The following is a 288,358-nucleotide window of genomic DNA, read 5'->3' as shown; positions in this document are numbered from 1 at the left end:
ACAAAGCTTCTACTCAAATATAAAGTATTCTTTTCAGGTTCCATGCATTGAAGTCAGATACAACATTTGACAAGAAGAGTATGAAGAAAGAGGTAGGCTAGGCAGTTTGAAGTGGAGTTACAAGTGCCATGAGGCCTACATTAGGCAATAGCTACTTCAAAAAACAAGTGTCCAATTAGCAATAATTATGTCCATATCTAAAAGACATTGTGTCATCTCATTACTGGAAAATCACTAACATTAGTCTTGGCTATTTGGTAAAACACTGCCCAAAGGCCTCCTACCCAATGTTGTGAAGAGCTTTATTGTGGAGGAATAGGGGAACTTTGAAGTTCATTTGGATAATCCTTGTTATTCTAAGTTTGAGAATCAGGTCCACCATGAGAAAATTGTAAAGGGTAGTCTCAGATATGGTCATATTGGTGGGCTTTCAAGCATTGTTGCATAGGAGCTTTTTCTATGGTTTCCAATTAAGAGTATTCGTGTGGGAACTCTCAATAGTAGATTCATCTATTTTGATGTTGGAAAGTTATCACTTTCTCTGTTTGAGAACCCTCCCCACTATAAATAAAAAATTGGCATATAAGTTGGGCATGAACTGATGGGAGGGAAGATCACCTCAAAGATGCTAACCAAGACCTTATTAGGAAAATTTTGGTATGAGAGTGACAATTATGCAAGGAAATCCATTCGATAGTGGAAGAAATATGTTAGGTGTTTGGATAGCTCTTTGAAGAAGAGAAACAAAGTTTTGTTTAAAAAAAAAATTGATGTCTTAATGATGTTTTTTTAGCACTACTATGTGAATCTATATAGAAAGTAAATTGGACATGGAATTTGTATGCCATGCATCACTAGAGCAAAAAAAAAAAAAACTCAAATGTTGAGTGTTTTGGATGATTGAAGTCTGCTTTAACATAAATTTTTATTTTTGTTTTTCACACTGATACCATGGGATGAGTATATTGTGTGGAGTGATGGCTTGGGAAAATAAATAACCTCAGGTACTAATATAGAGGGTGATCAAGTCAGTGATATGCACAAATCCTTTGAAGAGGAGCACTGGTGATTTCTAAAGAGAAAAAGTTGCAATTTCAGAGTAGAAAATTTGATATTGTGTTGGGTGATATGGTGTATCCAATAAATTCCTTTGACATAGTTATTTACAAGCAGCTAGTAGTGACCTTGATTATGCCTTCAAACTATAGTTGCAAGAGGCTCTCTTAGCCTCCATGGGAACAACCCAATACCACCACCATGGTGCCTCCATTTTTTATTGCAATTCAAGCTTCTCTGAGATGGGTGGTGGTGACGAAGGGGAGATGACAATGTTATCAATATTGTAGGCCCTCAAGTTCGAGAAATTTCAGTAGCAGGTTGCCAACCATAATGTAGGTCGAGGAGGAAATGCACAGTTTTTTTGAGGAAATTTATAGAAAAAGCCATGACACTATTGTGCTTTCGACCTGGAGTTTGCACTTTTAAATATCACACTATCATAGTTACAAATTGGAATTTGCAGGGTTAAGTGGCATGCTATTGTAGTTCTTAGCTAAAATGTGCCATGCTATCATAGTGTTGAGCTTCAAATTCACACTAGTTATGCCAATAAATTGTAAAGAGAAGAGTGCTACGTGAATGCAGTGTGAAAGTTATTGGAGAAGCATGAAAATTGTTGAAATAGTTAAGGAGAAACATGAAGGTTGAAGTGTGGAAGTCATTAGAGCATGCCAAGGAGTGCTTGTATGTAGCTATAGATGCAATATGTCACCTCATGTCAAGAATTTTTTGTGATTTTAATGCATTGTAAGTGTTCTTTGTACAGTTGGTTACCATGTTTCACAAGTTGGTACAAATATTCCCATGAAATTGCTTTCTACATGGCATGTGCCATTGATGTGTAGCTCTTGGTGAGATTGAACCAAGCTGAAGTTTAAGTCACCCCTCTGATAAGAATATTGAAGTTATTGATTATGGAAAATGAGAAAAAGGTTGTGTTCAATATAAATAAGGGAAAACCAGAAGAGACCACTCTAGAATTTAAGGCTTATACATTTGACATCCTTTGAGAATGACAAAGGAGTATGTGATTTGCACAAGTTGTTTTTTATTTTGCAACAAGTCTCTAGCTCATGAGGAGTCCAGTAGTGGAAGTCGAGACTGCTAGTGGAAGTCGAGACTGCTAGTGGTAGTCATTTTTGGAGGTATACTTTTCATGTGACAAAAAATATGGTTGTAATGAATCCAGAGATCAAGTAGCTTAAATGAAGAACAATTAATGAAGGTTGTAAGCATTGTGTCTATAGATTTTGGCATTTACTCAGTTGCGTGTAGTGAAAATGTGATGTTGTTTATCAATTTCCTAAGGCATTGGGGATTCCTTCTAAACCACATTTATGGTTGGCTACTTCTTACACGTTCACAATGCAAAGGGTTGTAGATTTTATTAGCATTGCAAGCCATTAAACATAATGAAATTTAAGAAGCTATTGAAACCATAAGAAACTATGATCTCAAACAGAGTGAACCTACATGATCAATACAACGTTATGTGACTAAATATTGGTAACATTTCATATGAGGAACCGTTAACTCTAGAATAATAGGCTCGTTGTGTTAAGTAAAATATTTAGTGAGGAGATGATTTCCAAGTGCTTAAAAATAAATTGAACTTTTACTCAAATATAAAGTATTATTTCCAGGTTTCATGCATTGAAGTCAAATACAACATTTGACAAGAAGAGTATGAAGAAATAGGTAGGTTAAGTAGTTTGAAGTGGATTTGCAAGTGCCATGAGGCCTACATTAGGTAGTAGTTGCTTCAGAAAACAAGTGTCCAATTGGAAATAATTATGTCCATATCTAAAAGGCATTGTGTCATCTCGTTGTTGGAAAATAACTTAAATTAGTCTCTACTATTTGGTAAAACACTGCCCAAAGGCCTATGCTGTGAAGAGATTTATTGTGGAGGAACAAGGGAACTTCGAAGTTCATTTGGATAATCCTTGTTACGTTAAGTTTGAGAATCAGGGCCACCATGAAAAAAATGTAAAGGGTAGTCTTAGATATGGTCATTTTGGTGGGCTTTCAAGCATTGTTGCATGGGATCTTTTTCTATGGTTTCCAATTAAGGGTATCCATGTGGACATTCTCAATAGTAGATTCATCTATTTTGATGTTGGAAAGTTATCACTTTCTTTGTTTGAGAACCCTCCCCACTAAAAAAAAGTGGCATACAAGTTGGACCTGAACTGATGGGATGGAAGATCACCTCAAAGATGTTAGAGAAGACATTATTAGGAAAATTATGGTAAGAGAGTGACAATCATGCAAGGAAATCCATTCAGTAGTGTAAGAACTATGTTGGGTGTTTGGCTAGCTCTTTGAAGAAGAACAACAAGCTTTGTTTAAATTTTTTTTTGATGTCCTAATGATGATTTTTTAGCTCTACTCTGTGAATTTGTTTATAAATTAAATTGGACATGGATTTTGTATGCCATGCATGATTAAATCAAATAAAAAATAAAATAAAATGTCGAGTGTTTTGGATGATTGAAGTCTGCTTCAATCTATTTTTCTTTTTTTGTTCTTCACACTGATACCATGGGATGAGTATATCGTGTGGAATGATGGCATGGGGAAATAAATAACCTCGGGTACTAATACATTGGGTGATCAAGTCAATGATATGCACAGAGCCTTCAAAGAGGAGCACTAGTGATTTTTTACGAGAAAAAGTTGCAATTAAAGTGTAGAAAATTGCATTATAAGTGTTCTTTGTCCAATTGGTTACCATGTTTCATAACTTGGTACAAATATTCCCATGAAGTTGCTTCCTACATGGCATGTGCCATTGATGTGTAGCTCTCGGTGAGATTAAAGCAAGCCGAAGTTTAAGTCACACCTCTGATAAGAATATTGAAGTTATTGATTATGGAAAATGAAAAAAAGGTTGTGTTCAATATAAAAAAGGGAAAAATAGAATATACCACTCTAGAATTTAAGGCTTATACATTTGACATCCTTTGAGAATGAAAAAGGATTATGTGATATGCACAAGCTATTTTTTATTCTACAACAAGTCTCTAGCTAATGAGGAGTCCAACAGTGGAAGTTCAGAATGCTAGTGGTAGTCATTTTTGGAGGTATACTTTTCATGTGACAAAATAATGGTTGTAATGAATCCAGAGATCAAGTATCTTAAATGAAGAACAATTAATGAAGGCTATAAGAATTGTGTCTATAGATTTTGATATTTACTCAGTTGTGTCTAGTGAAAATGTGATGTTGTTTATCAATTTCCTAAGGTGTTGAGGATTCCTTCTTAACCATATTTATGGTTGGCTACTTCTTGCACATTCACAATGAAAAGGGCTATAGATTTTATTAGCATTGCAAGCCATTAAAGAAAATGAAATTTGAGCAAGTGTTGAAACCAGAAGAAACTATGCTCTCAAATAGAGTGAACCTACATGATTAATACAATGCTATGTGACTAAATATTGGTAACATTTCAAATGAGGAATCATTGACTCAAGAATAATAGGTTTGTTATGTTAAGTAAAATATTTAGTGAGGAGATGATTTTCAGGTGCTTAAAAATAAACAGAGCTTCTACTCAAATATAAAGTATTATTTTCAGGTTCCATGCATTGAAGTCAGATACAACATTTGATAGGAATAGTATGAAGAAAGAGGTAGGCTAGGCAATTTGAAGTGGAGTTACAAGTGCCATGAGGCCTACATTAGGCAGTAGCTGCTTCAGAAAACAAGTGTCCAATTTGCAATAATTTTGTCCATATCTAAAAGACATTGTGTCATCTCATTGCTGGAAAATCACTAACATTAGTCTTGGCTATTTGGTAAAACATTGCCCAAAGGCCTATGTTGTGAAGAGCTTTATTGTGGAGGAATAAGGGAACTTTGAAGTTCAATTGGATAATCCTTGTTATGCTAATTTTGAGAATCGGGTCCACCATGAGAAAATTGTAAAGGGTAGTCTCAGATATGGTCATATTACTGGGCTTTCAAGCATTGTTGCATGGTTTCCAATTAAGGGTATCCGTGTGGGCATTCTCAATAGCAGATTCATTTATTTTGATGTTGGAAAGTTACCACTTTCTCTGTTTGAGAACCCTCCCCACTATAAAAAAAGGTGGCATACAAGTCGGGCCTAAACTGATGGGAGGGAAGATCACCTCAAAGATGCTATCCAATACCTTATTAGGAAAATTATTGTATGAGAGTGACAAGCATGCAAGGAAATCCATTTGGTAGTGTAAGAACTATGTTGGGTGTTTGGCTAGCTCTTTGAAGAAGAACAACAAAGTTTTGTTTTGTTTTGTTTTTGTTTTTGTTTTTTTGTTTTTTTTATGTCCTAATGATAATTTTTTAGGTGTAATCTATGAATCTGTATAGAAAGTAAATTGGACAGTGATTTTGTATGCCATGAAAGGTTAAAGAAAAAAAAAACTCAAATGTTGAGTTTCTTGGATGATCAAAGTTTGCTTCAATCTAAACTTTTTTTTATTCTTCACACCGATACCATGGGATGAGTATATCGTGTGGAGTGATGGCCTGGGAAAATAAATAACCTCATGTACTAACACAGAGTGTGATAAGGTCAATGATATGCACAGAGCCTTTGAAGAGGAGCACTAGTGATTTCTGAAGAGAAAAAGTTGCAATTTCAGAGTAGAAAATTTGATATTATGCTGGATGATATGGTGTATCCAAGAAATTCCTTCGACATAGTTCTTTATAAGAAATTAGTAGTGACCTTGATTATGCCTTCAAACTATAGTTGCAAGAGACTCTCTTAGCCTCCATGGGAACAACCCAATACCACCACCACGATGCCTCCATTTCTGATTGCAATTCAAGCTTCTCTGAGATGGGTGGTGGTGATCAAAGGGAGATGACAATGTTATCGATATTGCAGGCCCTCAAGTTCGAGAAATTTCAGTAGCACGTCGCCAACCACAATTAGGTCAAGGAGGAAACCCAAAGTTTTTTAGGGAATTTATAGAAAAATCCATGACACTGTTGTGGTTTCGACCTAGAGTTTGAAGTGTTAAATATCACACTATCATAGTTATAAATTGGAATTTGCAGGGTTAAGTGGCATGCTATTGTTCCTACGGATGATGAACAACCTAAGCGTGGAATTCATATTGAAGACATCACTAGAAAACCAGAGGAACCTCCATTGTTGGATCCACCTCCCACTTTCTGATTAATCAACATTCCCGAAGTGAGTGAACCATCCCACAATGAATGAGATAGCCCGACAAGTGAAGTCGTTGAAGCTCCAAAGGAAGAACCTAAAATGGTTGTTCCAATTGAGATGCTTGAAGAGGAAGATCCACCTCATCAAGAAGAAGAAGAAATTCCAATAACAATAGATGAAATGCTTGAGGTACCTCCAACATAAATTGAAGAAACTGAAAAGATCGGGGAGTCAGATCCAAGAAGACCTGAACTTCCTATCGAAAAAATAGTGGAAAACCCAACTGTTGAAGAAATTGAAAAGCCTGAGGAGCAGGTTACAAACACGGATGAACCTCTTGTTGAAGAAAAAGTGGAAACCCCTCCCTCCTATTGAAGAAAAAGTGGAAACCTCAACCGTTGAAGAAACTGAAAAGCAAAAGGAGCACAGAGTTGGTTGATAACAACTGAACACAAGTAATCGATTCACTATTCAAGTGCGAGTCGATGGTAGGACCCAACGGTCAACATTTTTTCAATCGTCTAATACTCCATCCAATGTTGCAGACCAGTACAAAGTCGCAACTGGGAGGGTTCTTCACAAAGGGGAAAGCCTTACGGCATAACCAGTATAGAGTGATAGTTGGGGGAGTTCTTCATAAGAGGGAATTCCTTACGGTGTAAATATAGATAAATGGAAATAAAAAGCAATAAAGAACTAAAATTACAAATATGGCATCTTGCAACAACAAGATAGTGTATTTAGGCAAAACAAAAAAAAAACTTTTAATTAATTTTTGCTAAGGATAATAGGCTTCCAGTTTCATTTTTTTATTATTAATATAATCAATATTAAACATACAATAATAGATGATTTATTAAATAAAGATGTAGAGTAAAATTCATTAAACAAAACAATTTCCAATAATTTATTAAACAAATAAAAAACAATTCAAAAATATAATATGTTTAGATAACAACAAATATTTAGATTTAAATTTGAATTTACATTTACACACAGTGATTTTGCATTTTATGGGCAAAGTCATGTTAACGATCTCATAAATATATAATAAATAATTTTATATACTAACTATTTAGTGAGAATAATACCAATAACAGTATGTACCAAAGTAAGTTATTCAATCTCCATTTTTAATAAAATATTTAACACAAAATAATCCTTCACATCATCAATTTACTATTATTGATAAGCTTTGCACTAGTAAAAAGATAGATTCAAAAATAATATAAGATTAAACATTTAAATTAGAATCCATTAATTAAGTGAAGGCGGGATATCAAATTCAAAAAATAACTAAAATAACATTTATTTATATATTTGTATTTTAATTATAAAATATTACTTAAAAATTTAATATTTCAGATTTATATATTTTGTATTTTAATTATAAAAAACTATATAAAATTTCATCTTTAGGTAATATTCGGAATTGAATTTTTCCATATCTTTATTATTTTTTACCCATAAATTTCCAAATCAAACCAGACCAGTGCAGTTGACTTATTTCCTCAAATTAATATTACAATAAGATAACCTAAAAGTCACAAAACCATAACTTACTCCAATTTTTCTCTCCATACGCAATTAACCAACATTTGTAATTTAATTAGTGAAGAAATGAAGTCAAACAATGAGGAATTAGTGAAGAAATGAAGTAAAACAATGTGTAGTAAGGAGGTAATGATACAGTGGTAAGAGCTTGGACAACTTGATGTCAAATGCACAACGTGCACAATGCAAATCCCTAACACACACATTAAGGAAAGAGAGATTTATTCATGATGGTTTCTTTCAGTGAATTCGTTTATCTAGAATCTAACAATTTCTTTACTATTACAAATAAGATGCCCTGTGCTGGCAAGTTACTTTTAACTATGACTAAATTTATCCCAACCGGAGACTAAGCGTCTTACAATTAATCTGTATATTGGGTATTAAAAAAACTTTATGACAAGAACTTCGTTAGACAAAATCATACAAAATTTTCTGCTCTAAATTCTAAATCCCTCAGCATAATAAAAAAATCAGAGTGTATTCTCAAAATTCAAATTTGAAAAGGTTATATCAACAAAAGTTAGATAATTTCAAATGAAAAAAATGGGAATAGTCTTTGAAATGTTATTTTCAAAAATAAAGTTTATAAATTAACTTCTTACCTTTAGAGTTTGAAGTGTTATTTTCAAAAATACATTTTATAAATTAACTTCTTACATTTAATATTTCTAAATGTTAATTATAAATATTGATTAGAAAACTTATTATGATATACTTATTTATTTTTTCTACTTAATAATAATCTAACATAGATATAACAATAAATAATTCTTTCTCATCACAATAAATAATTCTTTCTCATCAAATATCATATGTTATATATTTTTTCAGCACTCAACAATGCAGAATTCCACTAAATAAATTCAGGCACGCAATTACCAAGAACTCATAGAATATAACAATAAATAATATAACAATAAAACTCATAGAATATAACAATAAATAATTCTTTCTCATCAAATATCATATGTTATATCGTTTTCCAGCACTCAACAATGCAAAATTCCACCAAATAAAATGGGGCACGCAATTACCAAGAACTCATAGAATATCAATGACAAAAAAACATCTTGATACCATACCTTTTGGAAATATAATGGTTAGGGTAGAAAGAAGAGGCAAGATCCAGAGCAATCAGGTTAGCACTGCAACCCAATCCCCCAAGATTATAGGTTTTGATACCGCTGCGAAGCCCAAATTTATTAACTACGAGTGATGACAACAATGAGGGAATAGGGTTCAAAATGCTACAATTCACAATGAGGAACTGATTTCCTGAACATTAACCCCTGTTTTCTACGACATATCTCGCACACAGCTAAACAAGAAAATCTATGTTTCACAGCAAGAAGCCTTGTGCGTTAACCTAGCCTGGGAAAGTAGCGCAAAGTAGGAGGGACAACAACATATTTGGTCATGGCAGCTCTTTCAAGAATCTTTTTCTGAAACTCCATGCTCTTTCCCGTGAATTTCTGTGAAATTATGGCATGTTCTATGAAATTGTGAAACGATACCTTCCATTCCTGAGGGGCTTGTAACAGGACACCTCCACTATATAGATCTGTTTCAGCGTACATAAATAATAAATCAGTATATTCGCCATGGCACAAATTAGGGGGAAAATCCATACCATTTCACCCATAACAACTACCATTCCATGTATTGTAAATACAAGTGCAATAGTCTCAAGCAATCGTGGCCACGATACACTGGTTAGCAAATAGGAGTATCCCATCTTTATGCTATTAAAGTCCCTAATCTCTGCAAAATAAAAAAGTAGCTTATGAAAAAATTCTGCACGGTTATCCAAATTTGTATCCATATCTGAACTTCTCTTCTTCACTACTACTGTGAGTGATTTCTTGGTAGTTGTGCACATCATTTACACTCTGTTCATCACTACTGCAACTGAATTCTACGCAGTTGTGAGTGAATTTTGCGCAGCATTTATAGTCGCTCAAAGAACATTGAAACCTGAGTGACTCTAATGAGTTAGTTAGTTAAGGTTGTGTATATGAAGGAGTCTAGTAATAGTTCACATGTGGTGTATCAGACGATGGAAGACATTTGAATCACATCAGATGAGCATAAGGAAGACAACTAAGACTGGAGGGGGAGTTCCTAATTGTTTTAATCTGACGACAATCCATTGTTCAATCGTTTAACATTGGATCTGATGGTGAATGAACAATAGTGAAAAGTGGTAGCTGGGGGAGTTCTTCCCAAAGGGAAATGCCTTACGGTGTAAATATATATATCATATATCATGTTTATAATAAGTATATACAATATATTCCTCAATGGGGGTGGGAAATGTTGCTTCAAGCAACATTTAAGTGGGGGTAGGAAATGTTACTTCAAGCAACATTTAAGAGGGGGTGGAGTGGCATATCCCCCACATGCATATGCCTGCAAATGAAATTAACAAGTATGGAGTCATTTATTTCCAAATTTGTTTTTCCCTATGTTACAACACGGTTGAGGCGAAGGTTAACAATGGTGAATTATTCCCCCCTCTGGTGCAAGCGAGTTTGTGGACGAGGACCTTCATCGTTGAGTTCTTGTTGAGAGGTTATTATCCCGTAGTTATAATGATTCTCTTTAGTTCAAACCAAGCTCTAGTTTAGTTTGAAGATAGTTGTGGTTCTTTGGTAGTGCATTTGGAATCAGGGCGTCAAGGGTGTGGACGAACCTCTGCTTGCTGGTGGATTGACTGAGACTATGCTTGCTTCTGTCACTGTTGCAATTGAATTCTTAGTTGTCTATCTCAACTCACTCCCTGGGCCAAGCCATGTAACTTTCCTTGTGGTACTTTATGTGTTCATTATCTTGATTCCTCTTATTTTGACAGATTAATTGTTGGTTTTTTCTTGGGTATAGGTTTTGTAGTTGTTATTCTCAGTAACCAAGAAGGGTGGCTTGATTTATATATCTTAAATTTCTTTTTGGTTATCTTTTTCATCCCCTTTGGATCCATTCATTGCTCTCTCTCATTTGGCAGAACAAATTCCTCCTTCCACCTTTATAGGTCTCTATTTTATCCTTCCTTTTGCTCCTCTTTAGTTGGTTCTCCTGCAACAACTTCTTCCCCTCGGTGTTTAAACTTTAGCTAGTATGAGTTCCCAACCTCAACAACACATGCACAACCAACAAGGTGGGCGAGGTGTCGATGGAAGTGAGGGTGGTCGTGCACCTTAGAATAGAACCCTTGCTCAAACACAGGCTCATGAAGTTGTGAAAATTTATTACCCTACTATTCCTCTCGAGATTTGAGTAGAGATTCAGCATCTTAAGACTCAACCTGTTGATAAACGTCTTATTTTTTAGACTTAAACATTATTGTGGATGTTTCCCATGTAGAAATTAGGTTGTAGATTTGCAAATGCTCATGAAGTTTTAATCAAAATCACAAGACACATATCTACACTATTGCTCTGCGAACATTAATTCACAATTTAGAACAAAATTTCAGACATGCAAGAAAAAATAACACACATGCAACAAGTATTTTTATCTAGGGAAAGAAATCTGCTAAAAAAACCAATGCCTCTTGCATTAATCAAATGAAATAGAGATGTATTACAATTTCTTTGCTCAACTAAACTCACCTTGCAAGTGCACAACCTATCTCTCTACTGACTGTAGGCCTCTAACCCATACTTAGTCAAATTTTTCATCGGCTTGAGCTCCTATTTCCTTGCATTGTTCCTTGAGGAATTAGCCCCTATTATTTAGAAAATTCCCTCAATTGAATTGTGTAATTACTTTAGGTTGGTCATCTGACTACATGCAACACCTATACACTCAAGACTAGTCTACAACTGATGTTACACTGCCTTGGAATCTCCACCTCAACTGGGTAACTCGAATTCTTTGCATGCACTAGATATTTTAGGTTGATTGATCAATTAAATGGATGATCACTGATTTTGACAGAAGTCCCACTTCTTAATTGACCTCCACTAATTCCTCCAAAAGTTGGAACTAGTTTAACCGAAAACAACTTGAGATAACTGACCTTGATTCCTACAAATTAGCAATCACACATGCAGAACTGAACTCTAACTCCTCCAACTCTAATTTACTGATTAAACTAGGTGACACAAGCCATGTCAGACAAGTTAACATCATCTAAGTTGTCTGCTAATGTGGAGATTCAATTTTTTCTCAATTTAATCAAGGCAAAATCAAATTGAGAATTTCTTGTTGCATTTTTCAACACTCCCTCTCAGCGAGAAAGGGATTATCAACCACCCCTATCCTACACCTATGGAACTCAAAATTCCCTCTTGAAAATGCCTTTTTCAAAATATCAACATCTTTTTCCTCTGTCAAAGTGTGCAACAACATTATCTTCCTCTACACACCATCCCGAAAATGGTGATACCAAATATTTATATGCTCAGATCCATCATGAAAAACAGGATTTTCAGAGAGCTTGATCTGCAACTATGATTATCACCGTAGATCACAATTGGATCCATTATCTGACCAAATAACCCAACAAGTATCTTTCTCATTCATATCGCCTCACATGTTGCTTGACTGGAAACCATGTATTTTTCTTTTGTCGAGATGGGTGCCACAGATCTTTGCTTCCTTTTGTACCAAGAAACTGTTACGAACCCAACACTTAAAATTCCACCTGATGTACTCTTTCGGTCTGGTGGACTCCCTGCCCAATATGCATCTATGAAACCACATAGCTTCACTCCCTCTATCTATCTATACCATAGTCCAAACTGGGTAGTGCCTCTGAGGTATTGTAGAACATCCTTAGTTTCCCTCCAAAATAGTTTGGTTGGCCTAACCATAGCTTGGCTCAGCTGGTTGACTACATAGACATATATGGTCATGTGTTCACAAGATACATTAATGAACCCACCAATGGTCATTAAACAGTAGCATCCACTTCCTCACCTGAAGTGGCATCCTCTTTCCTCTAGTTGGTCACTAGAGGTGTCTCCATGGGTTTGCAACTGTCCATGCAAAATCTCTAAAGTATCTCGTTGGCATTTTTTCCCTGAGATAAAAACAGTTCCCCATGACCTTTCCATATTTCCAATCTGAGAAAGTAGTGCATGAGACCCATGTCCTTCATTTCAAACTATCTTGCCAGGTCCTCATTGCAAGATCTGATTAGTTGCTCATCACTAGTTAAAATCAGGTCATCAACATATAAGACAATAATAAGAAATTTACCTTATACCAAGATATGTGTTATCATCCTATTTTACCCCTCTAGGTCAACAACCCTTAGTACTTGACTCCGACTGACTTTTTCCAAACTCAGTACTCTTTTTTGCTAGTTTGACCCAAAGTTGCTTCGCACAATAGCCTATGGGAGCAACTATAGACCTAGACTTGCTCTCAGACCCACTCTATGGGAGCGACCAGGGAATTTATTCCCCTTTCAGTGCCAGCGACCATGGATTCCTTCTAGAGTGTCTTAATATCTAGGAGATCCGTTCGATTCCTCATTTATTCGACATGGCCATGACTTATCTCTTAGAAGTTTCTATGAATTCTCTTTGTCCTAAGCATCTAGATACACCCTCCTGGGACCTCTCTTCCACCTATTTATACTGGACCATATAAGAGGGTCAACTAGTTTTGGAGAGCTAGGATTGAAACTTAGATCTTGAGATTATGCTACTATAGCTTGTGAGGTCTTTTTCCATTGGTCTACTACTCTTCATGCTCATTTCTTGGATATAGTGGGGAAACTCTGCTGGATTGCGGAGAAGAGGCTTGAAGGTGAAATCTTAGCATTGTATTGTTTCCTTTCATAATTAATGGAAATCTATGTTCCCTTCCTTACATGAATTTGTGTTCAGTATGTTATATGTTGATATCTATTGCTTTTGATCTAATGATCTTCCAAGGAAGATCACTTGTTGTCTTCATTTAGTCATGATTGTGTGCAGGGATAGAGATCTGGTGCAGACGTCTTGGATTGCTCAAGTGGAGCACAAGATTTGCATCGAACTCAAAACCCTTCCCCAACATGCACGGATTCCAGATGTGGTCTTTTATCTTTATAGCATAGATCAGACTGCTTGTTGCATGATTAGGAATTTGGATTGGGAATTGTCTTATTGTTCCATTGATTCTATTCTGCTATGTCTGGTGATCTGATTTGGACATGAGATCACGAAGCAACAGCTTCTTGCAGATTTTGCTGCAACAGAATTAGTGCTTTCAATGAGAGCATACTTGCTTTGTGTATGTTTTTTCTCCATCTTTGATCGATTCATCTCCGGCTTGTTTTGTTGAGTTTTCCTGTTTGTTTCGACTTTTCTGGGTTATTTTCAAGGTTATTGTTTGTGTGTTTCTCTTGTTTCTTGGCTTAAGCATGAGATTTTAGGGATTTTTTGAGTTTTTCTCTCAGTCGCTCTCATAGAGAGTCATCCAAGCGACCAGGCTCCAGAGTCACTCCCTTGTTGATATCCTGAGAGCGACTCTGGTCGCTTTGATCCAACCTTGTGCCAACAACCGAGCTTTTAAGCCCTAGAAAAGGCCTTGATCTGTTCTAAAGTTTCTTCACCCTTATTCCTACTCAGTCTGGACCCCTATTCATCTGTTGTGTTTGATCCAGATCTGTTGTTGTTCCTTAGTTTTCTTTAGATCAGTCACTTGTTATCAAGGCGGGTTTTTCATCTTTGATTGGGCTTAGGCTCTCTTGTTGTTTGTTGATTTGATTATAGGATTGTGTGATTTATGGTTTTCTGTCACTGATTATCGGCTGCATGTATCTGGTTTGATCTTTTCTGTCCAAAGTTTTCTATTACCTTTAGTCCTTCAAATTGTTTTTGAAGCCTCTTTTGGATTCTTTGGGTTGAGGCTTGCTTTTCGCCTCTAGGTCTCACTTTCAAATCTGATCAGTTGTTATCAACGACTTTTTAGGCCTAATCCACACCTTAGTGACAAACTTTTTTTACTTTCATTCATTATTTTTTACTCTTGTTGAGCAATTTTTCCTCTTCTTTGGGTTATTTTGGTCACCATTGGTGATATTGTGGCCAGTTGTGCATTTTTCATCTAAACAAATTCCCTTGAGTGTGTTTTATTTATTTTTGTAGTGCCCTCATTTGATCTTGTTCAGACCTTTTTGCCTCTAGGGTTGGGTTGTGACCTTTGTAGACCACTGGCCTTGGTTGGGCCATTGTATTACAATCCTATCTTGATGACATTGCCCTCCATTTTTCACTTTTGGCTTTCAATTTGATTGCTTTCAATGTGTTTCTTTGATTGAGCTTTTTTCCCTAGCTGTGATGCTTTTGGAGTGCTTTGCATTCTTGCTTACGAGTTTTTTCCTTTGGTTTCTTTTCAGTTACTTTGGTTTGTTTTGGGTCATTAATTCACAAAATTCGGGATAATTTGCATTCAAGAAGATTTAGAGGTGCAACATAATAGGCATTGGTGTGTTAGAGGGCTCTTACCCCCCTGTACTTAGCATTCATTGAATTGAAAATCGAAAAATTGCATATAGTTGCATTAGGGTGACTAACTAAGATTCATTCACACCATCTCAGTTTCATGCTGCATCCTGCTTGTGTAAACAACAACCACTAAAATTAACGCGATAATAAAATTAACTAGATTCATCTTTTACTTTCATTGGTAGTACACCAACACTAGCTTAGGCTAGGGTCTTGGAGATAGGAGTGTGAGTTAACTGCTCCAAGACTTCAAAATCAACTTAGTAGCTTGCGGTAGGGAGTTAAATCCATTTGCAGTAGTGCGGTCTGGGAAGCCCTTCTCACAAGAGGGTTAAGCACGAGGTCACACTTGGGCTAGGTGAATTGACACAACCCCTTTCACTTAGTTTCAGGTGGTGCAATATAGAGGAATCTCCATGCATACAAATGGTGTCATTATCACTTGGGGACCACTTGGGAGGAAACTCTCAAGGGGGTTTCAGTCTTAGCTCCTTTTTGGGGTTAAGTTTCTTGCCCTTGCGTGTGGATTTGTCCTGTGATTATCCCCCCAGGTCATGTTATTGTACATGGTGACCATAGTGGCCTATATTCTTAGGGCTCATACACAGGTGTAGGGTCAGGTTTGTCTTCTCTTTACCTAGGACATATATTGGGTATTCTCTCTCAGTCCTCTAGGGTGCCCCAAAGATAATAAGGACACTTGCACCAAGTTCGTAGATAAAAGGGTTGGGAATAAGGTCACTAGTATAACTATTCCACTACCAGCTTCTTTGTATTTTGGTTTTCGTGTGCTATCTTTTAGGACATTTCTAGTGTGTGTTGTTTGGTATGAATCAGTAGTTTTGGTCTTAGGGTATTTACACTAACATAATTGAATTTAAATTATAAGTTATTGCCCTGGCTTAATTTGTTCATCGACGGTCACATCGTATTCACAGTTTACCTCCTGAATGAGGTGGATTTGTTACCCCTGCACGAAGAGTGCTCGTCAGCGCTCAAGACTTAGACCAACACATTGTCTTGGAATCTATACATGGTCCTTTGTATAGTGACTTGATTTCTATTAAGACTTTGGCAGACTACTCTAACGCCCCTGCCAATCCACCGTTGACTGATCCTTTAGGACCAGAGTTATTGCGGCTAAATCTTGACAGTTCCACACCCACCTACACTTACTTGCCTTTGTTTGTACTTTACCCTATGGTGGAGTTTGAAACATCCTTACCTTCTACATCAACAGTGTTAGCTGTCATGACATCATTTCCACCTCTTAGTGTGGCTATACCCACTCCTCCGTCCACACCTCTTACTTCTTCTTAGGGAATTCCACTAGTTTCTTCTATGACTCCTACAAATTTCTCGAACGTTTCCATGCCCACACCATCTCCTATGTCGACCATGGCACCTCAGCCTAGTTAGCTAGTAGGTTCAGGAATCTTTGCACCACATTTTTCCCAACCAACTATTCTTGTCCCTCAGTTAGGCATGGTTACTTCCAGTAATATGTGGGGAGGATCACTAGTTGTCCCTGGTTAACTTGGGGGAAACGTCACTTCTATTATGTCACAAGCTTGGTACAATTTTCTTTTTGGAGGGGTGCCACCTACTAGTACTTTTACTGGAGGGGCTAGTTTACCTGGGGGAAACCCCGCTACCAGTACCATTTCTCACACGGGTTATCCTCCTTATGTTGGTCCTAGTGCACAAAGTGGTCCTTCGTCTATCCCTAGGTACAACCCCATTAACATCCATGATTTTGGGGATCCTTTTCTCCCTGGCGGTACTTACCCTAGGGGGAAACATCCATTTACCAGTCATGTTGTCCCGCAACAGTCCTATGTTGGGGTGAACCCTTTTCTTCACCAGCAGGTGCATCACTCCACTCCTTATATGGGGGGACCACACAATTGGTCAGGGGCCTCTCCCGCCTATGACCCATTTAGTCAGCTTCAAAATCCTTTTTTATCTTCTCTCGATTTACCAGATTTGACGAAACTAACTAATGACCCCATCCGTCATGATCCTTGGTGGCCACCTATGCCTGTCAAATTACAATCCAATATTCCCAAGTTTGAAGGAAATCCTGGGGAGAATCCATCCACACATATTACCACTTATCATTTGTGGTGTTCATCCAATTCTTTGGTGGATGATTATGTTAAAATTTTCTTATTCCAACATACGTTGATTAGGGATGCCACAAAGTGGTACATTGAGTTAAATACCACATCCTATGGTGACTTTGCCTCCCTTGCTCAAAATTTCTTGACACGCTTCTAGTTACCCACTTGGTATGATATCGACTATGACCTCTTGTCTAATTTAAAGCAAGACAATGCCACATTAATCTCTGATCATATTCATAAGTGGCGTCATCGCAAGCAGTTAGTAAGAACCAAGTTACCTGATGAGATCTTATGTAAATGGTTCATTCGATCTCTCCGACCTCAGATTGCCTAGGATGTGTCCATGTTTCGAGTTGTGACCGAGAAACAAGATATTTTAGCTGCCCAATAGTTGGAACTCATCTATTCACAGTTAGGTACGTTTTATGAAGTATTTCCTAATGCCCCTAGGCCTTCCGTTGACCCTCCAAAACTTGTTCCTAGCCCACATGCCAATGGTGTGATCAGGTATGTTTTTGATTCTATGATCCAACTTACTACCCAACTTGGGCAATTGATTGTTACATATCAAGCCCCAGAAAGTGTGTCTGGCTCTGCTAAAGCACCCCCTCCTGAGCAGTCCACCGATGTTCTCACAGTGAAGTCCACTCAACCGAAGAACAACCAACAATCTGGTGGTAAAAAGAATAATAAGTGAAATAAACAAAAGGATCAAAATGCTCAGGAGTCTCAACCCAACTCTCAGAATTAGGGAGGGAGCACTAGTGAACGTCACCATAAAGTCAAGTTCCCATGTAAAATTTTTCAAGGTGACCACCTTACTCACGAATGCCCTCAAATGGATGAAGTCCATAGGCTTCTTTCACCACCATCTACTCAAAATCCTGTTGTTTTGACTAATCCATTCCATGCACAACCCCAGCAACAAATGGTTGCTCAACCTTCTCGAACTTTACAAGGGGGAAACGACAGATCATCTTCTCATAACTCATCCGTCTTCATGTGCAAGGAAGATGTCAATGCGACTACGCGAGCCAAATCTTATGAGGTTCCTGAGTTGATTTCTCCCTCTAAGGACTCATCAACTCCACCTACCTCTGTGACTGGACCTCTCACTTTTGATAAGCCCATGGAAGCTATCTATCACCCTCCCAAGGGTGTTCTTCAAAAAACAACACACAATCCTTCTACCAGGGCTGCTCAACACTACAATATTGTTGAAGGTCTGGCCCAGACTCCTTATGCCATGTCTTCCTTGGAGTCTGCCCTTGGTGGAGTTGACCTGTCTGAATCTAATATCATCGCTTTTAACACCGATAAAGCCGCTCCTCATCTTTCACATTAGATTTGTTTCTAGATTAGTATGCGTATTTACCATCGGAATATTCATCACACTTTGGTGGATAAGGGATATTCTATGTGTGTTATGTCTGTATCCTGTTGGAAGGATCTAGGCTCTCCGACACTCGCCACATCCAACATGACTCTCCAAGATTTTGGCAGACACAACTTTGTCCCAAAGGGGGTTCTTTCGAATTTTTCCATCAAGTTGGGGGCGAATTGTCCATGTTGATGTCGAGGTTTTCGATGCCACGCTAGATTACAACCTACTCCTTGGCCATAGTTGGTTTTATGCAATTACCGCAGTCGTATCATCTATTTTCCATTTGCTTTTCTTTCCTCATGAAGGTAAGATTGTCACTATCGATCAAATCGAAATTCTGCGTGCCACCTGCTCATATTTTCACTACTGGAAATTTTGTACCACTTGATGAGCCCCAATTTTTGGTACAATTTGGGCTCATTTGGCCTACTTGCTCTGCTCAAACCATTCATTTTTTATTGCTATGCATGCATTTCTTGGTTTATTCGTGTTGTTTGTAGGAAGAAGGGTAGACATTTTATCTACGTGACTAATGCATGATGCTTTCAGGTTTTTGGCATTAAAAGGGAGAAAAAGACAACGAAAAAGGAGACAAGGAGACAATGAGGTGGCACTGCTGGTTTTTAGGAGAGGATGTCCACGGTCTTGGGGACCTTCCTCGTGATTCCCACCAAGAACTCCGAGCTCCAATCCATCTCCCCACCGAGCTTAGAAGCAGCCAGCTGTTCTACAGGAACAGCAATTATAACTGTTCTACAGGAACAGTAGTTATGACTGTCCTACAGGATCAGCAGTTAAACTTTAGTTGGACAGCCGAGCTCCTAAAATCAAGGACACCTGTTGGATGATCGTTTTTGCATAAATACTGAGGCCGTAGCCTTGGATAGGAGCTTTTTGAACCTTGGCATTACTCTTGTAATTTGGAAGTACGAGCTAGAGCTCGGTTTTTGCTCCTTTTTGTAAGCCAATTTGGCATGACATCAGATTATGAATAAAGAAGGCAGATTTTGATCTAGTTCTGAGTTTTCTCAAGGAGCTATAGCTCTCAGGTTAGGGCCCAACCTGAGACCAATAGATCTCCTCAGGTTGTAATGTGTTTGCATTTCGTTCCAGCACTTTGAGTTTGTTTACTTTCACATGCAATTCGAATTTACAGTTTGTTAATTTAGTCGTTTTCATGAGCATAGATAGGACTAGTTTATGGTGATTTGCTTTCAGTTGCTTAAGTTTGATAGGAGGATAAATATAATCTCTTGGAGCTCCAGCAAAAAGGTTGCAAAGGCTCACTGCCATCTCTCTGTTAGGGATTGGGGTGCAGTCCATGACCAACCACCAAAAAGAAAAGCAGTTCTTCTCATTTCCATGCAAGCTGCAACATAAACGTTTTCATTGAAGATCCATCCATGCATTTTTGACATCGAACCATACTTTCACATTTCACTTCCACGCATAGGTTTCATTTCTTGTTTTCCATTTCTGTTCATAGCTTTCATGGCACAGTTATCATAGGTTAATAAATTTCTCGTTTTGATGCATAAGTCATTTGTTTCATTTACGCTGCTCCTTCTCAATCCACTTCCTTCTTCTTCTTCTTGATCTATCCTCAAGTCCTATTTAACCTCTGTCTTACTCATTTACCCTCCAACTCTCTCATTTTCCACATAGCTCCATCTCCTTCAACTTTCATAGTTCCCATCCTTCCAATCATCAAACCACTGCATACACTCTTCCTCCATCTGATTCCTCTGCTCCTGAGCCATTACCAGCTCCATCTCCATCTCACCTATCCTTCCACACCACTCCAACCCTTCACCATCTTCCAAAACTTCCATGGCCAATCATCCTGTAGAATTGCACAGCCTTCCTGTAGAAACCCCTGAGTTTCCTGTAGGATCCCCTGCAGACTTCCTGTAGAAGTCTGCAAACTCGGTTGCTGAGCATCCGAACGTGGTAGACTTCTGGGGATTGATGCTGGAGACCCTCTGGGACCTCCCATAGCCATTCTGACCTTGCCCATGCTTTCCTTCCATTCCAACCGCCCCTGCACAACCAAACCCTAATTAAAAGCATCATCACAATAAGTCCAACCACTTAATGAAAAAGTACAAAAACATGATTTTTCAGATGCAAGTAGCTTAGATGCATGTATTTCAGTTCACTGCAAGTAATGGCATTATTGGTAGTTGTTTCATTCACAGTTTTGCATAGTTAGGGTCTAGCTAGTCAAATTAGGGTTTCCTAGGGTTTCCATGCTTTATTGGTTTTCAGTTTCCTTCTGCAATTAGACTAGTCTCCTTTGAGTTAGCTTTCATCCATCATTGATAAAGCTTCTTCTGTGAGCCTATAGAAGTTGGCTTGAGCCCTAGCGGACTTGTGCCAGCTGACCAAGTGACAGCTGCGACAAGAGCTAGTACTTGTGCATACAGCACCGTCGCTTCCAAGTTTGTACGAACTACCGGGTTGATAAAATTAAGAGACAGGAAGCTCCAGGAGTTGTAGCATTATTGCTACAATACTGGAGCCCACCATCTTTTTGGCGCCGTTGCCGGGGAAGCGTCAGAGTATTAGTAATTGTTGCTTTTCTTCTACTTTCTTACTCTTACCTTCTGCTAAGTAGTTTACTTCATTTCCATTCTGCAAAAGTAGCATAGACTTTTCCTGCTTTCATAGATTAGCATTTCCTGCTTTCATAGATTAGCATTTCCTTTCTGCAATTTCATTTGAGCAAAGTAGATTAGTCCTTTCCTGCTTTCAGTTAATTTTGCATCTTTCATAGATAGTTGCAGATCAATCTGTCTCAGTTTTGCAGGTACCAAAAGAAAAGCAAAGCAAAAGCAATCAAAGAGAAAAAGAAAGTCTTTTCCATTTCATGCCTCATAGGAACCGAGATAGATCAGGCAAATTCCTACCAAACACCCCCACCACATCACTGAGTCACCCTTCTCTCTTCTTTGGTGACAGTGACCCAGAAGAACCTATAGGTGAACATCCTGAGATATCCAAAGATCCTATAGTAGAAGAAGAGTTAGAGACTACTCCATTTGAAGCTATGGCTGATAATAGAAGAGAAGATGAGAGAATAGAAGGTGCCTTCCCCATCCGAGAGACCAATGGAGAGATGAAAATGAAAAACATTAGCCCCTCCGCCCTACCTCACTTCCATGGGCTGACCACTGAAGATCCAGATACCTTCCTGTTTGAGTTTGCTATCCTTTGCAGAACCTATGACTATACTGAAGATGAGCAAAAGTTGAAACTTTTCCCTTCCACTCTCAAGGATGCAGCACTACGCTGGTTCATGGGTTTACCTGGGAATAGTATCACCACTTGGGCTCAGATGCAGCAAGCCTTCAACACCAAGTACCGGGATTACTGTAGGTCCAAGGAAACAAAGGGGGAAATCTTTCGGATGTCCATGGGAAATGATGAGTCCTTAGAGGATTATGAGGAGAGGTTCCAACTAAGCTATAAGCGGGCCAGGTGCACACTTGACCATGAATCCCTCAAGTTGGTCCTACTCCGAGGAGTCCCTGAAGACCTCTTAGATACCCTTCACATGTTAGCTAGGGGGGAAATTTACCAACTGCCTTATGAGGACATCAAGACAATGTTTAGAAACCACTCCAGGGCAGCTCGGAAACGAGGTAGAGGAAACCACCTCGCAACTAGTGTCCCTTTCTCCAAACATGAGCTTGCAAACCAATTAGAAGACCTTAAGAGTGAGGTGAGACAAACCATTGCCATGCAGCTTGACACATTCAGGATTCAGCAAAAGAAAGAAGAGGCTGAGAGAGCCTTGGCTGTCTTCTGTCCTAGGTGCACAAGGAGGCACCTTAAGAACGAATGTCCATTGCATTCGGTTGAAGTGTGTTTCGTTTGTGAGGAGGACCATCCCACAAATCAGTGTCCAACCTTACTTGGGTTTAAAGCAATGTACCAAGGGACCGAAGCTCCCACAGAGCCTCTCTATTACCTCAACCAAAGGAGGCCACAGGGATCTAGACCTTATCAGCAGGGGATGCAAGGGGCATCTCAAGCTTATTACAGCCCCAACCAATCGACTCCTATGCCTTCCTGGGGTCCCCCTGCTCATCCTTCATGGTCCATGCCTCCTCCATGGTCTTACCCACCTCAGTACCCCACTCAACCTACTTCTCATCCATATCACTCACATACCCAGCCACAGCCTCAATGGAATGCACCTCAGTCGGGGTGGAGGCCCCAATACAACACTCCTCCTGCCATTTTGCCTCCACCACCAGTTCAACCTCAACCATTACCTCCTGCTCCTCCAAGGCAACCTCAAATGCCTGCTCAACCGAACCCGAACCCCAACAATAGACAGGCCCAGCAGGTATACACTGGGGAAACCTCATGCCCTACCTATGCTGTGGAGATCCAGGAGATCAATCTTCGATCTGGGAAGACTCTACCAGATCGCCAACCTCCTCCCCCAGAGGATGAGGAAGATAAACAGGGAAGTGAACCAAAGGCTATTCAACCCTTCCCTGAGAGACTAACAGCCACCACACAACCTAACCCAGAGGAAGATGAGCTTTTGGGTGAGCTCAAGCAGTTGTGTGTAAAAATCCCACTTCTCCAAGCCATCAAGGATGTGCCAATATATAACAAGCTGGTTAAGGAGAAGTGTTTCAAACACCCAGGCAGACGGAAGAAAGATGCCTCAACTATCAATGTCATAGGACAGCTGTCTGACCTTATGCTAGGACAAGTCATCTGCCCAAAGTACCTAGATCCTGGAAGTCCTGTAGTAGATGTTCACATCAATGGCACTATTATACCTCACACCTTGATTGATCTGGGGGGCGCCATCAATGTGATGACCAGGGATACCATGCTTAAACTCAATCTTCAGGGTTCCTTGAGGAAGACCTCGACAGTACTGCAATTAGCAGATCGCTCCACCGTGACTCCCGAAGGGATTGTGGAGGATGTCACGGTCTCCATTGATTCTTGGGAATACCCTGCAGACTTCCTGGTTCTGCAACCAAAGGCCAAGCTTACTGGATATCCTCTCATTTTGGGAAGGCCTTGGTTAGCTACTGTAGATGCTTACATAAGTTGTCGGGCAGGAAACATGACCATCAAAAATGGTCCCATGTCCAAGCAGCTAGTCCTATACCCTCCTGCCCAACCCTCCTTGGAGCATGACTTACCACTCTGGTTGGAAGAAGGAGAGGAAGATGAGGTGTACTCAGCACCTCTGTGCACCTTAGATACCACTAGAAAAGACCCCCCAACCAAGGATGACTTGATCGAGACCTTGATCCAGAATCCACCTTCCAGTGCACTACCCTTAGAGGAATTGGTGGAGGATGCCCAAGCTAGCACCTTAGTGGATCTTTGTACAATCAACCCTGTTACTCCCAGAGTCAAGAATGTGGAGTTCGGCCCTGAGAAAGCATTGAAGATCAGCTCCTCCCTATCTCCTTCCCAGGAAAAGGAGCTGTGTAGTCTGTTGGCCAACCACCTAGATGCTTTTGCTTGGAGCTATAAGGAAATGAAAGGAGTCCATCCTTCGGTCTGTACCCATCATATATACATCAAAGAGGATTGTAAACCGGTTAGGAAACCTCAGAGGAGAATGAATCCAGCCCTTAAAGACATTGTCAAGGAAGAGTTGCAGAAACTGTTGGATGCCCGATTCATCTACCCCATCTGAGATAGTGAATGGGTGTCCCCTCTAGTGTTGGTTCCCAAGAAAAATGGGAAATGGAGAATCTGTGTGGACTACCGAGAACTGAACAAAGCTACCAAGAAGGACCATTTCCCCCTACCTTTCATAGATCAAGTGTTGGATGGACTGGCAAGAAAGAAGTTCTTCTCTTTCCTGGATGGGTTTAGCGGGTACAATCAAATCCAAATCAGCCCGGAAGACCAAGATAAGACCACCTTCACTTGTCCTTGGGGTACCTTTGCCTATCGAGTCCTTCCCTTTGGGCTATGCAATGCTCCTGCTACCTTTCAGAGAGCTGTCTTGAGCATCTTCTCGGAGCTGGTCCATGATGCAGTAGAAATATACATGGATGACTTTACTCCTTATGGGGCCAACTTCCAGGAAGCATTGTCCAACCTAGGGAAAGTCCTAACCAAATGCACCGAGATGAACTTGTCCCTTAGTCCTGAAAAATGTGAATTCCTAATGACTGAAGGGACCGTGCTTGGCCATACCATTTCTTGCCAAGGATTGCAGGTGGATCCTAACAAAATTGCTCTCATCAAGAGGGTTCCACCTCCTCAAAAGGTCAGGGATGTCCAGAGTTTCTTGGGATTAGCAGGATACTACCGGAGATTCATTAAAGATTTCAGCAAGCTAGCCTCGCCATTGTTTGGCCTGTTGGCAAAAGATGTGGAGTTTAAATGGACTGACGATTGTCAGAGGGCTTTAAATGAATTGAAGGACAAGTTGGTGTCAGCCCCAATCCTGAGAGGTCCAAACTGGGCCCTACCTTTCCACATCCACACCGATGCCTCGAACAAAGCCATAGGTGCAGCTTTAGGACAAGTTGAGCAGAAACTTCCATATGCCATTTACTTTGTTAGCAAAAACTTGTCCAAAGCTGAGCTGAACTACACTGTACCCGAGAAAGAATTCTTGGTTGTGGTCCATGCACTGAACAAGTTCCGACATTATATTACTGGTTACCGGACCTTTGTACATACTGACCATGCCGCTATTAGATATTTAATGAATAAACCAGATGTGAATGCTCGTATTATTAGATGGTTACTTTTATTGCAGCAGTTTGATCTAACCATTGTTGATAAACCAGGTAGAGAAAATGTTGTTGCTAACTTTTTATCTAGATTGGATTTGTCTGCAGATGAGGATGGGACAGTGGACGATCAGATGCCTGATGAACATCTGTTTGCTATTTCAGTACTCTCTCCATGGTTTGCTGATATAGCAAACTATCTTGTTTCAGCACAGTTCCCTCCACACCTATCTTCCAGAGAGAAGAGCAGAATCATCAGAAAAAGTGCCTCATTCACTTGGATCGGGGGCAATCTGTTCAAGCTTGGCCCCGATCAGATCTTAAGGCGTTGTGTAAGGGAGGAGGAAGTCTTTGATATCCTCCTCACTTGTCATGATGGGCCTTGTGGAGGGCATTTTGCAGCAAAGAGAATTGCCTTCAAGATCCTGCAGGCAGGCTACTATTGGCCCACACTTCATCAAGACGTCAGAAGATATGTCAGTCAGTGTGACCAATGCCAAAGAATGGGGAAACCGACCCAAAGGGATGAGATGCCTCTCCAACCTCAAGTGACTCTTGAGCCATTTGAGAAGTGGGGCATGGACTTTGTGGGCCCAATCAACCCCTCTTTGAGGCAAAGGACTTACATCATTGTGTGTACTGACTATTTGACAAAGTGGGCAGAGACCAAAGCAATCAAAGCAGCAACAGAAGAAAAGGTGGCTGAGTTCCTAAGAGAGAACATCTTCTATAAGTTTGGCTATCCAATAGAGCTGGTCACCGATCAAGGGAGCCAGTTCACCTCCAACCTGGTTGAAGATCTCCTAGCTCATCACAAGATCAAGCACAGGACTTCCACCCCTTATCACCCTCAAGCAAATGGGCAGGTGGAAGTCACCAATAGAGCATTAGAAGGGATCTTGACTAAAGTGGTGAGCAGCAGCAGAAAGGACTGGGCAGATCGCCTGGTTGAAGCCACATGGGCCTACAACACCACTTGGAAGACCACTATCGGTTTCACACCATATGAGCTGGTCTATGGGAAGAAAGCTTTGCTGTCCATTGAGTTTGAATACAACACCTTGAGGATGGCAGCTCAACTGGACCTAGATCTAAGCCATGCACAACAAGAAAGGCTACTACAGTTGAATGGCTTGGATGAGCACCGAATGCAGGCCCTCCTTCACTCATAAGTGGTTCAACTTCAGAGAAAGGTGTGGCATGACCAACATCTCCATGACAAGCAATTTCAGCCGGGAGATTGGGCTTTGTTGTATGATTCCAGATACAAAGATTTCAAGGGGAAGCTGAGAACCAGATGGCTAGGACCATATACAGTGGAGAGATGCCATGACAATGGATCTGTCCTCATTCGAACCATTGATGAGGAAGCCATTCCCATGCTTGTCAATGGGCATCGATTGAATATCTACAGGAGACCTCTCTCAAGACAAGAGTTTATCAAAACTATGGAGAAATCTGTATTGGTCATAGAGAAGGGTTCTGCCTCTGCCCCTGGCACACCCTGAAAAAATATCTGAAAAAAAAAAAAAGAAAAAAAGAAAAAAAAAAAAAGATCCTTGGGTGAAAACCTCTCTGAGGCGCCCAAGGCAGGTAGTAGGGGTGAAAACCTCATTGAGGCGCCCCTATTGCTTTTCAAAAAAAGAGAAAAGGTTGAAAAAGATCCTTGAGTGAAAACCTCTCTAAGGCGCTCAGGGCAGATGGCACGGGTGAAAACCTCCTTGAGGCGCCCCTGTTATCTTTCAAAAAAAAAGAAGAAAAAAGAAAAGAAAAAAGAAGAAAACACAATAAGCAAAATATGGTAAAAATTGCAGGTTGCAGATGCTCTATGGAGAAGAGGAAGCCCTTCAACTCACAGCCAAGGGTCCTTATCATGCTATCAAGGAACCTCATCAGTACCTCCTCCAAGAGCACCCATGTTTTTTCAAGGTATGTGCAATTTTATCGTGGTTTGAATCTTCTACAGGAAGGCGCAGTCTTTCTACAGGAAGGCGCAGTCTTTCTACAGGAAGGCACAGTCTTTCTACAGGAAGGTGCAGTCTTTCTACAGGAAAGTGCAGACTTTCTACAGGAAGGCCGAACTTTCTACAGGAAGCTCTGTGTTCTACAGGAAACTTCCTGTAGGAGTTTTGGACGGCCAGAATTCATCTTAAAAAGAGATTTCGCGACCCTGGATTGGTTTGGATGCATGCAAGCCTCTGTTGGCATCCTTGCACGTTGCTGTCACCATGATCCACCACCCGTGTCGACATGCGGCCAAGTCCCTGCACAAACAAAGAAAATCGATGAGTTCTCGCGGGAAAGCCATTTCCAAAGTTAAACAAATGATGGGATCTCATACCCCATGCATTAAGAGCTCCGGGATCGTGATCGAGAAGCCAGAACCGCCATCGTGCAGCATGCACCCAAGGAGAAAGGACTGTTACGAGACCCCTCACGGGGATTCAGTGACAGTTCAAGCTGCTCGAGTGGATACCATTCACAACACCGCCATCTAAAATGAAATGCGGGCGCATGCAAGCAAAACCATCCACTCCAGCGTTGGCAGCCTGTAACCACGAGCTTCCGGGTCTGTGTAAGTCGCACGCATCAGGTAGATCCGCTCACCATCGTCTGAGAACTGAAAAAATCGTGTGCAGCCATGCAGGTAAGTGTCTCAACCCTTCCTTCCATCAAATCGCATGAATCTAACTTTGAAATTGTTTGCAAAGCGTAAAATTGAATGGTTGAGCGGCCGTATGGCCAGTCGACTGGCCACGTCGACTAGTTAAAGTGTAATTGGATGTTTGGGTGGCGGCCACGACAAAGAGAATGAACGACATGCACGTGAGAACACTCTCGTCAGAAGCATGAGTTTAACAGGAAAGGCGGCGGCAAATCTGTGGGAATGAATGCGGCAGCAAGTGAATACGCAGGCGGAGGATGGATGACGTCGCCCAACGGTCCGGCGGGGACAGCTCATCCCCCGCGCCACGGATTGCGCCGATTCAAAATCCAATCGGCTAAATCATGCGCATGCATTTATCATCCAACACTTCAACTCGGATAGCTATTCTGATCTCCTCTGCACTTTGATACGCCGAGTTGTTGGCTACCAGAACGCTGGTCAAGCACACCGTGAGCGCGGGCCAACTACAGTCCTCCCCGAGAATTGCGCACTGTTTCTACAAGAATGCAGTCCTACAGGAGCGCAGTTCTACAGGAACGCATTCTACAGGAACACAGTCATCTACAGGGAAGCGGGTGCCTCACGCAAAAAGGTGGCCAATTAAAGAGGTAACCCTGAAATTTGCATGCAACTGGTTAGTAAAAGTGGCAAGACCATCGTCCACAGTCGGGTCATAAAGATATTGGTGGAATTGTTGTTTGCTGTGCCTTTGCTACCATTCTACAAGATGTTGGTATAAGTAGTCTGTGGTGAAATTTTGTATGTGCATGCTCTGTCTTCATAGACCAAATCTCTCTTGCATTTGCCACCTTCAATTAAAACGACCGTGTTCATCATGCCGGGTGGTTTTATAAGACGAGAACCCACTGAGTCCACTAAATTAAGGGAAAACCCGGCAGTAGTAGAGCTCTTCACCAGAGCACAATGGATGCCTTTTTGTGATAAGCTCCAGGGCTACGATGATGAAGTAGCCGAGGAATTCTTGCAGGCTTTGAAGCCTAAATCCCAGACACTGGCCACAGTGAACTTCAGAGGTCTGAGCCTCAAGCTCACCCCAGAACATATCAGTCGGATCACAGAACTCCCTATGGGTCTGCCATGGGACAAGGACGAAAGAAAGCTGAGCCAGCAAGCAAAGAAGGAATTCTTTCCACCTGAGGAAGAATTCTCGGAGGATAAGAACGGGGTGAGAAGAACGAGTCTATTGCCACCTTGGAATGAAGTCAGTTTGCAAATCATGAAATATATTACTTGTGAAGGCCGGTTCAGCATCATGTATGCATATCACTTTCGGCTACTCACTGAGTTGAGGCATCGAATTGACCTTCCTGTAGAGCAAAAAACTGAGCATCCCTTATTACCTCCTGCAGTCCCTAATGGAGTGTGCTACAAAGCTAAGAGAGGGCATACCTGATCAGATAGCCCATCATGGGTTGATCAAGCTGCTTGTGGAAGATGCATTGCACTCATATAAGGTCCCCCTCTCATGGGAATCCTTCCGCAATTTGACCAAAGATGGGGATATTAAAATGTTGATCGAAGAAACGGGTTCCTCTAGTAGTGAGGAACACGAAGCAGTGGCCGAAGAACAAAGGAAGGAGCATGAGGAAAAGAAGGACCAAGACAAAGGTGGCACACCTCTCTTGTCAGCAAGGGAAAAGAGGATGAAGAGTAGAATGGACAAAGCTGAGGTAGTCCACGTCAGCCCAAGTACCTCAACAGCACCTGCAACCAAAACAAAAAGCAAAACTCAAGCAGGCAAGCAAGCGGAGGTGGAGACACCTGTGTCTACAGGAAAGCAAAAACAGGCTTCTACAGGAAGCCCAAAAATCATTGAAAAACAGGCTTCTACAGGAAGCCCGAAAACAAAGACAAAGGCTTCTACAGGAAGCCCGAAGATCCGTGAGAAGCAGGCTTCTACAGGAAGCCCAAAAGCAAAGACCAAGGCTTCTACAGGAAGCGCGAAAATCGTTGGAGAACAGGCTTCTACAGGAAGCCCAAAAACAGAGACAAGGGCTTCTGCAGGAAGCCCGAAATTGGAAAAAGGGGCTTCTACAAGAGGCCCGAAAGTCATTGAGAAACAACCTCCTACAGAGAGTCTGAGGGCAGAGAGAGGGCCTTTTTCAGGAAGCCCAACGGCGGGAAAGAAAGAATCGTCTACAGGAGGCTCGGAAGTGGGCAAAGCAGGGTCTTCCACAGGAAGCCCGAAATCTGAAAAGGAGGGGCCCTCTACAAGGAGCTCTGAGAGAGCAAAACGCAAGAAAGAGAAGGCTGGCATTATCGAAAAGGAGGCAGCAGCGGTACTGGCTGCCCTCAGTACACCTCCAAAACCGAAGGAGAAAAGGGAGAGGGAGACCCCTCTACCATCTGAAGCCAGGAGAAGCAAGAGGATGACCACGGGCAAGCCACAGCCTCCACCCAGCAGCCAAACCACTTCAGGGGATCTCCCTACTTCACTCGGTGCAAGAACCCCCTCTAAAACATCAGCCACCCCCGAAAAGGGGAGCCCAAAAATAACTTCCTGGACACGAAAAATAGGCCAGTCGCCTTCCGAAGCCTGGCTCAAGGAAATAGGAAAGGGGAAGGAAGCATCACCTTCGTCACCACCAGGGGCAGCAAAGGCAGGGCCGCCAAAAACGGGAAAGGAAGAAGCGCCACCCTCGGCAGAAAAGGCAGAACCACCAAAATCAGGGGAGGAAAAGCGTGCTCCGGGCTCTAGTTCTCGGCCAAAGACGAGGAGCCAGGGCAAAGTTGCTCAAGGATGAGCAAATAGTTTAGCTGGGGGGTGATGATGAGCCCCAATTTTTGGTACAATTTGGGCTCATTTGGCCTACTTGCTCTGCTCAAACCATTCATTTTTTATTGCTTATGCATGCATTTCTTGGTTTATTCGTGTTGTTTGTAGGAAGAAGGGTAGACATTTTATCTACGTGACTAATGCATGATGCTTTCAGGTTTTTGGCATTAAAAGGGAGAAAAAGACAACGAAAAAGGAGACAAGGAGACAATGAGGTGGCACTGCTGGTTTTTAGGAGAGGATGTCCACGGTCTTGGGGACCTTCCTCGTGATTCCCACCAAGAACTCCGAGCTCCAATCCATCTCCCCACCGAGCTTAGAAGCAGCCAGCTGTTCTACAGGAACAGCAGTTATAACTGTTCTACAGGAATAGTAGTTATGACTGTCCTACAGGATCAGTAGTTAAACTTTAGTTGGACAGCCGAGCTCCTAAAATCAAGGACACCTGTTGGATGATCATTTTTGCATAAATACTGAGGCCGTATCCTTGGATAGGAGCTTTTTGAACCTTGGCATTACTCTTGTAATTTGGAAGTACGAGCTAGAGCTCGGTTTTTGCTCCTTTTTGTAAGCCAATTTGGCATGACATCAGATTATGAATAAAGAAGGCAGATTTTGATCTAGTTCTGAGTTTTCTCAAGGAGCTATAGCTCTCAGGTTAGGGCCCAACCTGAGACCAATAGATCTCCTCAGGTTGTAATGTGTTTGCATTTCGTTCCAGCACTTTGAGTTTGTTTACTTTCACATGCAATTCGAATTGACAGTTTGTTAATTTAGTCGTTTTCATGAGCATAGATAGGACTAGTTTATGGTGATTTGCTTTCAGTTGCTTAAGTTTGATAGGAGGATAAATATAATCTCTTGGAGCTCCAGCAAAAAGGTTGCAAAGGCTCACTGCCATCTCTCTGTTAGGGATTGGGGTGCAGTCCATGACCAACCACCAAAAAGAAAAGCAGTTCTTCTCATTTCCATGCAAGCTGCAACATAAACGTTTTCATTGAAGATCCATCCATGCATTTTTGACATCTAACCATACTTTCACATTTCACTTCCACGCATAGGTTTCATTTCTTGTTTTCCATTTCTGTTCATAGGTTTCATGGCACAGTTATCATAGGTTAATAAATTTCTCGTTTTGATGCATAAGTCATTTGTTTCATTTACGCTGCTCCTTCTCAATCCACTTCCTTCTTCTTCTTCTTGATCTATCCTCAAGTCCTATTTAACCTCTGTCTTACTCATTTACCCTCCAACTCTCTCATTTTCCACATAGCTCCATCTCCTTCAACTTTCATAGTTCCCATCCTTCCAATCATCAAACCACTGCATACACTCTTCCTCCATCTGATTCCTCTGCTCCTGAGCCATTACCAGCTCCATCTCCATCTCACCTATCCTTCCACACCACTCCAACCCTTCACCATCTTCCAAAACTTCCACGGCCAATCATCCTGTAGAATTGCACAGCCTTCCTGTAGAAACCCCTGAGTTTCCTGTAGGATCCCCTGCAGACTTCCTGTAGAAGTCTGCAAACTCGGTTGCTGAGCATCCGAACGTGGTAGACTTCTGGGGATTGATGCTGGAGACCCTCTGGGACCTCCCATAGCCATTCTGACCTTGCCCATGCTTTCCTTCCATTCCAACCGCCCCTGCACAACCAAACCCTAATTAAAAGCATCATCACAATAAGTCCAACCACTTAATGAAAAAGTACAAAAACATGATTTTTCAGATGCAAGTAGCTTAGATGCATGTATTTTAGTTCACTGCAAGTAATGGCATTATTGGTAGTTGTTTCATTCACAGTTTTGCATAGTTAGGGTCTAGCTAGTCAAATTAGGGTTTCCTAGGGTTTCCATGCTTTATTGGTTTTCAGTTTCCTTCTGCAATTAGACTAGTCTCCTTTGAGTTAGCTTTCGTCCATCATTGATAAAGCTTCTTCTGTGAGCCTATAGAAGTTGGCTTGAGCCCTAGCGGACTTGTGCCAGCTGACCAAGTGACAGCTGCGACAAGAGCTAGTACTTGTGCATACAGCACCGTCGCTTCCAAGTTTGTACGAACTACCGGGTTGATAAAATTAAGAGACAGGAAGCTCCAGGAGTTGTAGCATTATTGCTACAATACTGGAGCCCACCATCTTTTTGGCGCCGTTCCCGGGGAAGCGTCAAAGTATTAGTAATTGTTGCTTTTCTTCTACTTTCTTACTCTTACCTTCTGCTAAGTAGTTTACTTCATTTCCATTCTGCAAAAGTAGCATAGACTTTTCCTGCTTTCATAGATTAGCATTTCCTTTCTGCAATTTCATTTGAGCAAAGTAGATTAGTCCTTTCCTGCTTTCAGTTAATTTTGCATCTTTCATAGATAGTTGCAGATCAATCTGTCTCAGTTTTGCAGGTACCAAAAGAAAAGCAAAGCAAAAGCAATCAAAGAGAAAAAGAAAGTCTTTTCCATTTCATGCCTCATAGGAACCGAGATAGATCAGGCAAATTCCTACCAAACACCCCCACCACATCACTGAGTCACCCTTCTCTCTTCTTTGGTGACAGTGACCCAGAAGAACCTATAGGTGAACATCCTGAGATATCCAAAGATCCTATAGTAGAAGAAGAGTTAGAGACTACTCCATTTGAAGCTATGGCTGATAATAGAAGAGAAGATGAGAGAATAGAAGGTGCCTTCCCCATCCGAGAGACCAATGGAGAGATGAAAATGAAAAACATTAGCCCCTCCGCCCTACCTCACTTCCATGGGCTGACCACTGAAGATCCAAATACCTTCCTGTTTGAGTTTGCTGTCCTTTGCAGAACCTATGACTATACTGAAGATGAGCAAAAGTTGAAACTTTTCCCTTCCACTCTCAAGGATGCAGCACTACACTGGTTCATGGGTTTACCTGGGAATAGTATCACCACTTGGGCTCAGATGCAGCAAGCCTTCAACACCAAGTACTGGGATTACTGTAGGTCCAAAGAAACAAAGGGGGAAATCTTTCGGATGTCCATGGGAAATGATGAGTCCTTAGAGGATTATGAGGAGAGGTTCCAACTAAGCTATAAGCGGGCCAGGTGCACACTTGACCCTGAATCCCTCAAGTTGGTCCTACTCCGAGGAGTCCCTGAAGACCTCTTAGATACCCTTCACATGTTAACTGGGGGGGAAATTTACCAACTGCCTTATGAGGACATCAAGACAGTGTTTAGAAACCACTCCAGGGCAGCTCGGAAACGAGGTAGAGGAAACCACCTCGCAACTAGTGTCCCTTTCTCCAAACATGAGCTTGCAAACCAATTAGAAGACCTTAAGAGTGAGGTGAGACAAACCATTGCCATGCAGCTTGACACATTCAGGATTCAGCAAAAGAAAGAAGAGGCTGAGAGAGCCTTGGCTGTCTTCTGTCCTAGGTGCACAAGGAGGCACCCTAAGAACGAATGTCCATTGCATTCGGTTGAAGTGTGTTTCGTTTGTGAGGAGGACCATCCCACAAATCAGTGTCCAACCTTACCTGGGTTTAAAGCCATGTACCAAGGGACCGAAGCTCCCACAGAGCCTCTCTATTACCTCAACCAAAGGAGGCCACAGGGATCTAGACCTTATCACCAGGGGATGCAAGGGGCATCTCAAGCTTATTACAGCCCCAACCAATCGACTCCTATGCCTTCCTGGGGTCCCCCTGCTCATCCTTCATGGTCCATGCCTCCTCCATGGTCTTACCCACCTCAGTACCCCACTCAACCTACTTCTCATCCATATCACTCACATACCCAGCCACAGCCTCAATGGAATGCACCTCAGTCGGGGTGGAGGCCCCAATACAACACTCCTCCTGCCATTTTGCCTCCACCACCAGTTCAACCTCAACCATTACCTCCTGCTCCTCCAAGGCAACCTCAAATGCCTGCTCAACCGAACCCGAACCCCAACAATAGGCAGGCCCAGCAGGTATACACTGGGGAAACCTCATGCCCTACCTATGCTGTGGAGATCCAGGAGATCAATCTTCGATCTGGGAAGACTCTACCAGATCGCCAACCTCCTCCCCCAGAGGATGAGGAAGATAAACAGGAAGTGAACCAAAGGCTATTCCACCCTTCCCTGAGAGACTAACAGCCACCACACAACCTAACCCAGAGGAAGATGAGCTTTTGGGTGAGCTCAAGCAGTTGTGTGTAAAAATCCCACTTCTCCAAGCCATCAAGGATGTGCCAATATATAACAAGCTGGTTAAGGAGAAGTGTTTCAAACACCCAGGCAGACGGAAGAAAGATGCCTCAACTATCAATGTCATAGGACAGCTGTCTGACCTTATGCTAGGACAAGTCATCTGCCCAAAGTACCTAGATCCTGGAAGTCCTGTAGTAGATGTTCACATCAATGGCACTATTATACCTCACACCTTGATTGATCTGGGGGCCGCCATCAATGTGATGACCAGGGATACCATGCTTAAACTCAATCTTCAGGGTTCCTTGAAGAAGACCTCGACAGTACTGCAATTAGCAGATCGCTCCACCGTGACTCCCGAAGGGATTGTGGAGGATGTCATGGTCTCCATTGATTCTTGGGAATACCCTGCAGACTTCTTGGTTCTGCAACCAAAGGCCAAGCTTACTGGATATCCTCTCATTTTGGGAAGGCCTTGGTTAGCTACTGCAGATGCTTACATAAGTTGTCGGGCAGGAAACAGGACCATCAAAAATGGTCCCATGTCCAAGCAGCTAGTCCTATACCCTCCTGCCCAACCCTCCTTGGAGCATGACTTACCACTCTGGTTGGAAGAAGGAGAGGAAGATGAGGTGTACTCAGCACCTCTGTGCACCTTAGATACCACTAGAAAAGACCCCCCAACCAAGGATGACTTGATCGAGACCTTGATCCAGAATCCACCTTCCAGTGCACTACCCTTAGAGGAATTGGTGGAGGATGCCCAAGCTAGCACCTTAGTGGATCTTTGTACAACCAACCCTGTTACTCCCAGAGTCAAGAATGTGGAGTTCGGCCCTGAGAAAGCATTGAAGATCAGCTCCTCCCTATCTCCTTCCCAGGAAAAGGAGCTGTGTAGTCTGTTGGCCAACCACCTAGATGCTTTTGCTTGGAGCTATAAGGAAATGAAAGGAGTCCATCCTTCGGTCTGTACCCATCATATATACATCAAAGAGGATTGTAAACCGGTTAGGAAACCTCAGAGGAGAATGAATCCAGCCCTTAAGGACATTGTCAAGGAAGAGTTGCAGAAACTGTTGGATGCCAGATTCATCTACCCCATCTCAGATAGTGAATGGGTGTCCCCTCTAGTGTTGGTTCCCAAGAAAAATGGGAAATGTAGAATCTGTGTGGACTATCGAGAACTGAACAAAGCTACCAAGAAGGACCATTTCCCCCTACCTTTCATAGATCAAGTGTTGGATGGACTGGCAGGAAAGAAGTTCTTCTCTTTCCTGGATGGGTTTAGCGGGTACAATCAAATCCAAATCAGCCCGGAAGACCAAGATAAGACCACCTTCACTTGTCCTTGGGGTACCTTTGCCTATCGAGTCCTTCCCTTTGGGCTATGCAATGCTCCTGCTACCTTTCAGAGAGCTGTCTTGAGCATCTTCTCGGAGCTGGTCCATGATGCAGTAGAAATATACATGGATGACTTTACTCCTTATGGGGCCAACTTCCAGGAAGCATTGTCCAACCTGGGGAAAGTCCTAACCAAATGCACCGAGATGAACTTGTCCCTTAGTCCTGAAAAATGTGAATTCCTAATGACTGAAGGGACCGTGCTTGGCCATACCATTTCTTGCCAAGGATTGCAGGTGGATCCTAACAAAATTGCTCTCATCAAGAGGGTTCCACCTCCTCAAAAGGTCAGGGATGTCCGGAGTTTCTTGGGATTAGCAGGATACTACCGGAGATTCATTAAAGATTTCAGCAAGCTAGCCTCGCCATTGTTTGGCCTGTTGGCAAAAGATGTGGAGTTTAAATGGACTGACGATTGTCAGAGGGCTTTAAATGAATTGAAGGACAAGTTGGTGTCAGCCCCAATCCTGAGAGGTCCAAACTGGGCCCTACCTTTCCACATCCACACCGATGCCTCGAACAAAGCCATAGGTGCAGCTTTAGGACAAGTTTAGCAGAAACTTCCATATGCCATTTACTTTGTTAGCAAAAACTTGTCCAAAGCTGAGCTGAACTACACTGTAACCGAGAAAGAATTCTTGGCTGTGGTCCATGCACTAAACAAGTTCCGACATTATATTACTGGTAACCAGACCTTTGTACATACTGACCATGCTGCTATTATATATTTAATGAATAAACCAGATGTGAATGCTCATATTATTAGATGGTTACTTTTATTGCAGCAGTTTGATCTAACCATTGTTGATAAACCAGGTAGAGAAAATGTTGTTGCTGACTTTTTATCTAGATTGGATTTGTCTGCAGATGAGGATGGGACAGTGGACGATCAGATGCCTGATGAACATCTGTTTGCTATTTCAGTACTCTCTCCATGGTTTGCTGATATAGCAAACTATCTTGTTTCAGCACAGTTCCCTCCACACCTATCTTCCAGAGAGAAGAGCAGAATCATCAGAAAAAGTGCCTCATTCACTTGGATTGGGGGCAATCTGTTCAAGCTTGGCCCCGATCAGATCTTAAGGCATTGTGTAAGGGAGGAGGAAGTCTTTGATATCCTCCTCACTTGTCATGATGGGCCTTGTGGAGGGCATTTTGCAGCAAAGAGAATTGCCTTCAAGATCCTGCAGGCAGGCTACTATTGGCCCACACTTCATCAAGACGTCAGAAGATATGTCAGTCAGTGTGACCAATGCCAAAGAATGGGGAAACCGACCCAAAGGGATGAGATGCCTCTCCAGCCTCAAGTGACTCTTGAGCCATTTGAGAAGTGGGGCATGGACTTTGTGGGCCCAATCAACCCCTCTTCGAGGCAAAGGACTTACATCATTGTGTGTACTGACTATTTGACAAAGTGGGCAGAGACCAAAGAAATCAAAGCAGCAACAGAAGAAAAGGTGGCCGAGTTCCTAAGAGAGAACATCTTCTATAGGTTTGGCTATCCAAGAGAGCTGGTCACCGATCAAGGGAGCCAGTTCACCTCCAACCTGGTTGAAGATCTCCTAGCTCATCACAAGATCAAGCACAGGACTTCCACCCCTTATCACCCTCAAGCAAATGGGCAGGTGGAAGTCACCAATAGAGCGTTAGAAGGGATCTTGACTAAAGTGGTGAGCAGCAGCAGAAAGGACTGGGCAGATCGCCTGGTTGAAGCCACATGGGCCTACAACACCACTTGGAAGACCACCACCGGTTTCACACCATATGAGCTGGTCTATGGGAAGAAAGCTTTGCTGTCCATTGAGTATGAATACAACACCTTGAGGATGGCAGCTCAACTGGACCTAGATCTCAGCCATGCACAACAAGAAAGGCTACTACAGTTGAATGGCCTGGATGAGCACCGAATGCAGGCCCTCCTTCACTCAGAAGTGGTTCAACTTCAGAGAAAGGTGTGGCATGACCAACATCTCCATGACAAGCAATTTTAGCCGGGAGATTGGGCTTTGTTGTATGATTCCAGATACAAAGATTTCAAGGGGAAGCTGAGAACCAGATGGCTAGGACCATATACAGTGGAGAGATTCCATGACAATGGATCTGTCCTCATTCGAACCATTGATGAGGAAGCCATTCCCATGCTTGTCAATGGGCATCGATTGAAGATCTACAGGAGACCTCTCTCAAGACAAGAGTTTATCAAAACTATGGAGAAATCTGTATTGGTCATAGAGAAGGGTTCTGCCTCTGCCCCTGGCACACCCTGAAAAAATATCTGAAAAAAAAAAAGAAAAAAAAAAAGAAAAAAGAAAAAAAGAAAAAAAAATAAAGATCCTTGGGTGAAAACCTCTCTGAGGCGCCCAAGGCAGGTAGTAGGGGTGAAAACCTCATTGAGGCGCCCCTATTGCTTTTCAAAAAAAGAGAAAAGGTTGAAAAAGATCCTTGAGTGAAAACCTCTCTGAGGCGCTCAGGGCAGATGGCACGGGTGAAAACCTCCTTGAGGCGCCCCTGTTATCTTTCAAAAAAAAAGAAGAAAAAAGAAAAGAAAAAAGAAGAAAACACAATAAGCAAAATATGGTAAAAATTGCAGGTTGCAGATGCTCTATGGAGAAGAGGAAGCCCTTCAACTCACAGCCAAGGGTCCTTATCATGCTATCTAGGAACCTCATCAGTACCTCCTCCAAGAGCACCCATGTTTTTTCAAGGTATGTGCAATTTTATCGTGGTTTGAATCTTCTACAGGAAGACGCAGTCTTTCTACAGGAAGGCGCAGTCTTTCTACAGGAAGGCGCAGACTTTCTACAGGAAAGTGCAGACTTTCTACAGGAAGGCCGAACTTTCTACAGGAAGCTCTGTGTTCTACAGGAGACTTCCTGTAGGAGTTTTGGACAGCCAGAATTCATCTTAAAAAGAGATTTTGCGACCCTGGATTGGTTTGGATGCATGCAAGCCTCTGTTGGCATCCTTGCACGTTGCTGTCACCATGATCCACCACCCGTGTCGACATGCGGCCAAGTCCCTGCAAAAACAAAGAAAATCGATGAGTTCTCGCAGGAAAGCCATTTCCAAAGTTAAACAAATGATGGGATCTCATACCCCATGCATCAAGAGCTCCGGGATCGTGATCGAGAAGCCAGAACCGCCATCGTGCAGCATGCACCCAAGGAGAAAGGACTGTTACGAGACCCCTCGCGGGGATCCAGTGACAGTTCAACCTGCTCGAGTGGATACCATTCACAGCACCGCCATCTGAAATGAAATGCGGGCACATGCAAGCAAAACCATCCACTCCAGCGTTGGCAGCCTTTAACCACGAGCTTCCGGGTCTGTGTAAGTCGCACGCAGCAGGTAGATCCGCTCACCATCGTCCGAGCACTGAAAAAATCGTGTGCAGCCACGCAGGTAAGTGTCTCAACCCTTCCTTCCATCAAATCACATGAATCTAACTTTGAAATTGTTTGCAAAGTGCAAAATTGAATGGTTGAGCGGCCGTATGGCCAGTCGACTGGCCACGTCGACTAGTTAAAGTGTAATTGGATGTTTGGGTGGCGGCCACGACAAAGAGAATGAACGACATGCACGTGAGAACACTCTCGTCAGAAGCATGAGTTTAACAGGAAAGGCAGCGGCAAATCTGTGGGAATGGATGCGGCAGCAAGTGAATACGCAGGCGGAGGATGGATGACGTCGCCCAACGGTCCGGCGGGGACAGCTCATCCCCCGCGCCACGGATTACGCCGATTCAAAATCCAATCGGCTAAATCATGCGCATGCATTTATCATCCAACACTTCAACTCGGATAGCTATTCTAATCTCCTCTGCACTTTGATACGCCGAGTTGTTGGCTACCAGAACGCTGGTCAAGCACACCGTGAGCGCGGGCCAACTACAGTCCTCCCCGAGAATTGCGCACTGTTTCTACAAGAATGCAGTCCTACAGGAGCGCAGTTCTACAGGAACACATTCTACAGGAACACAGTCATCTACAGGGAAGCGGGTGCCTCACGCAAAAAGGTGGCCAATTAAAGAGGTAACCCTGAAATTTGCATGCAACTGGTTAGTAAAAGTGGCAAGACCATCGTCCACAGTCGGGTCATAAAGATATTGGTGGAATTGTTGTTTGCTGTGCCTTTGCTACCATTCTACAGGATGTTGGTATAAGTAGTCTGTGTTGAAATTTTGTATGTGCATGCTCTGTCTTCATAGACCAAATCTCTCTTGCATTTGCCACCTTCAATTAAAACGACCGTGTTCATCATGCCGGGTGGTTTTATAAGACGAGAACCCACTGAGTCCACTAAATTAAGGGAAAACCTGGCAGTAGTAGAGCTCTTCACCAGAGCACAATGGATGCCTTTTTGTGATAAGCTCCAGGGCTACGATGATGAAGTAGCCGAGGAATTCTTGCAGGCTTTGAAGCCTAAATCCCAGACACTAGCCACAGTGAACTTCAGAGGTCTGAGCCTCAAGCTCACCCCAGAACATATCAGTCGGATCACAGAACTCCCTATGGGTCTGCCATGGGACAAGGACGAAAGAAAGCTGAGCCAGCAAGCAAAGAAGGAATTCTTTCCACCTGAGGAAGAATTCTCGGAGGATAAGAACGGGGTGAGAAGAACGAGTCTATTGCCACCTTGGAATGAAGTCAGTTTGCAAATCATGAAATATATTACTTGTGAAGGCCGGTTCAGCATCGTGTATGCATATCACTTTCGGCTACTCACTGAGTTGAGGCACCAAATTGACCTTCCTGTAGAGCAAAAAACTGAGCATCCCTTATTACCTCCTGCAGTCCCTAATGGAGTGTGCTACAAAGCTAAGAGAGGGCATACCTGATCAGATAGCCCATCATGGGTTGATCAAGCTGCTTGTGGAAGATGCATTGCACTCATATAAGGTCCCCCTCTCATGGGAATCCTTCCGCAATTTGACCAAAGATGGGGATATTAAAATGTTGATCGAAGAAACGGGTTCCTCTAGCAGTGAGGAACACGAAGCAGTGGCCGAAGAAAAAAGGAAGGAGCATGAGGAAAAGAAGGACCAAGACAAAGGTGGCACACCTCTCCTGTCAGCAAGGGAAAAGAGGATGAAGAGCAGAATGGACAAAGCTGAGGTAGTCCACGTCAGCCCAAGTACCTCAACAACACCTGCAACCAAAACAAAAAGCAAAACTCAAGCAGGCAAGCAAGCGGAGGTGGAGACACCTGTGTCTATAGGAAAGCAAAAACAGGCTTCTACAGGAAGCCCAAAAATCATTGAAAAACAGGCTTCTACAGGAAGCCCGAAAACAAAGACAAAGGCTTCTACAGGAAGCCCGAAGATCCGTGAGAAGCAGGCTTCTACAGGAAGCCCAAAAGCAAAGACCAAGGCTTCTACAGGAAACGTGAAAATCGTTGGAGAACAGGCTTCTACAGGAAGCCCAAAAACAGAGACAAGGGCTTCTGCAGGAAGCCCGAAATTGGAAAAAGGGGCTTCTACAAGAGGCCCGAAAGTCATTGAGAAACAACCTCCTACAGAGAGTCTGAGGGCAGAGAGAGGGCCTTCTTCAGGAAGCCCAACGGCGGGAAAGAAAGAATCGTCTACAGGAGGCCCGGAAGTGGGCAAAGCAGGGTCTTCCACAGGAAGCCCGAAATCTGAAAAGGAGGGGCCCTCTACAAGGAGCTCTGAGAGAGCAAAACGCAAGAAAGAGAAGGCTGGCATTCTCGAAAAGGAGGCAGCAGCGGTACTGGCTGCCCTCAGTACACCTCCAAAACCGAAGGAGAAAAGGGAGAGGGAGACCCCTCTACCATCTGAAGCCAGGAGAAGCAAGAGGATGACCACGGGCAAGCCACAGCCTCCACCCAGCAGCCAAACCACTTTAGGGGATCTCCCTACTTCGCTCGGTGCAAGAACCCCCTCTAAAACATCAGCCACCCCCGAAAAGGGGAGCCCAAAAATAACTTCCTGGACACGAAAAATAGGCCAGTCGCCTTCCGAAGCCCGGCTCAAGGAAATAGGAAAGGGGAAGGAAACATCACCTTCGTCACCACCAGGGGCAGCAAAGGCAGGGCCGCCAAAAACGGGAAAGGAAGAAGCGCCACCCTCGGCAGAAAATGCAGAACCACCAAAATCAGGGGAGGAAAAGCGTGCTCCGGGCTCTAGTTCTCAGCCAAAGACGAGGAGCCAGGGCAAAGTTGCTCAAGGATGAGCAAATAGTTTAGCTGGGGGGTGATGATGAGCCCCAATTTTTGGTACAATTTGGGCTCATTTGGCCTACTTGCTCTGCTCAAACCATTCATTTTTTATTGCTATGCATGCATTTCTTGGTTTATTCGTATTGTTTGTAGGAAGAAGGGTAGACATTTTATCTACGTGACTAATGCATGATGCTTTCAGGTTTTTGGCATTAAAAGGGAGAAAAAGACAACGAAAAAGGAGACAAGGAGACAATGAGGTGGCACTGCTGGTTTTTAGGAGAGGATGTCCACGGTCTTGGGTACCTTCCTCGTGATTCCCACCAAGAACTCCGAGCTCCAATCCATCTCCCCACCGAGCTTAGAAGCAGCCAGCTGTTCTACAGGAACATCAGTTATAACTGTTCTATAGGAACAATAGTTATGACTGTCCTACAGGATCAACAGTTAAACTTTAGTTGGACAGCCGAGCTCCTAAAATCAAGGACACCTGTTGGATGATCATTTTTGCATAAATACTGAGGCCGTAGCCTTGGATAGGAGCTTTTTGAACCTTGGCATTACTCTTGTAATTTGGAAGTACGAGCTAGAGCTCGGTTTTTGCTCCTTTTTGTAAGCCAATTTGGCATGACATCAGATTATGAATAAAGAAGGCAGATTTTGATCTAGTTCTGAGTTTTCTCAAGGAGCTATAGCTCTCAGGTTAGGGCCCAACCTGAGACCAATAGATCTCCTCAGGTTGTAATGTGTTTGCATTTCGTTCCAGCACTTTGAGTTTGTTTACTTTCACATGCAATTCGAATTGACAGTTTGTTAATTTAGTCGTTTTCATGAGCATAGATAGGACTAGTTTATGGTGATTTGCTTTCAGTTGCTTAAGTTTGATAGGAGGATAAATATAATCTCTTGGAGCTCCAGCAAAAAGGTTGCAAAGGCTCACTGCCATCTCTCTGTTAGGGATTGGGGTGTAGTCCATGACCAACCACCAAAAAGAAAAGCAGTTCTTCTCATTTCCATGCAAGCTGCAACATAAACGTTTTCATTGAAGATCCATCCATGCATTTTTGACATCGAACCATACTTTCACATTTCACTTCCACGCATAGGTTTCATTTCTTGTTTTCCATTTCTGTTCATAGGTTTCATGGCACAGTTATCATAGGTTAATAAATTTCTCGTTTTGATGCATAAGTCATTTGTTTCATTTACGCTGCTCCTTCTCAATCCACTTCCTTCTTCTTCTTCTTGATCTATCCTCAAGTCCTATTTAACCTCTGTCTTACTCATTTACCCTCCAACTCTCTCATTTTCCACATAGCTCCATCTCCTTCAACTTTCATAGTTCCCATCCTTCCAATCATCAAACCACTGCATACACTCTTCCTCCATCTGATTCCTCTGCTCCTGAGCCATTACTAGCTCCATCTCCATCTCACCTATCCTTCCACACCACTCCAACCCTTCACCATCTTCCAAAACTTCCACGGCCAATCATCCTGTAGAATTGCACAGCCTTCCTGTAGAAACCCCTGAGTTTCCTGTAGGATCCCCTGCAGACTTCCTGTAGAAGTCTGCAAACTCGGTTGCTGAGCATTCGAACGTGGTAGACTTCTGGGGATTGATGCTGGAGACCCTCTGGGACCTCCCATAGCCATTCTGACCTTGCCCATGCTTTCCTTCCATTCCAACCGCCCCTGCACAACCAAACCCTAATTAAAAGCATCATCACAATAAGTCCAACCACTTAATGAAAAAGTACAAAAACATGATTTTTCAGATGCAAGTAGCTTAGATGCATGTATTTCAGTTCACTGCAAGTAATGGCATTATTGGTAGTTGTTTCATTCACAGTTTTGCATAGTTAGGGTCTAGCTAGTCAAATTAGGGTTTCCTAGGGTTTCCATGCTTTATTGGTTTTCAGTTTCCTTCTGCAATTAGACTAGTCTCCTTTGAGTTAGCTTTCGTCCATCATTGATAAAGCTTCTTTTGTGAGCCTATAGAAGTTGGCTTGAGCCCTAGCGGACTTGTGCCAGCTGACCAAGTGACAGCTGCGACAAGAGCTAGTACTTGTGCATACAACACCGTCGCTTCCAAGTTTGTACGAACTATCGGGTTGATAAAATTAAGAGACAGGAAGCTCCAGGAGTTGTAGCATTATTGCTACAATACTGGAGCCCACCACCACTCGTGGGAGATCACCTCGATCAACTCTAGAGTGTCAGAGTTGGGCTCTTCAAAAGTTCCACTCTTATGGGAGTTTTTTCTCAACTCCCTCCACCCGACACTCCTTCTATCATTATCCACTGCCATATGATCTCTTCGCGCACCAGTGGACCCCAGCTTCTTGATGATCCATGGATGGTGCCTGTTGAATTTGAGATTGATCAATATGGCACATCCATGTCATTGAGTCAAACAAATTTAGCTTATCAGGCCATCCATCTGGCTTCTTCATCTGTTTCGTCTCGTGGACCCACCTCGGTCCCACTTGACACTCTTTTCATGCCTTCATGGGCTATTGACCGTCCTGCCTCTTGTGACTTTCTCGACTCCCTGTTACCCTCTGACGAAGCTATTTCAGAATTCATGTCAATCAATGACTGTCCTTGGGGGCCTCTCCATCATCAATCTTCTTTTTACCCCCACGTAGAGGATTTGGATGGATTCCATCAATCTCTGGCTTCCTCTAGCAATGCCAATATTCCTCTGAATTGTCAATGGATTCTTACCATTTATTCAGAAGGGAATTTGGCCAATATCTCTACCACGATTCCTATTAATATTTCCAAGGAACCAGGTGTTGTGGAAAATATCTTGATTGGGGCTACTTGTACTCCTTCCAAAATTGATACTTACATTTCCCTTTTCAAAGAATTATGCAACGTCTTCGCATGGTCTTACAATAAGATGCTTAGAATTGATCCATAATTGTCCAACATGAAATCAAGACTTAACCTGGAGCTTGACCTATTCGGCAAAAGCTCTGGTCGGTTAACTCACGTTTGGAAGAAACTATTAAAGCTGAAGTTCAAAAACTCCTTGATGTTAATTTCAATTATTTTGTGCCTTTAATGGAATGGGTTTTGAATCTTGTGTCCATCGATTAAAAACAAGGAACTATTCATGTATGTGTTGACTACCATGATCTGAATCTAGCCCGCCCTAAGGATAATTATCCTACACCCTTTATCGACTAGATTCTCAATGTGTGTGCCGGTAACACTATCTTTTCCTTTATGGATGGCTTTTCTGGCTATAACTAGATCAAAATTAAACCTGAAGACCAACACAAGACTGCTTTTATCTATCCTTGGGGTACATTTTCCTATTGTAAGTTTCCTTTTGGTCTAAAAAATGCTAGTGCCACTTTCTAGCGGGCCATGTCCTACGCATTTCAAGATATAAAGCACATCATTGAGGTTTATCTCGATGACCTTACTGCTCGCTCCTTGTTACGTAAGGACTATCCTTCCCACCTTCGAGAAGTATTCCTTTGATGTGTTTTTACAAAATCTGGCTGAATCCACACAAATGTGTTTTTTGTGTATGCTCTAGACAATTGCTAGGTTTTATCGTTTCACAAGAAGGGATTTGCATTGATCCCTCCAAGGTTGAGGCAATCTCTAATTTGTCTCCTCCTCGTATTGTATGCCAACTTCAAAAACTCTAGGGAAAAGCCAACTTTTTACATCGTTTCATTGCCAACTATGCCCATATTACCTAAGGCTTCATGTGCTTGTTGAAGAAAGGAGTTCCTTTCATTTGGGATGACCAAGCCCAACATTTGTTTCATGATCTTAAACATGCATTGTTGTTCATACCTTTTCTAAAACCTCTTAATTTCAACCGCTACTTCTTATTGTACCTCGTCGCCTCAGAGTCTTCATTAGGCATGGTTCTCATCCAAGAGGATGGTATGCACAATGAACACCCTATCTATTACCTTAGCAAAGGCCTCATTAGTCCTAAACTCTGCTACTCCCATGTTAAGAAGTTGGCCCTCGCAGTTGTTATTATTGTGCAACATTTGAGGCATTATATTTTACTGCGAAAGGCTATGGTCATTGCTGACTCCAAACCCATGAAACATATCCTTAGCCGTCAAATTATCGGGGGAAAGTACTCCAAATGGATTGTTATCCTTCAAGAGTTTGATCTGGAGTTTTCTATTTCCAAATCTAAAAAATCCCTATATTTTGCTTAAATGCTTGACAAATTTCTTTCTGCCAGTGAGGAAACTATGGCCATGGATCCTTTGCCTGTTAAATCCTTATTCCTCATTAGCACTTATGATCCTTGGTATGGAGAAATTTTGAAGTATCTTCAAACACAACAATTTCAGCCTTAATTGTCTCATGATGATCGACGGTGTATATGCCATCAGTCTTGACATTATCTTATTGTCGATGACACCCTTTACCGTCGACGTGTTGACATTGTTTTACGTCGTTGTCTTACTCATCCTGAAGCCGAACATGTCTTAAATGATTTCCACACAGGGGCGTGTGGTGGTCATTTGTCTAGGCTTGAAACTTCTCAGAAAATATTGCACACTGATTATTTTTGGCCTTCACTTTTTAAGGATTGTATTACGGTAGTCCAAAAATTCCATCCCTGTCAAATATTTTCTCGAAAGATGCATGCTCACCCTACCCCGTTACATCCAGTCATTGTTGTCGGACCTTTCGCCCAGTGGGACATTGATTTTATGTAATGCAACACACCCTCCACCCATGGCCATCGTTATATCATTGTCATTGTTGACTATTTTACCAAATTGGCTGAGGCTATGCCTACGCATCTTAATGATGGTGATATTACCGCCTTATTCATTTTCAACCACGTCATCGCTAGGTTTGGTGTGCCCAAACGCATTGTGACTGATCATGGCAAACATTTTCAAAATCATATGATGCAAGAGTTAGCTACCAAGTTGGGTTTTTACCATGAACATTCCTCACCTTATTATCCCCAAGCCAATGGTCAAGTAGAAGTTGTTAATCAAACTTTGAAAACCATGTTACAACAGATGGTAGGAAAACACAAATCCAACTGGCATATTATGCTATTCTCTACGTTACAGGAATAACATACCTTAGTGAAAAATGCTACTGGATTTACTCCATTCCAATTGGTGTATGGGGTTGAATCCGTTCTTCCTATCCAGTGTGAAATCTCTTCTCTTGAACTAGCTGTTGAGTTACTCCCTGACACCTCAGCCGAAGAAGCATGCCTAGTACAACTTAACCAACTTGATGAAAAACGCCTTCTCTCCCTGGTCAATAATGAAATTCATAAGAAGATAGTAAAGGCCTAATATGATAAATCCGTCTGACCTTGTGTCTTTTCTGAGGGTGATCTCGTTTTGGTTTATGACCAAGACCATGATAAATTAGGTGTTGGTAAACTCAAACCGTTATGGAATCATCCCTACATTGTTAAACGTGTTCTTAAGAAAGAAGGCTATGAGTTAGTTGATTATGAAGGGAATCCACTGTCGGAGCCACGTAATGGGCTCTACCTCAAACATTACTATGCTTAGTCTGTCTGCATGGTTACTTGTACATAATGTATATAGGTGTGTGTGTGATGAGTTTCCTTTTACTTTTCATTAGTTGTCCGGGTTCTGTGTGTAATTCATGTGTTTGGTATTTGGTGTACAGATGTCAACACCCTCACTACCTTATAGAGTCTTTGCATATGGTGCAAGTCATTACACTCGGAATGTTGCTTCAAAGGCTTGGGTTCTTTTTCCCCCCACAAATGAGCTTGTAAGTTCAGGAGGTGTTTGTCTTCACCCTATCACAAACAACGTGGCCGAATATAGTGTTGTCATTGAGCTCTTAACCGAGGCTAGTCGTCTTGGAATATGCCACCTAGTTGTTCAACTTGACTCTTAACTCATAGTGTCTCAGCTCAACTATCTATATGCTATAAGGAATCCAACCCTCCTTCGTTACTTTTTGCGGGTGCATCTCTTGGAGAATTCATTTTATTATATTGAGTACATGCATATTCCTCGAGACCAAAACCAATTGGCTGATTCATTGGCTAATTATGTGTTAGATTGGAATTTGTCACATTCATAAATTTTAAACCATACACATCCATTGTACACATTCATCGAAAAACACATAAAAGCCATCATTTTATTATATATAAAAAGTTTGGATACATAGTTACAAAATCGGGCAACTGAGGCCCTAATTGTCATACATATGCAAAACATAAAAAACTGCACAACCCTGTGCTGCAACCCCACTCAGTGGTGCTCATGGTAACATAATACCGCATTCAATATGTGGCGGAGAAGGCCTCGATGGTGAGATGAGGTGACCCCTATGGTGTGCCTCTGCATGTGTGGAGGGGTATCAACTATACTCCTCGGTGGAACTCCTAATGTCAACCCCTCCATGTTATGTGTGAACTCCCGTAGCTCCTCATCCTCCTCTGCCACCTCTATCAGTATTGCTGGTGCTGGGGAAAGTGGTACATGTCTCTGCATTGGAGAATATCCCATTGGGTGTATGGGTGCCACATCTGCATAACACATCATCATTTAGTACCTATGTATCCATTCAAAAAAAATAAAATTAAACATTCCAAAAATAAATAAAAAATATATATATAACATGCAAATTAAAAAAAAAAATTACCTCTTTCATCGAAATCTTTGCCAGGGGGCAACACCAGGTTCGGGTCTCCCTCGAAGTCCACCCCATCATGCAAATAGTCATCCACCGAAAATTTTGTTGCTCTCAACCACTTCTAGTAGGTATCTGGGAACCAATTGCTTGTGTGCACACCCTCGTCTCGTGGCAAGATCGAACACCATCTTGTCATGCAAGGTTCTGTAGGCAGTGGATAGACCACATAGTCCAATGTCATGGGTCTCATTACCGATATCTTCTCAAAGAAGAAGCTCACTAGTAGACTCCCATAGGTGCATATTTTCAATTTCCCCCTCTTCAACTTGGTCAACTGAGCCTTGACATTGGTCAACATCCCTTCACACTAGTTAAACACGGTGGGTTCTAAGCATCTGAGGCACAACTCCAAATGCGGTATTGTCACTACATGGGGTGCTTGGCTCCCTGCTACTCGAGTCACCGTATATGCTAGAGTGCATAATGTCAAGTCATCTATGTCATCTATATTGATCTTATTCTTGTCTCCACTACCTTGCCTACAATGAGCTTGCCTCATATTGGCAATGGTCTCCCCACTCCTACTTTTCACCCCTGACAACACTACTGGAACCCCCCGCCATGATAGACCAGTAAGGAAGTATATGTCTGAAACCTCTATGGGAAAAGTCTCTGGCCCTACTATGAACTGTTGTGTGGCTACATCCCACCAACGGATGATAGATGCCAACAAGAAAGTCTAATTGGTCATGCTAGGGACCCTGAAAAACTTCAGCAACCCACAATTTCTTACGGCATTGATGGTTGGCCCATGGCCCATGGATTCAATCTCATTTTACGTGTGTTGTCTTTCTCTCCACTCTGTCATGGTTGCTCGTGCACACAACCACGATTTATCAGTCACGGCCATCGCAACAAAACCATAGTAAACATACAAATCAACTACCATAATTTTTTTTTTTTTTAATTTGCCTATTTTTCTACAAAGTCGTTGGCATGCTACGGGGAAGTTTCATCCCTGGTCACTCCCATTCCCTCAGCATGAGAGCAATCGTAGCCCTACGGTCAAAAATCCCTTGTTACATGTCAGCGACCAAGGGTTTTTCCCTAATGAAACTCAAACCTTGTGGAAAATTCGACCATGGCCACGTAAATGACTGCAAAATGAACAGAGCACGAGATGAAATTCACTTTGTTGAAGATAGCTCCTCCTGCTCCTCCTTGCCCTTGCCTTCAAACCCTTGGAAACTCTCTCCTTGCTTCTCAAGCTCACAATGGTCTTCTAATGAGGTATGAGTTTCTTTTATAACATTTTTTTGGCATCTTTTGGCATCTTGTGGCATATTATTTTTTTAATTTATGGGACTTGGAGGGTTGTTTTTTCTAGTTTCTTTTTGCAGGAAATTAGGGGAGTCACCTTTTGAGTCCCCTTTTTACTGCTTTGACCTATAATCATCACCGTGAGGTATGTTTCCTTTTACTGGCATATAGGGGTAGGTCATTTTTGGATTATTGCATTTTGATCGTCAAGTTGTGACTTTAGCCTCTTTCCATTATGCATGTTTTCATTTGGCGGTAGAACTTACTTGATCATGGAAACCCTATCTAGCACCTATTTTCTGAATTGGTGTCCATGCAATCATTTTTACTCCTTGGCATTCCTCCTTCTGACCTACCATGACCTAGACTTTGAGCCACATGTTCTCTTCTTCATCTCTTTTCTGGCTATACCCCAAGAGGATTCCACCACTTTTATCCCTTGTGATTTCCACTTTTTACCAACCTATTTATGCATAATGAGCCTTGGTTTCTTTCTTCCATCGTCATCATCTACTTGGGTTACCATTCATTTTCACTTGTTGTTTTACCCTTTTCTTGGAGGAACTGCTATGATAAGTGGTCCTATTAGCTAGCCTCTTTTCCTCATTATGTCATGAGCAAATCCAACATTACTGGAACCAATTGCTACCCTCTATACCACTCATTCGTCCAAGGGGAGTTTTCTTTAAGCTCTTTTCAGACTCCTTAATTTAGAAAAGATTGTCAAGTGAACTTGTCTATTTCATGCTCGTTAAAGTATCTGAAGTGTCATCTACCTAGTATAATTTTAACCCTTTTCTGGACTAGGATAGACTAGTTATGAAAAAGGGACTTAAAAAAAAAAGAGAAGGCAGGGAACATATTTTTCCATTAGTCATCGAAATGGCAACGTTAGTTGTGTCTCCCTTGAACACAACACCTGTTTGTCTCATTATCTCACTGTTGAGTTTCAGCTTTCCTAGGAGCCATACCATCCATATGAGTCTCTTTACTCCTCCAACTGGTTACTATTCCAGTCATATGGAGTGCTTTGATGCTTCCTATGTCGTTGCATGATATCCCATGGTGCTCATTAGTCATGCTGCCAAGTCACTCCTGTGTCATGCCTCTATGTGTTCATGGTAAGTCCCAACCCGTGTCAGCCATCTGCAGTAGCATGTTGACCTTTTTGAGTCGACCATCCTTGTGTCAGTTGTACTTCACCGCTTCATGAATTCATCCATTTTTTTGTATCTCCCAGATATAGCCTTGGATTGCTTCAAAACCAGTGCCTGGGCACATCTAAAATGGTGTGTCTTAAATGATTTACAGGATATTGGAGACAAAACTTATGATCTATAGATACATATGTACATAGTAAATGGATTGGTTCATTAATCCAAAGAAATAAAACATGGATCTCTGGTACTTCTTCACACATTCAGATCTCAAAAATAAGCATAAAAATAGCGGAGGCCGAGAGCTTCAAGGTCATACAGCTAATAATATTTTGCAGAGTGTGTGGGAGAGGAAAAGAGGGAAGAGTAATTCATCACATAGAGCATAAGGCTTCAAGACTTCTATATTTAACACACAAATCTTGATACATTAAGGATTTCTATGCTTATTTGGGCTACAAGAAGAAACAATGAATGAAGGGGAAGCTGAAAACTATGATTAATGTGCTATGGATTTAAAGATCTAATATCGATATTCCTCATAGCCATAATGTTCAAACAAATGAATCTGTGAAATAGTTACATGCATTTGCATTAACATATAGATACTAATGAATCCGTGAAGGAGTTTGAAAAGCCTTTAGCAACAATAATTACATGAATTTAGGGAAGACACATGGACATAAACATGAGTTAAACAAAGGGGAACACATATTGTAGTCCTTTGAAGAGGGAATCACCATTGTTTCCTTGAAATTCTGAAAGATTTGTCTTGCAAAGGAGATATAGTTTGAAAATATAACATGCAGTGTTTTCTCTAGAATTTCTAAACATGAACTAAGTCTTGCTTTCCCCTATTTATCTGGAGAGGGGATCAAGAAGCTACATTACAGTAAAAATATCTATCTCTAGACCCAACTGTCAGGTAGAATAGTTGTATTAGTCGTGAATGGCTTTGTGGCCCAAAAAGATATTATAGAAATAAATTCCCCATTTGAAGGAAGGCATGTTACAGGACAAAACTAAGTAAATAATTGGACATAATAGTAAATGAAAGTCCCTATGCCCATCTTGTGATTGCATCGGCCTCAAGCTGTAATTTATTCATAGTATGGCCCCTAGTGCTTCTTGTTTGGCTCCCATCACTTCTTCTTTTACTGTGAGGATGCCTTGTTCTGTGAAATGGGGGGTTGGGTCACATGTAAGTGCTTTCCGTTGTAGTCCTATGATGTGTGGAGGGAAGAGGCTCCATACTGAGCCATTAACCTTCCTGAGTCCCGGGTACCTCTTTGTTGCTTCTCCATGCTCCATTAAAGTTCTTAGCTATCGGCTCATCTGCCCATTAAAATTTTTTAATGCGCTATCAGTGCATTGATGTGGTAGGCGAAAGGCATTGCCTGGAAACAACATAGACGTATGCACAAGCTTTTTTCTTTAAAAGAGGTGAAAACAAGTGTTCTTTTGGATTTCCCCTTTAGCTCCCCTTATCGTAGCCCTTCGTGTGCTTTTCCTCATATGACCGGGAGCTGGGACCAGGGGCCGAGCCCTCATGTGCTAAGACTCTTGGACCCATGTTTGGAGTCCCTTTCCTTTGTTATCGATTTCTCCCGCATATCAGTGTTGAATGCACTTTTTGTTAAGATTTCCCCTTGGACAACTGCGATCGCCGATACTCGGGATTAGGCACACCAAAAGATATCACAATCACAACCATGGAGGGGGGGGGACTCTTTGCCTTTTTCTTTGGAGCGGCCGACAATCCAGACGCGAGATCTTTATAGACCTTGCCGTAATAATTTATCGCATCCAGAGAGGAGTCCCGCACATCGCAATCGCACTGTGCCAATGTCTTAAGCTTTTTATTTCTCCATAGCATGCGATGATAGTCGAGACGTGAGATCCTTATATACCATGACGTAATACTTTATCACGTACGAAGGGTTCCCGCATATCGCAGTCGCTGACTCCATCGTCATTAGCTTTTCCCCTCAACTGTTGCAATCATCGATCTGCGGGGTGACATCATTGTTTCCACGTGTCACCTTGCGAGTGGTGACACATGGCACCTGAAAATGGTCCCATGTCACCCCCGGAAACACTGAAACTAGGTGACACATGGCACTCGAAAATGGTCCCATGTCACCCCCAGAAACACTGAAACTGGGTGACACATGTCCTCTGCCATGTCATCAACCATACTGCCTCATCACTGCTGACATCAGCTGCCCTGTCAGCTCTGAAGGCTAATCGCATGCCACCACATGGCCCCCTGGAGGAGAGAGAAAAAGGCCCGCTTGATTCTATTTTGCAAGCCATTTCTTTGTTAATGAATTTTGGCCTTCCCTAGCAATACAACACTTTATCGCAAATTGGCCCCTGCACGTCCTTTGGAGTTCAGAACACCGCTAATCCCTCTATCACCAATGCCATGTGGAGGAGAAAGAAGGAGGGTGATCCACCTTGGTTTTGTAGGCATTTCCTTCGTTAAAGTGTTTTAGTCCTCCCTCGGCGATACACTGTTATATCGCAGATCGACCCCCGCAAAATCTTGTGACCCGCGGATAATCCTGAAGGATGTGCCCAGGCACCCTGCCAATAGCTGATCGTCGATAAAAGCTTTGCCCTGACCCGCCAACTGTCGATATGCGATATTGACGATTGGTGGATCCTTGTTTCACGCTTTGTCAGTGCTCCACATCTATTTGAATGTCGATATGCGATATGCGATGAGCCTCCCAGGTCCCGATTGTGATTTTTCTCCATACTTAGCCATTTTCCTTGTTTTCTGAGTTTTTCAAAGGAATTATTCAATAGGGTCTAACTTTTGATCCAGGAACCCTTTTTTGGACTTTTATATACCATCAGAAAGCTTATTCTAAGCACTACGTAATGGAGAGGGTACCCTTAAGCTCTGATAACTTCTGTGGCTCATAATTTGGCATCAAACATCACTGCTATTTGGCTCTTGAAGCATCTAGTGACTGAAAAAGCAGTGGGTGACAACATTGGCTCCTACTGGGGACAGTGCCTTGTTGGCAAGGTGTTGAGAACCTATAGACCATTAGTCTTTCCTTCCATTGGGCATGGAGTTATTCTTAAACAAAATATAATTCTATGAAAAAGGACTTTTTGATAATAAATTGAAAAACTCAAATAAAAATTTCAACACACACCAGATATTTACAATGAGTAAGAGACATATATCTCTAATTTTGAAAATAAAACTTTAGGAACTGACCATTTATAGGCAGTTCCAGTAGTTCACCATCCAAGTTTTCAAGCATGTAAGTGTTGTTTCTCCTCTCTTCTACAATCTTGAAGGGACCCAACCATAGTGATCAAACTTCCCATGCTTGCCTTTGACCTCTCACATGACATGCCATCTGAGCACTAAATCTCCTTGCTGAAGAGGTTTGTCCTTAGCCTTATTGTCAAACAATGATTTCATCCTTTGTTAATAGTTTGATAGTTTGGTCCCCACCTGCTCTCTATTCTCGTGGAGCTCCATTAGTTGATTTATTCTTCTGGTCAAGGTGCTTGGTTCTTCCTCAACTTCTTGTAGCAACTTAGCTACCGACATTGCTAATTAGATAGGGAAGACAACAACCTTTCCATATACTATCTCAAAGGGTGATTTCCCAATGGATCTTTTGGGTGTGACATGGTTAGCCCACAGAGAAAACTTTAGTTGGGAGTCCTAGTTCCTTTGATTTTCAGAAATGGTCTTCTTTAGAACTCTCACCACAGTTTTATTAGAAGACTCATCCAAGTCGTTCCCTTGAGGGTAGTATGTAGTGGAGTGTCCAATAATGATGTTGAATATGTTGCAGAAGTTGTTGAACCTCGCAGATTTGAAAACATGTGCATTATCAGTGATGATTTTAAAAGGACACCCGAAACGGGACAGTATGTTCTCCTCCATGAATTTTATCACCACTGAATCAGTAGCATTCCTAGCTGGGATAGCCTCTACCCACTTGGTGAAATAGTTAGTGGCTGTTAAAATCCATTTGTGTTGGCCACTAGAAGGTGGTTTTATTTCTCCAGTGAAGTCCAATCCCCACTGTCTAAAAGGCTCCTCTACATGCATAGGAATCAGAGGGAGAGGAACGAACTTTTGTGTTTCAACAAACAGTTGGCATTTTTGGCATGACCTGACTTGAGAATAAACATCTCCAAACAGCATGGGCCAGTAAAACCCTGCCTTAAGGATTTTGTGTGTTGTTGCATTCCAACTGTAGTGTACTCCACATACTCCCCCATGGAAATCCTTAATCACTTAATGGGTTTCTCCTTCAACCATACACAATAGTAATACCCCCATTGGGTCCTTCCAATAGAGCAGTCCATTGGAGATAATGTATTTCTGTGCCTACAATCTCAAACTCCAGTTTTTCAATCTATCCAGTCCCAATGGGCATCGTAGAAATAAGTGGTAATTGTAGAAATTTTGAATAATATGACACTTATTCACAGAGATTATCCCGATTATACACTATTGCGGAATACATGCATAATACATAACCTCCTCTATGTTGATCATCAATTTAGCAGCATCAAAAACAATAACATGGACACATAGAAGCATCAATCACACATATCAACACAGTATTTTCCCGAGGAAAGCATCTCGCTAAAAACCCCAATTATTTGTATATTATATTGATTGAGAACATGTAACAAAAATAGTACAACACTCCTCACAAATACTCAGTACTATCTCCACCTGTTACACACAATACAACTCAGATCTGATCTCCAAATCTCCTCAGTTGCTTGCCTGCCTCCACTGCACAATCCTGCAAGAGAATGAATGAGAATGGCTGATCCAAACTCCTATTTACCTTGTGAAAATCACCCACACTGTAAATCACGTGAGCACAAGCTATATTTCACTTGGTATTGGCCCACACTACGCAGAGATCATTGGCATTACTCAATCCATGCATGTGCAAAATCTCATGCACAACTGATAGCAATCTCAACCTCTAACACCTGTCTCCACTAAACTGTACATGCACTGAGTTAACTGATGTATTCTTCAGTTGCATTATGAGTTAATAATTAGTGAATTAATTAATAACTAATTCACACAACTCATCACTTAGTCTATTGATCAGTTAGACTAAATACAACTAGTTCAACTAAGTCAAACTGAACACAACTCCATTAACTGCTCATCCAACTCCACAGAACTCAACCACATGAGTTCTAACTGATGTCCTGCATGCAACAACTCAACTGACTCATAAAGAAAACATATTTCCTTCTGACAGCTGCATGTGCCAAATCTGTAGCTCAAACTGAAGTGCTCCAAGAGAATAAGATAAAATTTATAGTCTAAATATTATTATGAGACAATAATATTTGACTTTTCTATTTTTGACTAGCAGTCTAAAAATAGACTCTGATCACTCCTGCTGTGATCACTCCTGCTGTGATCACTCCTGCTATGATCACTCCTGCTGTGATCACTCCTGCTGTGATCACTCCTGCTGTGATCCAAAAATAGACTTTGCGCCATAATTTGCCTGCGGGCCCACTTAGTGAAGGCGAATCCTTTCCACTAAGCTCCATCATCTTGTTGCATTCTCAACAAGCATTTCTTGTTGCACACTTTTCAACACTCCCTCTCAACAAGAAAGGCTTCCTCTCAAACCCGATCCTGAAACTCTGGAATGTTCTGCATGCAACACATCTGCCCGGTCCACTTTGCTCCAACAACACTTGGAACAAAAACACTCCCAACTGACCACTCTGTTGGGCTAGGAACATACTCTGATGCTGAAGCTCTACCTGCTACTGACAAGTGCTCCCTCTCTGACATCTGCGCTACTGCAACATCTCCATGCATCTCACACCATTGCACACCTCTCTGTGCCACCTAGCACTGTGCAAAACACTTGTGCCTCTCGCATTGTTGCAGCCTGCATGCTATGCGTTGTCCTGGGATTCCCTGCACTGTCGCTCTCTCTGCTGCTCCATCCGCATCTGTCTCTACCCAATCAGTCAGTTCCTGCTACTCCACATCGGGGCTCCCGTAGCAAGGTCTCATCCAAGAGGTTGGGTACCTCAAGGATCTTGCCCCTCCTCCTTGGGACAATCAATCCACATCACCCCACCTCCTACTTGGAGGTATGGCTGCATACGATCCCTATGCCCACCTGGCTCGAAGTTTCCCCCTACTGGAGGTCTCTGCATGAGTAGATGTCTCTACTCGATCTCCTCTCAGCTTCCCTTGTTGTGGTTGCTCCACAACCTCCTGAAGCTGCTGCACCAATCGTGGCTCCTCCACAATCGTCTGAGACTTCTTCTGGCTCTGCATGTTGTGAGGTAATATACGCTCCCTCTCAACCACCAAGTCTCCATCAGTTGCCTCGCTACTCAAGGCTTTGCATGCATCTTGAACCTCAAGAGCATACAGGTTCTTGACCCGTGAACCAATCTGCTTCACTTGTCTAGTGATGATGTGTCTAAGGAAAACCTTTCCCTTACTGAAGACTACATCATAGCCTCCGTCTTCCAGCATCGCGATCAACACCAAGTTTCTCTTCAGTCCTGGTACATACTTGACATCGGTCAAGGTAAGGCGAGCTCCATGCTCCCTCTGAAAAATAACCATGCCTACACCTGAGACACTATACTTCTCATCATTACCCATCCCTATGAGTATCTGGAGATGTTTCTCCTCCAAAGTACTGAACAAACTTTTGTCACCGGTCATGTGGAAAGAAGCTCCACTGTCAAGAAACCAACCACTTCTCACCATGGATGAAACCATGCATTCGAAGAGTGTGAAGTCCAACTCAAACTGTGAAGCAAGTGAGGCTGCCTCACCTTCAGATCCTTCCCCGGATCCCTTCTTGGACTTCTTCTTTGGGCAATTAGTAGCATAATGGCCCAACTCATGACAACGAAAGCATCTCACCTTCGACTTGTCAACATTCTTCCCATCATTGGAAGAAATGGATTCGGAAAGAGAAACCTTCCCCTTCCCCTTCTTCGCCTTACTCGCTAAGGCATAGTTCTCCTCATCATGCATAGATGAAGAACTATCTCTGGTGCACCGTCTAATCTCCTCTTGCACAAGATTCGACCAAAGTCTCTCCAATCCTGGCAATTTCTCCCTTCCATTCACCGAGTCCTGGTAGCTATGCCAACTCTTAGGAAGGCCAAGGAGTGCCAGACTCACCATATCCTCATCCTCAACAGTTACCCCCACACTTCCTAGCTCATCCCGGCATTGGGTGAACTTCGTGAGATACTGGGGCATACTGTCTCCATTCTCACACCTAATGTTTATGAGTTTATCCTTGAGCGCCATTCCACCAGCTCAAAAACTCAACCGTTTCCGAGCTAGAATTCGTGAGAACAAAGTATTTCTCGTACAGAGATTGACTATATGGGCATTCACCGGATATCTCACCTTCCAAAAGAAGGATGAATCCAGAGGCTACCTAGCCCGATCATAGACTCTGCCTGAAGAAATAAAATGTAAACACTTTTTTGAATAATAGATCTGATGATCAATAGAGCACTGATATAATGTAGAACTTCTTCTACAAATCAGTTCGCTCTGATACCATGTAGAAATTTTGAATAATATGACACTTATTCACAGAGATTATCCCGATTATACACTATTGTGGAATACATGCATAATACATAACCTCCTCTACGTTGATCATCAATTTAGCAGCATCAAAAACAATAACATGCGCACATAGAAGCATCAATCACACATATCAACACAGTATTTTCCCGGGGAAAGCATCTCGCTAAAAACCCCAACTATCTGTATATTATATTGATTGAGAACATGTAACAAACATAGTACAACACTCCTCACAAATACTCAGTACTATCTCCACCTGTTACACACAATACAACTCAGATCTGATCTCCAAATGTCCTCAGCTGCTTGCCTGCCTCCACTGCACAATCCTGCAAGAGAATGAATGAGAATGGCTGATCCAAACTCCTATTTACCTTGTGAAAATCACCCACACTGTAAATCACGTGAGCACAAGCTATATTTCACTTGTTATTGGCCCACACTATGCAGAGATCATTGGCATTACTCAATCCATGCATGTGCAAAATCTCATGCACAACTGATAGCAATCTCAACCTCTAACACCTGTCTCCACTGAACTGTACATGCACTGAGTTAACTGATGTATTCTTCAGTTGCATTATGAGTTAATAATTAGTGAATTAATTAATAACTAATTCACACAACTCATCACTTAGTCTATTGATCAGTTAGACTAAATACAACTAGTTCAACTAAGTCAAACTGAACACAACTCCATTAACTGCTCATCCAACTCCACAGAACTCAACCACATGAGTTCTAACTGATGTCCTGCATGCAACAACTCAACTGACTCATAAAGAAAACGTATTTCCTTCTGACAGCTGCATGTGCCACATCTGTAGCTCAAACTGAAGTGCTCCAAGAGAATAAGATAAAGTTTATAGTCTAAATATTATTATGAGACAATAATATTTGACTTTTCTATTTTTGACTAGCAGTCTAAAAATAGACTCTGATCACTCCTGCTATGATCACTCCTGCTGTGATCACTCCTGCTGTGATCACTCCTGCTGTGATCACTCCTGCTGTGATCACTCCTGCTGTGATCCAAAAATAGACTTTGCGCCATAATTTGCCTGCGGGCCCACTTAGTGAAGGCGACTCCTTTCCACTAAGCTCCATCATCTTGTTGCATTCTCAACAAGCATTTCTTGTTGCACACTTTTCAACAGTAATGAACAATGTTCTTATACCTAGGCGATCTCTCATACTTGGCATAGATCTTCTGCACAACCGTTTTAATTCAGCTGTGTTCATCCTCTAGACTACCTTCCTCTGTGATCAGGTTTATCCCTAGAGCTTAGCAGTTGGATTCAGACAAAATCTTGGCCAACCCATAGCCTTTAATGAGCTTTGTAGGCTTGATTTCCAGCTCATATTCTTGTATTTTGGCTATCCATCTGGCCCTCTTCCCTTTGTTGTCACCCTGCACCAGAATGTCTTTGACTGCAGTCGTTGGGACAAACGCTGTGATTTCATATTGCAATACATACATATGAAATGACTTCAATGCCTTGACCAGTGCATAAGCATGTTTCTCCAATATATCATACTTCAGCTCAGTGTCCCTTAGGACTTGGCTGAAAAAGGAAATGGGTTGCTCGTAACCATCTTTATTTTTTTGTAACAGTACAACAACAATGGTATGTGGAGAGGCGAAAGAAAAGATGTAGAAGGGAACTAAATAATTGGGATTGACTAGCACTGGGGCCTCAGCCAAAGATTCTTTGATCCTAGTGAAAGAATCATGGGGGGCAGAGCTCCACTTAACTTCGTTCTCCTTCTTGAGCATATATGTGATACCTCTAACTATCTCAGCATAGTTGAGCACAAATCACCTTAAAAAATTTATCCTCCCCAAAAAGGCTTGGACTTATTTCTTGTTTCTGGGCAAGGGAATGAGGCTGATGGCTTTGACTTGTTCAGGGTCAATCTTTACTCCTTCCTACACTACTATGTGCCCAAGCAGCTTCCCCTCACTTAGGGTGAACTGAGACTTCTTCGGATTCAGAGAGAGGCCATACCTTTTACACTTCTCGAAAACGAGCTTTAAATGGAGGATATGCTCTTCATCAGTCTTAGAAAATACTGTGATGTCATCTAAGTAAAATGCCACAAATTTATCTCGCTCGCCCACGAAAGCTATGTCCATGGTTCTCTGGAATGTGGCTCCTGCATTTATCAACCCAAATGGCATGCTGGCGTACATGAAAGTCCCCCAAGGGGTGGTGAAAGTAGTTTTTTTTTTTTTGTTCTATTATGGTCCTTAGGGTGGATTGCCACTTGATTGTATCCTGAGAATCCATCCATCATGGAAATCCTGGCTGCATCCACTACCTTCTACAATATATTATCCATCTTGGGAAGAGGGTAGTTATCTTTTAGAGATGCCCTGTTTAAATTTTGGAAGTCCACACACAGCCTTATCTCTTCTTTCTTCTTTCGGACAGGGACCGAATTAGCCACCCACTTAGAGTATCTTAGAGGGACTATGATCTTGGCCTGCAACGGATTCCTTACCTCCTTTTCAATGGAGGGGAGTAAGAGTGGGATTATTTGTCCGAGTTTCTGTTTGAAGGGATTTATCCCACTCTTCAAAGGAATCTTATGCTGAATAATATTCGTATCAAACTATTTCAAATCATCATAAGACCAAGCAAATACATCCTTGTAAGTTATGAATAGATCTAAATACCTTTGTCTGTATTGCAAGGGGATTCCTTTGGACAACCTGATCATCTGGGGTTCTTCCTGTGATCTGATGTTGCAGTCTTCGACTTGCTCATCCTTCTATAGGGCCATTGGTTTGGACGCTATGTCGTCTTTATTGAAAAGTATTTCAAGTGGAACAAGTCCATGAGGGATGATGTTTCCTTTTAGCTGCAATTTTTTTTTCCCAGCCACTGTGTCTTTCCATGAAGTGGCTTCTTGTTCTGCTTCTTCCTCTTCCTGATCGATGGTGGAGTGGGAAAACTCCCCAACAACTTCTATGAATCTCTTAACTTGCTCTTCATCCTCAAATACCTGCCAATGTTTTACATTATCAGGTATTAAAGGTTTGTGTCTGACTTCTATTTCATATTTGAAGAGTGGATTCTGTGAGGGCCTGAAAGTTCTTGCGGCTACCACAAGAAAGTCAACCATCCTGTTTTCTTCCTTGGGAAGAAATGAGATGTTAAAGGCTAAGAATAATTTTTTGATTACATCCCACACTTCATTTCGGTATGTCCTCAGCCTAGGGTGTTTGGATTTGCATTGGTCTCGGATCTGCTTCACGACTAGCTCAGAATCTCCATAGACCGATAACCATTCAATGTTCATATTTATCGCTGTTTGTAACCCTAGGAGAAATGCTTCGTACTCCGCTACATTTTTGGTCACCTCAAATTTGAGCTTGAAAGAGAGGGGTATCATGCTACCTTTTGGAGATACCAACAATATTCCAGCTCTGTTCCCATCTTTTGAGTTTGCTCCATCGAAGTATAACTTCCATACTTCATTTTCATTTAAATGTTGGTAATTTAATTGCCTTTTCAAGTGTACTGATGCTTCTTCTAAGAGGTTCTCATCCTCTTCTAAGAATAGGTAGGAGATGTCACTGTCTTTCCCATGCACTGGGGAGTTCTCTGAGCCTTTAGCTAGGGTCACGTTTTCACAAACCGAAATTCTCTGTACAACCTTCTTTGCTCACCTCCAAAAGTGGGAATGGTGGCATAAGTAAGGTCTAGCTTGATAAATCCACCCACTTTGGAACCCCAAGATCTGGATAAGAGCATTCCAAAAGGAGGAGGTATATCAACCACGACTATATCCATTACCACACTTTTCACCTGGATTTGAGCCAAGTTTACCACCAGATCCTTTATCATGCCTAAGCACTTGACTCTCTTGGAGTCAAAGGAGTACAAGCCTTTGTATGGCTTGGTGATCTCCAAATCTAGTTGTTCAATTACTGATAGTGCCATGAGGTTGTGTGAAGCTCCTGAATCCAGCATGCAGTTATGCAGAAAAAGGTCATGGATCACCAAAGTCACGTAAAACAGTGCAGTAGAGGGATCCAACCCTTCCACATGCAACCCAAAAAAAACCATTGGCCTCTCCTCCTAGAGGTTCAAACTATCATGGGATGGTGCTTAGTCATTTGGGTGCATGAATTTGGAGACTTGAGCTTTGTAATGAGGCTTCTTTAAAAGCTTAGTCAAAGGAACAATAATTTTTACCTTTTCTAGCTCCTTTTGGAGATTGAACGTATGTTGGGCCTTTTCTACATCTCCATGCTCTGTTCCTTCTCCCTTACCATTGGCAGTTGTCAGCGGAGCAAGTGCCTATTTTTCTATGTGTCCCTTAGGACCATTGCTCTCTTTATTTGTAGAGACTCCTGTCTTGGGTGGGTTAGTATGTAACTTACCCTTCCATTTGTCTGGGGCTGGAGGAACCACTTGGGGAGTGGTTTCCCCTTGTTGTTCTGGTTCTCTCGTCCTCTTCTTCAAAGATCTTAGATAATACTTACGTTGTGGATGTGTTTACATGAACTTTGCAAAATGTCTGCAATAATAATCCATATCTTCTTTCTTTGTTGTTGCTTCTCTGTGATGACTCGCCTCTTGGTGAGCCATATTCTCATGTTCCTCTTCAACAAAACCAACATATATATTGCCCTGCATCTCTTGAATATCATATGATTGTTCGTTAGGACTATCTTCCAAGTATAAGGGATGAGGAATCTGATCCGGATGCTCCTTTTCTTTCTCTTGGAAGTAGTTGCAGTGGAGGCCTTCTATATTGTTGGTTATAGCCCTTGTTTTTACTTGAGCATTCTACCTGGATAGGTTCTTGTTCTCGATTTCGAGCTTCCCAACCTTTTGTGATAAAATCTTGATGAGTTTGTCTAGATCTTCCCACTTCGGGTTTGATGATTCCCCAACTCAACCAGAGGAGGATGCCTTCTCTTTTCCTCTTTTGGGTTCAACACGTTCTTGCTTTGCTTTCGACTTCCCTACCGAGGCCAGATTGACTTCCACTTCGAGAGCATCAATTTGAAGTTGTTCTAGAGTGGTGGATTTCCTTTCTCTTAGGGTAAAACCAACATCAAAGTCAAAGGCTCCCAAGAAAATCACACGAGCTGCAGCTAGGGGAGGCTTTATGTCAGCTGGCAAGTTACTGGACTGCTTATTGAATCTTTTGTTCAATTTTGTAGTATCCTCCTTAGGTTTTTTTCCTTATTGAATTGAACTCAATAAGGAGATACTCATGGTTCCTCTTTTCTCCCCATTTCTGGGTGAAAGAGTTTTCAAGTTGCTCCCATGTAGTGATGGAGGCAATAGGCAGGGTTTTGAACCATTTTCTAGCCTCTCCATTGAGGGATTGTACAAACAGTCTCATAACCACATCCAACTGTTCCACATTTATGTTCTCGGCAAAAGCACTAAAGGTTTCAATTGTGACTTTGTGTCATGCTATCATCTTCCCCATTAAACCTAGGAAAATGCTTTAGGTAGTCCTGGGGCATTGCACTTAGAGGTTGGGGTAGATCAAGAGGTGAATATTTATTGAGAAAAAAGCATGGGAGAGCCATTTGGACTAGTGGAGGAAGATTCAATTTTGCTTGAGGGACTAGGGTTAAGACCACAAGGGTTGTAGGGGAAGGAGGGTATGTCAGGGCCTTAGGAGTAAGTCCTGAATACTGAGCAACAACAGGCTTAGAACTGGAAGAGGGAACTTCAAAGGCTGGTGAGATGGTAGCACAGTGTGGGGGATTTTTCTCTTTACATACTTTCTTAAAAATCAAATTTTTAGGGTCAGATACAAATGGAGCTTTCTACTGGGATGTATCTGAGTGAGTATGAGGCATTTTAAAAGCTAGGGTTATTAATGATAATGAGATGGGTATGGAGTCATCAAGGAGATATGAACGCAATCATAACAAACTTTGATCACCTATTCAAAGAGTGTTTCAATTTGTCGTATCCCAGGGGAAAGAATCCTTCAATAAGCTCCCCAGCAACGACACCAAAAGATGTTGTATCTCCCAGAGGTAGCCTTGGATTGCTTCAATACCAGTGCCTGGGCACATCTAAAATGTGTGTCTCAAATGATTTACAGGATACTCGAGACAACACTTATGATCTATAGATACATATGTACATAGGAAATGGATTGGTTCATTAATCCAAAGACATAAAACATGGATTTTTGGTAATTCTTCACACATTCAGATCTCAGAAATAAGCATAAAAATGGAGGAGGCTGAGAGCTTCAAGGTCTCACAGCTAATAATCTTTTGCAGAGTGTGTGAGATAGGAAAAGAGGGAAGAGTAACTTATCACATAGAGCATAAGGCTTCAAGACTTCTATATTTAAAACACAGAGCTTGAGACATTAAGGATTTCTATGTTTATTTGAGCTACAAGAAAAAATAATGAATGAAGGGCAGGCTGAGAACTATGATTCATGTGTTGCGGATTTAAAGATCTAATCTCAATATTCCTCACAGGAATATACATAAACAATGTTCAAACAAATGAATCTGTGAAATAGTTACAGGCATTTGCATTAACATATATATACTAATGAATGTGTGAAGGAGCTTGAAACGCCTCTAGCAACAATAATTACATGAATTCAGGGAAGAAGCATGGAAATAAAAATGAGTTAAAAAAAGGAGAACACATACTGTAATCCTTTGAAGAGGGAATCACCATTGTTTCCTTGATATTCTGAAAGATCTGTCTTGCAAAGGAGATACAGTCTGAAGAAATAACATGCATTATTTTCTCTAGAATTTATGAACCTGAACTAAGTCTTGATTTCCCCTATTTATCTGGAGAGGGGAGAAAGAAGCTACATTACAGCAAAAATATATATCTCTAGACCTAGTTGTCAGGTAGACTAGTTGTATTAGTCATGAATGGTTCAGTGGCCAAAAAAGATATTACATAAATAAATGCCCCATTTGAAGGAAGGCATGTTATGGGAAAAAACTAAGTAAATAATTGGACAAAATAGTAAATGAAAGTCCATGTGCCCATCCTATGATCGCATCGGCCTTAGGCTATAATTTATTCGCAGTATAGCCCCTTATGCTGCTCAACCGACTCCCACAACTTCTTCTTTTACTGCGAGAGTGCCTTGTTTTGTGAAATGGGGGGTTGGGTCACCTGTAAGTGCTTGCCATTGTAGTCCTGTGCTGTGTGGAGGGATGAGGCTCCATACTGAGCCATTAACCTTCCCGAGTCCTGGGTACCTCTCTATTGCTTCGCCATGCTCCATTAAAGTTCTTAGTTGTCGGCTTATCTGGCCATTAAAATTTTTTATTGCGATATCAGTGCATTGATGTGGTAGGTGAGAGGCATTCCCTAGAAACATCATAGTCATGTAGGTGCGGGATTTTTTCTTTAAAACAAGTGTAAAAAAGATTTTTTTTGGATTTCCCCTTTAGCCCCCCTTATCGTAGCCCTTCATGTGCTTTTCCTCATATGATCAAGAGCTAGGACCAGGGGTCGAGCCCTCAAGTGCTAAGGCCCTCGGACCTGTGTCTGGAGGCCTTTCTTTTGTTATCAATTTCTCCTGCATATCGGCGTTGAGTGCACTTTTCGTTAAGATTTCCCCCTGGACAACTGCGATCGTCGATACATGGGATTGGGCCCACCAAAAGATATCACAATCACAATCGCGGAGAGGGAGGGACTCTTTTCCTTTTTTTAGAGTGGGTCGACAGTCCAGACGCAAGATCTTTATAGACCTTGTCGTAATAATTTATCACATTCGGAGAGGAGTCTTGCACATCGCAATCGCACTGTGCCAAAGTCTTCAGATTTTTCTTTTTGCATATCGTGGGCCGATAGTCCAGACACAAGATCCTTATAGACCATGACGTAATACTTTATCATGTCCGGGGGGTTCCCGCATATCGCAGTCATTGGCTCCCTCGTCTTTAGCTTTTCCCATCAACTACTGTGATCGTTGGTCTACGAGGTGACGTCACTGTTGCCACGTGTGACCTTGTGAGTGGTGACACGTGGCACTCGGAAATGGTCCCATGTCACCCCTGGAAACATTGAAACCGGGTGACACGTGTCCTCTGCCACGTCATCAACCATACTGCCACATCACTGCTGACGTTAGCTACCATGTCAACTTTGAAGACCAATTACATGTCGCCACATGACCCCCTGGAGGAGAGAGAAAAAGGCCTGTTCGGCCCTGTTTTGCAAGCAATTCCTTTGGTAATGAATTTTGGCCTTCCCCGACGATACAACACTTTATCGCAAATCGGCCCCTGCATGGCCTTTGGAGTTCAGAACACCACCAATCCGCTGATTGCCGATGCCATGTGGAGGAGAGAGAAGGAGGGTGATCCGCCTTGGTTTTGCATGCATTTCCTTTGTTAAAGTGTGTTATCCCTCCCCCGGTGATACACCGTTATATTGCAGATTGACCCCCGCAAAATCTTGTGAACCGCGGATAATCCTTAAGCATGTACCTTGGGACCCTACCGATAACCGATCACCAATAAAAGTTGTGCCCTGACCCACTAAACGCCGATATTCGATGTCGACGATCAGTGAATCATTGTTTCACACTCCGTCAATGCTCCACACCTGTTTGAATGCCGATATGCGATATGCGATGAGCCTCACGGGTCCTGATTGCGATTTTTCTCCATACTTAGCCATTTTCCTTATTTTTTGAGTTTTTCAAAGGAATTATTCAATAGGATCTAACTTTTGATCCAGGAACCCTTTTTTGGAATTTTATATAACACCGAAAAGCTTATTCTGAGAACTAAGCAATGGAGAGGGTAACCTCAAGCCCTGATAGCTTTTGTGGCTCAGAATTTGGCATCAAACATCACTACTATTTGGCTCTTGAAGCATCTAGTGACTGAAAAAGAAGTGGGTGACAACACATTCATCACATCATCCTGGTCTATTCCATGTCGATTTATGGGGGATACATTAAGGCCCTCCTTTGATGTATCTTCTCCTGTCGACTTCAACTCATTATCTAGGAGCTTGATCTAGGAACCAGTAGTACCTTGGAGCTTGCAGACCTCAGTGGCAGGCTTCCTCGTGATTAACAGTGGGTTTACATCATTGGCTCCTAACTGACCGAGTTCACTGGTGTTCAACATCAGCTCAATATTCACACTTGGTGGATTTTACTAGGTACCTTGGGGTCCATTTTCATCATTGGTGGATACCCTCGCGTCTGTTACTGGTTTACCTCATTGGCTGGTAATTAAGCGGTTTCTACCATGTTCAACTTCAGCTCATTTATTCGAATGATGTAGATTCGTACCATTAGGGTTATGTCGAAGACCATGGGTTAGGGACATCTCACTCTTATATGGCACCCTTCCCAGGCTGCGTTGGAGTTATGTATCATTTATGTACTTTGAGGGCTATCTTGGGACACTTATTTGTTTGTCATGTGTCCATAGTCCTATTGATATATACCGTGACATAGATCCACGATTGTGTTTGCTGGTGTTATGCTCTATCTGTTGAGTCACATGGATCCATTGTGTATGTCTGCGTGGCCATGTTATAACATTTCATTTCATGGATCCACAGTGTATCTTATGGTGGCCATGTTCAATATTTTCTTATGACCGAGCATGGGTATGCCTGCCTCGGGGATTTTATCAACACAAATGAGACTTCAGCTCCAAAGTTGTCCAATCCATAACCCTGGATTTGTTCCCTCACTCCCATATTGGCCTCTAAGTTTTATCATAATGTATTTCGACCATCAGCTTCTCTTTCGACCTCATACATTAGAGGGCATTTTTTATCAACCTATTTTACCCCTCTAGGTTAGTGACCCTAGTACTTGAGTTTGACTGAATTTTTCCAAAATCAGGACCCTTTTTCTTCTATTTTGACCCAAATTCGCTCGCACAACGGCCTATGGGAGCGACTATAGACCCAAAGTTGCTCTGAAGCTTACTTTATGGGAGCGACCATGGAATTTTGTTCCCTTTTCAGTGCCATCGATCATGGATGCCTTCTAGAGTGTCTTAGTCCCTAGGAGATCAGTTTGATTCATCATCTATTCGAGCTGGCCAAGATTTATCTCTTAGGATTTTCTATGAATTCTCTTTGTCCTGAGCATCCAAATACATCCTTCCGGGACCTCTCTTCCACCTATTTATACTGGACCATCTAAGAGGGTCAACTAGTTTTGGAGAGATAGGATTGAGATTATGCTGCTATAGCTTGTAAGGTCTTTTTCCATTGGTCTACTACTCTTCATGCTCATTTCTTGGATATAGCGGGGAAAACCTATCGAGTTGCGGAGAAGAGGCTTGGAGGTGAAAGCTTAGCATTGTATTGTTTCCTTTCATAATTAATGGAAATCTATGTTCCCTTCCTTACATGAATTTTTGTTCAATATGTTATATGTTGATATTTATTGCTTTTGATTTAACGATCTTCGAAGGAAGAATATCACTTGTTGTCTTCATTTAGTCATGAATGTGTGCAAGGATAGAGATCTGGTGTAGACATGTTGGATCTCTCAAGTGGAGCGCAATATCTGCATCAAACTCAAAACCCTTCCCCAACATGCGAGGATTCCAGGTGTGGTCTCTTATCTTTATAGCATAGCTTGCTGCACGACTGGGAATTTGGGTTGGGAATTTGCTTATTGTTCCATTGATTCTATTATGCTCTGTCTAGTGATGTGATTTGGACACGAGATCATGGAGCAACAACTCCTTGCATATTTAGCTACAATAATATGATAGAGGTTTGCATCTACTTCACTTTTGGTAAATCCCAACCCGGTGAGATAGCTATTGATCCTAGTGTGACAAGCACGGGGTGCTTGCTTGAGACCGTCCAACGCTCACTTGAGTCTACACACATGAGACTCCCGATGAAATTTCTCGAAGCCTTCTAGTTTCTTGATTTACACCTCCTCCTTAATAACTCCATTGAGGAATGTTGTTTTCACATCCATCTAGTGGATCTTCCACTCCATCTGTGAAGCCAGAGCAAGAATTGATATAATGGATGAGTACCTTGTTATAGGAGCAAAGCTCTCCTCATAGTCAATCCCCTCAACTTGAGAGTACCCCTTGGCCACAAATATGGGCTTGTAATTTTCTATTCTTTTGTTTGCTGCATGATGTACTTTGAAGATCCATCTCAAACCCACAATTGATTTGTCTATTGGTCTTGGGATCACTTCCCAAACACTATTTTTTACAATTGATTTACATTCCTGCACCATTGCATCAACCCATGCAGGTTTTTCTACTACTTCAACAAAAGAGGACAACTCAATCTTTACAAGCTCAGCCATTGGATCCATGTAGTCAATGTATCGATCTGGTGACCTTCTCTACCTGCGCTGATTTGAAGGAGCACCCACATTCTCCCTTGCATCCTGCACAAGTCTCTCATATTCCCTGGTCTTTTTCTTGCCTTGTCTGGATGGTTATGCTTGAGTGGTTGTGTCCATTCTTTGTTGTTCAACTTGTGGTTTCTCCACATATTCTTGAGATTCCTCCTTTGGAGCTAAAATCTCCTCTTTTGGTGGGATCTGAAGCCCCCTCTCAAGAGAGCATCGCATGGCTTTGTCTTCATCAAATTTTACATCCCTTCGCAAATTTTATATCCCTCTGCACAACTATAATTTTAAGGGATGGAAAGTACACACAATAGTTATGGGGAGTTCTGTATAACCCACAAATTACCCCAATTATGTTGTCGGCTCTAGCTTCTTCCTTGATTCTTTGGAGAAATGGCAATAAAAAAGGCTCCAAAAATCTTGAAGTGCGACACATCTAAGTTCCTCCCCAAGAAATCCTCCTTTGGTGTAATCATGCCAAGAATCCGATGAGGACTCCGGTTCTAGAAATAGATTGTTGTGTTGCATGCCTCTGCCCACAAATGAAGAGGTAGGCCCTGATCATGAAACATCTCCCTCGTTGTTCCCACAATTCTATGATTCTTTCTCTTAACCACCCCATTCTGTTGTGGGTTGTGGGGTGTTGTCAACTCTTGTTGAATGCCTACTTTTAAATTCATTCGACACGTACTCACCTCCATTATCGCTCCTGAGAGCCTTCACCTTCTTGCCTATTTCTTTCTCAACTAGTGCCTTGAATTTTACAAACTTGGAAAATGTTTCATCCTTCTTCCACATGAAGAAGATCCAACACTTCCGTGAGAAGTCATCAATAAAAATGACAAAATATTTGTGCCTGGTAGTGGAGGTTGTCGAGAAAGGTCCATAGACATCATAGTGGATCCTTTGAAGGAATGCATGTGATTTGCTGTCCCGATTATGGAAGGTGGATTTTGTGTACTTCCCCAAATTACATCCTATTGCTCAAGTGCTCCTTTGGGGAGACCTATGGTTATCTGTTACATAATCTTCAAAGCACCATGATGCAAATGGCCAAGTCTTCTATTCCAAAGTTCACCTGTGTCTTTGCACCTTCTCAGCCTTTGTGCTTAAAGCAACACAATCCTCCACATCTAACTTGTACAGTTTCTTCACACGAAATTCGATCTGGTTCACATGTCCTATGGCTACATGTCTCAAGAATGACTTTTCTTTTTTGAAGATCACATCATTACCATGGTCTTCCAAATTTGCAACAAAGACGAGATTTTTCTTTATGTTCAGAACGGACATGACATTCTTGAGCCTGAGGGGGGAACCCAACTCCCTATAAAAGGTGACTGTACTAATCTCGATCACACTATACCTTCTATCATCCCCAATCTCGATGTGCATCTGTAAATATTTTTCTTCTAGGCCACTGAAAATGTAACAACCCTGGTCAAAAATCCATGTAAAAAAAATATAAGACCAAGGTCATGGGACACGTATTCCAAGCTGAATGGTGGGAAAAACATTATTTAGCATTTATTTATGAAAATAATGGAAATTAGGAGAAAATGCAGGTGAAAGGTCACAAGTTGCATGTGAGGAGGAAATTGAAGGAAAATAATGGAAAATGAAGAAAATAGAGGCCTCATTAATAAAAAGGCTTTTGAGGATCAGTTGGCAAGCTTTTGTCAGTGTTAGACTTTTGGTTAGTTTTAGCTTGGAGCTCTCTCTCATACTCTTAGACACTTAAATTATTCTTGGAGCACTCTTGCAGGAGTGTGGTATACTTGAGATTTGGAGCAAGAAGGCAAAGGAAGAGCAGGAAAGTGTAAGAGGACAATGGGATCAGTAGCTACAATAGGTTTTTCTTGTAGGTACTGAGTTGCATGTATGATTTATTTGCTAGTTTTGGCATGCATGACACATGCATGTGGTTTCTTGGTTATGATATGTCACTGGCATGGAGGATTTCCTATATTGACGTTGGATTTTCCTAGCCTTGCCATTTCTTGGATATTCATGGTGTTGTGGGTTTCTTTCCTTTTGTTTCTGGTTGGTTATCATGTTCCTTTGGCTATGGGTTGAGTTATTAGTTTCTAGAGCCTTGGTTGGACAAACACTCTGGAGCCCCGCAATAACTTGGGATGAGTTACTAGTCCTCAAGATTTGTTTGGAAATTTTCTCTAGAAACCCTTGGTGAGTTGAGTTACTAGTCATGGAAGCCCTAGTTGGACAAACACTTTGGAAGCCCGACGATAGCTTTGGGTTGAGTTACTAGTCCTAGAAGTCGGGTTGGAACAAACTCTCTGGAGCCCTAAACAACTTGAATAAAGACTGATCTAGTGATGGTTAGTGATGTTTGATTGTGAGGTGGAATCATTGGTTGAGGGTTGAGGTGGTTTGGCCTCTAGAAGCCTTGGTTTGGGTTATGCTGGTTATTCCATGAGATCCCACATTCATGCTTGGAATATGGCACGAGGGTGGCTGGATGAAAGAGAGATTTGGTTCAGCCTAGTCTATGGTTAGGTGGTACGTGGAAGTCCTAGACCTGGTTTCATTTTGCATATGTTAATAAGAGCATATTTCCTCTTGTATTGACGAGTAAATATACTTGTTTATATGTGTTTTTTATGGCTGTTATATCCTTGTTATTTATGTTGATTATATGTTGGTTATGAGCATGTTTTATGACAATGGTGATGTATGGCTCTCATCATGTTTTGATCTATAAATGAATGAACAATGAATACATGACTTAATAGATGATAATGCAGCTTATGTGATAAGGCATCAATGCTTCTTAGTGATTCTTAGATAAGTATGAGACCCCTATGCTCATATCTCTTGTTATGACCTGTAGATTACATGGTCATGATCTGTTTGACGAAATGACTGTCATGGTTGGGCTCGGTTAGGTCAAGTCTTTGATCAAGTTTTGTGTTAGGGGCTTTGTCTTGGTGTCATTAATTGTCTTGGAAAGTCTCATCAAGTTCGGGCAGTGGTTTCGAGACTAGCCCTGAAAAAGTTGCTTAAATCTCACAGTCTTTGGCACATAACTGGATGAAAACCACTGCAGTCTCCCCCTTGCAGGAATTGTGGGAGCGACTGGAGGGCCCCAGTTTCATGCATTCCCATGTCATGGGAGCAACTGGGGGTTTTTTCAGTGAAAAGGAAATTTGACTCAGAGCTTGGGAACCTGGAGGGGTGGTTTAGCTCTTGTGGGTCCTGTAGCCCTTGAGGAAGGTCAATAAGGTTTTATTGTGTTGATTCCACTTCCTTAAGATAATCTATAAGGTTGAATCATATCATAGTAACTCTTCGTCACATGTTTACTCCGGTTTTCCAGTTACTTGGGTAGATGTGGGAGGAGTGTGTTACAGAAAAAATCTCTATTGCCCATCATATGGAACAATGCACCTGAGTCCAAAAACCACACACTCCCCATCACTGTGTTGGCCATGCATGTAATGGGGTTAAAGTCAAGCTCGAAATGTGAAGCCAAAGCTTCACCTACTGCTCCTCCTAAGGTCTTCTTGCTTTCCTTCTTGTGTGGACACTTGGTGGCATAGTGATTGAATTCATGACAATGGAAGCATTTATTTTTTGAAAAATATTTATTCTTTCTCCCTTGACTGGATTCTGGTTTGCATTAGGATTTCTTCCCTTTTCCCTTCTTTGCCTTTCCAAGCAATGCAAAGTTTTCTTCATCCTCAACCTTCAATGAAGTCCCATCTCTAGTATTTCGCCTTATTTCCTCCTGCACCAAATCAGACCATAAGCACTCCCAAATCGGTAGTTTCTCCCTCCCATTCACTGAATCTTGATAACTATGTCAGCTCTTGGGAAGGCCCAGAAGGGCTAAGGTTACCAAGTCTTCTTTAGGGACATTAACACCGACTCGCCAAGTTCATCACGACACTGCGTAAACTTGCTCAGATACTACGGAATTGTGTCATTCTTCTAGATCTTGATACTTCTAAGTATATCCTTAAGCACCAGCTTCCTGTGGTCACTACTATTCTCGAAAAATTCTGTTAATACTTTCCACATCACAAATGAAGTTTCTTTTCCATCAAGATTTGAGATAATATGATCCCGTACTCCCTCCAAGATGATTCTCCTCGCCTTGGCTACATATTTCTTCCATTGAGCAAGGTTTTCAGCATCAAATGCTTGAGGTTTTGAAACATTTGTCTTGATGTATTCTAGCAACCCATTGTCATCCAATACTGCCTCCGTGCAGTTCTTTCATGCAACAAAATTAGAGGTGCCTTCCAAGGCATACTCTAGCCTTAGTCCATTGAAGGCCATCTTCTTAGCTGTGAAGAAATCCTGCTACACTTATCTTCAAATTCGAACCTCTGAGAAACAAATTTGAATTTCCTGCTCTAATGTGAATCTAACTCTGATACGATGTAGAAATTAGGTTGCAGATTTGCAACTGCTCATGAAGTTTTAATCAAAATCACAAGACACAAATCTATACTACTGCTCTGCGGACATTAATCCACAATTTAGAACAAAAATTTCAGACACGCAAGAAGAAATAACACACATGCAACAAGTATTTTTATCCCGGTAAAACAATCTACCAAAAACCCCAATGCCTCTTGCATTAATTAAATGAAATAGAGATGTATTACAATTGATTTGTTCAACTGAGTTCAGCCTGCAAGTCCACAACCTATCTCTCTGCTCACTGAAGGCCTTTGAGCCAAATTTAGTCAAATTTTGCCTCAGCTTGAGCTCCTATTTCCTTACATTGTTCCTTGAGGAATTAGCCCTTATTATTTAGGAAATTCCCTCATTTGAATTGTTCAATTCCTTTAGGATGATCATTTGAATGTGTGCAACACTTGTATACTCAAGACTAGTCTACAATTGATGTTACATTGCCTTGGAATCTCAAACTCAACTGGGTAACTCAAACTCTCTGCATGCACTAGCTATTTTGAGCTGATTGATCAGTTAACTAGATGATCACTTAGTTTGACTGAAGTCCCACTGCTTAATTGACCTTCCACTAGTTCCTCCAAAAGTTAGAACTAGTTTAACTGAAAACAACTTGAGATAACTAACCTTGATTGCTACAAATTAGTAATCACACATGCAAAACTGAACTCTAACTCCTCCAACTCGAATTTACGGAGTAAACTAGGTGACAAAATCCATGTCACACAAGTTGACATCATCCAAGTTGTCTGCTGATGTGGAAATTCGATTTTTTCTCAATTTAATGAAGGAAAAATCAAATTGAGAATTTCTTGTTGCATTTTTCAACATCCCACTAGGTTCTTGACCCTGGTCATACTAGGGGAAAATGAAAATAGTACCTTAACTCCATAACTCTCCACTGGCAACTCAAAATCCTACTTGGTAGAGTATTAAATGAGAAGCAAGAGGAACAATATGATATCTTTGTTGCCCTGAATGATATTAGGCACCCTCAGAGATTTCAAAGTTCATGTCTAGAAAGTCTGGATGCCCGAATAGCTCACCTTGAGAGCCACCTCCACTGCGAGCTCAAGGACCTAGCTCCTCCTAGTTTCACCGCCAAATATCTCGCACCCGTGAACTCCTTAGATTCTTGAGTTATGATGTTATTTAAAAATGTTTTCCTTTTCAAATTTATAGTAGTTAGGCTGGATGACTTGTAGTTAGTTTTATACTACTATAACTTTTTCTCAGAAGGTGGTCGATATATCTAGTTTCCCTAGTGGTAGATTGAGGTTGCCTTCGATGAACTTAGCAAATCATGGACATATGGTAGATATATCTTGATGTTTTGAATTTCTGAACCAATATAAACTTAAACTTATAAAACAAAAATATATACAATATATTATATTTATGTTATATACATTAATGTATATGATGTTGGTAAAAGATCTTTACATCATTAGGAGTTTTAACTAGAAAAAAAAACATTGAACTAACTTTTAGCATTTTTCATTAGCCATAAGCATTTTGCTTGCTTTTTTTATTTTAGTTTATTGCGTTTTTATTTTGTTTTTTCTAATTTTGTTTATCTTTTCTTTTGTTTTTTCATTTTCAATTCAGTTCTTTAATAAAACTTTAAATCTTTTCACCAATAAAATAATAGAAAAATCTATTATTTTACATTAACAAATAAGTAAATATTTATAGTGAAAATATAATTAATTCAAAATCAATGATGAATAGATTGTTGTAACTTTATATTCAAGAGATTAATAATTTAAAAAAATAATCATAGATAATTTTTTAGTTAAATTTATTTTAACTTAAAAAATTTTAAAAACAAAATTTAAATTTCTGTATATTTAAAAAGTTATGTATATTTGTGATATTATTTTAATAAATATTCCATTTATATTGGGATATTTACATTTTGATATATGAACATTATCGAGAATTTGAAAATATCTATAGCAATAATGTGGCAAATATATTATTAAATATAAACTTTATATATCTATATTAAGTTGTAAAACATAATTGGTTTATATTATCCATTAAGTCTTATAAATTTATTTCATATAAGATTTCAAAATTCAATAATACAAAATTAAAAAAGAAAATAAGAAAATAAAGATGGTGAACAAACTGAATAAGTTATGTAATTCTCTTTTGAAAATTAACATAAATCCATTTTAATTTATTATATATTAAACATTTAAAAATATTTAAAAAACAATCAAACCACAGATTTATTAATACTTTATTAAAAAAAAATTAATACATTATTTTATTAATTAAAAAAAATTATATTCCATTTATCATCCACAAACCTACACCAAACATTATAACCCCTTGTTCCTCTTCTTACAAATATGTCTTAACAAATATGTCTTAGACGGGTGAACTTAAGTCAATTTTTTGACTGCACCCATGTCTGTCAGATCGCGGAATATTCTGGAAATCTGCAATCAACTTAAGGATGACCGTCTTTCACTAATTCTACATCTTCTATAATGATATGGTATCACAAATATTAATCATTAATTAAATTAAACTATTATTATTAATTTTTAAATAAAAATATATATAATTTAATTATTTTATAGAAAATATGTTGCAATATTATGGTATATTCTGTCATATTATTAATTTTTAAATAAAGATATATATAACTTAATTATTTTATAGAAAGTATGTTGTAATGTTATGGTATATTCTGTCATTTTGATTTGGTTGAATTAAATAAATATAAAAATAAAAATAAATAATTTTAAACAATATAATTTTGTGAATTTTTTTTTTTTTATAAAAATAAAATAAAAATAATTTATAGTATTGGTGTAAAATATTGTTTATTTAAAAAAAATTAAGCCAATCTTAATTATAAATCTATAAATATCTAAAAACATCAAATTTCTTTTAATTATTATAATCGCATTTTAATTCATTTAAATACAATAATTATTATAATCACATATTAATTCATGTCAACTAGGTTTATAGAGTTAACATTCTATATAACTACCAACTTAGAACAACAAACTATCTTTTATTATAAAAAAAACATGAAGAGGTTAGCGTTCATAGTCAATTCTAAAACCTTAATAAATCAATTTAAAATTGTTGAATTGAGGCTTCTGTGATCCATAATATTTATAAGTAGAACTTCGGCGTAAATCACATAAAGAGAGACATTTGTCGACGTGTTTCGAACCAACCAGTGTGGCTCATCGTCAGGACAAGTTGAAGAAACAGATCCAGCTTTGCATGCTAAATAGTCTGAGCAGAGCCTCCAACGGCTATCTTGATCAACGGCTAATTTTGACTTAGGGACTGTAGTCAAAAAGTCAAAATGATAATTTATAGAGAGTTAGTTAGATTATATAAGAAAGAAATAATTATAGATGTTGATTACGTTATTAGTTTAATAAAAAACCGTGACTTGTATGGGAATTAGTTAGATTAAGGACATGACTTATATCTCTCTCTCTATATATATATATATCAAATATATTAAATAAATATATAAATAAAAGTTAGTTAGATTAAGGACCTGACTTTTATATATATATATTAAATATATTAAATAAATAAATAAAAGTTAGTTGAAAGGTATGATTTAAAAATAAATTAAGGGGAATTAGTTATGATAAAGATAATTCCCCTTAATTTATTTTTAAATCATACCTTTCAACTAACTTTTATTTATTTATTTAATATATTTAATATATAAAAGTCAGGTCCTAACTAACTTTTATTTATATATTTATTTAATATATTTAATATATATATATATAAAAGTCAGGTCCTTAATCTAACTAATTCCCATACAAGTCACGGTTTTTTATTAAACTAATAACGTAATCAACATCTATAATTATTTCTTTCTTATATAATCTAACTAACTCCCTGTAAATTATCATTTTGACTTTTTGACTACAGTCCGTAAGTCAAAATTAGCCGTTGATGAAGATAGCCGTTGGAGGCTCTGCTAAGACTATTTAGCATGCAAAGCTGGATCTGTTTCTTCAACTTGTCCTGACGATGAGCCACACTGGTTGGTTCGAAACGCGTCGACAAATGTCTCTCTTTATGTGATTTACACCGAAGTTCTACTTATAAATAATTTAAAATTAATTAATTGTAATGTTTCCCAATGGGAGGACCTTTCGACCTTTGGCAGCGAGGCTCGTTTTATACACTGAGCATATTAAGACTTTTTGATCATTTCTCTTAACAACATCCAAACTGTGGAAACAATAATCAATTGGTTGAATTGAGGCTTCTATGATCTATATCAAGTTTATCAGAAAAAGTTTTTCCGTGTAAATCACATGATATTTCATTTGTCGACATATTTCAAACCAATGAATGTGGTTCATTGTCAAAACAAGTTGAAGAATCAGATCATGGCTGCATATTAAATAGGGAGAGCAAGGCTAGGTTTGACTGAAAAACGGTTATATTGAATAACAACTATATTAAATCATACTGGAAAAACAATTAAAATAGTCGCTAACAATGAACCAATCATTAATTCCAAACCCGTCGACAAATAAAATATCATTTGATTTATACTAAAAAACTTTTTCTCATAAACATCAAACCTTTGATTTCATATGTATTTTTCGGCATCGCTGATCCTTTTCAAATGTGCATGTGTATTTTATTTTATTTTTAAAACAGCGGGGACGAGTTTTCCCGCTGTTAGTTTATGCATGTGCATGTTATCTTAACATTTCGTATCATAATATCATTTTTATTAATATAAAATTTTAAAAAATCATTAACTTTTTCTTTTATCATAATAGATATAAAAATTCGTTTGTCATGGTATATATTTTTTTATTATGTTTTAAACCTTACTTATAAGGTAGCTAAGTTAAATGTTTGATTTTATATTTTTATATAATTTGAATATACTAAATTAAGTTATAAGTTAAATGTTTGATTTTTTATTTTTATATAATTTGAATATACTAAATTATAACTTAAGTTATTGAATATATTGATTAAGTTATTGAATATATTATTTAAATGTTTGAAAATTATTTTGAGAATCATCGTCTAAAACTTGTTTCAAAAATAATATTTTATTTATATTTAAAAATATAATTTAAATAAAAAATCTATAATTTCACAAAATTCATATTTCTATATTATAACCCGAAATCTAAAAAAATAGTAAATAAATAAATGTGTGTTTGGGATCTTCTCATTAGGATAAAACAACTTATATTTTTCTAAATCAGTTAAATGAAAGAATACTTATGTGAATATATAATTTTAATTTTTAAATTGGAATTTAATAAAAAAATTAAATTTTATAAACAAATTATATAGAGCTTAATGTTATATATGACTTATAACTTCAAATTTATAAAAATTTGAATAATGATATAGGATTATATGTAATTTCATTTTTTTAATAGTTTAGGCTTATTGAATTCTATTTAGTTGGGCTTAATTACATGCAAGTATTATCTTATTTTAGAGGATCTTATAATGGTTGATTTTCTTTTTTTTTTGGTTGTTGTTGTGTAAGTTAGATAACTTGTATTAAATCATATCAAAAAGAGATTAACATGAGATTTGTCTTCTATGTGTATTGGTCTATCATTAGGGAAACCAAATTAATCAAATAGCAAAACTATATTATCTCACTAAAAAGGTTTGAATTTGAGATAAAAACTTATGAGATATTGCCTGTTTGACCTACTAAATCCTAAATTGCATGTTATAGGTTCATATCTATCATCTTTTAATTTCAAACACTTGCAAACATAACAACATAATTGATAAAAATGATGATTATTTAATAGGGGGGTCCACCTAAGTTGTAACAGATGGACTAGTGTCTTCTTCAGAATGTGTGAACTCTAACTCTGTGAGTTTCTTAGCCATGTTCATCACTTTGATGTCCAATTTTTTGATATGCTTCTAGGTTTCATCCAAAAATAGAAGAATTTCTTGTTGCTTCCCAGATATTTCAATTAAAACCTTCCCCATAAGTATTTTTAGTTGCCAATAGATGTCTACAATTTACATGCACTTGGTGTTCCTCATCGTTGTAGTGCTTATATCTGGTGTCCAATTACTAACCTACTTTAATATATCTTCATTTGAGACAAACCTACATTCAACCCTACCTTCTTTTTTTGCATTTTAAATTTCTTGTAAAACAGTTGGAGGTGTATTGTTGTGATAAATCCTTGTAGAATTCTTTGTTGAACTCTAAGTCATAGATGTGGAAGGTCTCAAATTGTTGTGACAACCTCATCTATTATGAGCTCATCTACCTCCAAGAATGATGTTGTTATTATAATAGGGGGAGTGAATGAGAGAATAGAGGTAAAGGAGGCAGAAATAACAGTGGGAGGAGGAGGAGCATCAACTAAGAAAAAATATTGAAATGACAGTTTTAAGACCTGTACCATTGATTCAATGCAAAGACAAATATACAAGCTTTCTGCTAAAGGGCGTTAATAGAACTCGACTCTCCTCTTAAGGGGTGAAAGGGAGAAGGCAAAGAGAGATATGATAGACTCTATGCTTGGCCAGGTTGGGAGAAATAAGTCTAGTGGTCAAAGGGGAGGCAGAGAAGCAGCTTGAATAAACACAAGAGAGAGCCACAAAAGGGAACCATATACATGATGCATAATGAAAGGGAGGAAAAAATATTTGAAAGAAAGAGGGGCATAAAACACAACATCGGTTTGCTCAGGGAAAACCAAGAGGAATGCAAACCTTTAAGGAAAGAGAGAAGTCATAAAAGAGGAGAGAAACAAAGGAGTGTTTGGCCCTTAGTAGAATTCGATACCCAATGAAAAAGTAGAGACTAACAACAAAAGGAATAGATGCACCAAACTTGGAAGGATAACATAGACAGAAGGACTATTTAGAGTATAGGATTAACCTTTCTAGCACAAGTGAGAAGTATAATACCAACATACTGAGGGGGATAATATGGACAGATAGATCACAATACCACTCAAGTAGAAAAAGACAACATGTCTAACATGTTGAAACGAGACTTAACAATTGTCGGAAAGGAAACATCAACTTGAGGGAGATAAGGAAGAATAAAAAACTAACCTTCCACCAAAGACTCTTTAAGAAGAGGAAGGACAACTATATCATTCTTCTAGGAAGTAGGCATGTATTGTTCACCATCACCCTAAAGACTACCTTGTTGAAATATATGCAACAAGAAATGCTAAATTTAGAATGTGCTAAAAATAGACCTGTTAAAAATAACATGTCTAAAAATAGCAGTTTGGCCAATGAGGTCATTGGCCACATTGGGTGAGAGGTGAAACTGCTAAAAATAGAAAGTTCTAAAAATAGCATTTCTGGGTCCCTTCCTATTTATAGCAGTCTCTAGTCTATCTATAGGAAGTAAAATTAATTTTGGTCTTAACAACAGTTGGAAATATTAATTAATTAATTCAGTTGAGTTAATTAGTTAAGGAAATTCGAATTTGAAGTCTTTGTGAGCATGCACATGAGTTGTCCCACTAATTGAGGAATTTATCCTTAATTTTCTCCACTGATTGAGGGAATAAGTATGAGTTCTATAATGAGAGAATCAGTTGACTTAGTTCTAACTAGTCAAGTCCAGTTAGATTATTTTAACAAGTTGTTAAAATAATAAAATATAGTTTGTTAATGCTTGCATGCATGTGACAACTATTATTTTAGATAACTGAGAATTCACTCATGGATAACTGTTGCATGTCAGTTTTGTTAGAGACCCAGTTGAGATCAGATGTGGGACAATGTACTATCAGATGCTTGGATATTTCTAGTAAGTATTCCTTGCATGGAGAAGGATTTATTATAGGAGATTGGAGGACTTGTGGCCTATATATTGAGGCCTAGGTAGTCCATGATTTTCATCTTCTGATTGAAGATCATCAGAGTATAGAGAGAGCAGGATAACTATTGAGCTGATTCTTTTTGTATGTTGAAGAGGATTTCCACTTGATTGATAATACAGTGTTGGGGTTTTATGCTGGTCCTTTCCCCAGTGATATATTCTGTGTTATGTGTGATTGATTTCTCTTGATCAGTTATGCATGTTCTACTTGATGTTGCTCATGAATTCGATTATGCTTTCGCTTAATGTTTTGTAGAAGTAGAAAAAGTATTATGCTTTAGGACATTGCATATATCGGTTTGTTCTACAGGTGAAATTTCTACATGGTATCAGAGCTAGCTGATTTGTAGAAAAATTCTACAAAATTCTACATGGTATCGAAGCACAGGTGATCAAGCAAGAACAGTATACTGAGAGGAGATTTCAAAGTTTTGAGTTTTGGGCCGAGAGTTTTCAGAGCATATCTAAAAATTTATGTATAAAATTTCAGAAATAAATAGCAGATTTGGATTCCTTGCCGAAAAATACCCAAAATAATAAAAAAAAAATTAGCTGAATCAGAGTTCGGATGAGGGAGATATCGCTGATTTAAAATTAGCGCTTTTTCTAGAAAATTTCGTGACAGCAGGAAAGTGGAAATAGATTGGTGTGCTAGCCAAGAACCTATATGCACTTGGGGTACAAGATGCATGCAAAGCCTTGAGGAGCAAGGCAAAGATTAGAAACTTGGTGGTTGAGAGGGTGGGTATATTACCTCTCAACATGCAGAGCCAGAAGAAGTCTCAGACGCTTGTGGAGGAGCCACGATTGGTGGAGCAGTTTCAGGATGTTGTGGAGCAGCCACAACAGGGGAAGCTGAGTGGAGATCGAGTAGAGACATCTACTCATGCAGAGACCTCCAGGAGAGGGAAACTTCGAGCCAGGTGGACAAAGGGATCACATGCAGCAATACCTCCAGGTAGGAGGTGGGGTGATATAGAGTGATTGTCCTAAGGAGGAGGGGCATGATCCTTGAGGTACCCAACCTCTTGGATGAGACCTTGCTATAGGGGCCCCGATGTGGAGTAGCAGGAATTGACTGATTGGGTAGAGACAGATGCGGATGGAGCGGCAGAGAGAGCGACAGTGCAGGGAATCCCAGTGAGAGGCACAAGTGTTTTTCACAGTGCTAAGTGGCATAGAGAGGTGTGCAATGGTGCGAGATGCATGGAGATGTTGCAGTAGCGCAAATGTCAGAGAGGGAGCACTTGTCAGCAACAGGTAGAGCTTCAACATCAGAGTATGTTCCTAGCCCAATAGAGTGGTCAGTTGGGAGTGTTTTTGTTCCAAGTGTTGTTAGAGCAAGTGGACCGGGTAGATTTGTTGCATGCAAAACATTCCAGAGTTACAGGATCGAGTTTGAGAGGAAGCCTTTCTTGTTGAGAGGGAGTGTTGAAAAATGTGCAACAAGAAATGTTAAATTTAGAATGTGCTAAAAATAGACCTACTAAAAATAGCAGTTTGGCCAGTGAGGTCATTGGCCACATTGGGTGAGAGGTGAAACTGCTAAAAATAGAAAGTTCTAAAAATAGCATTTCTGGGTCCCTTCCTATTTATAGAAGTCCCTAGTCTATCTATAGGAAGTAAAATTAATTTTGGTCTTAACAGTAGTTGGAAATATTAATTAATTAATTCAGTTGAGTTAATTAGTTAAGGAAATTCGAATTTGAAGTCTTTGTGAGCATGCACATGAGTTGTCCCACTGATTGAGGAATTTATCCTTAATTTCCTCCACTGATTGAGGGAATAAGTATGAGTTCTATAATGAGAGAATCAGTTGACTTAGTTCTAATTAGTCAAGTCAAGTTAGATTATTTTAACAAGTTGTTAAAATAATAAAATATAGTTTGTTAATGCTTGCATGCATGTGACAACTATTATTTTAGATAACTGAGAATTCACTCATGGATAATTGTTGCATGTCAGTTCTATTAGAGACCCAGTTGAGATCAGATGTGGGACAATGTACTATCAGATGCTTGGATATTTCTAGTAAGTATTCCTTGCATGGAGAAGGATCTATTATAGGAGATTGGAGGACTTGTGGCCTATATATTGAGGCCTAGGTAGTCCATGATTTTCATCTTCTGATTGAAGATCATCAGAGTACAGAGAGCGCTGGATAGACATTGAGCTGATTCTTTTTGTATGTTGAAGAGGATTTCCACTTGATTGATAATACAGTGTTGGGGTTTTATGCTGATGCTTTCCCCAATGATATATTCTGTGTTGTGTGCGATTGATTTCTCTTGACTAGTTATGCATGTTTCTACTTAATGTTTCTCATGAATTCGATTATGCTTCCGCTTAATGTTTTGTAGAAGTAGAACAAGTATTATGATTTAGGACATTGCATATATCGGTTTGTTCTACAGGTGAAATTTCTACATGGTATCAGAGCTAGCTGATTTGTAGAAAAATTCTACAGCATTCTACATACCTTGTTGAATTAAGAGACCAATTGTTACCATAATATAGATATACCTTGAATATCAGCTTTTGTGCAGCTTTCTTTTAGAATAAGCATAGTGAAGTAATGCTTGTTGTAGTTTTGATTAGATGATGTTAATGCTTTGCAAGTGACGATGGTTCATGGAGTGCCAATTTTCCCACATTCGTGCCAAGTGGAGGGAGCTTCGAACCTTGATTTTCCTACATAGTGACAAGACATTAACCTCTTTTAATTTTCTTGAGTTACACTTGTCGTGGCGTATAATGGTTGATCTTTGATTTGAAATGTTTTTTGTTTTTTCTTTTCAAATCGAAATGGTTTTAAAATAAATATTATCAGTACTAACAAGTGTTATAAAAGTTTGTTCAAAATTTTATCACAAGGTAATTTTGATCTCAATGAAATTTTCTATAATGTTTTTAAAAATATTATGATCAAATATATAATTATTTTTGGGTAGAAATTTTGTTGGGATAGTTTGTTAGTTGTTTTTTCTTAGAAGTCATCATTAAGAGATGGGCCACGGTGGTTTGGAATCCTTATGGGTGGCATTGTTTCCATAAAGGGATCTTGACTAAGGGCCTTTCTTGTTTTTAGTTTGCTAACAATATTCATGTCCTTAATATCTTCAAGAGGGACCCTTGAATTTGTAAGAATATGCTTTGTCTCCCTTACATTGAAGGGATTTTTGTCAATCGGGTAAATCAATTATCCTTCCTTGTTTGGTTTTAGTTCCCTTGTCTCCCATTACAACTATGGGCATTATTGGAATGCAACTTAGCCCTTGTTGATGGCTTCTTCTATCACAAGCCTTGCAATTTTCAATCTTAGGCCTTAGTGTATGGTTTTTGTTAGATTCAATTATAAAAGGAATTAAAGGAGTATGACCTCATAAAGATAGGAGAAAAATGAGTAAGAAACTTATTAAGATATAAATCTACCAATTACTGAGTTTTAGTGCCAAATCCTGGATTACTATATCTATGACTATATGATATTAGTCTAAGAGGACCCCCACACATAGCCCCGCCCACACCCTTGCAACCCACGATGGCCCTGCGCACTTAGATCCCCTACACAGAAATAGATTTTCAAGTTCACAATGACATTAAATAAGGATAAATTTGATTTTTTGTCCTAACAAGAGTAGTGGAACACTACTAGCCCAAGCCTAAAAAATTGTAGTGGGATTAACCCCCGACAAGCCTCAAGTTCCTTTATTGAACAATTCAATGCATCAATAGATCTCCAAGACTACCCAAAAAGGAGGGGATTTCCATAAATCTCATTCTCCTCTACCGTTATTTAAACCACTAGTTATTAAACTCATGACTTGCTAAAGAGGTCAAGTCGTATTACTTTAGATAACTAGTTACTTTTGGCAAGCCTACTTAAATTTGGAAACTTTATAGTGCTATCATTGGCCTTAGAAATGATGAAGATGTGTATGGCATAACATGATCTAAATGGAAGTTTCTTTATGAAATGTTTAGTGTTTGAATGATCCAAGTATAAAAAGTTTAGTATATTGGATTATGACTTGCTTTCTACTATTTTGAAAATGTTTAGTAGCTAAAAAAGCATCCCTCAATTCCAAAAGATTTTGATTTAAATTTGTTTAATAAAAACATTTAATTTTAAAGAAAAAAAAAACAAACCAAAAAAAACCAAAATCTAAGCCTACAATTTTTAGGTTCATTGAGCACCATTGTCTTATCTAATCAATGTAAAGATGTCAAATTCAAAAAAGTTGAAAGATGCCATTTTTCTCAATTTTTAGGTTCATTAAGCACCATTGTCTTATCTAACCAAAGTAAAAATGTCAAATTCAAAAATTTGAAAGATACCATTTTTCTTTCCAATATCAACTAGGAAGAAAATCATCAATACTAAAAGGGAACATATATTCAAATTGATATTGAGAGGGATGGTAGTCTTTCATACATTCTCACCATGAGAAACATATTGGGCATTAATAAAAAATGAATCTACTAGTTGAGAAGCTAATGTTTAAACTTTGAAGAAAACTTCTTATATTCTAAAGTATAAAATGTGCACTAATAGGGTACTAAATATCACATACCATTTATATAATATTTAAAGAAAACATTCACATTTTAATCATTATAGAAATTATACATAGGATACAAGCGATATTGAATACTTTGAATTTGAAGTAGTGCTTCAAATTTCATACAATAAAGATATTTAAAAGATAAATATTGAGGTTAAAGAAAAAAAATAATGAAACTTAAACAAGGTCACATAGCTAGCGTTTCCGGCCGCTTAGTTTAATAAAATATTTTAATGTCATGATGTATTGTATGTACTCCAAACAATAATAAAATGATAAAATGAATTATATGAATATTTGTTTAACCTTTTTTTATTAATTTTTTTTAAATATAATTAAACATTCTTTTGGTAGATAAACGTTATATATATATATATATATATATATATATATATATATATATATATATAATTGACATTGAAGAGAATAATAACAGGTTAATAATTATTTATTTAATATTGAATGATGACAATTTTTTTAATATAGTGCTCATATTATAGTACACATGTCATGTCATTAGAGTATAGATTGATATAATGAGAGTTGTACAAATTGTACACATGTTATTTTTACATCTTTTTTCAAATTTATATTTTTTTTAAATTAAAAGATAAAACCCATAAAAATTGTCTATTCAATACTTTACACCAATGAGAAAATGAAATTTTTGAATTTAATTACAAACCATTTGTGTTTATGGTACACAATAATTAATATATAATGTTAATTTTCAAATTATTTATATTTATTGTACATAGTAATTAGTGATATAGTACATAGTAATTAATAATAGAGTACACAAAAGTCAATTCTTGCCATCATTACACAATAAGAGGGGAGACATTTTAACCAATCATACGTAGAAAAACATGTAGATTCACAAATTCATGTAATCTACTAAAAAAAGAGACAAGAATATACTTCTACTCTTTACAGCGGAAGCCCATAAACATCGAGCAAACAATAATCAATAGAGGAAGAGAATCAAAGGCACATAACACAATAAATATCTGGGGAAAGCCATAGCACATAACACAATAAATATCCGGGGAAAGCCATAGCTCAAAACCCCACTATCTGTTTTGTATTAATCCAGAAAACCAAGATGAAATTAGAATGCTTGTTCTCTCTAGAACAATCCCAGCACTCAACAAATTCAATCTTCAACTCATAAGCAAACTCAAGGCCAAAGCTTAGCCTTTTCACAAACTCTCCAAGTCTCTATTCCAAAGTGTACTTCCTATGAAGGATAGCTTGTATTTAAAGGGAAATAAAATCTCTAAAAATAGCGCAATCCTTCAAGGATCAATCCCTGAATGCATGCACTATCAGTGCAACTCAGAAAAATCTAAAACAATTAGTACACTGTCCCTACACTCTAGTCTCAATTGGGTCTTTCTCTGAATCGACATGCATGAGTTTTTTATGGTGGAACCTTCAATTAACTAGAGTAGCACTAATTAGGTCACTAGTGTCCATTAGTTCCTGAAACTGATTGGAACTAATTTAACTGGACTTAACTCAATAAATTGAGTTAACTAATTACAACTCACTCATTACTCATCTTTGACTCCTATAAGTTAGGGAGAACATATACACGTCTTCTAAAAGACTTTCAATTCGAATTTCCTAGATTAATTAAGTTAATTAAACTTAATTAATTATTTTCAAATTGCTATGAGAAAAGAATTCTATTTAATTCACAGTTTAATTCAAGGACAATTAAACTAGAATTTCTTGTTGCCATTTCTCAACATCATATTTGAGATAAATAGAAATGAATTTTATTTAAAAATAATAAATTTAATTTCATAATGTTAAACTTTGGATAGATTTTAATTTTTTTAGTCAAAGAAAAACTAATAACAAGTCAATGAAAAACTGAATACGTTATATCCTGCCAGCGACAGGTATAATAGGTTGACCAAAACGGTAAGATTCAATTGATAAACAAAGAGTGAATCTTCAAGATTGTCAAAATTTATGTTGACCTTTGTTTCTATAGGTTCATTAAATGCTTATTTCTCTATATCTAAATAAATGGAATACTCCATCTTTTAGATGGAAAAATGTTGATTCTTCGAGTGTCTTCTCTCCTTTCTTTTATATTATTACAATTTCAATTATTTCTTAATTATTATAACCACATTTAGTAAAAGTAGCCTATAATGGATGCCTTAAAGTATTTAGGGTTTGTTTTCATCATAAATACATATTTTTCCCAAGCATATAGGAGGAAACCATTCCACTCCCTACCTTTTTTTGACTTTCTCTAATTTATTTGTTTTCGGTTTGCTTATGACCGGGAGTTATCACAAGTATTAGTTCGATTTTTGAATTGAAACTTTCTATTTGAATCCACTCATCTCTCATAGGATATATGCCTTTTTTGAAAATCCATATCTATCTAAAAAAATAGATGATAAGACAATAAGTTGAGACTGATATAACTTAGTAACATCCATCAATCATTTAAATTCCAATAGAAATTTGTCTACAATGTGTTTGTTTATTTAAGGTTTTGATCATATCATTAAACTCTTTTATATCATTTCTCTAAATGAATAAATCTTTAGAATAAATTTATAGCTCATATAATCTCTAAACCTTAGTCCAATGGAGGTGGTAAATCCAATTTGTACAAAGGTGTGAACTTATTTATGAAGGCATTACTAGTTTCATAAATAGAACTACATCTATGTAAGCTATATTGATCAAATTCTTCTTGGAGTTAACTATCCATTCATTCATTATCATATTTTTTTTATTATTTATCCCAAGAAAAACTCATTATTTTTACTATTAATAATCAAATCACACCATGAACTACTTTGAAGGTTTTTTTTCAATATCTTTGGAAAGCTTATTTATTTCAATTTAGCCCTGCTACATTTGAGTTTCATTCTTCTAAATGAATTCAAAAGAGAGATTGAATTAGTTCATTATAGAGATAATATAGTCCCAAATTAAATGCTTTGCAACAATTAAATATCTTTTACTTCACATCTATTTTATAGAATCATAAAAGAATTTTTAGCTTTTCTATCAATTGATTACCATCAATAATACTCCTCTTTCACAAATTAATTGATCTTATAGACTCTTTATTGTTACCTCTTTTCCTTACATAGAAGAAGTTAATTCAACAAAATTCCCCTCCTTTAACCTTGCTCATCTATATAAAAAAATATTTGAAAGTTGAAAAATCTTATTCTTTAGGTGCTCCATGCTTAGTAATCTAATTATAATTGTCATTTTCTTTTGTCAGCTCCATTAGTTCAATGAACAAATGTTGAATCACTGCATGCTTTTTTGTTTATGCCATTGATTCTTCTTTTTCTTCGTGAGGTGCTACTATATCTTTTGTTGTATGTAGTCGGCATCTCATATTTTATACTTTGATTTCAAAGTTTTTATTTCTTAATATTTGTATTTTAGTAATGCTTTAAAAATATCATTAGATTTCTATTTATTCTTAAAGTTGCTATTTTATCTTTAAAATCTCGTATCTTGACCAATTTGGATTTATTAATGATTTTCTCCTACTTAAATTGACTAGCTAGTTGGTGAGCATTTTTCAGTTCTTTTCCACATCAAAAATAACTTGATACAATTTTCTAAATACCATGTCGCTAGTTTTCCTATGCCATTCTATCTTACTAATCACATGCATCTACATTAAATAAAATATAATATTTTTATCATATACATTAGCTCTAATTTCATAATCATTCTTAATTATCTTTGGTTGCATTATTGCTATGTTTAACTCTCCTTTATTATGATAATCTTTAGTTAAAAATGTTGGATCTACTAGTCCTTTAGGGAAAGTTTGTGAACACTTATTTTTCTTAAATTGTTGTGATTGCATCTTAACAATGACTATTTAGAGAGAATGTTTGGATCAATTTTTATAAAGCTTTCTTTCAAAATAGTTAATGATTTAGATGTTGTTGGGACATGTGTGACAACCATCATAAGGCCTATAAAAACTTTTTGATTGAGATTCTCTTTTAAAAACAATGTAGGCTCATCCACTTCATCTTCTTGATCAATGGCTATTATATCAAAAGAAGAAGTGGCCTTTGAGAAATCATGATTTTATTTTGCTTCAATATGTGCCATCAAATCCTCTAATATGGCCTTCTTTTAAATAGGCTTGCTTGCTTTATATTTAATAGGTTCACTTCACCTTGCCTCTTTCATTCTTCTAATTTCCAATTTCTGTTGATGGGAAGTATCTATTAGTAGCATCGTCTCTTCCCTTAACCTATTTTTGTTTGCATCAAAAACCATGAAACTAATTGACCTTGCTATTAGTTTTACTTCACTTGATGACTGTTCATAATCAAACATCACAACCTCACAGACCTTATCTTGATACATAATTGAAGTATAAAACTGATTCTTGCTTCACTTTTGGTGTATTCTCCAATTGCATTTGGTTACCCTCCAAGATTTATTAAACTTTTCTCCAACTTTCTCTATTAGTTAATATTTCCATTTCCAAATTTGTATGATGAACGTATGGTGAATATTTGATTTCAATTCTCATATTATAGATTACATGACGTGGATTAAATTTCCAAACTTCTCCTAATGCAAACCTTAGGGATTCCAACAATTTTCAACAATGGTGAATGCTAATTTATTTTTTACTATAAAAGGAGACAATTCAACAAGTAAGGTAAAGGATGTCTTTTAGTGCGAGAAACAAAAAATAACTAATCATATTTCAATCTTTGTCTAATATATGCCAATGAAAATATTCTAGGAGTTAGGCAAATTGGTAGAAGAAATGGTTGGATCTTAGCTCCATAGATTCCAAGAGTCGTGTGATATTCAAAGATATACAAGTGTCCTACTCTAATATCATGAAACAATTGAGGTATTATTTAGGGGGTTGATCTCCATAAAATATCATGTGATTTCTGAACATGAATTTATCAACAAAAATATTTAGTCCTTTATTTTAAGTAGGTTTTCTTATAATAGGAGTCCATTTCTTATTGGATGGGATTTGAATCTTGATCAACTCTCTTCTAGTTCAAATGTTCAAAAATGGTTGACTGGAAATATAAAAGATGATAAACCAAATAAGATTGATATCCAAAGTATTTAAATATGGAAAACTATAAGAATTGGTTATGGATGGCATAAAAAAGATACCAAACATAATTATACTTTACAAAAGGTTTCTTTTGATGACGGAAAAAACTTTTGCATCATACTTAGGATAATTTCTTTGAAAATATTGTCATTGTCATACCCAAGATGCTACATATCCTTCAAATAATTTATTGTGGGGGTTTGGAAAAAATTGTGGCTTGAAAGGGTAGAGTAATTTTAGGAAGGGTGGATTGGAAAATAATGGGTCAAAAGGTCATAACATCGAATGGGGATAGGTCCTTGAATTTTTCAATGAATAGGGTTTTCATCATTTAATGGGACAACATTCTTAGTGAAAATTAGCATTTTGGAGATCATTGTAAGGGATACTGGAAAATCACTCGAGGACTAACATTAGACAAGACTACTTATCTAGAGAGGTTATATATTTGGGCATAGAGAGAAATAAACTAAATTAGATGGTATGTTGTAGGGACAACAATATTAGTTATATCATTGTTGTACATCCAATCATAGGTATCACAAAATTTATGAAATGTTAATTATTAGAGCTTATATGGAGTCTCTATGGCAATACAAGGTGAAAATTATTTTGATCAGTATTGATAATGGTTTTTTACTCTAATGATGGGGTTAGAAGCTTGACATGAACAACTAGTTACTTTTAGACACCATAGGAAGTAGATGATAACAATGAAATGACTTTGAAAGAAAGGTTAGGAGCAAAAATGGGCATATCGGTTGAAATTGGAAATATTGAGTAAAAATATAGATGGTGGGATTCAAATTATCATCATGAAGTTCAATTAACTTCTATGGTGTTACTCTTTAGTGGATCCATTTAAGTTTATAGAATATTAAATGTATGTCATGCCTCAAACCTCCTTTTGTACCAAAAATAATTGTCTTCCTTAATCATTGCTTTATCAATTTGTCAAGTGTTTTTTTTTTTCATTTGCTTCTCATTACAATGGAGATAAATATTAGCTTTCATGGAGAAAATATCATACTGCCTTGAGGTTGAAAAATGATTTATGGAGGTAAGATTCATGGTTTAAGAAATCACTTTTCATCCTCCACAATTCATATGTTTGTGTCATGTGTTATGGTGGTTTTGGATTGTAGAGGCCAACCCCCTCAGTAAATTTCTTCATGTTCACCCTCCATAATTTGCAAGGACCATTGATCATTGATTTACCACCACCATCAGATTTTCTTGGATAATACACCTAACATTTAACTTTATACTAAGATTTTATTTGATCCTTTTCCTTTGCATCATCATTGATCTTTGCCATGATTTTACAATGTACTAATGTCCTTTTAATAAATCAACATTCCTTGTGGTTTATAATCAAGCACGAGCTCTATTATTATGCACCTCAACATTCCTTATGGAAATTTTATGGAGCTACAACATCTAGCTCCTTTATGGAGATGAGATATCCCTATGAGGTATTAAGGATCATAAATCATATTCCTTATCCACTAGGCTGTGGATTCACCTATTCATTTCTTATCCACATCACTCTAGGTCAACATATACTTCCACTAGCATATGATCTAATCAATTTAAGGAATGATTCCATAAGATTGTGAGTTGATGCTTATCGTCGCATGAAAAAAATTCCACTATGGTCTTACTCATAAGTAAACATTTTTTTTTTTTTTTTAAAGACATTAAAATTAGGCCTCTTCTCCATACCTCAAATTCTACTAGAAATCTAAATTGAATTGGCTAGTTGGGATGTTGATCAACCCAAATGAATATACTTGACTTATAGTAGCCGTCAAACCATAATATTTGAAGTAAGAGGAATGGATTGTCACTGTAATTCCACAAACATCACTACTAATAATAGAAAGAGAATACATTGAGAGGTTCATATGAATATTGTTTTTATTTTTAATAATGCACCACCTCGTGAAGGTTTCTCAAAATGGATTAGTCATCCCAAAAAACAAACTCTAAGGAAGTAAAAAGAAAAAAAAGACAAAGGATAACAAGACATGTCTCAATTGAACCATTTCCCTTAATGTGGCATTGGAAAACAAGGTAGACCATTTGATCAAGTATATGGTAATTGTGGAAGGAATGGTGTGTAAAAATAGTCTCCTCCTAGAGAGTCTCTAGGCTAGAGCTCATGATTATTGAATGAAAGATCCTATTTATCTTAGTGAGTAAGGCTCTTAGTAAATGTGACTCCCTTTTAATTTCTTTCCTTTTATAAAATTTGGTTAGCCAATAATGCTAATAGTAATATTGGGCCTTTACTCTTTTTGTAAATCTTCTGGAGCTAAATGTTGCCTCTTTTTGATGATGTAATGAAACTTTTTAATATAATACAAAAAATGATTTCTTTATCTAAAATGAGATGATTCAAAATATTGATTTATGGATTGGTTATTTTCTTTGTATACTCATGGCTAGTAACTTTCTTTTCAAGCATTGGCATGTATATGTCTCCAATTTATACTTGACTTTATTTAAAATTTATGGGAAATAAAACCAAAATTGAGTAATATTCTTTAAAGAAAACAAAAATTGTAAAGTAAAAATCTATATATTTATAGGTGGTGACATTCTGAACTTAGTGATCCATAAATGGTATGCTTATGGCTTGTCTATTTTGTCAACATGGATCCTCTACAAAATACTTTAATCTTTGTGATTGAATGGGCACCCTATTCAAATTTGGGATCAAGGCTTATGCTCAATATTTGGGTACATGCCATATTCACTATGCACTTGGTGTTTCGTTTGAATATGCCAAAGCATGCACTTTGTTTTCTAGTTTTTTAAGTGTACACACCTAATGTTATAAATAGAACCATCTTCTATGCAATAGAATTTCAGAGGCTAGTAGATGCAAGAATTTGTTAAGGTAGTCAACCTCTATTACAACGATGCCAATTGTCTTCCCATTCACGCAATTAAGACAAACATATGTGAACAAGATCTGGAGGAAATAGCTTTCCTATGCTTAGAAGTGAATGGCTTGCACTTTATTTGTTTAATTTCTCATAATTCAACTTAGATACCAATAATTCTAGCAAGATTGAAAACACATGGTTGTAGGTGTCCACCACATTCAATGGTTTGACTATACAAGAGTGGTTGGCTTGAATGCTTTAGGTTCAAGGATTCTTGGGAAATAAAATCCATGACTTATCTAGAATGCCAACAAATCACCTCTTGGGTTGTAGCTTGTTGAGCCAAATGATGATGCGGTTAAGGCGATAAACTAGTATTCGTAGTTGAATAATCCTATTATTAGTATATATCGAAATTGACTACATTATGGGCAATGGATAGTTGCTCAATTAGGTAAGAGTCAGTTGCAACTAAATACCCATGTATCTCAACAATATATAGTGTCATGGAAAGTTAGTAAATTAACACAATGACCCCATTCACATGGAAACCGATGTTGCGTCCATGTATTGTTGTCTTGGGTGTGCAGAATAAGCTAAGATTTGATTGGAAACCCACAAAAATAACACCAATGATCTCTTTAAGAGGGTTTAGTGTTACCATTGATTAATGTAGTGAGTGGGAATCAATATGCAATAAGGGAATGATTCTCTCTATTTATAGCAAAAAATTAAACTACCCTAACCATTTGACCATTTAACAATACGTCAATCAATGCTATGTAGAACTATAAAGTGGACTATACAAGGAAACTAGATCATGAGCTCACAATGCAAATGGAGATTAATTATGCTTAGGGAATTCGTTACATATATGGAGTCATGCATTCTCAAAATCTCATGTGTTAACTTGTTACTCAATAGCAAAACAAAATTACACATGGACATGGGTAAGATACACTTTCACTCATCATAGATAGGCTCCTTGACTCCTTTATCCACTAATTTTCAAACAAGATGCTCTCTTTAAGCTCTCATGTTTACAAGCTTCTCCCTTAACGTCCTTCTTCACTACAACCTTCATTTATAATGGGTTTCCTTGGAACTCCAACCATCGCAATGGTTCATTTCCACTTCCAAATAAGTTTTTTTTCATTTTCTCAACTTTGCCAAAAAAATAAAATAAGAAATAATTACATGATTATTACAAATTTAAATGAGGTTGAACAAGGATCCAATTCATATCATACATCCCCATTTGTAGGATGCCGGTCCCCAAAAGCTTCAAATTCCTTCGATCTTCTTATTCTCTACCTTCAAGAATCCTCTAGAAAATTTCCAAGAAAGGGTGACTCCACTACAATATGGAAGATAATAGAGTAATATGGGTTTTCTTTGGCATAAGATTGTTCTCCATCTCATGATTAGAGATGAAATTTTCTACTACAATAGGTCATTGGACAACTCTTTCTCCTTGGGCTACAAGTGCAAGCAAATCCTCTCTACCCTTGACCTTAATCCTACAAGATTTCTTATTGGTTGTGGATTTTGGGATGGAGTTTCGAGTCAAGCCTCCAACATTTGGCCTATCAATGTATAGTCAATCTACAATACTCACAATAGTTCCTACATGGGTTGATTGTCCCTTTAGAGTTCCAAGCATTTCTATCATTATGACCCCTTTTCTTGCAACTAAAAAAATCAAAGACATTATTCTATTACTTTTTATTTTGTGATGATGCTTTCTACCATATTGGTTGCTTCATCCCTAAAGAGTTCGAATGGATATGGATCTGGAATCATCACTTTTCCATCCCCATCGAAGCCTCTACATGCATACTTGAGTATCTCATTACACAATCCGTTTCTAACTTCCTTTTCCTCCGTGTGAATGGCTTCTTTTCCAATTCATCTTGCCTTGATGAAAGTGGTTTGAGTTGCACTTGTGATTTTCAAATTCATTAAAGGTACCTTGAGGAAGGGTCTTAGAAGGTGGCATTACCAGGCTTGACTCTGTCATGGTGTTGAATTCCACAACGAAAATAGAAGGTAATTTCTTGGTCTCTTGGATAACTACTTTCAAGCTCTTCAAGGCATCTTCCTTCACTGCCCAATCTTGGTATAGTTGAACAATAAATTCAGTGAACCTCTCCTCTTATCAATTATCTAGTTGAGTGAACTTATACCCCCTTTAGAAAATCTATAATATAATCCTATCTAGTTATACCCTCATGGTGGTGAAGGAGTCCTATCACTTGGAAAGCTCTCTTTCTAACTCATATGCTTTATGTACCCAATAGAACTTTTCCTCTTGGATCTATATTTTGAAACTTGTCAACTCTTCCAACTTCTCCATCTTCAAGGTTTTGTCCATGTTGGTTTCTTCAATATATTTAATGAACCTACTTTGATACCATATGATTCATAAATGTTAGGCCTATGGATTGTCCATTTTATCAACATGGATCCCTTGTGGGATACTTTGATCTATGTGCTTGAATGGGTACCCTTATTTAGATTAGGATGAAAGGCTTCTACTCAATATCAAGATTTAATACCAAATTCATTAAGCACTTGATGTTTTAATATTTGAACGTGACAAAACACACACTTTGTTTTCTTCTTTTTTCACTATGCATACCCAATTATCTAAACAAAATAGTGTATGTATGCTTCCACAACTCGTCAACATTGTGAGTGAAGTTTCCTAGAAAATATTGTGAGGAGATTTACACTTGTCTAATGTTTCAGGTGGTCTCACCACCCATCATCAGGGATTGAAGCAAATTTTTAGATGAATAGAACAAATTGCCATGTCCTTTATAAATCCATTTATAGGTGCCATTAATGGGTACTTGAACTTTTAATGTTCAATTAAATTAAATATTAAATATTAAGTAATCAATAAAAAAATTTATTAAAATATAATAACATAAATTACTGAATTAATCTAGAATGGATGGAATAGAATTATAATAAAATAAATTAACAAAGTAAATTACTAAAAAAATTTAGCCTTTGATGGATGGAATATAATTATAAGGAAAGGAAAAAAATTAACTCAAAGGTTTGTATAATAAACATTGAAAAGTTGGTAAATGCAAAATTTGTTAATGTATTCAAGCTCTATTATGACAATTCCAATTCTCCATTCACACACTTAAGGAAAAATATAAACGAATAGTAATTGAAGTCACTACCTTACTTGGATTTGGAAGTTAATGGATTTCACTTTACTTATTTAACTATCCACAATTCAAGCCCAATACCAACAATTCTAGCAAGAGTAAAAACATGTGGTTGTAAATCTCCACAACACTCAATAGTTTAAGTATAGGAGAGTTAGTCACTTGAATGGTCTAGGTTTTAGTATCAATTAGAACAAAAAATCAATAACTTATGTAGCATGCTGACAAATCACTTCTTAGGTTGTAGCTTCCTAAGCCAAATCATGATGTAGTTGTGATGATATGCTAGTACGCCCAATTGGACAATCTTGATGTAACACCCTCCTCCCACATTTACCCAAGCTAACCGGTACACTGGGGTAACCATGTGATGAAGAGCTACTATGATGTGATTCAACTCCCCATGTACAGTTAAAGAAGTGGAACCAATAAAAAAAAACCAATCTGATCTTTCTTAGGCACTACAAAACCTTCAGGAGACAACCAACCCTTCTAGGTGCCCATCCCGTGAGACAACTTGTCATTTTATTGAGCTAGACTTCCATTCACTCCAATGACAAGCCATGCATGTGACTGAGACCCTCCAACCGCTCCCACAACAAGGCATTCATGCGACTGTGGCCTCTTTCAGGAAATTCTAAGCCTGTGATCCCGTATTTTGTGCCACTTTTTCAGGTGTAGGTCTCAGGTCTTTGCCTAGAACTTCATGAAACTTCCAAAAATGATAAATAACAAAGAATCAAATCTACTAATGTAAACATTGGTACACAGACTTAACCTGACCTCTACTAGCCATGACAGGAATTTCGCCAAACATATAATGTACATGTAATCTATAGGTCATACAACAGATCTGAACATAAGGATCTCATACTTATCTAAGAATCGTCAAGGAGGATTGATATCTCCTCCCAATAGTTGCATTGTTATCTATTAGGTCATTCATTCATTATTATTTCATATACTAACCAAAACATGATGAGATCCATACATCAAGATTATCATAAAACATGCTCATAACCAACAAATAACCAGAGATATATCAATGATGAAACAACTATTAAGGCCACATAATGACAAGGACATTTACTCATGAAAATAGGAATGGAAAATTAGATTTTATTGACATATGCAAATCCAACCAAGTTAGGGACTTCCATGTACCACCCGACCATATATTGGGCTGAACCAAATCTCTCTTTCAGCCAATCACCCCCGCGCCATATTCCAAGCATGAATGTGGGATCTCATGAAACAAATCAAACAAAACCAAACCAAAGCTTCTAGAGGCCAAACCACCTTAACCCTCAACCAGTTATTCCACCTCACGGTCGGACATCACTAAGCATCACCATATTATTCTCTAGCCAAGCTATCTAGGGCTCCAAAGTGTTTGTTCCAACCAAGGCTTCCAGGACTAGTAACTCACTCCACAGTTGTTGCCGAGCTCTAGAGCATTTGTCCAACCAGGGCTTCCAGGACTAGTAACTCAACCCACCAAGGGCTCCATAGTGTTTGTCCAACCAACACTTCCAAGACTAGTAACTCAACCCAAGTTGTTATAGGGCTTCCAAAGCATTTGTCCAACCAAGGCTCCAGGAACTAGTAACTCAACCCACAACCAAAGGAACATGAGCACCAACCAGAAAATAAAGATAAAACCCATAACACCATGGATATCCAGGAAATGGAAAGGCTAGGAAAAACCACTATCATTCCAGGTAATCCTCCATGCCAATGAAAGATCATAACCAAAAACCACATGCATGTGCCATGCTTGCCAAAACTAGCAAGGAAATCATACATGCAATTCGGTACCTGCAAGCAAAAATCGTTGTAGTTGCTGATCCCACTGTCCTCTTGCACTTTCCTGCTTTTTCTTCTCCTCCTTTCTCCAAATCTCAAGTATGCCCCAATCCTCCCAGAGTGCTCCAAGAAAACTCTATGTCCAAGAGTACGAGAGAGAGAATAGAAGAGAAAGCTCCAACTTGAAGTTGACAAAAGGTTGAATTGAAAAAAAGCCATGAACTGATCCTTAGAAGCCTTTTTATCATTGAGGCCTTTATTTTTCTTCATTTTCCATTATTTTCCTTCATTTTCCTCCTCACGTGCGACCTGTGACCTTTCACATTCCTTTTCTCCTATTTTCCATTATTTTCATAAATAAAATGCCAATAAATGCCTCATGCCTTTCCAAAACCTTTGCCATTTCCTTTGACAATTTCCATAGCCATTTATTAATCATGAGTGATCCCCGTCACTATGTTTTTGTCCAATATTTAACTTGGAATAGGTGTCCCATGACCTTGGTTATTATTTTTCCTTTATTAGCTTTATTACATGGATTTTTTACCAGGGCTGTTACAGAACCCTCCCCCTTGGGGGAAAACCGTCCTTAGTGTTCAATGACACCTACAATCAACAAGACTACTGAAAAACAAAACATACTGCCCATGGAGATTTATAACTTATCTCATTGAAATATTTACAATGGACAACCTGCTGAAAACCAAACCAACATGACAAACATGACAATCATAACGACATGACAACCATATCGCTTATTGGAGCTTTATAACATAGATCATGGCAATATTTACACACACACACACACACATATACCAAAACACCACTCCAAAACATATACCAAAAGACATCTGATCATCCAGTGAATAGAGAAGGATAAATAAGCTGCATTTGATCAACCATCTCCCATGTAGCTACATCGGGCCTCAAAGTGCTTCCATTGCACTTTAACCTGCTCGATTGCTCAGTTATGGAGCATGAGAACATTTCTTTGAAAATGCACTAAGGTTCTAGTTGGAATTCTCCTTTCGGATCCACCTGCAATACATACCATTCAATCACATGATCAACATCTCTAATATACTTTTAAGCATGACACATGGAATACATCGTGGACTTTCATTGTCGGAGGTAGTGCAAGTCGATAGGTTATTGGTCCAATCCTCTAAAGAATATTGAAAGGTCCACAATACCAAGGTGCCAAATTGGCACAAGATCCAATCCTCAAGGAGCTCTTCTTGGGCTTGATGCACAAGTACACATGTTCCCCAACCTGAAACTCCTTAAATATCCCGTTATGATCTACATAAATCTTCTTCCTATCCTATGTTTATTTTATATTATTCTTGATTACCTACATTTCTTTTTCCATCTCTGCCAACATGTTTGGTCCAATAAATACTCTATTCACTAGATCACTCCAACTGACGGGAGTGTTACAATTCTTCCCATAGAGTGCCTCAAACAGACTCATCCTTAGTGACTACTGATACCCATTATTGTAATAAAACTCAACCAATGAAAGGTACTCCTTGCATCTCCTTTGTTGATGCATCACATACATCCTCAACATGTCCTCCAAAATCTTGTTGACCCTCTTTGACTATCCATCTGTCTATGGATGATAAGTTTTTTTGAAGTCCAAATCTGTACCCAAACCTGCATATAACTCTTTCCAAAAAATAGAGGTGAAATTAGCATCCCTGTTTGACACAATATTCTTCATTACACCATTCAACCTTACTACATCTCTGATGAATTCCTGTGCTACCTCACTAGCTGAATGAGTAGACCTTACTGGAATGAAGTGAGCTACTTTAGTCGACTTGTCAACCACAACCATGATATAATTATGTTGTCTAAATGTCCTCGGTAAACCTGTAATGAATTTCATAGAAATGACCTCCCATTTCCACTCTGGAATTGAAATCAGTTGTAGTAGACCACCTGGTTGCTTACACTCTGCCTTTACCTGTTGACAATACAAGCATCTAGCCACAAACTATGCCACTTCCTTCTTCAAATTTGACCAATGGTAGAATTTCTTAACCACTATCAATGTCTTTTGTTAGAAGCTTCCCTCGATATAAGCTTCTTGAGCTCATTGTTGTTTGACACATAGATCCCATCCCTAAATCTGATTAAACCATCTGCTGTGAAATGATAATCCACATCCTTATCCCTGTACCTTGTAGTAACGTATGCATAAGCTCGATATACCTATCATCCTACTGTCCTACTTGCAAGATCTTATCCTATAAATCTGTCCCATAGGAGCTCATGGTTGCTATGTGGTTTACCTGTACTCTTCTTCTAAGAGCATCTACAACCCTGTTCTCTTTACCTTTAATATACATGATCTCAAAGTTGAACTCACTAATCGTGGTCAACCATCTGGCTCGTCTAGTATTCAAGTTAGCTTGGTCAAATAGATACCTCAATCCACTGTGATCGCTCATCAATACAAACTTCCTGCCAAGAAGATAATGCCTCCACATCTTCAATGCATGAAGAATCACTACCAACTCAAGGTCATGTGTTGGATAATTTCACTCATTCTCATTTGGTTTCCTTGATTCATAGCATACTACCTATCCTTCCTGCATCATGACTCCACTAAGTCCTCTCTTGCAAGCATGTGTGCATACCATAGACTCTTTGTTCGAATCTGCAATATTTAAAACTGAAGCATTTGCTAATAATTGCTTCAACTGCTCAAAATTGGTTGCACATTCCTCTATCCATTCAAATTTATTACATTTCCTCTATAATGATGTAATGGGATAGTAAATCCGATAGAATTTCTTGATGAACCTCCTATAATAACCTGTTAACCCCATGAATGATCTTACCTCATCTGCATTTCTAGGAGTTTCCCATTCCATGTTAGTTCTTATCTTTTTTGGATCCACTGCTATACCTTCCTTGGAAACAACATGTCCCAAGTAATATACCTTTGTTTGAAAGAAACTGCATTTACTGAGCTTGGCACATAGTTGATGCTCTCTTAGCAATTTCAATATTGTTGCTAAGTGTTCGACATGTTCTTCCTCATTCTTTGAATATACCAATATATCATCAATGAATACAATAACAAATTTGTCTAGATAAGGATGAAACACACTATTCATCAAGCACATAAAAGTAGTTGGAGCATTATCCAAACCAAATGGAACTGCAATAAGCTCATAATGCCCATACATGGTTTGGAAACTAGATACCTTCTTCTTTAATGCATACCTGGTGACATCCTGATCTTAGATCAATGTTTGAGAACATTGATGCTCCCTTCAACTGGTCAAACAAATCATCAATCCTTAGCAACAGATACTTGTTCTTGATGGTTACCTTGTTCAACTACCTGTAATCAATGCATAACCCGAGAGTACCATCCTTCTTCACAAACAACACTAGTGTGCCCCAACGTGATACACTTTGCCTAATGTATCCCTTTTCAAGAATTTCATTCAACTACAACTTCAGCTCTACTAACTCTGGTGTGCTCATCCTGTATGGAGCCTTTGATGTTGGTGTTATCCCTGGTACCAACTCAATAGAAAAGTCCACTTCCTTGTGAGGTGGAAAATTTGAAATCTCTGTCGGGAAGACATCCTGAAACTACTGCAAAATTGGATACCTCCTCAAGACATCCACATCCTCAACTTCCTTATCTTTATTAGTGGAAATATGTATTGCAAATAACACACACCCTTTCCAATTATTGCGTTGTTCTTGCATAGTTGTCATCATTCTAGCTGATGTTGCCTTCCTCTTACGTTGCAAGATTCTTTGTTCCCATTGTCATCCAATCACTCAATAGACTTGTCATAAAAATCCACCTTAGTCCTATGAATATATACCCAATCCATACCCAAAATCATAGTATATGATCCCAATAAAAGTACATTCAGATGTGATGATGTAGGCATACCATGCAACTTAAATTCACAAGCTCTTACCCAATGATGAACTCTCTTCTTAGTACCTATAGCCAACTGCACTAACCAATAATCTTCATGTACTTCTTTATTCAAACCACACTTATCCACCAGGTAAGGATTAACATAACTATAATTGGATCCATGTTCAATCAAAATAGAAACAACTTGGTCACAAATATTATCGTCCATCTTGATAATAAATGCCTAGTGATTAGCCTGCCTGTTATCCAGCGCTGCATAAATTCGAGGAATACTATGTCCAACATCCCCCACTGTCTGTGCCTCCTGAGCATTGTATATCTATGGTCTACCACCCTTATGTTGTGGACAATCTCTTCTGCGATTCTCTCCTCCACAAGTCCAACATTGCAAGGGCTTCCTATCATCACCCTTTTTCTTCTCCTCAGACTAAAATCCATGTCCTCTGTCATATGCATTAAATTTTTTAGGCGGTGTTTCATTCTCTATGTTAGTTGTGTCCTAAGGTCTTGTTCGCTTCTTATCCCATTTTCCTTTATTATTCTCATTACCCTTCCAAATATACTTAGTCTCAAATATGCACTTTGATTTCTCATAAAAATGCTTTAGCTTCCTGATGGATTCCTCCAATGATCTAGGCTCATCGAACTCAATCTTGTCCTTGAATGCTACCGACAAACCACTAATGAATCTTTGAATCTTCACTTTCTCCTCCTTAAGATAAGTCACATACCTCAATAAATCCAAGAATCTGCTAGTGTACTCCTCATCGATCATAGATCCCATCTTCAACTCATAGAAATCCTTTGCCTTGTCATCATAGTATCTCTGTGATAAATACTTTTTCTTGAAAAGTCTCTTGAACTCACTCCAAGTCAACTCCTCTTCATGAATACCTTTGACATTCTTTACATCTTCCCACCAGATGTCTGCTTTACCTTTAAGACTAAATGTATTTATTTTGGCCTTCATGTTCTCTGAGTAATCATGCAATCTGAAGAACTTATTCATCCTAAGCAACCACACTTATGCATCCTATGAATTCTTCATTTCCTCATCAAATGTAGGTGGCTTTTATTTCTTGAACTCATCCAAAAAATATCCCCTATCACTACTCTTGTAAGGATGATAATGATGATGACCATGATACCTATATGAACTAGAACTAGAGTAGAGTCCATTTCCACTGACGCGCCTATCAGGTGTATCCAAGAAACTGTCATCTCTAACCATGTCATCTCTATCCAAATTGTACCCACCATGTGACCTGCTACCATATGCTTTATTAATCTTATCCTCTTGCCCATGAATGATTCTAAGCGGTCCTTGTCTCTGCAAGTCTGACAATCTCTGAAGAATAACTGCATTAACTTCTACTTGTTTCTCCTATGCCCTATCAAGTCTCTCTTGTGATTGAATGATTTAATCATTATATTATTTGCAACTTCTTATGTCTGCCTTCAAAATTGTCAAAGTGTCTTCTATGTCAGGAGAATATCCCTCACCATGCTGCTCATATGATCTATAGGGAGAATCTCGTGAATTGTAGTCTACCATCTTGCTAGTCATCTTTGATCTTCTCTTCTTGCAAGGTATATCATGTCAGCTAAACCAAATTATAAACAAACCAACGCACCTCAATGTAGTTTAGGGGAGGATATCTCATATGTAAGATCAACCAGATTAGAACAATACATGTATAATCATAATCATCGAAGTATATAGACATCATATTAATCATCATCTAGTTACCATGCATAATTCTATATTTATAACACCGACTAGGTACTATGTATAATAAGCATATGGACGACACACATGCATAACAATACAATACAATCCTCAGGTCATTGTTAGACCTGATACTAACAAGTCAAAATTAATACGTGCATCTAAGACAAGCTTATAAATCACATTTGGAGTGAATATTATGCATGCTCTGCATTAGAAGAAACCAAGGACTTTGTTGATAATGGTGACAAAGATGTAGATGAATATGAAGACCAGGTTTTCACTGTGACTTCCTATAATTAAATTGTTTGCATTGTTGTTGTTGTTTTTTCTTTTAATTTAACATAACTAACCATAAAAGAACATCCAAACTATTTTTTGGACTTGAATGTGAGCACTTTCTTTAAGCCCAGATATCATTTAAAGAGGAAGATAAATAGTGAAAACAATGGAGTTATAACAATTTTCCCTTAAATATTATAGCTCAAATAATATAATAGCTCCAGAACAACGAAAAAAAGAGTTGTTGTTTTTATTGTTTTTTTTTTTAATTTCTTGTATCTAAAATTGACCTTTTCAATAAAAATGTATGAAGCTCCTTACAAAGTGGGAGGTTATTATACTAGGAAAGAGACTATCATAGAGCATTCATTAACCATTGTGTTTTGAAGCCTTCCCTCTAAGCACTAGCAGTGTCTAAATGAATGGGGTTGTGGTCATGGCTAAGCCGTGAATAAGTCAATACTTTTTTATGGCTAAAATCCATTTCATCCATCAGTGTGTCCCCTTCCTTTAACTGGATATTCAACGAGGTCCAGAGAAATGCTCAAGTAATTGTTATTGTGATGGGTGTGGGAATGGAGGAGAAAAGATGAGATGTGCACTCTGAAATGCTTTCATGAACTTCAAATTGTTTAGTCCCTATAATATTAGTCTATCCCCCTTATTGTTATTGTTGTGTCCCATAGAAGCCCACTATTGTTATTCTCGTGCCCTTACATTATTATTGTTATGTAGGATCTGATTATATTGTGACCCCTTAGACTCCTATATATACAAAGGAGGTCCTTTCATTTGTATCATCCAACAATTGTTCATTTATATAATGTAAAGGAGGTTTCCCCATCGAAGAAGATATTTTTTAAGTCATTGATTTATCTATTTGTGAGCTGGTTGGATAACATTTGGTATTAGAGCTTTGGATTCTAGGGTTTCGCTACTTCAAAAAGGGCATCGTGGAATTTTCGATATAATTTGTTTTCAATGAATATTAAGAAGTTGAAATTACAACTACGTGGAGTCGAAATATTGGTGAACTTTTTTCCAAAATTTTAGATCTTGGTTCTTTATATTTTCGGAGATATGATCCGAGTAACTTACGGTTTTTGGAGGCTCCAAAATTCAGTCTCAAACAGGTGACCTATGGAAAATCATCATAAATTTCGTTTCAGGCATCAAATTCGAATTCTGTAAAAGGTGACGAAAAGAGCACAAACTTAAGTTTGTCATGCATCAATTTTAGGGCCAAAGGTTGAAACAGTGACATGTGGAATTCTGTACAACTTCGCTCTACTGAACCAGTCCATAATTAGGCCATCATGGGAGATTTGGCATAACTCCTTATTGAAGAATCCAATCTCGGTCAGAATTGTGGGGTTGGAAATAAGACTCTGAGAGCTAACATAGGAAGAAAGTTTAGAACTTGGAGATCCAAAATTATAGGGTTACAATCATTTTGAGATCGAGTTTCTAAAAGCAAGAAAAACTGTGTGTATTTTGTTTTAAAAATTACATAACTTTTGTTTGATAAATTAGTTTGAAGAGATTCCAAGGGCATACTAAAGCATATATATATAAGTATTGGGTTCTAAAAGGTCTCTAAATCAAAATAATTCTACACCCATTAAGCCCTTTGAGAGCTCTACTATGACGCATGAAGAGGAAAAATTGCAACATCATATATTAAAATTATGGGACCAAGTGCAACAAATTTCTCTCTCACAAAGAGCAACCAAAGATGAACTAAAAGGGGACATGGATGGTTTAAAATCAGAAATAAAAGGTGATATGGATGGTTTAAAATGCGACATGAATGGTTTAAAAGTATACATGGAAGGTTTGAAGGAAGGTTTGACAAAGTTGTTGCAAGAAAGGATTCCTAGTGGTGACAAGGTAATCCATGAAAATCATGATGAGGACAAAAGGAATATCAATTATGATTTTAGAGACTCCAATGGGGTGTTTAAGAACCACCACATTCTAAAGATCGATATGAGGAAATTTGATGGCAAGGATCCAGTAACGTGGATACTATAGATGGAGCAATATTTTGATGTATAGGATGTGCAACTCTCACAAAAGGTACGTATTGCATATTTATATTTAGAACCCAATCAATTTGTATGGTATAGATGATTTTTTTTCTCGTAAACCACTTGTCACCTGGTCAATTTTTATGGAGGCAATGATAGCACATTATGAAGATACAAATAACAACACCTTCTTTAGCTAATTGATAAATCTCAAACAAAATGGTTCAATGGCGGAGCACATTGAAGACTTCCAAAAATTGAATATTAGGGTAACCGATATTCCAGAGGAGCATAGGATTGATGTATTCATAGGACTTTAAAAGATAACATCAAACCTGATTCATTAGAGAAGGCATTCACATTGGCAAGAAAAGTTGAAATCAAAATTATGGCAACAAGGAAGTCTACCGCTCACAACTATAAAGATGGAAGTGTTGCTGCTCCTAGTCTTCCACAACCTACAAGGTTGACACCCCAATAATTGGAGGAAAAAAGAGAAAAATGGCTTTGTTACAGTTGTCATAGAAAATACACTGAAGGTCATAAGTGTGCGGAGAAGAAATTATTCTACATAGATTATGAAGAGGAGGAAGAAAAGGAACAAGAAACATCAAAAGAGGAGGAAATAAACCAGGAACAAAACCAAGAGAAAGAAGAAATGAGTCCGATCATATCTTGTAATGCATTGGTAGGAATTACCACTCCTCAAACTCTTAAGATAGAATGATATATCAAGAAGAAAAATATAATATTGTTGATTGATTTGGGAAATACCCCTAATTTTATTCATTGTAAGATAGCCAAGGAATTGAATTGCTTCCTATATTCAACGCCAGAGTGTCAAGTGGTGGTTTCAAATGGAGGAAATATAAATTTCTCTAGAAAGTGCCATAATATCAAACTAACCATGGGAGAATATGTATTGAATATTTCAATGCTTTCCATGCCAATGGGTGGTGTTGATGTTGTACTAGGAGTCCAATGGTTACAATCTTTGGGGACGATAGATTTCAATTTTCAAGAACTTTTTCTTGAATTTTTTTGGGAAGGAAAGGAAGTTGAATTAAGGGGTATCACAAGGAAACTGAGAAAGAGAATTAGCTCTAATGGCATGGCAAAGAGTCTGAATAAAGAGCAATGGGGAGTAATTGCAAAATTATGCTCACAAGAGGTTCAAGCATCGAAATCATATATTTCTCCAGATCTCCGAAAATTCTTGGAAAATCATTCCAATGTGTTTGATATTCCCAAAGGCCTCCCACATATTCATGATCATGATCATGATATTCACTTGATTCCAGGATTTGTTCCTCCAAATATCAGGCCTTATAGATATCCTTATGCCCAAAAGAGTGAAATTGAACTTATGGTTGCAGAAATGCTAGAGGCTGGTATAATTCAACCTAGTCAAAGTTCTTTCTCTGCTCCAGTAGTATTGGTGTAGAAGAAGGATAGATCATGGTGTATGTGTCTATATTATAGGGAGCTCAACAAGCTCACTATTAAAGATAAATTTCCCACTCCTATCATTAATGAATTGTTGGATGAATTACATGGAGAAATTTACTTCAACAAGTTGGATCTTCATTAAGGATGCCATCAAATTAAAATGAAGATTGAAGACATTCCTAAAACAACATTCATAACTCATGAGGGTCATTATGAATTTTTCGTCATGCCGTTTGGCCTTACTAATGCACCTTCCACATTTCAAGGTTTGATGAATTCCATTTTCAAACCCTTCATTAGAAAATGTGTGTTAGTGTTTTTTGATGATATACTAATCTACAACAAGTCTTGGAAGGATCATGTTAAACATGTTGACAAGGTGCTCAAACTATTGGAGGAGAAACAATTATATGCAAAAACCTCCAAATGTTTCTTTGGAGTACAGGAGGTGGAATATTTGGGTCATATTGTATCTCATGAGGGTGTTAAGATAGACCCTAACAAAATTAAATCCATTAAGGAATGGAAAATTCCCACAACCATAAAGCATATTTGAGGATTTCTCGGGTTGACAGGGTATTATCACAAGTTTGTTAAGAATTATGGGAGAATAGCAGCACCTCTAACATCATTACTGAAGAAAGATGCATTTTCTTAGACTCCAGAAGCAACGAAGTCCTTTGAACATATTAAAGAGGCAATGTGCCAAGCACCAGTATTAGCTACACCAGACTTCACAAAAACTTTTATTGTGTAATGTGATGCTTCAGCAAATGGAATTGGTGTTGTTTTAATGCAAGAAGGAAGACCCATTTCTTTTGAAAGTAGTCCAATCAAAGGAAAGTATTTACACAAACCTATTTATGAGAAGGAAATGTTAGCAATACTACATGCACTAAAGAAATGGCGACCTTACCTAATGGGAAGACATTTTAAGGTAAAAACAGATCATGATAGTCTTAAATACCTTTCGGAATAAAGATTATCATCAGAAGAGCAAAAAAAATGGGTGACAAAATGTTGAGTTATGACTTTGAAATCATCTACAAAAAAGGGAATAAAAATGTTGTTGCAGATACACTCTCTAGAAAGGATGAGGATGTGGAAGCATTGCTTTGTGCCATTTCTATTATCCAACCTAAGTGGATAATTGAAGCAAGGGATGAATGGAAGAATGATGAAGAGGTGTGGTCACTCATTCAAAAGTTGCAGCAAGATCCTGAGTACAACTAGTTTTCCATGTTTCATGCTTAAAGAAGTTTATTGGCAACAATCTTCTAGTTCAAACAATGTTGCCGGAACTTGACGAAGAAGGAAAAATCATATTTTAGCCTGAATCATTCACAAAAACAAGAACCTAACAACTATGGCATCAATCAATTTCACAGTATCTCATTAAGTGGAATAACTTACCCACTGAAGATTCCACATGAGACGATGAATATTTTATACAAAAGCATCCATAACCACTCAAGCGTTGAGGACAACCCTTTTTTGAAGGAGAGGGCATGTTAGGTCCCTATAATACTAGTGTATCCCCCTTATTGTTATTATTGTGCCCATGTATCCCCCATATTGTTATTTTTGTGCCCCATAGGATGTTAGGTCCCTATAATACTAGTGTATTCCCTCATTGTTATTAGTGTAGCCCCCTTATTATTATTGTTGTGCCCCATAGAAGCCCGCTATTGTTACTGTTGTGCCCCATAGAAGCCCACTATTGTTATTATTGTACCCTTACAATATTATTATTATGTCGGCTTTGATTATATTGTGACCCCTTAGACTCCTATATATAGAAAGAAGGTTTTATGATTTGAATCATCCAAGAATTGTTCATTTATGTAATGTAAAGGAGGTTTCCCCCTTGAAGAGGCTGATTTTGAAGTCATTGATCTATCTTTTCTTCTATTTTGTGAGTTGGTTGCATAACATTTGGTATCAGAGGAGATTCCTACATCTTCCTGAGTGCACCCAATTTTCCATGTTTCATGCTTAAAGAAGGCTATAGGTGATAAGCTCCTAGTTCAAACAATATTTCCAGAACTTGACAAGGAAGGAAAAATCATATTGGAACTTGAAGCAGTCATGGAAACAAGAACTCGACAACTACAGAATCGATCAATTTCAAAGTATCTGATCAAGTGGAAGAACTTACCTGCGGAAGATTCCACATGAGAGGTTGAGAATTTTATAGAGAAGCATCCATAACTACTCAAGCATTGAGGACATTTTTTTTTTTTTTAAAGGAGAGAGGCATGTTAGGTCCCTATAATACTAATGTATTCCCTCATTGTTGTTAGTGTAGCCCCCTTATTGTTATTATTGTGCCCCATAGAAGCCCACTATTGTTATTGTTGTGCCCTTACATTATTATTGTTATGTTGGCTCTGATTATATTGTGACCCCTTAGACTCCTATATATAGAAAGGAGGTTTTTTCATTTGAATCATCCAAGAATTGTTCATTTGTGTAATGTAAAGGAGGTTTCCCCCTCGAAGAGGCTAGTTTTTAAGTCGTTGATTTATTTTTTCTTCTATTTTGTGAGCTGGTTGCATAACATAGGAGCCCACTATTGTTATTATTATGCCCTTACATTATTAATTTTTTGTAGGATTTGATTATATTGTGACCCCTTAAACTCCTATATATACAAAGGAGGTATTTTCATTTGTATCATCCAACGATTGTTCATTTATATAATGTAAAGGAGGTTTCCCCCTCGAAGAGGATAATATTTAAGTCGTTGATCTATCTATTTGTGAGATGGCTTCATAACACAAATATATTCTTTCTAAATCAACAAAATGACGGTAGAATTTCTTCACAATGAAGAGCAAGATTTTCTCAGTGTGTCTTTTCATTGCGGAGCATTTTTTCTTAGCCTTACAGTTCTCAATTCTACATTTTGGAGGCACATGATATATATATTATGTTTAATGTGTTTTTTCTACTATAGGAATCTTACTAGTGGGTTAAAGACAATTTTGGTGGGTTTTAGAATTGAGATTTTGAACATGGCTTTGATACCACAAGTGAGGACCTAACCTAGGTCTCCTAACTAAACCAAATTTATTATTTAATTTAAACACAATATGAAGGAAACTAGCCTATTTATAACTCAACATTTATTTGATGATAACATACAAGTAAAATTTTATTTATAATAGATAAAACATGTAAGAAAAATTCATTTTTGCAGAAATTTACATAAATAAAATAAAAATGGAAGAATACATGTTCCAGTGGCTTAGTTGGCATGCTCCCAACTCTATTGGGATGCTCCTGCTGGGAATTTACCTCCTAGCCAACTATGAATGATTTCCTAGCCCATGGAACCTTCACAAGTTCCCTAGACCTTTGAGCCCAGGTCCAACTAGATGTAGTGTGTGCAAGTTAAAACAAACATTCTCCAATAGATCCAAGTTTGATTTCTCTCATTTATCTCCATTCTCTCCCTTCTCCTTCTCCACATTCCTCCCCAAAATAAAATTCTCCAATGCCCAAAACAAAGACCAAGGATTTCTTCCCCCCACTTCTCCTCTCATCATCCTTCCCTTTATGTCTCTTCCTCTCATCCACCTAAACCATTTACCATTAATTCCATGACCACCCCCTCATCCTTTTAATTTAATGACCTTAACTTTCCTTACCATATCTTATCCAAAAGTAGATTTGAGAAGACACCTTGAAAATAGAAATATAGATATTTTATTTAAAAATAAATTGGAAAAGACCATATATTATCCAAAAGTAAATTTGAGAAAACAAATTGGGAATATAAATATGGATATTTGATTTAGAAATAAATTGGAGAAGACCATATCTTATCCAAAAGTAGTTTTAGGAAGACACCTTGAGAATTGAAATATGGATATTTAATTTAGAAATAAATTAGAGAAGATCATATTTTATCTAAAAGTAGATTTGAGAAGACACATTGAGATTTGAAATATGGATATTTAATTTATAAATAAATTGGAGAAGACCATATCTTTTCCAAAAGTAAATTTGAGAAGACACCTTGGCAATTGAATAATAACAAATAATAAAAGTCATATTAGTAAAATAAAATTACAAATTCACAAGTGTAGGTATATACCAATATTACTTAAGTATTATAAGTCAATATTTTTAGGTTAATTAAACACTAATCAAATTAGCATGATAGGATCAAGTAGGGCATTACACAATGTCATTATTCTTTCATCTAGATCATATCCACCTAAGGATATTAAGCTTCAAAATAACCTTTGTTAGCATCCTCATTAGGAATATATTCTTCCACCAAATTATAATTATCATCGAAGGTGGATGAATAGGTGGATCCTCAATTCTTCTTTTTCTTGTCAACAATTGATGATGAAATGGCCTTTAGAAAGGATTTTAATTTATAACAAGTAAATTTTGATTCCTTACACCCATATTTTGAGCTCCTTGGTAATAATATTATTTCCTAACTCAATCCAAGTGATATTGTTTGACAATGCCCTAATAAGTTTGACCGTTTCATCAATTTTAGCATCTTGGGCATTTGAAGAGGAAGCTTGAGAAGGATCATATTATTTTTGTTTCCTTATATCACCAAAATCTACTCTCACCTTGATTTTCATAAATGTTTCCATGTTGCCTTCAATGTCTACTACATCATTTTTCATAATGTCAAAAGTTGTAGCCCTTTTCTCTCTTCACGTCATAGAAAAATCACAATCATGAGTAGTTACATATGTGACTTTTGAAACAACTTAATATGGTCTATTGTCATTTGGGATCCTATGAAACATTTCATTAAAACTCTTATTAAATTCCAAGAGTTTTCCTCTTTCTTCCTTTTCAATGGCCCATATAATTAATATTGATGATCAACTTTTCCATATAAATTTTGTAGAAATTTTTCCAAGAATCTATTGAATTAATAGGTAGGTTTTTAAACCATTTCCTAGCATTCCCTTCAATGCTGCAAAGCAAAATTATAAAATACACATCTTCATGGTCAATGTATAAGTTATTAGTATAATCTTAGAAAGAAAAATATGGTCCTTAGCAACTATATCATTGTCTTCATTAAACTTCGATAATAACTTTAGGTAGTTCTCATCATGTCATGTGGGTTTTTACTAATTGCAAGGGCTTCATTAGCATTAAATGTTGTAAAATAAGAAAAATTTCCATTGGGGACATGGGACTGTGGTAAGGAGGAGTCAAATAAAATCTGATTACCATTCAGTGTACTTATAAAATTGTAACTTAGAATTTGAAGGGTCAATCAATGGTTCATGCTTACCATAAATGGGATCAATCAAACTCTTGGGAGGAGTTATTAAAATGGACTAGCTTTCAAAATAATCAAATTCTAAAACAAATAAGTCTTCGAAACTTAGGTTACATATGAATTTGAAGCTTGCTTTTGTTCTTTTGCTTTCCTTAGTGATAAACTTCTTAACATCTAAATATACTAGAGTCTCTCGAGGATTCAAATGAAAACTTGTATGTCTATTTCACTCTTCCACCTTACATTAATGGAGTCCTTAGGAGAAATTATTCTTCAAAGTATCTATCAAAATATTATTTTGTTCTTTTTCACCACCAAGAATCAAAATTTTGTCATTGTCATTTCTCATGGAAAACAAATTCCATAACTTCATTCCACATTAACGGTGTGAGTTTGGATTTTTTCCCTTTAAATATTTGTTGCCAGGGAATTATTCCAAGGCATCCACTAGAGACTTATAAACCTACATGTTTAGGGATATTATGAAAGAGTTTAATAGCTAAAGGGGCTATCTCTCAATTATGGAAGATTTTACTTTTTAAATTGTGCAATAAAAAGATTCAATTTTAAGAAAATTGAGAAATGGCAGATAAAACTAATATTCAAGCCTAGCATGTGTTTCTTTAGATTCCATAAGCACCATTATCTTGTTTAATATGCATATGGATTAATAAAGGTGACATGTCAAGAAGAGTTCAAAGATAACATTCTTCTTTAAGCATCAATGGGCATGAAATGCATTAATACTAAAGGTGACATATAGTCAAATGAATATCAAAGAGTTGTCATAATTTTAATACACTATGACTAAAAGAACATGTAGTGGGCATTAATAATAAGGAATCCATTAATTCAGAAGTTAATGCTAAAAATTTAAAGAAAAATTCTTATATCCTAAAGTATAAAATGTCCATATAAAGTAGTAAGGTAATAAACATCATATACCACTTATACAATATTTTAGGAAAGCATTCATAATTTAATCATTGTAGAAACTCAACATAGATAATAGAACAATAATAAATATTCAAAACAAAAAATAATGCTTAAATTTTCATAGAATAAAGATAGTTGAAACACAAATATTAAATCAATTCTACAATATCTCATTTTTATGACCAAATTAAAGGAAGTTCCATTTACAACCTTAAGGATAAATGAAGAAAAAATCATTGAGACTCAAAGACGTTTAGTAACAAATATGAGAATGGTCATATAAACAAAGGATGACACCTTAGGATTTCCAAAACTATTGTTCATTTCTATAGATGTTCAAAACATGTTCATTTCTTTATATGAGCTACATAATTGGAACACTCTATCCCTTACACTCTATCTTGTACATCATCTATTCATTGTTAACTACATTGGTAAGAGTTGGATTTATGAAACTTTCCAATATACTCTTCATTTTTTTAATTCACTGACACTCACTATAATCGTGAGCAACCAAAATAAGAAATTATTGGAAAACTTAATGTTTGATAAATACCTAGTTCTGACCATGGAAATTATTTGGAAATTGTAGTAACATGACTTTTGCAATCAGCCTTAGCCTTCAAAAAAAGTGTGAACATCAAAACAAGAGTTGCAATCCCATTAAATGGTACAATCATATTTAAATTCAAGTTTTACAACAATTTCTAACCCTTACATGAGAACATGAACTCTTTATATAACAATTCCCTATAATCATATGATGTGCATTGTAAGAAGTAATGGAAAGGAATGTGCTTTTAGACCATTATCAGAAACTCTTCTTATATCGACCACAAAACAAACGAAAATTTGATTACCATTTGATTGTTACCAATATCTCAATAATATTTTTTCATCACATCATTATTGGAATCTTCCTTACCATAAATGTTTGTGGAAGGTGGCCCACTAGATATTACTTTAAACATTTCAAGAACCCCCAAGTGGTTCATGAGAGACTGTAAATTACAAGGTGATGGCTCAATGAGGAGTTTGTCAAGAGGATAATATGACTGCACCTTGCAAAGGGATACTATGTGAATACTTTTACATTATTGTTATTATGCTCATATCAATATCTAAAAGCATTGAACACTCGTTTAAAGAGATATTTGATAATATTTATGTGCAAAATATGACATTTGTTGTTTGCATAACAAAGGACGTGCAAGTTTATTAAACAGTAAAATTCTTCTTTAAAAAGAACATAGTTGATTACCACATAGATACAACCATAAAATACCTTAATATCATCATTTACTACAACGACTTGCATTTGAAAGCATGCTAGCCTACTTTCTAGCCAAACCCATATATGCCCCTTCTCTAGCTACAAATGTATGATTAAACATGCCTCACACATCAAATTTCTTAATAACCATAGTGAAAATTCTGGTGATGACAACTTCATCCTAAGAATCGATAACTACGGGAAATCAAAATTCAACAAAATTGCTACAAGAATAAAAATGATAACATTTTAGATTACCCATAGTGAAGTTTATGTGATACTAAATGGAGGTATTCACATTGTTTAATAGTTCTGTTTTAGACATTCTATAAAGTATATACAACCACATTCATTTTTAGAATGTGCTATGAATTGAATGGCACAATGGAGAGAAATTTTTGTTCTTGACAACATTTTATCAGAGGCAATGAAACCAAAAGAAAAACCAAGTATATTGAAACACATACTAGGGATGCTACAAGGATGAAGGAGAAAAAACTACAATTGTATTTTTAGACTTCACTTCATGGGAGGATATTCCTTCATTAGATAGAATCAAGTATATAATACCATATATATAATAACATATATTTTAGAAACCTTATGGTGTAATGCTTACTAGAAAATATATGGAGTGTTTTGGTTAGTACTGAGAGAGGGTAAGGGGTTCGTTCTTTAAATTGATAGTTGGATGAGGAATTTGATAAATTGAAAAATGATTCTAGGCTTGTGTTTGATAATCCCTATCATGCTGCCAAGATAATATTTGTTCCTCATAAATAATACAAGAATTCCAACCTCCTAACCACTAATGGAAATACAGAAAATTAAATTGGAATCTCCAGTAGAAAATAATATAATGAATTATAAATCTAATCTTCATGAACGAACTGTGAAAATCGCACGCCCCTCCCCCTACCAACCCCCCCCCCCCCCCCCCCCCCCCCCCCCCCCCCCACCCCACCCCACCACACACACACACACACATTTGTGTGTGTGAATATTTACAAAACAATGATGAAGAACTTATATATGTTGAAGATAAAAGAGCAAGTACATGAGTGAGATAGAGTGATTTTCCACCCAATCGTAGGTATTCCACTATGGGCACCACCCCATAACTACCACCAGAGAAATCATTTGATGATGAATAGTCAAAATAATCTCTTCATCTCAAAACAAAAATATTCCTAACCAACTCATTGCTAAGTTTATTAGAGAAACTCTTTGACACCCATAATGCCTACTACACACAACATAAGGAGCTCTTCCTTATTTCCTCAACAATTCCTCAAAAGTATCCTCCCTATATTGTTGTTTAATATGTGCATAGAAATGTCCAAGTTGATGTCCTTTAAACTTCAACAAAAATTATCTTCATTCTTGGATTTGAAAAATAAAAAATAAAAATCAATTACCCTTCTCCTAAATCAACCCTCCTCCCCCTTATTCAAAGTCCTCCCTTTGCTTTTATGAGTGAAAAATGTGGTTTAATAAGAATATAATCCCTACTTCTTTGTAGTTCCAAGAATGTATTGGACAAGCTTTCAAGAATGCAAGGAACATGTTACCAAGATTTAGGAAGCGATGAATTAGGTTTAGGAAATGGTTACATAAATTTAGGGAAAAGTCACATCCACCTCTCATACTTAAATAAACTATTTAGGAAATGATGACTTAGGTTTAGGAAATGGTTTCATAAATTTATGGAAAAGTCACATCCACCTCTCATACTTCTATAAACTATGAATTAGGATCACGTAAACACCATAAAAGATTCAAGGATAGGTTAATGTCAAGGTGGATAGAAAACAAATGTGTTGATCCATAAATCATTCCCTTACACTCCCTTACTATGAATTAGGCTCAAGTAAACTCAATAAAAGCTTTAAGGATAGGTTAATGTCAAGTTGGATAATAAACACATGTGTTTGTCCATAAATCATTCCCTTATACTCCCTTACCTTTCCCCACTTGTGGTATCATAGCCCCTATAGGTGCTCCCACCTCAGTCAATCCTAGTTATTTCATTACTCTTCAAAATAAAATATATAGTGGTATTCAAAACATTCAAATCACCACACTTCATAGTGTGAAGTAAAATATTTAAACATATACTTAGTATTTTCAAGGTTGATAAACCTAAACATTACAAATTACCATATTAGAGATTACATGAATTAGATAATATTTTGAAACTTCTCCTACTTCAATCCTCAAGGTTTATAACATTTTTTTTCAACAATAGCGAGTGTTAATTTTTTCTTCTTCTTCTTCCTCTTCATCTATATAAAGGGATACACTTCAACATGAAAGGTAAAGGAGGTCTTTTGGTGTCTAGGAACAAATTGTAGCTGATCAAAATTCCAATCTTTGTCTAATATACTCTAATGCAATTATCTAGGAGTTTGATACAATGGTAGAAGAAATGATTGGATCTTACTCCATAGATTCCAATAATGACATGATCGCCAAGGATACAATGATCTCCTACTTTAATATTAGGACTCAATTGAACAATTCCCCCACATTCAAGATATAATCTAGGGTGGTGATGTCAATAGAAAGACTAATTATGAACATGAATTTAACAACAAAAGCCTTAAATCCTCATTCTTAGCACGTTTTATTACGAAAATAATCCATTCAATCACTAGATGGGGATTTGATTTTAATAAAATTTCTTCAAATTCAAATGTTCAAAATTGACAGATTAGAAATATAAAATAAAATACACCAAATAAAAATGATATCTAAAGTATTTAAATGTGGAAAACTAGGGAATTAGTTATAGATGTCATTAGAAAGATAATGAACATGATTATACTTTAAAGGTCGTGCCACTGATGGTAGAAAAATATTCTACATCATACTTAGGATAGTTTCATCAACAATATTGTCACTATCAAACCCTGAGATGATGAAGATCATTGAAATGACTTGTCATGAGGGTTTGGGAAAAATCGGGGCTCAAAATGGCAAAGCAATTCTAAGAAGGGTGGTTGCTATTGGTAAATAATGAATCAAAAGGTCATTCACATGAACAAAGGGCTATGGCTTTGAATTCAATGGGAAAGGCTTTACCACCTAGTGGGATAATATTTTTAGGGACCATTGGCATTTGGGAAATCATTGTAGGGGTCAATCGAAAAATCACATGAAAACCATCATTAGACAAGATTTTTCATTTGGAGGGTCATAAAGTCTAGGTGGGGACTCAATCACAGGCATCATGAAATTGATCAAATGTTGATTGCTAGAGCTTATGTTGTGTCTATATGGTAATGCAAAGGTCAAAATACCCTGATACATATTAATAATACTTTTAAAATTTGATGATGAGGTTATGGGCTTGGCATGAATAACTAATTTATTTTTAGATGCCATAGGAAGCAAATGATAACAATGAAAGGACTTTGAAAGCAAGGCTAGGAATAAAAATGAGCAAACTAATAGAAATTGGAATTCTCAAGTAAAATATAGCTAATGTATTTGAATTGTGCTTTTGAACTTCAATGAGCTTCAAGGATGTAACTCCTCACTAGACCTCTATCAAAAAGTTGCAAACTAAATATAATTCATGCTTGGATCCTCCTTTTGTATTGAAAATAATTGTCTTCATTAATCACTACTTCGTCATCTTGTTAGGCGTGTTATTTTCATTCACTCTTAATTAGGGTGGGGAGGACTATTGAATTTCATGATAAAATTTAATCTATAACCATAGATAGCACCTTAGGGTCAAAAATGCATATGCAAGGGTAAAAGTCTTTGTTAAGAAACTACTTTTCATCCTCGACAATTCATATATTTATGACACATGTTACAATGATTTGCCCTTAGTGGAGATTTTCATGTTCGTCCTTAACCATTAACAAGAACCAGTGATAATCAACCTATTGCCTTTTTAAATAAACTTAAATAATACAATTGACATTTGACTTAAAACTTAGATAAACTTGAATAATACAAATGGCATTTAACTTAAAACTTACAATCAATTTGATCCTTCACCTTTATGCTATCATGGATCTTCACCATAATTTTAAATTTAAAGAATATCAATGCACCTTTAATCCATAAAATCCATAATTTTAAAGAATATCAATGCACCTATAAATTATGCATTCTTTCTCATGATTTAGAATTAAACACAAGTTTTATTTTTATTCTCCTCCACTAGATTTGTGATCTTAACACTCTTTATAAGAATTTTAAAGTACTACAACATCTAGAATCCAACCATAAGCTAGGTTAAAAGATTTCGTTTCACAAGTGTTGTCTCTGCTCCACACCTTTGCATTCTTTCTTGTTGTTGGTTCCATTGGCCTCACCAACATCACCAGTGGTCACCAGTGGTATTTCTAACTTGTTCTCTTTATTTCATTACGATAATATTTTTTCTCTAATTAGGATTGGTTTTTTAACAACATAGACACTTTTCTACAACAATTGTTTTGCCTTATGAACCTCTCTTTATTTCTCTTTCTAAAAGCTCTTCTCATGATTGAGCATTCCCTTGCCCCTTGTAGGCTTTCACAACAACACCTAACAAATGTTCTCTTTCCTAACAAATTCAACTTTTAAAAATTCTATTTAATAATTTGAATCTAAACTATATTTTCTATTTTCAAGGAGTTTTGTTGGTAACGTGTTATCATGTTGTCGTCGAAACGAATCATGTAACCTATTCAACCAATCCTAAATTCAGTTTACATCTATTAGATTGCTTTATTGATCCCATTCTTCTATCATTTATTTTGGAATCTAAATCATGTAAGGTGGCGAAATTAGCTAAAAGATTTGCTACCTTTTTTCCTGCTCTAACCATGAGATATTTTCCTACCTTTTAGATGCATTGGTTTATTTATATCTTTGTTTTTTTAGTACAGTTTTTTTTCAATATCTTAGGGAGCAAATTTGATTTCTATATTTAGTTTGATGCATTTATCCATATTCATTTATACATTTAATTATGTGTGTATAACAAAGAAGAGAGATTTTTTATATTTATTAATGAAATATATTAAAAATGGTATATATATATATATTTTCTTCTGTGAATTTGTTTTTTTAACGTAGAGTTTTATCTTAATATATTTATTTTTAAAAATTTTAATAATATCATTCTTTTAAAATTAGTGAAAATTTTTAAGAATGAAATTTATGACATAGATTTTTTTAATTAAGTGAAATGATGAAATTAATTTGTTGTGTTTTTGTTTTTTTTATGGAATTTGATGATACTTTTTTTATAAAATTTTTATTTTTCATTATTTGAAATGTATTTTTAAATGCATAAATAATTCATAGCATTGAAGAACCCAATGTTCGTCTGTCAAGATGTTTAAGTTTATTTGTCTGTCTATCGAGTTGACAGGTACCTCTTTAAAATAAAAATTAATTATGCTCTAAATAGAAATGTATTGTCAGCTAGACTAACAAAAATGAATATGATGTAAAGTAATTAGAAGTAAAAAAATGTGTGAGTAAGATGTTTACACATTATACTTTTCAAAAATATTTCAACAAGAGATCTATGTTAATTAATTTATGTCGATATCAACCTCATATATATCTATATGAAGAATTTTTTTTATTAAAATAAAATATTTAAAGTTATATAAAAAAAAATATTCAATGTCGGTTATCAATAAAATATTTTAATACAAATTAATATTGACATATACTTAAAAATATATTAATAATAAAAAACTATTTTAATTTGACTTGATAAAATATCTCAATGTACATGTTATGTAAAATATTTTAATGTCGATTATGTATATATCATTTAAAAAAAACAATATATATATCATCAAATATATATATATATATATATATATATATATATATATATATATGGTTAAAATGTTTATTTGATCCTATATATATTCTATATAGCATTAAAAAATACAATTTAAACAATGAAAAATTACACATTGTATTTTGTATTCTAAAAAAGTTTACATGTGAAGAATGTTGATCCCTCTATACTCATACTAAATCCATATTTAAAATGGATCTATGCTCACTTATAGAATAGAAACATTACTAAATTAATAATAAATATAAATCACTCAACATTACGTGATGTTGAAAAAAGTTGACTTTAAAATCAAATAATTTAATTATCATGAATATAAAATTATCAATAATACCAAATATCTTCTTCATTAACACTACATAACATTTAATGTGATATATTAAAATTTACATTTAAAATTTAATAATAAACCTCAATATATAAAATATTAAATATTCGATCAAATATTAAATATTTTATCAAATATTTATTAATCACCTTCTTCATTAACAAAATATTACTTTTTATAATAATTCCTCATTATAAATGATCTTAGTTGACTTTAAAAACATTAATATATTCATATAAATGAGCTTTTATATAAGTAAATAAATATATTTATAAAATACATCTATCATACTAATCCCCCATGCCAAGCTTAACCTTTAGTATTATTGAAATTGTCTACCTATTTATCCCCATAACAACTTCTTGGCAGAGAAGATGGATGGTTGGTTGGCAAAGTCTTCCAACTCCTTAGCAGATAAGATGGATGGTTGGTTGGCAAAGTCTTCCAAGTTGAGATGACAACAAACTCTAGCAAAGAGACAAGAAGTTGATAATTTCTATGGTGGGTGTTTGGCAAAGTCTCCCATCTTGCAAGGGATAAGATAATGCGTTTAGCATAACTTTTTCTATCATACCACTGTGTCTTATTCTCTTGTTTAGTTGTGTTTTGTCATACATCTTTAGATATCATATTTCATTTAATTCCATTCAAAAGAAATGAATCTACTATGCATGATGTAGACATTGGTGATTCTAAATCTTAAAAGAGAAGACGTGATTAGATGTCTCAGTGGAGCAACGACTTTGTTTTATATTCAAAAGATTCTTGCCACGTGTAAGTAGGAATATGGTTTGAAAATGACACCTTTCATCTATGATGGACATTAATTTAAAAATTTGACTAGAGTTCCTTAGTGATGAAAACTCTAATTTTGTATATTGGCGTTAGAGTTTTTATCAATAAGGAATCTGAATAAAAAATCTGTTTAAGCTTTTTGGTAGTCAAATTCCAATGTTGGAAAAGGACACCATTAAAACACAATAAGGATTTTGAATAATAAAGGTAGGGCAAAATCATGAAAGGTAAGGATTTTGAATAATAAATGTAGGGCAAAATCATGAAAGGTGGGTCTAGCTATTTATGGTTGTAATTTGTCCATTTGCATATGCGTGTGGACAGTGAATAAAACAGGGTAGTCAATTAAATGAACATTAACACTCTTGGATCATGACATTAGCATTAAATGCTCACAAAAATAAATTCGTTCCCTGTGTAAATGGCAATAAATACTAGTTAGCATCCTTAGATCCCTAGGGAGTGATTGATGTGATGCTATCTTGCTTTAATTATACACACATAAGCTTTACTTTCAATGCCTTGTAATATACGTTTTTTTTGGGGTAATAATTACAAATATATCTACTTCTTTAGCCTTTTGCTTGGCTTTACTAGTGGCTTCAACCTTGTTTTCATTTTGAAATTCCCACGAAAGAGAGTGTATTATTTACATTTAATGTAACCTAACTTTGTTTTCATTTCTCCCCACATTCATTTTAGGTCTTTTATTTAATGAAATTCTCAGGAAAGAGGTTAGTGCATTATTATGTCAGTGCTTACGTAGTGATATTTATGATCGTTTGAAGCTATTAGTTTGTCCGTATTAGTGTAATTTTTCAAATCTCTATAGTTAACATTAGGTTTTGGTTGAAATTCTTCCATGATGTCAGCGCGTTGCCTCATCCCCGGCTCCGGAATTCGAGGGTCAACGTCATCCTGCTATGCATGGTAGATTGGATTTAACAATGTAGTTATAAGGAAGGACGATCCTTGGTACAACTGGGAATTAACTTGGGTTGCTTTGAGCTCTAGTGGTGTTAATTTTGTTTTAAGAGTGTTAGTGGAGAATTTATTATTATGGTTGATGGATCATCAAGAAGTGGATTTAGCTCTTTTTGTTGTTCAAAGTTGTTGTTTTATTTTTTTCTTGGTGTTGTGGCACTCATTGAGGCTGTATTTCCGATTTCTGTGCATGTGTTTTCTGTGCGACTTTACTTCTCGTTGTCAGGTTTTTGTTGTTACGAGGTGCATTTTTTTTTTTCTTACTTTGGTGGGTGCATGCATTAAGCTTTTTGTGTAGAATGTTGAAGTTGTTCAGCTGCGTGGTAGGACACAACTTTGCCAACCTCCTCGATGATGATTCGACAGGTAAATGTATGAACATTATTTTATGTTTTAATGGTCATGGTGCATAATTTGGAGTTTTGATGTTTCACCATTCAGAATTTGCAGGTGAGGCTTTAGAATTTAGAGCATAAGAGTTGTTCAAGTAAACATATTACTGGATTCTTTCGGCAGAAACCTGGTAAGTTTTTAAGTTCTCTCTATTAGAAAACTCTAGTTTATTGGGTCAGAAGTGTTAAATACATTTTTGGCTCAAGTTTCGATGGTTTGGATGCAATGTTGTAGGAATAAACCAGTATTGACTGACCAAAGCTAGGTCGGAGGTCGACCCATCTTTGCATTTGCAGAAGTCCTATGGGCAAGGTGCCAACCCCGATTCCATATGTTCTAGTTTTAAATTGTTTGTCGACTCTGATTCCATGATTTTTTGTAGCGGTTACAATGAAGATTTCCTGGAATTTACTTTGAAACTTGTGAAGTCGGGAGTATAGGGATCTTTGCATTTTCAGAAGGCTCGTGAGCAAGGTGGCGACTCTGACTGCACATCATGTTGTTTTAGATAGTCGGGGGGTCGGAGTTCTATTGACATAAACAACTAGCTCGAGAAGAAGATAAATCTGAGCTCAGTCGGGCGCGATGCATTGCGATGTCAGAAGTTGACGCATGTTTGCGTTTTAGCAGACTCGTGTATGCGAGTTTTTATATGCCTTTTATGTTCAGTTGATTGTCATAGGGCAGATAGGTTTTATTAATTTGTTTTTCAAAATACTAAATTTATTGGTATAAAATTTATACTTTAAGCAACGGGAGATCACAGTCTCAGATAGTTGTCAACTAGAAAAAATAAAAACATAAAAGAATCGACAGTAAAATTCAAGTTTCAAGTATTGGAGAACTTTTGAGGCCAATGTTACTAGTATTCTGAGTTTCCAAGGGTGGGATGTTGTAATGTACGTTCTTCGTAAATTTTATGCATAGAGGAACATGTTTGAGCCACGGTTGTGAGTGCACATTAATAAAAAATCAAATTTAGAATAGGGGCATCTGTCTCCATTTCAATTTTTTTGGTTTGTTTGGAGTCGGAGGAAACTCGTAGTTGAGGTCGTGATCAACTTCGTGGTCAGCTAGTCAATGTCTATTTGGAGAAGAATCATAAGGAAAAGGCCGAGTTGCGAGTCATCTTGGCAAAGTTTGAGGTTCATGTGGTGTTTAAATTGCAATTGGCATTTAAGTTTGTTGTTTTTGGCTTTTGTGATTTATGAACCATATTCAAATTGTTTTATTCTTTAGACGAGGGCTGACAGGTTCATATGTTTTAAGCATTTTAATCCTAATTTTGTTTTAATTAGTTTTTGGATTTGTTATCTTAGACTATTAGATAGAAAGAATAATAATCTTTCTGTAAAATTGCTTTAAATAAATGTCCTATAAAAATAAATTTTCGAATTTATTTCTTTGTTGATAAAATAATAAGGTATTTTAAATTACATTTATTAAATAATATGTTATATGCAAAAACAAAATAATAAATTATAGACACATATTTTTGTTTTGTGGGCCTTTGTAGAAGCAAGTTGGAGGTCGGGCTGAGTATGAGGTTAAAGGTGGTTGTTGTAAACACACATAACTATAAACATATATTTCTTTTGTTGCTCATACTGAAAGCAACTCGAAGGTCGGCCCCGACTATGAGATCAGAGGTCGACATTGTCATTTGAATGGTCTCTCTAGACATTCTCGACTACTGACACTCCCCGGCCAATGCGGCTCAGAATCTAGGTTCATTGTTGTTATTATTATTATTTGTTATTAACGACTTAAATGAGGTCTATGATAAAGTTTATCATGAGTTGATATGTTATAAATTAAATCTTAAATGTCTTATAAAAATATATTTTTTAATTTATTTGTTTGTTGATAAAAGAATAAGGTATTTTAAATTACATTTATTAAATAATATTTTATGTGAAAAATAAAATAATAAATTATAGACACCTATGTTTGTTTTGTGGGCCTTCGTAGAAGCAAGTCAGAGGTTGGGATGACTATGAGGTCGGAGGTGGTTTTTGTAAGCACGCGTAACTATACACATATTTTTTTTTGTGGCCCCTACTGAAAGCAAGTCGGAGGTCGACCCCCACTATGAGATTGAAGGTCAACATTATTGTTTGAAGGGTCTCTGTGGATAGTCCCGACTACTGACATTCCCCGACCAATTCGGCTCAGAATCTGTTGAAAATAGTAACAAGAAATGTTAAAAATAGAACTGCTATAAATAGAATTTCGAGATACATTCCAATTTTAGTTAGTCCCTGAACTAAAATTGAGAATTAAAATTAAAATTTGATCTTAGTAGCTGTTTGTAAAATAATTAATTAATTCATCTTGATTTAATTAGTTGTAGGAAATCAAACATGAAGTCTATCTGAAGACATGTAACAATTTCTCCATTGATTGAGGAAGTTATCCCTTGATTAAGGAGATCAGGATGAGTTGTACTTTGAGTTGTAATTAGTTAGCTCAGTTATCTGAGTTAAGTCCAGTTAGATTAGTTCCAACAGTTTATGGAACTGATTGTGAGTTTAGTTAGTTAATGCATGCATGCATGTAACTGCTGCACTTCAAATAATTGAATATTCTCTCATAAATAACTCATGCATGTCAGTTTAGTCAGAGACCCAGTTGAGATCAGATGATGGGACAATGTACTATCAGTTGCAGGAATATTCCATTGAGGATATCTCTTGCATGCAGAAGGAATTCATTCCTTGGAGATTGCGCAGTTACTTTTGAGTTTGATGAGTTGTGTGAATGGAACATTCACATAGGTGGCAGCATTGGACCCCAGGAGAAACTGTGCAAGGAAATAGGAGGCTTGGAGGGTTGAGGGAAGGCATATGTTGTGTCTATTCAGTCTGTGAGCTGTATTGTAGGATTGTACTGAGAGCTGGATAGCTTGTGAGCTAAAGCTTTGTGTAATCCGAACATATTTCCACTTGTATGATATTATAGAGATCGGGGTTTTTAGTTGAGGCTTTCCCTAGAGTATTCTTCTGTGTTAATGTGCGATTGCTTTCTCATTCTCAGTTATATGTGTTCTATTTGATCTTGCTCATAATCTATTAAGCTTTCGCAAGTTTGTTGTAGAAGTAGATCTTGCATTTTTCTTTAGTATATTGCATCATCTGTTGATCTACAGTGAGAACTTCTACATGGTATCAGAGCAAAGGTGATCAAAGTGGAGAATAGTATACAAAGAAGGGAGAAGTTTGAAGTTCTTGATTATAGAAATTGAATTCTTATCACATCTCAAATTTCACTAATGGCGTTCAACGGTTTGAGACTCGAGTATGCCCTGGATGGCAACTCGAATTATATAGCCTGGAAGGATCGCATGGACATAGTATTAGAGGACGACGGTTTGAAGGACTTCATTGATCAAGAAGTCCCTAAGCCAGCAACAGCTAATGCCCAAGAATTGGCGAAATGGAAGAAATGTGTGGCTAGAGCGAGGAGGATTCTTTTGGAGGGAGTTGAGACCACATAGTCTCGAGTCTCCATGGGAAGGAGACACCGTTTTCAATGTGGAAAACATTGAAAGATCTACATCAGAACAACAACGATCAGAGGAAGCTGGTGCTGAAAGACAAGCTTTAGAAAATCAAGTGTGAAAAGGGCGACACGATCTCTACATATCTGAACAAGCTCACCACCTGCAGGGATGAGCTTGGAAGTGTAGGGATCACGACAGCTGATGATGACATGGTGAGTCTTTCTCTCCTCAGTCTTCCTAAAAGCTGGCATAGAAACCAAGACTCGGTAAATGGAAGAGAGAAACTGCCAGATTGGGAACGAATTTGGTTAGATCTAATGCAGGAAGAGATAAGAAGAAGCACCAGAGATGGATCTTCATCAAAGCAAGATGATGAAGAAATCTAGCCTTAGTGAGTAAGGCGAGGAAAGGGAAAGGGAAGGCGTCCCAGTCCAAATCCAGTTCTTCCCATGGTGGGAAGAAGTTTGATAAATCGAAAGTGTGATGCTTTCATTGTCATGAGGTGGGCCATTATGCTACGAATTATCCACAGAATAAATCCAAGAAGGGATCCTCGAAGGGATCAGATGGTGAGGCACTGGCCTCATATTTCGAGTTGGATTTCTCTCTCATCGCATGCATGGTTTCATCAATGGTAGGATGTGTTTGGTACCTGGATAGTGGAGCTTCATTCCACATGACCGACGACAAGAATCTTTTCAGTACCTTAGAGGAGAAGGATCTCCAGATGCGGATCGAGATGGGCGATGATGGAAAGTACCGTGTTTCAAGTGAAGGTACGATTGTGTTTCAGAGGGAGCATGGAGCTCCTCTCACCCTGACTGATGTAAAGTATGTACCAGGTTTGAAGAAGAATCTTGTGTCCATTGCTATGCTAGAAGACAAAGGCTATGATGTAGTCTTTAGTAAAGGAAAGGTATTCCTAAGGCATATCGGCACTGGACAGACCAAGAAGATTGGGATTCGAGTTAAGAATCTCTACAAGCTGGAGGTAGACGACTGTGCTGCATTGAGTTCCAAGGCTGAGTTGGTTCAAAGCCAAGATGTTGGCAAGCTATGGCATAGAAGATTAGGCCACTTGCACCATGGGGCCTTGAAGATCATGCAACAGATTTCTACTGGACTTCCCAAGGGAAAACTGGAGCAGACGGATACATGCAAAGGTTGTACCTTGGGTAAGTATGTGAAATCTTCCTTTTAGGATCGAGACAGTAGAGCTGGAGCAATCCTGGAGCGAGTTCACACAGATGTTTGTGGACCATTCTCTACAGCCTCCACTGCTAAACAAAGGTACTATGTTATTTTTATTGATGATTTTTCTTGTAGATGTTGGATCTACTTTATGCAAAAGAAGGATCATACCTTCTTGAGGTTTTGTGAGTTTAAAGCCTTGGCAGAGAAAGAATCTGAAAATAAAATAAGGGCCTTGCATAGCAACAATGGTGGAGAGTATGTCTCCCAACAGTTTAAGGACTTCTACGTTGCAGAAGGAATTAAATGGGAGTTGACGGCACCCCATAACCCACAATAGAATGGGGTGGCCGAAAGGAAGAACAGATCGATTGTGGGAGCAGCTCAAGTGATGTTGCATGACCAAAGCCTACCACTTCATTTGTGGGCTTAGGCATGCAATACAACAATATACTTGCACAACAAAAGCCCGCACCGTATACTGGGAATGAAGACACCTATGGAGGCCTTTTCCGGGAAGTGACTAGATGTGAGTCACTTCAGGATCTTTGGATCATCGATTTATTGCCATGTGACCAAAGATGCTCAGAAGAAGCTAGATCCAACAGCTGAGTTGGGGATACTTGTGGGGTACACTAATACTCCCCACAACTATTGGGTGTTCTTGCCTACTAGCTAGAGTACAGTGGTACGAAAAATATCTGAAGTTCGACGAGTAGAAAGCCATGGGAATATCACTTGAGAGGGAGCTCAAGTTGCATGCAGAGGAGGAACTTTCAGTTCCTAAGGAGGAGGAGCCTCAGATTGATGCGGAGTAGCCACATGCAGAGGATCTGGGAGTGGAGACATCCACTCATGCTGAGTCTTCCAAAGATGGGCAGAAATGCTCAAGGGAAGCTGATAGGTTGATGCTGGATGCATGAGAGAATGTGGGACAACCATCTTCTTAGCGCAGATAGAGGAGGTCACCCGAGCGGTACATTGGTTACATGGCCCTGGTTGGGGAGTGTGTAGAGTCCGAACCTTCTTCATTCGAGGAGGAAGTGCAGCAACCAGCCTGGGTTGATGCAATGGTGGAGGAGTATGACTCCATCGTTCGGAACTGTGTTTGGGATGTTGTTCGAAGACCTTAGGACAATTCAATGGTGAGTTCCCGATGGCTTTACAAGGTAAAGCAGGCAGCTGATGGCAATGTTGAGAAACATAAGGCAAGGTTTGTTGCCTGTGGTTTCTCACAGGTCGAGGGGATCGACTACGATGAGAATTTTCTCCTGTAGCAAGGTACTCATCTATCAGATCGATGTTGGCACTCTCAGCTCAGATGGGTTGGAGGATCCATCATATGGATGTGAAGACTACGTTCCTCAATGGGAAGATTGAGGAAGAGGTGTACATTGAGTAGCCAAAAGATTTTGAGACCTTTGATCATGAGTCGCATGTGTGCTAACTCAAGAGGGCTTTGTATGGGCTGAAGAAAGCACCTCGTGCTTAGTACACCAGGATTGACAGCTATTTCACCAGTTTGGGCTTCACCAAGAGTGAAGCAAATGCGAACCTTTACCACATCATGGTAGAAGGTAAGCCATTGATCATTGTTCTTTATGTTGATGATCTGATTTTGACAGGTGATGATCATTTGATCAAGTCTTGCAAGGAGGACCTTGCAAGAGAGTTTGGGATGAAAGACATGGGTCTTATGCACTACTTTATAGGCATGGAAGTGTGGCAGAAGGATGGGGAAGTGTTTGTTTCTCAAGGCAAGTCTGCCAATGAGATACTCAGGTGGTTCCACATGGAGAAGTGCAAGCCCATGCAGACTCCTCTAGCTGGTAACTGGAGGAAGGGGGATGTTACTTCAGGTGAGGTAGTAGTTGCTATTGTTTATCGGCAGCTTGTGGGTTCACTGATGTGTCTAGTGAACACACAACTAGACTTATGCTTTGCGGTGAACCAGTTGACTCAAGCTATGGTTTAGCCTACCAAGCTATTTTTGAAGGCATCGAAGCATGTGCTGAGATACCTCAGAGGCACATCTCAGTATGGATTGTGGTACAGACGGACAAAGGGAGTGAAGCTTCAGGTCTTCACAGATGCAGATTTGGCATCGAGTCCATCAGACTGGAAGAGAACTTCTGGAGGAATCTTCAACCTTGGTTCAGCTGCAGTTTCCTGGTATAGCAGGAAACAAAGGTCAGTTGCACTTAGCTCAGCAGAGGCTGAATACATGGCTGCCAGTCAGGCAGCATGCGAGGCCATTTGGATGCGGAAGATTCTAGTGGGATTGTTTGGTCAGAGGATGGATCCAACTGTGATCTACTGCGATAATCAGAGTTGTATCAAACTCTCTGAGAATCCAGTTTTTCATGACAGGTCCAAGCACATTGATATCCGGTATCATCATCTTCGAGACTGTGTGGTGAAGAGGATCATGTTGTTGCTGTATGTTTCGACCGAGGAACATGATGCAGATATTTTGACTAAGGCATTGTCAAAATGCAAGTTCGAGTTCCACAGAGACAAGATTGGGGTGACTGATAATCCCTTTCTTGTTGAGAGGGAGTGTTGAAAATAGCAACAAGAAATGCTAAAAATATAAGTGCTAAAAATAGCACTACTATAAATAGCATTTCGGGATACATTCCAATTTTAGTTAGTCCTTGAACTAAAATTCGAATTTGATCTTAGCAGTTGTTTGTAAAATAATTAATTAATTCATCTTGAGTTAATTAGTTGTAGGAAATCAAACATGAAGTCTATGTGAAGACATGCAACAGTTTCTCCATTGATTGAGGAAGTTATCCCTTGATTAAGGAGATAAGGATGAGTTGTACTTTGAGTTGTAATTAGTTAGCTCAGTTATCTGAGTTAAGTCCAGTTAGATTAGTTCCAACAGTTTGTGGAATTGATTGTGAGTTCAGTTAGTTAATGCATGCATGCATGTAACTGCTGCACTTCAGATAACTGAATATTCTCTCATAAATAACTCATGCATGTCAGTTTAGTCAGAGACCCAGTTGAGATCAGATGATGGGACAATGTACTATCAGTTGTAGGAATATTCCATTGAGGATATCTCTTGCATGTAGAAAGAATTCATTCCTTGGAGATTGCGCAGTTACTTTTGAGTTTGATGAGTTGTGTGAATGGAACATTCACACAGGTGGCAGCATTGGACCCCAAGAGAAACTGTGCAAGGAAATAGGAGGCTTGGAGGGCTGAGGGAAAGCATATGTTGTGTCTATTCAGTCTGTGAGCTGTATTGTAGGATTGTACTGAGAGCTGGATAGCTTGTGAGCTAAAGCTTTGTGTAATCCGAACATATTTCCACTTGTATGATATTACAGAGATCGGGGTTTTTAGCTGAGGCTTTCCCAAGAGTATTCTTCTGTGTTAATGTGTGATTTCTTTCTCATTCTTAGTTATATGTGTTCTATTTGATCTTGCTCATAATCGATTAAGCTTCCGCAAGTTTGTTGTAGAAGTAGATCTTGTATTTTGCTTTAGTATATTGCATAATCTGTTGATCTATAGTGAGAATTTCTACAAAATCTAGGTTCATTGTTGTTATTATAATTATTTCTTATAAACGACTTAAATGAGGTTTATGATGGAGTTTAGCATGAGTTAATATGTTATAAATTAAATCTTAAAAGTCTTATAAAAATAATTTGTTGAATTTATTTCTTTATTGATAAAGTAAATTACATTTATTGAATAATATGTTTTTTTTTTTCATGGAAAAATCGTAATTTTATTCATTAAAAATGATCAAATTACATGTTGTAGATGCTGAAGCGCATATGCAATAATAACAGGTTCTGATTTCTCAGAATCCATAAAAGACTAATATATTCTTTCCTACCTTTCTTTTTTTCCACTTTTCGCCAACCACCAGTGTTGGGAGTGGATGTTACAATAGACATTTGATTCTCATTAGTATTAGCTTGTCCTTCTTTGTCAGAGTTAGATCCTTCTGAGCCATGTAATCGTTTGCTACCACTAGCTTTTGTTGTGTGCCTCTCGGTCTGCTGCAGAGTATTGCTGGTCCATTGTATTATTGCTGTGTTGTGCTCTGTGTTGTCCTTCTATGGATTAATCTGTTCAGTCTGCTCCATATTTTCTGTAGTATTCTTTGCTATCTCCTCTTCTTCTGTTGTTTCATCTAGATACTCAGTGTGTTGCCAACCTTTTGGTTTTTGTGCTGGTTTCTTGTTTCTTTTGGTGTCTTTTTTTGCATGTGGGCAGGTGCTGAGAAGATGACCTATTTGTTGACAGCCACGACACCAGAATGTCGTGTTTTCATAATCTAGTGGTTGGTTCCACTGTGTATTGTTATGGATCAGAAGTATGCTGTCAGGTAATCCTTGACTAAGATCTACCTCAACACATATTCTGGCGAAGGTGAAGATGCCTCTTGTGACTCTTTTTGTATCTGCCTTGAGAAATTTGCCTAGTGCATTCCCCATTCCTTCTAATACTTTGAGGTGCCAGAAATGTAGTGGGAGATTGTGTATCCTTACCCAGACAGGTATTTTTGATACCACCATAGTATTGGCATCAAATTCTGGGAACCAAGGGGTCATGAAAAGCCCTGTATTTCCCTAGAACCAAGGTCCCTCATTGAGTGCATATTCCTTGTCTTTGACTGTGTCGAATTTGACAATAAAGAACCCCTTAGAGCATAGGTGGATATCACATTTTGTAGTCCATGTGTTATAAATCCATTGATATAAGCATCTGATTTGGGCCAAAAACCATTAAATTTGCATATGACAGCCTTAGTATAGAATTTTGCACACAGTTCATTTACCTCAGGCATAGAGACTGTCAAGGCTAGGATCTGTGATTTTTGCTCCACTATGTAAGGTCCAGGGAGATCTGGTGTTGGTGTTGGTTTGGTGTTGGCTTCTCCCTTTCCTTTGACAACATATTTAAAGGAAGCCTTTCCCTTTGAGCTAGATCTAGAGCATCCTCCTCTCAATCTCAGATTTAGAGTAATGGTTGAATCTGTGACAATTCCATAGTTCTGGATAGTGTAATTATCCTGCATAATTTCCCTGCATATAAAAAACTTTGTAAACTTGCAACGATACCTGTATGTGCTTGGATTTCATACTTTAGTTCCTTTATCGTCCTCCCCTTCAAAATTTGCATGCAGACAATCCTGCCTTGCAATTTTTTTATGAAGATTTGGATCAGTTTCGGGTCTTTGGTGGGAAGATTGGACCTTGACAGTGCTGGATCTACTAGTTCTAATGGATCTAGGCAATGTCGTTCCGTCTTCGTTACTTGAAGTTGCCTTGCTGGATCGGCATAACCAGAAAGAGTATTTTGAATTCCTTCGAGTGTTTATGATGTGGGTACTTCCAGATCCTAGGGCATGTTGGGCACTGATTCGTGGCGATCATGTTCATTCGTTGGTGCGTGTTGTAGATCTGGTCCATTGAGTTTGCATATTCTTATTATCCACCAGCGTTCGTCATATGCAGGCCCAAGGTATGCCTTAACTTGTGGCCTTTTGTGACTCTCTGCCCTCAAACAATGTTGTGAGGCTGCATCTTCTCCTTTGATTCCGTAGATCTTCAATTTGGCGCCTCATTCCTTGCGCTGTGTATAACCCCAATCCTCAGGTGGAGGTGAACCCCGAAATTGTGGATCCTTAGGTTGTATTGACTTCCTCGAGTGCATATCCTCTCCAGGGGTCGCTGATTTAGGAGTATTCGTCCAATCAATAGACCCAAGTATAGAGTTATGTTCCCGATCTGGGATATCGTAACTTATCCCCGTAAAGGAGGTCATTCTATTCCCGGGGAGGTCCAATAAATCTTTATCAAACGAAGATCAATGTCTGTGCTTCTCCAGCTTAGTAAAGATAGTCTATTAGTCTTTTTTGGCAGGACTCCTTTAAATTTTATTTCTCAAGTGTCAGATCTGTAATGTATGATGCTAGATCGATAATATACATTTAGATCTAGCCATTGGGCAGGAAGATTTAGTTCCTGGGAGCATCGATTTGGTGGGAGATGGACTGATCTATAAGCCAGGGTTTGTTTCCACATGAGATAATGCAACCATTTTAAAAAACCCTGGTTCTGTCGTAGGTGCTCGAGTTTGGCATAATGATGTTGTCTCTCGTCAGATCTAAACCCCTTCCCTTGTGTTCCTAGATAGGCCAGCTCGCATGACAGAGGCTCTTCGCTAGCGCCCTGAACCAAGTCTACTTCTCTCGCCATATCGACCCCCCTAAAAACCCTCAACGATTCCATACACTTGTTCTCCCACGTTTTTTTTCATTGAATAATATGTTATGTGAGAAAACAAAATAATAAATTATAGACACATATGTTTGTTTTGTGGGCCTTTGTAGAGGCAAGTTGGAGGACGGGTTGACTATGAGGTTACACATAACTATAGACATATATTTCTTTTGTAGCTCATGCTGAAAGCAAGTCGGAGGTCGGTCTCGACTATGAGATCAATGGCCTCTATATCCACTCCTGAGTATTGACACTCCCTGACCTATTAGACTCCAACTCCAATACTTCATTTTTTTCAATAAAGAATTGGATAATGGGTTTCTATCTTTTAACATTTTATCTTATAAGTATAATTTATTCAAATTATTTTTTTATTGATAAAAAAAAATTATTTGAATTAATTTTATAAAATAATATGTAATATGTAGAAAAAAATAATAAATTATAAAGATGCCAATTATACATATATGTTTCTTTTGTGGGCCCTGCCAAAAGAAAGTTGGTGGTCGGGCTGGCTATGAGATCGGAGGTCGACATTGTCTTTTGGACGGTGCTATGACATTTCACGACCAATTGGCGTCCTTGTAAACACACGCAACTATATGTACATATTTTTTTGTGGTCCCTACTGAAAGCAAGTCAAAAGATGGATCCTGTTATAAGGTCGAAAGTTGGATTTGTCGATTGAATGGTCTTTGTGGGCACTTTTGACTATTGACAGTCCCTAACCAAATCAGTTGCATTTACAATACTGCATGGAAGCATGCTAAATCAATTTTGTTTTAAATTTGAAAATTATTTATTTAAATTACAATTTTATAGTACATTTTATATGAAGATCTTTTTTTACTTTGTTTTTTCAGCATGTTTTTTTATTTTTTATTTTTTTCCTTCGCTTTTTGGGTCCTAATTATTTTTAATTGTGGCAAGTGATTAAATTGTTAAGTTTTATTGGTTTTACTTAAAATTGTGGATGGTTGCAAAATGAATTGAAGTTTCAGTGAGTGTTTTGATTATTTTGACTAACCTTTATAAAAGTAAAAGGGGCTTTGTTTAAAGTGATGTCAATGTGAATTTAAATTTTATTTCAATTTTAATTTAATTTTATTCATATGTTTTGTAAATTAAGTATTTGGAATATTAGGTAATCAATTAAATTTAAAATTAATTATATATACTATAATTTTCATATAAATATATATTTCATTTAAAAAAAAACATATATTGAAATTTCAATAATGTTGTATTCTTTTAATTGTTTACATAATGCTAAAATGCTTTATTATCAAATTTTATTGTTTTTATATATAATTAAATAGAGTATTAAGTTATTATATTAAGTTGTTTTGTATTTGCTTATTTTAAATTCCATGGATGTTAGAATTGCTTATTTAGCTAGTATTCTTAGCTAGAATTGTCTTGTATTGTAATTATTATTATTTAGTGATGTATAGTTAGAAACATGTTATTATTTTCATTAGTGGTTTTTGTGAATCATGATGCATTGTTTGGTATTAAATGAACATATGTTATTGGAAAAAATAAGAAAAGATTGATTTGAACAAAAAGAAATATAGAGTCATGGATACAAATTGCTAATACAAATTATTCTACCTAAGTGTTTTATGTATATAGATCATGCATTTGTTTAATGCTTTCATAATGTTTGTAATGGACCTTTGAAATATATATTTTTAGGATTCAATAAAGTAATTTTCATATTAGCTGAGAAATATTTGACTCTGCATGAGCTTTTAATTTTATAGGTATGGGATTGTAATGCTTAGGATGTTCTAGACATTTGTGCAATTTTGAATTTGCTCTAAGTTTTAAAGTGCTAAATACTTTTATCTAGAGAGGGCAATATCTAAAACTTGACATATTTTTTAGAAAATTTAAATGAACTTTATTGTTATGCATTAATTTGGGATTAAATTACACGTTATTTATGGCTAGATTGCAAGTTAAACTTTTAAATAATTTTTGAGTTATGGAATAATATTAATGTTTTATGTAGCAACTATGTGTGTGTGTGTGTGTGTTTTTCAAAACATTGGATAGTAATAAAAAGACAAATGGGAACTAGAAGGCATTAAAGAACGTTACAACCTTTGTTATTTGCAATTGTGGTGTTTAATAGTATTTAATGTCTAAACACTTAAATACAATTATAATGGTTTACCATTATAATCACTAGAGGTGCAGGTACCAAAAAAAAAAAAAAAAACTTTACAATGCACTCGTATGACTTTATAACAAAGATTTACAAAGTGACCCTTTGCAAAAAAAAAAAGGTCTAATACTTGCATTTATTGGCAAAGTTGCATATATTGCACATGGTGTTACAGTCATTTCAACTTTTCATTTTCCACTTTCACCATGTCACATGGTTCCATTGGCTTCTAACACACTCGATGTATTGAGAAAAGAATACAAACAACTTAAACTTATGTTGATAGATGAGGCTTCATTAAATGGGTCACGATTGCTTTATAGCATTGATGACTGACTCTGCCAAATTATGCATACTCTAGCTTCCCCGTTTGGGAACCTTGACATAATATTCTATGGTGACCTATGTCAAGCACAACCTGTACGTGATTGTTGGATATTTGAACAACCGCATCTTAAAGGAACTAGTGCTCCTTACAATTTTTGGAAAGAAAATGTGAAAACTTATGAACTAAAACAAGTAATGTGACAAGACAATAAACAATTTGTATCCATCTTAAACAAAATTAGGACATGTTCACATACTGATGATGATCTTGCATTCTTGAACAAACATTGTTATAGAGTGGCACCAAATGATCCAACTTTTCCATACCTATTTTATTTAAACAAGAATGTACATGAACATAATGAAAGAATGTTGTCTCTCATTGAAAAAGAAGCAATTATATTAAATGCATATGATAGAACAATTGACTCAACAAATATAAGTCGCAATAAACATATCAAATTGTAGTTTCCATCTTCTATTGCGTTGAAAGAAAATATGCTTGTTGAACTAACTGGCAGAAATTACAATATTTAGGATGGCTTGGTGAATGGCACTAAAGGAGTTTTTAGAGCATCAACGACATTTGAAAATGGTGCAATTTGGATCAAATTTGCTGATGCAACTATTGGCATTATTCAACGGGAAAAAATGATGCATTTGTACAAAGACGAAATGATGTTTACATGGACAAATGTTGTTAGAGTTTGTAGGAATAATGAATCAAACAACATAATTAGTTTTACAAGAGAACAGTTTCCTGTTCAACTGGCATGTGCACGAACTATACATCGATCACAAGGATTAACAATGGACAAATTGGTTTTGACCCAAAAGGGGTTAGGCAACATGGACTTGTTTATACTGCACTTTCTTGTGTCAAAGATATTAAGTCTTTGTATTTATTAAACATGTTGGAACATAGTAACTTTTGTCTCAATGACAAAGTTGCTATTGAGCTAAATAGACTTAGAAAAAATGTCTCCTATGAGATTGAATATAACATATATCAAAATAATACAATTGACGATTTGACAATATGTTCATTGAATGCTCGTAGTTTGTCCTTGCATTTCAAAGATATCGTTGCTGACTATGATCTAATGAGTGCTGATATTCTTTGTTTCCAAGAAACAAAAGCAAAATCACCTCCATCAAATCCATTATTTTCTAGCAAATATGACTACATACATTTATACCATTTACATGGAATTGTCACATACTATAGAAAAAATATTGTGGTTGAGAATCATTTCAGTTATACAAATGACCAAATTGAATCAACAATTGCAACATTCCATGTTGAAAAAAAACCATTATAGTTTCAAATGTATATATTGCACCAAATGCAAACATTGAAGAAATAATTAATTTCATCAAATTCATTTTAGAGCACACATGTAATAGCTACCCAATTGTGCTTGTTGGTGATTTCAATTTGGACATGTTGCAAACTAGCCATCAACAAAAAAAACTACTTTCATTTATGCAAAATAATGGCTTCAATTTTCATACAAAAAAACCAACAACTGACTATAGCTCAATGCTAGATCACTTTTGGACAAATCTTTCAGCTAGTACTGTTTCTTTCCATGTCTTTGATGCTTATTGGACATATCATCATACAATTTGTCTTGCCATATCTTTGTTGTCACCTTGAGTCATTTTTCCAATGTTCGTATTCTACAATTTCATTGTTGACTTGTCACAATATTTGTCACATTTGCAAATGTGCACCTTTGACATATGCCTTCATTTGCAAATATTCAAAAACAAATAAATTCTACACAACGAAAAACATGAATACAACAAAAACATGCAAATATAAAATTTTGTTAAGTCTTTGAACCATGAACATAAATTTGTTGTATTTGTATTGTGTAACTATAAATTTTTATGCGATGCTTGGTATGCAATTTACGCATTTTCATTCTAACTTTGTTTCATTTTGCTCCATATATTGAATAATATTATTTTCTTTAACTTGTAGTTCATATTTCATTATTTCTTGTACACCTACTTTTGATTAAAAAAAAAAGAGAGGTGCCCATCGTAATTCTTAATGGCACATTTCCAAAAGTGAACTATATGTATATTTGTTAATGAAATCTATAAATTTTTTTCTTTATTGTAACTTATGCACGATTACTTCATAGCCACCAACAATGGCTAATAGTACCATAAAAATAGAATTCATGTATATATAATTTATCATTGTAAAGTATACATTGTTTTAAATGTTCTTTATACACTTGTCTCTTATTTGATGACTTGCATTTTTGTTTTCTGGAAAATATTGGTCTAGTCATTTTGAACAATATCATGGAAACATCTAGCTCTAACAAACAGATATTGGAAGAACAAATGGTGGAAAATGAGAATCCAGAAAGGTTAGGTTTGTGCTGCATTGAATGTTTGTATAGTCAAATGACATGTCTGCATTAAATCAATGTCAATGTTTTTTGAAGCATGTTGTTTTGTTTTGACTTTGCATATAAGCAGAGAAAAAACAATGGAATCAACATCCTCATCAACCTTAAAATATTCTCAGAAACATATGCAAAAACTTTTGAAGGCGATATATTGGTTATTTATGGGCCAAGACAAACTAAAAGTACTAACTCTCCTACAAAGGCGTGATTGCTCCACACTAATTTGGTTGATAGCCACGACTAACTGACTATCACAGTGAACATGGGCAAAAATCTTATAGAGCATTTCGAAAACATGTTTATTGTTGGAAATAATGTTTGAATTACAAATTTTGCGATAAAAAACAAGGGTATTTATGAACAAGGAGATGTAAAATGTTGCATAATGTTATAGGACAAAACCACGGTTGAACCAATTGCACATGTTGAATCATACTCAATATGCATCATGTATATATATATACGCAAGAGGTATGTGTTTTTTAGGCACTTATTACCTATTATTTAAATATTGTTGGAAAGTTTTATGAAATGCTTTTTAAGTACACTGTTGGGCCACTAATTTGTCATTATTATTATCACTTTTTAATGTCTATTTCATCCATTTCTACCATTCTTTATCATGTTATTTATCGTAATCTATCATATAATTCCATTTTATAGTTATTTATGCTCTTGTGAGTAAATAATACTTATTCTCCTTTATTTTTAATAAATTGATGATTATTATGCATGATTTTTCCAATGATGGTTTATTAATGAATTTTTTATAACATCACTCACTATTTTAGCCTCCAAGATCTCTTCTAGATTGCAAATTTGATCTCCAACTCATAATCAAATATTCCAACTCAGAAATTCGTTGGGATAAAAAGTGACAATTTTGTGTTGGACATTTTGGGCAAATGAAGATGAATCTTGAAAATCCGAGACATGGGTTTTGTGTAGAACAGACCAAATTAGTTTTTCAAAGAGTAGTTTTCCAAAATTCAGTTTGGATTGATAGAAAAACAAGTTTCTTCGAAGACGATTTTCTCAGATTTGTTGTTGTGGCCATTTTCCAAATTCTCCAATTGTAATACCAAATTCGACTTGTTCCTGCTAAATGTTGATGGAAAGGTTTTTCAGATCTGATATTATTTATTGATATTATGTAATAAATCCAAAATTGTATTTAAATGAAAACAAAGATCAAAGAGGGGGAGATGGGAGAGAAGGAACAATTGTTGAATTGGAGGAAAAGCTAAGTACTTCAATTTTATGTAATTATTTCTCTCATATATTTTAATGAAGGAAGTTATCCATTGAGTTCTACATCTATTATTTGTAATCTGATCTGAGTTATTTCTCAAGGCAGATCTGAGTCTTGGGCATTTGGGCTTGTTATCACCCCAAGAAACTCTCCTAGGTTGTAGCTCGGAGATGCTCGGGAACATTACAAACTCAACTCAATGTTGGAAATGGATGAATGGAAGGAATGAAGCTTGTTCAAGCCAGATAACCACTTCTACTTTGCTTGACTCCAGACATGCGTGAACACCCCCAAACTACAAGGCTTTAGACCACCAATTACTCATAGTTTAAGGATTGGGTGAATATGGAGAATACTGACCACACCAGCAGATGCACAAGACCTTGTGATGGCCGGCTGCAACCAGTAAAGAGGTCTGCAAATCTAATTCCTTAGTGCACAGACAGGATGACATCTCTCTATAACTAAGTAAAAGGAAACCTAATTAACACATTCACTGATACATGCAAGATTTAAACACAGAGGTAGGATGACAGCTCCTCTGATACTAAACATCAAGAGTTCAAGAAAACTGCATATCAAGCACAACCTAGAACAGAAGAAGAATGTAAAGTGAGCAATTAACAGCAAAAGAAGCTTGTATTAGCTGAAAATGAAGACGAGACGTTGCAAGTATCAAAGCAGTTACAGTCTCCAGAAGTTGGACCTTATATTAAAACAACAACCATCAACCTTGATTACCTCTGTTTTCTGGGTATATAAAGAGTTTTCATTACAAAGGCACTCTACCATTCTAAGTGTGGAGGGGTCATAATTGACCACCAACCGCTTTAACTGCCTGATGGAGTCTCTGGTGCAATCTTCCTGCTTTAGTGAACGAATTTGATCTTCTCAGGTTCTTTGTTGTCCTTCTCGGGTAGGTGGAGTGTCGTATGGATGAAATTCCATAACTGTTAAATGCATTTATCTGCTCGAGGCTTGTCCTTTTCCTTCTCGGCCAGCGTCCCTGATGAATACAGTTGTTGACGGGCTACTGCGCTGAGTACAGGTAACTGGCCACCTTCGTCCTTCGGGCACATGGGATAGTTCGAGGACGTGAATAGTCAGGTCAGATGGAGGGGAAGAATCAACTGTTGGATTGGGGAGATCAACAGTGGGGAGTGCTTGGCAAGGAGTACCGGGAGGTATGGAAGCGGAGTGGGCAAAGGCCATTGGATCATGGGCGGGTAGATCCAACGACTGTCGGACGGAGGAGATGCGCAGGAGTTAGCGGGTGGGAAAGCGGTTTCGGCGGCAGGTGGTATTGCTCGCACCGCCGTGGATCGTCGGGCGGAAATCATACAAGGGGGAGCGATCCCACTTGGAGGGCGACGCGTGGCAGCAGAGGGGCAGGAAAACCGCTTTTCATCGCACGTTATCGCGCAGTTGGTTTGCGGATGCGGGAGGAGCGATCGCCGTCTGATCGTGGTGGAGGTGATCGGACGGTGGAGGTTCAATCGAGCAGGTTTTCATTGAATGCGGCGGGGAACCGTTGGATCGGGATGCGGTGATCGACGACTATGATCAAAAGGCGATGATGGGTTAAGGAGGCGCAGGGTCGTGTGGAAGCGACGTTATGAGGTTTTAAGCTTAGCGTTCGGGCTTAAAAGCAAAAGTTTTTATGTGATTTTAATAAGAAGCCCAGGGAATGGAGGTGCAAAGAGAATGGGTGAGGTGAGGGGGAAGGCGAGGATAACCGGTGTAGGCCTTTTCTGAGTGAAAACAAGGACCGAGCTCACCTCTGCCCCTCAAATATCAAGCACATGTGGTAGAGCTAACACTGGCTCCTTCTGGGGATGAGATCCTCCCTGTGAGGTCTCAAGAACTGCAGACCATTGCCTTTCCTGTGAAAACAAATTAGCAAAATTTCCTAGTGTTCCATTGGGCATGGAGTCTAACTGAGCTTACACTAAAACTGATAAAACAACATATTTACAATTTTAAGGCCAAAAGACCTTAAATAACATAAATTTTTAGAAAACGCCCATTAATTGGGCCATCAAAAACTATCTCCCCTTCCATACTTTGCAGTATGAAGGTATTGTTCCCTTGGATCTGAGAAATGATAAAAGGCCCTGTCCAGAAAGCATCAAATTTCCCATGGTTGCCTTTCTTCTCTTTCAGTGCATCCCACTTTAGAACCAAATCTCCAACCTGGAAATTATTTGTTTTGGCTCTTCTATCAAAAACTTCCTTGAATCTTTGCTGATGTGCTGCTGACTTCTCAACCAGCTGTTCTCTGATCTGATGTACCTCTGCTAAATCAGTGATCCTTTTTGCCATGTATTCCTCCTCATTCTGCGCTTCTTGTAGGAATTTGGCCACAGGGAGGGTTAACTGATTTGGAAACACAGCTTCAGTGCCATATACCAACTTGAAAGGAGAATTCCCTGTGGATTTCTTGGTGGTCACTCTATCAGCCCACAGTGCATATTTGAGCTTAGAATCCCAATTCTTTTTGTTGTCTTCTAGTAGCTTTTTAATTATCCTTATTAGGCTTTTGTAGGAAGATTCTGCTAGACCATTTCCTTGAGGGTAATATGAGGTGGAATGAACCAGCTTAATGCCCATTGAATCACACATGTATACCAATTTTTTTTCCCTGAAGGCTGCTGCATTATTTGTGATCAATTTATGTGGACAACCAAATCTGGTGAAAATATTCTCTGTCAAGAACCTCATGACCACCTTATGATCGGCCTTCCTGGTAGGAATTGCTTCAATCCATTTAGTGAAGTAATCTGTGGCTACTAATATCCATCTGTGTTGGCCACTGGAATGTGGATTGATTTCTCCGATGAAATCCAAGCCCCACCGCTAAAAAGGGCCATTTGCATGTATTGGTTTCAAGGGCAGGGACTTCAATTGCTGTTTCCCTTCAAATCTTTGGCACCTATCACAAGATTTAACAAATGAAAAGACATTATAAAATAAAGTGGGCCAATAGTACCCAGCTCTGAGAATCTTGTGGGCTGTAGTTTTCCAATAATGGTGTCCTCCACACATGCTAGAATGAAACTGCTGCATGACTTCAATGGATTGTTCTTTGTCCAGACACCTCAAAATAATTCCAGAGGGATCCCTCCAATAGAGCAGATTGTCATGAATGCAATATCTAGCTGCCCTGAGCTTAATAGTTCTGGCCTGGCTTGAACTAAAGCCTGTAGGGGTTTCTAGCTTCAGCAAGAATTGGGCTATTGCAGAGTACCAATCACAAGAAGCTAGATTTTCTGCCAATGACTGATTTTTTCCTGGTTCAACTGTTCTTCTTTTGTTTGACCACTTTTTGCGTCTGTGCTTATGAGATTTATGTCCAACGTTCTGCAATTTTCTTCAGCCAATAATTTGGCAAGGCCCTGACCTCTGACAAGCTTGGTGGGCTTTAATTCTATATTAAATTCAATTAACTTTGCAATCCATTTAGCCCTTCTTCCGTCAGCATCAGGCTGCGTTAGAACATCTTTTATTGAAGCAGAGGGCACATATGCAATTATCTTGGAATGCAGAATGTAAATTCTGAAAGCTTTCAAAGACTTGATAAGAGCATAAGATTGTTTTTCAATGATATCATACTTTAGCTCAACATCCCTTAATGTTTTGCTGAAAAATGCCACTGGATGCTTTGAGCCTTCTTCATCTTCTTGCAATAAAACTGTTGCAAGGGTGTCTTCAGAGGTAAATGAAAATATATGGAATTCCTTGCTGTAATCTGGACTTCTTAAAGTGGGAGCTTCCACAATAGCTTTCTTAATGGACTCAAAGGATCTTCTTGCTGCATCAGTCCATTTTATCTCCGACCCCTTTCTCAACATGGAGGTAATGTTCTTTACAAGTTCTGCAAAATTTGGGATGAACCTCCTTACAAAATTTATCTTGCCCTGAAAGGACTGGATATCCTTCTTTGATCTCGGGACAGACAAAGTTTATATTGCTTTTACTCTTTCTGGGTCAATTCGGACACCTGCGGCAGAAACAACATGTCCTAACAGCTTTCCCTCCTCTAAAGCAAACTGTGACTTTTTAGGATTGACTGAAATTCCAAACTTTCTGCACTTCAGGAACACTTTCTTTAAATGTTGTAAATGGTCTTGATGGTTGCTGGAGTACACTGTTATATCATCTAGGTAGATAAGGACAAACCTATCCTTCTCTCCCACAAATTCTATATCCATATCTCTTTGAAAGGTGGCTCCAGCGTTCATCAACCCAAAAGGCATCTTAGAATACATAAAAGTGCCCCAAGGAGTGGTGAATGCAGTCTTCTCTTGGTCATCTGGATGTACAACAACCTGGTTATAGCCTGAAAATCCATCCAGGAAAGACATCACTTTGGCCCCTGAGACCTTCTGCAGCGAATGCTCCATATTGGGTAGAGGATAGTTGTCTTTCTTGGAGCATTTGTTCAAGTTTCTGAAATCAACACAGAGTCTGATTTCTCCACTTTTCTTCCTTACCACTACTAGGTTGGCTACCCACTTTGAATATCTGAGAGGGACTATGATTTTGGAAGCCAATAACTTTTTTATTTCTTTTTCAATCAAAGGGAGGAGCAGAGGATTTATTGGTCTCAGCTTCTGCTTAAAAGGGATGGTGTCTTTCTCTAAAGGGATTTTATGCTGGATGATCTTTTTGTCATATGTTTTCAGGTCACTATACTCCCAGGCAAAGACATCAGCAAATTACTTCATTAAATTGCAGTATTCAGCACTATGGGCAGCAGACAGATGAGTGGACAGATTTATGTATCTGGGTTGATCTGAACTCCCTATATTATGCTTACAGACTGCAGATTGGTCTTCTTTTTGGGCAGCCTTATAAGGCACATCATTCTGGTCAAACAACTTTTCTAAAGGAACTAGACCCTTAGGTATATGATTGCTGGGCAGTTGGACAATGCTATCTTTTCTAATTTTGTTTCTAAGATGGGATTGGGAACTTTCTTCCAAGGCTTCATTTTCTTAGTCAATTTGCATTTTAGAGAATTCATCAATGACTTGCAGAAATCTATTCACTTCATCATCATCTTCAAAAACTTTCCAATGTTGGACATTATCAGGCAAGGATGGTCTGTATTTCATTTGAACTTCATAAACTATTCTGGGAGGCATGGGAGGGATAAACATGCTAGTAGACACAACAAGGGAATCGGCAAGCTGATTTTTTACTCTGGGGATATATGAGATACAAAAATTGTCAAAAGAATCTTTGAGTCTCCATACCTCATCTCTATATGCTTTTAGCCTTGGGTGCTTTGCTTGAAATGTTTTATTCACTTGTTGAATGATAAGATCAACATCTCCAAACACCTTTATGTTCCTAATTCCTCTGTCTTTAGCTGCATTGAGACCCAATATCAGAGCCTCATACTCTTCTATATTGTTCGTGACTTGAAATGCTAGCTTAAAAGATAGATGTGTACTTTCTTGTTTTGGAGATATCAGCACCACCCCTACTCCTACAGTCTCCCTAGAACATGCTCCATCAAAGAACATCTCCCAAACCAGACCTCCTTTCTCTTCCTCGGCCTGATTTACTAGTTTCTTGGTCTGCATTGAGGCCTTATGGGATTCTTCAATTTGGAGAATACAAGCTCCAAAATCAGTGTCCATGGCATATATGAGATGATTAGAAGGATTCTTCTCATCATTGATGATGTAGGCCAGCTGTGCTTCTCTGTACAATCTCCTGCTTTCTCCTCCAAAGACTGGGACAGTGGCATAAGATAAGTCATTCTGTAATGTCCCACCTAGTCTCTTAATCCACCCTCTAGACAACAGCATGCCAAACTTAGCAGGGACATCTACTACCACAATATCCATGATCATGCTCTTCATAGGCAGCTGAGTCAGGGTAATGGCCAGGTCTTTGATTAATCCTAGGCATTTTACTTTCCTTGAATCAAAAGAGAATAAATCATGATATGGTCTAGTGATATCAAGGCCTAACTCTTCCATGACAACTTTAGGCATCAAATTGTGACTGGCCCCTATGTCTAGTAGGCAATTGTGGAGGATCTTGTCATGAATGGTTTATGAGACATAAAATGATGGGGAATTATTATCAGCATGTTTAGTCATTGGGCTAAGTACAACTGTAGGCTTATCATCTTGCAAATTGACATAGTCAGTGGAGGTTTGTGTGGCTTTCAGCTCAAGGGCATCAAGGATAGGCTTTCTAAAAACTTCACTCTTTACAAGTTCTATCAGAGGCACAGATATTTTTAACTTCTGGACTTCTGATTCAAAGCTGAAAGGGGAAGGGGACTTGTCAGGACCTCTTACCTCTTGAGCTGGTGCTTTGAGGATGACTGGATCAGCTACTGGTATTTTTTGTCTGATATTTTGTGACTCTATTTGGAAAACAGCTCTTTGGGTAGGATTCTCCTTGACATTGTTTGCCTTTGACCTCAGATTATATCTTTGCTGTTCACCAGTCTGCAGAACGGCCCCTCTATCCCACCTCTGACTGTTTTGGTCCTGCATCAATGATTCTTCATAGGCAGCCAATGTCAAAAAGGTAGCACTACCTTTATCTCCCATGCAATGAATTTCATCCTCTTCTTCAAACTGCTCCTCCTCCATGACTACATTCTGCAAAGGAGCCTTAACTTTTTGTTCTTCATTTACTTCTTTACCCCTCTGAATGATTTGCAATTGTTCATTTGATCTTCTGAATGGGTTTGGATTTCTTGGAGCAAATGTGTTTTGAAACCTTGCTTTCCTAGAACTCTGCCTAACTTTCAGCTTAGATATCTCAGCAGCCAATGACTCTATCATCTTAGTCATTTTATCTAATTTGGGTTTTGAAGATGAAGCAGAGGAAGAAGAAGCCTCACCTCTCTGCCTCCTTCTATCAGCATGAATTTTAAGCTTTTCTGCAGCCATAATATTTGATTCCACTTCTAGTGCTGCATCTTGCATATCAGCTAGAGTGGCACATCTTCTTTCTCTCAAAAGCAGGCAGAAATCCAAGTCAAAAGCATTGGCATATGCAAGTTTGGTAGAGGTGGGAATAGGCTTTACTTCAGCTGGTATCTTACTATACATACGGTTAAATCTTTTATTAAAATCAGACAATGATTCCCCATTCTCCCTCTTTAGGTTTCCAAACTCTGTATGGTAATAGAGCAGATCTTTTCTATCCCCCCATTGTTTGAGGAATGCATCATCCAATGCTTCAATGTCTGCTATGGACCTATGGGGTAGTTCTCTGAACCATTTCCTAGCCTCTCCATCAAGGCTCTGGACAAACACTCTCATCCACACATCATCTTCACTGATATCTACGTTATCAGCATAACTATAAAAAGACTCAAGGTGTTGTTCAGCTGTTACTCCCTCTGTACCAGTGAATTTAATCATATATTTTTGATATTATCCTGCAGGCATGGCATTCAAAGGAACAGGCAAGACCAGGGGTACATACCTAGCAGCTATGATTCTTTCCATTTTTGTGGGAGCTTACTGGCCTGCCATGACTGGGATAGGTGGAAGGATATTGCCAGATTGAATGGTAGGAAGTAATGAAATAGATGACAGACACAAAGGAATATGATGGACTGTATGGGAGGCTTTATTTGGACTAAGATTCAAAGGGGAACTAACTGAACAAGGAGTTCTATGAATCTCTAAAGGTATTTCTTTACTAACAATGCTAGGCTCTAAATCTTCAAATTGTATATCCTCAACTATAACTTTCTCTTTCAGATATGCATAAGTTTTCTTAGGCTTACTTGATCCTGATGCTCCTTTCTGTGAAGTTTTCTTCTGCTTAGCAATCTTCTCAGGGTCAGGCACTGGGTCAGCTGGTGATTTCTGAGGATTTCTTCGGGTATGCCTCACAAACTGAGCCAGAACTGAAATGTGGAGTCGCCACTAGGTTGGTTCTCCAGTAGAGTCGCCAGATAGATGATTACAACTAGAAATGTGTCCAGACTTTGTCTATCATCAAAGCATGGAACTGTGTTGTTCTCCCAGGGAAGCTGAGCTTCAATCTCCTCTCCCAAGCAACGACACCAATCAATGTTATCACCCCAAGAAACTCTCCTAGGTTGTAGATCGGAGATGCTCGGGAGCATTACAAACTCAACTCAATGTTGGAAATGGATGAATGGAAGGAATGATGCTTGTTCAAGCCAGATAACCACTTCTACTTTGCTTGACTCCAGACATGCATGAACAACCCCAGACTACAAGGCTTTAGACCACCAATTACTCATAGTTTAAGGATTGGGTGAATATGGAGAATACTGACCACACCAGCAAATGCACAAGACCTTGTGATGGCCGGCTGCAACCAGTAAAGAGGTCTGCAAATCTAATTCCCTAGTGCACAGACAGGATGACAACTCTCTGTCACTAAGTAAAAGGAAACCTAATTAACACATTCACTGATACATGCAAGATTTAAACACAGAGGTAGGATGACAACTCCTCTGATGCTAAACATCAAGAGTTCAGGAAAACTGCATATCAAGCACAGCCTAGAACAGAAGAAGAATGTAAAGTGAGCAATTAACAGCAAAAGAAGCTTGTATTAGCTGAAAATGAAGATGAGACGCTGCAAGTATCAAAGCAGTTACAGTCTCCAGAAGTTGGACCTTACATTAAGACAACAACCATCAACCTTGATTACATCTGTTTTTTGGGTATATAAAGAGTTTTCATTACAAAGGCATTCTACCATTCTAGGTGCGGAGGGGTCATAATTGACCACCAATCACTTTAACTGCCTGATGGAGTCTCTGGTGCAATCTGCCTGCTTCAGTGAACGAATTTGATCTTCTCGAGTGCTCTGTTGTCCTTCTCACGCAGGTGGAGTGCCGTATGGATGAAATTCCATAACTGTTAAATGCATTTATCTGCTCGAGGCTTGTCCTTTTCCTTCTCAGCCATCCTCCCTGATGAATGCAGTTGTTGAGGGGCTACTGCACCGAGTATAGGTAATTGGCCACCTTCGTCCTTCGGGCACATGGGACAGTTCAAGGATGTGAATAGTCGGGTCGGATGGAGGGGAAGAATCGGCCGTTGGATTGGGCAGATCGACGGTGGGGAGTGCTTAGCAAGGAGTACTGGGAGGTATCGAATCGGAGTGGGTGAAGGCCGTTGGATCACGAGCGGGCAGATCCAACAGCTATCGAATGGAGGAGACGCGCGAGAGTTAGCGGGCGGGAAAATGGTTTTGACGGTGGGCGGTATTACTCGCACCACCGTGGATCGTCAGGCAGAAATCGTACGAGGGGGAGCGATCCCACTCGGAGGGCGACGTGTGGTAGCAGAAGGGCAGGAAAACCGCTTTTCATCGCACGTTATCACACGGTTGGTTTGCGGATGCGGGAGGAGCGATCGCCGTCCGATCGTGGCAGAGGTGATCGGACGGTGGGGGTTCAATCGAGCAAGTTTTCGTTGAATGTGGTGGGGAATCATTGGATCGGGATGTGGTGATCGATGGCTATGATCAAAAAGCGATGATGGGTTAAGGAGGCATAGGGTCATGTGGAAGCGGCGTTATGAGGTTTTAAGCTTAGTGTTTGGGCTTAAAAGCAAAAGTTCTTTTATGTGATTTTAACAAGAAGCCCGGGAAATGGAGGTGCTGTTGGGCCGTGAATACGACCACTTTTTAAACACTTATTTCATCCATTTTTACTCTTCTTTATCATGTCATTTATTATATAAGTCTATTTTACAATGTTTATGCTCTTATGAATGAATATTATTTATTCTCCTTTATTTCTAAAAAATTGATGATTATGCATGATTTTATCAATGATAGTTTTAATAAATTGGTTGTAACATTATTCACCATTTTTAGCCTCCAAGATAATTTCCAGATTGAAGATTTGATCATTAAATATTCCAACTCAGAAATTCACTGGAATAAGAAGTGACAGTTTTGCGGTTGCGATTTTGGGAAAATGAAGAAGAATATGGAAAATCTGGAACATGGGTTTTGTCCAGAATGGACCAAATTAACTTTAGAAAAGAACGGTTTGCCCAAATTCGACTTGTATTGAGAGAAACGCAGGGTTATTTGAGAATGATTTTCTCAGATTTGCTGTTTGGCCGTTTCCCAAATCTCAGTTGCAAAGACAAATTCGCCTTGCTCTTGTTGATCAATTGGTTAGAAACAATCCAATTTTGTAATATAAATCATGTTGTAATTATCTCTATTGTAACTTCTCTCTGATCTCTCTCTATTTAAATGAAAACAGAGATCAGAGATGGGGATGGAAGAATGATGGAAAAATGATGAAGGATTAGAGATTTAGAATTGAGGATGGCTGAGAGAATGTAGAATTAGGAATGATGGATTCAGAATTATGATTTGAGAATTAGAAATTCAAAATTAAGGATTCATGATTCATGATAGGATAGGAGGGAAAAAGGGATTGTTGCATGTTGTAATTCTTAAAGCTTCAACTCTTGTAATGATTTCACAGTTTGATGATTAATATATGAGTTGCTATTCATTCACTTGATCTGAAGTAGCCCAGCAGCATCCGTTGGCGGCTAAGGGCCCAGCCTCTGGTGGATTGTGTTGCTGCTGTATATTATATCTGTAGTTCATGCGTGGTTTTCATTATCAGCTTTATTTGGTAATTTGGTATGTTCTGTTATTTTACATCACAACTCTGTTACGTAATCTCATTTTCTGAGACAGAAATATCATATCGACTTTGCAACGCATTGCTGTTCCTTTAAGTGCTGATATATTTGGTTTTTACAGAATACTGTTGCTGTTCAATTACAGAGTATCTGTGTTGTAACACTTATTAATTGGTATTACTGAATTCATCTTAGAAATTATATTTCCTTGCGATTGTTGAATCTATGAACGTTGCTGTTCCATTCTAAAATACAGTCGTATTATTTATAACTAAGACTGACAATTGGATTACCAAGATCAGATTACTATTGAGGTGTGCCGTGTGTTAAGTTACTGTATATTTATATTTGAACTTTCCAGCGTTGTTCCATCATTAGTCAATGCTGTCCTATTTCTGTGTGTTGTTCAATTCATCCTTAAAGATAGAAGATTGCCATTTGATTTCTGTAGGACGCGATTGTTGCATTTAATCTTGTAGACTAAGGTGTTGTTGCTTATTAAACTCAATTGTTGTTATAATTTCCTAGCTGCTGTTCCATTTCCTGTTATTCACATTATCTTTGCTTTGGTGTGCAGTAGGGCTGTCAACTGTAAATAACATTGGTTACTGCTTCCTTGTTCTCAGATTGATTGTCTTGTTCTAGCTTGATTTCAATTGTATCAATCTCTAGAGGAATGAGTTATTGCTATTGTATCCTCGATTGATGTTTGCTGAGTGAATAGTTGGATTTCAGAGCATTTGAGTTTATGTTGTTGTAGTTAGATTTCTTTTCAAGCATTCATTTACTTTTGGATTTTAAGCACTATACTGCAAAACATTACTCTTGAATAAATAGCCGCCTCAAACTGAGTACACTCTTGAAATAAAAAGTCGTCCCTGGGTTGAAAATTAATGTGAAGGTAATTAGGAGTTAAAAAGACACCTTTTTATCGCTCGACATTTTGGCGCCGTTGCCAGGGAGAGTGTAGCCATTTCTAAAGAGTAGTGTGCATTTGATGAGTGCCTGTTAGGAAAGAATTGGGTATTAAAAACAGAAGGTAAGAACCTGCGTACAAAGCATGTAGAAGCCCTGCTCCCCCGCTCGATTTCCAATAGAATTGTTAAAAAACTTAGGGTAGAAATAAATGTTTGAATTTTTGTGTGAATGATTAAAAAATAAAAAAAATAAATATAGAAACTTTGAAAAACAAATCTCATGATTTTTCTCAAGTGGTGATGTAAGCACCACCCATTTCACTAACCAATTGACATGAACATTTGAAGAAGGAGCCTCGAAGAAACACATGAAGAACATCTTTTATTATGGTAAGAAATGACTCTCATTTCAACTTTTGAATTTCTTATCAAAGATCTAGGAGGAGTGACACAAATGCACATAATTCCTCCACCTTCTCTACCAAATTTTCATGGCTTGACAAATGAAGATCCAGATACATTCTTATTTGAGTTCGAAATACTTTGTAGAGGATATGAATATTGTACTAATGATCAAAGGATGAAAGTGTTTCCTCTTACTCTAAAAGGAGCAGCGCTTCGATGGTTCATGAGCCTAGGTGGGAACTGCATCCAAACATGGGAGGACATGAAGAACATATTCTTGAAGAGGTACCAAGACTATTGCAAATCCAATGAAGATATTTTCGATATGATACAAGGGGAAGATGAAAGCTTGGAGGACTATGTAGATCGATTTCATTACAACCTTCAAAAATCAAAATACGAGCATTTGGAAAAAGAGATCTTGAAAACACTCTTTCTTAAAGGAATCAAAGATGAATTTTTAGAACTTTAAATCTGATAGTAAAAGGTGATGTTTTTCAATTATCATATGATGATGTTTGTGAGTTGTGCATAAGGTATTCAAGAGGAATCTCCAAAGCTGGTAAGAATTCTAGAGATGTTTGTTCTTTGTTTTCCAAATCTGCTACAAGACTAGGAGATATAAGAATTTGATGAAGTGTTTTTCACTCAAGTCCGAAAGGAGCATACCATAGATGGTTGTTCTTCCTTATCTAATTTGGAAGTGGCATATCAAAGAGATGGGGAAGCTACAACAAGGTCAATAGGCATGGTTCAAAACACTTCCTCTTCATTCTCTTACTTGCATAATCCATTATGGAATACTAATGTGTTAGGGCAGCCCTGTCAATTTCAATATAACCACCAATCTTGTCTCCAAGTTGGGCATGGTTCACCTTATGATTGCATGACTACTCTCCCTCATCTTGTAGCACAAACATATTCTCCATATTTTTTACCAACTCTTCCACAACATCTTGCTTGCCCATCAAAACTATTCACACAACCCAATTAATCACATCATCAAAATGCTCCATTCCATACACAATTTCCTGTTGAACTAATTCCACACCCTCACTATAATAAACTAGTACAACATGATTACAATGTTGAACTGCAAAATTTACCCACCCTTCCCACCCATTCTATCTCACATGCACCATTAGAGAAAACTTTCAATGAGATTCAGAATGTTTCAAATTCAAAAATTGTAGAAGTTATGGAAAAAAATGAGGTTTCCTTTAGTCTGCATCAAGAAGCCATTTTAAAAGCTCAAGAACTTCATGATATGATGGATATGAGAAATCAACAAAGTAAAGAATATATTGAAGATTGGTTTCACTCCATTACTTGTTTGCAGCGTCACTCCATACTTCAACAATTTTTGACACCATTTTTTCAAGGGAAGTTGGCTTCTCATACCCTAAAATTCATTAACATGCATTTTTCAAATTTGGGTATGTGCATACTTGAAGCCTTATTTCGAGAATGAATCCATTGGAAATACTCTTATACATAAACATATTCGATTTTCAAAGAAGAGTAGGATAGTGGAGTAAATAAAATAAATAAAGAAATAAAACAAACACTTTTTTTTTTTTATTTTTTATTTTTATTTTTATTTTTTTTTGTAAAACTAGTTATTTTTTTGTTGCAACATGCTGTGGAAATCAACATCGGTGATAATTTTTTTAATTCATTTGTGTATGTAGATGAATTACAATGGAAACAATAGTTCTACAAATCACCAATTTGAAAAAAAGCTTGAATATCACATTTTTTAGCTTGTGGGCTTGACGAAATTTTAGAAAACACAATCGGGACAGTCATGTTTTGAGCGACCAAAATGAAATATTTTTAAAACATATTTCTATCCTAAGTAGCCTTTGATGTCTACTTTCCAATCCAATTTGAATCACTCAATTTGGATTTGAAACGAAAAAGTTAGAACCAAAACATTGACAGGGTGTCAAGCGGGCAGCTCAGGAACAGAGTTAGGATAGTCAATTTTTGGAGGCCTAAATGAATGATTTTTTAAACATGTTTCTATGGTAGATTTCCCTATGAATCTAGTTTACAAGGCAACTTGAATCACTCATTTTCGATATCTTATGGGGAAGTTATGATCAAAATACTGACTGTCTATCGTAAATCAGCGCTCTTAAAAATCTGTCTTTCCGGCTGTTCATTATAGTATTTTACCTATCAATTCTTCTTGTGTTCAAAACCTGTTTCTATTGGAGATAAATAAATGAATCTACTTTCATTTACAATTTGAATCATTCGAATCTGACATCAAACGAAAAATTTATGCTTGAAATATCAACTGTTGGTCTAAGCTGGGTAATCGAAAATGACTTTGTTATGCAAGTTGTTCTAACTAAAATTGACATATCATATCATTGAATCTTTAAAACTTGTTTCTACTGGAGATAAAACTTTGAATTAGATCTCATTTGGCTTTCGAATCACTCAATTTCGACGAAAAACAAAGAAGTTGTGATTAAAACACTGCTGGTTAGTATGGTCGACCACTGCTCTCCCGCAGATGACAAATAACTTTTACTTTGTTATTTTCTCAGTGGATTTGTTATACAGAGTAACTACTTGTTGTTTTTTGCATAATTCTTGGATTAGGAAAGCCCGATCACCTCTCTTTCTCCATGATTTAATGTTTTATTGCAGGTAGACACTCGTTTTTTGCAGGTCTTGGGAAAATAAAGAAGGTCAATTTATGAACGAGTGATTTTTGAAAGAAATTTTATGAAACAAAGGAATTTCATCCAACTCACTACCCAATGGATTCATAATAGAACAAGTGAAGAATTGATTTCAATTTGAAGATTCATGTCTTATCACTGCTGCCAAAACATTTTTCAAAGAGATCATTTTTTTTTACATAATATTATAGCTGTTGTAACTTAATTTATTTATTTACATACTGTTTTTTGTTGTTTCTTTTCTAATTTTTCTTATATTTTGTGTTTCAGGTATTGCTTCATTCAAAGTGTAACTCATCCTTAGCATCAATGTCATGAACAACTAATTTGTTTTTTGCATGCTTTCATTTTATGATTGTCCATGTTGCTGTTCCTTTTTCACGTTTTGCTATTCCTTTTCGAAATGGAATAACACTTCTGCACTTTCACGTTTTGTTGTTCCTTTTCGAATGGAACAACACTTCTGCACTTTCACGTTTTGCTGTTCCTTTTCAAAATGGAACAACACTTCTGCACTTTCACGTTTTGCTGTTCCTTTTCGAAATGGAACAACACTTCTGCACTTTCAAATTTTTGCTATTCCTTTCCGAAGGAACATCACTTTCACATTTTTGCTGTTCCTTTTCAAAGGAACAACATTTTCGCATTTTTTTGTTCCTCTTAAGGAACAACACTTTTTCACATGCATTTTTTTGTTGTTCCCTACAGGGAACAACACTTTTTCATGTGTATTTTTGCTTTTTGGTGTGCATTTCCTTTGTTGTTCCCTACACGGAACACCACTTTTTTGAGTGTTTTTGCTGTTCCTTCAAAAAAGCAACACTTTGGGAGTATTTTTGAGAGCAACCCTTTCTTCCTCTTGTGGGATTATTCCTAGTTCATCTCAACCACATTTTACTGATTCCCTTTCATGGCATGAAGTACACTACTTTTATGAGGACAAGAATTATGGATTCTTTTGAAGCGAGTTAATATCATTCACGTTATGATCTTTAACAGGACAACTCCTTGATGATACATTCTTTTAAAAAATGACACAATTATTTATATACTACTTTACTGCATTGTTTTTTGCTGTACATGATATTGATTGATTATCTTAATACCATGCTGGTTCCACCCTTCCTGATTATAATCTTCTCTGTCTATAATAAATGAGATTATGGGTATATTTTTTTCTATTGACATGTTCAATTTCTTTCACCATCCCTGTTCTTAAGGAGTATTGAGCCTCACTCTTTTTGTCAAAATGTGTAATAACAACAAAATTTTGTTCGCAAATGTAGGATAGGGGGTCTCATTACGAGCCAGCCTACCATGTTCATAAGATTGTAACAAAGTGACATTCCCATTATGGCCACCACACTAGGGTTATGATCCATTGGATAGCCAAATTATCCCTGGAACAGGAGGTCTCATCATGAGCCGGCCTGATCACTTTTGCTACATCCCAGTGAATGGCAGTGTGGTTATCTGGTTACCACGCCAGCACACTGATCTCTTCTGTAGAACAACAATGTAACTCTCCATTTATAAATTGAGGATCTTGGCTCATATGGGTTAAAAAGAAACCCTGCTGAGGCTATGGACGCCTGCTGGCAGCAAAGACTCTGCTTATGGTATTGAAGTTATATTTTATCGTCAATTATTACTATAATACCCTTTTCTTATTTTTTCTTTTTATCAGAGAAGTTATTTCCTTAATTTTCCCTATTTGAACCTTTATGCATGAGAAATTATTTTCTGATCAATCACATCATTTTCAGCGAGAATACCGTCAGTAAAGCATCTTTTTGGCATATTGTTGTTCTTTTTCTCTTTTTCATAACTTATCATCAATCCAAAGCATCCTCTCTCTTATTCATAACTATCTTTACACACTCTGCTCTCATTATAACCATAACACTTGTCGTCCTATCATTGATATGTGTACTCTGCTTCATTTACTGCTATATTGTTCATTCCCTTGCCTTGCCGTCAACATAACCCCTCTCATACGCTTTATGGTCATGGAATTCCTTTTCCAATTGGAGGGGCGAATGTATGCATTACGGGATTGCATGCGATATGATTACTGCACTCTGCCATAACTTGTTGATTTGATAAAATATCTGATTGAAATTTTTGCATGCATCTTAATCTGTTGCTATTCAAAACTAACACTATGGATTCAAGAACATTGTATGCAAAATAGTGATTTGTTTACAGGAAAACAACAAGTATGGGCAGAACTCTATTTGCAGCATGACCACACTATTTCAACTAACAGAAGAGGCTTGCGAATGTGAACAATTCTTCAGACATGATGTGCTTGCCTGGCTTCCACCTTTTGTATCACTTTCAGCACCAACTCTGCCTACATCAGCTTCAACAAATGCCAGTACATATATGTCATTCCACATTTTTCTTTTGGAGGTAAAACTTGAGGTAAAATAGCATAATTTTCTGATTTATTACGAATTTAGGAGAATTTCATAAAAATCCATTTTGAGCATTATTTATCATCCTTCAGTCCACATCTGTACCACTTCCCATTTTTCAGCGGCATATCATCTTTCAGTTTGGGGGAGTGTTGCTTTCATTCATTTCTTTCTTATGACCATGTCATTCATATTCTTTATCATCCATTGCTATTCTTATTCCTTCTCAACACCTCCCTTATTCCATGTTGTTTTACACCAAGCATAGCATTCCACAGCTGGTAGCCACCACCTCAATTTGTTTTCTAGCATTGCATGAGGGCATGCTAATTCTTTAGCGAGGGGGAGGAATTGCTACGCATGATGAATGTTTTCTACTTTATTTCTCATTTAAGGCATACAATTTCAGTGTAGAAATTGATTTCCACATATTTTTAAAACTATGAACTCAATTCTTGTGATCTCTGGAAAACACAAACATATTATTAAAATACACATACTCAGATAATTTCAAGATAAATTGGTTCATAAAATTTCGGAAATCATGCACTATCACCTACAACCATTTTGTTTATATCTCATGATCCATGCATCAAAACGATCTGATTCTTGGATCATAAAGGCATTCATATGTTACAAATTTACTTGCAACGTTTCAACAAAAGCTGGTTCGTAGTTTTTAGAAAAATGGTTAATGAAGTTTGTTGTTACTTATATCACATTTTGCTGCAACTTCATATACACATAATTTGAATGTCAATGTAAAAATTGTTATGCCTTCATCAAGATTGCTCAAATTGAATATTCATTAGTTAAGGAAGAATTCATTTGCTCTATCCATTTCATGAGATGAGATGAACAAATTTTTTATTGCTTGGTTAACACATGGGTTTTGTCTTTGGGTTGCATGAGGACATGCAATATATTCAGTTTTTTGTTGCATGACGACATGCAATATATTCGGTGTGGGGGTATGTTGGGCCGTGAATACGACCACTTTTTAAACACTTATTTAATCCATTTTTACTCTTCTTTATCATGTCATTTATTATATAAATCTATTTCACAATGATTATGCTCTTATGAATGAATATTATTTATTCTCCTTTATTTCTAATAAATTGATGATTATGCATGATTTTATCAATGATAGTTTTAATAAATTGGTTGTAACATTATTCACCATTTTTAGCCTCCAAGATAATTTCTAGATTGAAGATTTGATCATTAAATATTCCAACTCAGAAATTCGCTGGAATAAGAAGTGACAGTTTTGCGGTTGCGATTTTGGGCAAATGAAGAAGAATATGGAAAATCTGGAACATGGGTTTTGTCCAGAACGGACCAAGTCAATTTTACAAAAGAATGATTTGCCCAAATTCAACTTTTATTGAGAGAAACACAGGGTTCTTTGAGCATGATTTTCTCAGATTCGCTGTTTGGCCGTTTCCCAAATCTCAGTTGCAAAGACAAATTTGCCTTGCTCTTGTTGATCAATTGGTTAGAAACAATCCAATTTTGTAATAGAAATCATGTTGTAATTATCTCTATTGTAACTTCTCTCTGATCTCTCTCTATTTAAATGAAAACAGAGATCAGAGATGGGGATGGAAGAATGATGGAAAAATGATGAAGGATTAGAGATTTAGAATTGAGGATGGCTAAGAGAATGTAGAATTGGGAATGATGGATTCAGAATTATGATTTGAGAATCAGAAATTCAGAATTAAGGATTCATGATTCATGATAGGATAAGAGGGAAAGGGATTGTTGCATGTTGTAATTCTCAAAGCTTCAGCTGTTGTAATGATTTCACAGTTTGATGATTAATATATGAGTTGCTATTCATTCACTTGATTTGAAGTAGCCCAGCACCATCCGTTGGCGGCTAAGGGCCCAGCCTCTGGTGGATTGTGCTGCTGCTGTATATTATATCTGTAGTTCATGCGTGGTTTTCATTATCAGCTTTATTTGGTAATCTGGTATGTTCTGTTATTTTACATCACAACTCTATTACGTAATCTCATTTTCTGAGACAGAAATATCATATCGAATTTGCAACGCATTGCTGTTCCTTTAAGTGCTGATATATTTGGTTTTTACAGAATATTGTTGCTATTCAATTACAGAGTATCTGTGTTGTAACACTTATTAATTGGTATTATTGAATTAATCTTAGAAATTATATTTCCTTGCGATTGTTGAATCTATGAACGTTGCTGTTCCATTCTAAAATACAGTCGTATTATTTATAACAAAGACTGACAATTGGATTACCAAGATCAGATTACTATTGAGGTGTGCCGTGTGTTAAGTTACTGTATATTTATATTTGAAATTTCCAGCGTTGTTCCATCATTAGTCAATGCTGTCCTATTTCTTTGTGTTTTTCGATTCATCCTTAAAGATAGAAGATTGCCATTTGATTTCTGTAGGACGTGATTGTTGCATTTAATCTTGTAGACTAAGGTGTTGTTGCTTATTAAACTCAATTGCTGTTATAATTTCCTAGCTGCTGTTCCATTTCCTGTTATTCGCATTATCTTTGCTTTGGTGTGCAACAGGGCTGTCAACTGTAGAGAACATTGGTTACTGCTTCCTTTTCTTAGATTGATTGTCTTGTTCTAGCTTGATTTCAATTGTATCAATCTCTTGAGGAATGAGTTATTGCTACTGTATCCTCGATTGATTTTTACTGAGTGAATAGTTGGATTTCAGAGCATTTGAGTTTATGTTGTTGTAGTTAGATTTCTTTTCAAGCATTCATTTACTTTTGGATTTTAAGTACTATACTGCAAAACATTACTCTTGAATAAATAATCGCCTCAGAGTGAGTACACTCTTGAAATAAAAAGTCGTCCCTGGGTTGACAATTAATGTGAAGGTAATTAGGAGTTAAAAAGACACCTTTTTATCGCTCGACAGGTGTAAAGAGAATGGGTGAGGTGAGGGGGAAGGCGAGGATAACTAGTGTAGGCCTTTTCTGAGCGAAACCAAGGACCGAGCTCACCTCTGCCCCTCGAATATCAACCACGTGGCAGAGCTAACAGGGCCCACTACCTTGGACGAGGTGTTGCCTTGAACATCTACAATAGTTTAGTTGTGTGCTTGTTTCTTTGAATTTCAATGGTTGTTGTTTAAAGTAAATTTCCTTTTATTTCAAGTAATTTGTTGGCTGCTGCATTTTTCAGATTTGTTGTTTCCTGCAATTTCTAGATTTCATTTAATTTGTTGCTCTAGGTTAACATTTGAATTCTATTGAGTGTAATAGGTTAAATTTCCAATTATGCAAGGTATGGTTTAATTTAGTATTGATTCAAACCGTGTGATTAGCATAATTTATTTTTTTATTATTTTATATATATATCTATTGTCATTTACTTTCTGCTTTTTAAATTAGTATTGTTATTTAAGTCTTACATTTTATTTCTTGTTGAATGAACTTGGTAGTGTGGAACACAATCATGTAGAACTTGCGTTAGTTATTGCTAGTCACTTGCATATATTTTTCCGATTGCCTTGAAATAAAAAGACGATTCTCGGGTTGATAATTAATGTCTAGGTGATTAGTTGTGTTTTTATTTATCAATTAATTTTCCCAACATACACTCATATGCCATTTGATGTACTCAATAAACCAATATTATGTAGCCACATAATCATGATACAACTAATAATGCACTCATTTCTGGAACTAAAACTAATCTGCATGTATTGCACATTTTAATATTTTAATGTTAATACTATAATTAATCTCACAATGCATAATTTTCCCTTAGTATTTTTGTGATTTTCAATCTTAGTATTTGTTTTATCATGTGGTTTTGCAAATAATTCATTCTGCTACCTTTCTTATGTGTTCCATATTATATTGTTCTTTTGCTTGTAGGATGGTACAAGTTGTTACACTAGCTCATTGAATCCAGAAACTAGAAAACAACAATAATGTGAAACTAATTTCTAGGTAAACCAGGGAGTCATAAATAGCATGTTTTACTCTTGTCCTTTTTGAACTTTTTTGCTTTACATTGATACTAAGGTATTTCTTACACAAGACGAATTATGATATATTGATTTTTGCACTAGGCCTCTACAAGGTCTCCCTATGTGCTTTGGCTCGAAATCTAACTATTGTTATTGTAATAAAACAAAAACAAAAAAGAAAACATGCTTTCATGTACAAAGTAAAAACTTCTCTTTGTCACATATTAACCAATCTATACATGGTTATGTTTGATCTGTGCTTATGTTGTCTTCATTGCCAACCTTGTAGGAAATTTCATGATTCTCGAACCCTAGAACCACCATGTGTTCTGGATACTCTTCTATTGTCCTTGTTGTTAGCATAACAAAATTTGTAGGTTTTCCTTGTTTTTCATATCTCTCTTTTACTAGAGGTATAGAAATGGTATTTCATAAATGAGCTATGAATAAATAAATAAAAAACGTTGATTAACATTAAGTCAATCTAAGGATCCTTGGACATACAAAGTATCTTTATGCAACCCTAATCAAAGTGTTAATTAATAGATTTTTGTTAACAAATGACACAACATATATCTTCCAATCATTGAGAAATATTCCATTTTCCTGCTCCTTTTCCAGGATTCTAATTGAAATAAAGACAAATGTTATCAATGCTATTAGCTTTCATGTCCCTGATCAATGTTCATAGATTTTTTCTTGCTGATTTTGCAGTTATACATTGTGCAAGATAATTAGAAATCTGTGCCATCGGCGAGGAAACCAGTGAAAAGCATGATAGCTATGATATATGTGGTGATCTTAGATATACTTTCCTTTGTTTAGACATTTAGAATCCAAAAAATTCGTTACTCATTTTTCCTTGTTATTTTGATATTGTTCTTATTCATTGCTTTCATTGCAATATCACTACACATGATACAAGTGTCTTCAAAGTATTTTGTCGCAAAAATATTTTTGAATGATTTGGAAAAAAATCAAAACAACCTTGTATTTTAATTGAAGGAATAGTTCTATGTATAGCAAGTATATAAAATGCTTTTAGCTGCTTGAACAATTTGTTTCGTGGTTACCAAACACAGTGTACATTAGTAACTTTAACTAACACATGTAAACAGTTATTTAAAAATTACCAAATCTAGCCTTGATTGCTAGTTTCAAGTAACTAGAATCGAAAAATTTATTTAGACATGTACTAGTTGAGTCTTTATTGATAATATTAAGTAAATAACACATAAGAACTAAATGTAAAATTGCATATGTCAACTATTTTTCATTTTCAATTGTAGTTAACACATGAGCATAAATTAATTGAACACAATAAGAATAAAGACCTTGTGTATTACTACTAATGTTCTTTGTGATTCGAAATAAAAAAAACAATACTCACTCATTCTATGATACATGTTCTGTAATTTTTTGATACACAAGATATTATTTAAAAATTCAGGCAATCATTTGCATTCATGTTATCAGGTTTACAAGAAACCTTTTTTTCTTTTGTGCATCACAAAATTGTTAAAAAAAAGAAGCATTAAACAAATTATTTGTTTTTTTGAAGACTTAAGTCGGGGAAACAATTGAGACATTTTGTAAAAAAACTTAACCTCTGGACTACTCGACCTTCCGACCACGCGACTAGAAATTCGGGAGGACTGGGAATTTTATTATAAATAATCTGAGCAACCTCTAGACCCCAACATTTCCCAAACTCTAAAACATCCAGCATAATGAAACCATTCGACTATGCTATAGTCAGGGTAGGGATATAATAGGTGAATCACAAAACAAAAAGAACGTTTGACTGTCGTCCTCCCAATTGTATGAACGACACGATAAATACAAATGCTGACTATATAGTCGGAATCCAGATATAATAAATTGATCATAAAATAAGAAAACGCCCAATTGGATGACCGCCTGACCTACGATGTGTCTAATCATGCGAATAAAATACCTTTTTTGTTGATTTGTGTGCGATGCGCTTTTTATTAAATATTTTGAAATTTTGTGTTTCACGTTCAATTGATTATTTGTTAATTCAATAATAATTTTTTTAATGCTTTCTCGATTCTCAGAAACAAAAATAGTTGGCCTGTTTATAGGGAATTTATGCACAAATTCATTGGCATTTTTCACATTTTTCTAGACAAGATTTTAAGATTTAGGGTATTATGCCTAAATGCTCTCTTCTGAAATATTAATTAGAGAAAATTTGAATTAAGTAAACCGAGTAGCAGTTCCAAAAATCTCTCTGTAATCATAACCTCATTTGTTTTAGAGATTCCTCAACATAACCCCATATGTTGTATTGGCATTTACAAGTCATAAAATGCCAAAAAAAAAAAAATTCTCTAGCAGTAAATTTAAGATTTTAAGGTCTTTTGGTTGAATGTTGTTCTATTATCTCTTGTTCGAAGAAGTATTGAATTGAGGCAACATAGTACCAGTTTCAAAAAATTTTCTGTAATTATAAAGTTATTTTTTTTTACAAATCGCTGAATTCAATTCCAAATTTTGAATAGTCAAAACTTATATATGCTTTCTTAATGTTTACATCTCTTAAAATGCCAAAAATTTCAAAATCTCCAATTGCAAATTTAAGATTTTAGGGTGTTCTGGTTGCATGCTCATTCGTTAAGTCCTATTGCAAGAATCACTTAATTAAGGAAACATAGAACCAATTTCAAAAAATTCTAGCTAAGAATAATGTTATTTCTTTTACAAATTATTGAATTTAATTTCAATTTTTAAATAACCAAATGTTATATATCCTCTGTTACTGTTTACAGGTTATATAATGGGAAAAAAAGGAAAATATGCACCAACAAAGCAACAAATAGAGAAAATTAAAGAAAATATTAAGAGCATGGATGTTGGACCAACACAACAAGTGAAATTCAGCACATTAGTCATGTCATATTCAACCTACAAGATGCAAAAAATAGGTACTATGCCCTGGCATGAGATATTTGAATTCTTTGAGCAAAGAGAATGATTAAAAAGGCTAAGAGATACTGAAACAAAGAACAAACAGTTTGAAGCAATCAGAGCAACAGAGTTACATAAAGTAGCAACTAGGGCTAGAATGTTTCCCTATTATGACATGATTTCGTGGATTCTCTCTCACATTGATATTAAAACCCGAACAATATCTGACCATCAAGAAATTTTGATAACGTCCTAGAAATATGAAGTGTTATTAGCCATATATAAGCTCAGTCCCCTGCAAATCCCACTCAATTTTGAGTTCCTTTAGAAGTTTCGAAGTACTGTCTTGAAGAAATGTCAAGAGAATTATGATATAGTAATTAGAGGATGGTTGAGAAAATAAGCAGAAGGTTTCAAGATCAAAGGAAAAAAGGACTATCCAATAGCTATTTTCAAGAAGCCTGTTAGATTTCTTATTAAAATGCTAAGCAAAATAAGATCCCGATCATTGTAAAACTAAATGGATCCAAATAATCCATATCATTTTGAATGAGGGGAAATGTCTAAAATGGGTTGATCGTGTTGGAAATACTAAGGGGGGGCGGTGAATCATTATTTTTTTTTTTCCAACTATTGTTTTACCAGTTAAAACATATATATATTCAGAACATAAGATGAACAACAATAATAAATGCTTTTTTTAATATAATCTTTGCAGTAAAATATATACAATATATAAGTGGTTGCAATCAGTTGCCAAGCTCCAACTCGGAATTTGGTGAGGCTTCAACCTCTAGAGCACCAACTCTATTTTTCCAAGACACCAATCTTGGACTTAGGAGCACCAACTCCCAAGGACTTCAACCCTTCCATTTCCTGAGACACCAATCGTAAAGACTCCTATCCTTCCTACTTCTGAGGCACCAGCCCCAAGGACTCCTATCCTTCTTGCTTCTGAGGCACCAACCCCAAGGACTCTAATCCTCCTTACTTCTGAGGCACCAGCCCCAAGGACTCCTATCCTTCTTGCTTTTGAGGCACTAGCCCCAAGGACTCCAATCCTACTTACTTTTGAGGCACCAGCCTCAAGGGTTCTGACCCAATCTTGTCAAGGTTCATTTGATAGTAATGTTTTGCTCTCAGAACTCTTCTTTGTTGAGTTTTGTTTGTTTATAGCTTCACTGTAGTCTCCAAGCTATGACATCAATGACAACTAGTCTTGTTATGAAGTAGTCTTCACAACTCTGCACACTGCCCACACATAGTCTCCAATAGCCTTCATGCTATTTGATAATGTCTTCACACATCTTTAGTCAGTCTACTATTAGCTGCACTAAGCTCTACATAAAGAACGACTTCCAGTTCAAGGTTATGTTCTTTGCTGGCTACTTCTCCACTTCGACTGTTTGCTATCTTGTTAGCCCTTTGGCCCTCTTTCTGTTCTGTTGGATCCTCTCGCTGCCTCTATCTCCTCCAACTTATTTTCCACAACGTTTTAACAACTTTCAACAACACTCACATCCCCCTGTTCTCTGCTTTTTCTATCTTTTATTTATTCCTCATGCCTCTATCTCCTGGTTTCCTCTCTTCGTTGGCCCTTTGGCTTCGTCCTCGGTCTTTGTGGCTTTCTCTATCTCTTCGTGCTCACCAACACTCCTGAGACACATTACTTCTTAAGAGAGGTCCACAAATGCACAGAGAAATCATGTCTTACGTTAAACTGTAACAACGATCCTTTTTACAATAATTGTAGGCATACACAGAGATGGCTCTATTTAACAAACAACCACATCCCAATCGCAATGGAAATCGGCTTGATTCAACCTCCTGAACTATAGATCAGGCCTCCTAAACTATCGGGAGCGTTATCGTATGCATTTCTGCCTCAGAGGCCTGCGCACGGCAAATATCAGAGAGATAATGGTGTTCCCCTTTCGGGACCCAAAACCCTTCAAATGTTAAAACTATGATTTTCCACCTTTTACACAGTTATATGGCTTTTACAGCAGATCCAAATCTGACCGATCGGACGATCAGGATCCAATCGCAGTATCGGCAATCGACATCACAAGGCTCTCAACTATTGGCACTTTTCCTTTGGTCCAATGTGATATCACTGGTCGCTATCGGCGATCCGCAATAGTCACTTCAATATATATATATATATATATATATATATATATATATATATATATATATATCCCGCTCTGATATGCCGATGCGATACAAATCGACGATCGCAAGTCGTAAGGGTTTGGGCCACTCCACTTAAGCGATGCGATAACACTGCCGGATGCGACATAACAATAGGGTGCGATTAAATAGGACCATCGGGTCCACATACTTTATCGCAATCAGAGGTTTTAATGTGGCAGGGCCTTTACCACTCGTGATATATAATCTTGACGCGGTGGACGCGATATTGAATGCAACGTATTGCAATGGTCCCATGGGTCCGCGCATATATTATCGCAATCAGAGGTTTCGGGGGTGACACTTAATAGAACCCGCTAATATAATACACTGCTCCGCCTCCGATAGTGTATTTGTAATACATATGCTTTGGCCTCCATTTGCACCTTTGATAGTGTTAAGCGCATATATGTATGGTTTTTTCCGGCATATGTATGTTTATGCCGCGGATAGTGTTAAAGAATATATATGGTTTTTTTGGCCTCCATTTGCATTAAATGCATATATATATGGTTTTCTCCTCCGATAATGTATTCTATGCATACAATATAAACTCTACCTTTTCTGCTCTGTTAGTGTATTTGCATATGTGTCTAAGTCTTCCGCCTTCGATAGTGCATTTGCTAGCGTATAACTCTTTTGTGGGCTATACGGCTCCTGATGGCTCCCGATAGCTTTGTATGCTTCCTCTATGGCTCTGATAGCTCTGTTTGATGCCCCCCATGGCTCTGTTTGCTCCCTCTGATGGCTCTGTTTATATATTGCTCCACTGGCTTTGTTTGTTCCTCTGTTGCTTTGATGGCTGTTTGCGTCCTCTGTTTGCTCCTGTAGTTCTGATAACTCTATTTGGCATATATATATATATATATGGCTCCTCCTATAGCTCCTCTTACTTCTTCTTGGGTATGTATTACATGCAATGCTCCTTTGATATGGCTCCTCTTGCTCTGGTATGCCTCCTTGCTATATGGTTCCTCTTGTAACTCCTCTTGCTCGAATGTGTCTCCTCTAGCTTGGTAGTGTCTTTTAAAGACCTCCTTGCATATATGAATGCCTCTCTTGCTCTGATATCCTATAATATGCTTTGATATGCCTCCTCTGGTAACTCCTCTTGCTTATGGCTTGGCTATCCTGATGACCTTGCTCCTATCTCTTCATGGATTTGTTCTGCTTCCCCTTGGCTCCATATCATCATCTAGTATCTAGAATATTGCCATATTGACATCAATGACAACCTAGGTCAACAATCTCCCCCTTTGTTATTAATGGCAATACTCTTCTTCTCTCCCCCTTTGACATCAATGGCAAAGGAGTTCTCTTGGACTCCCCCTATCAACCTGCTTCTGTTCTTCATGAATGGTAGATCTTCATGGGTCTGTGACTTCCCCCTATCATAGTGCTCTTCTTATTTTTACTCAAGATAGAAGGAATGATGCTTTATCATCAATTTTCACATTATTCCCTCTTCATGTCTTAGATCTACTTTATCATGGCTTCTACAATACTTAAAGGTGCTCTACTTCAATGCTTACAATCAAATTTCAAATAGCTATACACCAAGTGTCCAAGTCCAAGATTTTATGCTTCAATCCATATTGTTGTCTCCACAGGAAGAATTGAGAGACCTTCATAGTCCGAATCTAGAGAGACTGCCACTGAGATTGTCTTTCTTGCTGTCTTTCTTCAGATCTGAGTTTCTTTGTGCCACTATGCTTCTCCTTGAGTGACTGCCATCTAGTATTCAATCATCATTGCATTTGGACGAAATTGTGAGGAGTTGTGCCTTATTGTTGCTATATTTCTTAAGTGATTTGTATCAGCTTAAGTTATGCTTGACTGCACAACATTCTCCTTCCTATGAGCCATCTTTTCCTTATGTTCTTGTACATGTCTCTGCATGTTATTTCTGCTTTAAGATTTAGATATACAATCTGTGATTGTCTTTTAAAAATAATTCTACTGATTTGCATTTATTTGCAATGCTTCAGTTTGTTATATGCTGCCAGCTACTCTTACTTCAAACTCCATTCCAGATGTATCTGTTTGTTTGAAGACTGCCTCTATTAGTGTCTAGAATTTATTTGTTCTCACATTAAATTCTTGAGTTAAGACATAAACTTCTGTGATAACAACACCATGGTTGTTTGCCCTATTTTCTCTAGCATTAGATGACTTTCTCTATTGCTTCAAATACTACTTAGAGATTAAGTGGAAAGCATCTTTAACAATAGTCCACAGACTGGTTACAGGATCTTATTCTTCAATGGAGTACTCCTGAGAAATGATCTTCATCAAAGAATGATTGTTAATATATCTCAACAAGGATTTCATAAGGACCCTTTCACTAATAGCTTCAGCAATAATGATCAAGAATCACAAGCTCCCCCTAACTGTATGCATCATCTCTTTTGGTAGAGTCTTCTCATAAAATGCTTAGATTGTCAAAATTCAGGCCAATGACATATGCTGTTGGCTGGAGAGCTCAAGATACTTTCGGATTGTATTTCCTTCCTTCTCCATACTTGTGTAACTTTCTTCTTTTGCATGGTTCTAGCTTGTGTAAGAGCCCAAGTTAAGTTACAGTCACATCCCATATGGCCAATGTTATGACACTTGAAGCATTCTACATTGTTCATGAATAAGAATTCATGTTTTCTTCCTGCAAAATTGTTTCTTGGAGATTGTTGGGGACTATAATATCCATCTCTATGAGATGATTGGGGACCATAACATCTATCTTTATGATATGCTTTACAGTCTTTTGCCATGTGACCAAATTTTGTACAAGAATAACAATAACCAAAAATTGAACTTTGGTACCTGGGAGAAGGAGGTTTCCTTGATGTTCTTCTGAAGCCTTTCTGCCTTGAGATCCCTTGATGATAATCATTGCCTCTCGCATTTTTGACATCATCTACATTTATTCTTGGAGCAGGATTTCTTCTATTGTAACCTTGATTTTTCTCCTTGCCTTTGTTGGAGCTGGGAGCATCACCATTTCTTTCTGGCTTCTTCACATCTCTTTTGTTTGAAGCATTTTCATTCTTATTTGAGGATTCACCTACATACTCGAGACCTGATTAATCAGATGGACATCTATGATAGCTGAGCATGTCATCCAAGGCTTGAGAGCTCTTCAAGATTTTGGTCATCCCTTCAACCTTTGTTCTGAGGAAGACAATCTCTTCTTCTAATCTTTCACACTCATTATTATTCTTGGCAAGTTGTTTCTTAGTTTCTTCCTTGATACGGGTAGCTTCATCTGCTACTATTTTAAGGGAGATGATATCTGACTTCATTTTGAAGATTTCTTCATTCTTTGCTTGACTTCTCTCCATTTCTTCCTTGATCCTTGTAGCTTTACATGTTTCAGCCTTGAGAAGCTTGATGTTAGATTTTAATTTGAAGATTTCTTCATCCTTTGCTTTCAACTGACAGATCATGGTGTTTCTTTCCTTTCTTGCTTCATCAACCTATCCTTCTATGACTACCAATGCTTCCATGGTATTTTCAGCTCCTTGTTCTTGTTTCCTTGCTTCTTGTAGTTGAGACTTGAGAGAGGAGACCTCTACCTTGTACTGACTAATCTCTTTTTCAAGTTTGTTCAAGCTGTTGTGCCTTTGTTCAAGTTGACTTGACAAGGTATCTTCCTGCTTCTTAGATTTATTCAATTGATTTGTCATGGATATGACTTCTTCATGATGCTTTCTTTTGCTTTGATGAAATTCCTTCTTAAGCTTGGCAAGCTCTTCATCCCTTTGTTGTGCTTGAAGCTTGATGAGATCAACTTTCTTCCTTGTTTGATCTTGGTCACCAACCAGTGCTATCTTCTTAAGTTCCTCATTTTCCTTTTTCAAATTGTTAATCTCTTCCATGGCAGTCATAAGTTGAGCGAGGAGTTCTTCTACAAAATCTTTTTCATTCTCTTCATCTTCTAGGTCTGCTTTAGCCTTGATGTTATCATTCTTATTTTCAGCTTCTATGATGGGTTCTGGATTTCCTTCTAGATTTCCATCATCTTCTTGACTGATGGTCATGGTCAATGCTCCTTTTGAGTGAAGGTGATGAAGTTTGTCCCATATACACTTTGCTGATGAATATTTTCCTAGATTGTTCTTTACAGAATCGGGTATCCCATTCAAGATTGCCTTCATTGCTTTGCATTGTAATCCTTGGATTCTTCATCCATCCTGCTATCAAAAATTACTGATTTCCAGATTTCAATGCCTTGAGTCTGTAGGAAATTCCTCATTCTTGCTTCCCATATGTTAAAGTTTCCATTGAGCCTTGGAGCCTCCTCAAATTGATTGTCTTCTATTTTAGTAGTAGAGGGAGACACATCCTTAGGAGGATTGGAGACTTTATTCCTTGACTTTGGCATTTGTGTTCTAAAGATCAACCTTCAAGCTATTAGTCTTTGAATGAAGGTACTGGCTCTGATACCAATTGTTGGAAATACTGAGGGGGGGGCGTGAATCAGTATTTCTTTTTCCGACTATTGTTTTACCAGTTAAAACACACACACACACGCACACACGCGCGCGCGCGCGCGCACACACACACACACACACACACACACACACATATATATATTCAGAACACAAGATGAACAACAATAATAAATGCTTTTATTAATATAATCTTTGCAGTAAAATAGATATAATATACATGTGGTTGCAATTAGTTGCCAATATCCAACTTAGACTTTGGTGAGGCTCCAACCTCTAGAGAACCAACTCTATTTTTCCAGGACACCAATCTTGGACTTAGGAGCACCAACTCCCAAGGACTTCAATCCTTCCATTTCCTGAGACACTAGTCCCAAAGACTCCTATCCTTCCTACTTCTGAGGCACCAGTCCCAAGGACTCCTATCCTTCTTGCTTCTGAGGCACCAGCACCAAGGACTCTAATCCTCCTTACTTTTGAGGCACCAGCCCCAAGGACTCCTATCCTTCTTGCTTCTGAGGCACCAACCCCAAGGACTCCAATCCTACTTACTTCTGAGGCACCAACCTCAAGGGTTCTGACCCAATCTTGTCAAGGTTCATTTGATAGTAATGTTTTTCTCTCAGAACTCTTCTCTGCTGAGGTTTGTCTATTTATAGCTTCACTGTAGTCTCCAAGCTACAACATCAATGACAACCAGCCTTCACAACTCTGCACACTGCCTACACACAGTCTCCAATAGCCTTCATGCTCTCTGATAATGTCTTCACACAACTTTAGTCAGTCTACTATTAGCTGCACTAAGCTTTGCATAAAGAACAACTTCTGGTTCAAGCTTATGTTCTCTGCTGGCTACCTCTCCACTTCGATTGTCTACTATCTTGTTGGCCTTTCGGCCCTCTTTTTGTTCTGCTGGATCCTCTCACTGCCTCTATCTCCTCCAACTTATTTTCCACAGCATTTTAACAGCCTTCAATAGCACTCACACCCCCCTATTCTCTGATTTTTTTGTCTTTTATTTATTCCTCATGCCTCTGTCTTTCAGTTTCCTCTCTTCACTGGCCCTTTAGCTTCCTCCTCAGTCTTTGTGGTTTTCTCTTTCTCTTCGTGCTCGCCAGCACTCTTGAGACACATTACTTCTTAAGAGAGGTCCACAAATGCACAGAGAAATCATGTCTTACGTTAAACTGTAACAACGCTCCTTTTTACAATAATTGCAGGCATACACAGAGACGACTTTGTTTAACAAACAACCACATCCCAATCATAATCACAATCGGATTGATTCAGCCTCCTGAACTATCAGGAGCATTATTGTATGAATTTCTGCCTCAGAGGCCCGCGCACGACAAATATCAGAGAGATAATGGTCTTCCCCTTTCGGGACCCAAAAACCCTTCAAAATGTTAAAAATATGATTTTCCACCTTTTACACAGTTATATGGCTTTTACAACAGATCCAGATCTGACTGATCGGACGGTCAGGATCCAATCGCAGTATCGGAAATCGGCATCACAAGGCTCTCAACTATCGACGCTTTTCCTTTGGTCCGATGTGATATCGCTGGTCGCTATTGGTGATCCACAATAGTCGCTTCAATATATATATATATATATATATATATATATATATATATATATATATATATATATATATATCGATATATATATATATATATATATATATATATATATAGATATAGATATATAGATATATTTATATATCCCACTCTTATATGCCGATGCGATACAAATTGGCGATTGCAAGTTGTAACGGTTTGGGCCGCTCCACTTAAGCGATGTGATAACACTGCTGGATGCGACATAACAATAGGGTGCGATTAAATAGGACCATCGGGTCCACATACTTTATCGCAATTAGAGATTTTAATGTGGCAGGGCCTTTACCACTCGCAATACATAATCCCGACGTGGCGGACGCGAGATTAAATTGCAACATATTGCAATCATCCCATGGGTCTGCGCAAATATTATCACAATCATAGGATTTGGGGGTGACACTTAATAGAACCCACTGATATAATATACTGCTCTGCCTCCGATAATGTATTTGTAATATATATGCTTTGGCCTTCGCTTGTGCTTCCGATAGTGTTAAGCGCATATATGTATGGTTTTTTCCGCCATATGTATGTTTATGCCGTGGATAGTGTTAAAGAATATATATGGTTTTCTTGGACTCCGTTTGCGTTAAATGCATATATATATATATATATATATATATATATATATATATATATATATATATATATATATATATATATATATATGTATGTATGTATGGTCTTCTCCTCCAATAATGTATTCTGCACATACAATATAAACTCTGCCTTTTCCGCTCTGTTAGTGTATTTGCATATGTGTCTAAGTCTTCCGCCTTCGATAGTGCATTTGCTAGCATATAACTCTTTTGTGTCCTATACGGCTCCTGCTGGCTCCCGATAGCTTTGTCTGCTTCCTTTGTGGCTCCGATAGCTTTGTTTGCTGCCCCCATGGCTCTGTTTTCTCCCTCCGATGGCTCTATTTATATATTGCTCCACTGGCTTTGTTTGTTCCTCTGATGGCTGTTTGCGTCCTCTGTTTTCTCCTGTAGTTTTGATAACTCCGTTTGGTGCACACACACACACACACACATATATATATGGCTCCTCCTGTAGCTCCTCTTGGTTCTTCTTGGGTATGTATTACATGCAATGCTCCTTCGATATGACTCCTCTTTCTCTGATATGCCTCCTTGCTATATGGTTCCTCCTGTAACTCCTCTTGCTCCAATGTGGCTCCTCTAGCTTGGTAGTGTCTTTTAAAGACCTCCTTGTATATATGAATGCCTCTCTTGCTCTGATATCCTGTAATATGCTTTGAAATGCCTCCTTTGGTAACTCCTCTTGCTTATGGCTTGGCTATCCTGATGGCCTTGCTCCTGTCTCTTCATGGATCTGTTCTGCTTCCCCTTGGCTCCATATCATCATCTAGTATCTAGAATATTGCCATATTGACATCAATGACAACCTAGGTCAACATATCGGTTGTCACACAATATCACATATACAATGAAGTTGTCAGTGCCATCTCGCCTTGAGTTAAATTATATTTTTTGTATGTCTTCCTATTTGTTAGATTTTTTTTTGCCTTGGTCCCTTTTCCGGTCATGAAATTGAATTACTCGTCTGACCAACAACTATTGATTAAAAACTATGCTCCTATTCTATGGAAATCTAATTTTAAATACCATTTTTATGGTATTTTCCACTATGTTTTTATTCCTTTGCATCAAGTCTTGTTTGGAACAATAACTCCCAGAATAAGTGATAATCCAAAAGAAGGCCTAGAATCATTAGGTCGCTGGTTTATTGAAGAATTATTTTCCTACATTAGAGTTTTTAGCAGCGAAGTTGGTCCCCATCTTCTGCCTTGATATATTTCGAAAAGATTTTCTTTGAGGGAAGTGGCTAATCAAGTTGTTTTGTATGGACAAGCCAAAAATTTGAGCAAGTTGCAAAAGAAACGATGGCCTAATTTCCCAATAAAGTTTTTTGACATTAATATCCGAGACAAAGGTCATAGAATCATAGAAGCCAAAGAGCTTGAGGAAATTTGGTTATTTACTCTGCTAATTATAACTATGATAGTCAAGGTTTCATTTTCAATCATGATATAACAATCAGTTATAATAAAAATTTTATTCACTAGGAACCACCTTTCGATGAGGATTTTATATGCGTTGATGATTTTCAGCAAGTTGTCCAAAGAAGCAAAGTCCTACATAGTGAATCAAGACGACAATTGCAAGAATTTAGAGAGGAACTGTATGAAAATTTTCTAAAGGAAAAGGCTCTACACCTCAACATTTCATTCGAAGAGTTAAAGTCTACTAAATTTTTGCAATTTAATTTCAATGAACTCACTTTAGAGGCTTCTATTGTTTCTCAGAAGGGAAAAGCAATAGAAATTGAAAAATTAGAAGGTTTTGTTATCACAGGTGAAGAAGTTGAATCCACATCAATACAAAATCTGAAAGAGGAACAAGAACCTACAGGAAGAGAAAAGACTCTAGAAAAAGAAGAAACAACTGAACAGGAGATTATTGTCATTAATTCTCCTGAGAAAATAGAGCAAGAGAAACCAGAAAGTGCAGAAGTCAAAGAAATGGAAGTACCTAAGGAGAAATAAAAACAAGTATCTACTAAAACTAGTACCAAGGAAAATGAGAAAAAAATGGAATCATATAACATACTGGATACTATATCTATTGTATCTCCTCAGACATCAGTAACACCAATTTCTACTAAGATTCCTTGGGAATCATTCTTGTTTAAACCAATTTTTGAATTAGAGCCAATTGCAGATACTATTCCATCTTTGACATATTATTATTTTAATAGTAAAACAAAATCAATTGTCCGAAGAACAAAGAAATGAAAACATGATACTATGGAAACTATATCTGAATTCAGCTAGCAGGCTCTAGGTGATGTAAAGGAAAAAGCTCAAGAATATTCCCAAGCTTTAGGAGCTTTTGTCAATTACAATCAGTATCATCTGAATGAGCTCGTAGCTTCATATGACAACAATTTACAAAAAATTAAAGTTTTGGAGGAAAAGTTGAATAAAAATGAATTGTTCAGTGAAGAAAATTGGCAGCGACATTATGCTAATTTAATTCAAGGATTTACTGTAGAAAAAGAAAACCTGCAGAAATATTTTCAGAAACAATTGGAACAAGTGAATGCAAAACATGGACAAGAGATTTAGGAATTGAGAAAATTACATGAAGATCAAACTGGTATCTGGAAGAAAGAAGAAGAAAATAATTTTGCCATTATTGTCACAACTTTGCAATAGGAAATTGAATCTCTTAAATATCAAGTGAATGAGAATCAAGAGGCAACACAGAGTCTCAATATTTTCAAATATCAAGCTTTACAAATTTATCTAATTTTAAGGAAGAATCAATCAAAGTTCTATAAAAAAATGGATAAAATCTCAATGTTTTATCAAGAAATTAAATATTTAAGTGAAAGAATTGATTCATTGGTAGAAGAAGACAAATCAATTAAAAACAAGTTTCTCTCTATACTTGACTGGGAAAACAAATTTCAATCTACTGAAATTCCAAGAGTTTCTAAGAGAGACAAAAGATTGATGCTTGCTTTGCTAAGTTGCAGGGGGAGAGAGAAAAAATAAATCAGAGCATGCATACAAATGGCATATGAGCAATGTTTATCAATTTGGGAAAAGGGAACATACTTTATAGAATAATTTGACCTATCAGGCAACAAGTCATTAAAGGAAGCAGTTCTAGGAGAATTAAAATAACCGACAAAAGATCTTGTTGCGAAGGACCAGGTAGAAATAAAAAACATTATAGTTTGGACACAACAAAGTTTCTAAAAAATTATGCAACTGCTTTCGGAGCAAACCAGACTTATTGCCAAGTTTGAGGTAAAATATCAAAGGAAGAAGAAAGAGGCACAATGATTAATTTCCATATGTTAGATCAACATCAATCAATTTCCTCCCATTTGTTTCTCTGCACTGTATGAATTATATTCACAATGGGCAACTTATATCGAAGTACATGCACTTGACCTACTACTTAGGATTAATCACGAAGACTCTAAAGATGAGGAGTAGATCCCTGCTTGCCTACCAAATTTCAATTGAACATACAACATTTTAGAATTCAGTCTTTAGTTTCACAAAAACTGTTGGTTTTGACGCTCCAAGGCCTATTTTATTTTATTATATTTTAGTATTTATATACCTTTATGCGTTCATGCAAAGGGTCCAAAATGCGGCCTGGAGTATGCCGTAAAACTGCTTCTGCTTGGCTAAGAGCTCGTCTTCCTCGGACGTAAGGAAACAGGTTAACGGCCCAAGACCCAGAGGCATCTGGCAGGAGTGAAAGCCTGCTCCCTTACGGACCACCAGCGGGTTATTACAGGTGGCGTGGTTTTCCTTGATAACGGTGATGAGTCAAATCGACATTCGCAGATAGCAGCCAGAGATGGTTGTCCTCACTGTTGGTTTGACACCTGAGTTTGATAGGTTTTGCCACCTTCGGAGAAAAAATGCAAAGGGTCCAAAATCAGTGAAGACTTGAGACTTGAATGTTTTTAATCAATTTTGAAATGCCAACTTTTTTTAATACCATTTTCAGTGCTCATGTGTAATGAATTGTGGCATTTATGTCAATACATGATTTTAATTACTTAATAAATGCCCTTGATTTTACTCTATGACTTATGATGTTTGATTCCGAGAGAGCATTTGATAATTGTATTTAAGATTACTTGTGAAAATTTTGTGTTAGGTCCCTATACTACTAGTGTAACCCCTTATTGTTATTAGTGCAACCCCTTTATTATATTGTTGTGCCCATGTAGTCCCCATATTGTTATTATTATGCCCCATAGAAGCCCACTATTATTATTGTTGTGCCCTTACATTATTATTGTTATGTCGGCTTTGATTACATTATGACCCCTTAGACTCCAATATATAGAAAGGAGGTATTGTCATTTGTATCATCCAAGAATTATTCATTTGTGTAATATAAAGGAGGTTTCCCCCTCAAAGAGGCTTATTTCTAAGGTGTTTATCTATCTTTTCTATCTTTTTGTGAGCTAGTTTCATAACATTTGGTATTAGAGCTTTGGATTCTAGGGTTCCGCAGCTCCAAACACATCATCCTGGAATTTGTGCTATAAATTTTTCGCTACGAAGTTAGAAGCTAAAAACAAAACCCATTTGAGAAGAAAATGGTCTGAACCTTGGATCCGAATTTCAGATCTTGTCTCACTATATTTTTGAAGATATGATCTGAGGAAGTTAGGGCTTTTGCAAGCTCCAGAATTTCATTTCAAATAGGTCATCGTGGACTTTTCGCTATAATATTGTTTCTACGAAGGTTCAGACTTTGAAATTAAAACCCATTTGAACTGAAATCTTGGTGAAGCTTGCGTTCAAATTTCAGATCTTGCCTTGCTATATTTTAGGAGATGTAATTTGAGGAAGTTAGGGTTTTTGTAGACTCCTGAATTACATTCTAAATAGGTGACCTTGGGAAAATTGTCATAACTTTCTCTATGAGCATCATATTAAAATGTCATAAGAAGTTATAGAAAGAGGACGGACTGTAGTTTTCTATGTATATTTTTCAGATCCTAAGGTTGAAACAATGACACGTGCCACTTCGTACAAGTGTGCTCTACTGAACCGGTCTATAATCAGGTCATCGTGGGAGATTTGACATAACTCTTCCTTTCAGAATCCAATCTTGATCTAACTTGCGAGGTTAGAAAGAGAACTCAGAGAGCTACTGCACGATGCAATTTCAAAACTTGGATATCTGAAATTACGGAGTTATAGTCATTTCAAGACCGAGATCCTAAAATCAAGAAAAGGCGATATGAGGAAGTTTGATGGCAAGGATCCAGTAAATTGGATACTACAGATGGAGCAATATTTTGATCTATATGAGGTGAAAATATTACAAAAGGTACGTATTGCATCTTCATATTTAGAACTGGATCAATTTTTATGGTATAAAGGGCTTTGTTCTAGTAAACCACTTGTTATGTGGTCAATTTTCACGGAGGAATTGATAGGACATTATGAGGATACAAAGAACAACACCTTCTTTAGGCAATTGATAAATATAAAAGAAAAGTGGTCAATGGAAAAGAACATTGAGGACTTTCAAAAATTGAATATAAGGAAAAATGATATTCCAGAGAAGCAGAGGATTGATGTCTCCATAGGGACTTTAAAGGATAACATTCAACACGAGGTTCGTCTTTGGGAACCTGAATCATTGGAGAAGGCATTCAGGTTGGAAAGAAAAATTATGGAAACAAGGATGTCTACCCCTCAAAACTATAAAGATGGAAGTGTTTTTTCTCCTAGCATTCCACAACCTACAAGGTTGACACCACAACAATTGGAAGAAAAAAGAGTAAAAGGCCTTTGTTACAATTGTGATAACAAATATATTAAAGGTCATAAGTGTGTTGAGAAGAAATTATTTTACATTGATTGTGAAGAGGAGGAAGAGGATCAAGAAATGTCAAAAGAAGAGGATATACACCAGGAACCAACCCCAGAGAAAGAAGAAATGAATTTGACCATATCTTGTAAAGCATTGGCAAGAATTACCACTCCTCAAACTCTCAAGATAAAAGGACATATCAAGAAGAAAAAGGTTCAAGAAGCGAAAGATCACATCGAGCATCAAGAAATTAATCTGACAATATCTTGTAATGCATTGGCCAGAATTACCACTCCTCAAACTATCAAGATAGAAGGAAATATCAAGAAGAAAAAGGTAATAGTGTTGATTGATTTGGGCAGTACCTATAATTTTATTCATTATAAGATAGCCAAGGAATTGAATTGCTTCTTATATCCAGCACCAGAGTGTCAAGTGATGGTTGCAAGTGGAGGAACCATAAATTTCTCTAGAAAGTGCCATAATATCAAGCTATCCATGGGAGAATATGTATTGAATAGCCCAATGCTTTCCATTCCAATATGTGGTGTTGATGTTGTACTAGGAGTCCAATGGCTACAATCCTTAGGTACAATAGCTTTCAATTTTCAAGAACTTTTCATGAAATTTTCTTCGAAAGGAAAGGAAGTTGAATTAAGGGGTATCATAGGGAATCCTGGAAAGGCAATCACCTCTAACAGAATGAGAAAGCTTCTAAAGAACGAACAAATATGTGTAATTGCACAATTATGTTCGCTAGAGGTTCCCACGTCGAAATCATCTATTTCTCCAGATTTCCAAAAATTACTGGACAATCATTCCAAGGTATTTGAGACTCCCAAAGGCCTCCCACCTATTTGTGATCATGATCATGCTATTCATTTTCCAGGAAGTGTTCCTCCAAACATCAGGCCTTACAGATATCCATTTGCACAAAAGAGTGAAATTGAACGTATGGTTGTAGAAATGCTAAAGGCTGGTATAATTAAACCTAGTCAAAGTTCTTTCTCTGCTCCAGTAGTATTGGTGCACAAGAAGGATGGATCATGGCGTAGGTGTCTAGATTATAGAGAGCTCAACAAGCTCACTATTAAAGATAAATCTCCCATTCATATCATTGATGAATTATTGGATGAATTGCATGGAGAAATTTACTTCAGCAAGTTGGACCTTCATGTAGGATATCATCAAATCAGAATGAAGACTGAAGACATTCCGAAAAAAACATTTAGAACTCATGAGGGTCATTGTGAATTTTTGGTCACGCTTTTTGGCCTTACAAATGCACCTTCTACATTCCAAGGTTTGATGAGTTCCATTTTAAAACCATTCCTTAGAAAATTTGTGTTAGTATTTTTTGATGATATACTAATCTACAACAAGTCTTGGAAGGATCATATTCAAGATGTTGATAGAGTGCTCAGACTATTGGATGAGAAACAATTATATGCAAAAAACTCCAAATGTTTCTTTGGAGTACAAGAGGTGGAATACTTGGGTCGTATTGTATCTCATGAAGGTGTTAAAGTAGACACTCAACAACAAAAAGTTCTCCAACTCTTAAAGGATAACCTCATGTTGGCACAAAATCGAATGAAACAATAGGAAAATCAACATCGCAGTGAAAGAAGTTTTGATATAGGCGATTGGGCATTTTATGAATACAACCATACAAACAAATGTACCTCAAGCAAGCTAAGAAGGATAATAAATTATCTCCAAAATACTATGGTCTTTAAAAGGCGCTGCAAAAGATTGGTACTATGGCATACAAATTGGAGCTTCCTGCATCTTCCCAAGTGCCCCTAGTTTTCCATGTTTCATGCTTAAAGAAGTTTATAAGTCACAAGCTCCCAATTCAAACAATATTGTCGGAACTTGACGAGGAAGGAAAAATCATATTGGAACTTGAAGTAGTCATGGAAACAAGAACCCGACAGCTGCGAAATCGATCAATATCAGAGTATCTCATCAAGTGGAAGAACTTACCCGTTAAAGATTCTAGATGGGAGGATAAGAATTTTATACTGAAGCATCTAGAAATACTCAAGCGTTGAGGACAACACTTTTTGGAGGAGAGGGGCATGTTAGGTCCCTATACTACTAGTGTAACCCCTTATTGTTATTAGTGCAACCCCCTTATTATATTGTTGTGCCCATGTGGTCCCCATATTGTTATTATTATGCCCCATAGTAGCCCACTATTGTTATTGTTGTGCCCTTACATTATTATTGTTATGTTAGCTCTGATTACATTATGACCCCTTAGACTCCTATATATAGAAATGAGGTATTGTCATTTGTATCATCCAAGAATTGTTCATTTGTGTAATGTAAAGGAGGTTGCCCCCTCGAAGAGGCTTATTTCTAAGGCGTTGATATATCTTTTCTATCTTTTTGTGAGTTGGTTTCATAACCTTTTGTAATTTACATTTTTTTCTAATTAGAAATTAAAGAAATGTAGATTCACTTATTCCTAGTTGATCATTGTAATACAATAGTTAAATGTAGGAAATTTTGCTCTTCTCTATGACATAGAAATTGTTATTGATTAACTTTAAATCATGTGTTTGTAAATATTCCATAAAATACTAAAAAAAAATGGTTGGGTAGTATCAAAATCCGAAAATATTTTTGAAGTTTTTATTAAAATGTTCAACCAAAACTTTCTTTCCCAGGAAAAAATCACAATTTTCATTAATAGATAAGAAAATTACATGTTGTATCTTCAGCATGTATGAGATGTAGTCATTAGTGATAAGAACAATCATAGTTCAATATTTACATATATCAACATAATATTTACATAAAGAAAAAATGGTATTAACATAGTCCATAATGTGTCCAGAACAGTGAATAAACAAAGAGAAAAAGAAGCATGGAATATTCTTATGGATCATTCTGAAGAGTTTCCATCTAATTCGATGAATGGATGATGAAAAAACTGGAAGAAAGCACCATCTCCGAATTCCTATATCAACCACTGCCCCTTGATCAATTGCGTAGCCTCTTTGGATAAACGATCAACGATCTAATTCCTTTCCATGTATATATGAGAGCATACAATAAAATGAAATTGTGATTTTAGAGCGACCACTGAGTGTGTGCAAGTGACAATGATATGCAAAGTTGATCTAATTTATAACAAGCTGTGAATCCCCAAAAATCTGTATCTTGTGGCAGTTTTGCTCCAATGAAAAATAAATAAGGTGTCTTAGGCTGCTAAGCTCTACAAAGTTATTTGTGCCTCACCCTAATCCCACTTGATTTTGAAAAAGAGGTGCCCATTTATATGGAGAACAACACCCCCTCCACAGCCCACGGCCTTAGCCGAACCATCAAAAAAATCCCAAGGAGTGCTTTTATCTATAATCTCAGTTGTGATGACCCGAGTATGCTGGTGGTCTAGATCATTAGGTATCAAGTTGTAAGTGGCCACAATATTGTTACAAGTGGTAGGCTAGTGGGTCTGTGCATCAAGAAAAATTATAATAATTCCTAGTCAACCAAATGCCCTAATTGACAATCAAAGGAAGATTCTTGGCTTTTTTTGTGGCAGCCTTGGTCCACCAACATCGCCATGTATCAACAATGTTTTGGCCCTCCCATTTTCTTTTATGTTGAGGGTATTTGTAATGTGAGACCATACTTGTGCAGTAACAAAACATTTGAGGAATAAATGATTAATATCCTTGACATATTTATTGCATAGGAAGCATCTAGAAGGACCGTGAAATTCACATCTCATAAGGTTTACCTCTATGGGAACCTTGTTCGAGAGGATACACCACATGAATAACCATGATTTATGTGGAGCTTTTAATTTCCATAGGGGGCACGGCCACCAACATGTTTTCCCCAGATCTTGTGCATTCATAAGGGCAACATAACCATCTTTTGGAGTATAACAACCATGGGGCCCTAAGGCCTAGATGATCTCATTATCCCGAGTTGGTATTCTGATGTTTGCTTCCTTAAGAGCTCCTATGAAAATATGCCAGACCCTTCTCCATCTATCCGAAATGCCAAGGTCCCTAGAGTCAAGCCATTGTTTCGGAGCCCAGGAAGGGCATATGGCCTCAATAATTTGGGAAATCTGGGTGATACTGGACCCTTAAAGGAAAAGTATCAAATCCTGCAGGAGAATGTGTGCATTACCACATCCAGACCAGGAGTCAATTCCTAATCTAACCTTTTCTCCATTCCCAATACACTACACCAAGCCATCCTTGATGATGTTTATAGACTGAGAAATGGCCTTCCATATAATTGATGCAACTGATAAAGACTGACTAGGTCTACATATCCAATTGATTACAGATGATGGATGAATGTACTTATAGTAGACCACCTCTTTCCATAAGCTCTTAGATTTGATAATTTTCCAACCCATCTTGGCCGCTAGTGCCCTTGCAAAATTCGGGAGGTCCTTTATAACCCATCCACCCCATTTTTTAGGTTTCCCAATCTTGTCCCAACGAACCCAAGAAAAAGTCTTCCCCACATTTTGTCCCTGCCATAGGAACCTACAACAAATTTGTTGAATCCTGTTGAGGATGCCTTTTGGAATCCAGGCAAGAGTAATCCAGTATACCGGTATGGCCTGCAGTACCAATTTTATTAAGGTGAGTTTGTTATCCCTGGAGAGCCATCTCTATTGCCAGATGTTTATGCGGCCTTCGATTTTTGCAATAAGCCAAGACCAATTAGTAATGTGGTAACCATTTGACTTCAGCTTGAGACCAAGGTATTTGAGGCCGGACTCCAGCACTTGTTTGACGAAATCAAATTGTTGTAAAGCATATCTTTCCTCATTTTGGAGGAATGACACAAAAGTGATGATGGATTTGTTATAATTTGGCTCCATACATGTAGCTTTACAAAATAGTGATAGAATATTCTTTAAAACTGAGGTATCAAAAAATGAACCATTTAAAAATATAAGTACATCATTTACAAACAATAGATGGGAGAGATATGACACATCAAATATCAAAACCCTTCCTAGAGATCCTTTTGTATGAGCATTTTTTAACAATCTACTTAAACCCTCAGTGATTAAAAGAAAAAGCATAGGGATAGGGGGCATCCTGTCTCAGATCACGTTCAACATGGAAAAAACCCGATGCGGCCCCATTGATAAGTATGCTATAGGATGCAAAATTGTAACAACACATGATCCAGTTAATGAAAGAATGAGGGAAACCGATATGAGTAAAGATGACTTGCAGATAGGACCAGCATGCACGATCAAAAGCTTTGGAAAGATCGATCTTGAGGATAATAGACCTTTTTTTTAATTTTTTTAATCGAATGGAGGCCTTCCTGGGCAGTCCCTATGGCTTCATGGATTTGACGGTGGCTGAGGAAAGAAAATTTCTCTTTGGATATCATCTTGGATAAGAATGTTTTAATACACATAGCAATAATTTTGGATATAATTTTGCAGATACAATTGCAGAGGGGAAATGGGCTGATAGTCATCAAAAGATAGGGTCATATAAGCTTTTGGGATGAGGGCTAGGAAGGTCGAGTTAAACCCCTCATACATCCTACCAGAAGTTCTGCAATCCTCTATGGCCAAGAGAAGATCAGGCCCAATGAGCTCGAGAAAGGTAATGTAGAATTCTATGGGCCACCCATCTGGGTTTGGACTCTTGTCCCTTTTAAAACATTTCAAAGCTGCCTCCATTTCCCCTAACGATACAAGGTCATTTAAAGCCTCTGCCTCTTTCACCTCGACAAATCTAGGAAAAACCTCTACAATACGGAAGATATCAGCAATGGAGGCCTCCCTAGGTGCCTTGAAAATATGAAAGAAATATCAAATTCCCATATCAGCTAGCTGATTGAAAGTGTTGGCCTCCCTGCCAGTTTTGTCTCGTAGTGCCCAGATGGTATTAATAGATTTCCTCCCCCTGGCATATTGTTGGAAGAACTTTGAATTTTCATCCCCCGCCTTTAACCAAATTGCTCTGCTCTTTAAGTGCCATGTCTCCTCTTTCTGTCTCAGCAGCCAGATCTTTTCCATTTCTAGTTTGATCAGGTATACCTTTGATTCAATGTTTTCATAAGTAGAAAGCCCCAAGTTTTCCATTTTCTTGAGGACCCCTTCAATCCTTTGTAACTCAGCTTCATCCTTTTACTGCTTTTTTCTAGCCCAGCTAATGGTTTTCAATTTTAATCGGGCCAGGTTATTTGCAATTACTTCGGCTGGGGAGGATTGATTGTCTTGGCCACAGTGAGTCTAGTTCTCCCTTACTAAATTGTGGAAATCGGCTTCAGCAAGTCAAGTCACATTGAACTTAAAAGGCGAATGTGGTTTATGGTTGGAATCCAGAATCTCCAAGAAAATCAGGGAATGATTGGATAGACCCCCTGAGCCCACCCATTGTCGAATGCGGTCCAACCTAGCTAACAGAGGAGCCCTTATTAAGAACCGATCCAGTCTTCTAGCCAAAGCATCCTCCCTAGTTCTTCGATTCCTCCAAGTCGGCATAATCTTTGTCGATTCAATGTTCAGGAGGTCATGAGAGTCCATCAGTAATTCAAAGAAAGTCGTTAAGGGATCAGTCTGGGCCTTATTTCCCCAGGATTCAGCAAGCCCTAAAGAGAAATTTAGGTCACCTCCAATAATCAAGTTTTTAGCCTGCATGAAATAGGCATTCAAGAGTCTTTCCCAAAAATCCTCCCTATTATGACAGAGTCCATAGATGTTGATGATTCTGAGGGGTATGTCAATATCAGTAGAGGTGAGATCAGCTCCTAGGAAGCCCTCCCCACCCCAAAAGTTGACCACTATTATCAATTTTTTGTTGAAACCGAGGCGCAACCTTCCGATCTCCCTCTCACATCCAAAAAATGAAAATCCCAATCCAGAAGTATTTTCAGAAGGACATTGTTAATGGAGCCCCCATCACCCATAGTCTCCTGCAGTAATATAACATCCAAATGCTCCGAACTACACAACCTCTTTAGCGCCATTTTTTTTCCACGCTAGACAGACCCTTGCAGTTCAAGGAGAGGCACTTCATGGGGTAAACTTTTCAGGGTTTTCCTTTGCTCTAAGGACTTGGGAAATTGGAGTCTGAATGCTCGATGCTACCTCAATACCAGCCCGCCTGATGGCTTTCTATAAGTGGGATTGTTTGCCCCTAGGTTGCTTCAAGGGTAAGGATGGGAGAGGGTCCTCATCCAGGCCAAAGGAAGGGGTCCTAGTAATGGGTAAGGATCACAGGTTGTAGCAGTGAGAACCACTAGAGATAGGGATTTCCCTAGAGACAATTGGTAGGGGATCTAGAAGAAGGGTCATGGAGGAGTTGAGGGTCGAAGGAGGAGTAGAAACCACATGACAATTTATGAAGCATAAATTGCTATCCCCAGTTCCCGAACCCGAAACATAGACATATGACGATGCAATACCAAAGAACAGACCATCATGTGAAACAAGAGAAGAGGGAGGAAGAGTACTCGAAAAAAGTTAATAGCCTCTGGATTGAGATCTGGTGACTGGCGCTGCAGAGGTCCCTGAGTCCATCTGTAATGACACCACTTCTGTATCACCCCAACTCGGCAAAGGTACACCCGGGAGCACCATCGGAGAAGGATCTACTTCCTCGTTCGTTTGGGTGCTCGCTGATGCATAGGATCTCAAGTGTTCCGACTGTTTCCCTGTTATCAAAAGATAGTCTTTGTACAGGTGCTCGACCTCATGGCACCACCTGAAACGAAAAGGAATTCCCTCATAATCTAGTATCTGCCACCTGATAATCTCACCCATCTGTAGCCTATAGCTATCAACTAATCCTTCCTCGGTGTCTAAGTGCCTAGAATTAAAGCAATTGCCAGGCAACGAGTTTCTTGGTATGATCTGTCGTGATTTAGGTATACACCTAGGTCATCCCCAATGCACCTAAAAATATCCACTGCCTAGAATTGCAGAGGGAGTCCAGGAAGACGCACCCAAATTAGTCCTACCCCCATGTTTTCCTTCTCCGGATCGAAGAGTGATGACCATCGCTTGAGCAGGACTGGTGTCATCTTTATATGCAGTAACAAGTCAAAACCAAATCCACTAGTTCCAGTTGAGGAAAAATGAGTGCAAACCAGCCCCTTGACATGGTGAGCACTGCAGGGAGTTGCTCCATCATATTACCCCAGACCTTAGTTGTCCATTTTTTAAAACATGCCGGTGTATAATTTCGGTCATGGACCTTGCCCACCAGTACCGTTCTCTTAGTAAGCATTTCTTGGGCCATGCTTATACTAGCTCCGAAAACTACAAGCTACCCTCGTTCATGAACCTTTGAAGACTTGGATATTTTCCCCTCGCTTAGTCTGTTATGCGGGATTATAGGTTACTGAACTCCTTTTGCATAATATTCTGAGGCTTTGTTCTCTTTCGGCCCTGTACCCTGTCAGGTGATGCTGTTAAAATACCCCGAAGTATGAATGTTTGAAGTGGAAATCGGAAGTGGGAACCTTTTGAAAGATACCCCGTGTGTGCGATAAGGTTGATTCGAGAAACCCAATTTTTCCACAGCCATTGCACTCACCCTAGCCTCTTCCACCTCCATGCAACCCAAAAATTCCTCAGTACTCTGTTGTTCATGCACCTACGACAACAACTCAGAAGGCGACAAAATATTTAAAAATGGCGAGTCAGTTTCTTCCCCCAGGTTAAGAAAGCCTTTCGACACCAAAACAATCGGTTGTGAGAAACCTAACCCTTGTAGGGTTACTTCCATGTCTTCCATAACCGAGGAAAAATTGACTATCTGTGCATCCGGTGGTGAGGTTGTTTCCAGTTTGTGCAAACCACATGACAATTGTTTTTCTTCAACCCAGATATCTGATGGGGCCAAGGTGTTGGAAGAGTAGTATATCAATTCCTCATCCATGCATATACAACTTCGTTGTGCATTCCGGGTGGTGTTCCGAGGAATTCGGGTCAAAAACCCCCGACAGGCGCTGACTCTTGTTGCTTTCCACAAAAACCCCGAAGATAGTCAATCCAAGCTCAAACGATAACCACCATGAAAAGCCAACGGAGACCACAGGAGAAAACCCTAGTTCCGTTCCCAAAAACTCTAGCTGTAATAAAATCGAGGGTAGAAAACCATGGGGTTGAGTGGGATGAATATAATAATCCTTCCACAGAGCGGCTACCGAAGCTCAAAACTGTAATTGATAGAATAAAAATGCATGCATTGTCAAGGTAAGCTATGGAAAACTAAAAAATCCCATGCATGAAAATGAGGTCATGGGTTCCTCTTCACCGCCGTGAATCCCTCCATCCATAAGCCATGATACTTGCAAACAAAAAACCTAGACTGAAAGGAAAATTCCTACGCAAGATCAACTTAAAATTAACATCAATTTACCTAATGGAGCATTGTCATTAATGAAAAAATTTAGTGGTTCTAGGCTATAGACGTGTTCTAGCGTCGTAAAACAAAGCAGCTATCACTAACTTGTCTGGAATACATCCTGAGTGTGATACCTCATTCCACGTACGTGAGTATATCGTAGCTTGTCCACGTACTTTCGGGTATATAGGGTGGTGTTACAGTACGTAAAGTATATGGGAATGCTCTCACTATGCGGTTTTGCATTAGACAGTGCTTATACAGACTAGGCCTCCACGTACCTTCGGGTATATATGGGAGGACAACAGTAGGTTTCTATCCATCCTTGGGTAATCGAGTCGGCCGCCTTGTACACTGTGATACACCAAACACGACATTCGGGGAGATTTCCTGCCCATATTTCTTGGTTCGCCAGGAGGTATTTTGCAGTTCACAGTTGCTTGGTAAACCTTGTGCATAGATTACCCCTTTTTGTTTATTTCTTTTTTGATAATAAAATTAATCAGCAATAGTGGAGGAACATCAACCCTTACCCCATCATTCACAGAGAATAGTGAGTAAACCGCCTTTGCCGCCCGAAGCTACACCTATTCGGTCAAAGCGGTCTCGCTTAACTAAGTAAAGTACATCAAGAACTCCTAGTTCTTAAATCTGAATTACCTTAATCATCTATTTCGGTAAGTACTGAGACTCCAGTTACTCCAACCATTTCTCGTACATCTGTTTCTAAAGAAGAAGTTTCACAATTACCTGAGGACATTAGTACTGATCCTAGTGAAACAATAACTAAAGTTGTTCAACAACAAGTTGATCCCCAACTTGAAGTTGCTTAGCAAGAAATTACTTCTGAACTTGAATCAGTTCAACCAGAAGTTAATCCAGAACCTATCACAGTTCAAACAGAAGTTACATCTAAACCTAAAGTTGTTTAAGAACCTCTTTTTGAAACTGTTGTTCTTTTACCCAAACATCTGGACTTCGAATTTGGACATTCAGAAGTTGTTACTTTACCGGAAGACGATCAATCAGTTACCCCTAAGACATCAGTAACTATTGAAACTTCCACTTTATCAAAACCATAAGTATTTTACAGACTAGAGGGTGAAGTTCTTCCACCTGGTTTAATTGTTGTCAACGAAGAATTGGAAGAAGATTCTACACCTGGCTCCCCATTCCACTTTGGAACTGGACTTTATCTTTACCCTCATACTCCTCATTTTACTGCTCCGTTTGATCTTGCTTCTTTTCAAGTACCTATCGAGTCTTTAAGACAACTTTTGGGTCAATTAACTATGGCTGAACAACCGTTAACATCCCAAAATGTATCATCTGATGTAGCTATGGCGGAATCTTCTGTTGCAACCTCTTCGATGTTTTCTACCACACCTGAGTTGCACCTATATGGTGAATCATCCGTCATGCTCATAAAACTCCTTAAATGATGATTTGGTTAGACTCCTTCTTTTCCAAAGAATTCTTATGGGTCCGGCTGCTAAGTGGTACATTCAGTTACCACGAGCTTCTTTCAACAAATTTATGACTTTAGCCACCACATTTCTGACCCACTTCTAGTTACCTATCAGATACGAGACTGGAACAAAACTCCTAACCAACTTTAAACAGACTACTGCTACCCATATATCAGATCATATTCATGAGTGGCGGCGTCGTCGTCGAATGGTTAAGACATATGTTCCTGATCAACTTTTGGCTGAGTGGTTCATAAAATCCTTGTTGCCATCAATCACCGAGGATGTGGAAAAAGGTGGAGTTGTCACAGAAGAGCAAGTAATTTCTCGTGCCCAATACTTGGATTTGATTTACACACAATCCGGCACGCTCTATGACAAAATTCCCAATGCACCTCGACCAGCTTTCACTGTTCCTCCTCCTCCACAATCAAGTAAGGACTCTCATGCCAGCGATGGTGTGATCGGTTCTTCGAGCACGCAAATGGAAGGAAGACCATCTGGTCAAACTCTCACCATTACCAATAAAACTACCAATGCATCAAAAAACACTCTTGCTTCCAAAGTTAGTGTCATGTCATCTAACAAAGGAAAAAACCAAAAGAAACCAGGAGGCAAGAAGAAGGGGAAAAACAAAAAGAAACAATATAATTCCCCTCAAGAGAAATAATTTGATTGCTCTACTTCAGCAAGGAAACCTCATTATCCATGTCTAATCTGTAATGACGAGAATTTTACAAGAGATTGTCCACACCGCTCAGAGGTCTCTAAACTTCTAAAGACTTCTAACACATCTGCAGTGTTGACTGATCCATTTCAAAACTCGGAGACACATTTGCTTGTGACAGACCATGCTTCCACATCCCAAGCACTCATGTTATCCATCACAAAGCCACAAAACAAAGTTTTGGTATCAATGAGAAATAAAGATTAGGGAAATCCATTGTAATTGTCGAATAATCAGGCCACTGATCAACCTAATCCTTCGACTTTGACTTCATCTGAAAATATTCCACCACCTATTGCACTAGAATTGACAATAAAACCACCAAAGGGAGTTGGGCATAAATCGACATTTAACCCTCGAGCTTGAGCAGCTTAGAACTATACCATAGTGGAAGATCTTGCTCAATCACCTTATGCTATGTCGACACTCGAGGTGTTATAAAACTATCCCTCCCAGAAGCAGGCTTTACTGCCAGCAATTGGCATAATAGACCCTACGGATTCCAACCTTGTGGTTTTTAACCATGTGGGATATACACCAAAGTTACCAGCACAGTTAGCTTTCCTAGTACAAGTAAAATCTGTCAATAAGAATGTTCATCAAACTATTATTAACGAGGGGGCATCTACTTGCATTATGTCAATGAGCTGCTGGAAAACACTTGGTTCACCACTGTTATGACAGTCACCAACCACGTTAAAATATTTTGATGGACGAACATATACTCCATGTGGGATCTTGAGTAACCTGCAAATCGAACTAGGGGACAAAACAATTACTGTTGAAGTTGAGGTAGTTGGCGGACCCCTCGATTACAACATTTTACTGGGAAGGCCATGGGTATATGCTATGGCTACTATGGTTTCCACATACTTTCATACTATTGCATTCCATCATAAGGGTGGAATCACAATTATCAATCATCTTTCCTTCTTTGCAAATAGTTCACAGGCTACGGGAAGCATTATGCTGGTACACAGATGTTGGGCAGCGGATCCCCCGCGTAATGGTTTTGGGGCCTAAAGCCCACAATTTTGGTTAATGGTACTGTAAAGACTCTACGAAGTGCACGGATGGTATTGAGTCAAGTCAAAGGGTTGTCCACCCTTGAATAATGTGATCTAATGTAGAATGTGTCAGCCTAGCAATGGTCCGCGGACCATGGGAATGTATAAATAGAGCGAGGCTTTAAGTGTAGAAAGTAGTTTTTGGTGGAGATTAGAAGTGTATGGGTTTTTGAAAGTAATATTCGATCTAAGTCTATAAGTCAGAGTCACGGGTTGTAGTAGTAGAAGAGGCTCTGCAGCTGTGTGTGCAGAGGCCTAGTAGAGTCCGTAGCTGTGTGCATGGACCCCTGCAGCTGAGTGCACATGGTAGGAAGTGGATTGTAACTGGAAAAAGAATTTAATAAAGATAAGTTTGTTTTGAAATATTGCGTATCTGTTTCAATATTCTGGTCTATGCATCTGTTATGGTTTATGATTGTGCGCATATCTATTTATGTTAATTGATAACTGAGAATATTGGGCCTACTTAATTCAATTCAAGATCTATAATAACACTAAGCACAAAAAGGGGTAAAGAACATTTGCTCTTGTTATCTTAACCACGTGAAGGTAGTTGCACTGAACAGATCACTGCGCGGAAGTAGCGCAGCATGTAGGATCGGTTCGCAAGCTTTCCAGACCTCCTCAAGACATCCCTAGGGTGCGGAAACCTAGTTCCAACACCCTCCCATACTACCTCGGATGAGACCTCAGTCCGCGCTCCGCGGACTGTTGCCGAAAGGGTCGGTAGTTCAGGATTTGTTTGGCTAAAACACTTTGAACCTGGGTCAGGTCCCATTAAGCCAACAAATGGTTCCATTGTCAGGACCATGATCTGCCTAAGGGATGTCTGATGTCAGAGCACTGGAACCATACGAAGAAGGAAATTGAAGATTGGTTGGATCAGAACCTTCACGAGTTCGTGGTATAGGAAAACAAAACCCCACCGATATCTAAGAAGAGGTGGCTGGATCGCTACGTATATACTGAAATCTATGAGATCTTCTTTGCGTCTTTCTCTTCAGAGCTGTATGATTGTTGGGTGTGGAGCTTGATTATCTTCTGTATTCAAAGGTATCGCCACATTGGACCCCAGTTTGAAATGGGGCGGCAACGCCACTCGTAAAATATTCGCTGCAGGGGGGGTGGCTGCGACCTTTGGGGAGCTCCCCCTTGGCAGGGGGTTTCGGGGGTAGCGCCTCCAAAGCTAAAAACAAATGTAAAATTGCCTGGTAAAAGTATAGTAATTTCTAGTCAATCTGGGTCGTTCATTAGGCAGATGATCTGATGGTAGAACTTATGTTTAGTTTAGGGTTTTTTTGCCCTAGAAGGAAACCCCTCTCTTTGTATGAGGGCATTGTATTGAGTTTGTGTAATATATGTGTATTCTCCAAGTGAGAAGCAGTGGTGTGAGATTGTGAGAGAAAACAGAGGATATTACAACGGATCTGCTGTAGGTTTTGTCTCTTCATTTTGCTGGATAATAGAAAGGAAGGACTAGCTGTTTGGGGTGGACGTAGCCCAAACTGGGTGAACCACGTATATCTGTGTCTCTCTTTTTTTATGCATTTTTTGTGTTTATATCTCTGCAATATTTTAGGTGTTCCATTGCTCCGTAATATATAATTTTCTAACATATTATTGGATCGCAAGGCTAACAGACAGCCAGGGAAGGTGCAAGCTTGATCAACCGATAGTGTGGACTCCAGAGTTGGTGTGTAGGCTAGAGGCATCTGAAGATAAGATCACATGGGCCGTAGACGATTGGCTGGATCGAATAATGGAGGGTTTATCACTGAATTTGCGATAGACACGACTTTCAGCTATAACGAAGCAAAAAGATGTTTTCTCAAGGGGCCACGAGGTAAGTACATCAAATCTTTGAATACTTGGATTAAGATGTTGTTATGTGAAAAATGGGTGATGCGAATCCATTAATGAGTGGAACAACGCGGAGCGGAAAAGTCCACAAAGGTATCGAAGGGTTAGGAAACAATCCTTTAATCTCTCCTCCGTGGGTGAGCGAGGAAGAGCGCACATGGGTTTCTCTGAGGAGTGTGGTCAGTTTGATAAGACATCGCATTCCGCAGTTACCGTCCCCACGTACGCCGCCACCCACGTCACCGCGTTCACCTCCATCTTCACCCACACCACATCCACCAAACTAGCGGTTCAGCATGGCGAGTGCGATCAAGCTGCCTGTATTCAGAGGAGTAGAGAAAGAAGATCCAGATCAGTTTTGGTTTGTAGTAAGAGTAGTATGGGAAGCACACGGGGTTACAGATGATAACATTAAGAAGGCCACATTGGTAAGCTGGTTTTAGGACCACGCACTGACTTGGTATATCAAGCAGTCAAATGATCACTCAAATACAGGGATAGCATAGATCCAGATCACATTGAATAGAGAGTTTAGCCAGCCGAAATCCAAAATGCAGTTGATCATCGGATTTAAGGAGATTGTGATGCTTCCAAGTGAAACCCCCTGGGATCTAGATCAGAGGCTGAAGAGTATGATCTATGTGGCTAATATGACACTAACAGATGTGCAGCACTGTGCGTGGTTTGTGGCATCTTTGACACCACAACTGAGGAAGAAAATGTCACAACAGAAGCTCTCAACCCAAGCAGAAGCATTGGAAATGGTGATGAGGTTGCATGAGACGCCGATACAGGATCCAGGGTTGGGAGTCCAACAAATCCACGCGCAGCTACAAAACCTATGCTTGGAGATGCAGAGTTTGAAGCAGGATAGGACACCCCGGCCAGAAGCGTGCGAAGAAGTGTGGTGCATAAAATGTAAAGGCTAGGGTCACGATAAGGATCACTGCCCCGTATTTGCAAACTATTTGGCGAGAGGAGGACTGATGCCATTGAGGCCAGAGGCAGAGGCGGGCCTAAGCGTGGCGCCCGCGCTCTAGTTCACGATCTGTCAGGTGGGAGGAAAGCACACTATGGACAACTATCACCTGTTGGAAAAGTATACGCAGACTCCGCAGCAGCTATTTTGTAATTTCTGTAGATCGGTAGGCCATGATGAGCAGATGTGTCGGAGCTATGAGCTAATGATGGATAGGACTCCAACCTATCGAATGCAGACAAAATCGCAAGGTGTCGATCTAGCCACAGCAATGGCACATAGTGGATTCCAAGGACACGGACGAGGGCGAGGAGGAATGGGACCTGGACGAGGGCGCAGACAGCTAATCTGTTACAATTACAGAGGACTAGGGCACTACGCTCACAATTGTACCAACCCGACGAGAATATCTTGTCCGTACTATGAGTAGTTTGATCGTGAATTGGTAGATTGTCCGACGCTGATCGCACAAATGCGCGAGAAAGGGGTACTACAACCTACTCCAACTCAAAATATCCAACCACGCGAAGAAGACCCCAACGTAAACGTGATGCTCAGAAGTGGCGGAACCACAGGGGAAGATAAGGGGAAGCAGCCCGAGGGAGATACCTGGGTATGCAAGGCTCCTATAAAGGAACCTAAGTTTGATTTGGAGTGTGTAAGAGAAATTTTTATGGAAGCTAAGAAGAGCTTCGCGAAGGCCTCTACTTCAGGTAGTAAGGATTAGCCAGAGACGAGAATGGATCCTTCTATGCTTACTACCTTTTTAGAGACATGCATGAAGCTGCTATGCGACAATAAGGCAGTTAAGGGACTACATGATCGCTAGGTGCGCAGGACTGGGTGAACCACGCGTAGTCCAAAAATTGGGGTGGAATGCTCTGCGCACCAGGAGGGAAATGAGATTGATGGCGTAGATTTGTGAGTATGAAATGGATTAGGTGATCTTAGAATTAGGTTCAAACGCGAATGTATTACCAAAAGAGACATGGGAACGCATGGGCAGGCCTGCATTACAGTGGTCTCCTATTCAATTATGGATGGCGAACCAACAAAAGATTTTACCCATGGGAAGATAGCAAGGGGTAACAGTGGATATTCAAGGTGCGAGCACGCAGATGGACTTTGAAGTAATAGAGATTGTGGATGACAACAACCCTTACCCCATGTTGCTAGGAATAGACTGAGCCATGGATATGAATGGAGTCATCAACCTGAAAAAATGGAAAATGATATTCAAGAAAAAGTCCCTACGCGTAGTAGTCCCGCTGGATCCAGCCGAAGGAGCGCACTACACTGAACCTATGCGCCAGGACGACAACGACGATGAGCTAGATTGCATTTATCAGATAATGGCGTAAGATTAGGATTGGGTGAACCTGATTGAAGATGGGAGAATTTCATGGGAGCATGAGTGTTCCTGTACTTTAGATTTAGATGAAGAAGTAGAATGCTGGTAGAACCAGTTGCACGAAGTCACAACACTGAATTGTAACATGATGATTCAATCACTACGGCCCGTAACGACTGAAGCAAGGGAAATGTCGACAGATTTTGGGGAAACCAGAATGGATGGACTCACAGACAAGGTTGAAAGTACTGTGTCCGAACGGTAATAGTGCGATTCGTTCGAATGGGTGTTGCGCGTGACATCCACATGATGGGGGCATATATGTCAAAAGAATATCAGAAATTGGCACGAATGTATAAGACGGATGCGCTTACAATTTGGTAGACCCTAACTAAGGCGGATTGGTGGGAAAAGATAGAATAGCTTGCAAGCACACCAAATGTATATAGAATGGATTGTTCCAGCGTGCTGCATTATTACAATAGCAAGCCCAAACAGGACGCGTTGGAGGAAGAACATGATCACACTACCAATTGCGAGAAGGGGAATGTTTGCCAAGATACGCGAAGTCAGGAATAAGGATCCATGGATACAAGGTAGAAAAGGGAACCTGTGCACCCCAGTGGTCAGAGGGGTATATACGGAGCTATGCAAGAACCGGGCCGCGAAAAAGCTGCAGAATGGTATAGGAACTGAGGTCCCTGAAGAACCTCCATAGACGGTTGTGGATGTAGAAATGTCGATGAAGAGAGCAGCGTGCGAAGTCTGGACTGAAGAATTCATAAGGCCTTGCAAAGAGGAATATAAAGGGATTCAGGAAGCTATTCGGCTAGGGAGTGCGCAACTTCGCGAACTAGAAAGGGACAAGATTCCACTTCGAATGAAGAATATGATGCTGGATGCAGAGATTAAACGGTTGGAAAAAGAACTAAAGGAGGAATTTCTGAACAAAAAACCTTGAAAGTCCAGCTAGATATGTGCAAACCTAAGGATGAATTGGAGTATAACCACGAGGTAATTGATCGAATGCCATGGTTAAGGCAACGCCTCACTCTCAGGGGGAATCAGGAGAGCGTGTCGTATCCAGCAGTACGCGTAGCAGCAACAATAGAGACTGTGTCACGGGTTGCTCACCAGGACATGATAGCGGTGCACCAAAAAGGTGCGACCACCTAACTAGCCGAAAAGGAGATAGTCTTAGTGCTCCAGACAGTTGAAAGAGAGTGTCGGACTATAAAACAGTCTATTAAGGGGCTGCATGACAATAGGGATGCGCGTAAGGTCGATATGCACAAGGGTCATGGTCACGCATAAGTGGCTACGCTATTGCACAGATAAATAAGGAAATGACCGTTGGCGTCACTGTTCATGACAAGACGTCCGAGTTAACGCAAGAAGAAGGGGGCAGTGGGCATTTAAGGCATGAAGTCAGAACTAGATTTGAAAATATCTGCCGACCTTCTAGCATTAATGAGCCTGACTATGGGGGGACGGTCGAATTTGAATTCCAACGGGCCTATAAATTGCAGATGGCCCTCCACCGAACAACCCTTGGAATCTTGCGAATAAAGTTGTTGCGCTATCAAGGGGGCATGAACAGGATGAATGAGGAGGTCGTAAGAGCAAGTCCGTGGTTTAAAGCATTGCCGAAGGATACACAGGAGTCCCTGATCAGAGTCATGTCATCAACCAAGGGAGTTGTGAAAAGTCCTACGTCGCCGGTAGGGGATGCACTCGAAATCCATAAATCGCCCCGAACGTCGAGGTCCAAGAAGGACCCACAAGTAGCCGAACCGATCCATATTTCACCGCGAAATCTATGGTTCGGAAAATTGTCGATGGAAGAAAAGGGAAAAACAGTTAATATTGAGAGCGACGATGAGGAAGAGGATTATCCGACCTTTGTCGAAGAGATGGAAACAGAGGAAGAGATAGAAGAAGAAATCCAACCAGTATGTGCTGCAGCAAAACGACCCAAGTATGTCCCTCCGAGGAAAGGGAGGGTAAAGGTACCTAAAGATTTGGATGCCGTTAAAAGCACGCTTAACACCCCATCCCTCCCTGAGGGGGTTCTGTTCGAAGGAACGATTGTAGGCCGCATTCCCAATATGAAGTTTGAATACTGGGACCTTGCAGATAGTGAGAAGTTTCCCCATTTGGAAACTAGCAAGCTGATGGAACAAAGCATGGAGGAGGACGTTACAACATTGCAGCCATAGACTTGGCTACGTGGGGTAGAGGAGGCCGCGCTACTCCACCTCCTATCAATTCCACATTTTCATCGGGCCCCAATCATGATATTTGTCATCAGGCAATTGCTTTTCCTGGTGCATGATGGGTACTTATGGCTGGAAGAGTCCATCCCCATCACGATGGAGCTGATTCATAGGATCTCTCGGCTTCCCTGTGTAGGAAGGGACCTGTGGAAATCGTTGGCACAAGTGGAGACTTGACGATTGCAGAAGTGATGAAAAAGAAATATAAGTTGGAAAAAAAGCAAAGAGGGTATGTTATTACTATTATTCAGGACAAAGGGGTCTACGTTGCTACCTTGTTATTGGTAGGAAAGGTGATATGAAAATGCCGAGGCAATGAGGTACCAGCAATGGTCATCACGTTGGCCAAGCAATGCACAGAAGGGTTATGGTTCAATTGGGTGCAGTTCCTCCACGAAAAATTCCTAACGAACTGCAGGGAGGCCCAAGAGTAGGGTAAGACCTTCCACTATGCGTGGTTGCTCTTATCCATCTTGTTGGTTATAGGTGAATTGCCTGAGGATAGTCAGTTCCCTCCCCTTGACCAGGATTGGCCAGAGGCAGTAAAATACGTGTCGCTATGGGTTACGAAGGATGCCACAAGAATCCGCGAAGCCAAGATTTTCTGGATACTAATGGAAGCGAGCATACGACTATGGATCAATAAGAAACCACACCTATCCAACTCAGTATATGATAGTGTGAATAGTTTTGTAGACTTCAAAGTAGATATGTACCATGTGTATATTCTGGCACGGAAGGATCCAGAGCAGAAGTGGACCACGCTCCCCTTCATTACAATAGATGACGTTGTTTTCGCCGTGCTGGACACCTGGCCACCGGAATGGCGCACAACAGATGTGGTGGTGCGTGATGAGATGAAGATTCAAAGACAGAAGGCTGCCACCAAGTTTCTAGCACAACAAAAGTGGAATGACCAGCTTGCTGAGGAAGTACGGGCGTCCCGGGAGGCAGCGAAGGCTGCCGTAAAAAAGAAAGAAGTAGGAGGGGTTGCTCCGACAGAAGAAGAAAGAGGCCTGAACATGACCACATGGCCAAGAATGGATGAGATGATGGAAGGTGCGGACCCGAGCACTAGCTCTACACCCTTAAAACAGTCGCGCGTGACAGAATGCATAGGGCCGCGAAAGAAGACCAAGGCATCCAAGTTGGATGGGGAGCCTATCACACTGACCGAGGGTGACCTATGTGACATCGGTGATACAGTTCACGAAGTCACCAGGGAGGCACTCGAAGAGGCAATGACGAAGCAGCAGACTGTGTTGGGGGCACTCAGGACACAACTATAAGAACTTTAGGCACGACCCCCACAGCCGCGAATGGTAGTTGCCTACGGGGCTACGGGTATGTTAGCAACTGAGCAGTTGCTGTGGGCCAAACTGGCTAATACTATCACACTATCGGCAGGAGCAATGATAACAGACAAGGCAGAGGATAGAGCCATGGTAGGCCGGCTCAACGGACTTGGATTAAACTTGGCTACCCTCCCACGAGAAATCTTATACCAGCGACATGATGGAGCAACGACAGAGCTCCGTGCTAGGGAAGGACGTGCGATACATATTCTCAGTGAACAACGAATTAACATCGAGCAGTTAAGCCTCCAACGCGATGAAGCAGTAGCACAGACTCAGTAGTTGGAGCAAATTTTCGAGGAAGCATGTTGCCTTGCCCTTGAGCTCGAGATTGTAGCAGACTTACTAGTAGGCCTATGGATCCACAAGTTGGCTAGTGGATTCCACGAGGTGAAGGAGGAAGCAGCAAGGATCCAGTTGGACCTCAGCTTGTAGATCGTAGACTTGAGGCTCAAGGCACAACCCGCTACATCGCCAGAGGTCTGAGAGCAGTGGAACCATGCCATTCAAGCAGGGTTGGAAGCAATAGAGGGCACCATCCAGGATTGCACTGGCTTGAAAGATCAGTCACTCGTCACCCTCACTTCACTACAGGAAGACCCAACGCTCCAGAGGTTAGAGAGAGAAGTGTGGGAGCTGCAACAGGCTTATGACAATGTCCGGGGGACTGCGCAGACGGTCGCCCTTACTCAGCGGCTGACCAAGATGAGGGAGGCCCAGGCTCTAAAGGCCCAGGTGGACGCTGCACATAAAAAAGAAGTAGTGCTTAAAGAACGTATTCAGCCTTGGCTCAAGGAAGCATTCACGGTCACCACCAAGATTGAGGCAAAGCTGGCACACATGCAGGGCGTATATGCAATTAGGCAAGGACTTGCACCTGACAACGAAACATTAGAGCTACGTGCACAATGGGTACAACAGACAATGGAATAATGTGCTGCAGACATGAGTGAAGCACAAAGATTACTGGATGACCTTCGCGCGAAAATCACCGCACCAGCCAAGTGACTTGGGATGAGTCACGATGTTTATGTTGGGGGCTTGTTGGGTAGCGGAGCCTCCGCGTAACGGTTTTGGGGCCTAAAGCCCAAAATTTTGGGTAATGGTACTGTAAAGGATCCGCAAAGTGCGCGGAGTGTAGATGGTAATGAGTCAAGTCAAAGGGTTGTTTGCCCTCGAATAATGTAATCTAATATAGAATGTGTCGGCCTACCCATGGTCCGCGGACCATGGGAATGTATAAATAAAGCGAGGCTCTAAGTGTAGAAAGTAGTTTTTGGTGGAGATCAGAAGTGTATGGGTTTTTGAAAGTAATATTCGATCTAAGTTTGTAAGTCAGAGTCACGGGTTGTAGTAGAAGAAGAGGCTCTGCAGCTATGTGCGCAGAGGCCTAGTAGAGTCCGTAGTTGTGTCCGCAGACCCCTGCAGCTGAGTGCGTAGGGTAGGAAGTGGATTGTAACTGGAAAAAGAATTTAATAAAGATAAATTGGTTTTGAAATATTGCGTATCTATTTCTATATTCTGGTCTATGCATCTGTTATGGTTTATGATTCTGTGCATATCTGTTTATGTTAATTGATAACTGAGAATATTGGGCCTACTTAATTTAATTCAAGATCTATAATAACACTAAGAATAGAAAGGGGTAAAGAACATTCGCTATTATTATCTTAGCCACGCGAATGTAGTTGCACTAAACAGATGGTTGCGCAGAAGTAGCGCAGCGTGTAGGATTGGTTTGCAAGCTTTCCAAACCTCCTCAAAACATCCCTAGTGTACGAAAACCTGGTTCTAGCACCCTCCCATACTACCTCGGGTGAGACCTCAGTCCGTGCTTCGCGGATTGTTGCCGAAAGGGCCGGTAGTTTGGGATTTGTTTGGCTAAAACACTCTGAACCTGGGTTAGGCCCCATCAAGCCAACAACGGATCCTCGCTGTCACTTCAAAGTGTTGGAGTAGGTATCTTTAAAGATCCTTCCCTAATGGGTACTTTTACGCTATTGTCACCATCTGATTTGGCGGAAGTGACACGAGTAGAGACTTGCAACATGATTTCCTCCACCTCATCTGATTTAAGGAGGATTACCAATGATTCTGAAGTTGATAGTAATACTAAGGTTATGCCACTAAGCCCCATTGAGCTAGCATAAAAATTAATTTTTCTGGCTTGTGCGGCAAACCCAAATCCACTTTCACCAAATGTATGGGTAGACCGTTCGTTAAAATATGGTACTTCGGATCATTTCTCACGTATACATTCTACGGATGAAGGAATCGTCCAATCAATGATGATAGGAGAAGAACCTTGGGAAGATGATCATCATCATTCCCATCTTCCAGATGACATCGAAGATTATTCAAATGAACTAAACCACCCTTCAGTTGTTGATTTTCCTTCGAATTCAGTTTTCATAGACACATTAGAATCCAAGCGAAACCTGTCAAATATTGAAGAAACGATTTCTATTAATATTTCGACCAAGCCTAATGTTGTATAAAACATTCATGTCTGCAAATCTTGTTCTCCATTAGAACTTGATAGTTACCATACTCTCTTTCGTGAATTTTGAGATATATTTTCATGGTCTTACGAGGAGATGCCAAGCATTGACTCTAGTATTGTTGAACATGAAATCAAAATGTACCCTGATGTCAAGCCAGTATGACAGTGGCTTCAACCTATTCATCCAAAGAAAGCCACTGTAATTAAAGAAGAAGTTGAAAAACTTTTGCATGCTGGTTTCATTTACCCCGTACCTCTTCCTGACTAGGTTTCCAACATTTTTCCTGTCATGAAGAAACAAGGGAAAATTCGAGTGTGCATCGATTATAGGGATGTAAATTAGGCATGTCCAAAGGACAATTATCCTACTCCTTTTATCGACTAGATTATTGATGAATGTGTTGGATGCGAAATATTCTCATTTATGGATGGTTTTTCGGGCTACAATCAAATCAATATCCGCTCACAGGACCAATCTAAATTTTTTTTTATTTGTCCATGGGGCACATTCACGTATAGGAAACTCCCATTTGGTTTGAAGAATTCAAGGGCCACATTTTAGAGGGCAATGAACTATGCCTTCCATGACATCAAGCACATTGTTCAACCTTACCTTGATGATTGACATGCTCATTCACAAAAGTGGATTGATCACTCGCAACATTTGAGAGCAATATCGTTATGGTGCCGACACTACAAGATACAACTCAATCCACACAAATGTGTGTTTTTTGTTGGTTCTGGTTGATTGCTTGGATTTGTAGTGTCTAGAGAGGGAATTCGACTCGATCCATTAAAGGTTCAGGAAAATTTTGATTTGCCACCACCTTCAAATCTTTTACAGGTACAAAGACTCCAAGGGAAGGCTAACTTTCTGAGGAGGTTCATTCCTAATTACATTGAGATGGCTAAATGTTTTACACATCTTTTGGAAAAGGGGATACCCTTCCATTGGGATCAGGTTGCGCAAGCTTCCTTTGATGCTCTTAAAGATACCTTGATTAGAGCATCATTAATGTATTCTCCAAATTATCAAAATGACTATTACCTGTGTCTTGCTACTGCAGATACAACCATTGGCATGGTTTTAGTTCAAGAGGAAAATGGGATTGAACATCCGATTTATTATTTGAGCTGCAATATCAATGATACCGAAAGTAAGTACTCTTACGTCGAGAAACTATCTTTGGCAGCTGTGCAAGCTGTTCAAATATTTCACCATTACATCCTGCTATGGAAGACCACTGTCATTTCGTGTTGCAACCCTATGACATACATTTTGTCACGTCAATTTTTGGGGGGGAATACTCAAAAATGGATAGTCATTTTGCAGGAGTATGATCTGGAATTCATCAAGTCCAAATCAAATAAATCTCTAGTTTTCACGGAGTTACTTTGCGACCTTCTCTCGACCTCCATTGATTCAACATCTGAACCATCAATTTTGGATGAGTCTCTATTTCTGATATCGTCATCTGACTTGTGATATGGAGATATACTGATCTATCTCTAGACCCAAACTTTCTGGTATGATACCTCTCGATCGCAATAGCGACGTATTCAATACCAAGCCAAAGATTATCTTATCATTGGTGACACTATTTACCATCGTGGTGTCGATACGATTTTATGGAGGTGCCTCACACATGAGGAAGCTGAGAAATCATTGAATGAATGCCAGTCAGGTGCCTGTGGTGGACACTTATCTAGATATGCAACTGCACAAAGAATTCTCTGTGCCGATTACTTCTGGCCAACTGTATTCAAATATTACCACCTGCACCATTGCATCCATTCGTTGTTGTTGTACCATTTTCCAAATGGGGCATTGACTTCATGACATGTAACCCCACCTCGGCTGGGGGCATGGGTATATTATAGTCGCCATTTACTATTTTACCAAATGGGACGAGGCGATGCCAACATTAAACAACAGTGGTGAACCGACTGCTCTTTTATTTTTTAACCATGTGGTTGCCTGGTTTGGTGTACCACAAGCCATATTTACAAATCATGGGTCGCATTTTCACAATCACATGATGGCTGAGTTGACTGCTAAGTTAGGATTGTCACATGATAGTTCTACCCCTTATTACCCGCAAGCGAATGGACAAGTTGAGGCCATCAACAAAGTCCTGAAGCGGATGTTGCAGAGGATGATAGGGTTTCATAAGCGACACAGGCACTTAATCCCATACTCTACCTTGTGGGCATATCAAACCTCGATGAGAAATGAAACTGGATTCACACCCTTTCAGTTGGTGTATGGTTTGGAAGCAGTCTTATAGATAAAATGTGAAATTTCATCTCTCAAACTTGCGATTGACTAGTTACTTGACACTTCTGACGAAGAAGCAAGTTTCTTGGAACTAATCCATTTGGATGAAACCCGTTGTGATTCCACGTTGGCTAACGAAGCACATAAGAAATGAATCAAGGCGCAATATGATAGAAATGTCAAGCCTCGTATCTTCTCAGAAGGAGACCTGGTCTTGCTTTACGATCAAGAAGTTGATAAAATTGGAGCAGGGAAATTTGAACCAATGTGGATGGGTCCTTATATTATCAAGCATGTTTTGGAAAAAGGTGCCTACGAGTTAGTAGATTATGATGGGATTCCATTGTCGTAGCCCCTAAACATGTTGTACCTCAAATGTTACTATGCTTTATTGGGTGTAGTAAAACTCACTGTATATATGCTTTCATTGCATGTGTGTGTGTGTGTGTGTCTTTTAGAGTGTTTATCTGGTTAGTAATCCACTTTGCATTTGTTTCAGATGTTGGAATCTTCGGAACCTTTTGTTGGTTACGCTGATGGTGCTAGTCATAGTACGTAGAACTTGTCTTCTGCAGCATGGGCTATTTTCACTCCAAGTGGCGAGTTAGTGAGTTTTCAAGGGATTTGTATCGGTCAATCAACGAAAAACATCACCAAGTATAGTGCATTGATTGAACTTCTCTCTGATGCCATTTCACTTAGCATTCGCCGAATCATTGTTAGGCTGGACTCACAACTCGTTGTACTACAACTAACAAACATTTATACTATCCAAAATCCAACAATTTTTCATATGTTCCTTAGAGTTAATATTTTGGAAAGGCATTTTGAACACATTCAATATCAACATATTTCCAGAAATCTTAACACATTAACCAATTCTCTATCGAATTATGTGTTAAATAGACATTTGCAACACATGTAAAAGTAATATTTTCAATTCACATCATCAATTGAATAGGATTTCATATAACCATAGAAAACTCTGAAAGTAAAATAGATAGGTGTTTTAAAAGTTTTTAAAAAATTTGTGTCCAAGACACGTTTGGTCATCTAACCCAAAAAACTCAAAATGCATGCAAAACATCCTAAGTAGATCTAGTGGTGCTCATGATAACAGGTCACAGCCTGTGCTATCATGCACAAAAGCCTCGCCCAACAGCTAGGAACACCAATAGTGTGGCGCTGCAGCCTCATAGGTAACTCCTCGATCCAGACATCCGGAATACCAAGGGTTAATCCCTCTATGTGATCCTGCAACTCTGCTAAGGTCTCGGCCAAATATAAGTCCTGGAGAACTGCTCTCCCAATGTTTCTCCGTGCTGGCCCACTTGCACCCTGTTGGTGTCCCACAGGTTGAACAGTACCCACATATGCATGCATAAGAATGATTTTAGTTTAGTCTTGGAAACATTAAAAACACAAAAATATGTAGAACCTTGAAAAATAAAAAAAAAACGTTTGGTCAAACAATTTACCTATAACACCCCATTGTGCTCCAACTAGTAGAATCAAATCTGGATCTCCATATAAATCCATTGCTGAGTATGGATGCTCCTCAATAACAAGATGTTGTTGCTCGAGCCAACTGAAGAATGAAGTGGAAAAAATGATTGTTAACTAACCTGCATGTCGAGCCATCAATTCGACCCACCTTTGCATACATGGATCTCTAGGACCAGCTACACCCAGTGATAAATGCTGTGGTTGCATCAATGGGATTCTCTCTAAGGTAAAAGTGATTAAGATCGAACCATAGCAGAAATTCTTCATCTTACCACTTTTTACCTTGGTCAGTTGTTCTTTCAGTGAAGAAAGCACAACCTCGCACCAGTTGAAAACTTTTGGCTCTAGACACTCTAGTGCATACTGCATATATGATATGTTCACCAAATGTAGTGTCACACTGCCAACCAATTTTTCAATTGTGAAGAGGATCATTCTCAAAGGAAAATCACCTACATCCATGATGTTTATTTTTCCATCCTTGCTAGGCTGGGTACCTGGCCGACAAAACTGTATGATATAATCTCTCACTGATTCACCTCCACGGGAAAATCTAGAAAGTGAGACGGGGGAACCTCACGCCTCGATAGTCTGGTAAGAAAGTAAATATCATCAATGGTAATAGGGACCATCTTGTCCCTAATGTGAAAAGTGTAATCTGTTGGATCCCATGCATGAACAAGGAACTACAGTAGTTCTATTTGTTGCCTCATTCCGGACAACTTGAAGTATTTGAGTAACCCACATTTTTTGAGGGCCTAAACTGTACCCAGATTGTTTAGCGAAACCATGTCTTCTTCTTCATGCTCTCTTTCTCACCATGGAATCAACATTCTGATCCGATGAAAGCCTGAAACACAATCATAAGCTTAGTTAGGATCCTTTCCATGCAAAAAATAGGACAAATTTTGGAGCAAACAGCTGAATCAAACTTGGGAAACTCGCTCAGCGCAACCTAGGCATAGAGACAGTGCGCTACAGAGCATGCAACCTTCTATTTGGGTGCTCTTCAACGTAGTTATCGATGTGAAAGTCTGCGCTAATCCTAGGGTGAAAAAATGAAACCCTAGGGGCCTCAAAAAACCCTAAAAGTTGCATGAAATGACAAAATAATGACCTGAAAAGAAAGAAGAGAGGTTAAGCTCCTACCTGGTCTAGACGGCTCAAGAAATGGTCCACAGAATCTCTCGCAATTAGCTGATGAAGTTCAAGGTAAAAAACTAGCTCAGAGCACAAAACTGAATGGTAAGTTCCAAATGGTAAAAATGTTATGGTAAAAACTTGTTTTATGTTCATTTCATGTTTATTAATCGAGTAAACATTAGTATTTTCCTATTTTTACCTATGAAACGGGTATTTTTAATCCATTTGGTGGTGTTTTGAGCAGGTTTTGCAGCTGACTTATAGAATTCGACATGCTTAATTGTAAATTGTACCTTTAACCATAAAGCACACTTTTATCTCTTTTTCGAGCTCTGTTAAAAATGAAAAAGGAACCCCCTTGGAGTCCTCTTTAAGCTCTTTTCAGAGTCTCTAAACATGAAAAGATTGTCAAGCGCTTGTCCTTTCCAGCTCGTTAATGGATTGGAAATGACATTTCTCTTGTATTATTTTACGCTTTTTCGGGCTTGAGAGATTAATTTACGAAAAAGAACTTGTGGAGTTTTCTTTTTGTCCCTTTTTAAACTCTCTAAACATGAAAAGGACTGAGTTATCTTTGTCGTTAAACTCGTTAAAACATCAAATAGTGATAAACTTGTCCATCTAGACAAGACCGGGTTTCACTGTCGCTAGACTTGCTAAAACATCAAATAGCAATGGATTCTCTCGAAGGGTGGAATTATACAACAAGCATATGTTATCCTCCTCAAGCTTGATAAAAATAAAGAGGTATTGGTCAGTAATGACTGGGGAAAATGGAAAAAGGGGGAAAACCACTTTATGGTAGCAGGTTGCTCTTGAACATGACACTTTCACTCCATCTCTGTGACTATTTGGGTTGGGTTATTAGCTTGATGGTTATCACACCGTTGGTATATCATACCATCCATCACTTTTTTTTGGGTCAATACTACCAATTCATCTCAGTGTCGCTGACATGTTCAAGAGAAGTCATTTAGTCAAAATTCATCTTTTGCAATACCATAAACCTTCATTTTCATGATTGCCATTCCTAAACCTTGTGTCGTTAGTCAAATTCTGTCTCCAAAATCATTACACTTGTTTCGTGTCGTTGATGTGGGATACATCAAGGCCCTCCTGCGACGAGTTGCTTCTTGTTGACATCAGCTCATCATCCAAGAAGTTGACGTAGAAACACCCTTCCAGTACCTTGAGGCTTGCATACATCAATGGTAGGTTCCTCGCTTCCGGCGATAGGTTGACATCAATGGCCTTCGATTGAAAGACTTTGTATGGTGTTCGACATCAAATCATCCATTCACACCATGCAGAATGTACTGCAGTACCTTTAGGATCATTATCATTATCGGTGATTTCACTCGCACCTGTTAACAACTTACATCATTGGTTGGTAATCAGACGGTGTCTTCCCATGTTCGACTTCAGATCACATATTCACGTGGTTCGACTCGTACTTGAGAAAATGATTAAATGAGATAGAAGCCCCCGGATCTAGTTTCATCCATCTGGGCTGTGATTTCAGGAGTACTAAATCATATGTATAATGGCTTTACATTAATAGTCATTCCAATCATGGGTCTATATCTGTAGACAAATGTTTATGTACATGTAATGAAAGTTTATAAACTTAGCATGGGTATGCCTTCCCTCAACAATTCATGTAAAAATAAAAAATCATGATATATGTATTGTAATTGATGTAGGTCACCTTCCACTTTGAAACCTTCTCATCACATTGTAAAGCATTTCATTCAACATTGGCATTTTTTCGACTTCATTCTTTAGGGGGTAGCTGTTATAGATCCATTTGGGCACATCAATCCCATCATCGAGATCAGTGTTTTAGGGCTCATCAAACCCTAATTTCAGTTTCTACATGCCCTAAACAAGTCACCCCTTTGAATGCCTCCTTCCCAGACAATTTCATGACTTGAAGACATCCTGAAATGGTCTCTAGAGGGACTAGCGCAGGTAGGCCCATGTAAGGGTCCGCTGCAGAGAAGTTAAGTCCATGCGAGGGTGCTCTACAAAGAACTTAGGCTTCCTTTCACCTACGCTGGGCGAGTTTGAGTGAAATTCACATAGGGTTTGGGGGATATTCTTATATTTTGGAGTCATCTAGAAGGTTCCCTCACTTATCAAGTCCTATGAGCTTGAAAATGGATGAGGAATGAGTTGAGATGCATCCTATCCTCTCATCCCTTCCTCCATGGAACTAATTCTAAGTATGGAAGGCCATTCAATGCCACCATTTATGACAAAACCTCCTTCATCTTCCTATAAATTGACCACACATCTAAGTGATCAGGGGCTTGATTATGTTGAATTATAAAGAGATAATGTTGCTATGAGAATTGACTTTGAAGCAAGTATTGCAATGCTACAAGTTTGTCATGCTTTTGATGTGATGTGGATGGGATCCAAGCTGGAGTAATGACTTTAAATAAGACACAATGGTTGTAATTCCTTCTTCTATTCAATAAAGTGTTTGAACCTTTCTCCCATATGTTTGTATTGTCTTATAATGCTTATATGTGTGAAATGTATCTGATTACATTCACTTATATTCAATAAATCTTTTGCTTTGATTGATTCTTTGTTTTCTGGTGTTTTTACAGGTACTTCTCAAGCATATTAAGTATGGGAAGGAGAAACAAAATTGATACAAAGGAGACGAGAGGAAAGCGGAACTACAAGTTGGTCTTCTCATCTTCTCAACTTATCTATTGCTTATAGGAAAAGACTAAAATACTTTAAACTATTTTTCTAGATATGGCTATTTATCTAGGGAATTAGTATTTATCCGTAGAGACCAAATTCTCCAAAACACTAATAGAGGGAGATTTAGATGAGATCAATGACAAGGTTCATGATACCACATCTGAACTATGGATACAATTTGAACAACAATATATGCAGACACTAGGCAGTGTCTAGAAGGATATGCGTGAGCTGCAGATCCAAGCCAGTAGGATCCAGGCAAACGTGGGGCAAGCAAGCGTGGTGCAAGCGAGCCAGACTGAAGTGAGTGTGAGTGTTCCAGAAGTGGAACAAACCATGGACTTAAGGGTCATTCCCTTACAAGAAGGATCCTTGCGAATAGATAACTAGGATGACCACACAATGCTCGAAAAGATCAAGGATCTTAGACTCAATGTGGCCGCGTTGTCGCTCCCGACCCTCCACGCATTGCATCACGGGGTCTCAGATGAGTTGCATATCCAGGATCAGTGTGCCCTTGTGGTCCTCACTGAATGCAAAGTCAACAATGTGCACATGTATGAGGAGAAGACACAAGCGCTGAAGGAGAAAGAGGAGATGCAAGCGCGAAGCACACACCTAGAGACAGTAATTGAGCAGGCCTATCAAACAGTTCCAGAATTGCATATCCTAGATGATGCATAGGCCGAAACAAAAGTTAGGAAGTTAGCTGTTGTAGTGCGCGATGCCAAAGATGAGGTTGGGCGAGTCACTTTTGACTTCCAGATGCAGATATCTGAACTCAAGCTCAAGCTTCAACCAACCACACCGCCGGAAGTTCAGGAACAAAGAGGCGCAACTATAAAAGAGTCCATGGGTCAACTAGATGTCACAATTCAAGGTTGCGACCAGCTATTCACTCAGGCAATGGACCTATGGGATACACTGTAGGAGGATCCTACACTGCAACAATTGAACACAGAGATCAGGGAAGCACAATAACAATATGATGAGATCAGTACGAAGACACAGACGTTGGTGCTTGTCCAGTGCTTCGCACGCTTGTAGGAAGGAAAGGCGATGTTGATATAGATCCAGGAGTTGTAGAAAAATCTGTCCTTTCTACGAGATTGGATTCAAACTTGGATAGAGGAAGCCATCCAACTTTCACAGAAAATTCATGACAATCTCAAGGCCAACTAACCTAATGGACTACGCAACTGGCCTAATGGACTATGCAACTTGCAATAGAGGGGCCAACTATAGAGAAACTGGTCCAGGAGGTATAAAAAGCAGTAGAACAGAGTACAATGGAGCTCTAGGCATTGACCAAGGCATTCAACAAACTCCGCCTGAAAGTGGAACAACCAGTTGAGTGAATCGAGGGTGAGTCACGATCTTTGTGTTGTGGGCTTGTTGGGATAGGGTCCCCAAGGGTAGAATTGAATTAACTTAGTCATTTTTTGAAAATAATTTTGTAAATTATGTAAAGTCTCTACAAAATGTGGATGCAGAGCGCGCAGATAGATAGAGTCAAAGTGGCCTTAGCCCCTTGTTTTTGGTCGGTTTTGATGACTCCCCCATGAGCTGGGGGCCATGGTATTGTATTAGGAAAGTTATAAATAGTTGAGTCTTAGCGAATCTTAGAGATAAATTTAGAAGGATAATTGGGTACGTTGAAGAGTTTTTGTTGTCTTGAGCAAGAGCTAAGGTAGGAAGGCTCTACTTCCTGTGCTTAGGTAGAGAAAGGGAGGCTCCTACAACTAAGTGCAAAGGAGGCCTGTGTAGAGTCTGTAGCTAAGTGCATAGACCCCTACAACTGTGTGTGCAAGGTAAGAAGAGTCTGTAATCGATGAATTGAAGATCAATAAAGACATTTTTTTGAAGAATTACTGAGTATTTCCATTGAAACCTGTTTATGTTATATGTTGTCGATTAATGATATGTTTTTTGAAATATTGAATGAATGCTACGGGCATTCATTGAATCTGTCTTAATAATATATGACATGAATGGTTATCCACTTCCGCGAAGTTAGAAGCTATTTCCCTTATGTTTTTTAACAAATTAGGTAGATCTAGGCGAACTCTGGTCTAGGGTTTCTTTTTGATGCACAAAAGTAGGTGAATCAACTATTTAAGGTCTACAAGGATTGATCGTGGACCTTCGCGAAGGTCTGGAAGCAACTTTAACTTAGTTATAGTAAATATCCATAAGAGTCTACCGATCTGTGTGGAAGCAGATCTAAGGTGTTTGAAGACATCAGACTAGTCTCTGGATGCAGAAACTTGGTTCTTGCATCCCCCAATACTACTTTGAGTGAGACTACAGCCTAAACTATGCGGGTTATTTCTGAAAGGACCAGCGGTGTAGGGTTTTGTTGGTTGGCACAACTAACTCCGAACCTGGGTAAGGACCCCTAAGCCAACATGTATGAAATTGCTCAAGCATACCTTTGGAAATACTTGTAGAGATCTGCTGCAATATCTTCAAAGCCCCATGATGTAAGTCATCCAATTTCTTGTGCCACAACTCGCCAACGTCTCAGCTTTGCACCCTTTCTACTTTTGTGCTCAAATAAGCACACTCCTTTACCTACAACTTATAGTGATTCTTCACCTGAATCCTTATCTTCTTTACTTGACCTGTGGCTATGTGTCGAGGGAATGCCTTTCCTTTCTAGAATATCACATCATAGCCTCTATCCTCAATCATGGCAACAAATACCAAGTTCTTCTTCAGCCTAGGCACATATCTAACATTATTCAAGGTGAGTGGATTCCTATGTTCCCTCTGAAAATTATTTTTGGCCAATCTAGTAACACTATACTTCCCATCGTCACCCATCTCGATATGCATCTGGAGATATTTCTCCTTCAGGTCAGTGAATAACTCTTTGTCTCTAGTCATGTGGAATGAAGTTCCACTGTATAAGTACCATATACTTCTCATCATTGATGACACCATGTATTTAGTGAGGGAAAAGTACAATTCGAATTGATAGGCCAAAGCCTCACCTGTTGCTCCTCCTGAGGACTTCTTCTTGGACTTCTTGTAGCAAAATAGCCCAGCTCATGACAATGAAAGCACTTAAATTTTTTCATCTCTTTCTTCTTACCCCCATGGTAAGAATCCAATTTGATATGGGAAGCTTTCCCTTTCCCCTTCTTCACCTTAATGGATAAGGCACAGTTCTCTTCATCATCAGTATTTGATGAAGATCCATCCATGGTGTTCCTCCTGATCTCCTCTTGCATCAAATCCGACCACAGTCATTCCCAATCTGATAGCTTCTCCCGACCATTGACATAGTCTTTATATCTATTCCAACTCATTGGGAGTCCTAGAAGAGAAAGACTCACCATATCATCTTAGGAAATCGTGATTCCAACACTTCCAAGTTCATCATGACATTGACTGAACTTGGTCAAGTATTTTGGAATCGTCTCGCCTTTCTCCATTTTGGATTTTCGAAGTTTGTCCTTCAGTGCCAATTTCCTTTGGTCATTATTTTTCTGATACAAGTTTTTCAATTTTTTCTACATAGCATACGAAGTTTCCTTGCCATGGAGACTGGAGACAATGTGGTCTTGAACTCCCTCAAGGATTATCCACCTCACCTTTGCACAGCCAAATTATGTGCATTCGATGTTGCTGGCTTAGGAATTTCTTGATCAACGAATTAATTCAATCCATTATCCTCTAGAACGACCTCCATTCTATCCCTCCAAGCTATAAATTTGAGCTTCCTTCCAAGGCATACTATAGCTGCAAACCATAGAATGCCATCTGCCGATCCTAAAGTATGTATTGCAAATTCGAATTTCACCTGTAACCTAAAACTCAAAACTTTGAAATCTCCTCTAGTATATTGTTCTTAGCTCTAATACCATATAGAAAATCTTGTAGATTCACAAGCTTATGCAATGTACTAAATCAAAAGACAAGAATCTACTTCAACTTTCAACCAGCGGAAGCTAATAGATTGATGAAAACAATATGAACAAGAAGAAGATAAATCAATGGCACATAACACAAGATGTATATGGGGAAAGTCACTGCTCAAAACCCCACTACTGTATTGCATATATCAGAAATATGAGTGAAGATACAAAGCTTGTTCTCACTAGAGAAATTCTACACAAGTATGCTCAACTCTCTTATCTCACAAGCTATCTCTTGGTCAACACTTAGCCAGTTTTTCATCTCTCCAAGACCCTAATCTCTTGTGTAATTCCTAGGATGAATAATCTGTATTTAAATGGAATTCATGCTTCAAAATCTGTGTAATCCAAACATAGGATCAATCTTTGATGCATGCATGATATTTACACTCCACCAAAGAATAACATTAATAGTACATTGTCCATGCACTCTAGTCTCAACTAGGTCTTTCTCAGAATCAACATGCATGAGTTTCTCATGAGGTAAACTTCAATTAAATGGAGTAGCACTAGTGCACTAACTGACTACTAGTCCTTCATTAGTTCCAAAAACAATTTAGAACAAATTTAACTGAACTTAACTCAGTAAACAAAGTGATCTAATTTCCAACTCAATTTAAACTGATATTGGACCCCTAAAACTTAGGGAGAACATATACATGACTATAGGAAGACTTCCAACTCGAAATTCCTAAGATAATTAAGTTAATTAAACTTAATTAACTATTTACAAGTTGCTATGAGAATAGAATTTGATTATAATTCTAAGTTTAATTCAAGGACAAATTAAACTAGAATTTCTTGTTGCCATTTTTCAACAACGAGATCCCGACCTCTGATATTCGAAGTTCCCGAGGTCCCTTTTAGCTTTTATCATGCCTTAAGTCAACAAATTTTGAATGGCAATAACTTCTGATCCAGTAGGTCATTTGCAGACTTCCACATACCATTGGAAATCTATTTCAGAGCATTTTATGGTGGAGAAGGTTCGATGTAGGATTTGACCCCATTTTCTACCTGAAAAATGGTTGCAAACTCTTTTCCATTCTTTCCACCTTGGCTCTTTTTCTTCTACCTAGAACCTTTTCTTTGGAGGCATTTTGCAAGGTTCCACATACCATTGGAGAGATATTTCAGAGCACTAAAAAATTGTGCCATCTACAAGATTATCTGAGCTGATCTCTTGAGGAAGAACTACCTCCAAATTCTGGGACTCCCAACCACTATAGTCATCATTTTATGGATTTTTCATTACGGTTGCTACTACGGTGATTCTCTATCAAAGATTGTAGCAACCATAGGAATCCACTTGAGCTTGACACATTAAGCACATCAAACTAGCCCAATTACCATCACAACTAGGCTAGGAAACATCAAATCCAACATATGTTGCCACAAACATCCATGCCATTCCAACTACCCAACACATCTTCCAACCACCCAACACATCTTCCAACCACCCAACACATCTCCCAACATGATTTTTGACATTAATGCCAACACACTTGCATCCACTAGCCATCTAGACAATGCCAACTTTCCAACAATATTCCCCTTTTGAATTGATGGCAACACCTCAACCTTATCACCATTTTGATGGCTAATCCTCATGTTGCTTCCAAACTTCTCCTATCATGAGCCACTAATGGATTTCTCTCCTCTGCATGTGCCATCAAAGCTTCTCCAATACTTCTCTCCCCTCTTGACATCAATGTGAAAAGGCTACAAGCTGCTTCTTCTACCCCAAGAAATCATTGAGGGTCTAGTTGCTGATCTCTAAACTAGACATATGTGATATGCTCCCCCTGAAAATATATTGCCTCTAATTTGAATGCCTCAGTTGTAAATCTCTTAGGTTGCTAGCTTCATACTCTCTCCACTTATGCATCATTTGTATCAATTAAAAGGAGTCAATACCAATTAAAATTTCTCATGGTATTGTTGTTGTTGCAAATACCAATCATTAGTGATGCATTGCACTTTTTTTTCATTGTTGTTGCTGCTTCATCCTCTATGCTCACTTCTCCTGAGAATTTTAACCACTTCTTCTCCCCAAAGATAATACCTCAAGATATGGATCGCTTCTTAAATAATACAAATTGTAATAAGAAATAGATACAAAGTGGACAATGTACGAGGAAAACTCTTATAGCCTTTTTTCAGAAAGAAATGCTCATTTTCACACAAGGTTACTCCATATGAGACCAAACTATAAACTTACATATCGATGCCAATTGACCATTAAGGTACACACACAACTTATACCAAGTGTTTTCATGAACATAAGACTTCCAGGCATAATCAAATTCACAACTTAAATGAAATATGAATATTCCACCCAATGTGCAAACCTTTCATTTACTCAGCAATATTTCTTCCTGAGGCTCACAAATTTTGTCTGCTACTACTTATCAAAGAATGCCCCCCTAAGCCAATTCTCTCTAATCTCCTGCATCTTCTCTCTTTTCTCCATGTGGGCATTGATCCTGTGGAATTGACTTAATTGTGGGCTTCCTGTCATTCCACACTTTTGTTGTAGCTCATATTCTTCTTTCACAACATAAAGTATTGTTGTGTACTCCCCCTGAACTCATGTTGGTTGCACTCCTAATATCTCTTTCAACTTTGATACATTTGAAATGAATAAATATATTATTGTAATCAGCAAGGGGACTCGACTATACCTTCAACAATCAGATGCACCTCTTTGTCTTTTCCTTCTAGCTTTCAACATCTGACTTATTTGGCCTCCCTTGAGGCCATTATCTTCCTTTACTAAAAGGAAGCAACGGATCTATTCCCCCTAAGCATATCATCCTCCTTGTTATTTCAAACTTTCAAAGGCTGAGTCCTGACAAAAGCCTTACTTTTCAACTTCTTCTTTGCCCATGTTCGGGCTTTCTCTTAGTTGTGCATTGCTCAAGGGCACTTCTTTTTCAAGTCCTATTTCACCACCCAAACAAGCATGTTTCCATGTTGCTTTGTTTGCAAGGAAATGATAATTGGATTATTTCTACTCCCTTTCCTTACCTAAAGCTTTCACTCATTATAGATGGCACTTAGAAAGGGTTTTTTCACAGGAATATGAGAATCATCCCTCTTAATTTTTCTCCGATTTTTCTTCAGAGACAAGTCAACACCTTGATGATTTCTCCTTCCATTTTTTAGCATGCTCCCTTTACTTGGAGCACTGAATACATACTTGAATTCCTTTTTTTTCGCATCATCTAGGATGCATGCTTCAACTTCTCATGCATGCAACCTTCTTCCTTGTGCCCAAAGTTGCCACAAGTGTAGCATTCAATATGGCTTAAGAATGGTGCAAAGGAATTATTATAAATGACAACAATCTTGTTAAGAATCCTATCGCTACCAACATGCCTTCTCCTAGCCTCTTTACATATTCTTGGGTTGTTTCTACCCAACACATACCATTTTCTTGCATTCCATCTACAGTCTATGGCTTTATGTCCAAAATTTTTGCAAGAAAAACAATAACCATGAAAATTATTTTGAGGATTGAAGATACCTTTTATTTGAGGGCTTTGTCCTTGAGGAGGAAAGGACCTTTTTTGGTTCTTCATGTGCCTTCCATGATAATTACATTGTTTCCTTGCCCATTTTCTTGCAGCTTCCTATCTCTCTTCTGTTTCTTTGCTTTCTTCCATTGCTCAACATTTTGTTTTTGTCATTTCTTCTCTTATTTTTGTCCAACAACCTCTTTTCCCTATCGCTACTTGGATCTATTTTCCTACTCTCCTTTTTGTTATTGAAGTTCAACAAATTATTTTCTTCTTTTGTTGTTAGAACCTCGAACTTCCCTTACTTCGATAAATGAACCTTCAGTATTATCCTTCTTGGAGATTGATTCCTCTTCGAAACCCAAACCAACCTTGATGAGCATGGATCTATGCTTAACAAGCATTCATCCAAGAGTTTCTTGCTCTCCTAGAGCCTCTGATATTGAGACAACTCTTTATTTGACTTTTCTAAGCCATATCTCAATGTGACTACTCCAGTCTTTAATCTCTCATAGTAAGATTCCTTCTTACTCGACTGATTAGTTAACATCCCATTCAATCTACTAGCCTCTTCTTGTTGAGTGTTTAGATAAAATATTGTTCTACTCAACTTTTCATTCTCAAGATCATAAATTTTCAATTGATCCTCTTACTTGAGATTTGCCTCTGATAGGTCCTTGATCTCCTTCAGAGCATAGATCAAATTCTTTCTAAAGTATATCCTTTAATTCAGATCCTTCTCTTCACTATCAAAGGTGCTAGATGAGTCAACATAAAGACCTAAAACCATCTCTTTTTCCATGGAGTCTTACATAGGTCTAAGGGTTATCCCTTCTTCATCACTACCTTGGGTACTCTTATTTTCTCCTATGGATGAACAAACCTAGGATCTCTCTTCTTCCTATGAGGTACCCTCATTGGCTATTACTACAAATGTATGTCTCTCTTCACACCAACTAGATGTATGACAATATTTATCTTCAGAAAAGGAATATGTACATATAATGTCTAAGTGACTTTTCTCTTTACAATTATCAGAAAACAATGATTTACCTTCAGAACAACATAGTCTCTCTTCAGAGTCTTGATCATCCTATCAAGAATGATGAGCAACAACTTCCTTACTGGAAGAAGTATATTCAATATTTTGAGCATCTTTCCTTTGAGATGCCTTTGCCTTCTTCTTCCTTCTCTTCTTCTCATTATCAACAGCCTTCACAGATTCAGGTTCATTGTTTGAGCAGCAAGGTTCTTCAACCTCCTCTTGAGTTGTGTACCTTTCTCCTCCATATAGACATTGTAATATGTCCAACATTTCCTTTGCTGACTCATAATGCCTCACTTTATCAACATCTTTCTTAGACAACCCTTTCATGATGATTTCCTTGGCTTTTGTATTGAAATCATGTCTCTCTCCATATATCACAGATATCTAAATGTCTTCATTGAATATCATCAAGTAGGCTTCCATTCTGATCTTCCAGAGATCATACTCTGATCCATTTAAAAATGGAACTCCTTTTGCTATTAGCCAAACTCGATTAGCCATTATTTCCCTTTGATCTACCTTCTAGAAATTAAGCTATTCCTAAAGGAACCAAGATTTGATACAAATTGTTGGAAACAATCTTAATAATGAGAGGGGGGTGAATTAGTGTTAAGGATAATTTTAACTTTTTATGCCAAATTATTTTTCATTCAAACTTGGAAATAATCCATGTAACAACAATAGTTAACAAACCACAACATCATCCATATCATCAATACAAGCATTCACATTGAACATAGAGTTTTTACGTGGAAACCCTTTCGACAAAAAACCATCAAAGCTTGTTGTTGTTATTGATGTAAAGTAAGAGCACTTATCCTATTACACCAATATGTTTGTGAGACACCACTCACAAGAAGCACCTACTCCCTTTTATTGATTGATAGCACCCACTAGTAGGAAGCACCAACTCCCTCCATTTGTAGACACTTTTCCAACTTGCCAGAAACACCATGTGAAGCAAAAAGTTCATGTATTTTCTGCAAGCACCAACTTGTAGCTCCTTGGATATATGAAAGCACCAACTTGCAGGAGGAACCAACCAACAAGCCTTCTCAGACACCCACTAGAGATGGAAGCACCAACTTACTGTTTGCAGGCTCCAACCCACACTTAATAAGGAACTCAATGTTCTCTATATATGGAAGGCACTTTTCCTGGTATCAACTCTAATATCTATGCACACTACTCACTCTGCTCAACAACAGTCACTCATTACAGCCAACATGTCAATCTATTCTCTGCTCTTCATTAGCATACACTAAACTCTCAGCCTCTCACACCAGAAAACCACACTCCTCTCGGCCCTCTATTCTCACAACATACATTCAACTCTCGGGGTATTTCCTCTGCATAGACACTCTCAGACTCTCTCTACAGAATAGGCTCACTTGGCTTTCTTCCTCTGCATAGGCGCCTTCGGAAAATTCTCATACAACAACAAAACCTCTCATGGGGTCTCTTTCTTCTGCTTAGGAACTCTCAGCCTTTCCCTGTAGAACAAGCTCACTTAGACTCACACAATAGTGCACTCACACCAACAAAGCTCTCTACACAAATATCTCACAACAATGTTGCCCTCCCCCACATTGGTCAACTTTTCTCCTCTGTTTTGTTCCTTTGCTACACACTAGTCAATGTTTCCCATCACTCTACCATTCACGATGCCCGAGTGTGTACTCCTGCACGGCTCTCTTCTGTTGTTGCATCTGACTTGGCCACTATTTCCTCATTAACCACTGAGAATGGGCATATGAGTGATCTCCATACTGAGAATTACTTCTCGGTCCACTTGCACACTCCAACGAGGCTCACTATGCTTATTTATGGCTCACATAGATTGACTGTACTTCATAATGAATTCTATGCACTTCATTTAATTCTCTAAGGCATGCACGGGAAGATCATGGATAGATTTCTTTCAACTCAAGATAGGCCCGATGCTATTCCCTGTGAATTGTGGCCCATGCTACCTTGATCCAGTGATCTCTATCTCTATCTCCTACCTTAGACAATCACCATTGACTCCATCGACCAACTCCTATATGTAATCGTGGTCCTTGTTGCCAACTCATCCATCTGACATACACCTTTGTGCTGGCATTTCAGAGATTTTACACCATACTGCAATTTCAAAGCAACAACTTATCGTAAATTTTCATTAAACTGATATTATGAGATTCTGATCCCTTTAGCCCCTATTATGTTGGTGCTTAGCCTATTTTATGCCATAGGACCACTGCTTGTGACCACTGGTATAGCACTTAAGTGTTGCAATATCAGATTATTCATCTATTGTAATTTTTATTAAAGCAAATGTTACAAAGCTACGAGGTTCTAAGATTCTGAGCCCCTTCATGCTTAGCCCCTTCTTGTTTTTCCCATATGGTCGAGTGATGTGACTAGGGGCATAACACTTAGGTGGTAAGGTCTTCAGGCTCCTACCGATAGTTTATCTCCTTGTGTATTTTCTCTACGCCCTTGGTTCTTTGGGCTTTCACAACCAAATGCCAATACATCAGAGGCCCCACATTTCGTAACTTTTCTCAAATTTTAATTGTAAAGGAGTTACGAGAACTTTAATCTCTGATATGCTCCATATAACATAGATGTCAAGCTCGCTCTACACCCTTGGTTATGTGGGTCCCCAATACCATATGCTAATCAACATCGAAGCTCCACACATCAGATTAGAACTTTCCTATAAAACAATTAGACAAGGTTTACAAAAACTCCAACATTCAAAATTATGAGCTTCGAGATGATGTCATGATAATGTCATCATCTCCACATGGCGTATCCTTAGTGGTGACACATTTCACCTGGATTTTCCCTATTAGGCCATCTAAAATGTTGAATCAGACTGCCATGTGTCCTTCGTACTGCCAAGTCATGCTGACATCATCTACCTCATCATCTTCTCAGGACCAATCACCTGCTGCTATGTGCCCTATTGGAGGAGAGAGAAAGGGTCCTTCGCTTCTTGGGTTTTCAATGAATTTCTTTGTAATCCTTCTCCTCATAACTTCAACAATTTTTTTAAAAGAACTCATTCATAAGGACTTACAAAACTCCAATTTTTGGATGGTCTCGACCTTCCAAGGTTCCATTGTTGGATTATTGGGGCCTGACCCAAGTTCGGAGTTATTTAGCCAAAAAAATGTTACACTAAAAAATGTCACCATGACTATTTATAGTTAGTATGGCTCAATCAACAGTCATGCTACCCTCTTAGGCAAGTCTTATGCCTCTGCTATCCATCTCAAACTCAAAGAAGAGAGAAAGTCTTGTAAAAAATGTGTTTATCTCTGGGGACGCAGGTTCTCTCAAGCCTTGGCTGCGGGGACGCTCACAATGTTCACAAAGACTGCGTCTTTGGACGCTCTGTATGTTAAGGGATAGGTGTGTCCTTTTGTAAAAGGCAAAATGCGCAAGTTTCATCTTAAAAAAGTTACTTGTGGTTACTTCTAGAACTTTCTAGAGGTCGGTTTGATGAAATGGATGCGCCTCCAGTTGGTTCATGTATCCCTATTAAGGAGGAACTTATCCCATCAATAAGGGAGCTATCCCACCCAAAGAGGGGGATTATCCCATTGATGGTGGACCTGAATAACCTCTTTACAGCACTATAAATAAAGGCATTGAGCCAGAGGGAGGGGAGGTTGAAGCTATACATTTTCTTTGTGTAAATGCTGCAGGAATTAGGACTCCCATTTAGAACCTTGTGAGGAGAGATTGTCTTTGCTTGATTCTACTTGGAAGTGGGTGAGCTTTGTCAAAGTAGAGGAAAACCCTTGATGGACCCTGGGAGGGACTTGCACAACACCAAGGCCAGGTTGTAAGAGTTTCTTTGTTTCGTTATTAATACAAACTGGTTCATTTTTCTCAATAGCTTGTGTTAATAAGTTATTTCATGTGTTCCTTGGTCTGCATGTTGAATATATGTTTTATTATATGAGATGCAAGTGCTTGGTAATTGTTTGATTGTTTGTGGTTGCAGGAATTGATGTGAAGGAGGAGCTCATCCGGATCGGCAAGGACGGACTACAACAACAGCGTTTTGGAATAAGGTAAGCCTAAACACTTGTAGTTTTCATGTTTTAAAGGGTGTATTTAGAGAAAGATTGCTCCATTTTGTCTTGTTTGTCGCTAGAGAGTTTAGACTCCTAGGGAGGTCAGTTGTGTCCGCACAAACGACTTTTTCCGCCACGACAAAAAATCCCTGTACTACTGGGCCTTTTAGCAACAGCTCGCAGAGCGCAGATTGAGGTCTCACCCGAAGTAGTATGGGGGGGTGCTGGAACCAGGTTTTCGCACCCTTGAGATATTTGAGGGTTTGATTCGGTCCAACTATTAGTCCCTGGGTGCAGGTTGCTTCGCACACTTCCCTGGCCTTCGTGCAGCCCTAACCAGGGGCTGTGGGGCTTTTGCACTGCTGGAGCAACGCTCGATGCTATTCCCCTAAGTCGCACTTGAGACCTTACTTATTTTCCTATGCCAGTCAATTATCTTCGCGTAAATGGATGTCTTACATTATATTTATTTATACAACACATTCATATGAGTTCCTGCAGCAAATAAATAGTATACTTGCAATTTATACCCAATCATACATAAAACAGGAAAAGATACATAGAAATATGGTAAACTTCTCTTTATTAATTCTTCCAACGGTTACAGGCTCGACCTGCCCTACCCATTCAGTTGTAGGGGTCCACGCACTCAACTGTGGACTACTAGGCCTCTGCGCACTCAACTGTAGAGCCTTCTCCTACTCTACGACCCAAAGACACACTTTACCCTTCGATTCAGTCTCTTATACTCATCATGCTTCCATTATATTAGCTATGTCCTATGCTATCTTCTACACTTAGAGCCTCACTCTATTTATACAATCCCATCATCTGCGGACCATGGGTAGGTCTATCAAGCTGACATTACATTACAAAAAGAAGGGTGGACAACCCTGTGAATCTATTATGACTTCATGCTCCATGCCCACAGTTCGCGGAGGTTTTACAAATGACTTGGTTAAAACTTGGGCTTTAAGCCCCAAAACATGCCTTGGGGGGATTCCATGCCCAACAGGCCCCCAACACAAACATCGTGACTCACCCTCGAGTCACTCTATCAGTGTGGAGATCTTCACATGGAGTCCCTCCAACTCTTTCCAAACTACTGCAAGGTCAGCAACGCACTGAGCTGCCGCCTACTGGATCTCCTATACGTGTTGTTCCGAGACCGCGGTGTCAGAACTGCTTTCCTGCATCTGTGCCTGTCTCCCCTGCATTTGTGCGAGCTTGCCTTCAATTATTGCAGTGATAGTGAAGGCCTCATCGATCCAAGGTTGAACACATGCCTTCAGGACTGCTTCTTTGTGCCGTGCCACGTCCACCTGTTCTTTCAGCGTTTTGGCCTGTTGCATCTGCACGAGCCTCTGAGTGAGGGCCACTTTCCGTGCAGTTCCCTTGACACTGTCATATTGTTGCTGGAGTTCACGCGCCTCTGTCTCTAATCATTGGATGTTGGGGTCCTCCTGCAGGTTCGTGAGGACCTCAAATGACTCCTCCAACATTCTGGTGCAGTCCCTTACTGCACTATCGATCTCGTCCAGTCTTGTTGTAATAGCGTTGGCACATTGTTCTCTTACTTCCAGAGGGGTGGATAGCTGCACCTTCAACCGCATCTCTGTGATATGAAGGTTCAACTCTAGCTGAACCTTTGTCATTTCCTCTCGCGCCTCGCGCACCCCTGTTGCTAGCTTGTGGATGCGCACCTCTGTTGGTGTGTCTGCTGGGATGGCCAGCTCAAGGACGCTTTGACAAGCTTCGTCCAGCACCTGTACCAGCTATCGATTCTGAGACACCACTTTGTCGCGTTGCAAGCTCAACTGTTCCATGTTGATTTTTTGCTTGCTTAGTACATGTAGCATGTGGCTCTCCCAAGCCCGTAGTTATGCAGTAATCCCATCTTACAAAACGTATAATGTCTCCCGCGGGAGTGTAGCCATGTTGATTCTGATACCCTTCAGTGCACTAATCATAGGTCTGTAGGCCTCATTTGTTTTCACAAGTGCCCCTTCCCGCAGTACTATGATATTTGTCACCGAGCGTGCAGCATCTGCTCTGCTACCATTGTCTCAATTGCAAGGTTAGTCAAAAGGGTGCCAACCTAAGGAGTGTGCACCTGCAACTCTTGTAGCTGTGCTCTTAGGTCCCCCAACACCCCACAAAATTCTGGAGGGCCTTGGAGGTGACAATGCACACTATCTTGCCGATGTCATGCAGATCACCATTGGTAAGGGTTATCGGGTCAATAGACAACTTCGATGCCTTGACCTTCTTGCACGGCCCTGTTCGCTTAGTTGGGTGTTGGTGCTTCAGTTGTGTTGACACGGTTTGTGCCTCCCTCCTCTTCCTCTGCTTCCTACCCATGCGAAGGCAACTTTCGACCCTCGCATGCCTTCACGACTGCCTCTTGCGCTGCTGCTATTGCTGTGGCCTTTTTCTGTTCAGCTATTATTTGTGAAGCATCTCGCGCCTCCTGCGCTTCTGCTACCGCTGCCTCCTTCCTTCTCTTCTCTACCAACTATGCCATGCACAGTTTGGCCTCCTCTTTCTTCCTCTGCGCCACAGACTTCTCTATTGCCGCGATGTTTGGAGCATGCCACTTCGGTAGCCATGTCTCCAGTACATTAAATATTACGTCGTCTGTGGCTACAAAGGGTAGCTGTCTCCATTTCTTGGCCAGGTCCTTGCGCACTCTAATGTATATGTTGTGGAGGTCCTCCTTAAAATTTTCAAAACTTTGTAGGCTATTGTAGATAGTAGGTGATAACCACGACTTGCAGTTAATCCCCATCCTGAGGTTCATTTCCATGAACACCCAGAATATCTTGCTGTTGTGGACCTAGTTTGCGTCCTTCATGGCCTAGAGCGAAGCATACTTCGCGGCCTCTGGCATATCCTTGTTAATTGTGGGGAATTGACTGTCCTTTGACAATTCCCCTACCACGAGCACTATAGACAGCAGAAGCCATGCATAGTGGAACATTTTGCCTTGTTCCTAAGCCTCGATGTAATTCTCCAAGAATTCCTTGCAGAGGAACTCATACCAGTTAAACTGGACCCCCTCTGCGCACTCCTCAACAAGTGCTACCACTGGCACGGGTACCTCGTCTGCGCGACACTTGCGCATAACCTTACCTGCTAGTATTTGGGTCGCCACTCTTACTGCTTTGTTGTTGATGGTAGATATGGCATAGCCCCTCTTCTTATTTTCCAGTTTATATTTCTTCTTCATGGCCAAGTCACTGCTTTTCCCCTCCGAGATATTTGTGGGGTCCTCTCCTTTACATGGAAGCCGATTGATGTAGTGAATCAAGTGTTCTGTGATGGGGATGGGATCCTCCAGCCATAAACACCCACCATGCACTAGGCAGATCAGCTGCCTGATGACAAAATTTTTTATTGTGGTGCGGTGGAAATGCGACACCCAAAGCAGGTTTAGTAACCCTACCTTTTCCACTCTATGCAACCATTTTCGCAGCTCTAATTCGGTAACCCCCGCTGTGGTGTTCTGCTTAGGCTTCATGAGTTGCACGGTCTCTAGGTGAGGGAACTTCTTATGGTCAGCGAGATCCCAATCTTCAAATTCAATCTAGGCACTTGTCCCAGGTGCGTTCCCTCAAAAATGATGTTGTGTGGGAGGAGTGGGGTCTGGAGAGAGCTCTTTCTCTCATCAAGATCCTTGGGTACTTTATCCTTCCCCTTCAACGGGGGGATATAGGCAGGCAACTTTATTGGAGGGTGCACAAGCTCAGTTTCCTCCTCCATGCCTTCGTCCTCATCTTCTTCAATGATAAGGTCCTCTAGGTCTTCCTCCTTCTCGTCGGTTTCTATGTTAACGACTTTCCCTTTCTCCTCCATCGTCAACCTAGTGCGTAGTGGGTTTTGCGAGTACACACGTATAGGAAACATCACCTGTTTGTATTTCTTTCGTCTTGGCATTCATGGTGATTTAGGGATTTCTGCCACAATCTCGGTGACTTCAGGGGCATCTCCCACAGTCAGGGCCTGCACAGCCTCTTCAGTGGTCATTTATGTAATTTCCATAACTTCCTCAGATGCTACCATTGTGTCCGACCAGAAATCTATCACTCGCGTACTCAGGGGCTCAATTAATGTTCTGCACAAGTCAAACAGGGCTCTGCTTAGGCTACACAGGGTATACAACTGCTCAATTCGCAAATGACCAAGTGTTGTTTGCTGGGTAGCCCTTTATAATTTATAACACCTTTTGAATTTGAATTTGACCATTCCCCCCAAATTCATTTCATTAATGCTCTCGTGGCAACAGATTTTCCCAAATCTTGCCCATAAATCACGTCTTAACTGTCTGTCGCCCGCTCCATTTGGTCTCAAGTCGAGAATCACATCGTGAATAGTGACTTCAATGGTCACTTTCTGGCCAACCCGCGTGGCAACACAACCCCCCTTGTGCGGTCACGGACCCTGTGACTCTTTGCTTCTGCGCGCAGCTCCTGGGCAGAGTAGTTTACAGTCCTGCGCCTCCTTTCAACTGCCAGGAGTGCTAAGACTATACTTTCCATGGCTAGTTAGGTGGCTGCGCCACTTGTATAGGGTGTCATTTGGTCATCCATCACTTTTCCTAAAAAATACCCACCTTTTATTGTTATTGGCGGCGTCGCGTACTTTATCATCTGCAACGTGCCACCCTGGTTGATTCGGTTAGTAATATGTTTTCCAAGCCAAGGCATGAGACTAATCAATTCATGGTGATAGTCCTCAAACTTGTCAGCGTGATCATGCACACCCAGTTTTATCACCCTGGTATTCTTATCGAGAAAATCCTCCTTTATCTCGTCCTACATCTTCTTGACTTCTGCTTCTACCAGAGCACTTTTCACCCTTAATCGCATGCTTTCTTCCCAAGTGTTTGGAGCCTAAAGTTACCCTGTTGGATTTCTTCTTCCAATGTTCCGCGAACTGTCGTATCTACTAGTGCTACCATGCACAGACTAGGAGTTTCATGCTCTATGGGGATTATAGCATTCGCTTCATACTCCAGCCTCGGAGGTGCCTGCACCATCAGGTTCTTACACGTGGTCCTATAAGCCCAGAGAACCGTTGGTACGCATAGGTCCCAGTCAGTCTGCTTTGCATTGTGGACATTGTTTAGCGCTTCACATACCTTGTTAAAGGCTTCTGCGTGGATAACCTTCTGTGCACTTGGTATTTCCATACTCCGTGATTCGTGCCATTGCCTTGCCTACACTTTCTTACTGATTGTGTCTCCTAACTTGAAGACTGTGTGCATTCGCGCAGGTTTCACACCATATGCCTGCATCCATCTAGATAGGTGGGTGTGCAGACTGTTTCGGCTGGTAGTCTTGTCTGTTAATCGCATCTGAGGCTTCCCAAACTGCATGCGCATCATCCTCCTGCATTCGTGCCAGTCCTCAAAGCTAAATTGGTGCGTACCCCACCACCTCGCGAGCGTAGCACACAGTACCCATTTCAAAGCTTCGAAACGTTGATGTTCTGGCACTTCTCTTTCAAATCTGCTCAGGAAGTCATCCACCTCACTTAACCCATCATACGTAGGCAGATCCCTCACCTTCGTTGATACGTAGCACAATGATCTCGTCATCATGTCACAGTTCAGTGTGGTTACCTTGTGTAACTTGTTCTGCCATCATTCTATTTCCTCATTCGAATCCGATGTGTAGGAGCTTTCATGCTCCCATGAGATTCGTCGATCCGTGGTAGGATTCACCTAGTCTTGCTCTTGCGTGGTTATCTTGTAGATGCAATCCAAGTCATCATCGTGGTCGTAGTCACGCACTAGCTTCGTGTAGTGCGATCCTTCTGCAGGATCCAAAGGTACAACCACGCACAAAGACTTTTTCTCAAAAATCATCTTGCGCTTCTTCAAATTTATCACCCCATTCATGTCAGTGGCCCAATCTATTCCTAATAACGCGGGGTAGGGATTGCTATCATCAAAAATCTCTATCACTTTGAAATCTGCTAGCGCACTTTCTCCTTCGATATCTACTATGATTCCCTGCAATCTCCCCATAGGTAGGATCTTTTTTCTGGTTCACCATTCGCAGTTGGATAGGAGACCATTGCAGTGTAGGCCTTCCCATGCACTCCCATGTCTTCTTCGCACAAGACGTTCGCGTCTGATCCTAAATCCAGAATCACTTGGTCCATCTCATATTCCCCAAGCTACGTGGTCAATCTCATCTCTCTTCCTGTTCACGTCGTGTGCTTTCCGAGCTTACAGACTACGCGAGGTTCTCTTGGCATGGTCCCAGCACATCTATTTATGAGTTCTTGCAACTGCTTTACAACCTTGTTGTCATGTAGTAGCTTCATGTATGTTTCCAGGAATGTGGTCAGCATTGATGGGTCCATTTCTAGCTCTAGTTTGTCTTTACTTCCTGAAGTGGAGGCATCATCGAAGCTCTTCTTGGCTTCCATGAAGGTTTCCTTAGTGCGCTCCAAATCAAACTCCAGTTCCTTTGTTGGAGCCTTGCAAACCCAAGTATTTTCTTCAAGTTGCTTGCCCGTGTCATCCCCTATCATAATTCCACTTCGAAGGATAATGTTCACATTAGGGTGTTCCTCGCGCAGCTCAAACCTCATCATTTGTAGGTTTTGAGTCGGGGGAGGTTGGAGTGCTCCTTTATCGCATAACCTTGCTATCAGCATGGGACAATCCTCTGTCTCGTGGTCAAACAATGTATAATACAAACATGATGGCCACATTGGATTTGTACAATTGCAGGCATAATGTCTTGCCCCCCCCGCAATTGTAACATATCAGCTATCTGTAACCTCTTCCTGGTCCTCCTCCACCTCGGCCTCGTTTGCGCCCCTGAAATCCTGTTCGTGCCATCCCTGCATTCTAGTCAAGGGGCCTCATTTTAGCTTGAAATCTGTAGGTAGGAGTCCGATCCATCATCATCTCATAACTTCTACAGGTGAACTCATCATGGCCTACTGTTCTACAGAAATTACAGAACAACTGCTTTGAATTCTGTGTGTACTTTTGTAATAAGTAGCAGTTGTCTGTAACATGCTTTCCTCCTATTTGACAAATCGCGCACCATAATGCAGGCATCGCTCTCAGTCCTACTTGTGCCTTTGGTCTCAATAACATTGGTCCTCCTCCCACGAGGTAATTCACGAACACCACCCAGTGGTCCTTGTCATGTCCCTGGCCCTTGCACTTTACGCACCATACCTCATCATACACTTCTAGGTGAGCTATCTTGTCTTATTTTAAACTCTGCATTTCAAGATATAAGGTTTTCAACTACGTGTGAATCTGCTGAACTCCCAGGTTGGGATCTTGTAGCGGGGTCTCGTGCAATCTCATCGTGACCTCCAAGGCCTCGGCCTGAGTTGTTAGCCTTTGTTGTGACAAAACGTTCCTTAGATGCAGTGTTAATTATGCCACAAACCATTTGCAGTGTTGTACATCTGTCAACATCATGTTAGCTTCATGAATTATGTACTTCAGTCTCTAATACAACTCCCAAGGGGTCTCGCCTAGTAGCATTGTGATTTCCTTGAACCCAATGATCGACTATGCCTCTGACTTTGGCCTGCTAAATTATTTGTTTAGCGCAGTTTGAATATCTATAATCCCCAAATTCCGATTGTCATTGGATGCTTAATGTACCAGGTCAACGCGCGATCCTATAGAGCACTGACCATCGTTGCTTTCTTTATATTGTCATCTGTGACTCCCTGTGCTTCCCATATAGCTTTTATCATGAACCAAAATTGGTACGGATCCTCATTCCCTACTCCCTTGAATAATGACACTTTATCGTGCTTGCCATATTGCTTTGCGGTGGTGGCGAAGGTGGTATGGGCAAAGATGGGGGTGAAGATGGTAAAACTGGTGGTAGTGTGGGTGGGGGGTGGTATGTGCGAAATTCTCTACCTTATCAAATTGATCGCACTTCTTGGTGAGACCTTCACGAGCTCTTCTTTTCCCCCTCATGGAGGTGAAATCAAGGGGCTAGTTTCTAGTTCTGTACTACCTTCATTTCTATAGATTCTCCCACTTCGTGTAGCCCAAAACATCAATTTATTCACATAACCCTCTTCTCACATAGTAGCATTTTAATCCAAGTGTTCAAAGGTTTAACTTACTTACCTCGCGGCCCTTTGAGGAAGCGTCGTTCTGCCTCGCTATAGTTGATTGAAGTATCTACCACGAACTCAGTGATGAATCTGCCTATGATTCGATTGAGCTAGTGATCAACATCCCATGCGATCTTATCCTCCGATGCTTCCAATATGTGCACCAATTCTGGAGTCCACACAATAGGTCTGTCGAGATTACACCTTCCTTGGCTATCTGCTAGCTTCGCGATCCACTTGTATAGCTCAGTAGGGAAATATGCAAAGAAAATTTAGTGGATCTATGTGTATAAGTAGCAATCTAACCACTCTTCTTTTGACATTTACAGGTTCCTATTCTCCTGAGCCGCGAACTCGTGAATCGTCCTATCCAACCAATCTTCAATTCCTTTCTTTGTGGAATTCTAGTGATACGACATCAGACATCTCTATGTAGATTGCGGTCCTGGCAATAGAACCATTTGTTGGCTTGTTGTGGCCTGACCCAGGTTCAGAGTTAATTAGCCAAACAAATCCCTATACTATTGGCCCTTTTGGAAACAGTCTACAGAGCGTGAATTGAGGTCTCACCCGAAGTAGTATGGTGGGGGGGTGTTGGAACCAGGTTTCCACACCCTTGAGATGTCTGAGGGTTTGATTCAGTCCAACTGTTAGTCCCTATGTGCAGGTTTCTTCGCGCACTTCCCTGGCCTTCACACCCTAATATACTTTCCTTCGTGCAGCCCTAACCAAGGGCTGTGGGGCTTCCACGCTGTTGAATCAGCACTCTGCACTATTCCCCTAAGTCGAATCTGAGATCTTACTTATTTTCCTATGCCAGTCAATTTGTTATGAAACCAGCTCACAAAAAGATAGAAAAGAGAGATCCACGCCTTAGAATTCAGCCTCTTCGAGGGGGCAACCTCCTTTACATTACATAAATGAACAATTCTTTGATGATACAAATGACAAAACCTCCTTTCTATATATAGGAGTCTAAGGAGTCACAATATAATCCAGCCGACCTAACAATAATAATATAAAGCCACAAAAATAACAATAGAGGGATTCTATGGGCACAGAAATAACAATATGGGGGTAATAGGGGCACAACAATATAAATAGGGGTATAACTACAATAGTAATGGGGTAATCACTAGTATTATAGGGACCCAACATGCCCCTCTCCTTCAAAAAAGTGTTGTCCTCAACGCTTGAGTAGTTCTGGATACTTCTGCATAAAATTCTCATCCTCCCATGTGGAATCTTCAGCGGATAAGTTCTTCCACTTGATAAGATACTCTGAAATTGATCGATTTCGTAGCTGTCGAGTTCTTGTTTCTGTGACTGCTTCCGGTTCCAATATAATTTTTCCTTCCTCGTCAAGTTCTGGCAATATTGTTTGAATTGGGAGCTTGTCACCTATAACCTTCTTTAAACATGAAACATGGAAAACTGGGTGCAATCGAGAAGCTGCAGGAAGCTCCAATTTGTATGCCATAGTACCAATCTTTTGCAACACCTTGTACGGACCATAATACTTTGGTGATAATTTATTATCCTTCTTAGCTTGCTTTAGGGACATTTGCTTATATGGTTGTAGCCGTAGGAATACCCAATCACCTACATCAAAACTTCTTTCACTGCGATGTTGATCTGCCTGTTGTTTCATTCTATTTTGTGCCAACACGAGGTTATCCTTTAAGAGTTGGAGGACTTGTTGTTGATGTTCGATGTGATGTTCCACTGCCTGAACCTTAGAATTTTCTCTTAAATATGATGTGATGGATGGTGGTTGATACCCATAAAGTGCCATAAATGGGGTCATTTTTGTTGCTGTATGGAAGGAAGTGTTATACCACCATTCAGCCAGAGGCAACCATTTGACCCATTGTGTCTGTTTATCAGATACAAAGCAACGAAGATATCCTTCCAAACATTTGTTTACTATCTCAGTTTTCCCATCAGATTGAGGATGATAAGATGAGCTATGAGCTAACTGAGTACCAAGACAAGAAAATAATTCTGTCCAAAAATTTCCAGTGAAAATGGGATCTCTGTCACTTACAATAATCTTTGGGTTTCCATGTAGCTTTTGAACTGTTTCCATAAATGCAGTAGAAACTGTACTGGCTTTAAATGGATGTGATAATGCACAAAAGTGTGCATACTTGGTAAGTCTGTCAACTACCACCATGATGACACTCTTTCCCTCAGACTTGGGTAAACCTGTGATAAAATCCATTGAAACCTCCTCCCAACGTTGGCTTGGAATGGATAAAGGTTGTAATAGACCCGGTGTCTTAATTGTTTCAACTTTATTTTGTTGGCAAACCAAACATTCCGCCACAAACTTTTGAATATCTGATTTAAGGCCATCCCAAAAAAATTCCTTCTTAACCCTGTGGTAAGTTTTTAAAAATCCTGAGTGCCCTCCTAAGGGAGAAGTGTGCAATTCCATAAGAATCTTTTGTTTTAGCTGGGAATTCTTACAGAGGTATAAGCGATCTTTGTACCATAACGAATCATTTTTCCAGCTAAATGTATCAGAAGTACTGGAATCTTGTTGTAGCTTTCGAATAAGTGCCCACACTTCTTCGTCATTCTTCCATTCCCCCTTGCTTCGTTTATCCAATCTGGTTGGATAATAGAAATGGCACACAACAATGCTTCCACATCCTCATCCTTTCTTGAGAGTGCATCTGCCACCACATTTTGCTTCCCTTTTTTGTAGATGATTTCAAAGTCATAACCCAACATCTTTGTGACCCACTTTTGTTGCTCTTCAGAGGATAATCTTTGTTCTAAAAAGTATTTAAGGCTATCATGATCCGTTTTTACCTTGAAGTGTCTTCCCATTAGGTAGGGTCGCCATTTCTTAAGTGCATGGAGTATTGCCAACATTTCCTTCTCATAAATAGCTTTGCTTAAAAACTTTCCCTTGATTGGACGACTTTCAAAAGCAATGGGTCTTTCATCTTGCATTAGAACAGCACCAATTCCATTTCCTGAAGCATCACATTCCACAATAAAGGTTTTTGTGAAGTCCGGTGTAGCTAAGACCGGTGCTTGGCACATTGCCTCTTTAAGATGTTCAAAGGCCTTTGTTGCTTCCGAAGTCCATGAAAATGAATCTTTCTTCAATAATGTTGTTAGAGGTGCTGCTATTCTCCCATAATTCTTAACAAACTTGCGATAATACCCTGTCAACCCAAGAAATCCTCGCAGATGCTTTATGGATGTGGGGATTTTCCATTCCTTAATGGCTTTAATTTTGCTAGGGTCTACCTTAACTCCTTCATGAGATACAATATGACCCAAATATTCCACCTCCTGGACTCCAAAGAAACATTTGGATCTTTTTGCATATAATTGTTTCTCCTCCAATAGTTGTAGCACCCTGTCAACATGTTCAACATGATCCTTCCAAGACTTGCTGTAGATTAGTATATCATCAAAAAATACTAACACAAATTTTCTAAGGAATGGTTTGAAAATTGAATTCATCAAACCTTGAAATGTTGAAGGTGCATTGGTAAGGCCAAAAGGCATGACCAAAAATTCATAATGACCCTCATGAGTTCTAAATGCTGTTTTCGGAATGTCTTCAATCTTCATTCTGATTTGATGATATCCCGAACGAAGATCCAACTTGGTGAAGTAAATTGATCCATGCAATTCATCCAGTAATTCATCAATAACAGGAATGGGGAACTTATCTTTAATAGTGAGCTTGTTGAGCTCCCTATAATCTGGACACATGCGCCATGATCCATCCTTCTTGTGCACCAATACTACTGGAGCTGAGAAAGAACTTTGACTCGGTTGAATTATACCAGCCTCTAGCATTTCTGCAACCATACGTTCAATTTCACTTTTTTGGACATAGGGATATCTGTACGGCCTGATGTTTGGAGGAACACTTCCTGGAATCAGATGAATAGCATGATCATGATCACGCATAGGTGGGAGACCTTTGGGAGTCTCAAATACCTTGGAATGATTGTCCAGGACTTTTTGGAGATCTGGAGAAATAGATGATTCCAATGTGGAAACATCTAGCGAACATAATTGTGCAATTACACCTCTTTGCTCCTTTTTTAGAAGCTTTGTCATTCCATTAGAGCTGATTATCTTTCCTGGTTTCCCTGCAATACCCCTTAATTCAACTTCCTTTCCTTCCACAGAAAATTTCATGAAAAGTTCTTGAAAATTAAAAGCTATTGTACCCAAGGATTGTAGCCATTGGACTCCTAGTACAACATCAGCACCTCCCATTGGAATGGAAAGCATTGGGCTAGTCAATACATATTCTCCCATGGATAGCTTGATATTATGGCACTTTCCAGAACAATTTATTGTTCCTCCATTTGCAATCATCACTTGACACTCTGGTGCTGGATATAGGAAGCAATTCAATTCTTTTGCTACCCTACAATGAATAAAATTGTGGGTGCTTCCTGAATCAATCAACACTATTACCTTTTTCTTCTTGATTTGTCCTTCTATCTTGATGGTTTGAGGAGTGGTAATTCCCGCCAATGCATTACAAGATATGGTCGGATTTATTTGTTCTTCATCTAGGCTTTGTTCCTGGAATATATCCTCTTCTTTTGACCTTTCTTGCTCCTTTTCTTCTTCCTCTTCACAATCTATGTAGAATAATTTCTTCTCAGCACACTTATGACCTTTTGTGTATTTGCTATCACAATTGTAACAAAGCCCTTTTGCTCTTTTTTCTTCCAATTGTTGTGGTGTCAACCTTGTAGGTTGTGGAAGACTATGGGCAACAACACTTCCGTCTTTATAGTTGTGAATGGTATGCTTCCTAGTTGCCATAATTTTGCTTTCCATTTTTCTTGCTAACCTGAATGCCTTCTCTAATGAATCAGGTTCCCAAAGGCGCACATCATGTTGGATATTATCCTTTAAAGACCCTATGAACACATCAATCCTATGCTCCTCTGGAATATCTTTTACCCTTATGTTCAATTTTTGGAACTCCTCAATGTGCTCCATTATTGAACCCTTTTGTTTGAGACTTATCAATTGGCTAAAAAAAGTGTTGCTTTTTGTATCCTCATAATGTGCTATCAATTCTTCCGTAAAAATTGCCCAAGTGATAAATTGTTTACGAGAACAAAGCCATTGATACCATACAAACTGATTTGGTTCCAAATATAAAGTTGCCATACGTACCTTTTGTGTGTTTTGCACATTATTGAGATCGAAGAATTGCTCCATCTGTAATATCCATGTGGCGGGATCCTTGCCATCAAACTTCCTCATATCGATTTTTGGAACATGGTGAGTCTTTGATCCAACATTAGAGTCTATGGAATCATGATTAACATTTCTTTTGTTCTCATCATGAGTTTCCTTTACTACCTTTTCACCATTAGTGACCCTTTCTTGTAGCAACTTCTTCAATTCTTCCATGTTTGTATTCAAATCTATCTTCAAATTTGCCATCGAATCCTCCATCTTAGCTTCCATGCCCTCTATCTTAGATTCCACACCATTTACCTTAGATTCCACGCCACTTATCTTAGCTTCTGTTAGCTTTTGTGAGCGTGACATTTGTTGCACTTGTTCTTGTAATTTTGATATATCATGTAGCATTTCTTCCTCTTCTTCATGAGTCATGCTAGAGCTTTCAGGTTCCTTACTAGGTGTTTGCATTTTCTTTCCTCGGGGCATCAGTTACCGATAATAATGCTTTACTATGCCCTTTGAATTCCGTTAAACCAAGCTTACACAAAAATTAAAAAAAAACTACACACCTTTTTTCACTTTATAGAAGCCTGATATTGAATCTGATGTATCTCTGTAATTTCGGATCATCCAATTCTGAAATTTCTACCTGTAGTAGCCTTCTGCGTCCTCTTTCCAATGCCACAAGTCTGAGCCAAATTGGATTCTCCAAGGAAGAGTTATGTGAAATCTCCCACAGTGACTTGCTTTTAGACTGGTTCAGTAGAGCGAAGTTGTACGACGTGCCACGAGTCCCTGTTTCAACCTTTGAATCTGAAACACACATACAAGAAACTACAGTCCGTCCTCTTTCTGTACCTTCTTACGAAATTTCAATCCGATCCTCAGAGAGAAAGTTATGACGATTTTCCTCAGGTCACCTGTTTTGAATGTAATTCAGGAGTCTGCAAAAAGACCAACTTCCTCAGATCATATCTCCGCAAATATCGCACGAAAAGCTCTGAAATTCGGACCCAAGGTTCAGCGAGATTTCTTCTCAAATGGGTTTTTTTTGCGACTTCTGAAACGTCACAGGAAAAACGTTATAGCAAAAATGCCACGATGACCTGTTTGGAGCAGCGAAACCCTAGAATCCAAAGCTCTGATACCAAATGTTATGAAACCAGCTCACAAAAAGATAGAAAAGAGAGATCCACGCCTTAGAATTCAGCCTCTTCGAGGGGGAAACCTCCTTTACATTACATAAATGAACAATTCTTGGATGATACAAATGACAAAACCTCCTTTCTATATATAGGAGTCTAAGGAGTCACAATATAATCCAGCCGACCTAATAATAATAATATAAAGCCACAAAAATAACAATAGAGGGATTCTAAGGGGCATAGAAATAACAATATGGGGGTAATAGGGGCACAACAATATAAATAGGGGTATAACTACAATAGTAATGGGGTAATCACTAGTATTATAGGGACCCAACACAATTATCTTAGCATAAATGGATGTCCTACATTATATTTATTTATACAACACATTCATATGAATTTGTGCAACAAATAAATAGTACACTTGCAATTTATACCCAATCATACATTAAAACAGGAAAAGATACACAGAAATATGGTAAACTTCTCTTTATTAATTCTTCCAACGGTTACAGACTGGACTTGCCCTGCGCACTCAGTTGTAGGGGTTCATGCACTTAGCTGTGGACTACTAGGCCTTTGCGCACTCAAATGCAAATCCTTCTCCTACTCTACGACCCAAATACACACTTTACCCTTCGATTCAGTCTCTTAGACTCATCATGCTTCCATTCTATTAACTATGTCCTATGCTATCTTCTACACTTAGAGCCTTTCTCTATTTATACATTCCCATGGTCCATAGACCATAGGTAGGTCTATCAATCTGACATTACATTACAAAAACAAGGGCAGACAACCCTGTGACTCTATTATGACTTCGCACTCCGCGCCCACAGTTCACGGAGATTCTATAAAGGACTTGGTCAAAACTTGGGCTTTAAGCCCCAAAATATGCCTTGGGGGGATTCCATGCCCAATGTCCATCCCACTCTAATATTCCAATATGCTTCCTGCCATTCCTATCGATATCAGGTCCCCGTGTTTTGAGCCATCTTTGATGTCGAACATTTTGAGAATCATCTCGCAATGGTCGGTCTGCTCCTTTCGTGTCTCTTTTAAATAAACTACTGAGGTCCTCACCTATTCCTTCCTTGTTGTTAGATTGAAACTTTTCCCAAAAGGAATTTCATTGAGGTTACGAGTTCCTGACCTCTGATATTCCAAGGTCTCAAGGTCCCTTTTAAATCTTCTATCATGGCTTAAGTCACCAAACTTTAACTGGGAATAACTCCAGATCCAGGGGGCCATTTGCAGACTTCAACAAACCATTGGAAATCTCTTTCAGGTCACTTTCTAGTGGAGAAGGTCAAATGTAGGCTTTTAGCCCATTTTCCACTTGAAAAATGGCTGAAAAATCTCTGCCATTCTTTCCACTTTATCTCTTCTTCTTCTGCCTAGAACCTGCTCTTTAGAGGCATTTTGCAAGGTTCCACATACCATTAGAGAGATATTTCAAAGCACTAACCAACTGTGCTATCTCCAAGTGTCTTTGAGCTTATCTCTTGAGGCAAAACTACCTCCAAAGTCTAGGACTCCAAACCACCATAGTCATCATTTTATGGCTTCTCCAATAAGCCTGATACTATGGTGATTCTCTATCGAAGACTGCAACAACCATAGGAATCCCCCTGAGTTTGACACATCAAGCACATCAAACTATCCCAATTACAATCACATCTAGGTTAGGGAACATCGAATCCAACATATGTTTCCACAAACATCCATGCTATATCATTGACACCAATGCCAACACTCTTGTCAGCTACCCAACACATCTCCCAACATGATTGTTGACCTTAATTCCAACACACTTGCAGCCACTAGCCAACCAAACAATGCCAAATCTTCAATAGATGTCAGGAGAGAGGACAAAGGAAACATAGAAAATTTGATCCTCTATGGTATGGGTCCTTCAAGATAGATGAAGCCAAAGGTAACAACACATTCTTGCTAGAAAATCTGGATGGTGAAGTGTTTGAGCTGCCTATAACTGTGTAGTACCTCAAGCACTACTTTCATCACTAAAGTCATCTATCCACTTCCATTTAAATATCGGTGAGCCATTGTAAGTACCAGAGTGATTATTTCATTTTTAGTTTCGTATATATTTTTGACTCCAAGCCCAACAAGGCTACTAGTATGTAGGTTCTTAGTGCCTTGGAAACAAGACATTGTCCCTTGTTGGAGTTGATGTTGTAACCTCCTCTTTTTTCCTTTTATTATTCACACATCAAAAGGGCCATGGTGCAAAGAATAACAGAGTTTGTATCCATTTTTAGGGAAACAGATGAGCTCAAATACCACATCAGACCCACTCAATCAGAAAGTGCTATGTAATATCTTTCAAATGGTATAAATAAGTTTGCAAATGGCCCCTAGGATAAAAGGATAGAGGTAGTAAAAGTTGGGACCATGAAGGTCAAAATCTCGGAAACCCCTCGACCCCATAACTCACTAGAAAATATATTTCAAAAATATATGGGGACCGAGGGACCAAGGATCCTTCAACTGTTAGAGTTGATGCCATCTACTAACATAACCCCATAATAGAAATCAGAACCCTAAATCCCGCGAACCTTGTAACCTTTCATTTAATGAATTTTTGAAAGCACCGAGATTGAACCATTTACAAAGAAAGAAATAGCAAAATAAAGGATTGGGGACCATTATCTCTCTCCTCTAGTCATACAAGTAGCAAAATATCATTGGGTAGAGGTGACATCAACAACTGTCCATTGGGAGGTGGACATGTGGCAAGCAATTTTGGCGTTTTTAGGCACCCAAAATTCCCATATATAGATGACACATGGACTTATCATGGGTCAACATGTGGCCCGGTTGATATCGGCATGACGTCATCCTAAAATTATAGCCTGGAGGGTTGAAATGTCATTAAAAATTCATATTTCACTTCAAAAAGAGCCGAGCTTTCGGGGGGCCAGAGCACTAGAGTACCTAGGTTCCATCTCAATAGAGAGGAAGTCTTGGGCAACAACATTTTCAGCACACAGGAGCTGCCAAGTAGCAGTGGAACTTTCCCACTTTCCAAATGTAGATGGTTAAATGAGGATCACCTATGGGGTAGATCGCCATCCTTCTTGAAGCAGTCTCACCCAGGAGAAGTTCTGGTGGGGTAACAAGAGTGATAGTGAAGCTGGTGTTGGCCCCCGAAAATTCAAAGTCAATAAAGTGAATCGCGCAAGTCAACAGTTTCGATGAATTATGGGGGGTCAAACCTTGCCTCCAAGTCCACCCAGAAACCCCATTAGAGGAGGTAAAATGGTCATGTCACCTATCAGGCCAATGTGGTGACCAAGTTAGTAGCTTGGACCACTTTTAGACGAGTGTGGCAGGCGAGCGTGAAGTCATTCAATACATCGCCCTCCTCCCTTTCTGTCCACCCAATCTAAATATACCACGTGTCTCCCACTCGCCATTTCTTCCTTTTCCCTCCTAAAAAACACTATGAACCAATCATTTCACCCTGCCCGTTGTAATTTAAAATTGTCTATTTAAAATTTGTATGTGTTTAGCTGTGTTATACTGAATTTTTACCTACGGATAAGTATATCTTCCCTAAGTGGGTAGTTACACTTAGAACAACTGAAGTAAATATGTTTAACCTTTTCCTACAATAAAAAAATAATACAAAGGAACCTACTTGTGATCCTTCACGTCTTTTGATCTCCTTTGAGTTGCTCCCATCGCTCCTGCTCAAACTAATTCGCTTAATTGGTACCTGCCAACATAAACAAAAGACAACAACAATCAAATAATATGATCTTTTTATTGTAAACAAATGGAATCGACAACATTTGAACATACATTCATCATAGATATAGACAAAATTATTGGAAAAGGAACAAACAAATTTATTGATTGATAGAAGGAGAAGTTACACCCAATGTGGTTTGATCTTGTGTCACTCCTCCAGGTTAGTCCAAACCCTCATCACACCAATAGAAACATCAATCCAACAACATAACATTACTTGAAAATGATTTCAAGTCTCTAAGCCAACAATATTTCTCTATAATATCCAAGCTCTCTTGGCTCTATGATGGGAGGCCAATTTATAGATATGAATGCAAGTGGTTTTGTCATTAATATGGCATTGAATGTTTTTCCATAATTGGATGATTAGTTTCCATGTTCAAAGGGATGAGAGGATAGAGGATTAGATGATCCAAGGATATCTTAAGTCGAGCTCATGTTGATAGGATAGGAGCTGGGTTCCTTCTAGAATGCTCTAGAATCAAGGAATATTCCCAGAATCCTATGCCAATTTTGCTCATCCTCACCTATCATAGGTTTAAGTGGGCCTAAGTGCTATGTAGGGTAGGTTTGAATGGGCTTACCTACTATGCAGAGCAACTGCCCCTGACCAATGGTGCGTTGATGTCCCAAGGAGGTATTTCAATAGGGTTTCAAACTAGGAAAGTTTTATGGATGAAAGCACTCAATGAGGTGGCATGTCTAGGGCATGTAGCAATTGAATTAGGGTTTGATAGACCCTATTTACACTGATCTAATCGTGAGGAGTGATGTGCCAAAATAGACATGTAATAGCTGCCCCTAAAGCATGAAGTTAAAAATGATAATGTTGAGTGATATGCTTTATGATGTGATGAGGAGGATCTAAAGCAGACGATGACCTACATCGATTACAATACATAATATCATGATATCTTTGAATTTTTCATGAATTTCTAAGGGGAGGCATACCCATGCTCAGAATATAAACTTTTCATTACATGTACATAAATTAGATAGTCGTCTATAGATATAGATCCATGACTATCTGTGTAAAGCCATCGTACAGATGATTTAGTACTCTCCTGAAATCGCAGCCTGGATGGATGAAACTATATCATCCATCCAGGGTCTTCTATATCATCCAAGCATTTGCTCAAGTATGAGTCTAACCATGTAAAAATGTGATCTGAAGTTGAACATGGGAAGACACCGTCCAAGTACCAGCCAATGATGTAAGTTGTTAACAGATGTGAGAGAAATCACCAATAATGATAATGATTCTCAAGGTACTACAGTACATTCTGCATGGTTTGAATATATGTTTTGATGTCGAACACCATACAAAGTCTTTCGCTCGAAGGCTTGTGATGTCAACCTGTCGCTGGAAGCGAGAAACTTGCCATTGATGTATGCAAGCCTCAAGGTACTGGAAGGGTGTTTCTAAGTCAACTTCCTGGATAATGTGCTGATTTCGACAAGAAGTGACTCATTGCAGGACGACCTTGATGTATACCCCATCAATGACATGAAACGAATGTAATGATTTTGAAGACAGAATGTGACCGACGACACAATGTTCAAGAATGGTGGTCATAAAAATGAAGGTTTATGAGTATTGCAAAGGATGAAGTTTACTAAGTGACTTCTCTTGAACATATCGACGACACTAAATGAATTGGCAGCATTGACCCAAAACCAAAGTGATGGATGGCATGATAGACCATAAGTATGATAACCATCAAGTAGATAACCTAACCCAAATAGTCACAGAGATGAAGTGAAAATGTCATGTTCAATAACGACTTGCTACCATAAAGTGATTTATCCCTTTTCCCATTTTCCCCAGTCATTGCTGACTACCTCTTTTTTTTTTAACAAGCTTGAGGAGGATAACATATGCTTGAAGTATAATTCTACCCTTCGGGTGAATCCATCGCTATATGATGTTTTAAGAGTCTAGCGAAGGTGAAACTTGGTCTTGTCATGATGGAAAAGTTTGTTGCTATTTGATGCTTTAACGAGTTTAACGACAATGAGAACTCGGTCCTTTTCATGTTTAGAGAGTTTGAAAAGGGACAAAAAGAAAACTACACAAGTTCTTTTTTGTAAATTTGTCTCTCAAGTCCGAAAAAGCATAAAATAATACAAGAGATAACCTATTGACCATGTTTGGTCAACGTATTCCTTTTTCGTAAGTAATCTTTCTCAGCCTGGAAAAGGGTTAAACTTATACTGAGTAGATGTCGTTTCTAACCCATTTACGAGCTAAAAGGAACAAGTGCTTGACAATATTTTCGTGTTTAAAGAGTCAGAAAAGAGCTTGAAAGCAGACCCCCTGTTTTTATTTTCTTTTAACGAGTCAAAAAATGAAAATACTCAGCGATCTTTTCATTTTTTTTACGAGTCAGAAAAGAGCTTAAAGGTGACTTGTCCTGGAGAAATGAGTGGTATAAAGGGTAGAAAATGGTTCCGAAAATGGTGGAACTGCTCAAAACATGTTGATTTATGTGAAGAGTCTGGCTAATAATACCACTCATTGCAATTGTTCCTCAAAAAGGGTAAAACAACCAAGTGAAAGCGTATGATCGACCAAGCAGATAGTGACGATGGAAGGAGAAAAAACAAGGCTCATTTGACGAAAGAGGCTGATAGAATGGAAACAATGAGGGTTAAAATGGAGATGGGTTCATTTTTACACAAGCTTGAACCATAGGGAACTATGCTTGGATTCAGTTTCATGTTTACACAAGCTTGAAACGAAAAACTATGCTTGGATTCAGTTTAATTTTTACACAAGCTGGGTTCATTTTTACACAAGCTTGAACCATGAAAAAACTATGCTTGAGATTGGTTTACATGCCCCCAGCATGATGACTCGATTCTAGGTGCATGCCCCCCAAGATTCATTACATTCACCTAAGTAGACTACTAGTGGCTATCAGGTGGATGGAATGAAGGTTCATTTACGAGATTAAGTGAAAGAATTCACTGAGATTTTATGAGATCTAATCAAAGACTCAAATTGGAACTTTGCTCCAAGGGACCTTGTTTCATTTTTTAATGAGCTTGACACAAGACAAGGAACTCTACTCTAGGACTTGTTTCATTTTTTAATGAGGTAGACACAGTAAAAGAACTATCCTCATATTACTTGTTTCATTTTTTAATGAGCTTGACACAAGACAAGGAACTATGCTCATGGACCTGCTTCACTTTTTTAATGAGGTTGACACAGTAAAAGAACTATCCTCATATTCCTTGTTTCAATTTTTAACGAGCTTGACACAAGACAAGGAACTATGCTCATGATTCCTTGATCATGACCCATAAGAGGTCATGATTTCCAAGAGGTTCTCATCAGATGGGAGAACAATTCTCTGGAAGGGATACATAGCAAGGAATCCATTAGAGAGATCTAGTTCCAATGCCCCCAATACATAATGCACAACATCACAAAATTGATCGTCAGTTGATGTAGGCATGGAACGGGTTGCCACATAATTGACCCGTGGTGGGGAAGATACCATTGGGACAAAAGGACCATTTAGGGAAGATGGTTGACTGGAAACCATATTTGGACCGAGAAATGAAAGTTGGTCAATGGTGACAATTCTACCTTCATGTGGGAAACACATCACTCGAAAGAGTGTTGAAACAATAGCTCCCATTTTATAAACATATTTATGCTCAAGAAGTAAATTGTAATCTAAAGGGCCTAGGACTACCATCACATTGAGATAAACAATTTTTCCTCCCAAAGTAACAGGCAACTGAGGAAGGATCCCTAATGGTTGACTGGTTCCTCTGTTAAAAGCCAATAGATTCTGGGTAACAGGCACAAGTGGTGGCAAACTGAGTGCCTGCTAAGCAGTGGAGTAAACGATACTCACAGATGCACCTTCATCTATAATAGTGCCAGATACAATCATATTATAAACTTGTACTATGATTTGGAAAGGCAAATAAGAAGGAAGACGACATCCTACCAGTCGATTCCAATCAAAAGAAGTGGCTAGACTACTTGGAGGAGGTATCGTAAGAACGGGAGAATTACCCCCTTGAGTTACGAGAATGGGAGGAATTTCCTCCTGTCTTGATGGAACAAGAGGGTTGCCTCCAAGCTCATTGGAATCTGAAGAAACGAAAAGATCTTGAGTGGTATCATATTCACTGTCTACGGGAAAGGTACAATTAACTGAAGGTGAAATCGGGTCAAATATTTCCTCGATCTCTGATTGGTCAGGTATAGACTCATGGGATTCACATTCAGAGAGAGTGGGTTTGACTGACGGTTGATTTGGGTCAGTCACTTCATCAACTAGTGAAGGATTAAGAAAGAGTCTCCTATAACCAGATGGAAGTCGCTGCGGAGAAGTAGGACGATTATCCAACACTTTTTGGGCTTCATCCAGATAGGGACAAAGGTGAATGGGGTGATTCCCTTCACATAACCTACAAGGAAACTTAACTTTACCCTTCTTTCCATGAACTTTACTACCATTAGTTGATGGTGTGTCACCAGCATGATCTGAAAAAGTTGATGACACAGGATGATGTGAACGAGAAGACTCTTCTTGTAAAATATGAGGAATACCATAACAATTTCGAAGAAGATGGTCTCCCGTACAAAGTTTGCAAGGATATCAAAGTTTGTGAGGCTTATCAGATAGTTTCTCATCAGAAGTTTCATTTGATGCAATGGTTGCTTGGTTGCCCCCTTGCTGAATTTTATTCTTCTTCTTCTTCTTCTTATCCACCTGGTTACTAGTGTCAATACTTTCACTAGGCGAAGAGGAATAAGGGGAGGAAGAACAACCGATGAAGAAGGTAAAGGGTCAACTTTAGGATCAACTGGAGGTTGATTTTGTCTAGTTGTAGGAACATTCAGTTGCGGGGCCAAGGAGGTTGAGAAAAACCATACTAGCAAGCTAATCGTAAGTCCCGGAAGGGACAATGTAGCCATATAAGGAGCACTAATATTTCTGAAATGAGGAAAAGGAATAGGATTCCCATCAAAAGGAATTCCTTGATCGGTGGACTCTGGAGCTGTTTTCATATGTCTCAACCTAATATCAACTAAGGAGAGACATGGAGGATGTTATCCGCTGTTAGTTAATTATATTTTAATAAAAATAACATAACAAAACAAAAGAGGGATAATCTAGGCAAAAGGATTACCAAGTAACTGTGAATTGCAATACACTGCCTCAGAGGAGCCAAGGAATTAACATACGTGTAGGTAATCTCCCCGAATGTTGTTTTTGGTGTATCACAATATACAAGGTGGCTAAATCAGTTACCTATGGATGGATAACAACCTAATGTAGTCCTCCCACATATACCTAAAAGTACGTGGAGGCCCAATCCGTGTTAGCGCTGTCTAATGTGAAACCGCACAGTGAGGACATTCCCTTATACTTTTCATACTATAACACTGCCCGATATACCCAAAAGTACGTGGATGAGCTATGATATGCTTACATATGTGGAATGAGGTATCATACTCGGAATGTATCACAGACCATTAGTGACAGCTGCTACGTTTAACGATGTTGGAACACATCTCTAGCCTAGACCTTTAAATGTTATGCGTTAAGTTACAATGCTTCATTAGGTTAATTGAGATAAATTTTAGTTGATCTTGTTTAAAAGTTTGCCTTTCAAGTTCACCACGTGATGTTTTTGAAACTCCTAGAATGCAACTAATATTGGAAACATTCTTTTCATTTGATTTAAACAATGAAAACTGTAAATAAAAGGGATAGAGAAATTAGAATCTTTAAACAAAGAGAATAGATCACATCTAATGCAACTTTTCCTATACTATTCCTACAAGAACACACAAACTCCTAAATGCATTATGCATGTTTTTCTTTTCATTCCTTTAATGTTTAGATGAACATAAGGAAACTAAATGCACAAACGATCAATCAATGCTTTTCATAAGAAACGAAGACTTTACAACAATTTCTTTTTCCTGAAAAGTAAAGACTAATCAATGTAATATAACTTTGGGATTGATTTGACAATGATAAATAAACCATAAAGAAACATTGAACAAACAAATCCAAAGTGGGCATGGAAGAGAGATGCTAATTTGGACTTCAGAGACAGAGAAACATTGACCATTTAACAAACAAAATGTGAAATAGTTTGGAAAAAATCAAGCAAGAAGATGGATTTTTGGCTTGACAGGGACCCACATAGCCCAGAGTGGGAGACAATGCATTGCAGAGCACTGTCCCTAAGCCAAGGGTACTCTATAGAGCATTGTCCCTGACCAAGGGTGATTTGGTAACAAAACATTCCTAGAGTAGGCATTCTAGTGCATATTTTGGACCAAAAAAAAATTCAAAATGACTGAAAAGAGATCAATGAAGTCAAGTAAAGTCTACTAGTGCTACTAAGATAAGGGATAACTACCAGGAACAATGGTAGTTCCCCAGTATGGTCGCTAATTTGTTATACGGAATTTATACCTACGGATAAGTATATCTTCCCTAAGTGGGTAGTTATACTTAAAACGACTGAAGTAAAGATGCTTAACCCTTTCCTACAATAAAAAAATAAGATAAAGGAACCTACTTGTGATCCTTCGCTTCCTTTGATCTCCTTTGAGTTGCTCCCATCGCTCCTGCTCAAACTGAATTCGCTCAATTGGTACTTGCCAACATAAATAGAAGACGACAACAATAAAAGCATATGATCTTTTTATTGTAAACAAATGGAATCGACAAAATTCGAACATACAATCATCATAGATATAGACAAAATTATTGGAAAAGGAACAAACAACTTTATTGATTGATAGAAGGAGAAATTACACCCAATGTGGTTAGATCTCATGTCACTCGTCCAGCTTAGTCCAAACCCTCATCACACCAATAGAAACATCAATCCAGCAACATAACATTACTTGACAATGATTTCAATTCTCTAAGCCAATAATATTTCTTTATAATATCCAAGATCTCTTGGCTCTATGATGGGAGGCCAATTTATAGATGAATGCATGTGGTTTTGTCATTAATATGGCATTCAATGGTTTTCCATAATTAGATGATTAGTTTCCATGTTCAAAGGGATGAAAGGATAAAGGATTAGATGATCCAAGGCTATCCTAAGTTAAGCTCATCTTGATAGGATAGGAGCTGGGTTCCTTCTAGAATTCTTTAGAATAAATGAATATTCCCAAAATCCTATGCCAATTTTGCTCATCCCCACCCAGCACAGGTCTAAGTGGGCCTAACTTCTATGCAACGCAGGCCTGAATGGGCCTACCTGTTATGCAGAGCAGTTTCCCCTGACCAAGGGTGCGTTGGTGTCCCAAGGGGGCATTTCAACAAGGTTTTAAACTAGGAAATTTTTATGGATGAAAGAACTCAATGAGGTGGCATGTCTAAGGCATGTAGCAACTGAATTAGGGTTTGATAGACCCTATTTACATTGATCTGATCGTCGGGAGTGATGTGCCCAAATAGACCTGTAACAAGCCGCTCCATCTATTCAAAGCTACCTCCGACTGAGTGTCTACCAGTGTAAGGACCTTCACGCACCTAAAACGTCTAGTTTTCTCCACTTACCAGGTAATTCATAATCTCCCTATCCTTGAACAATTGTCACCATGCTTAAATTAAAAAATAGGTCATCAAAAAACCTAAAAAAATAACAACCAAAACCCTTGGGCCACACCTAACCCTTCATGGACATTGAGGGGGATATTCATAATCCCCTTCGCCCTCTAAATCTATCTGGACTTCAATTTGACTTCTATGGCCTACAATACCATTATCCACACTCCCATGCTTAATCCAAACTTATGGGAAAGGTGTGACCAGTTGGTTAACCCATCACAAGTGTGGGTAGTGGAGCACGTGTTTGCTTCGAAAGATCAAGTGAGTCAAAAATGACAAATTTTCTAATTCGGAAATCATGACATACTAATGTCATTTTACATTTTTGAAATATTTTATTTCCAAGGAAGAATAAATTATGTTATATAATAATTAGGATAGCTAGGCCATTGGGTAACTCGAACATTTGATTATTTTGGATAGATGAAGGACTCCAAGGTATTTTTGGTAACTGTTTTTGGTTGGGACTCTCACTATAAAAGGGAAGAGGAACTCATTTGTAAGGGTTTACTTTTCTATTCTAGAGGTTGTAATCTTCTGTAAGTTTTACAAGTTTTGATATTATGAGATGTATGTTGTATGTTGTTCCTAAAGATTAATGAATATGTTTTGGTGATTCCAAGAACTTATATGTGGAGTATGTGTTCCTATGTTTATTTATCATTTTTATATGTGTTTATTTCCTCCTAGAAATCATGTAATTGTAGCTATTGGAAGTCAGTCTTGTATGTAAAATTTATCTATGTCATGCTATGAAAAATGGTACTTGTAATATGTGAGATTTAATGCCTTAAATGTGTTTCATCGTTTCTATTTCCGTTTCCTTCTATTCATAATTCTGCATAATTCTGCTAGAATATAGTGCACAAGATTCTATCACTATCCCTCTACACCAGATTTCCTTCTTTGTCTCTTCCTTCACCTATACTTCAATAGCTAAAGAAACTTCACTTTCTGTGTGTAGGCCACCATGGCTAAGCATTAATTCTTTGGAACTAAATTTTTTCAATGTATGAAATGTGATTTTCCTCTAAGTAAAATAATTGAACCAGATTTAAGTCATTATATATTTAACTCTTGAGCAAATCTGATTCATTTCCAAGAGAAACTAATATGTCCTAAGAACTAACCCTTTTCCTCAACCCGTGGGTTGTCTCTAGGAGCGACAACATTTCCCATTTGTCATTACTGAAGAGATGAAGCAATCATTATAATACGAGGTAGCAAAACAAGAACTAAAATCAACCATTTTCTCTATGCAGAAAGGGAAGAGCCCTGACCCCGATGGACTACTAGTTGAGTTCTACACAAGTTTCTATTATTACATCAAAGAAGACCTTTTGAGAGTCCTCATAGAATCACAACACACTGGGAATGTCCTAGGAACCTTCAACACCACCTTTCTTATGCTCATTCTAAAAAACATAAAGAGCTATCCTTTGAAGGTTTTTTTCCCTATATCTTGTTGCAACATCATATAGAAAATTTTCTCCAAGATCATTGCCAGACGAATCAAGCCATTGCTAAGTTATATCATCTTAGAATATTAATTTGGCTTCCTAAATGGAAGAACTATCCATTATGTCATCTCCATAAAACAAGAATCCATGCACTCAGAAAAGACACATAATAAGCCAATAATTATCCTTAATTTAGATCTATCAAAATTCAATAGAGAGAATTTGACATTTATGCTTCTAGTTCTTCACAAATTGTGTATGGGCCTTCAAACTATTAATTGGCATGTGACACCTCTATTCGGTCACCCTTTCCATCCTCATTAATAAATATACTCCCCGCTTCTTTCATGCTTCTAGTGGATTACAGTAAGGATGCCTGCCCCCCCCACTCTTCGTCCTTATTGCTAAAGCTCCCAATCCTCTTCTACATAAAGCCTTAGATAAAGACCCATTCAAAGGCTTCAAAATGGCCCCAAATCACAACATCACACACCTCCCCTTTGTAGACAACATCATTATTTTCTCCATAGGCTCATATGACAACATACATAGTTAACTTATACTATCACATTGTTCACAAACCCTACCAGAATGCAAGTAGATTACACCAAATCTAACCTTATACATCATGCCATAACAGAACGTTACTCTTCCGTTGTAGGGTCACTCTTCCCTTTCACGCAACATGACATGGAACAAGGCTTAAAGTACCTAGGTTTCACTCTCAATCCAAACTCATACAAATGCTCTAATTGGCTCTGTCTTTTCACAAATATTGAAAGTAGGATCACATTTTGGCTAATCGAATTCTTGTGTCATTGTGGAAAGATCATCTTGATGAAGGTGGTATTAGAAAGTATCCTTGCCTATTTTTTGGCTGTGGATCTTGATTACCTCCCAAATTGTTCAGAGGTTTTTGTTTCAATTGCGTTGGATCCTTGTTGCTAATAGGGTGACAATGCTGCTCATTTAATCGTCATCAATGTAACATCTCTGCTCAAAAATTCTATGTAATAAAGTTAATAAAGAAAAAATAATAAATAAGGTCATGGGACACATGTTCCAATTTGAGTGTTGGGAAAAAAATCCTAGTGTGGGTGTTCATTTGGTTTATTATGGCTAAGGAAATTGGCAAAGGAAATGGCAAAGGCTTTGGAAAGGAATGAGGCATTAATTGGTATTTTATTTATGAAAATAATGGAAATTAGGAGAAAAGGAAGGTGAAAGGTCACAAGTTGCACATGAGGAGGAAAATGAAGGAGAATAATGGAAATTGAAGAAAATAAAGGCCTCATTAATAAAAATCCTTCTGAGGATCAGTTTGTACCTTTTGTCAGTTCAATTTTGGAGCTCTCTCTCTATTCTCTCTCTCTCACTCTTGGACACTTAGAGTTTTCTTGGAAAACTCTAGAATTGGATCAAGAAAGAATGACCAAGAACGAAAATATCAAGCAAGGAAGAGCACCATCTAGCAGCTATAATGGGATTATTTAAAGGTATTGATTTTCATGTGTGATTTCCTTGCTAGTTTTGGCATTCATGGTACATGTATGTGTGTATTTGGTTCTCTTGTTGTCATTGGCATGGGTTTTTGCAGATGTGACAGTGTTCTTTAGCCTTGCCTTGCCATTTCTAGATAGCCATGGTGTGATGGGTTCTCTTGTATTTGGTTGAGATGGATTTATGGATGTTTTCACAACTGAGTGAGGTGGTCTCTGAAAAAAGAACACAAGGCCTAGGAATCCCTAAACTAGACTGGGATTGTGGTAATGCCAGATTTTATGTGCCTAATCCTCAACCGGTGAATGGAGGGATATATGGTAAATCCTATGGGTGTGTGCCCTTGATCAGACCTAGTAATCCTTGATGAGTGAATGGTGGGATATGCAGTAAGCCTGGAGGGTGGAGTCTTGATTAGGCCTAGGAATCCTCGACTGTTGCATGACGGGATATACGGTAAAGTCTAGAGACTAGGATATAGGAAAATTTCTCACGGTGCAGGTGGAGAAATCCGGTGGCATCCATGATTGTGTAGCGCCTAGTTATCCAATGGGGATTGCGGCAACGCCTATGGAAACCTAGTTTGGTTTGGTTTTGAGTCCCACATTCATGCTTGGAATATGGAATGCGGGTGATTGGTTGAAAGAAATATTTGGTTCAACCAATCTATGGTCTGGTGGTTCATGGAAGTCCCATACCTAGCTGGCTTTTGCATTCATTAATAAGCGCTCCTTCTCCTTGGTATTTCATGTGTTAATGTATTGGATTATATGTGGATTTTATGGTTGTTATATCCTTGTTATTTCTGTTGGTTATGAGTATGTTTTATAACATACTTGATTTATGGCTCTCATAATGTTTTGGTTATTAATTCAATGTAAAATGAAAACATGACCTAATGGATGATAATGAAACTATTGTGATATGGAAACAATGCTTCTTTACGAATCTCAGATAAGTATGAGACCAATATTCTCAGATATGTTGTTATGACTTGTAGAATGCATATTTGTGACATGTTTGACGAAATTCCTGTCATGGATAGTAGGGGCCGAGTCAAGCCATTAATTAAGTGTGTGCATTGTTACCTTTGTTTCAGTTTCATTTATCATTTCTGAAGGTTTCATGAAGTTTTGGGTAGTGGCCTGAGTCATGGCCCTGAAAAAGTGGCCCAGAATCCGGGGTTGCTGGCTCAGAACTATGTGGAAAAGTCCAAAATCGCTGGCATGCCCTTGCCGTAGGAGAGACTGGGAGGCTTTGATCGCATGCATTCCTTTTCATGGGAGCTAATGAGGCTCTAGGGAAGTAAAAATCTAAGTTGTCTCAAGGGTTAAGCACTTGGAAGAGTTGGTTACCTCCTAAATGGTATGTAGCTTCCAGGAAAGGTCAATTTGCTTTTGTTTGTCAGTTCCAATTCTTTAACTAGACTTGGGAATTTGAATCAAATCATAGTAGCCTCTCATCACATGTTTACCCCAGTGAACCGATTAACTTGGGTAAATGTGGGAGGAGGGTGCTACAGAGTGGTATCAGAGCATGGTTCACCCCTTGGATTGGATGGGCAGTGTGTTGGTCATGCATTCATGTCGGTTGCATATATGTGTTCTCTATGCTTTTTCTCTATGTACATGTTGTGTATGTATGGTGGTGGTCATGGTTGCAGTGGTGTTGCCACGTGAAAGTGGATGGTCTGTTGTTAGATGTTTTCATCATGAGTGTATGTCAGGTACACATTGGTTATGCAAGTCAGTGCTTACATATTTTTATGCATACATTGATATGGTTGTAGTTGTCATGCATGAGGTCATGGTATGTAGTTGGTATGATTAGGCATTGATAACTAGATAGTGGTTAAACTAGTTTTATATGCTGATGTGATTATGATTATACATGTATCGTGCTAATCTGGTTGATCTTGCAGATGAGATATCCTCCCCTAAATTATACTGAGGTATGTTGATTATGTTATGTTTTGGTTTTCGCTGACATGGTGTATTTGCAGGAAAGAGATCAAACATGACTAGAAATATGGTAGACTATAGTTCATGAGATTCTCCCTATGGGTTAGATGAGCAGCGTGGTGTTGGGAACTCTTCTGACTTAGAAGACACGTTGAGAAGCTTGAAGGCTGAAATTAGAAGTTGCAATGTAGTAATCCTTTAGGCACAAGAGAAACAAGTAGAATTCAATGTAGTAATCCTTTAGAGTTTGTTAGAATTGTAGAGACATGGACCATTTAAGATCAGCCATGGGTAGGAAGATAGAACAAATGGGGCATATGGTAGTAGAGATCATGGTGGGCACATGTCGAGTAGAGATGACAAGATCAAATATGGAAGGTTCTTGGATAATTCAGATAGGAGAGGTGATGGAAGAAGGTTCTACTCTAGCTCTATTTTTGACAGGAACTATGATCGTCATCGTTATCATCCTTACAGGAGGAGTGACAGGGATATTTTCTAGATGAGTTCAAGAAAGTGAAACTACCTACCTTTTATGGATATTTAAAGAAGGAGGATGCAAAGGCATGGCTACTTGGGATGAAGAAATTATTTTAGCTGCATGATTACAAAGAGACTATGAAGTCCAAATAGTTATCTTTAACCTTAAAGGGAAAGAAAACATATGGTGGGAAGATGTGAAGCGGGTCAGAGACATCAGAACTGAAGAGTTGAGTTCGCATGAATTCAAGAGACTTTTCAGGAAGAAGTACTTGTCAGAGAAGGTACTATGACAAAAAAGGAAAGGAGTTATATGAGTTAAATATGGGATCGATGACAATTGAGGAGTATACAATCAAGTTCTTGGAGTTATTGAGGTACGTACCATATCTTAAAGATGATAAGGCAAAAGTTAATAGATTTCTTAGTGGACTACTATTAGCATTTAGAGATCATATTGAGTATGATAAGCCTCGGTCACCTCAGGAAGTTATTGGGAAATTGAAGCATTTCTATGAGTAGTAAAAGCACAAGATATAATCTCAGTAGGTTGGAAAGGGAAAGATAAAGTTAAAGGTAAATGGCAGCCGAACATAACAAGGCCTCAGGATGCAGGTGAGAAAGAAAATGTTACACCTCACAAGAAGTTTAATGGGTCATAGCATGGAGGGAAGCAGAATAAATGTGATGGTACAAGATGGTTACAGTGTTGGACATGTGGTAAGGATCATCTTAAGAGGCATTTTCCGTAGAATCAAAGTGGCAGGCCTTCGATTTACAGTGCACAGGAAGCACAGATAGTTGGGGATATTGGGCAAAGCATTTTATGGATTTATGCATCGCTGGATAGCAAGTAGGAAGATCACCAAGAGATTGTTATCGAGATGGACAATAAGCTTTGTGAACGAGTTGTTTCCATTTTGATTGACCTCGGATCTAATTATAGTTATCTTAGTCTTGACCTGGTGGATAAGTGTGGTTTGAATAAAGAAGTGCATGTAGAATATTGGTTAGTGAAGTTGTCTACATGTACAAAGAAGAGAGTGTATCACTGGGTAAGGTCTTGTGCATTCGAGTTGAATGGTATGCCTACCTAAGCACATTTGAATGTATTGTTGTAGGATCATATAGTATGATTTTGGGTATGGATTGGTTGTATCTTCATAGGACTAAGGTGGATTTTTATGACAAGGTTATTGAGTGTTTGGATGAAAATGGAGAACAGAGGATCTTGCAGGGTAAGAAGAAGTTAACATCAATTAGAATGTTAACATCTATGCAAGAAAAATGCATTCGTTGAAAAGGGTATGTGTTATTTTTAGTGCATATTTCTAGTGATAAAGGTAAGGATATTGAGGATACATAGGTATTAAGCAAGTACCTAATCTTACAACAGTTTTAGGATGTGTTTCCAGCAGAGATTTTAGATTTTTCACCTCACAGAGAAGTGGAATTTTCCATTGACTTGATACCAGGGGCAGTGCCAGCATCAAAGGCACCATACAAGATGAGTACACCATAGTTATTGAGTTGAAGCTCCAATTGAAGGAAATGCTTGACAAAGGATACATTAGGCAAATTGTATCACCTCGGGATGCACTGAATGTTTTTTTGTGAAGAATAAGGATGGTAATCATAGGCTATGCATTGATTATAGGTAGTTGAACAAAGTGACCATCAAGAACACGCATCTGTTGCCGAGGATTGATGACTTGTTCGATCAGTGGAAGGGAGCAGCAATGTTCTCGAAGATCAATTTGAGATTAGGATATCATCAAGTATGCATCAAGGAAGAGGACATTTACAAGACAACTTTCTGAAGCAGGTATGGGGATTATGAGTTTGTTGTAGTTCCATTTGGTTTGACTAATGCTCCAGCTAATTTTTTGTGCTTGATGAATATTGTATTGCATCCTTATCTGCAAAATTTTGTTATTGTATTCATTGATGACATCTTGATATATTCTAAAAATGAGGAAGAGCATGTCGAGCACTTAGCAGCAATGTTGAGATTACTGAGAGAGAATTAGTTGTATCCCAAGCTTATAAAATACAGTTTTTTTCAGACAAAGGTACATTACTTGGGAAATGTTTTTTCCAAGGAAGCCAAATATTAGATCCAGAGAAGATAAGAGCTATCATGGAGTGGGAATCTCCTAGAAATGTGGATGAGGTAAGATCATTTATGGGGATATCAGGTTATTATAGGAGGTTCATCAGGAACTTCTCTCGCATTGCATATCCTATTATGTCGTTGCAGATACAAGGTAAGAAATTTGAATGGATAGAGTAATGCACAACAAGTTTTTAACAATTGAAGCTGTTATTGACAAATGCTCCAGTGTTAAAGATTGCAGATTTGAACATAGATTTTTTGGTATGTATAGATGCTTGCAGGAGAAGACTTGGTGAAGTCCTTATGTAGGAAGGACATGTATTATGCTATGAGTCATAGAAACTAAATGAGAATGAGAAAAATTATCCAATGCATGATCTTGAGTTGGCAGTGGTCATCCATACATTGAATATGTGGAGGCACTATCTTCTTGGCAAGAGGTTTGTATTGATGAGCGATCACAGTGGATTGAGGTATCTATTTGACCAACCAAATCTGAATTCCAAGCAAGCTATATGGTTGGCCATGATCAATGAGTTTGACTTTGAGATCAGGTACATCAAGGGTAAGGAGAATAGGGTTGCAGATGCTCTTAGTAGGAAAGTACAGGTTAATCACTTATAAGCTATGATTTCTTATGGGATAGACTTATAGGATGATATATTACAAGTAGGATAGCAGGTACATGGAGCTTATGCACAAGTTACAACAGGGTATAGTTGGTCAGGATGTGGACTATCATCTTACCACATATAGTTTGGTCATATTTAGGGATAGGATATATGTGCTAGACAATAGTGAGCTCAAGAAGACTATCTTGTGAGAATTTCATGCAAAACTATTTTCAAATCACCCAGGATACCAGAAGACATTGACAACAATGAAAAATTTTCATCATTGGCTGAATCTGACGAAGGACGTGGCATAGTTTGTGGCTAGATGTTTGGACTGTCAGTAGGTGAAGGAAAAGTGTGAGCCTCCAAGTGGACTACTATAGATGATTCTAATTCGAGGGCGGAAGTGGGAGGTCATTTCCATGCATTTCATCATAGGTTTGTCGAGGAAATATAGACATCATGATTCCATCATAGTTCTGGCGGAAAGGTTGTCAAAGGTAGCACACTTCATTCTAGCGAAGTCTATGTATTTAGCTAGTGATGTGGCACATGTATTCATCAGAGATATAGTGAGGTTGCATGGTGTACCAAAAAAAATTGTGTCAGATAGGGATGCCAAGTTAACATCTAGATGTTGGAAGGAGTTATTTGTAGGTTTGGGGATAGAGTTAGCCTTCAACACAACTTATCATCTGTAGACATATGGAAAGACATAGAGGGTAAACAAGAGAACATGTTGAGGATGTATGATGCATCAGTAGAGGATATGGGAGGAGTACCTTCCAATGGTAGAGTTTTCTTACAACAATGGGTACTAGGAATCTTTGAGGAGAGTCCATTCTATTCATTGTATGGGCATAGTTTTAATACCCCCATCAGCTGGAGTGATCCAGTGAATAGGGTGTTGATTGGACCAGATATTTTGGCAGATATGGAACAATAAATGAATGTAATCAAGAAGAATCTAAATGCATCACAAGACAGGAAGAAAAGTTATGTAGATTGGAAAATGTTGTTTAAGGAGTTTCAGGTTGGGGAACAGGTGTAGTTGTGCATCAAGCCCAAGAAGAGCTACTTGAGGATTAGATAGCTTGCCAAGCTGGCACCTCGGTTTTGCAGACCTTTCAAGATTCTTGAGAGGATTGGACCAGTAGCCTATTGGATTGCACTTCCTACAATAGTGAAATTCCATGATGTTTTCCATGTGTCATTGCTTAAGAAGTATGTTAAAGATATTGATCATGTGATTGAATGGTCTGTATTCCAGGTAGAGCCAGATGGAGAATTCCAATTGGAACCTCAGTGTGTATTTTAGAGAAATATGCTCATGCTCTAGAACCAAATAGGTTAAAGTGTAGTGGAAGCACTTTGGGCCTGATGAAGCTACATGGGAGATGGCGATCAAATGCAGGTAATGTATCCTTCTTTATTCGTTGGTTGAGCGAATGTTTTTGGTATATGTTTGGTGTGGTGTTTTTGGTATATATACATATGTATATGGATGTAAATACCTCCATGAGCTATGTTATAAAGCTCCAATAAGCAGTAAGGGTGTCATGTTTTCATGTTGGTTTAATTCTCAGCAAGTTGATCATTGTAAATACCACATCAAGCTAGGTTATAAAGCTCCATGGGTAGTATATTTTTCTTTCAATAGTTTTGTTGGTTGTAGGTGTCATTAAAACCAAGGGCGGTGTTCCCCTAAGGGGGAGGGTTCTCTAATAGGCCTAGTCAAAATTTGATTTAATAAAGTTAATAAAGGAAAAATAATAACCAAGGTCATGGGACACGTATTCCAAGCTAAGTGTTGGGAAAAAAATCCTAGTGTGGGTGTTCATTTGGTTTATTATGGCTAAGAAAATTGACAAAGGAAATGGAAAAGGCTATGGAAAGGCAAGAGGAATTAATTGTAATTTTATTTAGGAAAATAATGGAAATTAGGAGAAAAGGAAGGTGAAAGGTCCTGGTTGCATGTGGGATGAAAATGAAGGAAAATATTGGAAATTGAATAAAATAGAGACCTCATTAATATAAAGTCTTCTAAGGATCAGTTGGTACCTTTTGTCAGTTTAGATTTAGACCTCTCTCTCTATTCTCTATCTTTCGCACTCTTGGACACTTAGAGTTTTCTTGGAGAACTATAACATTAGATCAAGAAAGTAAAGGGAGGACCAAGAAGGCAAAGATCAAGCAAGGAAGAGCAACATCTAGCAGCTACAACAAGATTATTTGTAGGTATTGATTTGCATGTATGATTTCCTTGCTAGTTTTGGCATGTATCACACGTGCATGTGTGTATTTGGTTCTCTTGTAGTCATTGGCACATTGGGTTTTGCAAGGTGTGATATTGTTCTTCACCCTTGCATTGCCATTTCTAGATAGCCATGGTGTGATGGTTTCTCTTGCATTTGGTTGAGCTAGATTGTTGGTTGGTTTTGAAACTGAGTGAGGTGGTCTATGAAATAAATAACACAAGGCCTAGGAATCCTTAAACCAGACTAGGATTGTGGTAAAACCAATTTTTTTGTGCCTCAGGTGGGCTGAGGAATGCTCGATCAGTGAATGGTAGAATATACAGTAAAGCCTAGAGGTGTGTGCCCTCGATCAGACCTAAGAATCCTTGACCAATGAATGGTGAGATATATGGTAAATAATGAAAGGTGGAGTCTTGATTAGGCCTAGGAATCCTTGCCCGTTGTATGGTGAGATATATGGTAAATCTCAGAGACTAAGAGACATGAAAATTCCTCATGGTGTAGGTGGAGAAATCCGGTGGCATCCATGCTTGTGTAGGTCCTAGTGACCCAGTGGGGAATGCAATAAAGCCTATGGAAACCTGGTTTGGTTTGGTTTTGAGTCCCACATTCATGCTTGGAATATGGCATAGGGGTGATTGGCTTAAAGAAACATTTGGTTCAACCAATCTATGGTTAAGTGGTTCGTGGAAGTCCGATACCTAGTTGGCTTTTACATTCATTAATAAGAGCTCCTTGTCCTTGGTATTTAATGTGTAAATTTGTTGGCTTATATGTGGATTTTATGGTTGTTATATCCTTGTTATCTTTGTTGGTTATATGTTGGTTATGAGTATGTTTTATGACATACTTGATCTATGGATCTCATCATGTTTTGATTAGTAATTGAAAGTACAATGAATACATGACCTAATAGATCATAATGCAACTATTTTGATATGGCAACAATGCTTCTTTATGATTATCAGATAAGTGTGAGACCCCTACGCTCAGATTTGTTCTTATGACCTACATAATGCATATTTGTGACATGTTTGACGAAATACTTCTCATGGCTAGTAGGGGTCTAGTCAAGTCATAAATCAAGTTTTTGCATTAGTACCTTTGTTTCAGTGTCATTTATAATTTCTGAAGGTTTCATGAAGTTTTTGGTAGCGGCCTGAGTCTTGACCCTGAAAACGTGGCACAAAATCTGGGGTTGCTAGCTTAGAACTGTTTGGAAAAGTCCACAATCATTGGCATGCCCTTATTGTGGGAGCAACTGGATGGATTTGGTTGCATGAATTCCTTGTCATGGGAGGGATTGAGGCTTTAGGGAAGTAAAAAAGCTAAGTTGTCTTAGGGGTTAAGAAACTAGAAGGGTTGTTTACCTCCTATAGGGTTTGTAGCTCTCGGGAAAGGTTAGTTTGGTTGTGTTTGTAGGTTCCACTTTCTTAAATATACATGGGGAGTTGAATCACATTATAGTAGCCTCTTGTCACATGTTTAACCCAATAGACCAGTTAACTTGGGTAAATGTGGGAGGGGGGTGTTACAGTTAGGGGGGTTAGGGGGTGGCAATGGTGACTTTAATGAGCACCCCACTAGAGGCGATTCGGGAGCGACACCCTCAAAGCTAAAAATAGATGAAAATTTGCCTTCTAAATATTTTAATTTTGTAGTCAATCTTGGTTGTTCATTAGGAAGATGGTCTGAGAGTAGAAGTTATGTTAATTTAGGTTTTTTTTCCCAAGAAGGCACCCCCTCGGTTTATATGAGGGAATTGTATTGCGGCTATGTATTATTATTCTAAGCAATAGACAGAGGAGATTGTGTGAGAGAAAAGAGGAAATTACAACATATCTATGGAGGTTATATCTCTTCATTTTGTTGTATAATATAAAAGGAAGGTTTGGTTGTTTCTCCGTGGACGTAGCCCAAATTAGGTGAATCGTGTTGTATCTCTCTTATTTTATGCATTTATGTATTTGTGTTTCTGCAATAATTGTGTATTTCATTACTCTGTTAATTAATTTCTAACAACTGGTATCATAGTCGAAGGTCTATTTGTGTTGATAAACTTGCAGGAGAGAATGGTTCCTGGTTCGAGTGGGAGCAATGGCATAAAATGGTAGGTTTTGGGTCAAGAAATTTAACAACCAAAACTACCAGTTGTGGAAAATGAAAATTGAATATTATCTATATTAGAAATATATATACCTACCATTGAGTGGAAAAATAAAGAAGTAGATGAGTATGACGAATGCAGAATGGGAGATTCTCAACAGAAATGCACTAGGAACAATACGGATGTGTTTGGTAGCATTGGTGGAATTTAACATTTCAAAGGAAACGATAACGAAAGGTTTAATGATGACAATGGAAAAAATATATGAAAAACCCTCTTCCTCAAATAAGGTATTTATTATGAAACATATATTTAATATGAAGATGTCAGAAGGTGGATCGATTGTTGATAATGTAAATGAATTTAACACGGTTACCAGCTAGTTAAGTTCTGTAGGGGTAAATTTTGATGATGAAGTTAGGTCTCCGTTGATTATGTGCTCATTTCCAGAAAGTTTGAATGGATTAGTTATGGCTATCAGTAAATCTGTCTCTAGATCGATTACTGTAAAATTTGATGGTGTTTTTGGTTCCATCCTGAGCGAGGAAATGCGACAGAAAATCTCTGGTGAGACATCAGGTAATGCTTTGACTAAAAAGACTAGGGGAAGAAAATGGAAAGAGGAAGGAGGCTAAGAAATCACAGTAAGTTAAGAAAAGGCAGATCAAAATCCAGATTAGGGATACTTTTCTAGAAATGTTGGAAGAAAGGAAATTTGAAGAAAGACTCCAAATCTCAAAAGGGAAAAGAAGGAGATGGAAAACAAGATGACAATCATGAAGGGAATGTGACAAGTGATGTGCTGCAAGATTCTTTGATTCTTTCATTAGACAATATTATTGATGCTTGAATAGTAGATTCAAGGGCCTCATTCCATGCCACACTTGATAGGAAACATTTTCATTATTATGTTCAAGGATATTTTGGACAGGTTCGTTTGGGTGATTATAAATCCTGTAAAATCGTTGGAATGAGTAAGGTTTTTACAAAGAAACATAATGGAAACCGATGGCTATTAAAGGAGGTAAGGCATGTTTTATATCTAAATAAAAATCTAATTTAAACAGGGTAGTTGGGAGGTGAAGGCTGTGTAACTACTTTTGCAGACAAAACCTAAAAGGTCACTAAAGGAGCCTTGGTAATAGAAAAAGGAGAAAAGGTTGGTACATTGTATTTATGCAATAGTAATTCTAATTTTGTTAATTATTTAACCTCCATAGGAGAAAATAAAACACTCTAACATCAAAGGCTCGAGCACATGAGTGAAAAGAGGATGCAAATTCTTCACTCAAGAAATTTGTTGTCGAGTCTGAAGCATGTTGATTTGGATTTTTGTGAAAATTGTGTTTATGGAAAACAGAAGAGAGTTAGATTTATCAAAGTTGGGAAGGAAAATAAGAGTGGAAAATTAGAGCTTGTGCATAGATATGTATGGGGACCTGGTCATGTATCATCGCTCAGTGGCTCTCACTATTAGGTTATTTTTATTGACGATGAAACTAGGAAAACCTAGATTTATTATATTCAAAATAAATCTAATATATTTGATACTTTCAAGAAATGGAAAGATTTGGTTGAGAATGAGACAAGAAAGAATTTGAAGTGTCTCATGTCGGAAAATAGAGGTGAATACTACAGTAAATATTTTGATAACTACTATTCATAGAATGGAATTCACAGAGAGAAGATAGTTCCAGGAGTACACCACAGGAAAATGGTGTGTCAAAAAGGATGAACATGATAATCATGGAGCATGCGAGGTGCATGAGATTGCATGCAAGATTTCCCTTACAATTTTTGGAAGATGATGTAGATATTGTTGTTTATCTAATAAATAGAGGCCATTCAAGTTCCTTAGATGGTGGTATTCTAGAGGAGGCATGGACAAGTAAAAAGGCAAACTACTCATTTTTAAATACTTTTGGTTGTGAAGCCTTTGTTCACATTAATAAATAAAACAGAACAAATCTTGAGGCAAAATCAAAGAAATGTGCCTTTATTAGATATGATGTTAATAGTTTTGGTTATCGCTTATATGATTATGAAAATAAAAAAATCATAAGGATCATAGATGTCATATTTAATGAAAAGGCCTTGTATAAGGATCACATGCAGGAAAAAAAACAAGAAAAAGAAAACGAAGAATACATAGTGCTTGAGGAGATCATAGAAAAAGAAAAGGTTACTGAAAATCTTAATGATTAACAGCCACAACATCAACAACAACCACAACAGAAAAATGCACCTCAAACACCTGAGAGTGGTGTTAGAAGATATACCAGGATAAGTAGACCCCCTGAACGATACTCTCCTTCATTATATTATGTGTTGTTGACTGATTCTGGTGAACCAAAAAGATATGAAGAAGCATTGCAGGTAGAAACTAGGAAGAAGTGGGAGCAAGCCATGGAAGAAGGTATAGACTCCTTGATGCATAACTAGACTTGGGACTTAGTCAAGTTTCTTGGAGGTAAACTAAGTTGCAAAATAAATGGGTTTACAGGTTGAAGGAAGAATATGGAGGTAAACACAGGTATAAGGCTAGACTTGTGGTGAAGGGGTTTCCACAAAATAAAGGTATAAAATTTGATGAAATTGTTTCTCCTATTGTTAAAATGAATTCAATCAAAACTATTTTAATTCTAGTGGGAGCAAAAGATTTTTGTTTTGAGCAGTTAGATGTAAAGACAAACTTTCTCCATGGGGATTTGGAAGAAGAAATATATATGAAACAGCCACAAGGGTATGAGGTCAAATGGAAGGAGAAATTATTGTGTAGGTTGAAGAAGAGTTTATATGGCCTAAAACAAACTCCAAGGAAATGGTATCTAAAATTTGACAGGTTTATGTATGAACAAGGTTATACTAGATGTCATTCTAATCACTGCGTTTATCTTAAGAAACAAAATTATGGAATCTATATTATATTGCTATTGTATGTAGATGACATGCTTGTTGCAGGGTATAACATGCAGGAAATAAATGTGCTCAAAGGAGAATTTGCAAATTCATTTGCAATGAAGTATTTGGGTGCTACAAAACAAATCCTTGATGTGAGAATAACTAGAGACAGGAAAGATCACAAATTAACATTTTCACAAAGTGAGTACATAGAAAAGGTATTGGAAAGATTTAATATGCAGAATGCAAAACCAGTTAGTACGCCTTTGGCTAGCCATTTCAAACTAAGTATGGAGATGTGTCCCAAGGCTCAGGAAGAGATGTATTATATGTGTAAAGTTTCGTATGCATCAACAGTTGGAAGCTTAATGTATACAATGGTATGCATAAGGCCTCATATTGCACATGCAGTGGGAGTTGTAAGCAGGTATATGAAAAATCCATGCAAAGAGAATTGGATAGTAGTGAAGTGGATTCTCAAGTATTTAAGAGGTACCACAAATCAAGAATTATGATTTGGTCGTTCAAACATTGACACTACAGAGGCTAGTGAAGAAATGATTTGGTTACAAAGTTTTATGGCTGAGTTGGGTAAGAAGCAGGAGATGGGAAGGCTATATAGTGACAACCAGAGTGTCATTTATCTTGCAAAAAACTCAGTATTTTATTCCAAGAATAAACGTATACAACTCAAGTACCATTTCATATGATCAGTGTTGGAAGATGGGAAAATTGAAGCTGGAAAAGATACACACTAGCCAGAATCCTGTAAACATGTCAGCAAAAGTTGTAACCATGTATAAATTGAGATCCTGCTTAGTTTTAATTAGTATTCAAGTATGATGATGAATATGAGAAACAACTAAGTGAAAATTTGAAGCATTTTCTAGCAAGTGAAGCAACGGTGGAGTTGCTATAATTAGTCTCCAAGTGGGAGATTGTTGGGTGTTGAGCCTAATTATCTTCCTGATTGTTCAGAGGTTTTTGTTTTAGTCACATTGAATCCATTTTCCCAACAGGGTGGAAACACTTCCCATTTAATCTCCATCACGGGGGTCCAGGAGGGGGTGATGATGACTTTTATGAGCCCCCCCTGGTGGGGGTTTGGGGGCAATGCCCCCGAAGCTAAAAATAGATGAAAAATTACCTTGTAGAATATTACAATTTCCCATTCAATCTGGGTCATTCATTATGCGAATGATATAATGGTATAATTTATGTTAATTTAGGATTTTTTGCCCTAGAAGGCAACCCCCTCAGTTTATGTGAGGGAATTGTATTGCGACTGTGTATTCTTATTTTGAGCGAGAGAGAGAGAGGAGACTATGTGAGAGCGACGAGGAAATGACAACGAATTTGCTCTAGGTTGTATCTCTTCATTTCGTTGGATAATATAAAAGGAAGGATTGGTTGTTTCTTCGTCGAAATAGCCCAAATTGGGTGAACTACGTATATCCATGTCTCTCTTGTTTTATGCATTTTTTATTTATTTATGTTTGCACAATATTTTGTGTCTTTCATTTCTCCGCTAATTAATTTCTAACACTATTGGATTTATATAGCCTACATTTATCAAATATGCAATCCAAAATCAGGAAACCTAGTTTTAAATTTATTGGGTAGGTTCAAAATGCTCGAGTGGAATTCCCCAGGTTAAATAGGATAAGATCGCTTTACCAAAGGTATTAGTTAGATGGGGAATGAAGAAAAAATTCCATTTTGGTAAAGTATTTCGTGTTCAAGGCCTTTGGAGACTCATCAATAACACTTATCTCTCAGGATCCACTCTCAAGGAAAATATCTTCCTAAAATATCAATCGTCGACTAGATTTGATGACCACAAAAATATATAATAGGGTCAATTCTGTGGATATCCAAGGTCCGGGAATTTTCACTCATAGAGGTCTAGGTTTCCTAGAAAATAGGAAATGGGAAAAATGTTAAACTAGGTCTAACTCCTCTGTCGAGTTCCAAATCAACATTCAACTCTTTACCCAACTTGTTAACCATTTACATTAGCTTGGAATTGATCACCTATTAAGTTCTATGCTCATTCCCTCAACCTTAGGGTTGTAAGGTTTGGAATTCCTTTTTAGATTTTGAATTATAAAACTACCAAGCAGAAGAATGGGACACATATATTACACTACTTACTACAAACTATATCAGATTATATGACGATATAGAGGATGATTATCCCAGTCTAAATATCTGCATTATGGTGGTTTCTTAGTGAAGTTGGGATACAAGTCACACATTGAAACAATTGTCACAAAATAGAAAGAATGGTGGTACGATCCACTTTGGAAGTCTGCGGCTCCACTGAAATGTAAACTTTCCTTCTGGCTTGTGACTAACAATAGATTACTCACTTGGGAAAATATATTAAATGAGGATGGAATAACCCCAAGATATGCATACATTACATATATAAAACTAAAATCACACCACACTTATTCATACTTTGTTCATTTATAGTGCAATTAATATCCCAGGCATCAATAGAGCTCATATTAAAGCCAATCTAGGAAAAAACACACATCTCTCAATGTTATAAAACTTGGATGGACGCAAATGTAGCCTCACCATACAAGACATTCTCTAGCATTCTCATAAATTCAATTTGGTGGAATAGGAATAATAATTTGTTCACTTCCTCTCGCATTCATGATAATTTTATTATAGGGCTTGTTACCCCCCGCTAGTGGGTGACCCATAGGAGAAATTTTCTCCTAGATTTGTCTTCAACTAGTAGCTAGTAGCTCCTTTCTAGCCACCTAATAGCTTTGATGTGCTACTATTCTCTACCACCTGAGCTGACCATTGTGTACCCTCTCTCATCTGTCATGATAATATGTTTGAAGGTGGGTCATTAAATCCCAAAGGTATGATTTTTCATTATGTAATTGGGTGTTTGTGATTTTTCTTCTTGGGAATACTTGGGCATGGATTACTGGGATACTTGGAAGAAAGAAGGGCTTTGTTTGTACTCTCATTCCCTTACCTCAACTGGGGGGTTAATCTTGAATCCTAGTCCGTGGGATCTCCTTTATTGACTACTTGATTTAGGAGTGGCAATACATGGGAAACCCTAAATTTGGTTGTGTGGTTTTGCTTCTTGATACCATATATTTCACTTTTCTCCTCTCACTACAAGCCCTTTTCACATTTTCCCTATGTGGGTCTACATTTGTCCATTGAGTCAACAAGGTGCTAACATCCCCTTCCCCTTGTCCACCTCTTGGGTCAGGCCTGGAATGATGCCCAACAGTTAATGTAGCTAAAAAAAATATAAAAGCATAATATGTCCACATACAATAGGAAATGTACTAGAAAAGGTAAGAGATGGCTAGGACAATAACATTTAGCATGTGGGGAAAATCCAAACATGAGCTCTACCCCTATCATTACGACCATCACCCTGGTTCTTAGGGACCATATGAGTTCCCCTTGCATCGTTAGGGAACCCATGTATGTCCCAAGCCATGGTGGCTGATTAACTTCTCCAACCTTACGGGGGGAATCATTGTTACATCTTACACATCATTCTTTCATCCCCTTGAGTTTGAGTAGTAAATGAATAAAAATCAATGAAATGACAAAGGAAAAAGAAGAATGGTGGAAAAATAAAGGTCAAGGTAAGTCATGTACCATGATTTCTCCCTCCTACATTCATATACCCAAGGTGTTCCCACCCCCCCCATCATAGCTACCTTTGTACCATGGCACATAGATTGCAACCTTCGCTTTGCCCCCACTTTGTTCCATCATTATTTCACATGAAACCTTCCATTTGAAGGGTGTACCTTGGACCTGTCCCTTCCTTAGATGTTGAAAACACCTAATATGGTCCTTCATTAACCACTCCTACCTAGGAAGGAAACACTATTACATGTTCAAAGACACAAATTTGGAAGGTTAGCCCACTATGAAGTGTCCACTTCTGCCCTTCATTAACAAGCTTATTTACTCAACTGTACTAATGAATCATTGTATTTGAGAGTGAGGAGACGCATTAGATCTTATACAGGGTTGCATGTGGGTTTTCATCTTGGACTTGGCATCCCTATATGAGATCTAATCTCTCTAAAGGATCACAATGGCATTTATAGGGTGAGCGTTGAGATTCATGGGCCTCCATTCATGTAGAGCATTGATTGCCCCACCATGGGTTCCTTCAGCACCATAATTTTCTTGTTCGTGCCCCATTTATTTGAGATGATGATGCACTTGGTCCAAGTTGCCCCATCCAGCTATACATTGCACTCAACACTTGGCAGCAAATCGAGGGCCTATAGGAGGTTATGCCTTTCCTAGGGAGACATGGGAGGGAATGTGTCATCTTCTAGCCCTCATTGATGGAACATCGACTTGATTTTGAGCCACCTAGATACCCATGAGACCCATTTGGAGCCCACAAAACCCAAATAGGGGTTTGGATATGTTTTTCATCACATGGAGGGAATAACCCTCTTCATCATGAATTTTGAGGACCTCTCCCACATTATTAGCCTAAGAGGCCTCCTCCCTTCCCCTCTAGGCCTCGACGCATGCATGACGTCAGAAGTGCGTAGGCTTAGAAGGAGAGTATAATTTAAATTTGAAGCTATCATGGTTGGATTGTAACCATGGGTGGGTTACTTTGCATATTAGGCATATGGAGGGGTTTTGACTTTTTTATTTTGAACTCATAATTCTTGTATAAATAGGTCAAACCCAGTATCATCATAACCATCACACTTAGAGATCTCTTTCTTGAGAATTTCACACTTTTCTTTGGATGTTTAATGGAGCTCTTTTGATGCATTTTAATATATTTTGGAGATGATGTCTTGTTCTTTCTTGGAGCGGCTATCTTTATCTTGGATTGGATATATCTCTTGTTATCTTGCAAGTGATTTTGTTGAATATATTTCCATGTAATATCATCTAATGTGTGGAAAATTTGTAACTAGTGAGTTCTTTTTATGCCCTAATTATTGAATATCATTGTAAAAGATGTGTGATTGAAAATTTGCACCTGATACTCATTGAATAGCAAGTAGATGAATTTTCCTAGTGGATTGAAATATGATTTTCTTCCATAAAAGTCCATAGGTCTTGGGTGGGTAATTGTTGAAAACTAGGTGTTAGGGAATCAATTTCTAGACTCCTTAAAGATAAATTCAGCCATGTTTCAAATCACATAGACTCCATAGCCCAAGGGTAAGGCACTAATCGTAGCAAAATTTGTGATCACTTTAAACTCAAGAATTATCTTTCTTTTCACCTTCTATTTTTCGTCTCTTTAAGGATAGGGAGGAACCCCTAAAGCTTGGTGTGATATATTTTGGAGGATGTCTTGAATTTAATTTTGATAGAATTTTTCCTTTGTGTCTCCTCTAGTGATTTTCAAGTTTTGGTGGAATTCACATGTTTCCTTTGTGTCTCCTCTAGTGATTTTCAAGTTTTGGTGGAATTCACGTGGTGGATTCTCCATATATTTGATGCCTTAGCCATCACACCAATAGGGAACCCTAGAAGTTAATACGTCAACTTAGGGATTATTTGAAGGCATGAGCTTTAGTATTGTTCAATTAAATCATACATTTCCTTTTCTCTTATATACCTTGAACTTGAATGCACTCATATCTTGTTGTATATCTCAACCCTAGGTCTCATGTAGCTATCTTTCAAAAGGGTTTTTCGTGGAAAGCCTTATTAGCTTCTCCCAAAGCTTGCACCTTTGTTGAATCTTTCCATTGAATGAGATGCCTTGCGTCACTTCAAACCTATAATAGACACATGTCTATCACAAGTGAGCAATAATTTGACTCTTCTCATCAGTGAAAATTTTAGAAGAATATGGGACTTAGGTTGTGGTGACAGTGGGCCTATGTTGTAGCTGTTGTTGTGCCCTCTAGCTTTTGCCTATTCATAAGGACTTATAGCTTTTACAACAACATTTTTGGTTTCGTTGATGGGGGAAGTAGGTTTACCTACTTGTTCTAATATTTAAAGAGGTGATTCCTTTCAATGACAATATTGACCCTCTTTTGGTGACTACATTGGAAGAGTGAAGCCCTAGTTCTTCATTTAACCTCAAAGTCAATGCTTGTAGGGTGAAGCAAGCACTCGTTAAGGAAATTTTCGTTAACCTTCGTGAATCTCATGTCATTGAAATCCAAGAGCCAATAACATGTTGATAAAATTTTTTCCGGCCATGGATATACCATGTATCCCACAACGGCCGGGTTTGGAAGATGTAAGGGAATTTCCCATATTCGATGGGAATCTGCTTTCGGTAGCCAACCATATAATAAATTTTATGAGGTATATTTCAAAGTGAAATATCACTCAAATTCATGACAAAATGGAATTGTTTGTCTAATATATTTTTCTTGATACTGATTTTCTTTAATCATGTGAGCAAAAAAGTATTCCCTCTCTCTCTCTATGTTTCTTGTGTGTTTCCTTTTCCATAAAAGACCAAGTTTCCAAAATGGAGAAGAAACATGTCAAGCTTTGGACATAGAATTTGAGAAAGTTGACCTCAATGAAAGCATTGATGAAGACCTCGAGGATTATGTTGAAGAAGAAAATCATGAACTAGAAAGCATGTCCTATGAGGATGATAACGAGGATCTTGATCCTGAAATCATCCAAGTGCTACAAGAGAGAATGGATGAATATAAGAAGTCTTGTATGGAGCTAGCAAAAAATTTTAAAGGAAAATATATCCATCTTAATTTTTGTGATCAAGGAGGAAATCTCTATGAGATGTGACGTGAATATGAAATGAATCCTAAAGATTCCCTTCTCCTAGAAATTTATTACCAAAATTATGTAGTAAACACTTTAGATGATATTCTTAAAGAAAAGAATAAAGAGGAGGATATTTCCTTGCTTAATGATGATGAGTGGGATGATTCTAAAGAAAATAATGATAATAAAGTAGATGAGGACTCTATGAATGAATTTTGGGATACAAATTAGGGAATTGGGTATGATTATAGTGAGAATGAAGGCCCCATGGAAGGTTAGGTCCACAAGAATGAACCTGATGAAGTTGGGACTCTCATTCAAGGAGGGGTGCTGAATAATGTGTTCCATGAAGGTTTAGAGACTATGGACATTATTTCTTCCCTTAAGGTTGACATTCGTGACTTCTTCCACATAAAAGAGGGAAATTGGGATATAAACCACCACCATTTCAACAATGACCCTATTTATGATACCGGCAAGGAAGATGAGGTTGACGTTAGTCTTCCCTTCCTCCAGGACGTTACTTATAATGATATATCTATCGATAACTTGTAAAGGGAAGATAATTATTTTCCCCTTTGGGGAGGAGTATAGTGGGAAGTGATTGACTGTCATTTTGAAAAAGGTCCAATCTGTGATACTGAAAATAACATCAATGGGGGCCTTTCTTCTCCTCTCCTTCTTTATGATCCTAGGAGTATAGTTGAATCATCAATGAACCTTTGCCTCACCCCTTTTCATATGATCAGATATAATAATGATGAGTCTTTCCCCCCTCTTGAGTATGATCATTTGGGAAAACAACTTGTCAACCATGATCCTTCGTGTCAGTCTCCTCTTTTTCCTTCCCATTGTAACCTTAAGGTAACCATGAATCATGACATCATTAAAGGGGACCATGATGAGGATGATATTCCTAAGGTTTCCCTTCATTAAAGGTTCATGATCTTGATTGTTGATATCTCTATATTTTGGCTATAATAGAGGATCCAATGGAGCAAGTTGCATCCCTTTTTTCCTTCTTCATCCATGATCTTCCATATATAGTCGCTTTATTTTCCACCTCCCACCCTTCTAACTTAGTGCAGTAGTACCCTGATTTTCATGCTTGTTCTCAAGTATATTTCATAATGAATTATAAGGGTAGGAAGTCTGATATTGATTTAATGATATGTTGGTTGCATTGGCTCTTTGATTATTCTTAACATTTGCATGATGTTATATGCATAGTAGAATAGGATGCATTGAATATTGAATTTTGCATTAGAATTTAATATCATATTATGATAGGATAAGGGAATTTAAATTAGACTTAAAATTTAGAGTATATTTTATTTCCTTCTTGGTTTATTATTATTTGATGAAAAAATAGGTGATCAATGTGCACCTTGGACACATACTTCCTTTGTTTTCTTGGCTATGATGTGTAGGTAACATGTATGTGGTCCCAAGGGATTGATGGTGTTCTTATGACATCCCCATTCAAGTACATGGCTTGTGAAATCTATTGAGATCTCATGTCATAGTTGGAGCTAGATGTTACCCACCACCAGTGGGTGACCCCATAGGAGAAATTTTCTCCTAGATTTGTCTTCAGCTAGTAGCCAACAACTCCTTGAAAACCACCTGATAGCTTTGATGTGATACTTTTCTCTCCCACATGAGCCAGCCATTATGTACCCTCACTCATATATCATGATCATATGTTTGAAGGTGGGTCATCTAAACCCAAAGGTATGCCTTTTAATTATATAATTGGGTGTTTATGCTTGTTTCTTATTGGGTGCACTTGGGCACGGATTACTGGGAGACTTGGAAGAAGGAATGGATTTGACTATACTTTCATTTCCTTACCTAAACTGGGGGGTTAATATTGAATCCCAGTCCCATGGGATCTCCTTTATTGAATACTAGCCTTAGGAGTGGCACTACATGGGAAACCCTGAGTTTGGTTATGTGGTCCCACTCCTCGATACCATATATCTCACTTCCCTATGCTCATTACAAGCCCTTTTTAGATTTTTCCTATCAGGGTCCACATTTGTCCATTAGGCCTGCAAGGTGCTAACATCCCCTTCCATACATATATAAATCAAAATATATCCACATACAATGGGAAATTTACCACAAAATGCCCAAGATGGTCAGGATAATAACACTTAGCGTGTGGGAAAAAGCCAAACATGAGCTCTATCCCTATCATTACGGTCATCACCCTCGTTCCTAGGGCCCCTATGAGTGCCCCTTGCATCACTAGGGAATCCATGTATGTCCCAATCCCTAGTGGGCAATGAACTGCTCCACCCTGAGGGGAAAAATTAGTGGTACATCTTACAAATCACACTCTTATCCCTTTGAGCCCGTGTAGTAAATAAAGAGAAATTAATAGAAGGAAAAATGAAAATGAAGAAAGGTGGGAAAAAAAGGTCAGGGTAACTCATGTACCATGATTTCTCCCTCCTACGTTAATATACCCAAGGTGTGCTCCACTCCCCCATCATAACTACCCTTATACCATGGCATGTGACTTGGAGCCTTCCCTTTGCCCCCACTTCATTCTAGCATTATTTCACTGTGTATGTTTTAACCCCGTACAGAAATTACTTGCATACGAATTCTAAAACACAGAAAATAAACAATGCAAGAGCATAACACATAAAACACCTATACACAGAGATTTTCCCCTGGATCCCAAAACCGAGACTACCAGATTGATTTTTCATTATGTTCCTTTCAATGTTATAATACATATTTATACATGCCGAAGCATCCAATATCGTGGCCCAAAAATCATCGTGTCCATTACCATGGACCGAAAACCATCATATCCAAAAACATGTGCGAAAATCATGCACAAAACCATAGGTGGGTCCGCCCAACCTAACATAGGGTCCAAAACCAAAATTTCCTGGGGCACTGCCCTGGACCCCATAAAGTGGGGTTACGGGTACACCTCAAACCCCCTGTGACCCCCCCGCTACACAATCGGTGCAACGAAGGGGGGCTCTGCCCCCCCCTCTAACCCCCTGGTTAACTACGTGGGCTAGTTGTGGAAAGAATATAACACAACCCAACATTCTCCCACTTGTTGTTTTCTTTCCACAGGGGGCCACAAGAGAGCTTAGTCATTTTTCCAGCCCTGAAATGCCCATTGTCTCTCTACACCAAGAGAACTTCTCAAAGCTCACAGATTTTGTCAATGCATCTGCAGTATTATTCAAAGTGTCCACCTTTACCGGCAACACCTTTTTGTCTTCTATCATATCCCTCACAAAGTGATACTGAACATCAATGTGCTTTGTCTTTGAATGATATGCAGGGTTCTTTGCCAAGAAAATTGCACTTTGGCTGTCATAGTCTATCCTTATAGCTTCATGTACTAACCCCATACTTGAACACAATCTTTGCAACCAAACTACTTCCTTGCTTGCATGAGTGGCTGCCATGTATTCTGCCTCTGTAGTCGATAGTGGCACTACATATTGTTTCTTACTTATCCAACTGAATACACCTCCAAATAGGTTAAACACATACCCACTGGTAGATCTTCTCTGATCCAGATCTCTAGCCTAGTCTACATCAACAAAGCCATGAATATCCAACACTCTGTCCAATCCTGGTCTTCCTTGGTAGCACAAACCATAATCACTAGTGCCACACAAATACCTGAAAACCTGCTTCACTGCTGTCTAGTGCTCCTTCCCTGGTTTTGACATAAACCTGCTCAATACTCCCACTACATGTGCAATGTCTGGTCTAGTATAGACCATTGCATACATCAGGCTACCGACTGCACTTGCATATGGAACATGGGACATGTCCTCTTCCTCTTCTTGTGTCTTGGGACACTGTTCAGTAGATAACCTCACACCTACAGGAATAGGAACCTTCATCGGTTTACTATCCTGCATATTAAACCTCTGCAGTATTGTCTCGACATACTTCCTTTGGTTTAACCAGAGCTTCCTCTTTGTACGATCTCTTTTAATTTCCATGCCCAAAGTATAGTTTGCAGCTCCAAGATCTTTCATGTCGAATTTGGAGGACAATTGGGTCTTCAAATCCTGGATAATTTCTTTGTCATTTACAACTAGCAACATATCATCCACATACAAAACCAAATAAATAACACGGTCACCAATTAATTTAAAATACACACAATGATCTTCTTTTCTTCTGGTGAAGCCAAGTCTCCATATAAATGTATCAAATTTCCAACACCACATCCTTGGTGACTGTTTTAACCCATACAGAGACTTCTTTAACTTGCAAACCAGTTCCTTCTTACCCTTCACCGCAAAGACTTCAGGTTGCTTCATGTAGATTTCCTCTTCCAGATCCCCATGAAGAAATGTTGTCTTCACATCCATCTGTTCCACCTCAAAATCAAAAGCAGTGAAAATAGATAAAAGTAATCTAATAGAAGTTACCTTGGCAACAGGAGAAAAAAATATCACCAAAATCAATTCCCGACACCTGGGAATAACCTTTTTCTACCAAACGAGCTTTGTATTTCTCCACTTTTCCTTCTGCATTTGTCTTCTTTTTGAACACCCATTTGCTGCCAATGGGTTTCCTTCCAGCCGGCAACTCCACCAGATCCTAAGCCTCATTTTTGTGCAAAGATGCCATTTCATCAACCATGGCCTCTTTCCAGAATTTTCCATCCTTTGAATCCACTGCTTCCTTCACAGTTCTGGGATCATCATCAGTAACGCACAAAGCAAAATTTGAACAGAAAGCAAATGGAATATACCTTTCTGGCTGCCTTCTTTCTTGAACTGATCTTTGTTGGGTTATGTTATATTCTTTCCATGACTAGCCCCCGTAGTTAACTTGGGGTTAGAGGGGGGGAGGTCATAGGGGGTTTGAGGGGTACCCGTAACCCCACTTTATGGGGTCCGAGGCAGTGCCCCAAAAAATTTTGGTTTTGGACCCTATGTTAGGTTGGGCGGACCCACCTATGGTTTTGTGTATGATTTTCACACATGTTTTTTGGACGCGATGGTTTTCGGTCCATGGTTTTGGATGCTTCGGCATGTATAAATATGTATTGTAACATTGAAAGGAACATAATGAAAAATCAAGCTGGTAGTCCCAGTTTTGGGATCCAGGGGAAAATCTCTGTGTATATGTGTTTTATGTGTTATGCTCTCGCATTGTTTATTTTCTGTGTTTTAGAATTCGTATGTAGGTAATTTCTGTACAGGGTTAAAACCTACATTTGGTATCATAGTTGTTTTGGCTTCAAGGGGACGCCTTTGTTGCTGAGGGGTTTCGCTCGGGCCTGTGGTAGACCATATTCAGTGGGAGATCTGCGAGATCGATTCTAGTGGTGAAAGAAGATGGTGAGCAGTGGAAAGATAGAGATCGATAAATTTAATGGTTAGAGTTTTGAGTTATGGAAACTCAAGATGGAGGATCTGTTGGTGGATAAAGATCAATGGATCACGGTAGATCTGGGTACTAAACCAACGGGAGTGTCCGATGAAGAATGGAAGAAGTTGGATTGGAAGGCAAAGAGCACAATAGGATTGTGTGTCTCAGATTTAGTATTGCTGAATGTATCAGGGGAAGCTACATTGAAGGCTTTGTGGGACAAGTTAGGGACTTTGTACTAATCTAAGTCTCTGGTTAATAAACTGTCCCTGCGGAAAAAGCTATATAACCTGAGGATGAAAGATGGAGACTCAGTAGCAGAGCATATGAATGCATTTAATACTATGGTAAGTTAGTTAGCATCTGTTGATGTTAAAATTGCAGATGAAGATAAGTGCATCAGTTTGTTGTGTTCTCTACCAGATTCATGGCATAGTCTGGTTATTGCAATAGGTAGCAATGCAATAAACAAATATAAGTCATCGAGTGGGAGATCTAAATCTAGAGGGAGATCTAAATCTCGAGGAAACCTTGTAAAGGTGGTGTGCTGGAAATGCGGAAAGGAAGGCCACTTTAAAAGGGACTGTAAATCTAAATCTCTTGACAAAGGAAAGGGATCTGATGAGGCTCCTTCTGTAGAGGCGAAAACCACCTCAGATGAAGGTGGGGATGTGTACTTGGCTTCTTCAAGTACACATGTAGATCATGGGCATGGTTGATTGACTCAGGTGTATCCTTTCACTTCCCTCCCCATAGAGAGTGGTTCTGCGAGTATGAGAAATATGATGGTGGTGATGTCTTCTTGGCGGATGACAGGAAAGCTCGAATCATTGGTCACAGAAAAGTAAAGTTGAAGTTGCAAGGTGGAAGGGTTAGAACACTTCCCGGTGTTCTACATATTCATGCATTGGCCAGAAATTTGATTTCTATAAGCAGGTTGTGTTGGATACCTATACCAATAGGTTTCATATTTCATGATTGGCAAGAGAAAGTCCAAATATGCTCTGCTTTGAGTTCACAAAGATCCCATATTTCCTAAAGAGCAAGAGGTGTGTAAAGTGTGTCAAATGTTGATGACCCTATTACAAATTTTGATGGATGATCCAACAGTTTAACCTGGATCATGCCATGTTTCAATTTTGTGTTATAGAATAGAGAAAGAAGTCTGTCCAAACAGCCTAATCTTGGCAGACAAGTAGTTTAGGTAGAGAAGAAAAGGTTTCCAACAGCTCAATCTGGGACCTTGGAAGAGATAAGGTTAGAAGTAGATAGAAAAGAATAAAAAAAAGCCAAAGAAAAGAAAAGGCAAGTAAGGGTTTGCAAGTCCAAGTGCACCCTCCAAGGAGAAACAAAAAATGCTAGGTAAGCAGCTGGGTAGGTAGTTGGGGTTGCAGAAAGGTATCCCTATCATTGCAAGGTGGTGATGGTGGGCAGCAAGGCAAGAGATTAACAGCTGGGAGCATGACTAACCTCCCTCTCCCCCTTCATTCCATTACTAACATTCCCTTTCTTTTAGCTGAGATTTATGGAGAAAGATCATGGTTTTTAGGTGGTTCTGGTTCATTCAGAAGCCACATTTCTTGTCTAAAATCTTTTCATTTTGATCTACTCTCAAAACTAGATCAATTTCATATAAACTCAGTGAGATCCCCTTCATTTGCTCCCTTCATTCATATTAACACTAATTCTATTGTATAAATCCTCATATCGCCTCTTCCCCTAATATTACTAACACCAAGGTGTATAAATCCCAAAATCTTATAAATACCCACCCCTTTGGCATTATAGCCAATAAAGTCTCGAGTCAGGGATCAAATGACACCAGGTCATGTTGATGAGCCTAGGCCAGCTACCCCCTCTCCTTCATGAGCTAAATTCCCCTATTTTTACCCCTTTGCACATAAAAACCCCATAAAGATCCTAAATCCCCACCTTACCCGCTTCAAAGGGCAAATAAGCATGAAAACCCACTTTTCCGCCCTATAGCCAAGGTTAGCGCATATAATGTTTTTTTTTAAAATTACATTGGAAAATCATATAAAACCCGATTATATACCCCCGCCAGCTTCCGTATACAGCGCACATGTCAGCTCATCCGATGACCGTTAGATCAGACCCTCCAGATCTGACGGCCCTGGTCGTGTCAGAGTCTGTCCGACGCCTGATAGTTAAACGTACTATCCCCCTGTCATCTCATTCGTCCGATCACCGTCCGATTATCCGCTGCAGATCCAACGGTTATCCTGATGTCGGAGCTCATCCGCTGTACGAGACTTATCTCCCGACGTCCGTATTTGAAGGACGTCATCCCACTGCTACGTGTCCTCACCACCACGCGTCGGAGGTACAGCCGATGGATACCGCCCCCGTACAAGAGGCAGTACGATATGAAACCATTAGCGGTTTCCGGATTCCCTCATCCCGCCTACCCACGTCATCACCGCATCAGCAACGCGTCAGCGCCCCGTCACCCAGGTACGCTGCCCCGTCGACCTCCCTGTCCCTGCCATTGGTCCACCTGTCCTGCCATGTCACCGCCACCGTGTACCAACCAGACAGCGCCACGTCACCCGATGACGTCAGCATGACGTCATCCGACCTTGACCCCACCAATGACGTCATGCTGATGTCAGCACGAATTCGCGCCAAAAACATAAAAAGGTCTATTTTAGCCAAAAGTTCGCGTTTTTTGGTCATTTTGTGTATTCGTCGTTATTCTGCTCTGCATGCAATCAACGTCCAAATTGTTTACCAACCTGCTAAACTGACCAGAAGATCTCCAGCGCACCAGTTCAACCTGCGGTCACGACCTCTGCTAGCTGTTTTACCAGGTATTCCTCATCATTCATCCTCTGTGCGCCTGCAATTATCTATTTAACGCTTTAAGAAGCTTAAAGGAAGCCGAAAATCAGAAATTTACTACTGAATTCCTCAGTAAAGCATTGAAGTTCCAATTATCACTTCGAAAAACACCAGCCGAGCCTTTTCCCAGTGGCACTCTGCTAAGAAACCAGGCCCTGTCTGCGCAATCGTGGCAGGCGCATTTGAAACCAAATTTTACCATTGAAAGGTGCCAGAAAAGCTAAGCTTCGCTATTAATTGCCATAAAGCAGCATTTCAACTGCTGCAGACCCTGCATTCACCTTTTCTCAGGCACTTTCACCCTTCTCTGCAAAGAAACTCTGTTGTTATTGATCTACATAAGTGACACAATCCCTAAGCAAAACAGAAACCTCAAAGGAAAGTCATGGACCCCCCTGTAGCTCCCATAGCCCTCAATGTGGCTCCCCTAAATGTTCCTAATAGAACACTTGACACCAGAGCATTGGCAGACCTGGACTACAAGATAGCAGAGGAAATGATGAGCAGAAGCAGGTTCCATCTGCAAATATTAAACGAGATAAAGATCAAACATGAGAGGGGGACAGACATCCTAGGAATTTGGGAGTCATTCCTCCCAATATTCAAACTTCCTCAGGTTAATCAATTCCCTGAGCTTGTGCACATAGTTGCTGAACACTATGATGCATCCCAGAGAGCAGTGCTAGATGCTGAAGGTTCAATCCTGTTCCTCATTACCCCTGAAGCCATCAGGGAGATGTTGCAATTCCAGACAGAGCATAAGTTGGTCCCTCTGTCACTAGCTGATTTAATAGTACAGGGAGCCAGAACCACAGAGGCCCAAATCACTAAGGTCAACCAGCTCTTCATCAAGGCTGACACTTTGCAGACTCCTCCCATCAACTGCGTTTACCTCAATCAACTGGGCCAAGACCTGGTTGACATGATCAGTCCCATCCTGGGATATGATTCAATAGAACATATTGATGAAACAGTTATACAAATGATGCTTATGTTCTCCCCAGGAAGGAAACCAATCCACTATGATTATGCAACATACATATCAGACAAAATGCATGAACAGTTGATGAATTTGCCAAGAGAAAGAGTGTTTAGGTACACCTCCTACCTATATCATCTGCTCATATACTTCCAGCATGATAAATTCTCCTTCCCAAAGAAGAGAGTAGATGCACAGGGCAATCTGAGATCAGTAGTGTATTGGACATCTGTTTTCCACGTATCATGCTACTCTCCATACACCTACTGTGAGTTTATTGATCTTTTCATCCATCCAGCCTTGACTCTACTGATTGGTTCACCTCCTCCTAGACTGACAGAGGACATGAAAAGGTGCTTACATTTGTCAAAAGTATATAGTATTGGGGACTGGTATCTTTACCAACACCACACCGTCATCAGAATATATGGGTGTGAGTTACCCCCATTTAGACTACCCAAATTTGTGCCCATGAGGCTATTTGCCTTAGAATACTTCAGGCAGTTTGGCTATGTGGATATGTTCCACTTCTCAGGCAGAGGCAAGAAAGCACAGCTGAAAATCAAGAGCCAACTTGGCCATTTAGTCTACAATGAAAGGGATGAAGGGTGGAAGGAGGCAGATAGAATACTGGTGGGATTTGGTTTGAAGTACAGTTTTATATGGAAACCCTATGACCCCAACAACTTCATCACAATGAGGAGACTCAAATAAAAACTGTCTGCTTACGGTCATCATAGCCTCCCCCAAATTGAAAAATATGCCAATCAAAGCAAGTGGAAAAGGGGAACTCTAGAAGAAGATATAACTCAAAAAGAGCTTGATCAAAGAGCTCTGAACAATCAAAAGAAGATGGCTGACCTTGAGTTTTATGCACAGGTCCCCTCACTGCCAAGCACACAAATTGGAGCAGCAGCCTCCTCTTCAACTACTCCACAGCAAACTACAAAAGTTGCTGGAAAAGTATCAGAAAAAGGAAAGGAAAAGGAAATGGAGGCAGAGCAAGAGCAACAGCAGGAACAGCAGCAAAAACAAAGTCAGCAAGCACAAGAACAAGCAGAAGGGTTACAGCAAGGGCAACAAGAAGACATAGGACAGCAAGAGGAACAGCAGCAAGAAAAACAAGGGCAGGAGCAGCCTGCCCAGCAAAAGGAAACAGTGGATACTCCTCAGACCACTGAACAAGTCATGCCTACAAGACAAGACTCTACATTTGATGCCTCGGTCCTCCAAACCCCTCAAAAGGAGGACACATTTGTCTTTAGGAAAAGGGAAAGAGAAACTCCCTTGACATCCTCTATCAATCAAGGAGAGAAAAGGCAAAGACTCAACGATTTTCCAGAAGAGGATATAGCCATCAGAGAAGCATTGGGCATGGGCCCACCAAGTCAAGAAATTTCAGCAAGTTCCTCCCAGCAGGAACCAGACAGGACAATGGGAGGGGAAGTCAGCTCCTCCAGCCAGCAGAAAGAGGAAAGAGTGAGCATAAAGCAGCAGTTCATAGACATTAAGAGTAGGAGTGACCCAATCAAAGTTCAATTATACAATCACCTACTTAACATGGCTCCTTCCAATCAGCAGAGACTCATGTATGCTTTTGATGTAGGTGAGGGCAAACTGACATTAAGTCATTTTATGCCTACGGCACTCAAGCCACAGTCTTCTGCTGATTATCTCAGGACCAATTTAGAGGTCCTTGCCAAAGACATACACCCCATGGACAAAATTGAGTTGCATAAACAAACAGGGGAAATGGTGTATGCTTCATTGGCCGATAAGACCTTGGACAACTACAAGTTAACAAGCAGTCTGAATGCTACAGCTTCCCAGCTGGAGCTAGAGAGAGCCTCTTCTCAGGCCAAAGACAACAGGATCAAAACCCTGGAAGAAATCATCATAGAGATTGGGCACAATCCCAATGATATTAAAGGGATACAAGAGATCTTAAAAATCAGAGATGCTGATATGGCTGCACTAAGGAAGAAGGTTAAACTTCCAGCCACTATCCATCCACAGACCGATGAAGTGGCAAAACAAAGGTATGAGCAGGATTCCACTGCTCTGTTAATTTCTGTTTACAAAGAACTTCTGAAGGCACAAGAAAAATTGGGGCAATATGAGGCCACACAAGCACCTCTGAAAGGATCATCAACACAAGCGCAAGAGGGGCAAACATCTCAGCCCCCTCCACAGGTCATTAATCTTGAGGAGACTGCTCCTACTACTGCACCTCCACCTCAGCAGGTTGAACAACCAGCCACATCTACTTCAGCAGCACCCACCAGCACAGATCAGAGCTTAGACATGCAAAAGCTAAAAAGCGAAATACAAGCTTTAGAAGCACAAATGATGCAGCTGAATGAAACTAAGGAGCAGCTGGCCAAGGTGAATGAAAGGCATGACAAAACAAAAAGAGAAGTAGGAGAGAAGGCCAAAGAAATCAAAGCTCTTAAAGACAAAATCAAGGAGCTTGAGAAAGAGCTAAAGCTAGATAAAATCATAGCCGAAATCAGAGCAATGATATGGTCCAATATTGGTAAGTCCATCAATAACCAGTGGCCATACATTGAGACAATCCATGAGCAACTGGAGCTCATTCCAAAAGCGCAGAGGGAAATCAGAACATCAAGGGCCTTATTGGGAAACATGCCTAAAATTGCAACAAAAATGATCAATGTGCTCAATCATAAGACAAGTTCTCAGTTGACCATCATGGGAATCGCAAACAGAACTGATACTATCCAAATGATCAAGAGGGTTCTTACTCTTAGAAGTCTGGTGCAAACGTTAGACAGAAGAACCCAGGATATGCAAACTGAGGTAAACAGGTTCTTTGAGAGGTTTCAGGTATTGGAAAGTAAAGGACTCCCTAGCTTGCTGAACAATGGAGGGAGATTATTCACCCATGAAGAATATGCCAAGAGAGTGAATGTTTTTGCCTCATCACAGGTAAATGAGAAGGCCAGCACCTCAGAAGATACAGGGCCTATCACAGGACAGATTTTCTATGGTAAGATAGAAAATCTACTTTTTATAATGAATGAAATGAATCATCTATTTGATGTAGCCCCCAACTTTTTCAAGTATACAGAAGCTGAAGAGACAATGCAGGCCATCCTCAGGCATCAGCTTCCTACACAGGAATGGTGGACAGATGCCATCCAGAGAATTTTGTAAACATTAAGCCATGCATCAATTTCTGTTTTTTCTATAAATTTTGATGGAAAGAACAGTCAGCAAAATCAGCAGGCATCATAAAGTCAAAGCTGAGCCAACTCAGCAGATGGAGCAGCCAACAAAGCAGGAAAGACAAACGCAGCTGGCAAAGCCGAGAAATTCATTGCGCAGGCAAAAGTAAATGCGTACCTACAGGATCGATACATAGTAATGTAACCGACTCAGTGACTCCTTAAAGTCAAAACAATCATCTGACAGACATAAAGGGCATTTACTCTGCATTTAACGTTGTAATAACTCCCTGCCTACTTTCTGAACACTACTGAAGATATTTTTTCTCTCTCAGATGACTCAATGCCTGAGATATTTTGTATACTTATTTCTATATAAACCCCTGCGCATGATAGAGCAGAGGTTGTTGTAATTTTCCTTGAAGAGCTCTCGCTTGCTGTAAGATTCTCAGAGAAATAATACAAAGGGAGAATGGAATTTCCAAAGCTTGGTGTACTTTGATGCGTTGTGGTGAATGGTGAATGTTGCAGGATTCCAGACTGTTTTCATAAAACAATAAGTTTTCTCAAATCTCTGTATTACATGTTTTCGAGTCTTTTGTTCTCTTTTATTGTTCAGATGTTTTACACTTAATAGCCAAGTAGAAGAATGGTTCCAGGACTTAATCCATGATTACCCTGAACTCAAACTGAGCTATTATCCATGTTTTCCTCAGATACAGTAACAGAAGTGTAATTCTTAGTTGCTGCACTTTGAAACTGTATCTTTCGCTGTGATAGACATTCCCAGGGATTCAAGTTTGCCCCTGTGACATCTGTCTTTTCTCATAACCAGTCGGTGGAAACATTTAAAAAGTGAGTGAAAATTCTTGAATGCTTTCATCGTTTTTGTTTGTCTTACCTGTTTCCTGTTATTAATCAAAATTTGTTCTATAAAACATCCAAATGGCCCTGTAAGTTTCACCGGTTCATCTCAAAGTTTCTCGACACCTATAGCCACAGACTCCATTGCCCAATGACACTTAACTCTTTGAGGACTACATCACAGAGACCTGAAAGGAATTATTCAACCAAAATATAAACAAAACCTGTGCTCAATACCTAGCCTAAAACATTATCATTACAGATACAAATCATAAAGAGAGAGCCCTCTCTGATCACAGTTTGGCTAGAAACTGTGATTAAAAGATTGGTTAGTGGTTACCCCGGCTGTATTCCCTTGGGAGTCATAGGGAACAACCTGGGTGTTAACATAATTGGCGACTCCACTGGGGACTATCAAGATTTTCTCAATTACTATCTATCTTCCAAAGCTACCATCAAGCCTGAAACTAGCCAAGAGGCCTTAGGACTGTTTCTGCAAAACACAGGGACAGCTTTAGGGAAGAGCTAACTAGGGAATCTTCATCCTAGCTTTGAAACATATATAGTCATTCCAGAATCCTTACCTAGTCCTTGTACATATATAACCTCCTGTATAAAGTTCTAAAAGAATACTTAGAAGCTGGCTCCCAAAAGAAACCCAAGGCACACTAGGGCAAACCCTGACCCTGATCAACCCATCATTGTTGATAACCCAAATATCATTCCAAAGAACATAAGGAGACAGCAAAAGCAGGAGAAGCCTGCTGATTCAGATATAAGTTCAGACCAACCTATCCTCATTCCAACTCCTTGCAAAGTCCTTTTCCGTTCCACACCTAATTCCCCTAGTTCATCATCAACCCCTCAAAGTCCTCCTCCACCATTCTCACCATCTGCACATACTCTTTCAACCAGTTTCCCGCTTGTGACCCATCCTATTAACCCTGTTACACCTGTAATCCCAGCTGTCCCATTTGTTCCTATTAACCCTATAAACCCCATAAACATGGCTAACAGATATGCACCTCTGCAGATACCAGCCAATGCTCCAGCCCTACCCCAAGACTACCAAACCAAAATCTCATTTTTTGACTCCCATGGCCCTTTGACAGCTGTCCAGCATGCTAAGAAGATGCAAGACCACTTTGAGACCTATGAAATAGATGATGACAGTGTTAGGATGAGAATTTTTGTCCAAAGCTTAACCGGGGATGTTAGAACTTGGTTTAGATCCCTGAATGCAAATTCCATTGCAACCCCTGAGTTCCTGTACCAAGAGTTTACCAACAGATGGGAGAAAAAGAAAGATCCACTCCACATACTTGGTGAATATAACACTATCAAAAGAGGTCCTCAAGAAACAGTTTTGGAATATTGTGCTAGGTTTAACAATGTATATAATGCTATCCCCCAGAATTTAAGGCCCCCTCCTGATTTGGCCCTGTATAACTTCCCTGATGGTTTTGATTCTGATATGGCCTATCAGCTGAAAGAAAGAGATCCCCCAACCCTTGCAGAGGCTCAAAGAGTTGCAGTCACTGTAGAGGCCAACCTAATTGCCAAGAGAAACAGGGCAAAGCTGGAAAAGAAGGCTGGCTTCAGAGAAGAGCCCTCGGGCCTTGATCAAAAGTTGGATGCAATACTAAACAGCATGAAGAGACTGGGTGAAAGAGTGGAATCAGTTGAAAGAAAGTCATCATGGGAGGCATCACAAAGCAATCCTCCTAGAAACCCAAATTTTAGGAGAACGCAGAACCCAAACATAGGAAAAACAAGTGCTGACCAAGACATTAGACCCCCTTTTCAAGAAAACTATGCAGAAACTTCCGTAGCCAATCAGCTCAATGAAGATCCTGAAATCAACTTAATGGGTCTGGATGGTAAAAGCCATGTTTTCTTAACACAAGAAGACCATGAGGAGGATGAAAGCAAAACATTCCAAACAAAATCAGGAGAATCCTTTGACTTTAAACAAGGATATGACACTGCTGTCTATGAAGTCCACAAGCAATACAAACTAAGGAGTAGGACTGTGAATGCAAATCAGCCTGAAAAGACAAAGGAGAAACAACAGTCCAAAGAAACCATGGTCACTGAACCTAATGACAGCGCAAACGTGCCTACAAAAGAAGTAGTGGTTGAGGAGGTTACTGAACTACTGTCCCCACTACAACAGCCCATGGCAACCCCGTCTTCTCACCCTAACCCAAACATCACCCCTCAAGACATGAGTATAAGGGGCAGGTTTCAGAATCAAGATGAAATCCAACAAGAAGATTTAATGAACAAAGA

This window comes from Pinus tabuliformis, chromosome 8 (genome assembly GCF_031772625.1).
Source record: "Pinus tabuliformis cultivar Carrire ecotype Pingquan chromosome 8, CPIR1, whole genome shotgun sequence".
Classification (NCBI taxonomy): domain Eukaryota; kingdom Viridiplantae; phylum Streptophyta; class Pinopsida; order Pinales; family Pinaceae; genus Pinus; species Pinus tabuliformis.
This window is presented reverse-complemented; position numbering follows the sequence as displayed.